The sequence below is a fragment of the Argiope bruennichi genome, chromosome 5, assembly GCF_947563725.1.
Source record: "Argiope bruennichi chromosome 5, qqArgBrue1.1, whole genome shotgun sequence".
Taxonomy (NCBI): domain Eukaryota; kingdom Metazoa; phylum Arthropoda; class Arachnida; order Araneae; family Araneidae; genus Argiope; species Argiope bruennichi.
Genome location: NC_079155.1, coordinates 114,286,743 through 114,575,100, shown reverse-complemented (window position 1 = coordinate 114,575,100; position 288,358 = coordinate 114,286,743). Strand labels below are relative to the sequence as shown.

The 288,358-nt window shown below is 29.4% G+C and overlaps 7 protein-coding genes across 9 annotated transcripts; 4 read left to right on the top strand and 3 right to left on the bottom strand.

The window, feature by feature from the left end:
• Nucleotides 1-54,025: 54,025 nt before the first annotated feature.
• On the top strand, nt 54,026-69,938 carry LOC129968913 (uncharacterized). 2 transcript variants are annotated; one of them, XM_056083254.1, is made up of 7 exons: nt 54,026-54,180; nt 55,158-55,240; nt 56,472-56,516; nt 56,605-56,708; nt 57,419-57,554; nt 61,472-61,621; nt 65,266-69,938. In XM_056083254.1, the coding sequence occupies exons 1-7, from the start codon at nt 54,117-54,119 to the stop codon at nt 65,278-65,280; spliced, it is 597 nt and encodes a 198-aa protein (XP_055939229.1). In that variant the 5' UTR covers nt 54,026-54,116; the 3' UTR covers nt 65,281-69,938. The 2 variants fall into 2 exon arrangements, with proteins under 2 accessions (XP_055939229.1, XP_055939228.1); XM_056083253.1 differs by having other exon boundaries at nt 56,472-56,519.
• A 2,034-nt stretch (nt 69,939-71,972) lies between these two features.
• LOC129968566 (B-cell receptor-associated protein 31-like) lies at nt 71,973-80,129 on the bottom strand. The gene is made up of 8 exons (XM_056082579.1): nt 80,074-80,129; nt 79,442-79,542; nt 77,904-78,004; nt 75,994-76,141; nt 74,352-74,478; nt 73,636-73,729; nt 73,317-73,417; nt 71,973-72,724 (listed from the first exon to the last, which is right to left on the bottom strand). The coding sequence occupies exons 2-8, from the start codon at nt 79,531-79,533 to the stop codon at nt 72,683-72,685; spliced, it is 705 nt and encodes a 234-aa protein (XP_055938554.1). The 5' UTR covers nt 79,534-79,542; nt 80,074-80,129; the 3' UTR covers nt 71,973-72,682.
• A 494-nt stretch (nt 80,130-80,623) lies between these two features.
• Nucleotides 80,624-93,402, top strand: LOC129968564 (bystin-like). Its single transcript, XM_056082577.1, has 9 exons — nt 80,624-80,834; nt 84,431-84,516; nt 86,271-86,382; nt 86,586-86,718; nt 88,218-88,455; nt 89,405-89,483; nt 91,894-91,959; nt 92,176-92,384; nt 93,091-93,402. The coding sequence occupies exons 1-9, from the start codon at nt 80,700-80,702 to the stop codon at nt 93,308-93,310; spliced, it is 1,278 nt and encodes a 425-aa protein (XP_055938552.1). The 5' UTR covers nt 80,624-80,699; the 3' UTR covers nt 93,311-93,402.
• On the top strand, nt 80,841-82,187 carry LOC129968565 (tRNA (adenine(58)-N(1))-methyltransferase non-catalytic subunit TRM6-like). The gene has a single exon (XM_056082578.1). The coding sequence runs from the start codon at nt 80,865-80,867 to the stop codon at nt 82,137-82,139; it is 1,275 nt and encodes a 424-aa protein (XP_055938553.1). The 5' UTR covers nt 80,841-80,864; the 3' UTR covers nt 82,140-82,187.
• Nucleotides 93,403-101,045: 7,643 nt separating the features above from the next.
• On the top strand, nt 101,046-123,013 carry LOC129969558 (U3 small nucleolar RNA-associated protein 15 homolog). Its single transcript, XM_056084180.1, has 13 exons — nt 101,046-101,193; nt 101,330-101,422; nt 105,555-105,739; nt 107,833-107,956; nt 109,498-109,552; nt 109,883-110,008; nt 112,413-112,545; nt 113,457-113,541; nt 116,482-116,631; nt 117,534-117,635; nt 119,063-119,196; nt 119,740-119,798; nt 122,727-123,013. Exons 1-13 carry the CDS (start codon nt 101,104-101,106, stop codon nt 122,936-122,938), a joined length of 1,548 nt encoding a protein of 515 aa, XP_055940155.1. The 5' UTR covers nt 101,046-101,103; the 3' UTR covers nt 122,939-123,013.
• A 1,954-nt stretch (nt 123,014-124,967) lies between these two features.
• On the bottom strand, nt 124,968-237,177 carry LOC129968526 (nuclear distribution protein nudE homolog 1-like). Of its 2 annotated transcripts, XR_008784421.1 has the most exons (10): nt 236,794-237,176; nt 182,925-183,078; nt 149,610-149,746; nt 145,515-145,560; nt 143,648-143,738; nt 140,085-140,228; nt 138,772-138,860; nt 137,094-137,484; nt 136,155-136,252; nt 127,730-127,771 (listed from the first exon to the last, which is right to left on the bottom strand). XR_008784421.1 is itself a non-coding variant. In XM_056082511.1 (9 exons), exons 1-9 carry the CDS (start codon nt 236,868-236,870, stop codon nt 127,705-127,707), a joined length of 903 nt encoding a protein of 300 aa, XP_055938486.1. In that variant the 5' UTR covers nt 236,871-237,177; the 3' UTR covers nt 124,968-127,704. The 2 variants fall into 2 exon arrangements, 1 of the variants encoding a protein (XP_055938486.1); XM_056082511.1 differs by lacking the exon at nt 137,094-137,484 and having other exon boundaries at nt 124,968-127,771; nt 236,794-237,177.
• A 37,525-nt stretch (nt 237,178-274,702) lies between these two features.
• LOC129969138 (ATP synthase subunit alpha, mitochondrial-like) lies at nt 274,703-287,794 on the bottom strand. Its single transcript, XM_056083561.1, has 10 exons — nt 287,635-287,794; nt 284,839-284,911; nt 283,989-284,158; nt 282,769-282,942; nt 281,900-282,066; nt 279,461-279,609; nt 279,227-279,378; nt 277,285-277,617; nt 276,350-276,494; nt 274,703-275,236 (listed from the first exon to the last, which is right to left on the bottom strand). Exons 1-10 carry the CDS (start codon nt 287,698-287,700, stop codon nt 275,004-275,006), a joined length of 1,662 nt encoding a protein of 553 aa, XP_055939536.1. The 5' UTR covers nt 287,701-287,794; the 3' UTR covers nt 274,703-275,003.
• Between the last annotated feature and the right edge of the window lie 564 nt (nt 287,795-288,358).

Below are 288,358 nucleotides of genomic sequence, written 5' to 3'. Positions count from 1 at the left end.
AGAAAGAAAAAGAAATTAAAAAAACTTTGAGCTTCGCGATTCGAACTGAAGACCTTCAAAAGTTAGTGTCTCGCCCTGCAAACCTAGCCACCAATCCTTGTACCACGACAGCGTCTGAAATGATTCAGACTCTCATTATGACTAGCCAATAAAAGTATTAAACGTGGTGTCAATCTAGTCAAAAAGCACAATGCTACGTATAGTAGTGGATACTGCTCATGTGCGTGAACTTGCTTGTTTAAATTTTTATTATATATAGAAATTTTTTGATATTAAATTTTTTTCGAAATATATGATTTGGAATAATTTATAGTAAATCTCGTAAATATGAAGAAAAATACCAAAAAAGTTTTTCAAAAACAGAAAGAAAAAGAAATAAAAAAAATTCAGCTTTGCGATTCGAACTGAGGACCTTCAAAAATAGCGTCTCGCCCTTCCGACCTAGCCACCAATCCTTGTATCTCGAGAGCGTCAGAAATGTTTCAGACTCCCATTATGACTAGCCAATAAAAGTATTAAACGTGGTGTCAATCTGGTCAAAAAGCACAATGCTAAGTATAGGAGTGGGTACTGCGCATGTGCGTGAATTTGCTTGTTTAAATTTTGATCATATATAGAAATATTTTGATATTAAATTTTTTTTTTGAAATATATGATTTGGAATAATTTGTAGTATATCTCGTAAATATGAAGAAAAATACCTAAAAATGTTTTTAAAAAAAGAAAGAAAAAAAATTCAGCTTCGCGATTCGAACTGAAGACCTACAATAGATAGCGTGCCGCCCTGCCTACCTAGCCACCAATCCTTGTACCCCGAGAGCGTCGGAAATATTTAAGACTCTCATTATGACTTGCCAATACAAGTATTAAACGTGGTGTCAATCTGGTCAAAAAGATCAATGCTAAGTATAGGAGTGGGTACTGCGCATGTGCGTGAATTTGCTTGTTTAAATTTTGATTAAATATAGAAATATTTTGATATTAAATTTCATTTTTGAAATATATGATTTGGAATAATTTATTGTAACTCTCATAAAATTGGAGAAAAATACCCAAATAAAATTTTAAAAAAAGAAAAAAAAATTAAGAAAAACTTTCAGCTTCGCGATTCGAACTGAAGACCTTCAAACGTTAGCGTCTCGCCCTGCCTACCTAGCCACCAATTCTTGTACCCCGAGAGCGTCTGAAATGTTTAAGACTCTCATTATGACTTGCCAATAAAAGTATTAAACGTGGTGTCAATCTTTTCAAAAAACACAATGCTAAGTATAGGAGTGGATACTGCGCATGTGCGTAAACTTGCTTGTTTAAATGTTGATTAAATATAGAATTATTTTGATATTAAATTTTATTTTTAAAATATATGATTTGGAGCAATTTATAGTAACACTCTTATAATTGGAGGAAAATAACTAAATAAATTTAAAAAATTAAAAAAATATAAAAAACTTTCCTCTTCGCGATTCGAACTGAAGACCTTCAAAATTTAGCGTATCGCCCAAACTACCTAGACACCAATTCTTGTACCCCGAGAGCGTCTGAAATGATTCAGACTCCCATTATTACTAGCCAATAAAAGTATTAAACGTGGTGTCAATCTGGTCAAAAAGTACAATGCTAAGTATAGGAGTGTTAAACGCATGCTTGTTTAAATTTTGATTATATATAGAAATATTTCGATATTAAATTTTTTTTTGAAATATATGATTTGGAATAATTTGTAGTATATCTCGTAAATATGAAGAAAAATACCTAAACATGTTTTAAAAAAAAGAAAGAAAAAAAAATTCAGCTTCGCGATTCGAACTGAAGACCTTCAAAAGATAGCGCCTCGCCCTGCCGACCTAGCCACCAATCCTTGTCTCTCGAGAGCGTCAGAAATGTTTCAGACTCTCATTACGACAAGCCAATAGAAGTATTAAACGTGGTGTCAATCTGGTCAAAAAAAATGCTAAGTATAGGAGTGGAAAATACGCATTTGCGTGAACTTGCTCTTTTAAATTGTGATTAAATATAGCATTATTTTGATATTAAATTTCATTTTTGAAATATATGATTTGGAATAATTTATTGTAACTCTCGTAAAATTGGAGAAAATACGCAAATAAAATTTTAAAAAAAGAAAGAAAAAAAATATAAAAAAATTTTCCGCTTTGCAATTCGAACTGAAGATCTTCAAAAGTTACCGTCTCGCCCTGCCGACCTAGCCACCAATAATTGTACTCCGAGAGCTTCTGAATAGTGTAAAACTCTCATTATGCCTAGATAGTAAAATTATTAAACATGGTGTCAATCTGGTCAAAAAGCACAATGCTAACTATACGAGTGGATACTGCGCATTTGCGTGAACTTGTTTGTTTAAATTTTGATTATATATAGAAATATTTTGATATTAAATTTTTTCTTGAAATATATGTTTTGGAATAATTTATAGTAACTCTCGTAAAATTGCAGAAAAATAACTAAATAATTCTTTAAGAAAAGAAAGATAAAGAAATGAAGTAAAAAACTTTCAGATTCGAACTAAAGACCATCAGAAAACACCGCCATGCCCTGCCGACCTAGCCGACAATCCTTCAACAACGAAAGAGTCTGAAAAGTTTAAGACACTTATTATGACTAGCCAATAAAAGCTTTAAACATGGTGTCAATCTGGTCAAAAAGCACAACGCTAAGTATGGGAGTGTATACTGGGCATGTACGTGAACTTTCTTCTTTAAATTATGATTAAAAATAAAAATATTTTCAAATTAAATTTTATTTTTGAAATATATGATTTGGAATATTTTCTAGTAACTCCCGTAAAATTGTAGAAAAAAACCTAAATAATTTTTTTTTTAAAAAGAAAGAAAAAGAAATTAAAAAAACTTTCAGCTTCGCGATTCGAACTGAAGACCTTCAAAAGATAGCGTCTTGCCCTGCCGACCTAGCCACCAATCCTTGTACCTAGAGAGCGTCTGAAATGTTTCAGACTCCCATTATGACTAGCCAATAAAAGTATTAAACGTGGTGTCAATCTGGTCAAAAAGCACAATGCTAAGTATAGGAGTGGATACTGCGCATGTGCGTGAACTTGCTTGTTTAAATTTTGATTAAATATAGAAATATTTTGATATTAAATTTTATTTTTGAAATATATGATTTGGAATAATTTATTGTAACTCTCGTAAAATTGGAGAAAAATACAAAAATAAATTTTTAAAAATAGAAAGAAAAAGAAATTAAAAAAACTTTCAGTTTCGCGATTCGAACTGAAGACCTTCAAAAGATAGCGTCCCGCCCTGCCTACCTAGCCACCAATCCTTGTACCCCGAGAGCGTCGGAAATATTTAAGACTCTCATTATGACTAGCCAATAAAAGTTTTAAACGTGGTGTCAAACTGGTCAAAAAGTACAATGCTAAGTATAGGAGTGGATACTGCGCATGTGCGTGAACTTGCTTGTTTAAATTTTGATCATATATAGAAATATTTTGATATTTAATTTTTTTTTTTGAAATATATGATTTGGAATAATTTGTAGTATATCTCGTAAATATGAAGAAAAATACCTAAAAATGTTTTTAAAAAAAGAAAGAAAAAAAATTCAGCTTCGCGATTCGAACTGAAGACCTTCAAAAGATAGCGTCCCGCCCTGCCTACCTAGCCACCAATCCTTGTACCCCGAGAGCGTCGGAAATATTTAAGACTCTCATTATGACTTGCCAATACAAGTATTAAACGTGGTGTCAATCTGGTCAAAAAGATCAATGCTAAGTATAGGAGTGGATACTGCGCATGTGCGTGAATTTGCTTGTTTAAATTTTGATTAAATATAGAAATATTTTGATATTAAATTTCATTTTTGAAATATATGATTTGGAATAATTTATTGTAACTCTCATAAAATTGGAGAAAAATACCCAAATAAAATTTTAAAAAAAGAAAAAAAAAAGAAATTAAGAAAAACTTTCAGCTTCGCGATTCGAACTGAAGACCTTCAAACGTTAGCGTCTCCCCCTGCCTACCTAGCCACCAATCCTTTTACACCGAGAGCGTCTGAAATGTTTAAGACTCTCATTATGACTTGCCAATAAAAGTATTAAACGTGGTGTCAATCTGGTCAAAAAGCACAATGCTAAGTATAGGAGTGTTATGCGCATGCTTGTTTAAATTTTTATTATATATAGAAATTTTTTGATATTAAATTTTTTTTGAAATATATGATTTGGAATAATTTATAGTAAATCTCATAAATATGAAGAAAAATACCAAAAAATTTTTTCAAAAAAAGAAAGAAAAAGAAATAAAAAAAAATTCAGCTTTGCGATTCGAACTGAAGACCTTCAAAAGATAGCGCCTCGCCCTGCCGACCTAGCCACCAATCCTTGTCTCTCGAGAGCGTCAGAAATGTTTCAGACTCCCATTATGACTAGCCAATAAAAGTATTAAACGTGGTGTCAATCTGGTCAAAAAGCACAATGCTAAGTATAGGAGTGGATACTGCGCATGTGCGTGAACTTGCTTGTTTAAATTTAGATTAAATATAGAATTATTTTGATATTAAATTTCATTTTTGAAATATATGATTTGGAATAATTTATTGTAACTCTCGTAAAATTGGAGAAAAATACAAAAATAAATTTAAAAAAAAAAGAAAATAAAAGAAATTAAAAAAAAACTTTCAGCTTCGCGATTCGAACTGAAGACCTTCAAAAGATAGCGTCCCGCCCTGCCTACCTAGCCACCAATCCTTGTACCCCGAGAGCGTCGGAAATATTTAAGACTCTCATTATGACTAGCCAATAAAAGTTTTAAACGTGGTGTCAAACTGGTCAAAAAGTACAATGCTAAGTATAGGAGTGTTATGCGCATGCTTGTTTAAATTTTGATTATATATAGAAACATTTTGATATTAAATTTCATTTTTGAAATATATAATTTGGAATAATTTATTGTAACTATAGTAAAATTGGAGAAAAATACAAAAATAAATTTTTAAAAATAGAAAGAAAAAGAAATTAAAAAAAACTGTCAGCTTCGCGATTTGAACTGAAGACCTTCAAAATTTAGTGTCTCGCCCTGCCTACCTAGCCACCAATCCTTGTACCCCGAGAGCGTCGGAAATGTTTAAGACTCTCATTATGACTAGCCAATAAAAGTATTAAACGTGGTGTCAATCTAGTCAAAAAGCGCAATGCTAAGTATAGGAGTGGATACTGCTCATGTGCGTGAATTTCCTTGTTTAAATTCTTATTATATATAGAAATTTTTTGATATTAAATTTTTTTTGAAATATATGATTTGGAATAATTTATAGTAAATCTCGTAAATATGAAGAAAAATACCAAAAAATTTTTTCAAAAAAAGAAAGAAAAAGAAATCAAAAAAAATTCAGCTTTGCGATTCGAACTGAGGACCTTCAAAAGATAGCGTCTCGCAATTCCGACCTAGCCACCAATCCTTGTATCTCGAGAGCGTCAGAAATGTTTCAGACTCCCATTATGACTAGCCAATAAAAGTATTAAACGTGGTGTCAATCTGGTCAAAAAGCACAATGCTAAGTATAGGAGTGGATACTGCGCATGTGCGTGAACTTGCTTGTTTAAATTTTGATTAAATATAGAAATATTTTGATATTAAATTTTATTTTTGAAATATATGATTTGGAATAATTTATTGTAACTCTCGTAAAATTGGAGAAAAATACAAAAATAAATTTTTAAAAATAGAAAGAAAAAGAAATTAAAAAAAACTTTCAGCTTCGCGAGTCGAACTGAAGACCTTCAAAAGATAGCGTCCCGCCCTGCCTACCTAGCCACCAATCCTTGTACCCCGAGAGCGTCGGAAATATTTAAGACTCTCATTATGACTAGCCAATAAAAGTTTTAAACGTGGTGTCAAACTGGTCAAAAAGTACAATGCTAAGTATAGGAGTGTTATGCGCATGCTTGTTTAAATTTTGATTATATATAGAAACATTTTGATATTAAATTTCATTTTTGAAATATATAATTTGGAATAATTTATTGTAACTATAGTAAAATTGAAGAAAAATACAAAAATAAATTTTTAAAAATAGAAAGAAAAAGAAATTAAAAAAAACTGTCAGCTTCGCGATTTGAACTGAAGACCTTCAAAATTTAGTGTCTCGCCCTGCCTACCTAGCCACCAATCCTTGTACCCCGAAAGCGTCGGAAATGTTTAAGACTCTCATTATGACTAGCCAATAAAAGTATTAAACGTGGTGTCAATCTAGTCAAAAAGCGCAATGCTAAGTATAGGAGTGGATACTGCTCATGTGCGTGAATTTGCTTGTTTAAATTCTTATTATATATAGAAATTTTTTGATATTAAATTTTTTTTGAAATATATGATTTGGAATAATTTATAGTAAATCTCGTAAATATGAAGAAAAATACCAAAAAATTTTTTCAAAAAAAGAAAGAAAAAGAAATCAAAAAAAATTCAGCTTTGCGATTCGAACTGAGGACCTTCAAAAGATAGCGTCTCGCAATTCCGACCTAGCCACCAATCCTTGTATCTCGAGAGCGTCAGAAATGTTTCAGACTCCCATTATGACTAGCCAATAAAAGTATTAAACGTGGTGTCAATCTGGTCAAAAAGATCAATGCTAAGTATCGGAGTGGATACTACGCATGTGCGTGAACTTGCTTGTTTAAATTTTGATCATATATAGAAATATTTTGATATTAAATTTTTTTTGAAATATATGATTTGGAATAATTTGTAGTATATCTCGTAAATATGAAGAAAATACCTAAAAATGTTTTTAAAAAAAGAAAGAAAAAAAATTCAGCTTCGCGATTCGAACTGAAGACCTTCAATAAATAGCGTCCCGCCCTGCCTACCTAGCCACCAATCAATATATCCAGGGAGCGTCGGAAATATTTAGGACTCTCATTATGACTTGCCAATAAAAGTATTAAACGTGCTGTCAATCTGGTCAAAAAGCAGAATGCTAAGTATAGGAGTGGATACTGCGCATGTGCGTGAACTGGCTTGTTTAAATTTTGATTAAATATAGAATTATTTTGATATTAAATTTTATTTTTGAAATATATGGTTTGGAATAATTTATTGTAACTCTCGAAAAATTGGAGAAAAATACCCAAATAAAATATACAAAAAAGAAAGAAAAAGAAATTAAAAAAACTTTGAGCTTCGCGATTCGAACTGAAGACCTTCAAAAGTTAGTGTCTCGCCCTGCAAACCTAGCCACCAATCCTTGTACCACGACAGCGTCTGAAATGATTCAGACTCTCATTATGACTAGCCAATAAAAGTATTAAACGTGGTGTCAATCTAGTCAAAAAGCACAATGCTACGTATAGGAGTGGATACTGCTCATGTGCGTGAACTTGCTTGTTTAAATTTTTATTATATATAGAAATTTTTTGATATTAAATTTTTTTCGAAATATATGATTTGGAATAATTTATAGTAAATCTCGTAAATATGAAGAAAAATACCAAAAAAGTTTTTCAAAAACAGAAAGAAAAAGAAATAAAAAAAAATTCAGCTTTGCGATTCGAACTGAGGACCTTCAAAAATAGCGTCTCGCCCTTCCGACCTAGCCACCAATCCTTGTATCTCGAGAGCGTCAGAAATGTTTCAGACTCCCATTATGACTAGCCAATAAAAGTATTAAACGTGGTGTCAATCTGGTCAAAAAGCACAATGCTAAGTATAGGAGTGGGTACTGCGCATGTGCATGAATTTGCTTGTTTAAATTTTGATCATATATAGAAATATTTTGATATTAAATTTTTTTTTTTGAAATATATGATTTGGAATAATTTGTAGTATATCTCGTAAATATGAAGAAAAATACCTAAAAATGTTTTTAAAAAAAGAAAGAAAAAAAATTCAGCTTCGCGATTCGAACTGAAGACCTACAATAGATAGCGTGCCGCCCTGCCTACCTAGCCACCAATCCTTGTACCCCGAGAGCGTCGGAAATATTTAAGACTCTCATTATGACTTGCCAATACAAGTATTAAACGTGGTGTCAATCTGGTCAAAAAGATCAATGCTAAGTATAGGAGTGGGTACTGCGCATGTGCGTGAATTTGCTTGTTTAAATTTTGATTAAATATAGAAATATTTTGATATTAAATTTCATTTTTGAAATATATGATTTGGAATAATTTATTGTAACTCTCATAAAATTGGAGAAAAATACCCAAATAAAATTTTAAAAAAAGAAAAAAAAATTAAGAAAAACTTTCAGCTTCGCGATTCGAACTGAAGACCTTCAAACGTTAGCGTCTCGCCCTGCCTACCTAGCCACCAATTCTTGTACCCCGAGAGCGTCTGAAATGTTTAAGACTCTCATTATGACTTGCCAATAAAAGTATTAAACGTGGTGTCAATCTTTTCAAAAAACACAATGCTAAGTATAGGAGTGGATACTGCGCATGTGCGTAAACTTGCTTGTTTAAATGTTGATTAAATATAGAATTATTTTGATATTAAATTTTATTTTTAAAATATATGATTTGGAGCAATTTATAGTAACACTCTTATAATTGGAGGAAAATAACTAAATAAATTTAAAAAATTAAAAAAATATAAAAAACTTTCCTCTTCGCGATTCGAACTGAAGACCTTCAAAATTTAGCGTATCGCCCAAACTACCTAGACACCAATTCTTGTACCCCGAGAGCGTCTGAAATGATTCAGACTCCCATTATTACTAGCCAATAAAAGTATTAAACGTGGTGTCAATCTGGTCAAAAAGTACAATGCTAAGTATAGGAGTGTTAAACGCATGCTTGTTTAAATTTTGATTATATATAGAAATATTTCGATACTAAATTTTTTTTTGAAATATATGATTTGGAATAATTTGTAGTATATCTCGTAAATATGAAGAAAAATACCTAAACATGTTTTAAAAAAAAGAAAGAAAAAAAAATTCAGCTTCGCGATTCGAACTGAAGACCTTCAAAAGATAGCGCCTCGCCCTGCCGACCTAGCCACCAATCCTTGTCTCTCGAGAGCGTCAGAAATGTTTCAGACTCTCATTACGACAAGCCAATAGAAGTATTAAACGTGGTGTCAATCTGGTCAAAAAAAATGCTAAGTATAGGAGTGGAAAATACGCATTTGCGTGAACTTGCTCTTTTAAATTGTGATTAAATATAGCATTATTTTGATATTAAATTTCATTTTTGAAATATATGATTTGGAATAATTTATTGTAACTCTCGTAAAATTGGAGAAAATACGCAAATAAAATTTTAAAAAAAGAAAGAAAAAAAATATAAAAAAATTTTCCGCTTTGCAATTCGAACTGAAGATCTTCAAAAGTTACCGTCTCGCCCTGCCGACCTAGCCACCAATAATTGTACTCCGAGAGCTTCTGAATAGTGTAAAACTCTCATTATGCCTAGATAGTAAAATTATTAAACATGGTGTCAATCTGGTCAAAAAGCACAATGCTAACTATACGAGTGGATACTGCGCATTTGCGTGAACTTGTTTGTTTAAATTTTGATTATATATAGAAATATTTTGATATTAAATTTTTTCTTGAAATATATGTTTTGGAATAATTTATAGTAACTCTCGTAAAATTGCAGAAAAATAACTAAATAATTCTTTAAGAAAAGAAAGATAAAGAAATGAAGTAAAAAACTTTCAGATTCGAACTAAAGACCATCAGAAAACACCGCCATGCCCTGCCGACCTAGCCGACAATCCTTCAACAACGAAAGAGTCTGAAAAGTTTAAGACACTTATTATGACTAGCCAATAAAAGCTTTAAACATGGTGTCAATCTGGTCAAAAAGCACAACGCTAAGTATGGGAGTGTATACTGGGCATGTACGTGAACTTTCTTCTTTAAATTATGATTAAAAATAAAAATATTTTCAAATTAAATTTTATTTTTGAAATATATGATTTGGAATATTTTCTAGTAACTCCCGTAAAATTGTAGAAAAAAACCTAAATAATTTTTTTTTTAAAAAGAAAGAAAAAGAAATTAAAAAAACTTTCAGCTTCGCGATTCGAACTGAAGACCTTCAAAAGATAGCGTCTTGCCCTGCCGACCTAGCCACCAATCCTTGTACCTAGAGAGCGTCTGAAATGTTTCAGACTCCCATTATGACTAGCCAATAAAAGTATTAAACGTGGTGTCAATCTGGTCAAAAAGCACAATGCTAAGTATAGGAGTGGATACTGCGCATGTGTGTGAACTTGCTTGTTTAAATTTTGATTAAATATAGAAATATTTTGATATTAAATTTTGATTAAATATAGAAATATTTTGATATTAAATTTTTTTTTAAATATATGATTTGGAATAATTTATAGTAAATCTCGTTAATATGAAGAAAAATACCTCAATTTTTTTTAAAAAAAAAGAAAGAAAAAGAAATAAAAAAAAACTCAGCTTTGCGATTCGAACTGAGGACCTTCAAAAGATAGCGTCTCGCAATTCCGACCTAGCCACCAATCCTTGTATCTCGAGAGCGTCAGAAATGTTTCAGACTCCCATTATGACTAGCCAATAAAAGTATTAAACGTGGTGTCAATCTGGTCAAAAAGATCAATGCTAAGTATCGGAGTGGATAATACGCATGTGCGTGAACTGGCTTGTTTAAATTTTGATTAAATATAGAATTATTTTGATATTAAATTTTATTTTTGAAATATATGGTTTGGAATAATTTATTGTAACTCTCGAAAAATTGGAGAAAAATACCCAAATAAAATATACAAAAAAGAAAGAAAAAGAAATTAAAAAAACTTTGAGCTTCGCGATTCGAACTGAAGACCTTCAAAAGTTAGTGTCTCGCCCTGCAAACCTAGCCACCAATCCTTGTACCACGACAGCGTCTGAAATGATTCAGACTCTCATTATGACTAGCCAATAAAAGTATTAAACGTGGTGTCAATCTAGTCAAAAAGCACAATGCTACGTATAGGAGTGGATACTGCGCATGTGCGTAAACTTGCTTGTTTAAATGTTGATTAAATATAGAATTATTTTGATATTAAATTTTATTTTTAAAATATATGATTTGGAGCAATTTATAGTAACACTCTTATAATTGGAGGAAAATAACTAAATAAATTTAAAAAATTAAAAAAATATAAAAAACTTTCCTCTTCGCGATTCGAACTGAAGACCTTCAAAATTTAGCGTATCGCCCAAACTACCTAGCCACCAATTCTTGTACCCCGAGAGCGTCTGAAATGATTCAGACTCCCATTATTACTAGCCAATAAAAGTATTAAACGTGGTGTCAATCTGGTCAAAAAGTACAATGCTAAGTATAGGAGTGTTAAACGCATGCTTGTTTAAATTTTGATTATATATAGAAATATTTCGATATTAAATTTTTTTTTTGAAATATATGATTTGGAATAATTTGTAGTATATCTCGTAAATATGAAGAAAAATACCTAAAAATGTTTTAAAAAAAAGAAAGAAAAAAAAATTCAGCTTCGCGATTCGAACTGAAGACCTTCAAAAGATAGCGCCTCATCCTGCCTACCTAGCCACCAATCCTCGTAAATCGGGAGCGTCTGAAATGTTGAAGACTCTCATTACGACAAGCCAATAGCAGTATTAAACGTGGTGTCAATCTGGTCAAAAAAAATGCTAAGTATAGGAGTGGAAAATACGCATTTGCGTGAACTTGCTCTTTTAAATTGTGATTAAATATAGCATTATTTTGATATTAAATTTCATTTTTGAAATATATGATTTGGAATAATTTATTGTAACTCTCGTAAAATTGGAGAAAATACGCAAATAAAATTTTAAAAAAAGAAAGAAAAAAAATATAAAAAAATTTTCCGCTTTGCAATTCGAACTGAAGATCTTCAAAAGTTACCGTCTCGCCCTGCCGACCTAGCCACCAATAATTGTACTCCGAGAGCTTCTGAATAGTGTAAAACTCTCATTATGCCTAGATAGTAAAATTATTAAACATGGTGTCAATCTGGTCAAAAAGCACAATGCTAACTATACGAGTGGATACTGCGCATTTGCGTGAACTTGTTTGTTTAAATTTTGATTATATATAGAAATATTTTGATATTAAATTTTTTCTTGAAATATATGTTTTGGAATAATTTATAGTAACTCTCGTAAAATTGCAGAAAAATAACTAAATAATTCTTTAAGAAAAGAAAGATAAAGAAATGAAGTAAAAAACTTTCAGATTCGAACTAAAGACCATCAGAAAACACCGCCATGCCCTGCCGACCTAGCCGACAATCCTTCAACAACGAAAGAGTCTGAAAGGTTTAAGACACTTATTATGACTAGCCAATAAAAGCTTTAAACATGGTGTCAATCTGGTCAAAAAGCACAACGCTAAGTATGGGAGTGTATACTGGGCATGTACGTGAACTTTCTTCTTTAAATTATGATTAAAAATAAAAATATTTTCAAATTAAATTTTATTTTTGAAATATATGATTTGGAATATTTTCTAGTAACTCCCGTAAAATTGTAGAAAAAAACCTAAATAATTTTTTTTTTAAAAAGAAAGAAAAAGAAATTAAAAAAACTTTCAGCTTCGCGATTCGAACTGAAGACCTTCAAAAGATAGCGTCTTGCCCTGCCGACCTAGCCACCAATCCTTGTACCTAGAGAGCGTCTGAAATGTTTCAGACTCCCATTATGACTAGCCAATAAAAGTATTAAACGTGGTGTCAATCTGGTCAAAAAGCACAATGCTAAGTATAGGAGTGGATACTGCGCATGTGTGTGAACTTGCTTGTTTAAATTTTGATTAAATATAGAAATATTTTGATATTAAATTTTGATTAAATATAGAAATATTTTGATATTAAATTTTTTTTTAAATATATGATTTGGAATAATTTATAGTAAATCTCGTTAATATGAAGAAAAATACCTCAATTTTTTTTTTAAAAAAAAAAGAAAGAAAAAGAAATAAAAAAAAATTCAGCTTTGTGATTCGAACTGAGGACCTTCAAAAGATAGCGTCTCGCAATTCCGACCTAGCCACCAATCCTTGTATCTCGAGAGCGTCAGAAATGTTTCAGACTCCCATTATGACTAGCCAATAAAAGTATTAAACGTGGTGTCAATCTGGTCAAAAAGATCAATGCTAAGTATCGGAGTGGATACTACGCATGTGCGTGAACTTGCTTGTTTAAATTTTGATCATATATAGAAATATTTTGATATTAAATTTTTTTTTGAAATATATGATTTGGAATAATTTGTAGTATATCTCGTAAATATGAAGAAAATACCTAAAAATGTTTTTAAAAAAAGAAAGAAAAAAATTCAGCTTCGCGATTCGAACTGAAGACCTTCAATAAATAGCGTCCCGCCCTGCCTACCTAGCCACCAATCCTTGTACCCCGAGAGCGTCGGAAATATTTAAGACTCTCATTATGACTTGCCAATAAAAGTATTAAACGTGCTGTCAATCTGGTCAAAAAGCAGAATGCTAAGTATAGGAGTGGATACTGCGCATGTGCGTGAACTGGCTTGTTTAAATTTTGATTAAATATAGAATTATTTTGATATTAAATTTTATTTTTGAAATATATGGTTTGGAATAATTTATTGTAACTCTCGAAAAATTGGAGAAAAATACCCAAATAAAATATACAAAAAAGAAAGAAAAAGAAATAAAAAAAAATTCAGCTTTGCGATTCGAACTGAGGACCTTCAAAAATAGCGTCTCGCCCTTCCGACCTAGCCACCAATCCTTGTATCTCGAGAGCGTCAGAAATGTTTCAGACTCCCATTATGACTAGCCAATAAAAGTATTAAACGTGGTGTCAATCTGGTCAAAAAGCACAATGCTAAGTATAGGAGTGGGTACTGCGCATGTGCGTGAATTTGCTTGTTTAAATTTTGATCATATATAGAAATATTTTGATATTAAATTTTTTTTTTGAAATATATGATTTGGAATAATTTGTAGTATATCTCGTAAATATGAAGAAAAATACCTAAAAATGTTTTTAAAAAAAGAAAGAAAAAATATTCAGCTTCGCGATTCGAACTGAAGACCTACAATAGATAGCGTGCCGCCCTGCCTACCTAGCCACCAATCCTTGTACCCCGAGAGCGTCGGAAATATTTAAGACTCTCATTATGACTTGCCAATACAAGTATTAAACGTGGTGTCAATCTGGTCAAAAAGATCAATGCTAAGTATAGGAGTGGGTACTGCGCATGTGCGTGAATTTGCTTGTTTAAATTTTGATTAAATATAGAAATATTTTGATATTAAATTTCATTTTTGAAATATATGATTTGGAATAATTTATTGTAACTCTCATAAAATTGGAGAAAATTACCCAAATAAAATTTTAAAAAAAGAAAAAAAAAATTAAGAAAAACTTTCAGCTTCGCGATTCGAACTGAAGACCTTCAAACGTTAGCGTCTCGCCCTGCCTACCTAGCCACCAATTCTTGTACCCCGAGAGCGTCTGAAATGTTTAAGACTCTCATTATGACTTGCCAATAAAAGTATTAAACGTGGTGTCAATCTTTTCAAAAAACACAATGCTAAGTATAGGAGTGGATACTGCGCATGTGCGTAAACTTGCTTGTTTAAATGTTGATTAAATATAGAATTATTTTGATATTAAATTTTATTTTTAAAATATATGATTTGGAGCAATTTATAGTAACACTCTTATAATTGGAGGAAAATAACTAAATAAATTTAAAAAATTAAAAAAATATAAAAAACTTTCCTCTTCGCGATTCGAACTGAAGACCTTCAAAATTTAGCGTATCGCCCAAACTACCTAGCCACCAATTCTTGTACCCCGAGAGCGTCTGAAATGTTTCAGACTCCCATTATGACTAGCCAATAAAAGTATTAAACGTGGTGTCAATCTGGTCAAAAAGCACAATGCTAAGTATAGGAGTGGATACTGCGCATGTGTGTGAACTTGCTTGTTTAAATTTTGATTAAATATAGAAATATTTTGATATTAAATTTTGATTAAATATAGAAATATTTTGATATTAAATTTTTTTTTAAATATATGATTTGGAATAATTTATAGTAAATCTCGTTAATATGAAGAAAAATACCTCAATTTTTTTTTAAAAAAAAGAAAGAAAAAGAAATAAAAAAAAATTCAGCTCCGCGAGTCGAACTGAAGACCTTCAAAAGATAGCGTCTTGCCCTGCCGCCCTCGCCACCAATCCTTGTACCTAGAGAGCGTCTGAAATGTTTCAGACTCTCATTATGACTTGCCAATAAAAGTATTAAATGTGGTGTCAATCTGGTCAAAAAGCACAATGCTAAGTAGAGAAGTGGATACTGCGCATGTGCGTGAACTTGCTTGTTTAAATTTTGATTAAATATAGAATTATTTTGATATTAAATTTCATTTTTGAAATATATGATTTGGAATAATTTATTGTAACTCTCGTAAAATTGGACAAAAATACCCAAATTAAATTTAAAATAAAGAAAGAAAAAGATATTAAAAAAAACTTCCAGCTTCGCGATTCGAACTGAAGACTTTCAAAAGTTAGCGCCTCGCCCTGCCTACCTTGAAACCAATCCTTGTACCGCGACAGCGTCTGAAATGTTTAAGACTCTCATTATGACTTGCCAATAAAAGTATTAAACGTGGTGTCAATCTGGTCAAAAAGCACAATGCTAAGTATAGGAGTGGATACTGCGCATGTGCGTGAACTTGCTTGTTTAAATTTTGATTAAGTATAGAATTATTTATATATTAAATTTCATTTTTGAAATATATGATTTGGAATAATTTGTAGTAACACTCTTATAATTGTAGGAAAATAACTAAATAAATTTAAAAAAAGAAAGAAAAAAATATAAAAAACTTTCCGCTTCGCGATTCGAACTGAAGACCTTCAAAAGATAGCGTCTCGCCCTCATGAGCTAGCCTCCAACACTTGTATTCCGCGAGCTTCTGAATAGTGTAAGACTCTGATTATGACTAGCCAGTAAAAGTATTAAACATGGTGTCAATGTGGTCAAAAAGCACAGTGCTAAGTTTGGTTAAATATAGAATTATTTTGATATTAAATTTCATTTTTGAAATATATGATTTGGGATAATTTATTGTAACTCTCGTAAAATTGGAGAAAAATACCCAAATAAAATTTAAAAAAAGAAAGAAAAAGAAATTTTAAAAAAAATTTCAGCTTCTCGATTCGAACTGAAGACCTTCAAAATTAAGCGTCTCGCCCTGCCTACCTAGCCACCAATCCTTGTACCCTGAGAGCGTCGGAAATGTTTAAGAATCTCATTATTACTAGCCAATAAAAGAATTAAACGTGGTGTCAAACTGGTCAAAAAGCACAATGCTAAGTATAGTAGTGGATACTGCGCATGTGTGTGAACAGGCTTGTTTAAATTTTGATTAAGTATAGATATATTTTCATATTAAATTTTGATTAAATATAGAAATATTTTGATATTAAATTTCATTTTTGAAATATATGATTTCGAGCAATTTATAGTAATACTCTTATAATTGGATTAAAATAAGTAAATAAATTTTAAAAAAAAGAAAGAAAAAAAATATAAAAAACATTCCGCTTGCGATTCGAACTGAAGACCTTTAAAAGTTAGCGTCTCGCACTGCATAAATAGCCACCAATCCTTGTAATCCGAGAGCGTCTGAACTGTTTAAGACTCTCATTATGACTTGCCAATAAAAGTAATGAACGTGGTGTCAATCTGGTCAAAAAGCACAATGCTAAGTATAGGAGTGGATACTGCGCATGTGCGTGAACTTGCTTGTTTAAAGTGTAATTAAATATAGAATTAGTTTGATATTAAGTTTCATTTTTGAAATATATGTTTTTTAATAACTTATAGTAACTCTCGTAAAATTGGAGAAAAATACCCAAATAAAATTTTTAAAAAAGAAAGAAAAAGAAATAAAAAAACACTTTCAGCTTCGCGATTCCAAATGAAGACCTTCAAAATTTAGCTCTCGCCCTGCCGACCTAGCCACCAATCCAGGTACCATGACAGCGTCTGAAATGTTTCAGACTCCCATTATTACCAGTCAATAAAAGTATTAAACGTGGTGTCAAACTGTTCAAAAAGCACAATGCTAAGTATAGGAGTGGATACTGCGCATGTGCGTGAACTTGCTTGTTTAATTTTTGGTTAAATATAGAATTATTTTGATAATAAATTTCATTTTTGAAATATATGATTTGGAATAATTTATTTTTAAGTCTCGTAAAATTGGAGAAAAATACCCAAATAAAATTTTAAAAAAAGAAAGAAAAAGAAATTAAAAAAAACTTTCAGCTACGCGATACGAACTGAAGACCTTCAAAAGATAGCGCCTCGCCCTGCCTACCTAGCCACCAATCCTTGTACCCCGAGAGCGTCTGAAATGTTTCAGACTCCCATTATGACTAGCCAATAAAAGTATTAAACGTGGTGTGAATCTGGTCAAAAAGCAAAATGCTAAGTATAGGAGTGGATACTGCGCATGTGCGTCAACTTGCTTGTTTAAATTTTGATTATATATAGAAATATTTTGATATTAAATTTTATTTTTGAAATATATGATTTGGAGCAATTTATAGAAACACTCTTATAATTGGAGGAAAATAACTAAATAAATTTTTTAAAAAAAGAAATTAAAAAAATATAAAATACTTTCCGTTTCGCGATTCGAACTGAAGAGCTTCAAAATTTAGCCTCTCGCCATGCCTACCTAGCCACCAATCTTTGTACCCCGAGAGCGTCTGAAATGTTGAAGACTCTCATTATGACTAGCCAATAAAAGTATCAAACGTGGTGTCAATCTGGTCAAAAAGCACAAAGCAAAGTATAGGAGTGGATACTCCGCATGGGTGTCAACTTGCTTGTTTAAATTTTGATTAAATATAGAAATATTTTGATATTAAATTTTATTTTTGAAATATATGATTTGGAGCAATTTATAGTAACACTCTTATAATTGGAGGAAAATAACTAAATCAATTTTTTAAAAAAAAGAAATTAAAAAAATATAAAAAAACTTTCCACTTCGCGATTCGAACTGAAGACCTTCAAAAGTTACCGTCTCGCCCTGCCTACCTAGCCAGCAATCCTTGTACCCCGAGAGCGTCTGAAATGTTTCAGACTCCCATTATGACAAGCCAATAAAAGTATTAAACGTGGTTTCAATCTGGTCAAAAAGCACAATGCTAAATATAGGAGTGGATACTGCGCATGTGCGTCAACTTGCTTGTTTAAATTTTGATTATATATAGAAATATTTTGATATTAAATTTTATTTATGAAATATATGATTTCGAGCAATTTATAGTAACACTCTTATAATTTGAGGAAAATAACTAAATAAATTTCTTAAAATAAGAAAGAAAAAAAATATAAAAAACTTTCCGCTTCGCGATTCGAACTGAAGAACTTCAAAACTTAGCGTCTCGCCCTGACGACCTAGCCACCAATCCTCGTACTCCGAGAGTGTCTGAATTGTGTAAGACTCTCATTATGACTAGCCTGTAAAAGTATTAAACATGGTGTCAATCTGTTCAAAAAGCACAATGCTAAGCGTAGGAGTGGATACTGCGCATGTGCGTGAATTTGCTTGTTTAAATTTTGATTAAATATAGAAATATTTTGATATTAAATTTTATTTTTGAAATATATGATTTGGAATGATTTATAGTAACTCTCGTAAAATTGCAGAAAAATAACTAAATAATTTTTTTTAAAAAAAGAAAGATAAAGAAATGAAAAAAAACTTTCAGATTCGCGATTCGAACTGAAGACCATCAGAAGATAGCGTCTTGCCCTGCCGACCTAGCCGACAATCCTTGTAACCCGAAAGCGTCTGAAAAGTTTAAGCCTCTCATTATGACTAGCTAATAAAAGCATTAAACATGGTGTCAATCTGGTCAAAAAGCACAACGCTAAGTATAGGAGTGTATGCTGGGCATGTAAGTGTACTTTCTTCTTTAAATTATGATTAAAAATAAAAATATTTACAAATTATATTTTATTTTTGAAATATATGATTTGGAATATTTTCTAATAACTCTCGTAAAATTTTAGAAAAATACCTAAATAATTTTTTTAAAAAAAAGATAGAAAAAGAAATTAAAAAAACTTTCAGCTTCGTGATTCGAACTGAAGACCTTCAAATGTTAGCGTCTCGCCCTGCCGACCTAGCCACCAATCCTTGCACCCCGAGATTGTCGGAAATGTTTAAGACTCTCATTATGACTAGCCAATAAAAGTATTAAACATGGTGTCAATCTGGTCAAAAAGCTCAATGCTAAGTGTAGGAGCGGATACTGCGCATGTGCGTAAACTTGCTTGTTTAAATTTTGATTAAATATAGAATTATTTTGATATTAAATTTCATTTTTGATATATATAATTTGGAATAATTTATTGTAACTCTCGTAAAATTGGAGAAAAATACCCAAATAAAATTTAAAAAAAAGAAAGAAAAAGAAATTGAAAAAAGCTTTCCTCTTCGCAATTCGAACTGAAGACCTTCAAAAGTCAGCGTCTTGCCCTGCCGACCTAGCCGACAATCCTTGTACCCCGAGAACGTCTGAAAAGTTTAAGACTCTTATTATGACTAGCCAATAAAAGTATTAAACATTTTGTCAATCTGGTCAAAACGCACAATGGTAAGTATAGGAGTGGATACTGCGCATATGCTTTAACTTTCTTCTTTACATTTTGATTAAATAAAGAAATATTTTCATATTAAATTTTATTTTTGAAATATATGATTTAGAACAATTTATAGTAACTCTCATAAAATTGGAGAAAAATACCTAAATAAATTTTTTAAAAAAAGAAAGGAAAAAGAATTAAAAAAAACTTTCCACTTCGCGATTCGAACTTAATACCTTCAAAGGTTAACGTCTCGCCCTGTCGACCTAGCCACCAATCCTTGTACCATGAGAGCGTCTGAAAAGCTAATTATGACTGGCCAATAAAAGTATTAAACATGGTGTCAATCTGGTCAAAAAGCAAAATGCTAAGTATAGGAGTGGATACTGCGCATGTGCGTGAACTTTACATTTTGATTAAATTTACTATATAATGAATAGAAGTCTTTTTTGGATCTTGCTAAAGTATGAGAACATATCGCACAATCTAAATAGCAGCCTTACTTGCAATGCACAATCTAAATCGCAGCCTTACTTGCAATATTCGGCAATCAACCTCTTGATTTGTAGTTATAATTGAACTCCAGATGGGTGTCAATGCATCGACTTGGAATCCCTCCTGCTTTCAACATAACATCTATCCAATTGCATGATATAATTGCATGACATGATATTGCGTGTTGGAAGAGGACTGTCTTTTCTACTCATTCCCAAGAGCATCTCCATCTCAATAAAATCTCACAGGAAGATGAATGATTAAGAATTAGTCCAAAAACGCATCATTAATATTCTCACGGCTGACTTGAGGCTTAAACTAAAGTCCGAGCTAAGTCCTCGGCTTTGATCAAAGATATCATTCCTGTCCTACCACCTACCATGGATTGACTGTGTGACAAAAAAAAATATTAGCTTTTATGTTAAGGTCCTCAGCCTTGATAAAAGTGACATATAAGTCTTGATATCTTAACCAATCAGGGATGGATTGTGCAGCAAAATCTTTAGCTTTTAAGCTGAAATTATCGCATTTCACGAAGCAAATGACTATATATATCAATTTCCAAATAATTTCGCTTTTAAGATATATATAGAGAGACAATATAGAAAATATCATGATATCCTGCAATTCAAAGAATATAATCCAAGCACGAATAAAATTTTCCTATGTTCAAAAATAAAACTCTCGTTGTTGAAAGCTCATAAAGGCGACCTAGAGAGCGAGAAACAATATAACACAACTAACTAGTTACCTCAAATAATAACTGGAAATACTAACTAGGAAATCAGTACTAACTAGTTGTAATATAACTAGAAAACAATATAACACAACATATGAGTACTTCTATCCACGATCACAGCTACCTAAATCGCAAGAGAATAAATTCTTGAAGAGTGCAAATACCTTGGAACAATGGTGACGGAGACTCAAAACTCGGCACTATCATTACCTCAAGCAACTTTCGTGCCTTCAAATAGAACAAAGATGACCCTTTCTCTGTTCTACTCAACCTTTCGACAATCATAAACAGAATTTTATTTGGAACAGCAAGGCACATCAAAATACTACGAAATGTGCATTTTTAAAATAACTGGAATAAGAAGAAAACAGTTAAAAAACCTCTATCAAGAATGTGTAAAATAATACTTTTTTTTGCAAAAAATCCATAAAACAGTCAAATTAATCGATGAAAATCAGAAATTTCTTTCCACATCCTAGTTTTCAACTTTCATATATAACCATTCCAACACCATCACAAATTCTTTTTGTATATTTGTATATACTGTTGAGACTCTACCTGAATTTCATTTCATTCAGTCGTTTCTCCGCTAATAAGATTCAAAGATGTGGGATCGTAATGTGAAATAATCCACTCATTATTAATCTGACTCCATTTTATTATCTCTCTAACTATATACAATTCTATTTACATGCTATATATAATTTTAAAATGCTTGCTTTTTTAGTTGCCATATACAAAAACATACATTGGTTTCGCGCGCAGTTAATTCTGATTTTAGAGTTGTAAAAGCAAGTTATAACTCTAGTATGATTAAAGTTAAAATTAGTTTTTTTAGCCAAAGGCGCTCGTAACATCCTCCCACCTTTTGATTTTTAAATTAGGAGGTTACAAAATCAAAATTAACAAAATATTGCATTCAAAATATTTAGAAATCAAAACATGAAATGCACATATTTGAAAAGTACATAATAAAGTTCAAAAGTTATTTAAAACGTGAAGGTTTAACCACTCTTCTTCCTCTTCTAGTTTTTGTTTCATAGTCGTTATTTTCCGAGCTCGGGATTTTGATTTCTTCATACGAAGCAACCGGTTCGTTTTTTTTCTCGCAACCACAGGATCGTCATCGTCTAATTCCAAGGGGTATAAACGTTGCACTGGACGCACAAGTTCTCCACTCGCTGTTTTCAGCTTCACTACTCGGATGCAGCCATCTTTCCCAGGAAACACTTCGATTACCAATCCCAAAGGCCAGTCTAGTCGCTTTTTGATATCACTTTCAATTATAACAATATCTCCAACTTGCACTTGTCTAGATTCCTTTCCTTTTGGCTTCTTCTGGATTAACAAGCTTAGATATTCTTTTCGAAATCTTTTCCTCAAGTCCTCTCGTAATTTTTGTTGATACTGATATCGTTTGGAGATATTTACTTTATCCAAAGTATCCAAATCGGGAACTCCTACCTTTGTAGTCTCTTGAATGAACATTGAGGGAGTCAGTGGAATTAAATCATTCGGATCTTCCGATAGATAATTCAGAGGTCTAGAATTGATGTTGGCTTCTACGTCACAAAGAATAGTGAACATTTCTTCGTAATGAAGCGATGCCTTTCCTAAAACTCTTCTTAAAAGCTTCTTCACCATCTTAATCATGCTCTCAAAAACTCCGCCCCACCAAGCAGCTGTTGGGGGGTTAAATTTCCACTGAATTCTTAAGACGGAGGCGTCATTGACAATCTTGTCCCAATCAAGAGAACGCATCAAATTATTTGTTCCAGTAAAATTTGTTCCATTATCGCTGTATATAGTCCTAGGTCGCCCTCGTCTTGCGACGAATCTTCTAAAACCTAGAAGGAATCCATTAGTTGAAAGACTCTGTATTAATTCCAAATGAATGGCCCTATATACAGCGCAAGTAAAAAGCAAGATCCAGGCCTTTTTCCCATCCTTTAAATGAATCGGCCCTGCTAAATCCACTCCAGTGACTTCGAATATCAAGGCTTCCCGTACACGATCTTCCGGTAGTGGCGCAGGAATGGATTCAATTTTCTTGCTCGTATATCTTTTGCATCTTACACACCTTGAGAGCACTTTCTGGATAGTTTTTCGGCCCTGCAGAATCCAAAATTTTTGACGGATATCTGTTAGGACAACTTGAACTCCAGCAGCTTGAAACCAGCAACTTGAACTCCAGATCAAATGATGTTCGAAAATCAATCTCTCCACTAATGGGTGCTTACAAGGCAATACTAGAGGGTATCTAAAATTTTCTTCATCATTTCGTCTAGTAATTTTAGTTTTCAATCTAATTAGTTCATCAGAATCATTAAACACACAGAGTGATTTAAGTTTTGATCTTGCATCTTCGTTATTAAAGGTTTCTTGTTGCACGATTTGTATCACCTTTCTTTCGGCGGCATCTAGTTCTGCAACAGTTAAAAGATCTTTCATCTTGTTAATTGGATTTCGGCAATTTTGTACAAATCGTAGCATCCATGCTATCATTCGCACAATTTTGGAATATCTTGAGAACTTGTACAAATACCAGGATTTATTCAGATCTGTAGAGTTGACTAAAGTTACGACCCTCTTTTTCCTTTCCCGGAAAACCTCTTCAAAATTGTATTCAGAGTCTGTCGCAGGCCATTCTTCTTCTGGAAGTTTCAACCACTGTGGACCCTCCCACCATCTCGATTTCAAAAATCCTTGGATTGAACAGCAGGATTGCAAGTGCCTGGGAGATGCTTCCAAGCATCCTTTGAAGAAAGACTTCTTATTTCTTCTACTCTGTTATTCACGAACGTACCCCAATGATCTTCTTTTTGAATCCAATAAAGAGCAACAGAAGAATCTGTCCAATAAAAAGTAGGTACGTCTCTCAAAGACATAGAATTTTTAATATCTGAAGTTAACCTAGCTCCAATGCAGCATGCCAATAATTCTAGACGAGGTATTGTAATAACCTTTAAAGGTGCTACTCTACTTTTTGCTTCTATAAAATATATTTTGACTTCCTCTCCCAAGGTATTTCTCAAAAATACGACAGAACTGTATGCAACTTTGCTGGCATTACAAAAGGTATGAAGACTTAGTCCTTCTGTGCAGCCATTGATCTTTACACATCTAGGGATCTTAACTTCAGACAGCAATTTCAAATCAACAATCAAAATTTTGAATTTTTTCTGAATGTCATCTGGTAGAATTTCATCCCACCCTAAGTTTCTTTTCCAAATATTTTGCACTAAGAGTTTTAAACATATTGTCACAGGACATAAAAATCCAAGTGGATCAAATGTCTTTTGAGACGTTGACAGAATATTTCTTTTACTGCAAACATCAAAATTAAATTCTGTATTTTGTAAATCACAGAAAAGGAAATCTTCATTTGTATTCCATAACAGTCCAAGTACTGAGGTTGGAACGGTTGGCTCGTCCTGACTTAGGTCCCTTGTATATTCCCAACCTCGAAGATCAAAACAAGCCTTGGAAAGCAACAGCTTTGCTTCTTGAATGAATCGGGTAAGATCATCTTCATTGTGCACGGATGTCACACAGTTATCTACATAAAAGGAATTCTTCAATATTTCGGAGGTTTCAGGAAAGTACTCTTTACTTTCCTCTAGATGATTCATCAAAACCGCTGCCAAGAGGAAAGGACTACAAGTGAGGCCAAAAACAAGACGGCGGTGACGAAGTATCTCAAATTTTCTTGTTTCGTAATCTTTCCACCAAAGAAATCGCAAAACATCTTGATCCTCTTTTGCAATTGAGATTTGAAGAAAGGCTTTTTTAATATCAGAAATTACCCCAATGTTATTTTGTCTGAATTTTCTTAAAATGGGTGGAATTTGCTCTATTAAATTTGGTCCCTTTTCCAGACAGTCATTTAAGGACGGAACTTTCTTAACTCGACAAGAAGCGTCAAACACTGGACGTACTTTGGTTGATGAGTTTTCCTTAAAAACACCTCGGTGCGGCAAATAATAACTTGGATTTCCTTCCTCCATTTTGGGCACTTTCTCTATTATATTTTCCTCAAGCCATTCTTCAAAAACAGCTTCATATTCTGCATATTTCTTTTCACCTTTTAACTTTTGTGAAGTACGGATACAACGTTGTTCAGCTGTGGATCTATTGTCTTGTAGAATTTCTTTTGCTTCTATCCAAGGTAGCTTAACTATGTATCTGCCCTTTTCATCTCTATCCACTGTTTTCATAAAATGATCCATTGCGTTTCTTTTCATTTCTTCTTTAGATTTAGTTTCAACTCGATCCCTAATACCTAAAGTTTCTAATTTCCAAAGATCAGCGATAGAGCTATTTTGTATTAGCATTGAAGTCACCAGTTGAGCGGAAGTATTTTCCTCTTTTCCTCCAAAAACTTTACCCATGATCAGCCAGCCTAATTTTGTTTCATATGCTACTAATCCAAATTTCAGAGCATATATATTTCCTGAGAATAACTGTCCGCAAAAGTCAGCCCCTATCAGCAATTCAATGTCCGGACAATCTTTGCCTTGATCAGAGAGTATTATATTCTTTTTCTTCAACTCCTTTTGCCAATTTCCTTTGTGGATCCGAGGTATTTTTCCGCATATAATTGGTTGATCGAGGACTTGCATATCGTAAGTGAATCCCGTATTCAAATTCTGAAGGGTTATTTCATATAGTCCATGATCTTGTTTTTCTAACGTAGATCCACCAAATACCGAATGTATGATATTTTTAACTTCAATGGGCCTCAGATTCATTTCTTTAATTGTTTTCTCTAATAAGTATGATCGCTGCGAACCACTGTCAATAAGAGCTCGTACTCTGCGTGTTTTTCCTTCTGCTTTAATATTAACTTGCAATGTTTGAAGGAGAACTTCTTCAGCAGCACACTGATTGGATAAATTGACATTTAGATTCTCTTCCACCTCAGGTGTTTTGACTTTTGGTTTGTTTGTTGGCAGATCTGGACACATCAAAGTCCAATGCCTCTTATTACAAAGCATGCACTGTACATTTGACTTGCAAATTCTTGACCTATGGCCAGGCTTTAAACAAGTGAAGCAGCATTTTTTATTTTTCAAAATCTTTTGTTTCTTTTCAAAATCAAATTTTTTGGCATAGAAACATTCTTTGCTTTCGTGAGGTTTTTCACAAAAAACGCAGATGGTATTATGTTTTCTTTTTTCTGTACCTCATGAAAACAAATCTGTAGCAGTAGCCACAGAATCAGAATTCCTCTCATTACACACCTTAGGTGCAAATCCTGATTTCGCTAAGCGAATTCTTTCCTCACCTTCTATTTCTGTTTTCAGAAAGAGTAATAAGTTTTTCAGTTTTTCTGAATAAGCATTGCTTTCCGGGTCATGATTTGCTATTATAATTGGATTACGCAGCCATACCCTGAAAATATCTTCAGGTATGCAGGATTCCACCAGGGGGAAAAGCATTGCTGAATACTTGTCTGATGTTAAACCAATTGATTCTAGAGCTCTTAAGTAAGTTTCTAATTTATCATAAATTTGAGACGTGCTTAATTTCCTTGTAGCTTCTGAAGCATTTATTATAACTAATTTTAGTAGCTCACGAACGTAGTATTCAATAAGCAACTCATCCTTTCCGAAACGCGATTTTAAACTTTCTATTGCCTTGCAATAATTCGCATTTGTTGGAGGATAACTGTCTATAATTTCCCGAGTTCTTGTTCCTTCACTTACACATTGGATCAAATATTGAAATTTGTCTTCATTTTCTAATTTATCATCATCATGAATACGCTTAAATTGACTCCAGAAAGCCAGCCAATTCTTAATTTCACCGTTAAATTTAACGAGTTCTATTTTAGGTAACTTAAGTTTTCGTTTAATTCTAGGAGAAACAGAATCAACGCTTTCCTTTTCAGCGTAAGAAAGTTTAGTCAAATATATGTCCACATTTACTTTCGCATCAATCATTTTTGTGCTGTATTCTTCGATTTTCATATACTCCTCTTCATACTTTTCGGTATCCGAATTTTCCAGAAGAAAACTATTTATTTCATTATCTAATTTGGCCAAATCCGAATAAATTCGTTCCAAATTGCCGAAAAGTGATTTAATTTCTTTTTCCTTAGGTTCATCGACCTTTAATCTTTCAATTAAAACATTATACGTTTTCCTAAAGTTAGATCTAATAGGTGATCGCTTCTTAACGGACATCTCCATTTTTATTTCACTACTTAATTCTTATTGCAAATAAAAACAGACGTACCGTATTTTTAGCAATCACGTCCGGGTTCACCACAATGTTGAGACTCTACCTGAATTTCATTTCATTCAGTCGTTTCTCCGCTAATAAGATTCAAAGATGTGGGATCGTAATGTGAAATAATCCACTCATTATTAATCTGACTCCATTTTATTATCTCTCTAACTATATACAATTCTATTTACATGCTATATATAATTTTAAAATGCTTGCTTTTTTAGTTGCCATATACAAAAACATACATTGGTTTCGCGCGCAGTTAATTCTGATTTTAGAGTTGTAAAAGCAAGTTATAACTCTAGTATGATTAAAGTTAAAATTAGTTTTTTAGCCAAAGGCGCTCGTAACATATACTATATTCATCTCTAAAAGTGAATTTCTGTTTTTGTCATTTATTAATCAAGATATTGTTCTAATTTATATCAAAATTTTATACTGCTTTAAAATACATTATACTATGACAATCGATATAATAAATACTAATTATTCATAACATAATGCTTTTATTATTTTTGTAACTATTTCTGTTACAACTGCGACGTTGAAAATTACTAAAATTATATACATTATCATCATTATCTCTAATTATGTATGTAAATACTTTTTATAAATGCTATTATCTGTTATTGCTTTGCTTTAAATAAAATTCCGGTGTCAAGTGTATTAAATTATTCATTGACCGTAAATTCCACTGGGTGCGGAGATTTTCGTTCTCTTCTACAAATTCAAAACTCTAAATGCATAAAACAACTTTTTTAAAAGTAGGGTTTTCTTTAATTAATACAATCAAACTTTCTAAAGCACCATTAAAAAAATGGCGTCGTTTGCAATCTATATCAAAAGAGATTATAAGATTGCCTTTACTTCCGAAATCATCTCATCATAATGAACAACACAGAAGTTGAAAGACCGACTTGTAGATAAGAACGTCAGTTGCAGAGGATTTTGTTCCTTTTAATTCACATCAATTCTTAAGTATAGCAGGTCTTCTGGTGAAGTTCAGGCTTCAAAACTCTTAAACGCTTTGAGCTAGATGGTTGAAATTTGGTATATGGTCTTTACACCAATTTGCAGACTTCAATAAAATTTCAAATAAAAGTTGTTCAGGGGAAGTCCGTCTGTCCGATTGCTCGAATATAAGTTAAACGATACCTGCTGAAGTACCGAAAGATGAGAGCTAGATGAATAAAATTTTTAGCTTCTATAATGTAGACGCTTGTGTCAAATTTTGAGCCAAAACAAATAAAGTGCTTATCATTTGTCCATCTGTACTTTTAGAAACATGTAAACGGGATAATTGAGAAACACGATGACTTAATATCTCAATCTAGGTATGTGTTTTGTGACTACATGTGCAGTTTTGTGTCAAATCTTTGTTTCAATCGATTGAGAAAAACTTTAAAAAATTCGATTTTCGAATACTACTGTCCTCAAAAAAAGGATTCATCGCCAGAAAAATACGCCAAGGATGGCCCGATAGATTCAGTAAAAATGCTAAATTCAATCCAAAAGTTAATATTTAGAAGCTATTGTATGGCAGTGCCAAGCAAGGCATTCTCCAGCATGACAGGTTTATTAGAGAGTATACGAGAACGTTTTGTGGAGACCACCACTACTGGTTTACTGGGTAAACTGTCCAAAATGATGGAAGTTCGTTTTCAAATTTGTGATTCCCTAAATATGAAAAAATAATTTGTACTAACTTATTTATATTTCTGGTGATATCTTTGTTATTGTCTTTGACTATTTTTTCTAATTTGTGAAAGGCAGATAGTCTCGTTCATATTTACAGCTAGCAGGATTTGATTTTTACTTTAACATGATAAACATTCTATTGCATTGTATTGCCTACTGTTTATTTGAATGTTATATTATATTAATGTAACTATATTCTGCCAGACTGCTAAAACTTGGATGAGGACTTACACAGTTTGATAATGCTTCCGGCATGGTGGTTGGATCTCGCCACCCTGGAGGGTACACAAATAGGTGGGGATCTAACTCCTCCCATCGATGACGTGACGTACTTCCTTCGGGGAGGGTTGTACCGTGGCCGGTGACGGCCCTTAGGACTCAACCACAGTTCCCGCCAATGTTGCTGTTGCGGTGGTCCGGTCATTCAGTTTTATGGTTTAAATCCGTGTGCCTTCGGGCGGGTCGGAGAGTTAGACGGTTGACTTGACTACCCCGTTTGATAATGCTTCCGGCATGGTGGTTGAATCTCGCCACCCTGGAGGGTACACAAATAGGTGGGGATCTGACTTCTCCCATCGATGACGTGACGTACTTCCTTCGGGGGGGGGTTGTACCGTGGCCGGTGACGGCCCTTAGGACTCAACCACAGTTCCCGTCAATGTTGCTGTTGTGGCGGTCCGGTCATTCAGTTTTTATGGTTTAAATCCGTGTGCTTTCGTGGCGGGTCATAGAGTTAGATGGTTGACTTACACCGTCTGATGCTTATCTCTCACAAAGAAATTCTGATTTATGTATAATATGTTTTTAAAATTGGGGAAATAATCTAATTAGAATAATTGGGGCAGGATTCAGAAAACCTTATTTATTTTTTATATAAAAAGACAGATAATTTACTATCCTTAACTTAAACAAGAATATTTTATATACTTTTGGTCTGCTGATAGGAATTCCTTCTGTTATCTTATTTTAAAATTTTAATAATTTTTTCTATGATAACAAATTGCAAATATGTTTATAGAAAAATTGAGAATTTCCGTTTTGTTTTAATTATGTCAAAATATAAAATATGTCACATTATCAAAATTTACGAAGTTTCACTTTATCCTGGTATGAAATATTTTTCAAAAAGAGCTTTGTTTCTTCATCCTGTTAAAAACTAACCAAAAAGGAATAAGCAAAAACGATAGAAAAAATATATAATATCTACAGCATATTTCTCACTCAATAAAAATACTATAATCACCGTTTTTGTGTTTTATAATGACGATAAAGTTTTCTACCCTTCAAGCTGACCTGCATCAACTTAAGGGACTTGGGCAGAATGTCTCCAAATTCAACACCAAACTCATTAAACTGTTCGTATTATAATGGGGTATTAGGTTGCCTGCGTGCCTGATTTTTTTTCCTTCTTTCTCCATTATTGTTATTTCTACGTCGCGGTGTCAAGAGATAAGCTTTTTAATGACCTAAAATAATTCGAGAAGAGTAGGGAATCGGCCATTAAAGAGAGGAATTTTTAATGAAGAAAACCGTTAACAAATCATTTCCCTTGGTAAGAGAATTCACTTTTCACTTTTCTTTTTCCTATTCTATTTTTACGGTGTGATTATTATTACGGGGAGGGTTTTTCCCCCTTTTTCTTCGGCGTCATTATTCAGTGAAGCTAAATATTGGTTATTTTTTTAATTACCTTTTATTTGACTACATATGCCTTAAAGATCGTCAAAGTACCTTGAGCCGGATAAAAAGCTAAATGTTTTGCAAGCCACTGGAAGCAATGAAGTAGATCCTAAAGTTTTTTTTTTTTAATAGAGCTTTTCCTTGACTTTTTCCATTCTGATTTGGATCCATCTGTAAAAAATGGAATAAAGTCAACATAATAGTGCCTGTGTTCAAGAAAAATTTGTTGATAGGTGATATCTGATGTGTCAGATATGGTAAAGCTTGCAAAAGGGTTTAAATGAGGAAAAACAGGAATTTTCGAAAGAGGGAATTTATTTTTCGGCTGAAGAGTTACGTTTAAATAGACGCTTGCACATTGAACATAAAAACTGTGTGGATAACAGGAACAGTACATAATCAATAGAAAAGAAAGAATGAAGGACGTTATAAAAGCGAATTCAATCCTTTCTTTCTGCAACACCAGATCTTTCCATTGATTCTCTCATCCAAATCAATCAATTTCATATTCTCACCGGATATACACACTTAGAAGCAATCAAATCATTCTTCATACAAAATTTCAAGCAAGCATTCTTTCCTAACTTCATGAAATCGTAAATATATATATATATATATATATTCCACTCACCTTATCCGTTCTGCAAGTTCGAAATACTGTCTTCCATCCCATTTACCCGGTATCCATTTTTGCGCAATTGCCGACATAATAAATTATCAAGGGAACCGACTGTTAGAGCACCAAAAAAATTACGAGAACCGAGAAGAATTCTATTGCAGCTGACTTTTAAAGTAAGAATGCAGACGATTTTGCAAAATAAGAATTCAGACGATTTTTTAGAGCGCATACTGACAATTAAAAATTTTAAAAAAATTTATATTTTCTGTTCGTATTCACACTAGAAATAAAATTGCAGTGCCTTATTAATTTGTTAAAAAAAACTTTTTAATTATAATAAAGAACAAAATTAAAATCTTTAATCGATGTTTTTTTAATAATTTTTTTTATTTAACATTTTTCATAAAATAGTTATAGTTCATGTACAACTCAAACATTGTAAAAAGTAGTAAACAAAACCGCATTAGGGTTGCTAGAAGAGCGTTCCAATGGGTTGCCATATTGGCGACAAAATCGGGAGGCACACTAATCTTCACTTCAACCAGTAGAACTTTCATTTCCACTTTTATTTTATCGTATGTACGTTTTTTTTTTATTTCACTCATCCAATAATCTATCTATACTTATAATAAAGCTCAATGTGTGTGTGTGTGTGTTGGCGCTCTACAGGCCAGACCGTTTGATATACAGCTACCGAATTTGGTACATGTATACCTTGGAGGTTGGGAATGTGCACCTGGGGTTTCTTTTTTCGAATTTTTAATTAGAATTTTAATTATTAATCAAAAACTAACTTTCCCGCCAAAAAAATCTTCCATTTTCCCCACCGCCAACTTTTCCGCCAAAAAAATCTTCCATTATCCCCAGCGCCAAACGAGAAAGGCTTCAGTTTTTTTTTTTCTCCCAACAGTAATGAGGCTAGGGTTAAAATTTTTCGGCGGATTATTTCAATCGGTTATGTTTATTTTCTTAATGTTTGATGCATTTAAAATTAAACATTGTTAATGAATCAATCTTTCAGATTTATTCTGAAGTACTTTTGAATTAAAATAAAACAGAATAAAGGAAATTAAAAATCTCTAATCCGCATAGCGTTACCCCAACTGGCGTAGAAAAAATCACGTATTTGCGTTACGTAACCGGCGAAGAAAATTCACGCATGCGCATTCTATTCTAAATGTTGCCATGACAACGTTATCAATGGATGATTTAAATTATTTTTGGGTTAGTTGCATGCTTTTGTAAGTAAATTGTATTTATGTTAGTTATATATTTTTTGTATATGCTTATAGTTTTAAGTACTTCGTTTTTTAAGTAGTTTTTTTAAAACCTGTTTTCAACCGTTTATTTTAAACGATTCGTTTTATTTTCTTAGTGTTTGATGGATTTAAATTTAAACATTGTTAATGAATCGATCTGCTCATAATGAATCTAAGAAAATTTTGTTGACCAACTCTTGAGATATTACATAAATTAAAAAAGATATTCTTTAGTGCCCATAAAGTTTAAACGCTGAGTGACTCTATTTTCAGTAATCAGATTATAAAAAAATGCTTTGTTTCAGTAAAAAATATTATTATATTAATTGAAGATAAATTCTTTCCACTTTAATTTAAAGCATAAATTCTACCGTTTTCAACCGTTTATTTTAAATGATTCGTTTTATTTTCTTAGTGTTTGATGCATTTAAATTTAAACATTGTTAATGAATCGATCTGCTCATAATGAATCTAAGAAAATTTTGTTAACCAACTCTTGAGATATTACATAAATTTAAAAAGATATTCTTTAGTGCCCATAAAGTTTAAACACTGAGTGACTCTATTTTCAGTAATCAGATTATAAAAAAATGCTTTGTTTCAGTAAAAAATATTATTATATTAATTGAAGATAAATTCTTTCCACTTTAATTTAAAGCATAAATTCTACGGGTGCTAACAGAAAATGAGAGAGATACATATTACGTTATGACTGAAGGCCTTTATAATATTATGAATGAATCATATGATAATCAAAATTTGAAGTTTTAAAATATTTTGATGAAGAAGCTATTAAAGTAGAAATTGCATAAAATATTTAATTATTAAAATTTTAACGAACATTAAGATTGGCGAACCGGCTAGTCGCCAAAGGCGGCTAGTACTTATAATAAAGCTCAATGTGTGTGTGTGTGTGTGTGTGTGTGTGTGTGTGTGTGTGTGTGTGTGTGTGTGTGTGTGTGTGTGTGTGTGTGTGTGTTGGCGCTCTACAGGCCAGACCGTTTGACATACAGCTACCAAATTTGGTACATGTTTACCTTGGAGGTTGGGAATGTGCACCTGGGGTTTCTTTTTTCGAATTTTTAATTAGAATTTTAATTATTAATCAAAAACTAACTTTCCCGCCAAAAAAATCTTCCATTTTCCCCACCGCCAACTTTTCCGCCAAAAAAATCTTCCATTATCCCCAGCGCCAAACGAGAAAGGCTTCAGTTTTTTTTCTCCCAACAGTAATGAGGCTAGGGTTAAAATTTTTCGGCGGATTATTTCAATCGGTTCTGTTTATTTTCTTAATGTTTGATGCATTTAAAATTAAACATTGTTAATGAATCAATCTTTCAGATTCATTCTGAAGTACTTTTGAATTAAAATAAAACAGAATAAAGGAAATTAAAAATTTCTAATCCGCATAGCGTTACCCCAACTGGCGTAGAAAAAATCACGTATTTGCGTTACGTAACCGGCTAAGAAAATTCACGCATGCGCATTCTGTTCTGATTGTTGCCATGACAACGTTATCAATGGATGATTTAAATTATTTTTGGGTTAGTTGCATGCTTTTGTAAGTAAATTGTATTTATGTTAGTTATATATTTTTTGTATATGCTTATAGTTTTAAGTACTTCGTTTTTTAAGTAGTTTTTTTAAAACCTGTTTTCAACCGTTTATTTTAAACGATTCGTTTTATTTTCTTAGTGTTTGATGGATTTAAATTTAAACATTGTTAATGAATCGATCTGCTCATAATGAATCTAAGAAAATTTTGTTGACCAACTCTTGAGATATTACATAAATTAAAAAAGATATTCTTTAGTGCCCATAAAGTTTAAACGCTGAGTGACTCTATTTTCAGTAATCAGATTATAAAAAAATGCTTTGTTTCAGTAAAAAATATTATTATATTAATTGAAGATAAATTCTTTCCACTTTAATTTAAAGCATAAATTCTACCGTTTTCAACCGTTTATTTTAAATGATTCGTTTTATTTTCTTAGTGTTTGATGCATTTAAATTTAAACATTGTTAATGAATCGATCTGCTCATAATGAATCTAAGAAAATTTTGTTAACCAACTCTTGAGATATTACATAAATTTAAAAAGATATTCTTTAGTGCCCATAAAGTTTAAACACTGAGTGACTCTATTTTCAGTAATCAGATTATAAAAAAATGCTTTGTTTCAGTAAAAAATATTATTATATTAATTGAAGATAAATTCTTTCCACTTTAATTTAAAGCATAAATTCTACGGGTGCTAACAGAAAATGAGAGAGATACATATTACGTTATGACTGAAGGCCTTTATAATATTATGAATGAATCATATGATAATCAAAATTTGAAGTTTTAAAATATTTTGATGAAGAAGCTATTAAAGTAGAAATTGCATAAAATATTTAATTATTAAAATTTTAACGAACATTAAGATTGGCGAACCGGCTGGTCGCCAAAGGCGGCTAGTACTTATAATAAAGCTCAATGTGTGTGTGTGTGTGTGTGTGTGTGTGTGTGTGTGTGTGTGTGTGTGTGTGTGTGTGTGTGTGTGTGTGTGTGTGTGTTGGCGCTCTACAGGCCAGACCGTTTGACATACAGCTACCAAATTTGGTACATGTTTACCTTGGAGGTTGGGAATGTGCACCTGGGGTTTCTTTTTTCGAATTTTTAATTAGAATTTTAATTATTAATCAAAAACTAACTTTCCCGCCAAAAAAATCTTCCATTTTCCCCACCGCCAACTTTTCCGCCAAAAAAATCTTCCATTATCCCCAGCGCCAAACGAGAAAGGCTTCAGTTTTTTTTCTCCCAACAGTAATGAGGCTAGGGTTAAAATTTTTCGGCGGATTATTTCAATCGGTTCTGTTTATTTTCTTAATGTTTGATGCATTTAAAATTAAACATTGTTAATGAATCAATCTTTCAGATTCATTCTGAAGTACTTTTGAATTAAAATAAAACAGAATAAAGGAAATTAAAAATTTCTAATCCGCATAGCGTTACCCCAACTGGCGTAGAAAAAATCACGTATTTGCGTTACGTAACCGGCTAAGAAAATTCACGCATGCGCATTCTGTTCTGATTGTTGCCATGACAACGTTATCAATGGATGATTTAAATTATTTTTGGGTTAGTTGCATGCTTTTGTAAGTAAATTGTATTTATGTTAGTTATATATTTTTTGTATATGCTTATAGTTTTAAGTACTTCGTTTTTTAAGTAGTTTTTTTAAAACCTGTTTTCAACCGTTTATTTTAAACGATTCGTTTTATTTTCTTAGTGTTTGATGGATTTAAATTTAAACATTGTTAATGAATTGATCTGCTCATAATGAATCTAAGAAAATTTTGTTGACCAACTCTTGAGATATTACATAAATTAAAAAAGATATTCTTTAGTGCCCATAAAGTTTAAACGCTGAGTGACTCTATTTTCAGTAATCAGATTATAAAAAAATGCTTTGTTTCAGTAAAAAATATTATTATATTAATTGAAGATAAATTCTTTCCACTTTAATTTAAAGCATAAATTCTACCGTTTTCAACCGTTTATTTTAAATGATTCGTTTTATTTTCTTAGTGTTTGATGCATTTAAATTTAAACATTGTTAATGAATCGATCTGCTCATAATGAATCTAAGAAAATTTTGTTAACCAACTCTTGAGATATTACATAAATTTAAAAAGATATTCTTTAGTGCCCATAAAGTTTAAACACTGAGTGACTCTATTTTCAGTAATCAGATTATAAAAAAATGCTTTGTTTCAGTAAAAAATATTATTATATTAATTGAAGATAAATTCTTTCCACTTTAATTTAAAGCATAAATTCTACGGGTGCTAACAGAAAATGAGAGAGATACATATTACGTTATGACTGAAGGCCTTTATAATATTATGAATGAATCATATGATAATCAAAATTTGAAGTTTTAAAATATTTTGATGAAGAAGCTATTAAAGTAGAAATTGCATAAAATATTTAATTATTAAAATTTTAACGAACATTAAGATTGGCGAACCGGCTGGTCGCCAAAGGCGGCTAGTACTTATAATAAAGCTCAATGTGTGTGTGTGTGTGTTGGCGCTCTACAGGCCAGACCGTTTGACATACAGCTACCAAATTTGGTACATGTTTACCTTGGAGGTTGGGAATGTGCACCTGGGGTTTCTTTTTTCGAATTTTTAATTAGAATTTTAATTATTAATCAAAAACTAACTTTCCCGCCAAAAAAATCTTCCATTTTCCCCACCGCCAACTTTTCCGCCAAAAAAATCTTCCATTATCCCCAGCGCCAAACGAGAAAGGCTTCAGTTTTTTTTCTCCCAACAGTAATGAGGCTAGGGTTAAAATTTTTCGGCGGATTATTTCAATCGGTTCTGTTTATTTTCTTAATGTTTGATGCATTTAAAATTAAACATTGTTAATGAATCAATCTTTCAGATTCATTCTGAAGTACTTTTGAATTAAAATAAAACAGAATAAAGGAAATTAAAAATTTCTAATCCGCATAGCGTTACCCCAACTGGCGTAGAAAAAATCACGTATTTGCGTTACGTAACCGGCTAAGAAAATTCACGCATGCGCATTCTGTTCTGATTGTTGCCATGACAACGTTATCAATGGATGATTTAAATTATTTTTGGGTTAGTTGCATGCTTTTGTAAGTAAATTGTATTTATGTTAGTTATATATTTTTTGTATATGCTTATAGTTTTAAGTACATCGTTTTTTAAGTAGTTTTTTTAAAACCTGTTTTCAACCGTTTATTTTAAACGATTCGTTTTATTTTCTTAGTGTTTGATGCATTTAAATTTAAACATTGTTAATGAATCGATCTGCTCATAATGAATCTAAGAAAATTTTGTTGACCAACTCTTGAGATATTACATAAATTTAAAAAGATATTCTTTAGTGCCCATAAAGTTTAAACGCTGAGTGACTCTATTTTCAGTAATCAGATTATAAAAAAATGCTTTGTTTCAGTAAGAAATATTATTATATTAATTGAAGATAAATTCTTTCCACTTTAATTTAAAGCATAAATTCTACGGGTGCTAGCAGAAAATGAGAGAGATACATATTACGTTATGACTGAAGGCCTTTATAATATTATGAATGAATTATATGATAATCAAAATTTGAAGTTTTAAAATATTTTGATGAAGAAGCTATTAAAGTAGAAATTGCATAAAATATTTAATTATTAAAATTTTAACGAACATTAAGATTGGCGAACCGGCTGGTCGCCAAAGGCGGCTAGTTTGTAATAAACTGATTCTATTAAATTCCTTTTTATAGCATTATGAGTATCAAGATAGGCCTTAACAGAACAAAACAAAAATTAAATTCATCCAATATTAATAAATTAACAGCTTAAGAAGTCAATAAACTGGGTGAACACACTGGTGGCAAAAGGCGGCTAGAAATTAGAAAAGATTTATCTTTGATGTGAATCTAAAGTGTTTACTGAATTCAGCGTGCCTTGTTTAGCGACACATTATTCAACGATTGATACGGTATGTATTTTATTTATTTGCAGTTGAAAATTAAATACACTTTTAGACATCTTCTTTTCTACCGACTGAAACCACATTACTACAATTGTAATGATAAGATTATAAACAAAATTTCATTAATTTACTATGTTGCGTTTCTGAATTATTGCTTTTATATCAATGCAACGTATTTCAGTTATTGTATTTATTTATTTTCAGACAAAAGGGCAGACAGACTTCCAATGAATGGATTTCCTTCAAAATTTCACAAAAAGTGTACATTTGGAATAGAGATTATTTACCAAATTTTATCCGACTATTCAAGGAGTTTTTAATTGCCAAATTCACAGAGAGAGACATGATTTCGAGAAAAATATTTCGGACACAAAAAGATATAAAGCTTGGAGATGTATCATTTTTCAATTCATTGATGATTACAGTACATTTTCTTAATCTATTTTATGTACAAGAATGTATACAAAATTGTGCTTTTCCGTGAAAATCCAGTTAACATCTATTAACTGAGAGAAGAATTTTTTTTCAAAATACGAAATGAACGGAAGATTCCAATATATATATATATATATATTGTCTTTTCCACTTTCAGTGTACAGTTTGATGAAAATTAAATGACTTCCAAGAAATGACAGAAGTATTTGGGCAGGATAATGTTGATTGTCAGAAAATTTGCACATATTTATTGGAACGTGATAAATATTGTTCATTTTTAAAGGATAATTTTTTAGAACAAGAAATGACATACGTTTACATCATATGTGCAAATATTTTTTTTAAATAATGAGTCTTTACGATACGAAATCTCTAATAAATGTATTACATTTCGTTCAACAAAGATTTCAGGAAACAATGGGAAAATTAAATCTAGTTTGATTAGATTTTATTCTTGTGAACAACAATATTGCACTTTAAAACAGTTCCTCGTTAGAAATAATTATTATATGCAACAATAAGATTTTCTTCTATAATTGAAAACTCTGTATTTTGTTTCATTTGGTGATAACTAAGCTGTGGATACTGCGATATTGAATCACTACGATTTAAAAGCTTGTGGGATTTTTAGAAAGTTTTCAGTAGATTGCTTTCTTTACTTGTCTTTTAAGAAAGATTTTTAAAGTAAAAATGGGATTTCTGGCGAGATTAATTTATAACATGTAAGTGAGAACTTAGTTTTCATTCTTTCATACTTTTTTGACTGACATTAATTTCAGTTGTATTCTAAAAATTCTTTTGCTAATTCATGCAACAAGATCTTTTTTTATTTAGTAAAAGTTAGTACGATTTAAACTTATTTCTAAAAGGCAATTTTTAAGGAAGAAATATCAAATATAAATTTCCTTATTAATTATTACCAAATTTCACGCACTGATATACAATTAGGATAACTGCTAGTGTAACATTATTTTGTAAATGTACTTAAAGAAAGTCGTCAAATACTAAACATTTTCATGGTTTGACGATTTTCAGCAGTCTTAACTCTCTTAAATATAATTTCAAATTTCCCGAGACTATAATGCGGCGACAATAACTATTTTCATTAGTTTTATCTTCAAAATTAAGCCAAATTTATGTTTTTGATCCTTTTCATCCATTCGCTACCGGAAACATTAAGAAAATTTCGCCGTTAAGGTTAAGCATTTATTTTAATTTTCAGAATAGAATTCCAAAAAATTTAGCAGCAAAGGCAGACAAGGCAGCAAAAAGCTCAACCCTGCTGAAGGAAAATTTTGTTCCATTATCCGATGCATTACAAGCAATAAAAATAATTCAAAGTAAATTCTGGCAAGCTACGTCGGAAAAGCTATCTACAAATAAACTTTTTCAAATACAGCCATCTGTCAAGGGTTTCAAAAGTAAAATTCTAACCAGAAAGAAAGATGTCATTATCACGAGACTTCGAATAGGCCAGACCTATTTGACCCAAAAACATCTTTTGCACTCTAATCATGCACCATTTTGTAATAAATGCAATTGCGCTTTAACAGTTAAGCATATTCTGTGTGAATGCCAAATTTTTAGTACACAACGACAAGTCCATTTTGGAGCAACTGTTTTCAACTTAAATGACATTTTAGGAGATAACCCTCATCCAAATATTTTTACTTTTTTCAAAGATATTCAAATTTTTCATCAGATTTAATTGTTTCTTTTTCTTAAAATGCTTTAATTTTTAACACGAAAGCCATATTTTAACAAATGTTTGGCGCAGAATGATCAAATCTGGTCCTTGCGCCATAAAAACCAACTAACTAACTAACCAAAAAATTTAGAAATGGCTAACTGTACATATGACTTTTGCCTAGTTTTTTTTTCTTATTATTTTTACTAAAAAAATACACCATGAATGTCTATCTCGTAACAATCATTATTGAAGATTGATTGTTAAGAGTCTGCATCAAGGCTAATGAAGAAGGATGGAATTCAGGACTTTATTTCTCTCATTGCAGACGCACGAATACGGACAATCTAAATGACTGTCGCAATTATAGTCACAAAGTAGTTCCCTATCCAAAAAAATGATCGTTAAAAAATGATTATATTATGCCACACGATTCTTTAGAAATAATATTAAAAGGTTTATAAATATTTAATAAAACTAATAACTTCAGTAAATTTCATTATGCGCACCTTTGGCAGCTCGAAGAATAGAATAGTGATATTCCATTTCTTGCCAAGTATTGTCCAACATTTCGGTTGCTGCTCTGGACAAGCATTTGAGACCTTAGTTTACAATTAACGTCATCAATTGGCTTTTCAAACATTCTGTTGTTTTTTTTGTGTAAGAAACAAAGAATTACAGTAATAATATAGAATGAGCATGGAGATCATTTTCATTGCCCATCCCTTTCATGTATGTCATCCATCAGGAAATTTACTGTCCAAGAATTCACGATTGAAGACACCCTATTGAAGTTTTGCTCTATCTTGCTAATTAATGACATACATTTGAAATTCCTGTAACTTAGAAGCAATGAATATTCTAAGAGGTTTAATCACACTTTCGCTATAATAGATTTTCTTAAAAAAAAAAAAAAAAAAAAAAAAAAAAAAGGATCAATAATCCTCTTAAAACTTGTGACTGTCTCCTTGCACCTCCATAGAAACCTGTAGATGTGGGCATGTTTTTTCGGACACATAAAACGTTGATTAATCGGAATAGAAAATACGATTTAAGTAAGTGTTGCCAATAAAATTTTTATCAAGAATCCCAGTTGAGTTTTCAGCATATTTATGACGTTCATTTAACTGCAGAGCTTGAATTTCTTGCCCTTCATAAGCAATCAAATGAAGACAAATCTTACCCGAAATTTTTAAAGTTCACATGATACAATCGGCTTAGGCCAGATTTCATATTACCCTGTTGATATACATGACGAACAGGGTCCACTTTTGTTTCGATCACAGCAGCCTATCACTCCTTTGAAGATCGCAAGTGCTGTCGGTTCCTTAAGCTTTTAAAGACGTTTCCTTTATTGACTTCATATCGAAAAATCTTCGTTCATAACAATGTCAAAATTGATGAGAAATTGAAACCCCTTGAACTTTCTCCTCCATTGATGCTATATCGATAACAAGCTAGTGTAAAATTACTATTTATGCCTTAGTTACGAAATGGATAGAGAGGAAAAATTAAAAATGGGACTATTCTATAATATGTATTTTATACTATTATATCCAATGTTTTTTTGTTTTTTTCGTAAAAGATTTTCCTAATCAGCTGAACAGTTTAGGACCATATTAGAGATTTGAATGAGCTTTTTATTTATTCATTGCTGTATCTTTAAAACTAATTTATGAAGGCATTCATATCTTATATTGTTATTAATATGTGAATGTAGCAGTTTTTTTTTAAATGTGTAAGAGTTTATTATATATATCTCTTATTTATTCGTTGCAGTGTTTACAATCTGAAGAAAAAGCCTCACCCTAAGCCCAGAACAACCTTGAAGACTAATTGGCAATTGAAAAACTACTTGGACGCTGAACTGCATCGATATTCTAAAGCTAAGCAAAGATATATACGCATTAAAAAATACAAAGCTTTTCTGGGCATAAAACAGAAGAAAAAAAATTTGAATTCCATTTCTGAAAACTTATTATATATAACTACATCTATGCTTCTGAAAAAATTTCTACATAAAATAATTATAGAATACCCAAATAACCCAGCATACAATATCCAAATAGCCCAGCATACAATATCCAAATAACCCAGCATACAATATCCAAATAGTTCAGCATATTTCTATCAATATTGGAAGCGCTATAATAACTGGAAATAATATATTGAGTCTTGGAAATGGTCCAGAGAATTCGCTTGCATTTTAATAGTTTTCTTTATTGAAAAAAATCCTTTAAAAAGCTACTGTTTGGACTCAGATATTATCCATATTCTTAGGCAACTACCTGAAAATGATGTGGTTCTCCGATACTGTGAGCCTGGGCGTATATTCATTTATTCCGCCAAGAAGAAATTTAATCATAATTCGTCACCTTACGTTTAAAGAAAAAAGGATGCGATACTAAGTATTCTGGCAAATCAAAGATGATCTGAATCCGTTTAAAAACTGCAGAAAGACCGTCGATTTTTTAAACTAAATTGCCTAGTTGTTGGAAGAAATAAAATCAACTCATTTTGACTGTCTGCTATATTATACCTGACAAGCGGGGCCTTCAGTATCTCAGAACTTCACCCATCAACCAATATATTTTGGAAACTTTCTGGAAGGATACTGAAACCTGCAATTCCCAATGCAGTCAAACTCGTGTTCTTGAATTTAGTCGGATTTCTGTCATTTCCAATGTCAGGAAGATGGATCAAATAAAAAGCATCTGCCAAACACCAGGAATAATCTTACATTCTTTTTATTTATCATTGCAAAGTGCACTAGTTGTTTATCACAACAAATATTAGTATCTGTGGACCTAATCATATGGATGCTCACACGCTTTCTACACTCATCATTTGCTTCGTCGAAATAATAAAATATCAAGCTTATCCGAGAAGGCCATTTTTGTCCTCAACAAACAAGATCAATTAGTAGACATTTTTCTTTATCTTAATTCATGCTAATTATTAAGTATAGCAGGTCTTCTGGTGAAATCCAGGATTCAATCTCAGCAGGTTGTAGATTTGGTATTCGAATTTATGAGGAATGCGAGACATATTTGACAATTTGAATGTTAAATATTTTTTATTTGGTGAGAGGATGCCGCTGCAAGCGTCTCTCATATCATCTATCTAAGTTCTCAAATTATCAGATTTGTTCCAAGGAAACCGCCGTGAGAGAGGGTTTCTGCCCAATATTAATCCGATCACTAAACGATGGATAATGTTCTTTGTACAATCCATTCTTACTCAACTTAATAGCTAAATTCCTATAAGAACTCTTGTAAGGGAATTTGATAATTCAGACCATTTCGTTTTTCATTGCGATTTTGCAAAATAATAATAATAATAATAAAATGTCCGTTTCTTTTTGTCTCTAATTTGTCATGTCAATATGGCTGAAGACTCTTATCAAAGATCCATTTTTGCGGTGTAAACTGTCCAAAATGATGAAAGTTTGTTATCAAATTTTAATTCCCTAAATTTGAGAAATAATTTCTTCTAACTTAATTATCTTTCTGGGAATACTCTCGTTATTGTCTTTGGCTTTTTTCTTATTTGTAAAGAACTGATAATTTCTTTCAAATTTATAACTTACAGGGTTTGTTCTTTTACTGTAGCATAATATGTATTCCATTGCAATGTATTGTATTTTGTTTGTTTGAATGCAACATTTCATTAATGTAACTATGCTCTATCAGACTCGTAAAAGCTAAATGATTGCTCACACCTTCGAATGTTTAGCCGCTTCACGTCATATGAATGGGAGTCATTGTGAATTGGGGATTTCGGGTCTGCTACCAAATATTTTTTGTTTTGCTTTAAAATTATTGTGACAATCTAATTAGAATAACTCAAACAAAGTTCAGAAAACCTTAATTATTTTTATATAAAGCGGCAAATGATTTACTAACTTTGACTTTGACAAAGATACTGTATATGCTATCGGCTTGCCGATAGGATTTCCTTCTTCCATTTTAAAAGTTTAATTACTTTCTTAGATTAACTATATTATACATCAAAAAATTGGAAATTTCCATTTTGTTTTGATTATGTTAAAATATAACATGAATCAGATTATCAAAATTTACGAGGTTTCATTTTAACCTGACATGAAAAGTTTTTCAAAAGGAGCTTCGGTTCTTCATCTTATTGAAAACTAACAAAAAAACAAGTAAGAAAAAGTATAGCATATATATATATATATATATATATATTATATATATATATATATATATATATATATATATATATATATATATATATATATATATATATATATATATATATATATATATATATATATATATATATATGTATATATGTATATATATATTACATGGAATACAAGAATTCTGAAAAAAGAGGAAAAAAAACACAAAACAGTACTTTGCACAATAAAAGCTATATACATTTTGTTAATTTTTGCCAGAAAGCAATTTCATTTTTATTAAAATGATTTCATTTCAAAACATTAACCAATAATTTAATATTAATATACATTTGCATATTTGTATGTGATAAGGCTAATAATTTAACATGCACAAGTGGATTGGTTGGTGTATTCGAACTATTATTTTTGGTTAAGGTATCATGCATTTTTTAAAGTAATGGTGTTTGAAACAGTGTTTTTAAAATGACTTTTAATTTAAAATATAATAAAACATACAAAAGCACTCTATACTCTATACTATTAAATTGTTAAGATAATTTGGAATATTTTATACGAAGTTTCATCTTTTTTCTAACACAGTCAAACAAGGTCGAAAGATCGGAACGGAATTCCTGTTACAAATAACCATTAAAGAATTGGCTTAGGACTGAAACAAAAGTTTGCTAAGATCTCAAAGTATTTGAAAAATTTAAGAATTTCGTGCGAAATCATTTTCTTTTATATTTTTGAAATTTTAGCTTGAAAACTGAACAGTTTTCAGTGAACCATTATCACACGGATATTTGGTTCATTCTTTAGACAGTATCATAAATAAAATACATGCAAAACTTCGGGTACATATTTTAAACAGAATTTCTGTTATCTTGTATTATCATAGGGAAGAATAGAAAGTTTGTATGAAAAAGTGCCGAAATTATTTACTAAGTGAGTTGCATCAATTTTTACTATTTTTAACGAAAGATAAAAAAATTTAGGAAGATTAATTCATATAACTTGAGGTCGGAAAAGATGTAATTTTCATTCTACATATAAAGAAACTATATAGTACCTTTACATGTAAAATGAAAACAATTTACCCTTTGCACTCGGATGGTGCATCATTTTGACATTTTATTTATTTATTTATTTTAATTTTTATTGTTAAAGATGCCCACAGGATTGTAAGAAGATGTAGATTACTTTTTGGTGGAAATTCAACTGAAAACAAATATATATTTTTATTTTTCGGAGCACCAAACAAGATAGGGATTAGGGTGAATAACTATGCATCGAGTTACTTTTCCGGGGTTGAAGGTGTTTAATAGCACTGATACATTTAAAATCAATTCATAGCAAATTTTCTATAAAGCATGGCTAAAAGTTTAGTTTAAAAAATTGTAGACTTTATTTTAATATAAAAAAAATGAATTATTATTTCAAGCAATTTAATTCTGCTAATGAATACTTCGCAATTAGTTTAATTTCTTATTTTTAACTTGCTCTTTGAATGTTTCTCATAATAAAATTCCCTTTGAAGAAATAAAATACAATAATTTCAGTTAAAATAGCGTGTAGACACTGCATATTTACGCACTCAAAATTAGCCGACTGCAACCAAAGAAAGTGTTTCATTTTTTTTTTTTTTAATTCCCCTTTTTTCATTTTATAAATTTGTTTCTGCTCAAAATTTTTTTAAAAAATAATTATTTTACAAGAAAATATGTAGCAAACATATTGGTATTTGTTTCTTTTAAAATTCCTTTTTTTTTTTTTTTTTTTTTTTTGTCATTTTAAGAGATATTATATTTTCGAGTAAATATAATATATCTTATTAATACAACATAACTAAATAACTATATATTAACATGAATAACTCATTTTATTTCTCCGTTATGTAGGTTATACATAAAAATTTAATAATCGACATTTAATGTCAACATTTAGATTATCTGCTATAAACTCATAAAAATATTTATATTCCAATTAATTTTTTAAATATATTATAAGAATTTTTTAAAACAAATTATGGAAGGAAATTAATTAGTCATAACAAATTTAAATTTTTAATAAATAAATAATTTTATGTTTAAATAAACAATGCATATTTTTTAAAAAATTAGAGAAATTATTTCTGACTTTTGTTGTGTGATAATTTAGTGAAGAAGAAATATCTCAAAGAGATTGTAATGCGAGAATAACTTTTATAACCCTTTTAATCCTAAGTTTCAAATTATCAGCAACAGTTATTCTTTTATTGTCGACAATGAATCGGCAGCAGAACTGTGTCCTCCTGCAATTTCTCTTCTGTAAAGGACCATTCCATTATGCTTTTATGAATGAATCATTACATCAGATTTTGGGGAAGAGGAAATCTCACTTTAACTGGGCTCAAGGGATGTATAAATATCAGTCCCTTTAATCAAGGTGCATTTCAATCATAGAAAAAGTAAGGGCGATAACTTTTATTTCAGAGATATTATAAAAGAGATTAGAAAGGAGCCTTGAATATTTACAGGAACTTTTTTTAATAAAAAAAAATATTTTTCTGTGTAGGCTTAAGCACGAAGAAAATTTTGTTCCAGTTTTAAAAACTGCTGAACTGAAGTAACCTGATTTTTACTTCCAATGATGATAATTTGTCCATGTTTTTTTTTTTTTTTTTGTGTGTGTGTGTGTGTGTGTTTTCGAAGAAATTTGGCTATTTCTTTGGGAGAATCTCGGCATGTAATTAATGAGTTCATACTATTATTTGGGAGGCCTTTTTTCTGGAACATATTGCTTGCTTTCTTGGAAAATGAGTAAGCATGTAAGGGATTCTATACATGAATTCATGCTCGCAAATTTCAATCCGATTGCACAGATCGAATCGATTGTTTCGTTCTATCGTGATTCAAACCTGTAAAAGATAATCGTTAATATCATATCAATGATTCAAATTATATATCTCCAATCGTAGTATTGATTGTTCGTATTTGTGACTTTTTGTCATATTGGTTACAGTCTTGAATTATTTCATCATCCCTAAATCTAGGGATGATGAATATTTTGCGAGCGATTACTACGTAACCAATATCAAAAAGTCAATAATACCAATGATCAATACTTTTCAAAGAGGGGTGTGATTCAAATCCTTGATACGATCAAGGATGGTGGTGGTGACAAGTTACTGGTGATATTTCGATTACAGGTCTTGGATCACGATAGAAAGTAACAATCGATACGATCTGTCCAATGGAAGCTCTCGAACAAGAGTTCCAAGAGAGAACAAGTTCGGAAAGTCCCTTGAACGGAAAGAAGTGAACGGACCGGTTATTCTTGGAATTACCGTATCATTGAATTGCATATCACTGAAATTTATCGGAACGGTGACTTCACCACTTCATGGGAGTGACCTTGATTTTCCGATATTCGCATTTAACGCATTTATTCCATAAAGATCATTTTTAATTGCTTGTGACATGACTTTGATTGCATATATTTTGTTTCTGCTGGCGCCATCTATTGGTAGAATATATATTAAAGTAAACATTTTAAAGAAATGACACATATATATTTAATTCAAATTGTTCAGAAAATGGTTTACTCCAATAAAGAAATTAAATAAATAGTTTTGAAAAATTCAAATTTAAGAAGTAAGCTGAAATAGATAAATTAATTCAATCATACGTTACTTAAATTAGTAAATTAAGTATTAATTACAATTAATAAATTTTATATTTAATACTAATTAATAATTTTAATTAATAATTTGATTAAAATAACAGATATTTGGAACAAATATTTAAAAATAACTGTTCCGACCTGTCACTGTGCTGCCCTCTTGCGGCAAAAGGGAAAACACTTCAGTGTAGCGTGTAGCGTTTGCGAGTGTGTGTGCGGTAGCAAGGCTGCGCCTGATAACCAATGATGGCCAGAATAAAGGAAAAAGAGTCCAAAATTATTCTTGAGTTGTGATTTTTTAATAATGTGAGAGCTATCGATAAATTTAGTGCTTGTGTAATCATATGGTCCGTCTCGGAGGAGTGGAAATAGCGATCAGCGATGGATTATATTTTTTTTGTGTGTGTGAAAATATGCGAAGTGGATTAGCGTAGGCTTAGGAAACGAAACTTGTGCTTGAGTGGTGTTTTCTGTTTCTGTTCTCTGTGTTTTCGCGTATTCTCTCGTCCCAATTCTCAAGGATAATTATTGTGGGTAAGTGTTCAATTACTTAAATTTTCATTATGTCTTTGTTTAGTTTGAAGAAAGACGAATTAAAGAGTTTGTGTACAGAACTAAATATTAAATTTGCATCTTCCGCTAAAGTTGTAGATTTGATAAGTATAATTGAGAATAGTGACATTTATAAGCAAAGAATTGAGGTTGTGAAAAATTTAATTAAAGAGATTTCAGACGAAAGAAGTAAAAATTCGGATCAAGCCGAAAACGAAAGGCGTTCATTAGAACAAAAATTGGAGATTGAAAGGCTTTCGCTTTTGCGTGTAGAGAAAGAAATAGAGCTTTTAAAGCTCAAATCCTCATCGTGTGAGCTTAGCGATAATGAACAGAGTTTTAGTCTCGAGAATTTAATTAAGAGTATCAAAGTTTTGACGATTCCTGTTCCCAAAAATGCTGAATGTTTTAATCTCTTTTTCAATTCACTCGAAAAAGCTTTCAAAACAAAAGCAGTTAGTGATAAATTTAAAGCGGAAATTCTATTAAATCTTTTAGGGGATAGAATTGGCAATTTAATGGTTTATATCAAAGAAGAAGAGTTGAGTGACTATGAAAAAATTAAATCCATTGTCTTAAAACAATTTCAACCAACTTATCAAGAATGTCTAAAACAATTTAAAAGTGCAGTAAAATTGCCAACAGAAAATTATGTGCAATTTGCTTCAAGAGTTAGATCTGTTTTTGAATATTACATTCAACTTCGTAATGTGAATGGTTTTTCTAAATTGTGTGAGTTAATGGTTTCTGATCAGATTTTTAGCACTCTTCCTCAAGATTTAAAAAGTCATATCAGTATTAAACAAGGAGAATCTGTTTTTAATGTGCAGGAATTAAGTAGAGAATGTGATTTATTTGTGGCTTCTAAAACCGGAACCAAAACTGAGTTTTCCCGCGCATTCGTTACGAATAGAAATGAGCAAAGGAATTTCGGTAAAGGAAATTTTGAGAATCGTAATAGAAATGTTTCTAAAGTGTTCTTATCGAATACTAATTCTAAATGCGTTATGTGCCAGAACAACCACTCAATATTTAAATGTCAGGAATTTCAAAAACTTTCTGTTAGTGATAGAGTTGCATTTGTGAAATCCCAAAACTTATGTTTTAAATGCCTCTCACCAATATGCAATGTGAAAAAGTGTTCTGCAAGAAATTGCTTTTGTAATAAACCTCATAATAGGTTACTTCATTATCCCAGAGAGTTTGATCATTTCAGTGGGAGTGGTAAAAACGAAACTAGTACCATAGTTAATAAAGGGGAAAGTTCAACTTTAAACCCGGAAGTTAATTCCTTTTATCCAACTTCTTGCGCAACTAATGAAAATGTGCAATCGACATTTTCAGCTACGAGTACGGTTGAAAATAAACAAATGAGAACTGTATTGTTAAGCACGGCTAAATTTTATATTCGAGATAAATTTGGAAATCTGCAATGTGTTAGAGGGTTGCTGGATGTAGGAAGTCAGTCCGATATTATGACTTCGGAGTGTGCAAACAGATTAGGATTAAAACAAGAAAAAATAAATGTAACAATTTCATGTTTAAATAATTCCTCAATGACTGTTACCAAATTTATTAAAGCTGAAATTTCAAATGCTGATAAGAGCTTTAAGCAAAATTTTGAGTTTCTTGTTGTAGATAAAATCACTGAGTTAACCCCAATTAAATATTTAAGTGTTAAAGAACAAATTCCTTCTAATATTAATTTGGCTGATAATTTTATGGTTCCCCAAAAAGTTGATTGTCTCCTAGGTGCTAAATCATTCTACCATTTGTTGAGGCCAGAAAAGATCTACTCATCAAATGCAGAGTTGTTTTTTCAAAATAGTGTTTTTGGATTTTTGGCTTGCGGTAGTGTAATGGAATTTGATTCCCCAAAAATTCATTGTGGGTTAATTATTGATGAAGATTTAAACAATACCATGAAAAAATTCTGGGAACTAGAAACTGTTGAGTTAGAGACCCCTAAATCCCATGAGGCAAAAATCGCTGAGGAACATTTTGTTAAAACTGATTATAGAGAGCCTAGTGGAAAATATGTAGTCACAATCCCACTTAAAGAGGAACCTAGTTGTTTAGGCGAGTCTAAAAGTATAGCATTAAAAAGATTAAATTCACTTTGGAGTAAACTATCTAGTGATAAAACTTATTTAAAATTGTATGAAGAATTTATTAATGAGTATGAAAAGTTGGGACATATGAGAGACGTGACGCATGAGACAGAACCAGAAACAGTGTATTACATGCCCCATCATGGAGTATATAGACCAGAGAAAATGACCACTAAGCTTCGTGTAGTATTTAATGCCTCTAGTGAAACCACGAATGGAAATTCATTCAATAGCTTGCAAATTAATGGGGGAATTGTGCAGGAGGACTTAATTTCAATTATGATGCGATTCCGCAAACATCCATATGCATTTATTGCGGACATTGAAAAAATGTATAGGATGATTTACATTCATCCCAGTCAGCGAAACCTACAAAGAATACTTTGGAAGGACAGTGAGTGTGGTTCAGTGAAAAAGTTTGAACTGTCGACAATTACTTACGGTACTACTAGTGCCCCATTTTTAGCTACTCGAACGCTAATTCAAATTGCAAGGGATGAGGGACACAATTTTCCCCTTGCAGCACCCGTTGTTGAGAAAGATTTTTATGTGGACGATGTGCTATCTGGTGCTAAGACTTTACCCGTATGCATAGAGATGCAACAGCAGCTCACTTCCATGTTAAAACGAGCTGGCATGAACTTGCATAAATGGCGAGGCAATCATCCTCAGTTGTCTACCACTTCTGGATGCAACTACGACTTTGCAGACTGTGATAACAAAACTTTAGGTGTCACGTGGGACCATACTAATGACTGTTTTTGTTTTAAGGTGTCCATAAGTTCAACGGATGTTCATACTAAACGAACAGTTCTATCCACAATAGCCAAGTTGTTTGACCCTCTGGGCCTCCTTGGTCCTGTGATTTCACTAGCGAAAATCTTTCTACAAAAATTGTGGCTTCTGAATCTTCATTGGGATGATCAGCTTCCTCCTGAAAATCATAGTGAATGGGAGAAGTTTTCAACCGAGTTACAGTGCATTAACAACATCAAGGTGAGCAGATGTATTCTTCCATTTTCCGACGTCGAAGCTATAGAGCTTCATGGTTTCAGCGACGCTTCTGAAGCTGCCTTTGGAGCTGTTGTGTACTGCAAATCCCAAACACCTGCTGGTGAGGTTGTTGTCAAGATGGTGGCCAGTAAATCCAGAGTGGCTCCACTGAAGAAGCTCACGATCCCGAGATTGGAGCTCTGCGCTGCTGTGCTGCTGGTGAAATTGATGCAGCGTATCCAGTCGGCTCTTCGACTGAAAGTGTCCAATATCTATTACTGGAGCGATAGTATGATTGTGCTGTCATGGATTAAAAAAGAGACGTCCCAGTTAAAAACCTTCGTGGCAAACCGTGTAGCTACACTTCAAGACCTTTCGTGTCAGGAGCAGTGGAGACATGTTTCGTCAGGAGATAATCCAGCTGATCTTATCAGTCGTGGTGTAAATCCGTCCAAAATGCTCAAGAGTAACTTGTGGTGGGAAGGCCCTGCCTTTCTAAAAAACAGTGAATATCCATGCAGAGAAATCTCTGACTCTGTGATAAAGGACGATGTAGACTGTGAACTCAAAAAAGTTGACTGTGAAAGTGTTTTAGTTACTACATTGAACAATTCATGTGTTACTGATATTCTTAATTGTAGTAATAGTTATACTAAAATATTGCATGTAATAAGTTATGTTTTCAGATTTCTCCACAACTTGAGAAGTCCAACTGAAAGGAGACTGGGTCCCTTGAAAACAGAGGAAATTAGGAAGGCTGAAACCTTCATAATAAAGGAAATCCAAAGTAGGGAATTTTCAGAAGAGTTAAGGTGTTTAAATAAAAATAAACCTGTTCTTGACAAAAGTAAGATCAAATGTTTAAACCCCTTTTTAGATGAGGTTGGTGTACTAAGAGTCAATGGCAGAATAAGACATAGTAATGTAAATTTTAACTGTAAGTTCCCAATTATTTTGCCTAAAGGTCATAAATTAACTAAGCTTATTATTGAATTCTTTCATAAAAGATATTTTCATTTAGGCCCTACTGCTTTACTACATTATGTCAGACAACGTTTCTGGCCAGTTCAAGGTAAGGCAACGTGTAGGAAAGTAGTGCATGATTGTATTAAGTGTTTCAGAGTTAAACCCATAGGAGTTAAACAATTGATGGGCGATTTACCGAAAGAGAGAGTGACTCCTGACTTCCCATTTAATTGCTCTGGAGTAGATTTTTGTGGCCCATTTCTTGTGAAATATAAACATCAAAGAAATGGCACTTATCATAATGTGTATGTCTGTTTATTTGTATGCTTAGTTACTAAGGCAGTGCACCTTGAGATGGTCACTGATTTGACATCAGATGCCTTCATAGCGTGTTTAAAGAGATTTGTGGCTCGTAGAGGTTTATGTTCGAAATTATTTTCAGATAACGGCACAAACTTCATAGGAGCAAATAAGGAACTTTCTAAGTTATACAATTTAGTTGTAAAACCCGACGATAGTCTTGCTAGTTATTTGTCAACAGAGGGAATTGATTGGAACTTCATTCCACCTAGAGCACCTAACTTTGGTGGCCTCTGGGAAAGTGGAGTTAAAGCATTTAAATATCATTTCAAACGCATTTTAGGTAATTCCAAATTGAGCTATGAAGAATTCCTAACAGTTATAACGCAAATAGAAGGAATTCTAAATTCTAGACCACTTGCACCTCTGTCGTCCGATACCGATGTGTATGACGTGTTAACCCCTGCTCATTTCTTAATTGGCAGATCCTTAAATACTGTTGTAGAGCCAAATTTAATCGAAGTTAAAGACAATCGATTATCCAATTGGAAAAAACTGACAAAATTAATTCAAATGTTTTGGAGAAAATGGCATATACAGTATCTTAATAATTTGCAACAGAGGTCCAAGTGGAAGGTAGAAAAAGATAATGTAAAAATCAATGAGTTAGTGCTTCTTAAAGATGAAAACCTACCCCCTCAAAAATGGGCATTAGGTAGAATAATTGAGTGTTATCTGGGTGAAGATAAAAGGGTCAGAGTTGTAAAAGTTAAAACTCAATCTGGAGTTTATAAAAGAGCCATTTCAAAAATTTGTATTTTACCTATTGATGTGTAATCTTATATTAGTGTTCTTTATTGTGTGATTAATGTTATTACCTTGTAATGTGTAGTGTTTAAAATCTGAATTTGTGTGTTTTTATTCAGTATTGTGCATTGAATTGTGATATTTCATAGTTTTTCCTTGTGTGTGTGTGTTGACAACATTATGTCAAGGCGGGCGGTATGTTCCGACCTGTCACTGTGCTGCCCTCTTGCGGCAAAAGGGAAAACACTTCAGTGTAGCGTTTGCGAGTGTGTGTGCGGTAGCAAGGCTGCGCCTGATAACCAATGATGGCCAGAATAAAGGAAAAAGAGTCCAAAATTATTCTTGTGTTGTGATTTTTTAATAATGTGAGAGCTATCGATAAATTTAGTGCTTGTGTAATCAATAACAATACGAAAATTATTTGTTATTCAAAAAATCTACCTAAATCCGAGTTTCTAGTCTGTTGTAGTGCGACATCGATTGTCAATCGTCATTCTTTTTGACAATATTTAAAATGGCAACAGCTGAAGTCTTCCCGAAGTTGTTTATTTTGACGAGCAAGTTTCGGTATTCAACGACTGTTTTGATAATGGGTCTATTCTAAAGTATTTAAAGCTAAAAATGATTAATTATTGTTTGTTTCTGCATATTTTTCTTCATAGTATCATTCACGTTTCTGAATCAGGTATATTTATATTTCCTTTTGCCAAAATGTGTAGCAATCTGTTACTTAGAATGTTGATAGTATAAATTCTTGAATACTTTACCGAATTTGTTTACTTCTCTGTTTTTCAATTTTTTTTTTTATTTTATCAGCGCAATAAAAATATCTCTAATTATTCTGATTTTTAGTATAATTTACTCTGTCGATTGCCGATTAATTTGACGTCTGCGTATTAATGTATGAAATAATTGTTATGACATCGATACCATTATGTTATATATATATACAAAGAGAGAAAATGTTCTAAACGAAACTATAAGTATCTTTGCTTTGTGTATACTTACATTTATACACACATACAAACATAAGGGAAAGATTCTTAAGAGTTCCGTTTAAACCTCTTTCTGTGTTTCCTTATGTTGTTACTTTTACTGTTGACAGTTATTTCGATTGAACGTCTCGAAGCAGTCTGTGATTATAATTTGCTCGGTTAAACAATTTTAATAAAATTTGTGGTTCCTTATAAGCAGTATATTTAGTACATTACTACAAACAATGCCTGCAGCCGTGAAATTTACGGTGATGAATGCTATAATTGCTTGCATGTTTTTTTAAAAGTCTTTTAGTAACTATTTTAAAATTAAAAGATGTTAAATATTATTTTAAAAAATGCAGGATTGTCTTTTTAATATTTGTGACAATAGATTAAGCTCTGAAATTTAAATACCATGAATAATTTTGTAATTTCTAAGATCTTTATTTAGAAATTTCTATTTTAAAGAAAATTTTAAAGCTTGTTTATAAAGTCTTTTGTAGATTTTTAAAGTATACTTAAAATTGACCCTGAGAGTCTTATTTTTTTAATGTGTCAATATTTTATTGTTCCTTCCTTGTTGTGCTGCTTACAGAAATCTTTATTTAAACTTGTTTTTCAATTACTGTTTCTATTTTAATTGATATACATTAAGAAATATACTTATGTAGTCTTATGTTTTCAGTTAATCATGAAATCTTTGCATCTGGAAAGTTACGCCATCTTTTAGCAGACGCCAAGCATTTAAATCGGACTCATAACAGCACAGTAAGAATGTTATTTATTTGATCCTTTTTTGCAATTTTAAATTTATTTATTTTTTTTCTACAACAAAATCCTTTTTATTATTATTATTATATAACTATCTGAAATATGAAGCATTTCATTCTATTTGGGATTTTTTAGTATATTCTTCATAAGTAACCTATTTAAGAAATGGTTTTGAAGCAAAAATAAGGAAAGGCATTTTTTCTGGTTTCTGATAAATTGTGTATTTACTCTTAAATTTGATTTATAAGCATAACTAATTTGGTGAATTAGATCTAAATTTGTAAGCAATTATGAGTTTTGTTCATATTTCTTTCAAATTTTGCTACTTATTTTTTGAAGCTTAAAATAAGCATTGGGCATTTTTTAACATTTTCTTTTGATTTTCTTTTTTTCTGTACCTAATACTGCAAAATCTTATCCTATATGAAGATATTTCTTGATATGTATTGTTTAAGGGCTATAAGAATATATTGAATGATATTATGAAACCGAAATAAAAATTCCATTTCTTTTAAACATATCACTTTAAAGGCAAAATTTAACTAAGAAGAAAAAAATGGATTGAATATTTCTAAATCAAATCCTTATAAAGTAAAAGTTTTGACAACAATGATTTTAGTTTTAACTTTGGTCATTCTATTTAAAGCTTGTATATTTTTCCTATTCTTTTGCTATCTTGTATGTATTTATCTGTATCTTGTTTGTCTTTATTATTATTATTATTTATTTATTTATTTATTAAGATGAGCAGAATATTATAGATGATTGCATTAGCACTTTAAATTGCATTAGAAATTTTTAACTACAGTATGGTTGCTTATCATTTATCCATAATTTATCCATATGGTGCAATAAACCAGCAATAATAAACATTTTCAGAAATAGAACTCATTTTTGTAAAATAAATACATCACTTCATTTAAATTGCTTTTTTTTTAAACAAAAAATAAAAAGAATTGCATTGGCAATATTTAGTGATTTATCATTCAACCCAGCTAAAGAATTTTTTTTTTTTTTTTTTTTTTTTTTTTTTTTTTTTTTTGCAAAATTAGTGGTTTTGTATATAAGCTTTCATTTCAAATTTAGAAAAGATTCCAAAAATTCTAGGCTTATGCATGAAAATATAAATAATAACTGTTTTATAATTGTTAAAGCTATATAGGTATAGTTGTTTTCTACTGCTTATATAATTCATTTATTTTATTTAAATTGTCTTTTGTCTTCTTAGAAAGATGCAAAAACAACTCCTAATCCATTGAAAGAAGATGATTCAGTGGTAATATGGTTTTGTAAAAAATATCTCATTTTTAACTTAAGTATTAAACTTATTTTATTTCAATATTTTATACTTGTATCATTAGGTTGGAACAGAAGCAGCTGTTTTATTCATTGTAGTCATAGTTGTCTTATCTGTGATTGGTATGGTCATTTATTTCATAAGAAAATTTGACCAATTAAATCGAAGGTAAGTATTGACTATTTTTATTGAAATAATTTCATAATTGTTTGTTATCCAAGTATTTCACTTTAAAGAGTACAGTTTAATATGATTACTTCTTTATCAAGCCATAGTCCATATAACATCTTTTGTCTTGCATTCCTAATTTTAAATTGAATTAGAATCATATAAATTAAAATGTATCTATTTCAGAATTTAAAGCTTTTTCCTATTATTTCAACTGTTACTTATTAGCATTTTGATTTCTTTTGAATTCTAAATTATATAAAATTTACAAATTCATACATTATAATTTTCATATTCTTAACAGGACAAAAGTCTGCCACACCTGTACAATATCTCAGTACCAAATATTAGCAATAACACTAATGGTAAAATGTGAAAATCACTTTCAGGCATGGTGCTGATTGAGGCTCACTAATGTATAATATTCAGTTTTTTAATTTGTAGGCAAAATAGCTGCTACGTAAGTTTACTTTATTGGAGATCTACCATTTTCTTCTATACTGATGATTAATGGTTCTTGACAATTTTAATACAATTTCAGTATTATTAAGGTTTTTTAAAAAAATTAATGTTTTGAAATACTATGATTTCAGTCTAAATTGTATTTTGTAATGCATTATAAAAAGCTTGCATTTAAAAATTACTTATTAAGGAAATTTTCAAAAAAAAAAATTTTTTTTAATTTATTTTACTGTGGCTTTTATTTCTAGCTTACCTACCTATAGATATTCTTCCTTGAAAACAGAAATTAATGGTTATGGTCCTGATGATAAAAATGAATCCCAAGCTCTAGTCAGTGTATCAACAGAGGAAGAAGATGATTATGATGAGGAAGAACAAGACTTGGTAAAATATTTTGTATAGCATTTTTTATTTATATATACTTATAAAAAAATAGCATATGACATAATTTTGTTCCAACTTTTTCCCTCAAACATGGGGAAAAAATCATTTGATAATGAGATAGATATATATGTGTATTCAGATGTCAAAATGAGGCACAAAATGAACAAAATGATAAAAAATAAATGAATTGTAGAATATAACCTCTGATTTTAGTTATTGATCTATTCATTCAAACAGTCTTAAAAATTATCATTTGTAATTAAATTGATAGATATCAACAATTTCAGAAATATATATATGTAATGATATGTATATATGGGAAAAGGGGGTATAAATACCCAATGGGTATATATATATATATATATATATATATATATATATATATATATATATATATATATATATATATATATATATATATATATATATTAAGTGTTTGCCTAAGTAGATGGTAAACATCCCAAAACTTTTTTTTTTTTTTTTTTGAAAAAAAAAAGTATTTGTAAAAAGTGAATAGATGAGAAATTTTTATTTCAAACTGAAACATTTAAAATTTATATATACATATTTTATGTAGTTTATAATATTTTTAAATTAAAATTTTTACCAAATTACATATGAAAAAATCTCTATCAGAATTCAGAATAAAGTATTCTAGAATTTAAATGGAATGGCAGGGTAATTTACTTTTTCTTATCTGAATCAATGACACAATGGAATGTTTGAATTCTGTTGCTATTGTGATATTAATCATGTGCCTTGAATTGAATGATCCACATATTCATTTGGATTCTTTTATATAGTTTAGCCATCTAAAATATATATATATATATATATATATATATATATATATATATATATATATATATATATATATATATATATATATATATATATATATATATATATATTGTTAAAACAGTTTCCAATGTCTTTAAAAAAAGTTGTAGAAAATCTATTATACAATAAGGTTTAGAGATGGAACAAATATGGTATTGGTTCACTTCGTTTGAAGCAGCGATTTAAATCCAATAACACAAAGAATTCATTTGATCTGATATATTTTATGGTTTAATTTTCATTTTTATGTTGGTCAATAAATAAGGTTAGATGGTATTCAACTGAAAATAGATCTTGTTTAGGGAAAAGGATTGCCTACTGGAAAAAAATTTTTATTTGGGAAATGTTTAAAAGATAAGAATTCTCTGTTGATGGCCGAATTTACTTGGAAACTGCATTTTGGTTGAAACTTTGTGCATTTTCTGCAACTAAAATAAAAAAATCTTTCAGCACTTTCATGTCACAGTAAGGAAATAAACTGCTTGTCATCTGAAAGAGCAGCTGAATTTACAAAAGGATTATATAATTGGAAACTTCTATATTCTGATGAAAAGACAAGCACTATAGTTAATGAAAGAAGAAAACACAATATAAGAAAACAAAGTATATAGTAATTAGTAAGTGAAGAGTTAAGATGGCATAGAAACAGATTATTTGTGTTAATCATCTGAAAATTTAAACCTTGAGGGCTTCTCTTGTTATGTCGATATTTACTTTTAAAAATAAATAAATTCAATATGAGGAAGAAAAATATTTTGAGAATGATTGCAAAATAGAAATCCACTAATGGATGATGAATTTCATGGCACCATTATTTTACTTTAAGTATTACACATTTTAAGTGACTACATTCTGATGAAAAGACAAACACTATAGTTAATAAATAAAAAATAAAACACAACACAAGTAAATAAGAAAACAAAAAAGTATACAGTAATTAATAAGTGAAGAGTTAAGATGGTATAGAAACAGATTATTTGTGCTAATCATCTGAAAACTTAAACCTTGAGGCTTCTCTTGTTATCTCGATATTTACTTTTAAAAATAAATAAATTCAATATGAGGAAGAAAAATATTTTGAGAATGATTGCAAAATAGAAATCCACTAATGGATGATGAATTTCATGGCACCATTATTTTACTTGAAATGTTACACATTTTAAGCGAACTTGTTGTATCTACTGCAACAGAAGGAATTTCAAGTTTGACTTATAGTGAAAAGATAAATTATTTGATGTCTGAAACAACAGTCAAAATTGCATATGCATTTTATAATTGGAAGGTTCTATGCTGTGATAAGAGAAGAAAAAAGGAAACAAAAAGCTAGGCTTAGTGAATTAAGTAAATATTACACAAGAAATTATTCATTTATTTGCAGGAGGAGAAAACAATATAAAAATAGATAGTTTGTGCAATTTGTCTGAGTATTTGAACTCTTATGCCTCTTACTCACTCTTTATTTAAGTATTTACTCTAAAAAAATAATCAGATATTTTATCCATGTAATTCGGTCCATAGTTTTAATGTTTTCATTAACTTTGGAGAATGGTAATTGTCTGTAATCAGTAATTTAGCAATCTTTGAGAGATTATAGTTAAAAATATCTTTATTGAACAAAATTGCTCAAGCATTTTTAAAATTTAAATCATGATGACCTTTCCTCTAGATCCATATAGGTATCCTTATTCCATGAGTTAAATTACTAATCTGACCCAAATTTTCAATCATTGGCATCATGCATTTAGCCACTCTGCCAAGATATCAAGTGCAGTTAGTGAAATTGTTGCACTAACAGTAGGAAAAGAATTAATTTATGACTTCAAGAACATTTTGTAATATGCTTATAAAACATTATTCAAAATAGTGGTATACTGTTTTATTGATGACAATATTAGAATTCATTTAATATATCTGAAAGGAAATTCTAAAAAAAAGTTTTCCTTATTATTAAATAACTCTTTTGTTTTAAATTGTTACTTTTAAAAAGGTTTAGTGTATGTAATAAACATGGATGTTTATAGAAAAATATTGAGATATTTTCAGTATATTCATGCACTTAGGAATTTTTAAAAATTAGCCATTAATTTCAGATAAATATCTTGATGATTCTTTTTTGTGAAGAGTGGTTTTGTTCCATAATAATTTAAGAATGTAGATGAATATTTTTCAAGTTTTATATTTTATTATTATTCAAATACATAATATAAGCATTACATTGGTAGAATTTACTGAATGCACAAAAATGAATTTTGTCTTATTCAAACTTTTTTTACACAATGTTGTGTAAAGTTAATTATACAGCAATTACTACTTCCTATAACCAATCTATTATATGCACATCATTCACTTTTAAGATTTAGTTAAGTGGCCTTGCCCCCTGGTTTCAAAATGTTGACAGGATTGGAGGTTTTAGATCCAGTTCCATTGAATATCCGTCTTGTCCAAATTAAATGCATCAGGTTTCCACAATTGGTGTGATGTAGGGCATTCTGGTCAAATTACATCTTTATTGTTTGATCAGAGCTAAAAAAAAATTACAAGATGTGTTTACAATAACTCTCTTAACTAAATTAAACTGAGCCAGTGCCTCCGAGAAAGCAATAAAATTGTTTTATGATTGTAACGATGGAGAGGGACATTGACTTTCTCTGCTATTTATGGTTCAAGAATAAGTGATGGACCACTTTCTACTGTGGTAAGTTAATTTTTTGTAATAGATCTGTTGATCTCTTGCATGTTTTTGATTCTTAAGCTCTTTTTGTATTTAAAATGTATGCAAATATATCTAGTTTACCAATGGGTTATATAGTACAGAATATGTATCATCTCTTAAATTCACATAAGTACTTAATTCATTGTATATTTCTTTATTAGTAGTATTTTCCTAGCTGTAATTTTTTTGTTGCAGCTACACAAAAGCAGTCATCACTTATTCTTTTTCCTTTCTCTGCCCTTCCAAGCTCATAGGATATATTTTCACTATTGTGGTTCTGACTGAGCCAGGCCAAGAGCTGGCTTTCAGGATTTTATTTTTCTCTTTTATTTACTGTTATTAAACATTTTTTTTATTCTTCTAGGAGGTGAGTCCTCCTACATTGTTAGTGCGATCCCAGACTGTTATGCCAAGTAAAGCTGTTAATGGCTCTTTACCAATGGTACAAGATGGCAAATTAGTCACATCTGGATCCCTTCCTAAGAGTGGAGAGTCATCTGTGGACTCAGATGATGTAAGTAAATCTTTTCTAATAATTTTTCACTTCCAGAATATTACATAGATACTTCTAAAATACTTTCAACATAAATGTAAAATATTCCTGACTAATTTGTTGAAACTAAGTTATTTATTTTGAATTTAGATTTGTATTTTTTTTTCTCTGTTATTGCTTCTAGATTTTCTTAGCTCAAATTTTTTGATAAATAAATGTTTAGCATAATTTACCTAGAAAACATTAAATACTAGAAGAAGAAAAAAACATTCATATATGTATGATAATATTGTTAACAGCTAAATGAATAAAAATTAAATGAAGATTAAAAAAATATCTGTTTTTGTGAGCATTTATAGACATTGGTTTAAATTCTCTTCCCCAATTTGAAGTAATTTCATGCAGATAGCTTGATGCCAGATTCTGAGATCTGAAAACTTTAAAAAGGTTTCAGTCATTTTCTGTCATGAAATTATATGCAAAAATAATCAGTGCAGTACTTCTAATTTTTTTGTATTCATTTTAAAATTCAATTTCAAATTTTTATGTATTTGAACTATAAATTCATGTATTTTTCCATTTTATGTATTAATTATTACTTAAATTCTTTGAAGTTTTGATTTGATACTACTTAATTATATAATTTTATTATATTTATGTATAACATTATTGATATTATTACTGCATTATACTATTACTGTTATATTTATTGTACTCTAATTTACACTGAAACTTTTATATTGTTCTAAATAGTATAAAAATGTGAAAGAATATAAATTTAAGAAAGTAAATAATTTTTATTATATATTAAATACTGTTTTAAAATTTACTTTGAAGATATAAAGTGTAGCATATAATTTTAATTTATTAATCTCAAAATTATTTCTACAGAATAATAAAAACTTTAAGAAGGAATAATAAAATATATGATTCTATTTTATATTAGTGTAAAAAAAAATTAAAAATGTAAAACTTATTCAGAAAACTTTTATTGGATGCTTCAAATCTTAAGTTTGGCATTTGTATCACATTTAAGTTCCATTGCATTATATATTGTTATTCTGCATTTATTATTTGAGAATAATTTTCATTTTGCGTGAAATAAGTTTGTTAAGGAACTATAGTATATATACTTCATAAACATTGTTGAATTAACTAAACTGCTTTATGCATATTCTCCTTTATGCATATTCTCCAAGCTAATAAATTTAATGCTAGAAAAAAATAGATGCCTTTATGCCTTAGCTAGAAAAAAAATTAATCTATATTTTTTGTATTATTTTTTCATATTCTTTGAGGATTTTTTTTTTTTTTTTTTTTTTTTTTTCATTTCAACGATTTAATTTCAAGTTTAAAAATAGGGTTCATCATCCTAGAAAATTAATTGAATATTATTGGATCTAAATATTTGGCACTGTGTAGGATTAAAAATTCGTTTGATAAAGAAAATTCAGTACTAAAAGTCATAATGTTGATGTTTTGGTATAATGTATGAAATGAGTATATATTTCTTTTATAATATGATTAGCTGGATATAACTATACTTTGATTTTCAAATTTGGAAATTTTATGTGTGAAAGAATATTGTTATTGAATAGAGTGGATGATATAGGAATAGCATGTTCCATAATATAAAACATGAGCATTTTCTATATAAAATAAGAGAAAAGAGTAATATTTTTTTTAACTGATAAATAGCAATTTTCAAACTTGATTCTATTTTTTATGCAATAGAATAATGGTAAATGATTATCTTATTAAAATCTATTTTTTGTTCTGGAATCAGTACTTTGTATTTGCCAACATAATTTTTATTCTGAACATTGGAGAGCATTTCATTTTGCATGAAATTTAAAATATTGATTGTAAAAGAGGTTTCAAAGAAAATGAATTTATTGATAAATGAATATTGAAACAATTTTTCTTGTTACTTACATGTAATTAAATATAATGTTATAATGGGAGAAAAATAGCTTTAGATTTACTTTTTATTCATATATATATATGGGGGGGGGTCTTGCAATTGCTTTTGTATTTAGTATGATTAGATAAAATATATGTGATTTGCTTTTGATTATTGATAAATAATCAAAACTGTCTTTAAGTTGAAATTTCTTCCAAATTGGTTAATTTGAATAAATAAGAGATATGTTAAAATTTTCCACTTTGTTTTCTGATGTTAGATATATAGGCATTCTTTTATTACTGCAAAAACTCACCATAATACAATTTCTTACTCTCTCATGATGGTAAGTGCCTAAAGTGCTATAACTCTTTGACTCCTAGTGTATGGGAAAATAACTCTGATGAAATTATGATGGCACAAAGAAATTTTATTTAACACATACATGCATGTGCACACACACATGTACACAAATGGTACATAGATCAGGTCTAATGTTTAAAAAAGAAATAATTGAGACTGCTGCCATCAATAAAGGCATATTTGTGAGCCTGAGCCCCACAGAATCATGTGTTGAGCTGGATTTAGCTGCACAGTTTTAATAAACAAGGTACCTGGAGAGGAGAAGCAACTTATGCTTTTCTATTGCAGTTGCAGCTCAATACATCATTTGTTTCAAATCATTTTATAAAAATAGCTTCTTCATGTTTAATGAATACTTTAGTTGTGAGGATATGTTATAATTCTTGTTTTAAATAATGCTTTGCTTTTAAGTGAAATGGATACAACATTAATATTTCTTGAGTACAATTTTGTCCATAAAAAGGGTCATAGAAATATGGTTCTTTGTACTTTTTTTCATGACATGGCATATTTGCCATTGTGTAATTCATTTTTGAGAATATAAAATTACATACTGTCAAGTTTATGTGGTGAGTGTGAGACACTCTGTATATATAACTTATGATTAGGAGGATAATTCTTCAATTGATCAGAATTCTAAAGGCATCAAGAATCCAGGCATTTTTTTATATTCCTATTGTTTATTAATATTAATAATTATTATTAAAAGTTATTTTTTAAATTCAAGTATTTCACAAGAAATACTTCCTAGGAAGACTTTAATGAAAAAACTAATTTTTACCCACAACTTCAAAGAAAAACTTGAATGGATTTCCTGTTGAGTTTAATTTACCTTTATGCTCATTTTGTATAGTATACCATGCATACAACTTTATAAAAATAAACTATCACTATAAAATAATTTTTAACTTAGTTTTATTAAACACGTGACATTTCTAGACGTTTATTTATATATTTATACTTCAAAAATAAAGTAGTAGTTTATCTGTCATAATTTTAAATCAGTTGTGAAAAATAACCTTCAAGATGCACTGCTCAGCAAAACAATCTTGCCACGATAAGGGTTAAGTGATTCAGCATTCTTAAAGGGTTCCCACCAATATTTTAGCCAGGAATGCTCATTCAGAGTACCAAGACTTTTTTTTTTTTTTTTTTTTGCATTATATAAGAATAAAATAGTTTTGGCATTTAATAGTGATATAAGAAAAGTTATATAATAATAGAAGGGAGAACTTCTTAAATTGTGAGTAAGATAATTATTTTTTATTGCTCATTCCTGCTCATTTTTTTTAATTTCTAAATACTATCTCATTGTTCATCTAAAAAAGCAATATTATCAATTCTAAACTTTCAGATTTTTTTTTATTAGACTTAAATATATTTACTTTCTCATTTATAGGAATTACTGCAGTGATGTTCTACAAATTTTTGATTAGATTCTCTTCGCAACATGATACTGAAGGTTGTTTTCAGCAGTTTTTATCTGTTTCCTTTAAATATTTTATTTCAGTTGTAGATTGTAAATACTGAGTTTTAGTCATTATTTTGTTAAGTTGTGAAGTAGATTGTACATATTAGCAATATGATTCTGTCTATCAAATAATTTATATTATTTTGCTGATACCAAAGATCATTGGATGGTTTTCAGTCTTGGTTTTATTTTCATTTGATGAGATGGATTCATTAAAAACTTTCAACAGATACTAGATTGAAGAATAATTTTTAACTACATATATCCTTTAATCGAATAAAACATTTCATTTTTGTGAAATAAGAAATAGTTATGTAAAAATAGGTGCAAAGTGTAACTAATCTTTTTATTGTTAGAAAGGCATTATTTACATTACTTTTTGTAATGTCTTCCTCACCCAGTGTCAGTTTTTATTTTAATTTTGAAAGAACAAAAATAATTGTTATTTGAACTTGGCAATTGTAGCATCTTATTAACCTGACTAGCTATTATGCTATAGTAATAACAGATTACTGTGAATAATAAAACTAATGAAATATCTATTGCTCAGTTGGAATTCTAATTAAAAATAAAACATTTTTGGTATTTGTTTTTAATTATTCATATTTAATATTTATATTATTTAGGTATGACTGAAATTTAAACTCTCTTTTTAAATAATTTGTGCAGAAATATCATGTGAGGCACTTATTCAGATTGTAATTATGTTTTCAAATATTTTAATTAGATTTTATTCACCAATAAGAATTGAGTAACAGAAACAAAAATGATGCTGGTTTTTATTATATTGGAAACTTTTAGCTATTTTGTACTACTAAATTTGTAGAACGATTTTTTTAATGATATATTTTCCATCATATAAAAAACTTACTATATCAAAATCATTTCCTTTTATTATTCATAAAAGAAATTCAATAAGAAAGTTTTTCCCTATTTTTAATTATTATTTGATTTTTGGATGAAAAGAATGCAAAATGCCATTTAAAATTTCTCTCTCATTAACTTTCTTGATGATTGGATTGACAAAGATATTTCTTCAAACATTGCAATTTTAGATGGTGTATCTTATTATGAAATAAGTACCATGTGTTTAAAACATAAGTATGTCATTTAAATTGCATTGAATTGTGTTTGCTTGATGTAAAAAAATTTAATTTACAAACTTTTTATTTTAAATTTCAGCTGTTATTTTATAAAACCCAACAATTGTTTGTATTTCATTTATTTTACTTAAAAAAAATAACTACATAAAATTACTACTATGGATCCAAATTTAACTGATTATAAGTATTTTATCACATGTATAGTATTCATAAAAACTTTTGATTAAATTCAATAATGTTACTTGCTGAAACTATGGAGATATTGATTCAAATGGATCCAAAAAGAAGCTGTTTACTTATAAATCAATCAAAATGTAAAAAATGTTTTGTTATAGTACTGCAGAATGGTATATATTATTTGATTAATATGTCTTTTAACTTTTGTATCAAGAAATGTAATTTAAACTAAATATTTGTAATAAGATGTCTTGTATGCGTATTTTTGTAGATGCCATTCAATTTGAACTTTGCTGCTTTTACTTTGAACTTGGAATATTGATATGCTTGAATAAAATAAAAGTCTTAAGATGAATTGATTACTACTCATAATATAAATGATTTTTATTGAAAGTGTATTGATGTAATTCATCAGGTTTGCTTTAGTCTAAAAATCAGTAAAAATAAATATTTGCTGCTGATTCTTATTATTTTGAGATATTAGATGTAAAATCTTAAAAAAAAAAAAAAAAAAAAAGAGAGAGAGTGAGAGAATAATCTGAAGCATCAAATTCTAAAAAACTGAATCACTGGCTTATTCAAAACCATCACTGCAAACCATCTAATTCTATTTTACCAAAGATATTCTTTAAATGTTTAATTTTTTATTAAGTTGTAGAAATTGCATGTGTATTGTGGGAATAAAACTTTTGTAATTTCTTCCCAATCTTTAAATATTTATATACATTATGCATTTGAATGTACTATTAGGTCAGAAGTATATTTATTTGTTTTTCTTTGGTCAAGGCTTTATTAAAAGTATTTTAGGGATGCTTCTATCTAATTGTTATTTTTGTGTGCTATAAAAATTATATTATTGATATGAAGAGTACAAGGAAAATTTTATCGATACATGAAATGTTTTATGTTCCAATTTATAAAAATTTATTAGGCTGTTAGAGCATATGAGATTTATTTGAAATTTACAGAATTTCTCGAAAACAATTTAAAATGTTTAACTTTTCACAAATATAAAGTAGAATTGAAACTAGCACTTCTAGTTCGGTTCATGAATAATCAATTTAATTACATAATATATTAAAACAGTATTATGTCTTTTTTCCCTGAATAAAAGCATTTATTTTAAAAATTTCAACAATTTGTTTTAAGCGTATATAACATATGATATTTAAAACTAAGTTTTCTTACAATAAGAAATAGGCAAAGTTCATTCAAAACAATGTTATAAATGACGCTAGTGCTACAGAAAGTAAAAATAAATTATCTGTCACTGATTTAAAAGTGTTTCTCATTAATCGTTTTTCCTCCTTTTCATATTTTGACAAATTTAACACTGCAGAATTTTTTTAAATTAAGAATGTCACATTGGCTGTTCCATAAAAATGATTTATTACCAATGTATTACACTATTAAGTATAATAATGTTCAACTTTATGATTATGGCTACTTTTGTTAACTTATTTTCATAATATTTTTTTAATTTTTATAAAACTTCTACATTATTAAGCCCATAAGCAAAATTTTTAAAAATGTATAAAGCTACATCTTTAGCATAAGAAGTTCCATCATCAAATTTTGATCTACTGCAATTTCATCATCATGCAGTTTCTGAAGAATACAAGCATAAATGATTATCTAATACCTTAGTAATAGGTTGTTAAAATACTTCTGACCGAATGGTGCAAGCAAGCTGTCTGTCAATTTAATCATCTGACTAGTACATGCTCAAAATATATAGGAGTAAAGTTTCTATTGAAATGGGGGGAGAGGGACTGAAGCAATAAATCATATTTTGTTAATATTCTGATTATAGCTTTAAGTTACAATGTTGCACAGTATTTTACTTTTATGAAGAGAGTTTAGAAATATTAAATTAAGTTCAAAAGTTGAGCATAGTTTGTCATGAAGACGGTTTTGAAATATTATACTAGACATGATTAAATATTTGTCACTTCAAATATCTTTTTTTACCCATAATGTCATATTAGGCTGAGAATTAAATTGACAGACTGTGCAAGATTCAATTGACTGTGATTTTTCTTTTACTTCTAAATGTATATTGTAAAAAAGCACAGATGATGTACTTTTAATATGAATTAAGTTTTTGATTATACATAGAAAAAAATATTTTAAGTTCAAATAAAACCTAGTGCCATTTACTTAACCCTTCTAAGAGCTTTAACTTCAGAATCTTATTTCATGACATAGTTATCTTGCATTATGTATTATTTCTTTTCTTATGCATTAAATCCTCTCACTGTTTCTGGCATGCAAATTTTGGAATAATGGTACTGGTATCTGCATCTGATCATGATTCATAACAGTATAGCTTGTGCTGTTTTAAAAAGGAATATTAAAATAGTTAACTAGCAAACTTTTGCACTAAAATGAAAATATTCGAGTCAAACTTTATACAGTTATTTCTTGCTTACTACAACACATTAAAAAATGAATATCTGCATAATTTTGAAATATAATCCATTTAAAAATTTTAAAACTGAAAGCCTGCTCATTGTTCATTTAATTTAAATCTGTCCAGATTATTGAAGCCATTATTCTTAATTTCACTTAATTTTCAGTTCCTCACAGTGTAAATGTTATTTGAATCCTTTTTGTGAGTATGTGTCCAAATAGCTATTTTTAGTACTTTTTTATATAACTTTTTCCCATAATCCTGATCATTCAAATGGAATCAGAATCAAAAATTTATTTTCTCATGGTTAAGTATTTATTAACCAGTTGGCATGAAAAGAAATTTCTGCAAGAGCTTACTTGAATTTGATATAAAAGTGTTATTCTTGAAAAAACCACAAATGCACTCACACATAAAAAAAATGTATGCTAGCTGGACTTAATTAATTAGACGACTTGATTTGCTGAAATAAAAATCTCTGTTAGAGAGTACAGCATAAGTTCTAGAAGATGGAGCATTTAACTTCCAATCATAATTAAGTGATGCCTTGTTTGAAATGCGATTAAAAAAAGATTTTCTTGCTAACCCTCACTTTTATAGTTTTCAAAATAAAATTTGCCTTTATTACTTAATGAAATATAAAGATAAATCATGAAATTTCTTTTAACAGCACCCAGTAAGAAAAGGAATATTTTTTTGCAAGATAACCTACTTTATATTTTAAAATTCCTTTTGGTGTGCTTTTACATTTATGTGACAAGCTTTTCTTACCAAGATAAATACAGATCAATGTGATAATGTTATGTATTTACATAAGTATTTTATCTATATTTTGAAAGTTTGTTTTGTTTTTTCAAATGCTGTTATATATTCTTATGTAAAGTGATAATTTTCACAGAAATTCATTGTTTCAAGTCATGATCTTTTGTATTAATTCTAGCTTTACTTATTCATTAAAACTGTTTTAAGACAATGTCTTGGTTGTAATTTTTTTATATATAAATAAATTGATGAACTTCCTACATACAAATATATAAATTAAATTTCATTTTTCGTCTGTCATGACTATGTTTTGTAATCATTTTATACTTTTAAAATTTTTGAATAGAGGCAGAACAAAATTTTATAATTATCTTAAAAGTTTAGGGAACAAATTTGTCTGAAAAACAAATTCAAAACATTTTTTTCATTCTAATATCTTTTTTTTTTTTTTTGAAGTATGGAAGTTTAAATACCAAGAACATTAATCCAAAAATTATTTTTAAATGACTGAATTTTAATTTATTTGGAAGAAATCAGTGTGATAATTATACTGAATTCAATTAAAATTTTATTATGTGAATAGTTAAGGAAGTATCAATTCATTGCAGTATCTTAATAATTTTTTTATGTAAATATAATTGTTTTTGAAACAGCAAAATTTGCTTGTAATGATAAAACAACCATGTTAATATTTAGTGCAAAAACCATAAAGATGAATTGAAAATGATTTCAATGTACTAGTAAAGATATGAAGCATAAGGTATTCTTATATTACTTAAATATACTAAAATTTGATATTTATTAAAATTTCAAAGTTAATATATTTAAATGAATTAATATGTGGCAATATTATGAATATATTATATAATAAATATCATTTACAATTTTAAACATGGAACAGTTTTTTAAATGGGCTATCAAATTAAAAAAAAAAGTTATTTAAAGCCAGAAGTTTTTTAACAATACAAACATATAACTTGCTTTTGATATTTTAACCTTGATATAATAGTTGGAAAACTTTGCAATTAAATAGCAATAAGAGTTCTCTTTTGATCATTAACTAATGCAGGCATATTATTCAGGCATCCTGGCATAGGGATAGTGCATCTTCCCCATTATTTGGGCGTGTTTGTTCTTCTGTGTTCTATCTGCGAGGTGTGTAAATGTGCCCCCTGTTAAAAGGAGTTGTGCAAGCAAATGTGAGGCATAAAGTAGCCAAGTCGTACTCTTGGCCCTAGTTGCTACTACTGAAACAATAAGAGACAATCACTCAGCTTAACTCTCTGACAGATAACTGTCATCGGGCTTATAAAGTACCATAAGTCACAACACACTATTCATACCATATTAATGAAATTCTTATAAAGGTATTAAAAAAATTCTGGGAAGACGGAACTGTAATTAGGTATAAAATAGCCGTTATATGCGTTACAAAAGATATTAAATTGGTTAAGATAGAGAATAAATCTTTAAAACCATTGTTTTTTTTACAATATCTTCCAAGTTTAAGATAGTCATTTTTTTCATGTTATTTTCATTGTAGTTTCTGCTAAACAGTATTTCTTCTATTACTAAACTGAGGGGATGCTTATATATACACAACTAAGTTTTCTTTGATAATACTACCTTTAAAATTTTAATGATTTGTTGGTTAATGTGCTGTTTCAATTTTTTTTTTTTTTTTTTTTTTTTTTTTATTATTATTCTTTTTTCTCCTAGGATCAACTAATTCAGTCTTATTTCAATTTAAAAGTTTGTTCAAAATTAATGGAATTTTTAATACAATAAAGAAGAAATAAGAAGGTCACAGAATGTAATTAGGAATTTTAGATAAATTTTAAGATTATTTGAAAATTTAAGAAAAGAAAAAATAATCGCATTCCATTTTGTTAAACTGGAATTAATATATAATTCACTTAATTGTTTCTCTATGTTTTTCAAAAGAAATAGCAAGAATAAATCAGGAATACAAAATATTGAAACACATTCCAGAGAATATAAATTTATTACATTAGTAAATAAAAATTCTACAAAGCCATGAATCACACTTTATTAGGCCACAAAACATACAACAAAGCAAGAATGACAAAAAGGTGTTTTAAATCTTTAATGTTTAAATATTATGAACTTATATATGCATATATAAATATAGTATATTTACTTTGGTAATTTTAGATATTCTTTTGTGCTTACAGGTCAAAACAATTTAAAGAATATGAAATCTTAAACTCTTTTTAAATTATTAAGAAATAACAATAGTGCTGAATAATTTTAATCATTTATTTTTAATAGTAATAAGAGACAACTGTATTTAAGCATTTGTAATGAATTGCCAGTTCAAAATTCACAAAAAGTATGTAAAAGTTTAAAATCTGCAACTTGATATTTGATTCATAAAACAATTCACAATTTAATTAATGGTATAAGAAGTAACACATTAATAAAATTTTTGACACAGTATAGAAAATAGGATATAAAACAAACATATAAGTAATAAGCAATGAGGAATTATATAGTATTGCAAATAAAATATACCAAGTGCAAAATTTTTTTAATCAAAACATTTATCAAAATTATACTATGACAGTATATAATATATGAATTTTCCCCAAAATGGAATACAAATGATTCAAGAATTATCTTTAATAAAATATCAAAGGTCTTTACAATATGTATAATAATAATAATCACAACACAAAAAGATCAAACTACAATAAAAAATGTTAAGTACTCTCTTTAGGGCTTATTTAATAGGAGTGGAAACAATATCAAAAATTCACAGATTTTTGAATGCACAGAGCTCAGAGTCCCAAATGCTAGTCTGAAAGATCATCTTCAGAATATAAATAGAATATTACTTCAAGCTGTTATCTCAGAAAAGTGCATGCCTTTAATCAGTTTTCTTTTCACCTTGTCCTTTCTCAACTTGTTCCTACAAAGAGATATAACATTAAGTATTCTTTCCCTTTATAAGAATACATGAAGCAGATTTCAAAAATATAATTATTAGGTAAAAAAACTAGCAAATTGGTACATTCACCTTCAAATGTTTAAAATCCGGAATGATTTGATTAACTTTTCTATATTTTCCCATGAAGATGTTATTTACATATGCTTATGTTTCATATAATTATATTTTAAATGATATGTAACCAATTACTTTGCAATGACATCAATAAAATTTTTTTTAAAGAATCCAAAATAAGATTTGCACCGTAAGACCAGTGAATGGGAGTGTGATAATCTGAAGTGGGGGGGGGGCAGAAAAGCAGTTTATATAACTTTAATTTTTATAGATATATATTTAATGTGTTGCCACAGCAAATAACCCCAAATTTTAGTTTAATACAATAAAAAGTTTATAGATGACTCTTTAAAAAATGAGAATAAAATTTTATAAAATTTCCAATGAATTCTGACCACATAAAAATCATTAAGTATTTTCCCATGATCAAAACTAAAAACTTGATCATACTTTCAGGAAAAAAATTATTAGATGAAAAATTCTGAATGCATATTTTTACCTGTAGTTTGCGATGCTCCTTGAGTAATCGATCATACTCCCTATTTGTTCCTTGAGCTTGACTGTGGAGACTTTCTAGATCTTTTTTTACCTTTGACAACTCTAATAAAAGTAAAAAGATTTAAATGAAGAAAAAAAATATTTCTTAATGGTTTAATGAAATATTAAAAAAGTAGCCTTCTAAATATTTCTCTACTATAAACATAACAAGTTAGGGATTCTTAACACAAATATTCTAATCAATTTTAGAAATAAAAAAGTTTAAAGCTTTTTAAACTGATAATTTGAAAATGAAGAATTCATCCTTGTTTAAATCTTACCAGTTTCTTTTTCTTGCAGTTGAGCTTTCAGAGTCTTTATTTTACTTTCAAACTCTTCATTTTGGACATTGTCTTTATTTTCTTGTTGATTCTTCTACATAAAAAAAGTAAATATTTTATTTCAATAAAATATTTTAAAGATAGCAAAATAATGAAATCTTGTTTAATTTATTTAGAAAATTGTTGCATTATTTTAAATATTTAATTTCTGAAATCAGTACTAAAATAACAACAATTTCATTAATGCCAAATAATTTGAAAGCAATTAACACATTGTAGTCAGGACACTGTAAGCATAGTCCAAAAAAGAACAAACATTGAAAGTTGGAAATTGTGATTACAACCTGAAAAAGAACAAACGTTAAAGGAAGGAGACTAATCTCATTTGCTTGTCAGTGTGAACTCTCATTTTGACTTTGAAAAAATTCTTTTAAAAAAATGTAAAAAATCATGCTTGTATACAAAATATTAGTTTTGTTGATTGAGCTCTATCCAGCATTTTACTAAACATTTTAAAAAAATAATTGTGTTAAGGTAAAATTATTAATATACACTGAATTCTAAATTAGATTAGATATTAAAAAAATACATGAAGAAAATTTTAATCTAAATCATAAAGAGACAAAGGATGAAAAAGAGCAAAGGAATGGCAAATTTTGAAAGATAAAAAATTTCTTATTTATCTAAATCTATATAATATTATTAATAATAAATACCTGTTCGTTTTCTTGCATGAGCTTTTTAGCAGTTTCAGTAGCATTTTGTGCTTGTTTCAAAGAAGCAACTTCTCTTGCAATCAATTCTGCTTGTGTAGACAAAAGCGATACAAGGCGACGAATTACACTAAAAAAAATTAGTATGAAAAAAAATTTTAAATAGAAAAATAAAATGTTATAATCTATAGTCTTACTTTAAAAATATGAATTTCAACTTTCTGGTTTAGTATTTTATAAAACATTTCATAAAGCTGCAAAATAAAACTAAAATTATATAAATACCTATACAAATATTTTTTTAAAAAGTCCAGATGAATATTTAATTTTCTTATTTTCCCCAATTTATTGATTTATAAATATAACTTAACCATTCTTACAAAAGAAGGATGGCACTTTAATATTTATCTGTTAAAAAAGTTAACCTATATCACCACCACTGGTGTAAAGAGAATAAGTTGGGCCTGGGAAAAATATGTTTTTATCTTAGTCTTCATTAATACAAATAACACCAAGAACATAGTGTTTCCCCTGTTTTCATTACACTTTGCTTTTAAAAGTGACAAAAAGGCACTAATATTTAGTCTTAATGGTAAATTTTAATCTAAAAATTCTACCATTTAATAATGGTTATAAAACATTTTAATACTAGATAAATAAGATCCTTTTGCCAGTAAGTAAAAAAAGACTTGCACTAAGGTATTTGGCTTAACTCTCACTATGATCCCTAGGTTTTTTTTTTTTAAGATATTCTCATGTTTTTTCCCCATAATAAATTTCAAATGTTTTAAAATGAAATCAATTTTTACAAGTGATTTTAAAAGAGAATAGTACAGCGGGACTAAAAGTTGAATTTTTTCCTTATTGATAGTTAGATTTGAGAGAAGAAAAAAATGGAAAAACTTCTTTTGTAACTTTAACTTGCATCTATACTCCTTTCATGATTTATGGTGGGGTTTTTTCCCCCCATCTTGTTTTGGCATATTTTTAGATTGTTCACAAAAATGAAAGATACATATTTTATATATCCCAACATTTGACTACCCTGCGATCAAATGTAAATTCCCTAGGTGTGCCTTTGGAGTAAATTCAGTTATATATAGTAAATGGTTTATAGTTTTCTTTTAAATCTATATTTTATATAATGGTAGTTGAGTGAATCAAGGCTAAACCCAATTTATATCATTAAAAATACATTTAAATTTTTAAATAGCATAAAAGTCAGCTTTGTACATAACACAAATTTATATGAATTACACACTAAAATAGATAAAAGAATAATCATTTAATAAAATTTGATAAATATCCCTGAAAATAAAACAACTATACTCATTTTCTAGATAATCATTGTAATAGATACTTGACAATCTAAAGAAAAATCTATTCAATCAAAGATGGGGGATAAAAGGGGAGGGAATACTATTCCTGATTAGAAAAACAGCAATTTTTACCCAACATAAGTGCTGGCTTGAAATATCACTTCTCGGTTATCAAGATGCACACTAATTACACTATCTTTAAGCTTTAAAAGTAATGAAAACAAAAGTTTTGCAACATACAGCTGATGCATTTTTTGTTTTGATTGCTTTGAACAATAATGAAATCTTCCAACACTTTCGAAATAAAGAATTAAAAAGTATCTTACGGAGCAAGAAAAAGAGCAAAACCAGCAATGTAGCAATTCCTCTGAGCTCTAAACATCTTCATACTTTGTTGAAGTTCAGCGTCCAAGTGGCCATGATCTACTTCTTGATCCCTTGCAGAAGAGTATTTTTGCATTTGCCTGATAGAATCTAATGATTCCACATAAGAAAAACATAAGTATGGCAACCATTTAATTTAATATCCATCAACCAAAAAAGAATTATAATTTCAGAAATCAAACACAAATTTTAAATTTTATCTTATTTTAAAGAAAAAAAATTTATTATTAGACATTTTGCTTTAACCAGCTATGATACCGAACAAACAAAATATGGCCTGCAGTTTCTATTATCATTAGGGAAGTATAAATTTTATCAATCATAGGACATCAGACTTTATTAGATATACAACACTTGAAAGATTGTATAACAAGTGTTTCTATAACTTCAAACTGATAAAGTTGCTGTGAAGTGAATGCTATTGCTAATCTTTTATTAATTTCTTATGTCTTTTTTTGCAGTTCTCTACATACACATCTTAATTTGTAAAAATAAATAGAAAAGAATTGTTTCTGTAGATGAGCTTGAGTAACACGAAAAGGGCTTAAAAAAAGGAGTAATAACATTTAAGCAGCTTTGAAATACATTAAACAGCTTGAGGGAACTTCGAATACAGTAATCCTGAAAGTAATTATGTAACTATAAGAAAAGACTGATTTGAAAGACAGCAACTATGAAATTTTAAAAAAATATACTCTTTTAGTCTTTAATAATTTATTTTAATGCTGGTTTATGCTTTTTGAAAGATAGGCAAATATGACTCATTTACTGAATATGTAAAACAATATTTTGCAATGTTATTTTATTTTAAGCAAGTTTTTTTCCCCCCTCTCTTTTCTCTTATTTATCCCAGAGATATCCTTTTCAGTGAGCTAATTGGACTGGACACTTCCAATCCTAAAAATTTATTATACTTGTTTATTTTAATTTTGGACAAAAAATTAATTGTAATTTTAAATATATGAAAAGTAAAAAAATATGACCAAGACTTAAACTAGATAACAATTGGAGTTTTGACATTAAAAATTAAAAAAATATTTAAGATTCTTACCAGGACAACTTAAGTTGATTTATTTAAGTATTTTATCTATAGAAAGACTTTTTAGAAGATTACTGGTCAAACCAAAATTATTCATGAATTTATCGCAAATAAAAGTTGTTTAATTAATATTACCTAAATATATAAAATTTACTCAAAGCTTTAAAAAAGTATTTACATTTGTTTTATTATATAAATTTAAATATCAAATATATTAGAGTATTTCTGTACTAAATGCACAGAATAAAAAAAAATATTGAAAACGCAATCTTAAATTTATTGAGTAAATCATTAGAGTCAACAAAAATTTGCTTAAAAATTCAATTTTGAAAAAGCACAAATTTATTCTACTACTACTAAGGTATTGATCAGAAAAGTGGCTTTTTGTTCAAGATTTATTTAAATGCAAGTTTAATATCCTCAATTTTATTATTAAATATGTATTTTTATTGAGCCATAGATGCTTAAATTTTTAGTTGTGATTTTAACAAAATGATAAATTTCTTTAGCCCAGGACATTCAAAATTGTAATGATGGTTTTGTATTATCCAACATTTTCACTTAACAATATTAAAAATTTTGACTTTATTTCATTAAAATAGTTTAAAGTTTTGATTCTTTTGTTTTATGTATTTCAGATTTAAAAGGGAAGGGGGGACTTCACAATTTTTTATACAAATAATATGTAAAAACTTTAGATTTCAAAATGTTTTGAAATCTGCAATTTTTTAAAAACTTTTTAGACTTTCAAACAGTAAATGGCAGTATATTGCAATGAAAAAAAAAAAAAAACATAACATAAGAGATCCATACCTAAAAATAGCAACAATAATATTACAAAAAATGCAGAGAAGTAAAAGTTGGAATATGCAGCCAGACTTCTCATAAACTTTGATTTGAACAGCCTTTGCCACCTACAACAAGATAATAAGAGAAAAGAATTTACATGCTTGATTGCAATATGCTTAACATAAAGATATGAACCTGAATAATAAAACTTTAAAAACTATATACTTTAAACAATGTACTTTTAAAAAATAATTTTAAAATGTTATGTTTTTTTTACAGATAACATTACAGCATTTAAAAAAAAAAATGTGATCCCCCCCCCTTCTTTCAATAGTTGGATTAGGTGTTTAAATAGATGGGTGAATAATAACTATTTCTGAAATAAAATACATGCTACTAAATAAATTTAGAATTTATGCCTTTTGGAAACATCAACTGTAAGCCAGATAAATTAAAGTAAACCATTGTTAATGCCTAGAATGCATATTTAATAAAAAAAATCAAGTACATTAATAAGAAATGCACTCAACAAAGTAAAAGAAAATTACAAAGAAGCAAGTATTTAAAAAAAAAAAAAGGATAAAGCAAAATAATTAAGAGAGGATGCCTATAGATTAAAATAAACTGATAGATTGTTAACAATTTTAAGATTAGACCTTTAAAATCGGTTGGATATTGCTGAAATCTAACAAAAAAGTGAGTAATGTTGCGCATAGCAGAGTAAAAAATTACAGAATATCAAGCAACATGATAATTAAAATACCAATTAGCACAAAATTTTAAATAGAATAAAATAGCTAAAATAATTTCCTCACTCCTTAAATAATTATGATGCAAAAAGAAAGAAAAATCTTGTAAAACTAGAAAAGGTGCACTTTGAAAGATGTGCCATTTTGATTAATTTCATAGAATGAAGAATTTATAGAATTTGACACAAAACATGCCTTTTATTTTAATTCATATTCTAGAAAAACTCAACAACAATACATAAAAAGTTTTTTTTTTTAATGTTATTTGAAATAATAAAAAAAGATGAAAAGTGAAAAATTATAACTCTTCAGAAATGTACAATTTGAGATTTGGTTGAAGCAATATTATTTTGAATATTTTTAAGATTAAAACAGATATCATAAAAATTTGTTAAAATACTTGTAAATATACAATATCGCAAATATAATGCAAAATAAATTACCTCTATTACATAAAATGGTTCTTCCTTAAAACATTAGATTATATAATTAATAGTAAGTTATAAGTATGGAATACAATTTGTAACAACAAAATCACTAATTTGCCTATATTAACTTGCAAATAATAAAATATTGATCACAGAAAACTTTTTATAAGACACTTGTTCTAAATGCCTCCCAACACTGCTACAATATTCTTATGATATTGTTTAAAATTTAGAATATTGAACAACACTGTACAGATATTGTCCTCATCAGAATAACTTTTTCTTAAAGTCAAGATTTAAATAACATTTAAACAACAAAAAAAAACTAATATATAAAACAAAAAAAATATTACTTCAACTTTGAAACTATATGAAAAATACTTACATGGTGGCAGATATGAAAGGCAGCATCAGTATAATTATAACAGCTATTTCACAATACAAAAATCCTGCCACTAATGTCCACTGTAAACTCATTTTTAAGCTCTAAAATAGAATAGAATTTCCAGATTAAATGACAATTTTTTCAATGCACTTCAAATTACACATTTAAAGTGATAAAAAAAATTTCGAAAATAAAAATATATAATATTTTGAAGATTACTCTTTTTAAGAATATATTTAATACATATATTTTATAATTTATGACAAAATTAAAAGAAAAAATGCTTTGGTCGAATTAGCTGCAAAAAGTACCCTTGCCAAAAAGTTTTCTACAGCCTGCAGTTGTTTACATAGGAAAATGCTTTGATTTTCCGGGATAAACAGAGGATTTTGCGGGAAGTTTTCATGTATTTTAATACATTCAAAATTTTTCAAAACAAGAAAAACAGGTTCGATTTTTCACAGTTGTTCAAAAAATAAAAATCTTTAGAATCACAAATACTTTAAAATTAAAATAATTAATGAATAATATCATGTACCTTCAATAAAATTAATAACGGTGAAATTACGTTTTAATTGGGCGTCACTTTTGATAAAAAAGTGTAAATGATAAGAAAAACTCTTAAAACTTACGATAAATATTAACTTTGTGATCTGTAACTCCAAACTGTTTGTGATACGTAAGTTAAGGATTGTAGTGGAATGACTAATAGAATGAACGAGCAAAGCTTATTATACTGTCTCCCGCACAGCAGAAGATCACTTTCAAAAACACGGAAAAAGAACGAAAAAGAACTTTCTTATAGTCTGATGCCAAAATTTATTGCGAAATAGCAACTTGTGACTTGTGGTTAAATCACACGTGCACCTCTTATTCTTTATTTCACATTAAATGGGATTTAATATATTAACATCTCATAAAAAATTGTTCACCAGTTTTATTGTTTCAATTGCATTCTTAAATATATTGATGTTAAATCTAGCAGACTAAATGCCAGATGTAAATATTCTGAAACTGCATTTAATCATTATATAAGTTATTTTAGGGAATATTTTATTCTTGTTTAATTTTTCCTTTGAATTTCACCTTTAATTTAAATCTAGTTTTTGATTTATTCAAAAACTTTTCATTATATATATTATATATATATATACACATTACACGCAGAAAAGATGAAGTGAAATGAAAAGGTAGCCGCGAGCAAAAATAAATAAATTTAATACTTTGTAGTGTTGTTTTTTAAATTAATTTATTTGAAATGGGTAAGTCCGAGAAAACAAAAAGCAAGAAATCTAATCGACATAATCCACTGTATGAACAAATTATTGATGATAGATATGCAAAGTCGTCTTCTCGTGTTAAAGCCAGAAGTTGCCAAGAAGAAGATAATGAGGTAAGTCAAGTCAGCCATTGAAACACGTGCATGAATCGTAGCCGTGGTGTTTGTGTTGAGACTGTGTATTCATACATCATGGCTTCAGGCAATAATGATAGTAATATTATCAGAGAAGGAAATTTTGTAATTGTTAAAACTGAAGCCATTCTAAGGCTAGTGGAATTGAAAAACAATAAACCACAATATCTCGGTAAGCGTAAAGCGCGTTTTTTTGCTGCTGTAGGTCATCCGTATGGGTCATTTTTCGAAATAAAATCCGATGGTTCGTTGATAAAATTAGAGAAACCTGTTGAGAATTTGCTCCTTAAAGTGGATGATGATGGGGAAGCAAAAGACAATCGCTCATTGACTGATACCGGCGAGTCGCAGAAATTGACTACGAGTGACATTGAGGCTTTCAAGAAACAGGGACTCTCCGGACAAGAAATGGTGATAAAAATCGTCGAGAATAGCAGTTCATTTCAAGATAAAACAGCTTTCGCGAAAGAGAAATATCTACGTAAAAAGCAAAAGAAGTATTTGAACTATGTCCAGTTGCTTAAACCGAACATCCGACTTCTTGCAGAAATGTATTACATGCAAGGACCCCTCAAAATTTGTAATTTGCGAATTGATTCTTTGTCTCAAATGCTTGCTTTCTGTAATGTAATGTCTGGTGGTAAATTTATGATTATGGATACTGTTAATGGTTTGTTAACAGCATCTGTACTGGAGCGATTAGGTTCTGAAGGATGTGCTGTTCAGTTACATTTGGGTCCTTTTTCCATTCATTGTTATCATCAAGTAATCAGAGCTCTTAATATTACTTCAGATGTTTTGCAAACACTTCTTTATAACATTAATGTAAGAAATGCACTGTCTTTACTAGAAGAAAATAAAATAGAAGATGATGATGCCATGTTGGTTGATCCTCAGGAAAACAGTGCTATTCAGACTGATTCTTCAAAAGACAGAATTGCCAAAACAGAGAAGAAAGATCATATTAAAAAGGTTAAAGAACTTCTAAACCATAAGAATATGGATAGTTTATTGATTGCTGTGAAAAACCATCCTTTAAGTGTATTACAGTTACTAGATTTCCTTTCTTTTTCAAGACCTTTTGCTATCTTTTCCATGTTTCAAGAACCACTGGTGGACTGTTACGTAAAACTGAAGTCAAGAGGCGATATCATATCTCTTAATATTAGTGAAACTTGGCTTCGTAAATATCAAGTACTCCCTGAAAGAACTCATCCATGCTATCAAATGTCGGGACATGGTGGCTTTTTGTTAACTGGCATTAAAGTTGCTCCAAAGCAGTGAAATTGTAATTTTTGTTTGAATGCAAATAAAATTTGTTTGTTACTTTTATATCATTCTCTGTCATTTATAGTACATATGAAATAAGAATTTCATATAAAGAATAGCAGTAATAAAACTTAATTGTAAATACAGCAAAATTGAAAAAATATGTATTTTAAGAGTATACCTTATATTAATGCTAAATTACTCTATTAATAATAGATGTAAATCTCAAAGATATTAAGCAGAATTCTTTAATTTTCACACATTTAATTATTTGGTGGCACAGCAAAAATGGTTTAAGCTTTATTAGCAATGATAAAAATATTGTTGTAAATTATCCTTACAAGTAATCTAAATTACAGTACAGTAATAATAAAAGTTTTGAGAAAAAAATCATTCAGAGTTGTACATTTTTCACCCTCTAAATTATATATGTGTAATTTAATAGTTCAAGTGGTATATAGTCAGTAACATGCCAACCCATACTTTCTCTTTTATAATTAGTAGACTATGAAATTTATATCCTAAGAACTTTTTGTATGAATTTATTCATTTTTATTGTTAAATTAATCTTGCTTATTTTCCTTCTCTGTGTTTAGCACAATGCATGTTTTTAAGAAATTAAACGGAATTTCCATAGATGCTATGGAAACTGCAAAATTATAGTTGTATTATAAACTATTGAAAAATGCTGAAAATACCCTTTTCCTGAATCCTTTCTTGCAGTGTTGCTGGTAATGAACATTAGATCATTAATAGAAGAAAAAAAAAAAAAACATTATTTGATTCCAGCATGAATACAAAACATTGGAGTCATTCTACATTTCAAAAATTTAAATGGTAGTTATGATTTTGAACTGTGTGATGACTTAAAAAGAACTAAAATGGTTGTTATATAATGTTAATTAATTGTAAATATCTAACTAATAGTGTTAATTTGATCAATAAAATTGTGTTGTGTTATTTTTTTAATTATTTCACTTATATATTAATAATATATGCCTTTTTAACTCATTTTGGGTGGTGTTTAAAAATAAAATTCTTCTTTTCGTAATAAATAAAATTAATTTTTTAATTAAATAAATTTGTAATTAAAATTTTTTGGAAATATCTATTCTTTAATAACGTCAATACTACGTTATATGTAATATGTCTGTAAGAAGTGCTATTGATGTAGAAGTAACCATTGCTGGAGGGTATGACTATGTCATGTTAATTTTTAGTATAGATGTATTCTTTATGACTTTTTAAAAAAACATATATTAAATAACAAAATATTTTAATAAAATCCTCCTAAATTTGGTTATTCATACTTTTTTCTTCATAAGGTGTATATTTAATCAAGTTTGAGGGAAGCTTTATGCAAATGAGTTGCATTTGATTTTTAAAAATTTTAATTGTTATGAGAATTATCCATTGCATAGCTATGTACATTTACTGTATGATACATGTAGTTTTTATTGCAAATTAGGCTGGTTTTTAGTTGTGCAATAGATGTAGTATCTACAATAAACATTTTTTCTGGTTTTGATATGTGTCTTTTGCCTACATACTCTATTGGAGATAACTTCTTTTCAGATGAATTTTTTTGGATTGAAGTACATCACATTTATTGCTTGGTTTGCAAAGCATGCATTAACAATTATATCTGTATATATGTTGAGTTTAAAAGCGGGAGATGGCTTCCAATAAAAAATTTAAAAACTCTTAAAAATTAAAAATGTGAAATGGTTTAATGTCGTCGAACATGATGCTTGCCTGCAATATAATGAACAGACATCAATGATCATTGTGGATAATAGGTAAAATTTTAGGTATTAAGCTTTCTGTTATTTTATACTGTTTTAGAATTTTCATTCTCTTGGTTTCAATAATTAGGACATTCTTTCACTTACATTTGTGCAAATGATATAAATTTACAAACGTATACATGTACATTTGTTTTAAATCTACCTTACCATTTAGAAATTATTTTATGTTAAAGGAGGTAAAATTTTTAAATACTGATTTTAGGAAAGTATCTGAATTATGTTTTAACATTTTTATCATATATTTGAGGAATATTGTAAACAGTTTTTTTCTTTATCATTTTGTTTGATTATAATATTTTCAACCTATATGATGAACAGTTTTATGGTTTGTAAAAAAAGCAAAAAAAAAAGTTTGAATCTTGATAAATAAATATTCATTAATTAAAAAATATTTGTTTTTAATTATTCTTAAGGAATGATGAATTAAATATAGAATGATTTTAATTTCTTAACATATAATAGCTAATATTGTTATTTTTCTTTAAATTATGTTTGCAGACTGTAGATGATAAGCTAACACAGAAAATTTTAACTGAAGCTCGAAAGCAGTTGGAAGATGTGGAGGAAGAAGTGGGTTTGGGCAGGTATATTTTTTTACATATGTTTAATTGCATTATTCTCCATTATTTTGACAAGAAAATATTTAATCTTAATATAATTTAAATTTTCTTGTCAAAATAATATTTTGTAAAATTTATACTAACCAAATGTTAGCTAACCATACATAATTTTTTTTCAATATGATCGTTCATTATGTATAAATGAACGATCCCACTGATGGTATATTGATGAATTCAGACACACTTTTCTTTATAATGTGTATAAGCATGTGGAATAGTTTTTTGAAAAAAGATTTAAATTGTTTGATTTACAGGAACAAAAATTTAACTTCATCCTCATCCATACCATTATTTTACAATCAAATATAATGTACAACTGAGAAGTGATTGATTAATACATATAAGAATAGATTATAATTTTCAAAAATTAGAAGGGTTGTTTTTTTCCCCACCTCTTTTTTTTTTTTTTTTTAACATCCACTTGTAAGTGTTTAATAAATTTCTGTGGAAAATCTAAGTAAGTGTACTATTTATTAAAAATGCTAGTTTATAAATTGACAAGGTATAAAAAATTCAATATTGAAATTATATTACTTGTTTTTCATGGAGATAAAAAAAGAATGGTAAACTTAGGTAATTTGAATGAATGATAGTTTTTTTAATTTAAATTACCTTAAATTAAGTGAAATTCAATTAAAAGGATAAGTGGTCTAACTTCTGTTCAGTTACATGTTCTAATTTATAAAAATTGGAAGCATTCATAAATGAATAATGTGATTCTGATTCATTTTTTTCTTTTTATCTTGAAAAATTTATCTGAGATTACATGAATTGCAGATCATCTATATTCATAACTATGAAAAAAAATTTGCATCTAAAATATTTTAAGTTTAAAATATAGTTATTCATTTTAAATTTTATGATTAATGGTGTGAAATTATTGTTTTCAAATTTATCAGTTTGATTACAACAACAAAAAATTTGCTTATTGAAGCTAAAATAAGTATTTGAACATTTTCAAATATATTTTTAAACATGTCATATTATTAAAATATGAAAAAAAAGAGAGAGAGAATAGGCACAATTTAACCTTATGGGCAGAACTTTCCATTCCATACCAGAACTTAAATCATTCTATTTAATAAAGTACTGACTCTGGTCCTTTCAAGCTCAAAGATGAAATTTAAGGGTGAAAAGTATGATCAGCTATCCTTATGTTTTTAGAGGGGTGCTTATCCTTATGTTTTAGTAGTGCCAATGTCCTTGACAGTGATTGATGCACAATTTTTAAAGCAATTGTATTGCAACCGAGAGCAGAGATGGAAAGTAGTAACTAAGGATATGAAGTATTATTTATTAGTAAAGAGAAACTAAATTTGATCAAAATTTTGCTTAATTGGTGTTTAAAATTTGCTTTTTCTTATATAATAGCAATAAAGCATCCAGATACACGCAAAAAAAAAAAAAAAATACTTAAAAGGATTGAAACATGCACAAGAAGAAATTTAAGAACTGACAATAAATTAAAAAAAAAAAAATCCTTTACCTGCAAATGATTTCCACAGAATGCCCTCTCATTGTTGAAAACGGATTACTAAATGTTCCCCTGCTGTAATTTCTCTGAAGTAAGGGATGTTTACATTTTGTTTTCATGTCCGAAAAGTCACCCCAGGATTTGAGACATTGGAATCCTCAGACAAGCCATGCTCATTGAGTTAAATAATTTTTTAATGAAAAATAAATAATTTTTAACTTTTTTTTTTTTTTTTTTTTTTTAGCATATGTAAACAGTTGCAGACTTCTCATTTGTTTACTGGTTTACCCACTGAAAATGATACTGCTGACTTTCCTGATGATGAAGATGTTCCAGGAGATGAATCTCCTGAAGAGGTATGATTGTTATTATTATTATCACTGTTTTTATTTTTAATTTATTTTCAATAATAGCTTTATGATAGTTATTGTTTTGAGTATATGCTATATTTTAAACATATTGCATAAGTTAAAGTATGATTAATATGTAGTATGTGCACTGAATTAATTGGAAAAGTGTGTTATTAATGTAATCTAGAATATGAATTTCATTTATTTAGGAAATTGATGAAGAAACAAAGAAAGCTATTGAAACTTTCATGCCAAATGATCCTGATAAGAAATCAGCCTTAGTTGATCTTCTTAAAGAAAAGCTTACAGAAAAGCGAACTGAGATTAATACCATATATTCAGGTATTATTTTGATTAATCTTCTTTTATATCCTATTATTTTAAAAAATATTCTCTCTGTATATACTTTTTTCTGGAGCTGGCTGTAAGTGTGTTTTTAAATTACATGATACATATGTAATTATTTATTTTTATTGACATTATAATCATTGTGATTAAAGTCTATATGTGAAGTTTATTAAAATATAGGTTTTTTTTAGAACTCTGGATGTATGTTTTTTCTTTATTATTGTACCTAATCAATAATTTCTATTTATTTATTTTTTTAGAAAACAAGATGGTGTCATAGACAATAATTTATAAAATTCATTGCAAAAATTGCCTAATGTATTAATTTTTATTGAATATAAATTTCCTCTTCTGCTAAAAACAGTGTATCATATTTTTATTTTGTAATTTGTTTGTAGCAATGTATACATGACAAAAAAAAAAAAAAAAACTGAAATAGGTTAATAGTTATACTATTTTCCTTTATTGGAAATAAACTCAATTGCTTAAAATAATATTTTACTTCTCATTATGCTTCAACATGAAATAGAAAGAATTAGTTAATTTTTTTTCATGTATTAAGGGGCAATAACAGATATTTGATAAAACTTTTGAAAATTATTGATTGTACGTTATAAATTTTGTGCTATTCCTAGTATTTAATTACTTTTATATAAAAGCGGGAGAAAATATGGTTAATTTTGTAATTATTAAAATGCAAATGTATATATTTATATATTGTTTTCTAGCAGTTCTCTTGGCAAAATATAGGAATTGACATTAAAAAGTGTTAAATCCGTTTAAAATCGCATTTCTCAAACTTTGTTATTTAATAAATATATGCGAGCTGCTTTGATAATATATGTTTAAATCATATTAAATATGATATAAATTTAAATGATATTAATTTGATTTAAAATGGTTTTGTATGATATATTAAATCCTTTATTTGTCATAAAATTACTTTTAACGATATTAAATTGTTTTATTTCCAATTATTTTTATAGAAGACCATCATGTAGTGCAAAAAGTTTATTGAAAAATGGAGGGAGGGACCAATAATTTTAAAAATTTTGACTGTAGAAGTTTACATTTTTTTATATGTCATATGTGACTGTATAGAAAACATTAATAGTGAAAATTTAATTTTTTTCTTCAAACTTTAATAGTATAGAAAAAAATTATGTATTTTGATGAAGTAGGGTTACAATTCAGATTCTATTCTTTCAACGATGAACAAAATAACAATGTAATTTTGCTGTCAAAATTTTGGATTTAAAAATTTAAGTTTGTTCTAAATTTGATCTCATCACCAGCTTGTATTTGGATTTCTTGTATATTCAATTAATTATGCATTTTTGTGTAAATTTTAAAGATTTCTCATTATTTAATTTAAAAATGGCATAAAATTGTGAAAATATTTTTCATAGAATACTTTTGTAAAAATATTTTTCATATAAATAATATAGAAAATATTCATTATAACTTTCTTTGTAATATAATCTTACCCATAGATGCTGGAAGCTTGAGAGGAGAGGAATTGGAAAAGTTCTCTGCTATCTACAAAGGTGTTGGTCAGGTTCTGTCCAAATATCGCAGTGGCAAGATCCCCAAGGCATTTAAAGCAATCCCTAAATTTGCCAATTGGGAACAGTTACTGTATCTCACAGAGCCAGACAACTGGACAGCTGCAGCTATGTTCCAAGCGACTAGGTTGTTTTCCTCTGGAATGAAATCAGAGATGGCACAAAGGTATATTTTTTTCTGTCTTCTCTTCCTTTTTTTCATCTTTTTATAAGTATCCAGATTATTATTTTATTTTATTTTTGTGGTGAACTTTTTTAGTGATTGGATATTTTGAATTATGATTAAATTATGGTTTGTTTTTTTAAAATCTTTGACCTTTCATACTCAATATATTATTCCTGAGATAAAATGTCTAGTATATGAGCGTCAGATACTAGAGCGTCTTAAAGATTCTGTTAATCTAATGTACTTTTGTAAATCATCAAGACATTATTTTGTTAAATTGGTTGAAAAAATTTTACTTCAAGCTAGTTCAATTTTTTTCTATATATATAAAAAATACTTTGAGTGAATTTTTAGATATTTGATGCAAGTATATTTGATAAGTCTTTAATTAAGACTTCCATATGAAAGCACTTATTCGAATTTGGAATTTGTAAAAATTTCTTTTCAACTTCACTCTTTATTAAACTTATTTTGTCATATAGTTAAAGTAAAAATATTTATTGAAATATATATTATTAGTACTTGCTACCTAGATTAAAATTAAATTTGATTTAAAGATGAATATTTTGTTATCAGAAGTTATTTATTATTTGCATGAAAAAGTCTCATTTGTGATAAAACTGTAAATCTTTTATTAGATTGTAGATTAAATTAGATTAATTATCATTTTATTTTTTTTTTTTTATTTTTCTTTTGTTATCTAGATTAATATCTTATCACTTCTTCATTGTTTTAAAAATTTAAATGTTTTCTTTTTAAATATATTTATTTTTTACCTTGCATGTAGTAATTCCATTGAACATGGTAAAAGGATGATAATTATCAGAAAATCATATTATTTGTAAATAATATTTAATGTATTTATTCTTGAAATTCATTTTAAATGAAACAAAAATGGAGTATTTTAATAAAATTATTTTTAGTAAGACATAATTATTTATATTTCCAGATTTTACAATTTAATATTGCTGCCTCGATTAAGAGATGATATTGCTCAGTGCAAGAAACTAAATGATCATCTATATAGGGTATGTTTCATAATAATTTTATTCAGTTGAAATTATAAAATATTTGTTTGCTTCCAGTTCTAATCGGTTCTGTCTTAAATCATGGATAGAAACATCTTTTACAAACTAATCGTATGTTTGATAGAAGGAATAAATCACTTAATATTAACTATGCTTATATGTTTTTGTATATTCTTTTTGTTTCTGTTAATGACAACTACTAAATTAATACATAATTTGAATAATAAATAATCATTGAATTTTATTATGTCATTACATATTAGTGCATAATTTTTCATTCTTAATTATATGTTTATGTAATTTATATTAATAATGTCGCATTGAAAAGAGGCAGTTGACTCTCCATGGCCGAATGGTCATAACACTGATCTCGTAATCAAGAGATCAGAAGTTCGAATCCGCTAGAGACAATGCGATTCACAGTTTGTTTAAATATTTTATTCCTTGATTTTATGTTTTCCTTTATTTCCTGTTTCAGAAGATTCTGTACCTTTCTTTAGTTTACAAGATAAGTGTTCTGGACTTGTCTTACTATCTCCAGAAAAGTATTCTGGAACTTTCCCTGCTAATATAAAAGCAGAAGATCTGTCAGTGACTGTGTTCTCAGTTCAGAGTTGAGTTAATAAATTGGTTTAGCTCTACTTCTTGTGTGTGTCATTGAGTTCCACACTAAAGTACTTATGTGACAATAATAATTATACCTTTTTTATCAAATGACAAAAGATAGTTTAATTTTAAAATGTTCATTTAGGAATTTTAAATAATAAAATATAAAATTTGTACATGCACACCCTAAAAAGGGTTTCTTTAAATTTATCAGGATTCTGTATTTGTGCTACATGTATCGAGATCATCCAATGATGAAATCTAAAATAGCTTTGCTAAAATTCTGGCAGAAAATAAATGCCTAATTATGTTATCATAGTGTATGCTTTACTATCTCATTAGTACCACATTTTCAAGTAATTTAAATTTAAGAGCTCTATGTAATGGATAAAAATGGTATATGCAAAAAATATATGCTTAAATATTCCTTTTTCAGTTCTTTGGGGATATATTTTGTTATTAAAAAAAGAGAATTAAAGTCAGTTTTGCTCCAGGTTAGGTTGTTGTTTTTTCGGGGGGGGGGGATATAATAATGTAAATATTCTATAAAAGAGTATAAAATTTAGAAGTAAAGAATTTTAGCAGGATATGAAAATAATGGTTTATGCATATATATATATATATATAATATATATATATATATATATCAGCATTTAATTCTGCCAATTAAATTGTGCAATTGCTTGCTTTTTTGTTTCACAGTTCAATTTTTATGTCTTAGAGTAGTAATGATACAATAAGTACTACAAAAAATGTTAAAAGTGATTTATTTTTAGATAGGATAATTTTGATTTTCTTGACTGGTGTCTAGTAAAAATGATGTTTTATAGATTGAAGTGGGAGCAAATCGTTGTAAAGAAATAAGAGTTATTAGATAAATTTATAATATCAAAAAAGATGTTTGGGTTTTGTTATACACTGCTAGAAAATAGAGAAATGGATCGTTTTATGATTATTCAAATATGAAAGGCAGTGGTTCAACCATTGCAGCCTATATTATGCCAGGCTTCAGTCAACCTTAGATCTTGGGAAGTTTTTGTTGTATCTGATGGAATACCTGGGGCATAATCAATCTTGAACTGCTACAATCAGGTTATCTTTTATCTATTGACCAGAACTATTAATAATTAAATTGTACTGAATCAGACTTTTAGTGAAAAACAACTGGTTTTTATTAACAGAAAAGATATGCTACCATTGTGATATTGTAAAACACATACTGTAAAAAGAATTCTGGATAAATTTGAAGATTTTGAGTGGATGGTATTATATTGTGTATCTTATTTGCTATTCATTCCATTTTACAGTTTGTTTGTGCCATTTTAAGAATTTGCATTTGTGGGGGGGGGTGTAGAAAATGTCAAAAATGGGATTTCTAATTTTTTTGTTGCAGATCAGGGATCATTTTTATTGTACATATCCAGAAATATAAATTTACCCTAGAAAAAGGGCGGAAATAATTAATCATGAGAAATATCACATCATTGATTTAAAATAAAAATGAATTATAAAATTGTTTTAATTTGACAAAAGAATTATTTTCTGTCATCTTTTACTTGGTTAATTTGTATACTGTTATCATTTCTACTACTTGCCCTCATAGTGAAACACTGAAGAAAAATATTTATTTCAGTGTTTCATTCTTTTCGAAAATCATATCCAGGAATGGGGGGAGGGGATTCATTAAAAGATGTAAAGTTTGTTTTCTACATTTTTAAACTCTTTAATTAACAGCAAGAATTTTGCTACATTTTTTGTCTGCTTGCACATTAGCAGTTAATGATAATTTAATTTTTAATTCTAGGCTCTAAAAAAGGCCCTCTTTAAACCTCGTGCATTTTTCAAGGGTATGATAATTCCACTTTGTGAGGTAAGTTTCATTAAGAGACTGTTAAAAATTCTATGCTATATCTTTTCGTAAAAAATTTGTTCAATTTTTACGAGATTAAAATGCATGTATGTAGATTTTATTTGAAATATAGTTAATAATATCATAATATATTATAAAAGTTTTATATTATTCATATGAAACATTTCATGATAATTTTTTTTTTTTTTTTTTTTTCTTCTTCTTTTTTTTGTTCAGTCTGGAACTTGTTCCTTGCGTGAAGCCACCATTTTTGGCAGCATACTTGCTAAGTGCTCAATCCCTAGCCTTCATTCAAGTGTAGCTCTGTTGTACATCTCTAAGATGCCATACAGTGGTGCCAATTGTATTTTCATGAGAGTACTCATTGAAAAGAAATATGCCCTCCCCTACCTTGCAATTGATGGGATTGTGGATTATTTTCTGAGGTAAATGAGATTTTCTATCTTAATCTTAACATTTCAAAGGGATACTGTATTTTTTTAGAACCCTTTTGCATTGTGTCTTAATCAATGTTATTAATTTTTATCAGAATCTGTATGGTTTAGAATTAATTTTTTAATTATTCATTATATATAAATTATGAAAAATTGTCTGCAAATTGATTTTTCTAAACTTATTTACATATATGCTTGTCCTATATTTGAATTTTGTATTTGATAAATAAATATATTGCACTGCTTATTGTAAAGAAACTGTATTGTGCAGGATTTCTTAAACTGTTTGGTCTCAACCCAAAATGTTTAGAAAAACAGTAAAACTACAAGAATTTCAAAAAGGTGCTTCGCCTTTCATAATTTTAATCATTTGCAAGGGAATGTGGTTATAAAAATTTTCTGTGGCATAAAAAAACATTACTAAAAATTCACTTAATTGTTTGCAACTATTTTTTTTAAATTTATTTTTTTTTAATCACTAAGCATGTTTTGGAAATGTGATTAAATTTTTCTGACAGGAAAAAAATCACAAGGATTTTTCTCCTTTCAGATATGGTTGCAAATGGGAAAATGTTTAAGGAATTCTAATTTTGTTCTAATTTTTATTATATTTACTCTGGCTTTTTGACAACTTTTTTTTATTATTATTTACTCCTAGTGTTTTTTTATAATTATTATTTTTGCTTTTTATTTTTAGATTTACAAAAGATGATAGAGCCTTACCTTTATTATGGCATCAATGTTTATTGACATTTGTGCAAATTTATAAAAATGACTTATCTCATGACCAACAGCGAGAGCTTTTGAAATTATTGAAAATCCAAAGTCATCCTCTTGTATCACTAGAAATCCGCAAAGAACTGTTAAGTGCTAACTGTCAAAATAGAGAGACAGTAACTCCTATGACTCCAGAATGAAAATTCAGAAAATATTTATTGAAATAAAAATCTGTATACTGTGTACATATGTTTGTATCTTTGATTAGTTAATAAAATTAATTATTTTTAAATGATTGGAACACCATTTAATTAACTTCATTCCTTTATTGATAAAACACTAAAGCGGAATAATATATAAAAATATAATTTCCAAATATTTTTTAACAGGATTTAAAAATAGGAAGAATTATTTCTTCTATTTTAAGATGTTTGCACTACATAGAAGTTTTAAAAGAAAACTATGAATCACAAGCAAAAAAATAATTTTTGAGCAAATATAAAATAATAGCTGATTGTATAATCAAGCAATTATGAAATTTTTTTTAATGTGTTTGTCTGTGCATATTCTTTAAATTATTATAAATTTAATTTAAACTCGATAAATATTTTTGATATGTTTCTCCCTAATAGTTATACCTTTTATAGAAATTTAGTAGCAATAGAATTATGATCCTCACTTAATTTGGCATTTTGTAATTGGAAAATTCAGTGTATTACTTTAAAAGAATCATACTAAAAATTATTTTCTCTCTTGAATGGAAATTATTCATTCATAATCCATGTGTAAATTGTAAACATTTTATCTGAATTTTTTTTTCAGTGTTATACAGAAAAAGCTTGAGTTTAAAATATCTTTTTGTGTAACAGTATATTTCTGTACATAGCCTGATCAATAATTTTACTGATGCAAGAATTACTGCTTTACAGTTTTGCTGACTTAATTAAATCATGTCTCTTGTAGGCAGATAATAATTAGCTGAACTGGCTTTATAAAATGAATCCATTTATATTGCGTAAATAAAAAATACATTATTGGATTAGTTTTTAAATATCATTAGAGTTTTTATTGCTATCCTTAATTCGTTATTAAGTTTTGTGGTGCTTAAATGAATAAATATATTTACTTTCTCATACACAGAGAAAAACTATTGTTATTGTAAAATTTAAAACAAAAATTTTGTTGGATACTCCACTTCCTGGATCTGGGAAATCATTATTGAGCAACAAAGCTAAATATAAATTTCTTCACATTTTGAATGTGTACAAGAAAAGTCGGAGTGAACATTTCCTTTCTGTTTATCAGAAGTGATTGTAATCTACGTATTTCCAGCTCTCCCCCATCCTTTTTATTTCTCAAATTTAGTTTTAGAGATCAAATGTATGCAGAGAATAATGATATAGATGATTTTATTTATCAGTATGAATATAAAATGCCCTTGAGCATTTTAAACATAAATGCTATGGCATATATCAAATATTTATTCTCATTAACAATTTTTTTATGAAGTTCTAAGATTTCAAAATTCGATTGGGAAGGATTTTACATGTATTATTTCGAAATTTTCCTACATGAATAAATGGACAACTTAACTAATTTCATGAACCAATATCTTATAAGTTACTTTGCATTCTTGTATTTTCACATTTAGTAATATACTTATCAGACAATTCCATTTTCAAAATAATTTTAATACATATAATTTCATGTTTTGTTAATTGAAGAATAAAACAAAAACCATATGATAATGTCTTGCTGATCATACTGACCTTTCAGTATAAGTACTTTCAGCAACAACAACAAAATAAAGTTGTCTCATTTTCAGAGCTTAAATATGGACTTCTCTAAAAATTTTGCAAAGCTGACAAAAATAAGCAATTTAATAAAATATTGCCATGAAATATTTATTTTTAATATTTACTTTTAGATTCTATAATTGAATTGTGCAAAAATATGTGTATGTCATAAATTACCGCAAAAATTGTCCAGTATGATATATGTTTTGATAATTTTCATTTTTATTTTCTCAAGACGTAAATGTTGATTCAACATTAACATAAAATTAACCTTGATACCTACTTTCGGGAACAAGTTCACAAATTCTTGAAATGGTAATTCGGTGGCACTTAAATTGTTTTGCATCTAACATGGTTGCAGCTTTCTGCAACTTTTCATTTGTCTTTTGATGCATCATGTACTGAACAATCGCAAATCGACTTTGCTTGCAAACTATCTTTTTTTTTCTTTCGTATACAAAAAGTTGATATTCACCTAAAATAAAACAATTTTATTTGTGGATGAAATTAGAGAAATTTTTGTTATTCATAATAATTAAGTTTACCTAAAAATTGAAAGATGTATCAAAATGAGTGACAGATGTTATGGAAAATTGGTTGTAAGTAAAGGTTTACAATTAGAATTATAGCATTCGCTAATCATTCTAATTTAACTTTTAACTTGTTTTTATTTTAAAGAGTTGAAAGGAAATTTTATCCAATCTTTATTTATTCAAAACTATATGCAGAAGAAGAAATGTTCGTGTGTTTATGATATCCAGATAAATCTATTGTGCCATGAAATTTGGCACAAAAGTAGTTATTAAGCACCTGGAAACCTGAATTTTAAAATTTAATGTAGAACAATTCTTATTTAATGTTTATTATTATTTTTTTCAACGTGCAATATAAATGAGAACAAACATAGTCGTTTTAAAATTTATTATTATTATTATTTGCATAACTAACTTAATTTATTGATTTTTTTTTTTTTTTTTTAGAAGAATCTTTTTTCTTTTGAAAAATCTTAACACATTGCGTAAGGTTCACGAGAATTTAGCTTGTCGAACATTGTGGCCGGGTCACGAGATACCTCGTTTTCATGTTTTTTCGGCTAAATCAGTACATAACCAACCAGAGGCAAATATTTAACACATTAAGGACCGCAGAGAAATCTGTAAGACATACGCCTGGGACAGTACGTTTTGGGGCAAACTTGTACGTTCTAAATTCTCATAATTTTGTTATTTATGAAGAAATAACAGACGGGACACGCAATACGAGAAAATTTCTGAGCGGTCCTTAATGTCTTAAAACAAGATACTGCTGCAAATACAAAACACCATTGCGCATTTTCTTGGAATATGCTTTACCAAATATCACACTCTAAAACATTATTCAGGTTTGTGAAATAAATAATAGTTAAAATGTAAAATATCTTATATAATAAATGCATGTATAAAATATATAGTAATAACATAAAGTATATATATTTAAGTACTATATATTTAAGAAACATAAAATATTCTTAAATATATAGTAATATTTAAGAATACTTTATGTAAATATAATATCAAGTGCAAATTAAAAATGTGCATATATGCATCCTATTGTTTACCAAGCATGCTTCTACAGAGTTTAAAAATGTATAAGCCCTGGTAGCGCCCAGAGCGTCGTACACAATGTATTAACAATTAAAACTAAAATTCTTACATCCGGCATTTGCATACTGTTATCTCTTTCAAACTTTTTATGGTGATTATTCAAACATATATCTCTAATTGAAAACATGAACTTTCAAAACATCTTAATGCATTGATTTTCTTTCCTGCTGAGTTTTTCATTAATGATAATCAAAGGTTGTTTTTTTATTATTATTATTTTTATTCACAGCAAAAACGGTTATCAACGGAGATAAATTTTCATTTATTTGGACAGGAACCAAATTAAGAATACTGCAAATTATTTTTGTAATTAAAACTTTAACATGTCGTTTGCAGCAATTTTTTAGCTCATTTTTATTTCCAATTATTTATTTCATTTTTTCCCTCCCAGTTTTTTATATAAGTTTCCAACCTTACAATTAAATTTCACTGGCAATTCTAACTTAAAATACTCTTGCGATTGGTGATTTTCTGATATGATTATGTATTCCCAAACTAATTTTCTTAACGTTTACTGTACAACAAAAAAGGAAGGTTTATTTACCCGTCTCAGGTTTTTGATCATTTGACCCCCGGGGAGGGGGGGTACCTCGAAATGAGGATGAGATGCTTCCGGCATGGTGGTTGGATCTCGCCACCCTGGAGGGTACACTAATAGGTGGGGGATCTGGCTCCTCCCATCGATGACGGGACGTTCTTCCTTCGGAGAGGGTTGTACCGTGGCCGGTGACGGCCCTTAGGACTCAACCACAGTTCACGCCAATGTTGCTGTTGCGGCGGTCCGGTCATTCAGTTTCTATGGTTTAAATCCGTGTGCCTTCGGGAGGGTCGGAGAGTTAGATGGTTGACTTCCCCCTCATCTAAAATCCACCAAACGATATCCTTGTCTCAAATGAAAATAAACAGGGGAAACAAATAGCATTTTTAGATTTCGTTTCATATCTTATGTTAGTACTCTCTTCTTTACTAAGCAAACAAAGAAAAAAATATATCTTTAGGATGTTCATTCATTAAAATATTAATATTCTTCATCATTTAAATTATATCTGTAATTATTTTCCTTGTTTAAAAATAAAATTATAATTAAGTATTAAGTGAACATGTATTTTTGTTTTAATACAGGAGTTACATTTTAATTGATACTATCTGTAAGTCATTAAGTTTAAAGAAATTTTTTTGAAAAAATGCATCTGTATTTATAATTATTTATCTTTTATAAATTAAATTATAATTCAAGTATTAAGTGAGTGAAATTTATTTTTGTTTTAATACAGGAGTTACATTTTAATTGATACTATCTGTAAGTCATTAAGTTTAAAGAAATTTTTTTGAAAAAATGCATCTGTATTTATAATTATTTATCTTTTATAAATTAAATTATAATTCAAGTATTAAGTGAGTGAAATTTATTTTTGTTTTAATACAGGAGTTACATTTTAATTGATACTATCTGTAAGTCATTAAGTTTAAAGAAATTTTTTTGAAAAAATGCATCTGTATTTATAATTATTTATCTTTTATAAATTAAATTATAATTCAAGTATTAAGAGACAAAACCTTTGTTTTTTCGTACAAAAATGGGTAATATATTAATCAAAAACATCTTTATATAGTTTATATAAGTAATTATTGAATATTCTTTTTTAAAAAACGCTCATAAATTTATAATTATTCTTCTAAAAAATCAGGAATTAAAGAAGAAACATTTATTTTTGCATAAAAATATGAGACCATATTAATTACAACTATTTGTAAATTGTTATATTAATACTAGCTGACCTGGCAAACGTTTTTCTGCCATATAAATTATTTCTAGTGAATATTTTCGCTTTTAATTAAAAAATAACGAATGTATTGTAAGTGTGTGGTGATGGGATCTATGACTGAAAGAGGAATAAAGCGCTGTAGACGATGATCGCCGATTAAAAAAAAAAAAAAAAAAAAAAAAAAAAAAAAAAAAAAAACACCAACCATTTATTTTCTCAATACAATGTATTTCATGAACGTAACGAACATGTACACTGTTTGAACTCTTAAACGTTAAATGTAAAATGAAAAAGTAATATATTTTTTGTCCTAAAGTATAAAAATGAAATAAAGAAAATCAATATTCATATCGAAGAGCAATTGAGTGTACGATATTTTTTGTCAGTCCGTCTTTAGCCAACATAAATAAGCTCGATGGTTTGCCCACTCGAGAACATACCACTACCATGTTTTGTCTGTGTGACAAAACATGGTGTGCCCAAATCTAAGCCGCAAACAGACATCGTTTGGTCTTGTGACTTATTGATTGTCACTGCGAATTCCAATCAAATAGTAAATTGAACGCGTTTGAATTCAATTGGCACGTCTGTGAGAATCATTGGAATTCGTGGCAGCAAAACATTTTTGACTCGGAATTTGCCATTCAAAATGTTCGCTCCGTTAACATTTTTCATCAATTTTTTTAATGACCAATCGCGTGCCATTGCGCAGCCGTTGTGGGTTCAAATTCCGAAGTAAAATAACCAAAATGTCTCTTTCTGCCAGCCTCTTTCTGCCTTTCTTATGTATTGTGCGCGTACATCGGGAAATATACGGTCAATGAGAGCATTTTGCAAATCAACGACAGTGCAGAAATTAGTGGGCAATTTTATGCCTCCAGTATTTTCAAGGACAACAACTTTTCCATCGCCGATATCTAACAATTGGTCCGAGAATGTGTCAGCAGATGGATCTTGTAGCATTTGGACGCGCGTGTTTATTTTTAGCTGGACTTTTTCAGCATTACGCCATATTGGCGATGATTTCAAGCAAGCTTTGATAGCATCAGCATACGTTGAACGTTGATAGGGACAAACTAATTACCTAGCGTTATGAAATATAATTTACGACATATTTTCTTACATACCAAATACACATAAAAAATTTCATAAAAATCGGCCGAGCCGTTTTGGAGGAATACGAACACAAACACCGTGACACGAGATTTTTATATATTAGATGAAAGAATTTTGAAAGAAAACAAATTTTAAAAATAAATACACACAAGCCAGAACCAAGCGCAGGTCTCATAAATACTGAGCTAACGCCTTACTGACTGCACGATTACGTTCGGAACTAATCACGCATTATTAGTATATAAGCTATATTGAAAGACTGGGGGCTATTTTCTTGAAATTGGCTGATTACTGCTCTTTAGTATTTTTATGAATGGGAATCCTAAATGTATTCTACAATTATGTTAAATCTCATCCAGAACTCAATTTTAAAACATGTGCCCTCCCCTCGTAAGTCTAAAAAACTTTTTTTTTTTTTAATTAAGTCGGTCCGACATTCTATCCACAAGCACAGTTATTCAAAAATACATTGCGAAAGACGGATGAAATTTGATATGAAATTTTGCAACTTAATCAGTAGTTTGTAGGGATGACGAATATTTTACGAGTGGTTATTACGTAACCAATATCATAAAGTCACAAATACCAGTGATCAATACCTTTCAAAAAGGGGTGTGATTCAAATCCTTGCTACGATCTTACTAGCGATATTTCGATTACAGGTTTTGGATCACGATAGAAAGTAACAATCGATACGATATCACTGAAATTTACCGGAGCGGTGACTTTACTGGAAAGTAACAATCGATACGATCTGTCCAATGGAAGTTCTCGAACAAAACAGAAAAGGAGAATCTGTGAATGGATTGAAAAGTGGACGAACCGTGCATTGGATTCATCGTATTATGGAATTGCATATCACTGAAATTTATCGGAGCGGTGACTTCACTGGAAAGTTTGAAGTCGGCGCTCCACTTCATGAAAGTGATCTTGACTTTCCGATATTCGCATTTGATGGTGCACTATTCCATACAAATCATTTTTAATTGCTTATGACTTAACTTTGCATATACTCCGTTTACTGCTGGCGCCATCTATTGGTAGGATATAGAACTAAATTAAACACTCTGAAGAAATGACATATATATTTAATTCAAATTTTTTCGAAAATGGTTTACTCCAATAAAGAAATTAAATAAATAGTTTTGAAAAAAAAATCAAATTAAAGAAGTAAGCTGAAATAGATAAATTAATTCTATCACACGTTACTTAAATCAGTAAATTAAGTATTAATTATCATTATTTAAATTTTATATTTAATATTAAGTAATAATTGTTAATTAATAATATGATTGAAATAACGCATATTTGGAACAAATATCTAAAAATAACAATAGCAAAATTATTTGTTATTCAAAAATTCGTGGATTATGCATCTCTAGTAGTTTGACCGTTTGTCGATCTGTACATTCGCATAACTTTTTCTCCGTTTACAGTTATCAAGATATATTTCTAAAATACATTTCAAATCATTTGTATTAATCTCTTTACATTTCAGTGCTATCTAAATAATTAAATTAGTGTGGTTTAAAAATTCAATTTTTAAAATAAATTTCCGTTGAATGAAATTTTCCTTATCGTAATCGCTATCGATGCGCATTGCAATTTGTGTTTACGTTTGTTTCTCTGTGCACATGGTTGATCCCTTCGGAAATTGAATAAACTGAGCGCGATGACTGAATTTAAACCTTTAGAAGTCTTTGAATATCCTCGTTCAGGAGTTCAAATTACAGAAGAAAATCTGTATTGGAAAAATCTAGGAGTTAGTTATTATAAAGCTTTTTATACATTTTTGGAGGGAAATTAAAATTTTTTTTAATATCCTGCAGTTTAATTTTATCTTTTGCCATGTTTATAGAATTTTCGTATAATAATAAATTTTATATTTATTTTTTTAGTTTCCATGTGCTTTCAAAGAATTTGGAGCAATTGATTACATTGATTTCTCATCACAAGAACCATACAATGCTGCTGTCACTTGTTCAGCCAAAGTAAGGCTTTTAAAATTTATAAGATATACTATATCTTTTTTTTTTTTTTGATATATGTTATGGAAGGCTGCTCGTATTAAATCTACGTTAATCGAATCCCTGTAGAATGTAATAATTTTCCTCATAGCTTAAATTAAGCTCTTTTAATTAATTTTGAAAAGTCTAATAACTATTTAATAAACAATTATAATTACATTTTTCAGTTAATGATTACAGATTATTTTATTCTTCTTATTAATAAGTTTTTTTTTGGTCTTATGCGCAAATTTACTAATTTTTAAAAGTGAGGAGGAATTTTTTTTTTTTTTTTTTTAAATTGTTGTGGTCTTATGTGCAGACTTGAAAGTGGGGGGGGGGGAGAGATATTCTTAAATATCTTAAGATTGAAGATTTTGGCAGTTATTTGTTTATGCTACCAATTCAAAAAAGAAGAATTATTAGCTTATGGCCTTACTTATATGTTTTTCAATGTGAATCTGATATTCTGTAAAAACTCACATTTATTCAAGTTTTTTATAATTTGTTCTGAGTATACTTCAACCGTCATATTTGAGATTTTTTAGGAAGTTATTTTCCTTAAGGCTGACGATGTTTTTTTTCTTTCTCTCTTCTTCACCTACATATTTTATGAATATATAGATATAATCTTAAATGAATTTGTGCAAAGTAATATTTTAGTAGTAGAAATTTTTCAAGCACCTCCTATTTGTCATTTCAATATTTGTTAGTAAAAGCTGTCGAAAAAATAATTCCTATATATTCTTTTCAATAATTTTAACAACTATTTTTACCTTATTAATTATTTCCTAATTTTTCTTTTATTTATGATCAAATTTCATCACAAAAGGCATTTTTTAGTATGAAAAGGCATTTGTATTTAGCTTACATTGCCACTTTTAAATAAAGATCATATTGGGTGAAAGAAAAAAGCATTGGGATTGCATTGGTAATATGCATGCTGAAGTAGAAGGAAATGAGACAATATTACATCCAAGTATTCAAAGAGAGATAAAAGTTTTTTTAAGTGATAAGGAAATTTTTCTCAATTGACATTAGTTTATTCCTGCATTTTGGCTGAAATGAATTTACAGAAAGATTAGACTGTCTATGTCTATTTAGGTGTTGCATGCATGATCTAATAAATAATAAAATTTATGTTTAGATCAAAGTTGGAATGCTGAAGTCCTTATACAACTCTTCGGGTTTAAAAGCAGATTATTTAAACATATTTTTCTTTATTGTTATTTAGTTAATATCAATTGTTTTTATACCTAAACCAGTTTTTTCAAATTATTTGTTCTATTCGCAAATTTACAAAAAAATTTAATTTTTTCAGGGACTTAATTATAAATTCTTTTCAAATTTTCATTGCTACTATTATTATATATTAATCAATTTGAATATTTAAAGTAATATTTTTTATACATACTCAGGGTCAGATTAAACCTCCAAGAGGCTTTTAAGCAATAAAAGTTCCAGGGTCCTTTTTCCCTTCCCCAGCTTTTAACTGAATAATAAAAGTGAAACTGTGACAAATTGAAATAATAAAACATTAAATTATAGATCATTTTAAAGAAATTTGGTTTCAGCCTATCTTATAAAAAAGAATAATTATTTCTTTAAAAAAATAACAAAGATGAGAAAACTTTTTAACACAATCTAAATTCTAAAAATTTATAATAGTTATAGGATTGATAATAAATTACAGGATTGGACATTTTTTTTTTCAAAATTATATAATTTTTTTTAAAGAAATTACAAATTAAAATAAAATTTACAAATTATAAATATTTAGGAATATTATTCTAAAATTGAAGCAATACTTGGTTTTAATTTCAGTAGGCTGAAGGGCAAAACTTTGTAATTTCAATAAAGTTTAAAATTAATTTATTCTGAAAAACTGCAAAAAGTCTTGAAGTTTTGATTTCCACCAAAGTTATGATGTTCCTAGGCAATACTTATCTTGTCTATTTAATAATCTGATTTTGTAATACAAAAAATTATTTTTCTGTAGTAAAAACTTGAAAATTACAACACATTAAAAAAAATTATAATTTAGCAAAAAAATTACTTATTAGCCCTTTCATAGGCATAGAAAATGTCAAATTGCTTGTATATATTTTACATTTCTCCTCACAGTAAATAAAAATATTATTTCCATCCAGTGTGTATGCTAAAGTAACCATTATAATTATGATATGGTTTAGTTATTTTCATCAGAAACAAATTGGATGCAAAAAAATTGTTCCTTTTTGCTAATTTTTATCTTAAATTTAATATAAATTTATATAAATTCAAATTTCATCCATCTAGGTTTAAAGTGATAGATTTTCAAAATTTTATCTAAAGATTTAAACATAGAGGAATAAAAAATTTGGAGACTTATCAAAATCACAAGGTTGAGTTTTATTGGTGACTAGCTGGTACCCAGTGCATTGCTGCCGCAGAAGAAATAATTTCGGAAATTTCGTTTGAAATTTGAAATAACTATCTTGTTTAATTAGGAATGATTGAAAGAATGTTATTTATTTTCTTGTTGACAATGAATACATTCATCAGAATTGAATGATAAATAAAGGCAAAGTATAAATAATATTTAATCTTTTTTTTTTTTTACTTTATTATTTATGTGCTTTAGAGTAGACAATATTTCTTGTTTTTCTGGCTTCAGCAAAAATAAATAAATTTTTTGGTTGTTCGACTCTTGAGCATGCAACATACAACTGGCCATGTTAAAACATGGATTTTCTAGGTTCAAGTGATTGACTTTGTGCCTTGTTAATGGTCATCTAGGATGCAAGTCGAACAGGGAACTGTAATTGTTTGAAATCAAAAGGCAAGTTGTTGGGAGAAATGGGAATGCAAGGAATGAACTATCTTCTCCATTCCGCTTTCTGTTAAGAATAATTGCCTCAATTCTTGCCAGATATTGGTTTTCTGATTCTGATGTGCATGGACAAATAGGAAATAAACTTCGTCTTTTTATTCTTGCCGCATGTTGGTCTTGAGATTTTGAAACATATGAATTTGCAATTCATAAATGATCTGCTACATTGCTCACTTGACTTTCCTCATTTGTTTGAGAAGCTCGAATTTGTTTATTTCTATATACTGTCCTGGTAGATCTGCTAAGTGACGAATATTTGAGAGACATATCTTTTGATTAAGTTATTAATGCAATATTCGCTTGTACAATTGAACTATTGTTTGCCGATTGACTGAATAAATAGAAAAAATACTGTTTGCACTGGAAACTTTCTATTACGTATAACTTACCTGGATCTGCATCTGCAATAATAATTCTATTTTGTATGTGTGAAGTAATCTCTAAATAATATATACTGTTTGTCACAGCTAAAATATTGTGCATGCTGAATTACAATATCTTTTTAGATGACTATTCATTAACGAAAAAAAATTAGCACTTGCACTCAATATTTTCGTTGTCATTTCACTCTAATTGATTGGTATCGATGATAATAATTTTATTTTGTTTGATATATATGTGATTAACTCCTAATGGCATGTGCATTTACTGTTTGCCTTTTGTCTATTCTCAGTTTTAAAATAATGTTGCATCATAGGAGCTTATGCAATAATTTGTTTGTAAATTTTATCGTGTTCAAAATAAATGCCAATAATTGTACTAGGCCTATAACCTTCGAGCAAGTGCAAGCAATATGTTGGCAATGTTTTATCGCTTTCAGATTAACAGTAAAGCAGTGCATAAAATGCATACAATCAAACAAATATTCATTTCTATATATTATGTTACAAAATTTCCTATAACTGTACTTTGCATTAAAAAAAATCATAATTATGCCTTTAATGTATTTAACCATTAATGTATTTTACTGAAAATTACTTTTTATCATATTCGTGATTTTTTTTTGTTTTTTTGTTATTGTGAGCTTGTATATGTAACCTTTTGTAATATTCTGTCAATATTTTCTTCTACCAGTGAAATTGCTATCCATGTTATCAAGGGAATTTATTTACTACATTATTCTACAGTGAAACTTGTTTGATAATAATTGATCATAGAAATTCTGTAATATAAAATATTCCCTAGTCTGCTGTTTAAATGCAAACATATATATATATATATAAATTTTTTTCATTACTTTTTTAGGTACAAATATATAATACAGCGAACAATAAGCACCAGTCATCTTTTTCAAGATTTAAGCAGGCTGCATATGGTGGTGTGTTTCGAAAGGATGGAAATCTTCTTGTAGCAGGAAGTGAAGATGGTTTTTTACGGTTATTTGAAGTGAAGATGAGTCGTTTACTACGTATATTTAAAGGACATAAAGCGTATGACAAATATAATTTTATTCTGTTTATTGCAATTTTTTAGTTGTTTCATTATGTTAAAGAGTATTAAGTACATTCTCATCAAAATTTTTGTAATTTAAACTACTTGCATTTTTAAATTCATAAAGTTTAATGAATTATTAAGAATGTTCTAAATTAAATAATTAACACTTTTTAGCTAAGGCATATGTAGTTTTATTAATTATTTTGAAATTATATGGAAATGTTTAGAAAAAATCCATTGAATTTTGTTATGTATAAAAGTCAGTTTTGTTTTGACCTCCTTTCCTCTTTTGCTATTTCTTTTTTTGTGAAATACTTGATCGAATGTGTAAGATTAAGGTAATTAATTATTTTTAATAATGACACATTTCAGTTTTGAGAAACTGAATAAACTTTATGCTATTTCTTCAATATTCGTTTAATTCGTTCATACGTATTTCTTATACTTCATGCAATTTCAATTAAAACAGCTAATTATTTAGCAATGGGTGGAAAAATTACATTCTTGTGTGTAACTATTGTCAATATTTCCATTTCATAAGAACTTCTGTCTGTTTAAAAGAACTTCTGTCTTCTTGAGTATGTGATAAAGATAATTTCAAAATTTAAACCAAACAAGATTGTCACATATCAGTCTGTATTATCTGTTCTTCTATCATTCAGTGACACATTAGCATTTTTAAATTTAATAATAAGGAAAGGCTACAATACTTGACCATACCATAACTCATTTTCTGAGACACATTTAATTTTAATGCCAGATTGTAACATCTTTGATAAACATTTTAATCTGCATTAATATTGGATTATACACAGATTTCAATGATTTAAACATAATTTTCTTTAATCTTTTTAACAAATCTTTTTTCCCTATCCTTTCCAGTGTCCCTGTAGTAAAAAAAAAAAAAAAAAAAAAAAAAAAGTAGTAAAAGTTATATTTTACCCTTTAAGCCTTCTTATTTGTCACACTACCTTAATAATGGAATCTTCAGTTTTCATCACATCATGTTGTTTAGAATGTTACCAGATCACAGAACTTTGCAGATGGTTAACTCAAATTTTAATCTTACTTTGTTCCATTTTATTTATCATCATATCAAATCTTACCATAGTTGATGCTTTGATTTTTTAAAGAAAAATCGTCCAATATTTATTTGCATCTTTTCATTTCAATGTCTGCGAATATATAATTTTATGTTGTTGGAAATGTTATTTGATATTTTCCCCATTTTGGTGGGGAAAGAATACTAATAGAAATTTCATTTTTTTAAAACATTAATACATTTGGCAAAATTTTATGACTCCTTTCTACAAAAACCTTTGTGATTGAACCCACAATGTATAAATTATGTGATAGATTTTTCATCAAAATGTACTTTTTGAAATTTTTACTTCTTAGTATCTCATCTGGACTAATGTAATTGAATGCATTTTAAATAATCTAATTTATTATTTAAACTTACTTCCCTCTCAGACATTGATTTCTAGTATCTTCACAATGAATATGATGAATCAATAACAAATAGATCTAGAGATGCTGATCTTTCTTTCTTTAATATTATATGTTGAATTTTTGGCTTTTAAAATATAAGAAATTTTAATTTTTTACTTCTTTTAAGATTTGTTTGATTTTAAACTGGACAGTATAATTAATGTGCCAGACAGTATTTAAATTAATTTGATTTTTTAAATTTTAAAATTTGTGAATTGTACTCAATATTTTATTTTAAAAATATTTACTAATAATGAAAATAAGTCAACTTATTTAGATAAGAAAACTTATTAAATTTTTTTATTAAAAAAATTTATAAAATAATAAAAACAGTTGAAAAATCTGCTAAACATGTGAAAAATTTGTTTGTTTGCTTTTGTTCCTATTTGGTATACCATATTATTAATTTTTAACCACTTTACTAAATATCACCAGAATATTAATCTTTTTTATAATATTTTTTTATCTTATATATCACAATTTTTGAAAGTAAATTGTGTTTCATTTCATGCATTTAGGTGATTCATTCTATTATGCAATGTCTTTTTTAATTTAATTTGGTAGACATTTTAAACTACCATTTTCTTTTTCTCTGCAGAGCAACTCATCGCTGCAATTTCACATCAGATGGAGTGCACATTCTTAGTTTTTCTGATGACAAAACAGTAGGATTGTGGGATATACCTACAGAAACAAAATTAAAATCATTTGAAGAACACAAGGTTATGCATAACATTCTTTCATTAGCATTCTCTAAATTTTTAGAACAGAAATACATTTAAAATGTTAGTGCATATTTATTTTGCGATAATTAAGCAATAATCGATTTTTTAAGATCTTTATAGATTGCGATAATTAAGCAATAATCGATTTTTTAAGATCTTTATAGATTTGTATTTCATTCTTAGTACTTTGAGTGACTGAATTATTTTTCATGACTTTTTAAATAAATATATGGATTATTATTATTTTTTTTCATTTAGAAAAAGGGTAGTTCTATGTAAATATCATTTTTCTCATATATGATAACAATTAAACACAATTTTTAAATCATTGTTTGAATACTGTATAGTTAAATAGCAAATCTATCCATGACTGTATTGTTTTGGAAAAGAATTAGGAATTGTTCATTGAATAAATACAAGTTCATATACTTCTTTAAGATATTGCATTAATAATGCTCTTAGTTCAAGCATTTTTAGTTTTGTACTTCTATTTTATAATCTTTCATTTTTAAACTAATTCATAATAGATATTCTTTTAAATAAAATTTGTCAGGATTTTCTCTGGTTGAATAAAACAGTTTTAGAAATTATGAAGAACATGTTTCTGAAAATTCTGTTATGTCTACTTATCATCAGTTAACCATTTTTCTAATTCCTTAAGTGTCGTATATTTTTGTTCCTAATGGACTTTGCTTACTGTGAGGATTTTTCGTAGGCAAAGTTTCTTAATTCTATTCCTCTTGTAATTCCAAACAGAAAATTATTTAAATTTGTTCAAGAAGAAATTTCAAATAACTGACAACAATTCTAATTAGGATAATTGATTAATATTCTTTCATGGTCATATTTTTAATGTGTTTGATTTCTCTTTTTTATCTGTTATTAAAAATTTTTAATTTATGCAGCAAATGATTTAATCAAACCAAGATCACGTAATTGTCCAATAAAATCGAGATAGTATCCACTATTAATTAAATATTTGAATGTTTTTTCTCAGCATTATTTTATTATTTAAAAGCTAAATAATAAATTTTATTTCTAAATCCACACACATTCCCTTCCCCATTTTCTTCTTTTTCTTTGTAGCTCTTATGAAGACAAATTATTTTAGAAAATATTTGTTTTTGTTTTTAACCTCTAATTATCTTTAATACAAGACCATGTATATCAAAAATAGAAAAATGAAATGTTACCTATTATTATATATATTTATTTAGAAAATGTCTTCTTACCCTGTGTGTGTATTAGGTAAATATTTTATGCAATATAAATATTTTCTACTACTGATGCACTTTTTTTGTCTACTTTTAATACTTATTTTGATTTAAGTTTAAGTATAAATGAGATCTTAAATGAATTCCATTCCATGAGTCAACAAGTATTTTTTCCTTCATTCTTTTAAAGTGTCATTCTTCAATACAATTTTAATATATATTGAACTGAAGCAAATTGAAGTTAAGTGATAATAATAGAATCTTTCTCAATTGCTTTTAATGTTGATGTATTATGATGTATTAATGTTGACTTATTTTTTATAGGATTATATAAGAGCTGGTGCTGTCAGTCAATCTTCTCAGGACTTATTTATTTCAGGTAAACTAAATTATTTGTTATTCTAATAGAAAAAGATTTCTTAAGTTTATAAACCATATAAGTGTAAATTGTATTATTTAAAAAGGTTTTTTTAGTAAATGTTATTGCTTATCAGCCAGCTCTTTTAAAAATTGTATTTCTTTAAAGATTTTAAAAATAATCTGTTTCATATTATTCATCATAATTTTTTTTAATGAAAGAGGAAGAATAGAAAACAAATTACAACAATATAATTATATCCCAATAGATTTTTAACTGAAAATATATATTGGTAAAACTTTAAACCTGCTTGAAATTTAATTTTTTTTTTTTTTTTCTTTTACATTTTAGGTTCATATGATCATACAGTGAAGTTGTATGATGCACGTACTGGCAGTTCGGTGATGACTGTAGATCATGGAGTTCCTGTAGAATCAGTTCTCATGTTTCCTTCAGGAGGACTTTTTATCTCAGCTGGTAAAACATGCATATTTTTTCTAGTATTCAAAATTATGGAACAATATTCCAAAGCTTGACTTTTGTCAAAATCTACTTATTGTTGTGCATAGGAGCATTATTTCATTATTTTCTTCCAAAAAGCTATGTTTATCCAATTTGTATCTAAAAAGGCAACCTGCCTACTTACAGACCAGCCAGTTCGATTTTTAACTGTTGGATTTAGCACATATACATTTGCCACAAATGCATCTCAAAATTATTGGTTTTTGAAATTTTTTATTAAAATTTTAATTATAAAATTTCTTTTGCCATAAATATTATTGCACAAAATTGATTATTACATCATTTTATTGTTTAATAAGTTAAATCTACACTAATACCAGTTTTTTTTTTTTTTTTTTTTTCCAAATTTTGAAAATTTTATAGTTTTCAACAACAAAATGTATTGTTGTATTGAAAATCAAACTGTTTTCTTTTTCATTAAATATTTAATCTCATGATTTTCTTCCGCTATTGAAACTAAGGAAAAAGGTTTCTGTTTAATATTTGTGTAGTTTACATGATTAATTGGATAAATTTAATGATGGTTTTGTGAAAGTTATTAGATAGATTATGGTTATTAGATATAAGCAGGTAGTTATGTTTCAATAGTCATAGATGTCATTATTTAATAATCTTTTATAATTTGATGCTTGAAAATATTTATTGATGAGAAATTTAACTGAAGGTAAACAGTCAATATTTTTGGTGAACCTGCTGAGTTGCTAAAAATGGATGGCTTGAAATACGTTAGCTTGCTAAATTATAATTACACCTACCTTTCATTCCACAAACTTCTTTAATAAGTAACTATTAGGTAATAGTGTAATTAGTGGTTGAAAAGAGCTCTTTTTCATTCTTTTTTCCCTTTGCTCTTCATTTTAAGCACAAAAAACATTCATTCAATGAAATGAAGTATCTTGAAATCAGGATTGATAAAAGGGGGGGGGGGAAACCAGGGAGATTAAATGTGAATGCCACTTCCTCTTGTAATTTTTGTGAATTAGCTACCCTTAATAGCCAGTATGAATTTCTGAGTTTGTTGAAGTATTATTTATGTAAAATGAGGTATAAAAGTGGCAAGCAAATAAAAATTATAAACCAAATAAAATGTTTTTAAAAAGTATTTTTTTATTGATAAAATAATTTTTAATCATTTCTAAACTCAAAAATGAAATGCAGTTATGTCCAATGTGAAATAATATAAATAAATAATCAGGTACATCAATTCAAAATTAGCCATTGCTAAATCAAATCTCATGTTGATGGAATAGTAAATGAATGCAGCTATTAGGTGATATTTCTCAAATACTGATTTTAGTTTCTTTCAACATTTTCATCTAAAAAAATTGAAATGCATTTAATTTAGCTAAAAATTGCATAAAAATAAAATGCAAGAATTTTTGAAATAAAAAAATAGAGTTATCTTGAACGTGTAAATATTATTTAAAAATAATGTGTAGTTAGAAAGTTTTTTTTTATGAATTTATATATTTATTAAAGAGCATTTGTATGTGTGAAATGATGTTTAAATGATTTTTACAATTTAATTCTGAAATATGTTTTCTATTCAGTTGAATTTCTGGAAGTTCAACATATGTAATTTGGAGCAGGATTAAAAATTTCAGTAAATCTTTTTAAAAGTCACTATTTGAATTTTTATTATCAGTAGAAATATTCTCTGCATTTTAAATTGTGTCAAAACTTTTTGAAAATCATAAGAAAATGAACATTTGTTTTGATTTAACAACTTAAAAGCTGAACTTTTTGACAAAAAGTATTCTTGAGCATTAGAAATGAGAGACTGCTGAAAGAAACAGCAAATACCCTCTCTTCACTTCAATTAGGAATAATATCTGCATTAAGGAGTGCAGAGAATTTACTAACTGAGTACCATGGTTGTTATTTTATTGATTTGCAAGTTATTCATAATGAATTAAAAAATATATTTGAAGATATAGAACTGAAATTAACATCACTTGAAGAGTAAAATTTTACATTTTAAGGCAGTGTGAAACACATTCTTGTGTTACAGTTTTTTCAAAGATTACTGAAGAATAAGTGATCAAAAAAGACAACAATTTAACTTATTTCTTATATAATTACAATTGGGGGGTGTCCGTGGTGCACATTTTAAGGCTCTTAAGTGTATTTGAGTCAAATTAGTTCTATGATCTGTTCTGTTGCTAACAGACACCCTTTTCCTTTCATTAGTATTAAGAGGCTTCTTCATTATTTTTTTGCCAGATTTTATAATACTGTATAAATAAAAACAAAATTTGCTTTCTCATCATTTGAACTTTCATGATGTTTAAGTTATTTTCATAGATTATTTTTCTAAAAAAAAAAATTGAGGTATTCTATAAGGATCTTCATATTTCAGGTGGGACAAGTTTGAAGGTTTGGGATCCAGTTGCAGGAAGATTGCTTTCACAAGTGATTCAGCACCATAAAACTATCACTTCTCTTTGTTTTGCAAGTAATGGAAGGCGTTTAATGTCTGGATCATTAGATAGGTATAGTGTATATTATAAACTTATTTTCATGTAAACTTGATTCTATAATACATCTGATATTTTATACTGTTATTAATATCAAAAATTTTTTTAATCAAATATCAAAAACTATACAGATTTTATCTACATATGGTATATTTTAATAAAGTGAGATATTGGACAATAAAATTAACATGATTCTTTTTTTTTTTTTTTTTTAAGTTTGTAAACTTATCCACTGTTTTAGCAAACTCATTCATTATTATTTTATTCAATAAGAATAATGTATCTGCCATCCTTTTTTTATATAAATATATGTACTTTAGTATTTCCTTAGCATATTATCTATAAATTATTTCAAACACACTGACAGTTAGTACTTTAAAAAAAGTTTTGTCTTGTATGTGATTACTTGAATGATAACTTTTATCTAAAAGACATAAATGGCTATATTTTATATGAAATTTTTGTATTTTATTTTGAACAATTTAGGCTTGTTACAGTAATAATAGTTTTCATTTATTTATGAAATTGCAACGTTTTCAATATTTGATATGAATTTTTTTTTTCACTGTAATATGAAAAAAAATCTACAGATTGTTAGCAAAAGTTCTATTAAGAATTATTGCAACACGTATGAGATAAGAATGTCATAATCATTCCTGATGTGAAAGTATTATCTTTAGTATGTGTTGGGTCTGAGTTTCTGTGTTTTATGTCTTGAATTAATTTCTAAATTTGTAGAGATGTATATATTTAAATAGTGCCTTGTTCTGAAGATTATTTTTACTAATATAGTATTTAATAATCCATGAAATTTTGTAAATTGCATGAGAATATATTTAATTAATAAAACATTTCTGACAGTATTAAGTTTTTATTATTGTTAATCTCTTTACTATATAATTTCATAATATGAAACTTTTTTACAGGCACATCAAAATATATGATGTAACATCATATGAAGTTGTTCATACACTGAATTATCCATCACCAATTTTAAGCATTGCAGTTGCTGTAAGTTATTTTAGTTTCTATATAGTATTTAGTTTTTATATGTAATGAAAATGTTATTTAATTATTTCTAAAATTCTTTCATTCTGGAAAAAAAATTTAATTGTTGATATTTAATTACTACGTACATATTTTTCTGCACATGAAATTCTTAACTTTTTCCCTTGAATTTGTGGTGTTATTAAATTAAAAGTTTATCTATTTTTTGATGTTTTTGTATCTATTGTAAATTCAAAATTACAAACAAATGCATTATGTATGTGACATATTCCAAATAGCTAAAACCTTTTTTCCTATTGTTGCTGAATTCATGGGATTAGAATTTTTTTTTAAAACATTGTGATAAAGTTATGTTGAAATATTTCTTCTCTAATATAATGTATCATTTTCGACTAATTGGAGAAATAATGAATTCTGTCAATTATTTTGCTTTTTCTTAATGATGATGATAGCTTTATTTAGTTTGAACATTTACAGATTGAATCAATAACTTTATTTGTATATTGTCAACAATTCCAAACTCATAATTTATACTCATTACTTTTAAATTAATGTATTGAAGAAATATGATTCACTAAAGTTTTATCATGATGCTTTCAAGTATTCATATTGATTCTGAGCTTTTACTTGAATTCTGAAACCATGATATTTTTGATCAAGTTTGCAATGTCTGGGGATTTATTGTAATTTTAAAAAATTTCATGTGAAATTTTGATATGTGCATGTTGAGTTTTTTTTTACTCACAATTGTATGCATGATTAATTGTATAATATTTTCAGCATCTTGTAATGTATATTTTTTGTTGTTTTGATTTTATTTGTCCAATTTTTCAGTTTTACAAATATTTACATTTTTTCTCCTTTTTCTGCTAATTAGCTTTAAACTTCATAAAAGCTCTTATATAATGATTTGCTTAAAATATTTTAGAAATGATAGTTGATATGTAAGGTTTAAGTTAGATTAAGTTTTCTTTCATTAATATTGATTTATCTGCATTACTGAATATAGAAAATGGTTCATTTGTGTTTCAGTTTCACATCACAAAGTATTATGAGTTTTTTAGTATTGTAATTTAGACTTCATTGTAATATCTGTTATTTCCAATTTTAAATCATACATATGAAGACAAAATTCAACTTCAGATAAAATTAACTATATTTAATGGTGACAAGTACTTATTTACAAATGAAGATAAAATTGTTAATGATCTTATAGTGTAAATAAAATAATTGGTACCCACCAGGCACTGTTCTGTAATTGGAAGCAAATATGAGAATCTTTTGAAATAGATTCATGTTCAGACAATATGATTATTTTTTTTTTTTTTTAAAGTATAAATCTCATGTTTCCATTCACACTATTTGGATACCAGTCTCTGAATACAAATATTCCTTCTTGCATGTGCTATTGCCGAGGCAAAGTTATAGGATGCTATCATCAGTCATAATTTTCAAGTTGGTGTAGTGGTTCTATATATTTTAATGCTCTCCAAATGTCAAAAGTATTAGAAAGAATATTGAATTTAATTCTACATCTTTCTTTCTTCTGTTAAATACATGCCCATTACAATAGTCATTCCTAATTCAAATCTATAGTTTTTAATTTAGATTCACTATGTGGTGTTTATTCTCATGGTGGTTTATTTGTGAGCTTCAAAATAATTTAGATGGGGGCAAAAAGTTTTAAAAAATATTCCGAATTTTCAATGAAAATTTATAACTTTTATCTTTGGAACACTTTTATGTCTTGTCCTGGCCTTTTTCGTTGTTGGTTTATTTTAGAAGCTCATAGCTATCATTTAAACAATAACATTGGAAACATTCTGCTTATTCAAATAAGTTTTGAAAATCTGTTTCCAAATTGGACAGTCACCAATAACTTTTTAATCCAGCACATTGTGAGATTATACGAGTTTTGTAAAAATTAAATTTGTGTTGTTTTAAAAGTTCCACAGTAACTTTGAGAAACAAAAGTATTTATGTGAGATAAATGTAATTTCCAAAAAAAAAAAATTATATTTTCATTGACATTTTCCTTTGTTCTATAAAAAGTCTTACCTACTATAAAAATGCCTAATTTTCATTCTGGTTTGAAATGTATAATTATGAGTTTAATTGTAGATTTAAAATAGAGAACATTGTGATGAAAGAAAAACATAGAGAATAAGTGATGAAAGAGAAAATGTTAAAAAATAGCAAAAAGGAAGGAGAGAAAAAAAAAATTTCAACTAGTATATTAACCCATCACAACTTCTTTAAAAAAGAAGTGGGATGGTGAGGGATTATTTAGCACTTTATGTTACTATGTTCATTAATTATTTGACATTTTAATACAAAAAAATGTATATAATTTTTTTTATATTTTATTTACCACTTAAATTATTGAATTATTCAATATTGCTGAATTCTGAATATTTTTATTTCTTAAGAGAAGCCTGATTGTAATCAATAGAAAGTTAAGTAGAGATTTTATGATGTTATATATAAAGAAAGGAATGATTATATTTTCTGTAGATCAAGCTCTAGTATTTAAATAACTGTTTATTATTATTATTATACTGTATTACTTGAATGAAGCACAAATATTTAATCCTAACTGATTTAAAATCCTAAATGATTTAAATGTTTATACATGTCTTATATTCAGTTATTTTCTTTGAAACTGAATTCTGATTATTACTTCTAATTCAATAAAATTTCTGAATCTAATATTATCCAATCATTACATTTACTATTGTTGTTAACATAAAATTTAAGATTTCCTCTGTCTTACTTTTTAGCATTTGTCTATATTTTTATTTTATTTAAGAAATAAAAAGATTATATATATATATATATATATATATATATATATATATATATATATATATATATATATATATCATATCCGAAATTTCCCTATATCAGTTTTGTATTTTTATTTATTTATTATGTTTTTTTAAGCCTGATGATAAAGCTGTTGGTGTGGGAATGACAGATGGATTGTTTTCCTTGAGACATATGAAACCATCAAAAGCACCAGAAGAAACTAAGCAGAAAAAAAGTACTTTCTATCAGTATCGCTTATATGGAACAGATTTCAAGCCTACTGATGTAAAATAAATTTCGTTATTATTTCATATACTTTCTTTTATATATAAGTATAACTTATATTTATCTTAACACTGGAACTACCAGGCCAGTCATAATGAGTGATCAATTTCTGATAGAATCTATGTCTATCTTACTGTCTGATAGTTCTTATGTTATTTTTTGATAAAATTATTCATTTTTAACTTTAATATCTGAAAGTTTGTTGCTTTTGAACATTTCATTTGATCTGTTAACCTTTAGTTGTAAATCAGTTTTAGATCATGTTATTTTATAAAAATTACCGAGTTTTTTTTAATTATTTAAAAGAACATTTTAATAAATATCAAATTATTAAAATTACTAACATAACGCTTTTTTTTTTTTTTTTTTTCCAAATTAATGATTTTCAAGAAAGGTATTATTTTAAGTTGAAAGTGGCTCATATGAGGAACTGGAAAAAATTTTATTACAAATGCATGTTACTTGTTTTACAATTAATTAACCAAATGTATTTCTTCCCAAGTGACTTCCATCTAAATTTTGAATTTTGAGACAAATATAAAATAAATTCATTGTAGAAGTTAAAAATAATTTTTAAATTCTAAAAATTAATACAACTACTAATGAAGTTTTAAAACAAAGGCCAATAAAAATTCAATCTGATGAGTTACTTATTGTTTCAATTGTAACTTCAGAAAATATACTGCTGATCAAATCTATATTATTAAAATATTTACTTGCATAATTATTATCATACCAGTATTTATTACACTGTTCTTAATGTCATTAGATTTTTTTTTAAAGTCAAATTATTTTGTTGTTGATATTTTAATGTTCTTGGATTATATTGTGGATATATTTCCTTGTCATTTTTTCATAATGAACTTCTTATGTTATTGATTGATTTTTTTTGTTCGTTTTAGAGTGATGTTGTTGTTCCTGAAAAGAAAAAGAAAATTTATAAACAATATGAAAATTACTTGAGAAGTTTTGAATCTACCAAAGCTCTAGATACAGTTTTGAAAGTAAGGTTTATTAAAGTAAATCATCTTGCTTATTAGCTTACATATATATATATATAATATATATATATGTTTAAAGTCTTTCATTTCTGTGTGTATATGTTATTGTTAAAGTATGAAATTTTTTTATTCCATAGTATGTTTAATTGATTGATTGAATAATGAATTAAATGATCAACATAAAACATACTTGTATATTGTGATTTAACTATTTCATAGAATAATGATTTAAGTAATGAGTAAGTGTAAAATAATTTGCATGTTTCATTCTGCTTGTTAATGTTAATTATGTACAGATTAATTTTAATTAAAATTCCAATTTCAAAGGACTGTAAAACCAGAGATTTGAAAAATGTTCATAAAAATGCATTATGTCAAAAAAAAAAAGTGCTTTAAAAATAATTTTTAAGTAACTATTTTAATAATCTGTGTTAAAAAAATAATTTCAGTGTGCCTTAATGTTAATAATATTTTGTATGTTGTCAGACAACATGTGCAACTAGATAATGTCTCATTCATTTAATTTTTTTTTACTGTTATAGAATAATAAGTTATATTATTATTAATTTAAAGTGTGAAATTATTAATTTATTTCACTGGTTTTTATTAGTTTTTTCATGAAAGCTGAATAATGCATTTAACATATATAATTTTGTTCCCATTTCATTTTCTTTAAATGAAAATAACTATAATTATAAAAAGGAATTTATTATAAACATTTTCTTTTTAAAAATTGCATATTGATTCTTTCTTTAATATAATTGGTCTATAAGACCATCATTTGTGGTTAAAAAACACTTTTATTTCTGAATATGCAAATTTTATTAAAATTCTTCTTGCAAAGCAGCATAAGTTATAAAGCTTATGACGATCAAATAAAAACTTAATATTCTGAGCATAAACACTATTAAATGTACGGTTCCCATTAAAAAATTAATATTTTTTCATTGATCTTTTGAGCACTTTCATAATTCTTAATTATTTGCTAATATTTATCATTGCTCTGTTTTTAGAAAGATATTAAGCAAATTTTGCTTCAATTAACAGTGTTATTCTAATTTCATAAATTTGTCTTATGCTTTTCAAGTAAAACCAATATAATGGTAATATGAACTGCTATTAAATATCTAAAAATATCATTAAAGCAACATTAATAAAAAATACATAGTTCCCCCCCCCCTTTAAAAAATTTATGTAAAGTGAAATGAAAAGCATTCAGGTACGTGATAGTTTGTGAGATTCTATCTTCAAGAAATTAGTTGATTCTTTTACTTGGTAATGCATATGTATTCATTAAAATAATTATTATGCATGTGATTTACACTTGATATCAATTGATTTGTATAGAAAATAATTATTTATTAAACAGTTTACATACACTGAAATACTATTTGAAATTCAGTTCTCTTAAATGTATTCTTTTCTTTCAGGATAAAGTCCAGAAAGATAACCCTGAAATTACTATTAGTGTGATGATGGAGCTCATCCGAAGAGGTGCAATCAAAGCAGCCATGGCAGGCAGAGAAGGAGAATCCTTATTACAGCTGCTTAAATTTGTTACAAAGTAAGTTATGAAGATGATACTAAATGAAATATCAGAACTGCCGTGTGATAATTCTAATGCCATTAAATTTTTTTTCTTTTTTTTTTTTTTCTTAATGAAATACTTACTTTTTAAATTATAAAAAAAGATGGATAATTTTTTATAATTCTAGTCATTATTTATGTGTCTGGTTGAATTCTAAGTAGAGTCTATAAAAATATGGCGTTTTGTAAAACATTTTTGTGTAAAAGTCAAATGCTTTGAATGATTCAGACATCACAAAAACATTTTAACTATAAGGCCCATAACTATAGCAATGTTTTTATTGTTAGATTTAATTTAAAGCCGTTTCAATTTTTTTCAAATATTTTAATCATACATTTTTGCCATTGTTAAAAATATATTCAGAAATAGGACACTTTCTTTAATATTCAATTTTCACCTTCATTTTCAGATTGTGATATACACAAATAGAGAGTAAAAAAGCAAAGCAAAGTAAAGGAATATGATGTTGTCCAAAATTCTTATTATATTATTTATTATTATGATGTTTCTGCTTTACAGGTACATTGGAGATCCTCGATTCATGAGAGTTCTTATAGATGTTGGATTAATACTTCTTGGTAAGAATTCTTGTTTTTAATTGTAGGTAATTGCAAATTATGATTAAAAATTACCTTGGATTGTGATTATTCATGAATTAATTATCAGCAATTACATTTCAAATTCAGTGAAACTGTAGAATTGTTTACTTGATATTATATAGAAATTTTTACATTTTACCCTTCCCATTCCTAAGTTCATTCAAATTCGGGTACCTCATAATATTGGAATGCATTTCTCTTTCAGAAATCCCCTCAAAAACCACATCTTATTAAGAGCGCTGATATTCAAAAGAAAACATAGACTTCTTTATGGCTATTAACCACATGTGTATTTGGAATCTTTTGAGAGTTCTCTGAAAACCGCCCTGTCCTCCAAGTGCATCTGGCTGAGCTTATCAAATAAAGAAAGCATGTCCCTACAGTATTCAATCAATCACACTTAATATGAATGCGGGGGGGGGGAGAGAATTAAGCAATCGTATCCATTTCAGGCAGCCACCATAGTTTTGTTGAACAGGCATTTGGAGGCCTTTCAGTTTTGATAGTTAAATGCTTATAATTTGTATATATGTTATGGTCAATGTGAATAATCATTTATTATTAATACTAAACGGTCATTATTAATAATAACCAAATAAGCTGGTTAAAGTGAATAATTTATGAGCATTTATTACATTAACCTGTTGTTATTATTAATAATAACCAATAAAGTTTGGTCATGGTCAGTTTTTTGCATTTTTTTATGTGTTGACTACAGCTAGACAATATCAGTTGATTGTTTATTTTACAAGTTCCTGTTCATTTAAAGAATAATCCAAAGTTATCTTCAGTTCCCAAAATATTGGTAGAACTGCTTTTATAGACATAGCATCTTATTTACCTGTAAAAACGAGACATGTGCTATGTTTAGGAGTGATAAATCACGCTTTAGTTTTTAGGCAAAACCATGTCTGATTTTAGAAAACTTAACCCCAAAATTATATGCAAGGAATAGTTATATATAAAAAACAACATACCCTTGTGCTCTTATTTATTTTTTTTGTGTGGGTGTGGGTCTAAGGGCTTATATATGGAAGAGCCAGCCCCCCCCCTTCCCCCCAATCTTCGTAGGATTTTCACACATCTGTAATTTAATTAATGTCTATAAGGCATAAGCAAGAAAGAGAAAAAAATTCTCATTTTGCCAGACGTCTTTTTTCTTTTCCCAATTTCTCTTATTTATGTGAATTTAATATCCACGCGTTTTGAAGGGAATAGAATTGAGATTTAACTTTATTTTGGGCAATATTTTTATTACAATGCTAAGTCTGCATATTGTGCAGATCGAATCTATTTACTCTCAAATTTATTGGTGTCTAAAGTGTTTTATTTTCTTAACCCGTTTTGGATGGATGCAAAGAAAGAAGTGCTTGCACATGATGGCCTCAAGCAGTATGCCGGTAGTCCATACAGGCGCTCATTTTAATTCATAAAAAGTACTCTTTGCCTAGAAATGAAACAATTTTTAAATATATAACAAAAATTTAATATTTTTAATCATGATTAAATAAGTATTAAAAATACTCTATATTTAATAATAATAAAAAATTTTAATGTTGTACATTTTATTAAGATTGATAGTACTTAAGGTAACAAATATAAGGTTGATTAAAAGTATAAAAACATAATAAATAAATGTTTGCAATTAATATTTTAAAATATTTCTTAAAATTGTAATAATTAATGACTCAAACCTGTATAAAACTCTCAAACCGCAAATCAGTGTGGAGAACAACATTGCACAATGTATATTCATACATTATGCAATGTTGAATGTGTCTTGTTTGTTTGAATTATCTTGTTTGCATTTGTTGAATGCATCTCATTTGTTATTCAATGTTGAATGAATGTATTGTCCCATTTTTTTATCTTACTCTGAACAAACTATGCATCTTTTTTCAATCATCTATTTTACTAAAAATAATTTAATATTTTTATATGGCCATCCGAAAAATCCATAGATCAATTTATATATTTATATGCCCCCCCCCCCTCCCTCAGAGAGACGTTTGGTCTTGTAGCCATGATTGTAGAAATGAAACTGAGAGGAATAAAACTCTTGCTTAAATTATAACAGTCACTTCAAAATGAGCATGTATTTCCCTTTACATTGCCAAACATGTGTTTCTGTTTATACTTGTGAGAATCTAATGATTCACAGACACTTGCCCAACCATAATTTGATCTTGAAGAGAGAAATACTAATATATGGAACCAATCTTTTGATAAAAATATGTTTTGAGAAAAGCCATCTAATAGAAATCATTCCATTCCAAAAGCCTCAAGGATGCAGCATTTGACCCTGAGGAAAATCCATTTGCAATTAAAATTTTTAAAAGTATCGGGTTAGTGCAAGAGGAAATTTACACTTTTTATCCCATCTATGTCGAATCTTATTAGTTGCATATTTTAAAATGAAATACAGATTGTCTGGTTAAAACGTTGTTTAAATATTATGTAAATATTGAAATAAATATTAAAATTTAAAAAATAAACATTTAAAAATAATTTTTAGATTTTTTTTTTCAACAAAACTATGCATTATTATAAAACAAATAACCTAGGCTTAGACAATACACGGGTTTACATATGCGTACATGTACAAATGTGCTTAATTTTTTTTGGCAAAGGTAATTAAAAAGTGTTTAAAATTACTTAATTTTCGCATTTCTCACTATGCACCCTGTAGAGCTTTAATTTTTTTTAAATTTTATTTGCGTCATAAGAATTTCTCTTATTACTATTTTATGGATTAAAATTGATAACTAATAGATACCTTTCATCTTTACTTTTATATAAACTACATTCTCCCATTTTTAATATTGTCTGTTATTTGAAAACTGCATAAATATGCATTACTGCTTTCATTATTTCTAGTAAAATGTTTTACAATTCTTTTAATTGCAGAATTGTATGGCCCTAAATTTAATGATCCAGAAACGAGGAAGATGTTTCAGGTTCTGCAGGATGCAGTGGACAACCAAGTCTTATACATGCAAGAAATGGAAGAAATTCAGGCTGTCATTCAGACTATCTTAGTTTCCACATACTCGCAAGAAGATGAAGAAGAAATGATGCTGCCCAAAGCAATATCAAATACAATACCTGTCCAAACATGATTAATGTTTTCATAGTTGTTTTTATACATTATGTACATTTTGTAATTAAATTACTTCATCTCTTTTTATTTTTTATTATTCTGTGTAGTATCCTAAAGTTCATTCACAGAAATTTCATTATGAAGTAAATTTTCTATGCATATATATGGAATGGAAATTTATAGAATTAAGTGACTTTTTTTGGAACTTTTCCTCATCACATAATCATATTTTAAATGCAGTTCTACCTCAATCATATTTTAAATCCAGTAGATCCTTCCATTTGTTATATCACTGCAAAATTGGGCTTAATCTAATAAATAATTAAATTTTTGTGACAAATGTTTACATTATTCAAAGTTATTTTATTTGTTTTTAATTGCCCAGATATTCTCTTTGTCTAGTATTAATGCAATTAGTTCTTATAAAATTTGTTTCCAGATCTATAATGATGTGTATTTCTTGTGAAAATGTTTTACTACTCTATATTAAGGGAAATACATCCAAAAGTGTAGCCTGTAATACAGTAGAAATATTTGTTCTGCTGTTCTTTAGTCCTATTTTTATTGCCAAAAAAAATCAATCCTTTAACAAATTAAAATTTAATATATTAAAAAATTTTAAGTGATCAGTCTTTATTAAAATTTTACTTTTATTAAACTGTGACTTTTTATTAAAATTAATCAAGATATTCATTACAATTCATTCAAAATGAGTAGATGGATATATTAATATGATACAGACAAAACTTCAATTGAGAAACAGTTAAATATTTTAAAATTAACAAGCTACATCTTCATTGTACATTATCCAAAAATGTTGTGTCTGTGTTATGAATAAAAGGAGAGTTTTTATAAGTATTACAGACCATATGTAACTAATGATAATATTAGAAGTTCAGAATCATTTTTTGTTATCTTGTAGCAAAAATTGCTTCATTGTTCTTTTTGGAATACTATAAAACCACAACTTCATCGACAAAAAATCAATTGACTTTGGAGGACAAATCGTTTTGAGTTTTCTATCATTTCTCTAAAACACAATTGTAAAGAATTTGTTACTAATATTTTGTACATATTAAATATTCTACAATTACATAATATAATTTCTTGTAAATAATTTTACATTTTAAAAACATTATATTTCAATAGATTTCCAATTTTACAGACATATCTTTGTTTTTGATTGATGGAATATCAAAATGTTGCGATATGTGTTATGAAATATTTCAACCTGATATAATCATCCATAAGAATTAAGGTATTTTTTTAATTCTTTTCATAAATTTTTTATTCTTCTATTCCATGTAATATTAATTGGTTTCCTATATTTTATGCTGTACCTACTGAACTGATTCCATTATCTCAAATTATAACAGCCGATTATTAACCAGTTTCATGACTTAAGTACTTCTAAAGTTTTATTGCATTTTATAATCTGATGAAACTGCAAATATTCTTGAAATATACTCATATTTTGAGTAATAATTATTCATACATCTTATATCATGAGTTTCTTGATGTACACATAATTTAACCACAACTAATCTATAACCTAATTTTTTAAAAACAAAATAAAACCCTTAGTGTATTTATTTTTCAAAATCCTGCTTATTCCAAAAAATAAGGCTTGTCAATATTTATCAATTTCCCTATAATTTTTTTTTTACTGATGTGGCATAGTTAAATGATATGTTATTTCTTATTGCATTCCTACAGATTTTATTCATAATTACCATGTTAAAAGAGAGAGAAATTAAATCTTTCAATGAGTGAGCTGAAAGTCATTAAGTTTAAATATATCTTTTTAATTAGTATCTGGTACATTCTATGTGGAGTATGTATTCACTGCCAGAATTTTTAATTCCTATCCTAATTTACATTAGCAGAATTCAAGCATAACGATTTCTGTAATGCTTTTCACAAATATTAATTAAATTGTTTACAAATAATATTTTTATTATTGTAAAAAAGTACTTGATCAAATTGAGTATGTATGTGTGAATGCATTGAAAATTTAGCAGAAATCTAGGAAAAAAACACAATGCAAAAAGATTTTTTTGTTATTTAATACTGTAAATCAAATACACAGCACATATAATGTAGAAAACTATATAGTTCAAAGCACACTTCCCTTTAAAAACCTGCAACAGATAGGAAAGTAGGAAGTAAAAACATTTCTATAAACAAATGGCCATTTCTCTTAAATTGCTCTCTTAAAAATGGGTACAATTACATGTAAAAAATATAAACTCACTTTTAATAGATTTTGAGACAAATTGTTTTTTACTTTTCTTTTCAAAGTAATAAGAAGAGAAAATCAACATTAAATTTATGGGAACAGTTATTCAAAAGAAACACTAATTTTCTCTTGAAATAAATGATAAAGGAAGAACTTTTTCTTGCTTATTGCACATTATTACTGGTTATTACAGTAATTTCTTTAAATAACCATGATTGATTGATTTCAGATAAAAGTAAATAATAAATATTGTTATTAGAAAATATCTTCCTTCTGAAGTCAAAATGTAATTATAACCATAATGTTTTATTTTCAAAAACTGGGGTTATCTTTTTATATATGGCATTTTTCAATTTTCCATTTTTTAAAGCTGTACTTAAATATTTAGCATTGCTTCAGAGCAGTTATTTAAGGTCAGAAGCAAATATTGAATTGTCATTGAAATTGTCACTAATGCTTTGAGACATAAAATTTATCAATCTATGAAAACAATTTTGAAATAATTAAAAAAGTTCATGTTAAATTATCTCATTTTGGAGCATTTTCTTTCATCAAAAGTGAACTCATCCCACTTTGAAAACTAACTATCTTAACATGTGAAAATTATTAAACTGGTATGCATGGTAACTGGTAAGCCATGACAGATATGCATGTGCATTCTGTGAAGGAAAAATCAAAATTTCCCAGAATAATAAGCAAATGAATATGAAAACATTCATTGAAAGTGCATATAAAAAATATTTCATCACCCAAGTGTACAAGAAGTACAATATTCTTTATATTATTATGAAAACAATGAAAATGCTATCACACAAAGTATTCAGAAGAAGGGGAAAAAAAAAATATTCTATGTATACTCGGTTTGTTTGAATTTATAGGAATTTTTTCAATTTCATGTAAAAGAGTAATGGTCAAACTTTATCTCAATTATATATAAAACAAATTATACACATTTTTAGCAAATTTAAGAAATGTATTTTGAAGTATGGCTCATGAAACTTACATTTGATATCTGATATGAAAATAATGTGATGAAGATGCAGTATTGCACTATTACTGTTTTTCAAGAATGATATGTAAGGCCTTCTAATGATAAATTAATTATGCATATAAACATACGCAAGATTTGCCATTCACTAAACTTTGGCATCACCATTTCAGATTGAAAAATCCTACTTTTTAATTTTATTTTCTGAATTTATTTGAAGATGAAAAAAATTCAAATAATAAATCATTACAAAATAGTATTATTAAAGATTAATGATTAAAAAAAAAATGACTGACCACTATGCAACATTTTTGAATTTGAGAACTGAAAATGTAGCTGTATGAACTGATAAAAATTCTTTAATATATTTTGCCATCAATATTAAATTTTAAAAACTTTTTGACATTTTGCTTTTTTGGTGACAAAATGGATATTCCAAATGGTAATTTTTAATGTATAGCTGTTAGTATTCTGTGAATCTCTCATTTATTAAATACATAAATGAGTATTTTATCTGGAACTATTTTAAAACATGAAGATACATATAGTTTAAACTGGATTAATCCAAGAGGTCATTGGGAACTGAATTTTATGAAAATTTACTATATATTTGTAGAGTACATACTATAGTATACAATAATAAAAAAAAGCAGTATGGCAGCAAAAAGTATGTATCTACAAATACATTGTTGCATAGAGGAAACAAATGGAATTTTCAGAAAATGTATAATATTATCAAAAACATGCTACAATACCATATGTGAATGTTAAATTAAAATGTAGCTAAATTAATAGAAAATGCAGGATGCTTTCAATATTTTTTAAATATGTCGTTTTCTGTTTATACTAATCATAGAAAAAAAGAGGGGGGGGGCAAAATTTTGAATTTCTTTCATTAGAAACAGCCTGGACCGTCTAGGAAGGTTATATTAAAATAAAATGACTTTTTGTCTCGAAAATCGTATGATTTATTTACAAAGAATTAAGAATTATTTGAATCTGGTACAGTGAAAATCCAACCCATCATCTTCAATTGTGGAATATAATAACGAATACATAACAGAAAAGTGGTGATTGCCTTTATGATTCATAAAAGATGATAATTCAATTCGATAATCCTCGAGAATTGATTTGTCTATATTACATGAAAGAAATGTTGATTAATTACTCTATTAAAATAGGCTGGAATTCATCCCCAACGTTCCAAGAATAATTAATTATAGAGACAAAATTCAAATATTCGAATCATGCTATTGATTTAAAAAAATTGAAAACAAGAAATGCATTTGTGACATTGTGCGGGAAAAAAAAAAAAAAAAAAAAAAAGATTTCGAATGGAAGCTCCAAGTCACATTTTTAACCAGCTATAGAGATCCTAAATGTCCATCTCATTTCCATTTTTGCGGGAACATAAAAAGTTCACAAAAGAAATTTCTTTTCCTTATGAGGTGTCACTACAGATATTTTTATAGGCATTGTTCTATTCTATTTCTGTTTTCATGACATTTCGTTGGGAAGCACAACTCCTTCTTGGACGGTTAATTGCACGGACTTCCCATCAGGCTGTCAGGGGAATAAAATCCTTCAAGCTAGTGGGCACGGGAGATCCGTTCACATGGCGCACTCTGTGTGAAAGAAAAAATTATTATTACTTAAAATTAATATAAGATAAGCATTCGAACGTTAATAATTGTCCCATAAGGTAAAGTGCCTTTCGAAATTTTCTCGAATATTCCCTGCTAGGAGCTTCAGGTGACCAGTTGGTTCACAGATAATATTGGTTACATCTGATTTCAAATAAACCGTTGGGATATAAATTCATGTCCAGGATTCCGCCTATCTGTCTGGCCATTCGAATCGCTCCAAGGTGCATATTCCCACACCCCAAATTATATATGTATCAAATTTGGTATAGTAAGTAAAACGGTGTGATCGCTCTGACATTAACATCACTCTTTTCCTCATCCTCTCATTCACGCATATATATATATATATATATATATTATATATATATATATATATACTAGCAGACCCGGCCACACGTTTCTGTGGCTAAGGTTTTTGTTATATTACACATCACTATTCAAGGGAAACAGTAGGAGAACACCAGTCATGGGGACCAACCATGCTTTTTTCACACAGATGCCATTTGTTAAAAAACATGGGGACCTCCATGATTGATTTTCTACTACCGTTGATATTGAGCAAAAATCAATACAAAAAAAAATTTAAATTTCTTTATTTTTTTGTATTCAAGTTTGTAACAAATGAGTACATTACAAAGTTATTAGTAAAAAACACGTAACACTTAAACTTATAAATGAGGTAGGTAGGGCAGATAGTTTTAAATCTTTGATAATAATGTTTATTATTTTGAATTATAAATAATTTCAATTTAATTTAGCACTAATCGGTGCACAATATTTTTGGTTAACCTGTCTTTAGCTGACACAAATAGATTTGACGGTTTTCCTACACGTGAACATGCAACATATAGTTGCCCATGAGAAAAACATGGATTTTCCAAATCTAAACCACAAATGGGCATTGTTTGGCCTTGAGACTTATTTATAGACATGGCAAAAACTAAACGAATTGGAAACTGTAACCTTTTGAAGGGATCGTAGATTCTGATGGTATCATTAGAATACGTGGCAACAGGACACTTCTCCTTTAAACTTTCCAGTTAAAATGGTAGCTTCAAGTATATTTCCGGTGATGACCAAACGCGTACCGTTGCATAATCGAGGTGGATTCAAATATACGCAGGAGAATAATAGGTGAACCAATCTTTAATCAAAGGTTATGTGGTGGCATTCCAGGTATATCTAGTGAATTTAAAAATTCAATTGGAAAATTTACACTATCATTTTCATCAACAACAGTATCGATTGATTTAAAAGACATCAGATCGCCTGGTAACAGCTTTTGTATTTGGAAGTTAATTTCGTCAACATCAACATTTTTGGCTGCCGAAATAGCCGAATCACTGAGCCAGTTATGATTCAAGTAATTACTCTGTATATCCGGAAAAATACTCTGAATCAATTCATTTTTTCCCTGAAGAAAGTGCAGAAATTGTCCGGCAGTTTAATGCATTGCGTATTTGGTCGCAGTTCTATTTTACCGTTCCCAATATCTAGTAATTGTTCAGAAAATATTTGTGCTGATGGATCATTTTGCAATTGTACGCGCATGTTTTTGGCCAATCGAAGTGTTTCAACACTTTGCCATAAGAATGATTGTTTTAAACATGCATTAACCTCATCCGCGAAAGTAGAGCGAGGTATAACCGGTAAGGTCTGACGGAAATCACCAGATAAAAGTAAGATAGCACCACCGAAAAGTTTATCATTGCCGTTTAAATCTTGCATAGTTCTATGAAATGCTTCGTGTGAATATTTGTGAGCCATTGTGCACTCATCCCAAATTATGATTGAACTCTTCCGCAACACTGCAGCTATTCAACTATTGTTTTTTATGTTACATATTGCGTTTGGTTTATTATGAATGTCCAAAGGCAGGTTGAATGTGCCGTTCGCCCACCATCTAGCAAAGTAGCCGCCAATTGAATTTCACTGTATTGCGTTTACTACGAAATAAATTTAACTTATACTTTAGCCTCAGCAACACGTGGTGGTTATGCCATTAAATTGTAGCTTATGTGAAACGTTGGTACTTTTAACACAGCGTCATCTATTAGAATACTTACTCAATCCAGTCAACAGATACCGCCATCTGTTAGAATCGCTTGGAGCTAACAGATAATTGTGACTGTCAAATAATGAACAAATACAGTAGACTCCCGATTATCCGCGGGCGGGTTATCCGCGGAGCGGATTATCCGCGTCTGCCGCACTAAGTTTATTTTTTTGCTTCCAAGCAAAGAGAAAATGCTTCCAAAGCAAGAAGCAAACACAAATGACTGATTTCTTCAAAAAGGTGTAGTTTTACAGCTATGCTTTTGTAATTACATAATACATTACAGTATTAAAACAGTACATATGTATTAATTTTTCTGTGTATCCTTGACGCCACTCTTAAGTACAAAGCACTTTTCTGTTTTCATTAACAAAATGCATTTTAAGTTAGTTTTGAGTGATATACTAAAATATTAAGCGTTAGTTAAACATTTCCTGCTGTTTATTTTACGTTTTATTGTACATAAAACGATTTTTCAAAGTTGGAAGGACCGTTTTCTCTTTTTCTATACCCGTTTTTAGCTTTTTACGGATTATCCGCGATTTTTGTTATCCGCGGCGGCCGCGCCACCCAATTCCGCGGATAATCGGGAGTGTACTGTAATTTGTTCCTTCTTAATACCTTCCTTCTTAGTATAAACCCTTTATGATGTATAATAAATCCTCTAACTTCAGTGATACAGATTCTAGCTTCCTCAGCTTAAAGGAAAGATTAAAAAAAAAAGTTCTATATTTCACACATGAAGTTGCCATGAGATTTATTCCGTCATTGATACATTTGTCTGTTGCAATAATTCAAAATTCATTTACAAAATGAAATCAGTTTCAGAAACATTTATTAAATAATGATAAGCATTGTAGCTGTAGTGAATGATAGCTGAGTTGATGATAGCTGACATAACTTGATACGTACATGCAGTTTATTAGTAAAGAAATGAAAAATTGAAACGATTATTGTAACCATTTTTTATTATCATATCTTCAATAATTTATATAAAAAAAGATTAAATTTCATTTAGCATACAAATGAGTTAATATTTTTTTATTATCCGATTAGAGGAACTTATTATTGGCTCGTTCACTTATCTTTTTTACGATGTCCTTAACAAAAGAAATAAAATCATTTAATTGAAAATTCAATGAAGGCAACAAATGTTATTGCCGTACAACATTTTTCTTAGTAAACAGTCAGATAAAGAATCGGAATTCATTCAAAACGAAAAGTAATAATTATCCGTGTGCACCTCCAAGTATTTTTCCAAAAAGCAGAATTTTAGTATGTTATATTAATCAGTGATCCGTTAAAACGTTTGTAATTAATCATTTTCAAATAAAATATCTTATTTCTGAGAATTGCCACCGTGCACAGTAATACAAAATTCAAACATACGGTCGTGATACTTTATCCGTTGCAACGTATCAAATTTATTGTATGCATTAAAAAATAATTGTGGAAAATGATATCTTATTCCTGAGAAACGTTTTCGGATAGCATCATAAATAATTCGAACATTCGGATTCAAAACGTAACGCAAATGCGTGAGTTTTTCTACGCCAGTTGGGGTAACGCTATGCAGATTAGAAATTTTTAATTTCCTTTATTCTGTTTTATTTTAATTCAGAAGTACTTAAGAATGAATCTGAAAGATCGATTAATTAACAATGTTTAATTTTAAATGCGTCAAACATTAAGAAAATAAATAGAATCGTTTCAAATAATCAGCTGAAAAATCTTAAGCCTAGCCTCATGACTGTTGGGGGAAAAAAACTGAAGCCGTACTCATTTGGCGGTGGGGAATATGAAAAGATTTTTTTGGCGGGAAAGTTAGCTTTTAATTAATAATTAAAATTCTAATTAAAAATTCAAAAAAAGGGCTATCCTATCTTTTAAGTTAGATCAAACTGCACACGGTGTGCAAATTTGATTAAAATCGGTTAAGTAGTTTAGGAGTCCATCGCGGACAAACAACGTGACACGTAATTTATATATATTAAGATATCCTAATCCTCATTCTTAGGGTCATTCTCTACGCCAGGATCATCGACTTTTCGATGTCTGTTTTTGCAATTTTCACCGAATAAACGTCACCTGCGACCTTATGTTTTATGGTAAATTTTTTATCTCTTTAATGCCTGCTATCATTTCTCTGAATTAATCTTTCGAATTTGACAACACCCTCTCGCAAACATCGGTACCAATGTTGCAGCGATATTTCCTGGTACACATTTTAGTTTTTCTTGAACATCTTAAAACCTCCCCAGTTTTCATAATATATGCTTATATCAAATTAAAGAGCATGAAATTCTTTATATTTTCAAGCTTTCATTTTTCTTCAAGTTAATATTTTTTCAGATAAGGGTTCTAAACAACTTTTTCAATGTCAGTAATTTATGATCCCCTGGATCATCCAATCTTACTTACATGAACAATAACCTTTAAGAATGTGCTTTCACTTAAAAGAAAATTCATAGTTCAAACCTGATTTGTTATTTTTTTATTAATTTTTTTACTATTTCCAACAATTTTCGGACTCCTTGTATTTTGCGATTTTCACTTACTAAACGTCGTTAGGGACCCTATGTTGTATGATGATTCTTAATCCTCTTATATATATATATACTTTGGTATTTCGACTCAGATTTAAAATTAACTATAATATTAGTGAAAAATTCATTCAGTAGCAAAAAAAAAAAAAAAATCTAACAAAATTTTTTTTATTAAATTATAATATTCGAGGTGTAGTATATTCTTTCGTGCTACATTCACTTTTCCCACAATTTAAAATTTCATGCGTGATTTCACACGATTTCTCGTGTTTAGTATAATGCTGAAACAGGATATGCCTTGAAAGCGTGTTAAATTTTGGAGAAATTCGCACGCGAGACATGAAACAGATATATCGTGCGAAATTATCAATAATCTACAATCGTGATTTCAGATTTTAATTTTAACTTTTTAATTCCTGTAACATTTTTTTAACGAAAGATATTCAAGATGCGAGAAGCTAAACAAACCAGTTGAAAACTGTAACCGTGAATTCAGATTTTAAGGTAAGTGACTACATTTTTTTTTTTTTTTTTTTTTTTTTTTGTAAATATGATTTTTAAAAAAATATTCTTAATATTTGAACAGTTTTTTTTACAGGATTTATTGAATTTTGTTTCAAAATCCAGTTGTTGAAAAGTTACACTGATTTTTATATTTGCATTTCATTTTAATGTTATTTTACTTCCTGAAATGCTATTTTTCTAAAATTCTAGTCATTAGCAGAATTTTCTTAAGAAAAACTTCATAAAATTAAAATTTAATGGATATATATATATTTTCAAATTTAATGTAATGATTTTTCAGTATGTTCTGTGGCTTTTGAACTGGAGAATAAATAATCTATTTATTTAGAAACATCTTATAGTTGTTTTAAGGCTTCACAAGGCCAAAGAAATTGAAAATTTCAAGTTATTTAACATTCAATTCATAATATTTAAAGAACGGATAAAAATATTGCAATGAAAGTTGTTCCAACTTGGCGCGGACAGAATGGCTCAGTGGTAGAATGCTCTGAACTGTAAGTGACAGTTCGCAAGATAATTATCTGACTGCAGGCAAGATGCCTAAAAAATTGTTTTGTTATTGATTTACTTTCTGTTATTTCTCGTTTGTTCTAGAATGTTCTTTTAATTTCTGTATCTTTCTAAATCTGGAAGATTTTAGTCATTTCGTCTTGTGGATAAAAACAGATGTAAGGTTCAGTTCCTTGAATAAAGTCTCACGTTGAGATTAGCGAGTGTTATCTTCGACTTTAGTTAACACACGGTTTATCAACGCTAACTTCATCTACGCGACAATATAAATTAATTTTTTGTATATAGCTTATAAATTATTATATATTATATTATTATATAATATAACTTTTTTTTTGATAAACCTCTAAACCAAAAGATTTTTGCTTCATACCTCCTGTTAGCCAAAATAAGTCATTTTTTTCTCATTTTTTTTTTTAACTTTTGTCATTTAACTGGCATATTAGGGTTTCATATATGTTTTTTCACTCTTTTTTATGCAAAAATTGTAAAAATATAACTATTTTAAAGAATCCCGAAAGCAATCACATACCTTAACTTCTAACGCTATTCTTTTCATTCCCCCCCCCCTCAATTGAAAGACATTCAAACTGTGATAAGCTAAGCAATTCAGCGGAAGTGTTCAACCATTGATTTTCTTGCATACTTGTTGATATTGATGTATTTTGTGTTAAGTTTGATAACAAAGCGAATAAAGTAGAGTACGCCTTTTGTATATATGCCTTTTGACCGACAGAATCCAAAATTCGAAGCAGATCTAAGATTATTGTGCTAACGGCACGTACCTAATTTCACTTACATAGCTTGATTAAATAATTTTGTCGGTCCTTTCTTGTGAAGTATTAGGTGCTATCGCTTATACTATGTTTCTGATGTATTCTGATGATGATTAGGTGTGTGTCAAAAGTGGCGTTACATCGTAAAAAAGCTCATAATTAAAATAAAAATATAGAATTTAAATAGCTATCAAATGAGCTATTCAAAAAAATCTTTCATAGGCGTGTGTACTAGATGCAAAAGAAGCTAAAGACAGCCAAAGAAGAAAAAAAAGAAGAAGAAGAAGAAGGGGGGGGGGGAAAAACCAGAACAAAAAAAAAAAAAAAAAAAAAAAAAGGAACAGGCATAAAAAGAAAAAGTGGAGAAGATCTAAATGGCTCAAGCAGAACAGCCTATATAATATTCCACAATAACCGTATCATTGAAATTTAATTTGTAAATAATAAAATTTACCAAAAAAATAGGCAATTTAAACTTTGAAAACAGAAAAAAATAAGAAGAAGAAAATAAAAGCGAAGACAAAAATATAAGTAAATAAATGAAGAAAAAAAAAGTATGTAAAATTAGTAAGCATACTAAGTTTCAAAAGGAAAGAAAACTGATAGCGCAAAAAGAAAGATGGAAGAAATTCTCTAAAAATGTGTTTGATTAATTCATAAAAAGCTTCGAACAATATTAAATGTTTACTACTCTCTTTATTATATGGTTCCAAAATATTAAACTATTTTATTAAAGCATCAAGATAAATGAAACATGATACGAAATTGTTCATACACCTAACTATCCATTAACAATCCTAAATGTGGCGGTTGCTGTAAGTTATCTTTGGTAAAAACAATTCGAACTACGAACGTTGATATTAATTATATTATTTCCGAATGAGGGAAAATGAAGAACGCAAAGAAAACATTTTTTTCCAAAAAATGAACTATAGAGAACGTCAAGTAAAGTCTTTAATCTAGACATGAATCGTCACATAATAACTCAAGTACAATCATGTTGCGCATTAATTACAAAATATAAATTAGAGAGACAAGAAATGAACAATAACCATTTTCATAAACATCGAAATATTACTTTAAATGCAAATAAAATAATTCAATGAGAGAGATTTGATTTGATGAAATTTACTACCACTAAAACCATTTCTGTTTATGCAGCACCAACCATACGGTATATGCAAACATATGGTTCATAAAAAAGCGTATGGTCATATTTTAAAAGGTTAATTAAAAATTCTGTTCAATGTTACAAATATTCTATTTGCTGATCTGCATAAAAATGTATTGTACAGATTTTGAAGCATTAAAAAATGAATAATATTCATATAAGATAGATGAAACCAATCATTTTTGAGAAAAGGTAAAAAGATGAGAATGAAGTACTTTATGAAGGATGTCTTAAAATTATGCAAGAAGAATGAAAACATTGAATTCAGTGAGAATTAAAATGTCGCCATTCTATATGAATGTGCCCAAATGGCATTAGGCAGTCTATACATCGAGGGACGGAATCGCCATCAACAAATTCTAATGTGTTAATCTAGTATGGCCAATTCTTAAACGAATAATAATTGTATCCAATTTTCTGTTAGATACACTGGGCCAAAAGTATTGTATTGTAAAAAGGGTGATCTCTCCCAGATTCTTTTTACTTCATTCATTTGTTCTCTCATAAGTTGAAATCCTTACAATTGACATTAGTATTTATTATAATTAGGTGTTCTTATAAACGCTATAATTTGAGCTAAGGTATAATTAGATGTTCTTATAATGTTCTGATCTTAGATACTTTAATTCTAAATATCTTATGTATGACTGACTCAGCTCTTCAATTCTTACTGAGTCAATAGTAATATTAGGTAGAAGTAGATTACCGAATCTATAATATGTTGCGTAACAAAATGTAATAACCATTTTCTAACATAAATTTTAGAGACTAGACTTACCTTGATGATGTCAGAGTGATAGAAACTCTCTTCTCTCCCGTGTTCTCGGAACTGTCTTTGATGCTTTCGCGACAGGACTGCAACTTTGATTCGAGCACCTGCCACACAAAATGGGGGAAAAGGCAACATTAAGCAATGACAACACAAGCATGACATGCACAGCTTTTAGGAAGCAAACAAAGGGTTTCTACATGCAACTGAGAGTTAAGCCTAACGAACAAGACATAGACACAGTTTGTCACAAAAATGAGGAGCAAAAAAGCAACATTCGATTGTGTAAGTCGCATCTTGTTTCGTTTACATTCGCATGCGATAAAAGCATTAATTATAACAGCCATTTTTTATGGTAAAAATTCAGTTATTAATACTTTTTAAGCTACATTTCAGAAGAAGAGATGGCAACATCCATGCTTCAAGACAAAGTTTTAATGAAAATAATTTATTTTACTCGCAAAGATGATATAAAAATGTTAATAACATTCATGAGCTCATATAGCACTCAACTAAATTTATATAACGACGTATAAATAGTTGTAGATTATTACTTTATATTTTTAATTGCCAAATTAGTTTTCAACCTGAAAACTTTTTTTTCTAAATATTCCATTCGCTGAGTAGCAACAGTGACTACATGACTCGTTCAAAATTATATTAATAGAATGGAATGGAAGTTCATAATGTGGAGGAAGATATTTCCCCTTTTCGATGTTCTTTTAAATTTAAGAACAATTTGATTACATTTCATTGATCCATTTTTAAACTGTTTTTAATTCGCAAGCAATTTTCAAAAAATGTTTATTTCTCAAGACAGTATTAGTTAGTTAGCAGGCATCGATTTCAAACTTTGAAAATTACATGATATTAGCATTCAAGTTATTTAAAATATGTTTCAACACTATTCATTCTAAAATCCGAAACAGACTTGCAACTTTTTCTTACCCGTTTTCTATACTCCTTTTATTTGTGTGTGTAATGCACAAGTCCAACAGCTTTCTAGTTTTCAAACTTAATTTTTAGATGAATATGTTTATCACAAGAAGATTTTCTTCAGTTCTTTTCTTGGCGGAACAAAATGCAGAAAGCACAACAGTAAACACAGTATATTCAACAGACAATCATTATTAAGGTACATAATGAGAGTGTGAAACTTGGAAAATTCAAACACGACAATCAAAGAAAATGAAGGAAAACATGAGAGATTTACAGTGAGACAGACAATTAACTAGGTGAAAACAGTTCTTTGTGAAAATCACATGCAACGTTATTAGCCTGAGTGAAGCTCTTTGTTGCAATTTACATTTTCTTTCTTCACAAGTGTTGATAGATTGGCCTGTTAAAAATAAGTAGAAACAAAATATATGTTATGTACATTCAACAATAAAATTAATTCAAGTTTCCACCCAACTTTCCTTTTTTATTTTAAATATTGTAGAAAATATTTTGATAGTATCGTAACTTAATATTTAAAGGCACTTAGAACAAGAAAAAATATTTTGATTCATCTCTTTCTTTGAAATTTAAATGTGTTTAAAGGATTTCATTTTTTTAATTCCTTGCTATTTTTTTAAACTGTGAACATTTTATGCTTCAAATATAAATTACTTATAAATTATATTTATGAATTCGCTAAAATGTATTACAAAAAATTGTGCATAGATTTGAAGATATAATACTACACAAAAGTAAATATGACATTTTTTTTTTTCTTTTTACTGTTAAGCAAGCTGAAAAAATAGAAGATTTAATAATAACTCATTTCATATCTCTTATATGAAGAAAGTTTCAACTCTAAAACTGTGAGTGCAGTTTCTGCGCAAAAATTTATAAACAATATAATATTTCGTATATTTATGACAAAATTTGCTCCTTAATAAAAATCAAATAACTGGAAAATATTACCTATCGGTAGTTTTTTAAAAATCATCTGCTTTAAATGATATTCCAATTTTAATTAAAAGCAGACGATAAAACACAATCAAGTTTTTAAATGATGAAAGAATTTTGTAAGTTATAATATTTTACACACACACACACACACACAAAAAAAACTTTGTGTTAAAAATACATTTGAAAAGATTTTAATCTCGAACAAAGTTGGGATTCTTTGCAGATGGTTGACAATTCGACGGAACCATTGGTTCTAATTGATTTCGACGAGTAGAGAGTAAGGGGTTAGAACCTCCAATCCTGGTGCAAAATTAAAGATAAACAGATGTAATCTATGGCGAAAACTTGAAAACAACATCCATCATAAATTGTGAAAAATATCTTGTTTAGCAATGTTTCCAAAAGCCACGTTAATCTAAGAAAACAAAACTACTCCTGACGGGTTCCGCATTCTTTTTTTTTTTCTAACATAATTAGAATTTTTATAACAGCAAAATCAGGAGTTTTTCTCCCCCCCCCTCCCCCCAGATCTCAAAGTAAATTTTGAAATATTTCTGTTTTAAAATACTCGATGATATCAAGTGTTATTTTAGCGATGATTACATTTTAAATATCAGGATGCAAGAATACAATATTAAATAAAAATGTTAGCAATTTTGATTAGACTTCGACAAAATAACGAAGAGAAAACACTGAGATTGTAGAATCATGAAAATGAGTTCATACTTACGCCAACTTTCTTTAATAAATCTCCTAGAATGTTCAAAGCAGAATGTGGCACAATGGAAGAAGCATTGGACATGAAATTAGTGCCATTTTCTGTTGGAATAATGCAATAAGAATTATTATACAAATAGTAAAATAAAATTCAAAATTTTTTAATTGAAAACTATGTGATTTAATTCTTTAAATTAATTACTATATGACATTTTTTTTATCTGCTTATGTCAACGAGCATTTACTGTTGAAGTTATATATTGAAAAACAAAGGAAGCAAAGTTGTAGATCAACTAATATATATCTTTTAATCTAATTAAATCCTAATTAATTTCCTAACTTTGATCTTAGTTTAGCTCCATGTTAATTTTATTCTAAAACATTCTCTTATTTCCTGATCCAATTCTCTTTCTAAACTGCTGATTCCGTAGTTCCCAAAGCAGAAACAAAGGGATAAATGTCCCAAGCATTCACACATACTTTTCAAAGATACCCAAGATTCTCTTGCCTAAGACAATACGTGGCAAAGGAATCTATCAGAATCTCATAGTAAAATCAGTGAACGGAAAAATTTCTGTCACTTTCTCTCTTGTATCGCGATGAGGACTAATGCATCTCTTAATTGTAGTCACAAGCAACACGAGGTATTGAAATATTCCAGATCACTAATTCTTTCAGAAATGTAATCACGGAAACCTCTTGTATAGTGATTTCTAAAACAGACATTATTAACACATTGTGTACGGGTCACGAGATTTCTCGCTTTTAGCAGGCAGAACGTTGTGGTCAGGTCACGAGATATCTCGACTTCATGTTTTTTCGGCTAAATAGGTGCATAACCAATCAGAGGCAAATATTTAACAAATTAAGGATCACAAAGAAATCGTTTTTGGGCAAACTTGTACGTTCTAAAATAATCATAACTTTGTTACTTATGGAGCAATGGGTGCGAAATATCAGAAAACTCGTGAACGGTCCTTAATGTCTTAAAACAAGATACTACTGCAAATTGTGGCGAATACCATTGCACAAGTAAATATGCTTTACCAAATATCACACTCTAAAGCATTATTCAAGTCTGTGAAATAAATAATATACATGTATAAAATATATGGTAATATTTAAGAATACTTTATGTAAATATAATACCAAATGCAAATTAAAAATGCGCATATATGCATCCCAATGCTTGCGAAGCATGCTTCTAGAGCGTTCAAAAATGTTCGGGCCCTGGAAGCAGGCAGAGCGCCGTACGCAATGTGTTAAGATATAAACACATAATAAGTATATTACTTTTTTAAAAGGAAAGAGGAAGATGTCACTTACTACTAGAAAGGCGCATTCTGTTGAGCGTTCCATTTTCGTTGAAAAATTTGTTCGACTCCTTAACAGATTCGGGCGTCTTAGGAGGAGTTTGTGGCAGATCCGAACTCCTCAGTGTCTCGTTCACGCATAACTCTTGCTTCAAATCTGCAAAATAAATAAATAGATAATAAAAATAAAATATAAAATAAATAAGAGTATTGTCCTATAGAATTCTAATTTATTTTTAATATATAAAATGTAAAAAAAAATATATATATCATTTTTTTCCTACTAAATGGCAATATAATAAAAAAAAAATTATGTTTATCCTTGTTCACGCGAACGTAGCATCATGCCAAACTTGGCGATCTTAAAATGACAGCAACTCTTTTACGCACCTTACCGCGTCTAATCTGTCAGAAATTCATTAGAACGTTAACCCGCATAGGCTCAACAGCCACCATAGAAACTGTAAAAGGATTCCATTTGTTAGGCTTAACAAAGCCACCGCGATGTTATACCGTTATAATGTCACATTAAATCATTAATACCGCGGAGTCATGTATTAATGATTTAATGTGAACTTTAGATCCTGCACTTGTATATGAACTGTTCATCGCAAAAGGATCGTAAATATTTGTAAATAAAGATCAAGCATAATCCATTTATCTCTTCGAATCACCAATCCTAAAACAGTAAAAATCTCCAGTCAGGATACTGATCCAACAAAGCAATTTACTTTTCTCTTACTTTCCATTAATAACACGAATAATATCAAAGGACTCAGAACCTATATCCTATTAACCAAAGGAAGACCTAAAGATAACTTGACCACAAGGATTTTATGAAAATTATAGTAAAGAAATAACTACAATTTTATCATTTCCTGCCTGTAATGAATATTTTTCTCTATAATAAGTATTTTTACTTATAACAAGCGATTTCGTCATTTGATCAAAAAAAAAAAAATTATTCGAATTCAAAACAGAAAAACATTCTATGGTTTCGGAAGAAAGCCGAGCAAATTATATAGATTCTTTAGAAGTTACTTTCATCTTATGACAATGGTTTATAATGGAGTCGAAAGGGGGGGGGGTAATTAAAAAGCGGGGTACAAAAATGATAAAGAAGAAAATTTCAAAATCAAATTAATGAAATAAAAAAAAGACAAAATATATAAGGTGATGATTCAAGTCATCGGCTATCAAGTCAAGTTATCGGTCTTGTCATCTGGCTATGATTCAAAATTATGGGGTCAGCCCAAAAATAGCACTAATGTTACTTCAAAAAGGACGTTAATACAGCTAAAAATAAACCCCGCATTTAAATATTTATAAAATTTTGAGACTTCATTAGAAAATTCCTTTCTTGGGTATGAACTTCAATGTAATTATTCTGTTCTGATGTATCTTAATCATCAGATGCTTGTTTCCGATCAATAAAATATTCATCCATGATTCTATGCTAAAAATATTGCTTATTTGTGTCATGTAATTCAGTATGTTTTGTCTATGTTATAAGTGAAGCTTGTCTAAACATGACTGTTGAAAACATTTTGACGATTGAACAATAGTTGCATTTAAATCGGCAAGTATATTTCTGTGACGATTCAACATAAATTACCGCTATAGGATTTTGAACCTTCAAGCATATAATGATCATTGGGTGATTTTTCATTGTAATTAACTTCTTAATAATTGAAATATTTCAAATAATTGATGCAATTTGAAGAACGAGACACTCAAGTAATTCTCACAACAATAATATAAACGGTAACAGAAATCACTTTCAGGAAAAACACAAAAAAAGTTACTTTCCCCGTCTCGCTAAAGGAAAGTAAATAAATAAAAAAATTTCTGTATTCAACAATTTAATTTAGAATTTCTAATAAGAATTCAAGTACTATATTCGCGGTGGCCTGATGGTAAAGTCTCGGCTCGTGAGCTGTAGGGTTTCAGATTCGAGACCCGATTCCACCGAAGAACCGTCGTGTAAGGGAGTCTGTTGCGCGGTAAATCAGTCAGGGTCAAACGTCCTCCCGCTGGTGTGGTGTGGAAAAGGGGTGTGTGTGCTTTCTCAGGTGTCGTCCTCATCATCTGACTTCGGTTCAAAATTACGAAGTCCGTCCTAAAATAGCCCGTTGCTTTACAATGGGACATTAATATAACTGAACTAAACTATAAACGCGTAATTTAGATAAGAAAAACATCGCTGTAATATTCTATTTTAGGAATCCGCAAACTTTCTCTACAAAAAAAAAAAAAAAAAGTTTTTATCACGATGAATAATGTTTGCTTAGAAATAAAGCTGTAATTTATTCAAAGTAAATATTACAGATTAAAGAAATGAAATGTGATGAAAAGTATTTGAGTGCAAGGGATGAAATTCGATTTATAGTTTTTACACCAAATTTGTAGGTTTCTAACAAATTCTGAGTGAATTCCATTTTTAAGTCTATCCAGCTTTTTGAATACAAATGAATTTGATAACAATAAAACTAAAAGAACTATACGAATAAAAACTGGATCACTGATTTAACATCTAAAGTGAAGATACCGGACAAATATGGAACCAGTTTAGTTTAATTTAGTTATATTAACATCCCGTTGTAAAGCAACACTAAGGCTATTTTGGGACGGACCTCGTGATTTTGAACCGCGGTCAGATGACGAGGGTGATACCTGAGCCGACACATCCATCTCCACACCACATCAGCAGCAGGACGTTAGGCCCGGACGGATTTAACGCGCAACAGACCGCCTTAAACGACGGTTCTTCGGTGACATCGGGTCTCGAACCTGAAACTCTACGGCTCACGAGCCGAGACTTTACCACCCAGCCACCGCGGTCCAAACATTTGGAATCAAATCCGTCAAGGTGATGATTTGCTGTCAGTCTGTACTTTCACAAGTGCGTAAATGCGATAACTCGAAAACGCAATGGCATAAATACATCAATACAAATTTAATATTAGATTTTATAACTACAATTGTAATTCTGTGCCAAATTTTGGTTTCAATAAGTAGCGAAAAAACGCATCTAAATTCACAAATTTGATTTTCTATACTATTAATCGCATGTAAAGATTAATCACCAAGAAATACACGATAGATTCAGCAAAAATGGTAAATTCGAGTTAAAGATCAATGTTTCGTACCTAGTGTTCCCCAATGTCATGTAAAGCATTCGCGACATTACCCAAGGTCCAAGTTTATGCGGAGTTACGAGAATAACACCTTAATTAGAGAGTATGCTAGAAAGTTTTGGGGGAGATGAAACTCTTTGGTTTTATATTGAATATGCACATTACCATAAATTGTAATTTCATCGCCTTCTCTTTTAACATAAGATAAACGCGAACGAATAACATTTCATTTTTTTCTACTCGAGGAGATAACTGTAACTTTAGAAACTTTGACAAGTATTACTGTTGAGCTTGATTCGCAATATCCAAAGTCTTCTGTTGAAAGAATTAAAGATCATTCAGCCATATGCGATAGTATGGTTATGCTGTATTTAAAGGTGTAAATGCTGTATTTAAGAAGAGTGTTGAATGTTCTAGGGGTAAAAAAACAATATCTCACCTCTAGCTTCATCCTTGAGTCTTTGTATGAGGATCGCCATGTTCTCCTTCTCATCAAGTTCGTTTTCCAGGAAGGCATTCCTCTCGATGGCCTTTAAAAGAAAAAAAAATTAGTACATGGTTAAGGGTTCATAATTACATGAGTAAAGGCGTTGAATAACTAATCATAAACGGCTACTCCGAACCGCCACTAAGGTACACGGATCTATCTGATAAACCAAACACCGCGTCAGCAACACTGGGGGGAACTATGGTTGAGTCCTAAGGGTCATTACCGACCACGATACAACCCTTCCCGTGGGAAGCACGGCTAGTCATCGATAGGAGATACCCGACTCCCCTCATTTCTGTACTCACCCGAATGCGGAGAACCAACAACCATATCGGAAGCATCTCATCCTCATAAATGAGAGCATGATGCATAAAAAAGGAGCTTTTTGATTTAGTATTCTTGACAAGGGAATCATAGATCATTAAACTGACATAATAATCACACATAGTAAATATAGCAAATATAAACAACCATGAATTCATTAGTATTTGAATAACGGTTAAAATTGCAAATTTGGAAAGAAACTCGATGGTTCTAAGCGGATGAGGCAGAGACCGGGAGATAACCCTTTTCTTGCGACAAAACAAACCGGGATCAGAAGTCAGAGGTATAGAGATTTGCATTTGGGAATACTTCAATAAGAGTTGGATATGATTAAATATAAGGGAGCGCGGGATGGTTTTTATAGGAGATGCTGCAGCAATATCAGACGTTAGAGTTTTTTGTGGAAGTATAATTTGTCTACACGAGAAAGAAATCTGACCAATCTAACGTGGACATGCAGATAATTAATAAACATTAAAAACTGAATTCAGTGGTATGACAGCCCATGTAAGGCAAGGCCTACAGTCCCCATATCTGCTTTCTTGACCGAGGGCCCTGAGATGTAAGGTACATGTCCCGGTTAAGTAGACAGCCTAACGCGGAACCCCTAGTGTTTAGTTCGCAAGCATGCTTGGCCCTCAGTTTTTATCGACCCATTGAAGGGATGAAAGGCTGAGTCGATCTTGCTCAGCCCGAGAAGAACCGAGGACTTGTGCGTTAGGAAGCGCGAAGTGCTACCACTACGCCTTCTTATTCCCAGTAATAAGACAAAAATTGCAGAAAATCTATATTATAGATTTGCTAATAACAATTTTCATATTTACAGTAATTCGTGAAACCATCCGTACTAAAACATATTATTGAAATCTAACGAAGCAACTGTATTAACCCTTTCTAGGGCCGTGGGAAGTATTCTTCCCACCAAATTTATCAATCTTTGTACGAAATTATGTAGGTTGGCGTAAGTTCTGACAAATTTTTTTAGTAAGTCAGAAATTTAGATGCTTCAGTTCTTTATCTCAGACAAAATGATGTGTCTTGATTTGTTACTTCATTATTAATTAACCAAATTAATTAATTAATCAAATTAAATTTATCTAATAAATTAAATGAATCCCTTTTCTTATTTTAATTTCAAGCCTAAAAATATTTTAACCTAATATGACTATAAAAAAATAACCCTTTAAAGGGTTAAATAAAATATTCTTAATACATGAATTATAAAGATTTATTTTCGTTTTACATTTTTCCAGCATGAACATGTGTCAGAAATCTTGAAAAGATTTTTCAGTCTAAAATGCGTGTCTGAATATGATAAATAAAAGAAATTTTGTTACAATATAAAATTAGTCATTGTAAAACACACATTTATTGATAGCACTATAATAATTACGAAACTGACACATTTCTTTAAACGGCCTGGCATATGAAGTTTAAATTTTCTACTTACATAAACTTAAAATTTCTTTAACTGAGCTTCGCATAAACTTACTTGATTAAGTCTCGTCTCGAAATCTTCCAGAGACATTAAGGACGCCCTGCAAATAAAAAAAAAATATTTTAAAAATCATTTTAGTTATCTACAAGAAACCCCCTTCTCATAAATAAGGGGGCCGTCTTTCTTTATCTTCTGAACTGTTACACCCCATTGGGCAGTTCAATTCATCTGTCAAGACGATAATTTACATCAATTATTTCATAATAGTTTAGAAGTAATTTTAATGGAAGAAACAGCACGTTGGCATTTGCCGTCGATAAAAAATAATTACATATACCGTTTTGACATTTGAATGGAGAACTGAATTTGATAAATTGACACAAGCTTCATTTGAGTTGATTTACCTGACAGGATTTGAAAGAGAAATGTTTGACGAATTCCATTGATGGAAAAAAAAAATGTTTACCATATGCGAGAGCATAATTAAAAATGCTTGAATGCCATTTCATGTGAACACTAAGAATAAAGCAGAATAATAGAGATAAAATGCTCAACTCAAATTTTACCCTCCCCGGGTTGGCAATCAGTCCATTTTCTGTTGAATCCCGCGTTAGAGTGTTCATTTTTACGATTACAGATTTTTATTACGTTATACTAGCCGCCTTTGGCGACCAGCTGGTTCGCCAATCTTAATGTTCTTTTAAATTTTAATAATTAAATATTTTACGCAATTTCTACTTTAATAGAATTTTCATCAAAATATTTTGAAACTTCAAATTTTGATAGTCATATAATTCACTCATCACTCATAATATTATAAAGGCCTTCAGTCATAACGTAATATGTATCTCTCTAATTTTCTGTTAGCTCCCGTAGAATTTATGCTTTAAATTAAAATGGAAATGATTAATCTGCAATTAATACAATAATATTTTTTACAGAAACAAAGCATTTTTTTTTATAACATGATTACTGATAACAGAGTCACTCAGCGTTTAAACTTTATGGGCACTAAAGAATATCTTTCTTAATTTATGTAATATCTCAAGAATTTGTCAACAAAATTTTCTCAGATTCATCATGAACAGATCGATTCATTAACAATGTTTAATTTAAAATGCATCAAACACTAAGAAAATAAAATGAATCGTTTAAAATAATCCGTCGAAAATAGGTTTTAAAAAACTACTTAAAAAACGATGTACTTAAAACTATAAGCATATACAAAAAATATATAACTAACATAAATACAATTTAATTACAAAAGCATGCAACTAACCTAAAAATAATTTAAATCAAGAATCATCCGTTGATAATATTGACAACAATCAGAACACAATGCGCATGCGTGAATTTTCAACGCCAGTTACGGTAACGCAAATGCGTGAATTTTTCTACGCCAGTTGGGGTAACGCTATGCAGATTAGACATTTTTAATTTCCTTTATTCTGTGTTATTTTAATTCAAAAGTACTTCAGAATGTATTTGAAAGATCGATTAATTAACAATGTTTAAATTTAAAAGCATAAAACATTAAGAAAATAAACAGAATCGTTTGAAATAATCGGCCGAAAAATGTTAACCCTAGTCTCATTACTGTCGGGGAAAAAAAACTGAAGCCTTACTCATTTGGCGGTGGGGAAAATGAAAGATTTTTTGGCGGGAAAGTTAGTTTTTAATTAATAATTAAAATTCTAATTAAAAATTTTAAAAAAGGGACACCAGGTGCACATTCCCGACCTCTAAGGTATATATGTACCAAATTTGGTAGCTGTAGGTCAAATGGCCTGGCCTGTAGAGCGCCAACACACACGCTCTATACACACACATTGAGCTTTATATAAGTACTAGCCGCCTTTGGCTACCAGCCGGTTCACCAGTATTACCGCTCTCTACAATTTTCAATTAAATATTTTAAGTAGCTTGTCTCTTAATAGCTTCTCAAACAAAACATTTTTAATCTTCAAATTTTGATAGTCATACCAAACTTATACTGTTGTTTAGATTTCAATTTACTATATATATTTTGCTAATTTCCATTTAGACCATTTTAGAACATCTGTGTCTATTACTAAAGGTTTACAAATTAGCTGTGTGGCCCTGATTTGAATGGATATCCTGTTCATATTAAACAAAATTTGCTTTAAAATAAAACAGATTTATTGGTTTAATAATACAGATAGTATGAAAGATCATAAAATAATTTTTCTTGAATTTATTTTTTAGAAAAAAATAATATTTCATATTTCTTTTATTTCCAACAAACACGTGACGAAAATCATATTTTTGCAGATTTCATTTCCAAAAAGATTTAATTTATTTTTAAATGGAGCTTTAATCAATGTGATGGCAACACTTTGAAAAAAGCTAATTTTTCCCCATGAATGCGAAACGTGCTCGTGCAGCTTAAATTTTATTTTTATTTTGTACGAAAAAAATTGTTGAAAAATATAGTTAAAATATTTATTTAAAAATTAATTAAAAATAGAAATTTAATTTTAAGGTTAAAACATTGGTATCATTTAAAAGATAAATTTTTGAACTTTAACTTGATGTAAAAATCTTTTTTCTGCGGTAATATTTTCGGAAGTTATAGCAGAAAGACGCTAAAATTTCGCTTATTTTTTAAATAAATAGAATTCTAATTAAAAATTCGAATAAATAACCCCGATTTGCACATTCCCGGTCTCCAAGGTATACACGTGCCAAATTTCGTAGCTGTTGGTCGAACGGTCTGGCCTGTAGAGCGCCAACACACACACACACACACACACACACACACACACACACACACACACACACACACACACACACACACACACACACATTGAGCTTTATTATAAGTATAGATATAGATAGATTATTATTGTGTAACGTATAATATCGATTCATTTTCTTTCAAAAATTCTTGAACTTATTTGGAAACATGGCATCTAAATAGTGATTTTAAAGAATTACGCAGCCAGAGGGTTAACTTTCACTTCTTGCTTGTGAATAACAACTATACAGAAACTATTTGAAACTTTAGAACAACAATTTAGAGAATGAATTTTTTTCCCCTGATCCCTAAAATCGGATAAATAGGCATTTTTCGGACTATTTTATTTATATATTTTTGCGACTAAATTGAATACTAAGCAAATTAATATAAATACTAATCTAAAATTTTTGAAGATTATTTTTTATTTCATTTTTGTCCTAAATAAACTATTTAAATATTCAACGACCCATTTAAAATTTTTTTATTTAATACAGATTTTTTTAATAATTTTTAATTCTTGATATATTTTCTCTCATATTTATAGCTTTTTATTAAATCCAAAGAACATGTTACATCCCCTGCTCTACTTTACTTATTATCCTAACAGTAATGAAGATGTATGTTATTATATCATATTTTGGATGGCCAACCTAACAGAGCAAGAAAAATGATGTTAAGTATTTTGCTTATACAAAATACAATTCGATTGAATTAAAGTGCCACTTTCATTGCCGATTTGCTTATATTTCAGAAAAAAAAATCTTACCGGTAACCTGGCAGCAGTTCTGGATTTGTGGCAATGCCGCTTTTACATAAAATAATTCAGAATTCCCACAAAGCTCAAGTTTTATACAAAATTGGCATAAACTCTAATGAATTGGATTCCAAAATAATTGGAAATTAGTGTGATTCGAAGAGCTGTAATAACGATCCTGGAATAATTAATATTTAATCAAAAAATAATAATAAAGACATCACTGGTCTTTTATTTTAGAAGGTTACTCTTCCATGCCAAATCAAATCAATGTTCGATTGCTTTAGCTAGAATTAGTTAGAATACTGAAGTTGAAAAAGTATCAAATCATGGATTTCTGTAAAAACTGTTCTATGTATTACAATACCCTGGGGGGATTGGATCAGAGGTGGTCATTCTCTGATTCAGGTTTAAATTACCTTCTGTGGATGAAGTCCGCCCCGTGAAAAGGGTTGTGACGCATGAGTAGGTAAGACGTACTTTTGGCTCTAGATGGCGCTACTGAAAAAAGACACGCTAAAACTCGACTTAAAATCGCTGACTTCGACAATGGGCTTGTCTATGACAAGTGCCATAAATAACAACAAATGGCAAAACTACATCAAGAGAATGATGTATTCGAGGTATATATTACCTGGTTGCCCTCTCGAAGTCATCATTCTTCTGTTCCAACTTCCGCACGTACTGCTGTAGATCTTCTTTGACTAGTTGTAGTTCTTGTACCTCTTCACGCAGATTGGAGCACTCGTTTTGGCACTGATTTAGCTTAGCCTACAAGGATAGAAGTCATTATTACAAAATGTAGAAGCCAAAAGACAAGATATTAAGAACATTTATGTTGATGAATAAAGTAGAAAAATGCATGCAAGTTATTTATATGCATTGAAAAAAATTGCATATCTATATATTATTAAGCAAGACCAAAGAATCAGTACAACGGCGCCAACCACAGTTCCAATTTCACCAATTTTTGTTTCATATGAAAGCTGATGACTCCAAAATATGTCATCAATAGTCGGCTCAATCCTTCCTTCATTTCGAAAGTAATCTTGACAATTTTTCTTTTATAGGAAAAAATTAAGGCCTAGTCTCCATAGCAAAAAGTGCATCAAAACCAACAGTGTGTAAAATATGCTAATTATTGAAATAAGTATATCTTGCGTTTAAACACATATTTATGTGCAATTCCTTGTCGAAGATAGAGGAGGCACTTTGGATTTTTAAACTTCGCTTTATTACATCTCTAGAGGCGTAATCTATGTACAAGCAAGAAGCGACAAGGTAAGTCTACACCACAACAAAAGAGCAAACGAAATATTTATTCCCATGATTATATGCTGTGAGATTCTGATAGGGATTTCTTTACACGTGTCGATTTAAGTAAGGGAATTATAGGGAACTTCTAAAAGAATTTGTTTAGATGGACAAATTTCTATCCCTTCACGCACTTGTCGATTTCAGCAATTTTGTAGAGCTTCTGTTGCATTAATTAAATAAAAAAGTGGAATTGGATCTGGAGATAAGAGAATATTTTAGAATGAAATTAATATGGGCTAAATTAAGATAAAAATTAGGAAATTAATTAGGATTTAAATTATATTTACAGATTTTATTATATATATACTGATGAAGCTGACGCCAAGATTCTTGCTGTTTCTAGAATCTCCGAATTTTCGCCTAAGTTACCAATTCCATCGGCAGATCACCAAAAAGAAAAATCATCAAAGCTAACTGTCATTGATCCGGCATTCATTCAGCAGCCATTACTGCTTCTATAAAACTATCTTCTTTGCTAGAAAATTTGTTGCATTGGAAAGCAGTACTACAAATTCTTAAAAATATATGTCATACTAGAAGAATGTTATATTTACAATAATAAGAACTTTTTGTAGTTTTATATAGCAAAGTCGCAGTCATCATATTGCTAAAAGTTTAAAACTAAAAAAAAAAGTCTACTTTTTAAGAAAAATGGTAAAGGTACGACAATTTTCGTAAAGCATATGCACATGTTAAAATAAACTATTTCTTACCTTTAAAACCATAAATATTCATTACACGACTGAATACCACAAAAGAGTAAATAAGCTATTGTAAATGAGATTCTTTTTATGTTGAAAAAAGTGGTCTTTTGAAATAAACATAAACGCTATTATAAAAAAAAAAAAATGATGATCAGAAATCAATTTTCTTTCTGTGTATCATTATCAAAAGTCCGTTTTCAACTGAAAACATGCAGAGATTCACAACTTCTTTTTTTTTTCATATATATCTTTGCGTAATTGTAGTTGGGCCATCATGCAAAACGAAGGGATATGATTATGCCAGATGGATTTGATAATAGACTTTTATTATGGACAAAACTGGAGCAAAATAAGAGATCTGGCTGTCCCAGTTTTCTTGCTTGTACCACCTGTAGATCGTGGCACGATCTGTCAGGTAAATACCGATTTATTAATGAAGATTTCTATTTGCGTTGCTCTAGCTAAGCATCGTGCAAGTATCGTAAAACAAATTACAGACTTCGATTTCAATAGATAACCTTTTAGTTTTATTCTTCCCGAAAACTCGTTATGCGTTGCGTTTATCTAAAATTAAAACAGCGAATTTGCTATCCTAATCAAAATAATTGTGCCTGAAATTTAGGTTAATTTCTTTGAGAGAGTATTTCCATTTTGTTTGATAGTATATGAACACTTCATTTTCAAACTATGTTTAGTATAATTTAAAAAGACCTTTTGTGTTGTGAAAAATACTCGCAGAAATATATTTTTATGAGGAAAACATGGATTATTTTCAAATGCAGCATTAAAAAAATTTATTGGCAACTTTTAAAATTTTTTAAAGACGTTCAGAAATTGTTTATTATAATGGGAATAAACTGCAGGAATAATAAAATAATTGTAATATTAGGTACAAGAAACTTTTACTGATCAAAAAGATATCCTTTGATGATTAAAACCTCTTTAATTGTAAGAATAACCGTAAACGAATAAATAACGAATGAATAAATAAATTGAGTAAACAAAGCCTACTAAAAATACATATATAATACAATAAAAATACACAAAATACATAAATTGAGCAATTCAAATCATAATTCATATGAAAAGTATTAAATATTTAAATTTTATATGAAGTTAATAAAAGTTAAATATATGATGCAACACTTTTTGAAGCTTTATTTCGTTCATACATGATTGTATTACTTCTAAAACTAAAACTAAAAAGTGTGTTTTCTCTGTTTCATATTCACTTTTTTTTTTCTTTCTTTTTTAGAACATATATTAATTTTTTTTAAATGATTTTCTAATGGTGCGCATGGAGATTTTTTACATATAATCTGTAATTATTGATCATCTCAAATTTTTACCCAGCTTCCAAATTGATACTGACATTCAAAATTAAGTTATCACAGAATTCTTTACACATCCGACAATTTCAATAACAGCAACAACAACAAAAAAAGAAAGAAAATTCAAATTCTGTAGCCACAGTAAGTAAATAAATTTTGAACCCTTTCACTCAAAATTTGCTTCATATTAGTTAAATATGAAATTAATCATTATTTCCACTCAAACCAATATAAATTTTTACTAATACACTGATACTAAATGGAAGAGAAACATTAAATTGCATTTTTATTTTTCTTCTTAGCCAGTTATTTTAAACTAAAGTTTCTCACTTTTTCTAAAATTATTAAAAGAAAATCGTGGAAATCGAAAATTAGATGCATTCATATTTTAGTTCCGGGCATTGTTAACTGATATTTTGACATTTCCCGTATTCTTGCACTGAAATAAATTCATGATCATGGGTTACACGTCAAATAAATTTGATTTTAGATTCATTGCTCATTTTAATGGGAAAATAGGGGGAACAATGTCAGGGCAACAAATACCAATATAAGTTAGATATTCGATGGTATGCAAAGTAAAATTTGTCATATTACTATGACGTCACATGATTCCATAGAAATGACTATATAGTTGGCGAAATCAACATTTTAACATTATTGTCAATTGAAGTATTAAAAAATGTAGGTCTCAATAGTTTTTTCAGAAAAAAACTCAAAGGAATATGGTCAACAGCCTAGTTTTCTTTTGTTTAGTATAAACTAGAACGAACCAATGTCTACCAGCATGAGAATAGGCAAATGCATCATTTATTCAAACTAGTTTTACTACAATAACAGAGAAATCGATTACAATATGAGATTTTTAACGTTCTTTGTTGTAAAAAAAAAATACTTTTTACCCTATTCTATTTTTTTTAATAATTGTAATAGTCACGAACATTCCGAATTCGTTCTTATACGAATAGTACTATTTCAAACGTTCCATTCAAAAAACTGTCACATGATTAACCCGGTACCGTTATGAGCCATTCCACGAAAAGAGAAAGATTATAATATTGTGAAATATAATACAACATCATAATTCAGACATAAATGGTTTCGGTCCAAAGAAAAGTTAATACCATTTGAAAAAAAAAAAAAAAAACGATCTTAAGTACTTAAGTCCATTTTCCCGTTCCATTGTAGAGCAAGAGAACATTCTTTGCAAAAGCGCAATCTTAAAATCCTCTTTTCCCAGTCACGCTTCTGTTTATCCCAAAGTAGTGCAAGAAACAAAACAATCAATCCTTCACCATCCTCTACAATGGTGAACAGAAATGTCTATGTCATGGACTACCTTCCAGAAACAGCAGGTGCCAATCTCCGGCGATTACCATCGGAAAACCACCTGTAGATGGTGTGTTCCAGATGATGATTATCCTCCTCCGCAGTGGTGTAGAATCCATTAGAGACGGGGGGCCGTATTTGGGTTACTAATTTTGGTCACTCGGACTTCTGCGGCACCGGTCAGCGGCGTGCACTCCGAACAACAATGCCGAACGGGGGCGAGGTTACCCGACGAGATGCTGTCCAGTTCATGCGGCGCTCAAAGGGAAAGGGTCAACGACTCTCGCGAACTGGGTTAAGGGTCATCGGGAGGCTTTGAAAAGAATGGATTCCGTTGGCGGGGGTGGAATCCACGGCTACCCGTGACCGCGTGTTACAAGTGGATTTCATTGTTTAAAGGGACAATCTTTTGAACTCGAGTGATCCAATTTTGTAAAAGGCAAAATTTTTCACGAGAAATTTTGCTTTTACAACTATCGGTGTTAAATGTTTTCATTTTATTCATGAGATCATGATATTTCTCAAATAAAAAAAAACAAGCTTAATTGCTTGTATTGTATGTGATGATGTAATTAGGTAACTGTAATCGTACATGTGGATCGTACTGACAGGTACTACCATCAGAATAGAATGGTGCACAGGACCAATCATCAAACTTTTTCTCAATAACTACATGATGTATACCTCATTAAATACATCAAGCTCAGCAGCTTCATTATTACAGGTAAATTACATCGTCTATCTTTCAGTCAAAATCAGATCGGACAGTATTTAACATATGAAATCGGGGGTAGCAAAGATCTAATGCTGTTCATATTTAAAGGAAAATTCAGAAAAAAATGAGATGCCTGAATTTTAGAATTATTTGACAGCCTTGCTTGAAATTACTCGAAAATTGGCTAATGAAATTTCATGTTTGGAAGCACTTATTATCACGAGCAATTTTTACACGTATGACGGGAAGTAAGTCTATTACAATTCTAAAATTTTTGACATTCATTTTAGGTTTGTCAAGGCACTAATCATTGTAAACAAAATATTTCGTCGAAATAGATAAGATGATAACAGAGAAGATAATGAGAGACTCTTCAAATATCGGAGGGGGGAGGGAGATCCTTAGCAGTGACGTTTATAAACACACACACACACACACATTGCATTTTCGAAACAAGTCTAAATTTTTATAACGATTGATTTGGAGTTAACTGAAACCTTTGTTTTATTTATTATACTAACATTCGAGTTTAATACTCTTGGACTACAGTGAATCATTATAGCTCACTAGTACAGAAAAATATGTTAAAGACACATTTTACTAATCGATTTTTCAAATTTAAAAAAGAACCTAGGACATAAAAGATTCCTAAGCCTTGTATCTATAAACTATCCTAAAGATTTTTTTTTCCAAATAAAAAACAACAACAAAAGATTACTTTTCAAAACATTTTATTGGACTTCATAGTTAAAAAGGAATGATTTTGTAGATTTTTTTTTATTACATGGAAAGTTATGTCTTTCTCTTTAATATATTTGGATAAGTATATCTTTAATTCCACATAATGCTCAGGAAACTAGCCTAGAAGTAAATTGCTATAATTCTAAGAGCTTTTGAGTCTTGATTTGCAAAACATCTTGGTAAATCACTAAGAGAAAGAACAAACGAATAAAACATAATGGTAATAGGAAACTTAAATCAGACAAAATTATTTTATTTGAAATAACGTACTTCAACAAAACGTATTAATAGAATTCAATTATACTGTATGGTACAAAATGTAGAATAAAGCAAAAAAAAAAAAAAAAAAAATCATTCAAAAGGTTCATTGCACATTAATAATTCGGCGATAACGATAAAGATTTGAATATAGTCTTTTGTAACTCAAAACTGTACCTTTGAAATGAATTCAGAACAAAACATTTTCTGACACAGGCATACAAAACAGTAATACTTTAAGAGTGCGCTATACTACCACAAATCAAGATAACAGAAATGAACCCCATTTCTATGAAACTCGTGCTTTTCCCGTCACAATCTTCAAAGATACTGAAAGCGGAATTTTTCTATTTTTATCATTTGCATGCTCTTGTATTGCAATACGATACGGTATCAAAGCCCAAAGGTAATAAATATCGCTTAAAGAAAGACAATGGATACGCTTACGAATTTTTAAAACTTCCAGTTCATGGATGGAATTCAACATCTAAAATATTCCTGGCATTTTCTTTAACAGTGAAGAAACATGATCTTGAAAAAGGAAAGCAAACATGTAACCAGAGGCTAGGTGTATAAATATAGTAAATGTTCATTCTTTATTAATTTTAAAGAATAATGCATATACATAGGAAGGTCAACACGAAGAAAAACGGCAAATTCAAAAGGCACTTAACATAGTTTCAAAGCCAGTAATAAATTTTTCTTTTCAGCAAAAATTAGGACTTGAAAGGCTGCTTACATCATAAGCAGGACATAGAATTAAGAACTTAAAGAAGACTCCCTTCTAAACTAAAAACTTCATACTAAAAAAAAAAAAAAAAAAAAAAACCTCTTCGAAGCAAATGCATATACATTGATGAAAATTTCAATTAAAAACGTTTTCAATAAACTTATTCTTGACAAAAGATTTTTTCTTTAACTTTAATTTTTCGATTAAAAAATAATGGGATTTTATAGAATACATAAAATTTAAAGATATAACGGTAATATATTACATTTTATGATTATTTACCTTTTTCTTATGAATAACAACAATAACAATTCAATCGTACAATGTCTATGTGTTTCCTACCATAGGAAGTAAATCAAAAGTGAATCGTTCATCAAAAAATTCGAATTCGAAATTCTAATAAAATTCCGCGTTTCAAATCTTTCTAAATGAAAAAAAAAATTAATTACATTACTTTGCGAATATGATACCTCAAAAATAGAATGAGGTAGATACATGAAATTTGGTTTATAAATTCTATATCAAAATTGTATATCCATATCAAATTTTCGTCAACATCCTTTGCTAAGAATCTCTATGCATTTGAACACCATAACCAAACACCGCAACCAGCTATAGATAGATAAAATTTGGCATATTTTTTTTATTAAAAAAATTATCGATCTACATCAAAGATAAAAAAAAAAGCAAACGATGTGAATGTCTTACATTCTGTCTGTTTGTGAGTATATAAATGAGAAAAAATACATCGCAAGCCACGTCAATGAAATTTTGTAAGTTGTCACAGAATTTTATAAGTCGTCACATAGGAAGGTTTAGTCGTCACAGAAACCATCCATCTCAAAAGCCATATATAACAAATATATTCGAATTTTTTATGCGATGGCTGGAATATTAGTGATATAAGACGTTCTCTAAATGTAACTGTTGAATGTGATATGCAACAATTATATGCCACATTCAACATCAATAATTTGAGAGAAGTTGCAAGTAACTCATACAACTGCACACACCAACAGCAATATAATACTTTAGCAAATATGACTTATATTGAAATGATAAATATAACGATATACATTTAATACAACAAATGTATATCCATATCGATTTTCGTACTGAATGCTCAAAAGCGTCATTTTTTTCACTATATTAAAAAACTAAATACAAAATGTGCCTTATTGTGCAAGATAAGGGCAGAAAACTATCTTTATATTTTGTCATTAAGTTTGAAAAATACAATAATATGCCAGATGCAGTATGCATTCAGTATTCAGTAGTACAAGTAACAGCAATTTAAGAAAAAAAGAATAACAATCTTTTTTTGTTCTAATTTTAAGAACTGAATGAGCTCATACTCCTATTTCAAGAATTTTCCACTATACTTTAATTTAAAATCCATAATACTATTTTTATCAGAAAGATGCTGCAAAGTAGAGCAAAATAGCGTGAATATCATAATACAAAATCGCTGTATTACTGGCAAATGCTTACATCCATCTCTGCTTAAAAGCACTAATGACTACACACCAACGTCTGTAGAGCAACCGTTGAAAATTCCATTCAAAACCTGAAGTTGAAGTGTTTTTTCTTTATCAAAAACGTATTTCTTTTTCATCATTAACAGCGAGTGTCCGTTGCCGACGTGGGCGACCATGCGAGACCACAGCTGGAAAAAAACGGTCTTTTCTCCCTCTCTCTGTCATTTTTTTCCAGCGGTAAATTAAAGACAAGGAGTACCGACACACTTTCTCTGCTTGAAAATGAGACTCGACAACAAACACTCTCGGTGCATTCACTCGTTGCCATTTAATAGTCGATTCTCTGTAGGAAAACGGATTATTAACCATGTTGTTTGTGATAGATCCTGTTTAAATTCCTCCTGAATTGGAAAAGAAAATTGCACATCAAGAAGAGACTCGTAACAATTAATTTGCATGTTCTTTAATCAATATGCGCATAAATATGGAAAATCTGTATACCTTGTTAAATAATTATTATAATAATAATCGTTTTACAATGAAAAATTATAATTTTTAAAATGTAATTATTAATTACAGGTTGCAATTAGCAGTTTCCTAAAGTTTCCAAATTTGGTTGTAAAATAGTTTTAATTTTCTTCTTAAATAGGGTCTTAATGTTAAATTCCTTATATTAAATAAAAAAAAATGATATTTTCAGTTGTTTAAGGCAATAAATGAACTTATAAATAAATAACGTTCTTTATATGTTTATACAAACCTTTAAAAATTAATCGCATTTATTTAGTAAAATAAGTATATACATATATATGTAATGAGATTTCTTAATTTCATTTATATCTTAATTAATTTCCTAATTTTTTAAAATTTAAATTAATTCTAATTCCTATTAAATTTTAAAATTTTCTTTATTCCTGATTCAAATCCCATCTTTCTATGTAATTCTTTCTAACAAGGACTCTCAAAAATTGATGACTATTACAATTTCTTACATCATTCCTTTTCCACATCTATGCATTCCTTTCAAAGATACCTAAGATTCCATTTCCTGAGTCAACACGTGTCAAAGAGATCCCTAAAAGAATCTCCTAATAAAAATCCGAAAGTAAAAAAATTCAGATACTTTTGCTCCTGTGTCGCGATGTAGATAGACGCGTCGTCTTATCGCTTCTTTCCTTGTGTGTTAATTATGCCTCCCGTGGTAAAGCAAATTATATATAAATAAAATATTACTAAAAGTTTGCACATAAAAAGTTCCTTTTTATCTTCCTTGGATATAACTGACTAAGAAGATTTTATTTTACTAATAAAATTAATATTTCAGTCGACATTTCATTAGCTGCATAGATGACTAACCAATCAACTTACTGCACGACCTCGACTAGCCGTTGAATGGCTTAAAATAATGAAAAGTTTCACTATTCGGACAATTTTTTTGGGGTAAAAAAAGAGTAGAACTTATTTTATTCAAAATGTAAGTGTATCAAGGTTATTTTGTTAAATAAGACTTTTATACCGAGGAATTTTATAAAAATTAGATTTTCCAGCAGCCCATTTATTAACTCAATTTATAAAAAAATTCTTAATTTATTTTAAGGTACTTTCCAAAAGAACTGAATTATTTGCATATCGCTACCAGTTCAGAAATTAGCCAATGGAGTGGACACCTTATATTACCGTGATGCAATAGTACGGATTTATTATTATTATTTGTAAGACATAAAGTTCAGAATGATATTCAACACAATGATCATACATTTAATTTTGCTCGAGACTCCAAGCCTATCTATTCGCATTTTAGTTTTAATTTTATCTACTATAAATATTTTTCCGTTCTGTTTCTTCTTGTTTTTTATTATTATTATTATTTTTAAGACACTGCAAAAACTATTCTTAGTCTCAAAACTTCGGGCTTATAAGTTTCCAATCTTACAACTCATGCTACAAAATTGTAAAGTGATATGCAACGTCATGGTTCTTATTAAACATACTGAATTTGCAATATGGTTCCTGTTTACCTAAAATCTTCATTTTCGACATTTTTTCATACTGCTTTTGATGGTAGCTTTCATTGTGAATTTATAGCATATCTCGTAAAACGAAATAAAAGCCTTATTAAAAAAATTGCATAGATAGTTTGCACATCATTACATAGCACTCAGTTTATTCTTCGTATTACAGAGATAATAATAATAAAAAAAAGCAGTATGTATTTTGACTGTCTTTCTTTTTATCTGTTGAAACTATAATTTGATACAGAAAAGTAATTTAAATATCATGACCACATGCAAATTTCATTTATCTAAATCATTTTGTTTTTATTTTGTTTGGAAGCGTGGAGATGTACAGACTGACAAATAAATGGTCAACTCTTTGCCAAATTTGGTTCAAAATTCAATTAGGGTCAGCACTTTAAATATTAAAATTGTGTCCAAATTTAATTTATCTAAATCGCTGCATTTTTGAGTTATCATGTTGTATGCATGCGACAGTACAAACCGAAAAACGGATAACCCTTATGTGAATTTGATTTAAAATATGGTAAAATTACACTTTAAATGTTAAAACTGTGTATCAAATTTCGTTTTTCCGTTTTATGTTTGAATTTATATGTATGCGAAAGTAGAGACCAACAGACAGTCAATCCTTCGATGGCTCCGGTTCAGAATTTGCAACGCATATCATTTTAGATTTTTTAAAAAAAATGTATATTTTATAGGTTATTAATCTTTAATCTCTTTACAATTCGTAGTCGTGTTCGCTTGTATTCAAACAGCTGAAAAAGGCAAATTTCTTTTGAATAGGGTTTGCATAAAATTTGATATAAATCTATACATTTGATATAAAAAATCTCACCCCGTCCATATAACGTATTTGAACTAAACAAAGAGTATTTGAACTATCGTATCTATAGACATAGGCATAATTCCAAACATAATGGATAGACATAATTCCAAAAACATGTTTTTTGGATAAGTAAAAGCTGAAATCTTGAAATTCACCAAAATTTTCCCGAGGTCAATTTTTTGACTATCTATTTATATATCAGCAAGAAAAGAAGATTAGTGATCAGTCAAATAGTCGACGAATGATGCGCGTTATTATTTTTATCAAGTTTATTGTAAAATCACATGGTTTTAATGAAGTCTTGTAACAATATAAAGGAATAAATCAGCGTCGTAAAATATTCTTGAATTAGAAAACTTACGGTCATAGTTAAGTTCAAACTTTAACCTCGTCCCAAACTATAATCCAACAACAACTTTGCTAGAATCTGATAACACATACGCGATAAACTTTAGATAATGATTATTGTGATCTAATGAAATATGCAATGACCTACTTTGCATGACAGAAAGGTTGACGGAAACTTCACTAAATAAACGCCCTTTTTTATCCAAAACACTCAATTTAATGCTCTGCGTTCAAGCTATTAAGCAATTTCAAGTCTATCATTTTGTGACCACAAAAGCAACCAACTTCCCGAACTCTTCTGGTTCCTTCAGTAGTTCAAAATTGACCCCACAACAGCGAGAATGGTTTTCATGCCCGAAGATGCAAACACTTAGCGGTCGAGAACCCCGATATTAAGCTGAGTTCAAAGAGTCAACCGTGAGAAGAGAATTTAACCGCACTTTCCCAAATAATAACACTTGTTTGTTCAGTTTTTCCTTAAAGGAAAATTCATCTCATCTTTCCATTCTGCAAAATTGATATTACCATTTTAATAGCTCTTTAAATCAACAATAATGTTTTTATTCTTCTAAAAATGCTTGAAGATCAAATAATAACAAGCTTGAAAGTGAAATCGATTTATTTTTTTAAACGAACACAAACGGTGTTTTAGCTTTTAAACGAATCGCATTTATTCCATTTCATTTCATTAACTCTTGAAATGTATTTATTTAATATTATTTTATTTGAATTTGACAAAAAAAATTAATTGCTTGTATTTAATTTGAATGAGCGATTTTACAAGCATTTCATTTTAGCAAGGCGATTTCTTATTCAAGTACATGTATTAATATATTCTAATGTTGTTCTAAGAATAAGAAAAAAATCAACTTTTCCGCAGAAATGTGCCATGTCTGTGTTAGGTCATTATTTATTATGAGGTTTATATGTTTATTTTATTATTTATACCAATTCAATTATTTTATTATCGACAGAAGTTAAATTATATGACAACCTAACATACAGTTCGAGGAAATAAAAATTATAATTTACATATTAGAATATTTAAAATTGCTTATTTTTATTTTAATAATTACATTTTATGATTATTTTAACACCAATGATAAACAATTTAACTGCACTGCATTTTATTATATTGTCTTTAAATCAAGTAAAAATAGATGCATCTAAATTTTAAAAAAAGTGTATTTGAAGCTCGGTTTCGAAAAACACATTTTTCATTATTCAAGTTGCTAATTTATAGCTACATAAATATTCTTTTTTGCAAATATATTCTAAAAATGATTCTTTATATAAAAAAGGCAATTATCCCCATAGTAAGTTATTCTTCTTAAATTTCAAGAAATGTCTAATTTATAAGACGTAATTGAATTTTGCGGATACTACTCGGTCACTCTGTATTTCAATCACGTATATATTTTCTCTTTTTTAAAATACTTATAAGTTTTGTTTTTTTAGAATATCAACTTTACTTTTTGAAAAATTAGAAATGGTACAATTTTCTTGTTTTTTCTAGCCGATTTCTAAACTATTACCTTTTAAAAAATTATTTCTTCTTAGAAGATATAAGAAGCATAAATTAGCAACGCTTGCCATTTTAAATGTTGAAAGCAGACTGGTAATATATTGGTTTCAATTCTGGCTGAAATTAAAGACAATTCGGTCTTTGAAAATCAGATTCACATAGGGTTCATTTTTTAATGGCTCCTTATTTTTAGTTCTGAAATACCAAATTTTTATAATGTAATGAAGATGTCGGATACATGGGATTGATTGAATAATTAATTATTTAAGTCATTATATAAAATATTAATAAGATGTAAATGCAATGTTTAGAAAACATGAACAAAAATTAGAAAGCTTAATGTATCTCTGTGTGTCGAAATGGGGGGGGGATATTTTTACGAAATTTTATTAAAATTAGAAGTTATTACTTTTTTTGAAGGTTTGTTAACGTCTGATTTTACTAAAACAAAAACATAATTGTGTTCTTTGAGCTAAGAATTGACGCAGCCATTTGAAAAAAGATTTAGAATCCAATACAAACTAACGAGATTGGTATCCACGAACCTTTCTCGAATATTCTCTAATAAGGGTGTTATTTATTATGATAAAACAATATAAAATTGTGGGACTTAGGGAAGGCCACAAATGCCTTGCAAAGTGTTGGCGAACAATAGTTATGAAACATAGATCTTTAATGTGAATCTAAAGGTTTGCAGAAACTAATGCGCGAAAATGCCTTTTGAGCATCATTTTACAATTCACGGAAATTAAAAAAATTGAAATAAAACTACATTTGTAATTGCAAGATCACATACGATATTTCATTGATTTAAGTCATCGCGTTTATTAGTTATTTTGTTTACGAAAGTATAGTCTTATCAACGTCTTATAGGATCGGAACTAGTCAACGCCTTATCGGGTCTAGCTCACCATTTGATAAGAATCTACATTTTAGATGTTAAACTTGTGTATAAAATTTTATCTATCTAGCTTTGTCTAGTACAAAGCTTCATTTGTACTTCATTTGTACAAAGCTGCTCTTCATTTATCTTTATTTGTACTCGAATACTCAGACAGACAGACTTTCTCAGAGTGGATTTCTTTCAAAATATGACAGGAATTTACAATTTCGGTCTAAAATCCATTCACCAAATTTCATTTGTCTAGCTTAAATTGTTTTTCAATTATCGTGCTCACAGGGAGACAGACATAATGATAAAAATGTGGCGTTTTTTTCGAACTCAATGGTGTAAAATGTAAAGATTCATTAAAATCACGATGCTACATTTTTTGACAATTACAATAAAGTACCTAAAAGTATGTCTAAGTAAATGAAAAAAAAATTCAGAAACAAGTTCTGTTTTTTCTCTTTAGTAAAACAATGGATCAGGAATATAATGAAAAGCAATCAATTCTTTAGTTAAATTTCCAAAACCAAAAAAGTAGATAAATTAAACTTTTTATTCCTTCATAGGAAATTTTTCTTTTATCGCGTATACTAACAAGGTTGCAATTATCTTTAAATGGCTCCGAATTTTTATGGTCACCTTATAAACACTACAGAGACTGTTTTTTTTTTAATGTTTAGTAAAATAAAACTTCATTTTTTCCACTAGCATTATTTCCCACAGCCGTAAAGATCAAAATGAATATTTACAAACACTTCGCAAAATGTCAACATGCTCGTTTTTTTTCCACGACTGACTGAGGAATGGTTGTGTTCCAGAAGACCCGTTCGAACAATTCGCAACCACCCTTAAAATATATTCTTTAATTTTCTCTGCTGTTGGTGAATGACCTTCAGTTTTCTTAGGTATATTAAACACGTTTTTCTTAGTCTGTTTCTTTGGCTGACATTATGTTAATGGTACCCACTCGTGCACTGAGACACCCTTCCGTAAAATATGTTCCACAAATCTCCCACGCTGCTTCGAAGAGTGGTTCAATCCATTGTGAAGAATCCGATGTTGTGTAGTTGGAAGTATAGTATTCCGTGGCCTAAATATTAAAATGGAAAAGATGTGAATTAGAAGCGGATATCCCTGACATACAAAACCCTTTCTCAACTCACTCTTTCACGCGCTGACAGCAGTTGCAGGTGTTAAACAGGGAACACGAGAGGGCACACACAGTTTAACACGTGATAAACTGCAAATAAATGGAATAGGAATTTTTTCACCTTTAATATCTACACTGAATGATTTCAAAGTAGATATTAGATTTGGTTTCAGATGAAATGCCATTCTATTTCATAACCAAATAAATGTGCTAATATTTTCTGTAACACCTGTTCGACAGGACCTCGCTGGCCTCCGGGAGCACAGGCAGATCGATTAAAAATATGTTATTTAACCTGCTTGACCAAATGAATAAATTTCTAATAAATGCAAATTCTATAAATTTCAAAATATAAGAATATAGTTTAAAATATATCAAGTGGTCAGATTCCTACCTATTTCATCATATTCGCTTAATTATTACAGTGTTTATAAGCATCGTTTAGTTTAGTTGTATTAAAGTTCCGTTTGGAAGTAGCATGGCGTTTATCTTGTGACGAATCTTATAAATTTGAAATCTGGCCATGTGACGAGGACGGCGCCTGGGGTCCATTAATTTTTTTAAAAATTGTAGTCAATGTTTTATTTTATGTCACAAAAATCGAGAGGCAGATGTGACCTGGTAGTATAGTCACGGTTTTGGTATTACAGGTTAGCGTGTTGCAGATCCGATTCCAAAGAATATCTGACAAAAATGTAGACTTAGATTCTTTTAAACCCAGTGGGTATTAAACAGCTATCGACTGTCAAATACCCTCATAATATGAAGGGATATAAATTTGGAATGTATTGAAGTTGTCACACATTTCAAATTATATGAATTTAAAATTATGAAATCCGTGAAAAAACAAACCCGCTTGGAATTTTAAAAGAATGTTATTCATACTTGAGATTACATAAAACTGGATTTACTAAGTAACAAATTTGATAAAATAAATGGTGTTAAATTTTTTATATACAGTAAAGGTTTCTTCAAACAAATTGATAAATGGGAATAAATTATACGATAGACAGGATGTGCATTTTGCCCTGGTCGTGAAAATTAATTTTTCAAAAACCATTATTTTTAGAAGGTCTCTTATTGTAAATATCAAATTCCTTAATTAAATTTAAAATAAGAAAAATTAGCCTCGTAAATTCCAATGCGTTCACGAAAAATGTCAAGGAGTTATTCTAGTTCTGACCACTATGGGGTGCACAATATTTGTTACGAAAGTAGCATATTGTCCAAGGGCATTCCATTACTGATTTTCACGAAATGGTGAATCAAACATCCAAAATGTCTAATTTTCCTTAAAACAGAAATGACTGATTTCATTTCATGGAATCACAAAAAATACAAAGTGCTTTTTGTCTTAATTGTATTTTGTTAAAAATTAAAATTTCAGTCACTTTTATGGATAAATTAGTTGTGCCATTTGTTCAATTACACAAATAATAATAATAATTAAGCACAGAATGACAAAAAATGTTGTATTGCTAACTTCAACGGTTATTTCATATTAATGTTTGCTCAACTTGTATGTTAAATACTGCTGTTTTAAACATAAAAGAAACCAATAAACTTTTCATTAAAATTTCTTCAAAATGAAATTCTTTTATGAATGCTACATCTAACTCGTATTCTTTGCTCTTTTTTCCCCCATTCCTATTGAATATTTGTATACAAAGTCTTAAAAATTAAACATTTATAAGAAATTAAAACTTTCAAATTAAACTTATAAAACAAAAAAGTCGGTTTGAGCATTTTAAAATACAAAATTGCTCCAAACATACGAAGCTTATAAACAACCACGGGAGTGGTTTCACAAAACTTTCTTGCAAATACTCTAATAAAGATGTTATCCCACAGAATATCTTGGATGGCACTCATGTACAATAGTTACAAAATATTACCCTTTGGCGAGAATTTAGCATTTTTAATGCATCTATCGTGTAGCCTTGGCGAGTTATTTGGTGATTAATCTCTCATAAATCGAATTTGTGTTTTAGATGCGTTCTTCCCAAACGACTTAAACTAAAATTTGACACAAAACTATACTTGTAGTCTCAAAACTGCATACCAAATTTTATATATTCACGTCATTAAATTTTTGAGTTATCGCGTAAACGTTTTTATACGAATACACCGACAAATGGCTAACCCCTTGTTGGATTTGGCTCAAAATTTGATAGGTGTCTGTACTCTAGATGTTAATTCTACGTATCAAATTTCATCTATTTAGCTCGCTTCGCACTGTAGTTATGTTAAATTATATTGGAACAGCCGGACATACAGATTTCCTCTGAATGGATTTTGTTCAAAATTTGATAGAAATTTCCGAATTTGGTATAAAGACTATTTACAAAATTTCATTTTCCTAGCTTGAAGCGTTTTTGAGTTACTTTTGCCACAAACAGATGGACGGACATTTCCAAAAATGTGTTTTTCGAACTCAGGGAGATCTAAAACTTGGAGATTCGTCAAAATCTGGAATTCGAATTTTTTGACAATTGCAATACTTTCTCCATACCCCGTATACGAGAAAGTAAAAAAAAAGACAAGAAAAATTATTTAAAAATACTAACTAATTTGTGGAATAATAATATCAAACATTTTAAGACAACTGTGATGGTTCTTTTAATTAAAATAAAGGCATTAACAAAAGGTTTAAGAACATTATTTATCAAATGTATCCGTTTCAAGTAACTGGTTATTGCATTTGTGATTTTTATATGCATTAGAAATTCTTGTGAGTACTACGTTTGAGAATTGCATCACGTGTAGAAATAGCCTGCAGCGAATAATGATTCGCAAAACTTTTATCTCATTCCCATTCAAATAATCTAAAGTCAAACAACATTTGTTTACACAGTTGGGAATGAATTTGTACAACAGATAGTCAATCTTAAGAGGATTGTGTGTGTAATCCGGTTCGAGAGATCTGCGATAATGAGTTGAGGCAACGTAGTTCATCAAAATGGTTAAATGTAAACAGAAAGGATGTTTTAAAAATGCACATCTTTTTAAATGGACGTTTGTTTCCATTTATTATTATTTTTGGCCCAAAAGCCACCTTTGATAAAGCAGCGGCAATCTCATTGTAGCAGTTTTGTGAAAGTTTTTTTTTTTGTTTTTGTTTTTTTTTTCGGTAATGTTAACAAATATCTCTAATTGACTAACTTGACCCTAACCTGATTCAAATAATCTAAAGATTAAACTAAAAATTAAGATATTGAGCAATTTCTGATATTAAATTATAGGCTTAAAACTCCGAAATATTTTAATTACTATTTCTCTCACGAGTAAACTTATCTCAATCCACAAAGAAATAAAATGAGAAAAATTATTTAGTGTTCAAGAAATACTCTTATTCACTCATCATAGCAATAGTTTTTAAAACTAGAGTAAAAATTCTCTTGCGATAGACCATATGGCAAAAAAAAAAAAAAAAAAGTATGCATTAGAATAAATTTAAAAAAAAGTGTAAGTCAGAAATTCGGAAAAAGTATCTCAAATGTTAAGCAACTGAAGGATCTAAACCAGAATAAGATCTAGATATGGGGCCACCGTGGCCAGCTGGTAAGTTTTCGGCTTCGGAACTAAAGGATTTCGAGACCAGATTTCACAGAAGTACCATCATGTAAACGGATCTGGTATACATTAAATCCATCGGGGCCAAACGTCCTCTCGCTGATATGGTGTGGAAGCTTGGAGACGGGGTGCCAGCTTGTGGTCCTCGTCATCTGACCGCTGTTCAAAATTACAAGGTCCGTCCCAAGACAGTCCTAGTATTGCTTTAAAACAGGACGTTAATCTAACTAAACTAAACTAAAGATTTAGAAGTACTTAAATAAGAATTCATATCTGCAAGCAATTTAAAATTAGAATGTCAACTTATAATAAAGGCGTGTGTGTGAATGAATTCTGTACTTTCAGAAGCATATAAACAAGATAATTCAAAAATATAATGACATAAATATATCAAATTTTGGTTTCAATTGATTGGGGGGAGGGACCCGTTTAAAACACAAATTCACTTTTATTAAGAGAACACTCACTTTGAGTTTTTTTAAAAGCTACTAGTTTTTGTACATTTTTTTCAATCAAAAACAGAGATAAATTAAAAAAGAGGAAGAGAGAATTCCAAAAAGATAGAAAACATGACAATAATGGTTGCGTTACCTAAAAAAAATGTAAAATAAAATATTGAATATTTTTTAAAGTAAAAAATAAGTCCAAATTACAGATGGAGAAAGTGAACAAAGAATAAATCAAGATTATCATTTTTGTTAATCTAAGTACAGAAGATGCATCAATAAGCAACACAACAAAATAAACCCAAACCTTTCAGACTATCTGCCAAGTTATATCTTTGAGATTATCAGACTCACGTACTAACTTAACCAGCTGGTTTTCAAACAATAATAAAAACGGGCATACATGCGTTGATTTGATAATACTCATTATAACTTCCTTTGTATCCTATAATGTAGTCGGAACATAGTTTACTAGTTTAAACGAATTTCCTTAAAAAAATTTGTAGGTTTAAAACGATTTCCTGAAATTGATCTGAATACATATAAAATTTTGCTTGTCATTTATTTCCTCAAATAGCACGGTATAGACTGCCATGCTTAACAACGCGAATACCTAAGTATTGTTATTCGTCTTAATGTCCAGGGATTTTTTTTTTACAACTGACATCCTTGACAATTTAAACATAAAAATATAATTTTATATTAATTGAAGATAATTATTATTTAGAAAATTAATACCAAAGATGCTGCAGAAGAAACACGGAACGATTTAAAAAAATTATAGTTAATAAAAAAATCATTACTTTTAAAAGAATGCACTAAAAATAATTGAAATAAAATAATAAATAAAGAATCCAAATGAAAAAAAAAAAAAAATGAAAACGCTCCATATTAGTTCCCCGTATGTTTTGTTACCAATTTTTCATTATTTTCCAATTTTAAATATTATATTTTATTTACAGTTCACTGAACAATTAATTAATTGGTTGGTTTAAATGCCTCTTTTAAATTGAATCTTCATTTGATGCATCGATAAATAAAATGAAACAACACATGAAGATAAAAAAAAATGCATACTAAATGTTATCAATATTTGTTTGATTTAATAGCTAAATGCTATTTTCTTTAGGTTTATTTTTTATGTTATGTGTTTCTTTCAGATTCAGTTTGCCTTTTCCGCAACTTTTTTCGTTTCTATATAAAATTCGATCAAAAAAAAAAAAGTACACATTATATTTCCAAAGTTTTTCAAAAGAAATTTTGAAGAAGATATTAATCCGTCGAAACAATATTGAAGAACTGACAATCATTTGATGAAAAGTTAATCTAAATCTAAATCTAAAAATTTCGTTTTCATAGTAATATAGTAAAATTGAAAAAGAAATTCAATGAAATCTAATGGTTCAAAATTAAATGAAAGGCAACTCGGCTTCATGAAAAAGAAAAAATATTAACTTCTACGACTTTTTGCAATGCCTTTCTTTTCTCAATGAAATTATATTTGCTAACAGCATTCATATATTTATAAAACAACTGCAAAATCCTAAAGCCTAAAATTTTTATAAACAAATTTTAATATTGTTTAGTTAATATAATCAGAATTCTCAAAATTTAATCGGGAACATATTAAATACTGCAGGGAAGAGAGAACTACAAAAAGTTGAATAAAAAAGATCCGTATCTGGAACTGTCAAGGATAAGTCTGAACATTTAATTATCTTAACACAATAAAAAAACGATATTTTATAGCATCTGCAAAAATTAACAGCACTCAGAGCCAGTAATCCCTAACACAGAATGATTCTATTAGTTGTATTGATAAAATTAGATGGAGAAATTTTCAGAATTCAACTTTAAATCATCATTTCTTAATGTGAAATATTTATGCAACAATAAAACATGGGATAATTCGGAACATTATATTCAAAATCGTTATTAAATTTATACATTTTCAAACAAACACTCTACAATCAGTCCTATCCCAGGTAATCCACATTATCTGATCATTAATTGCATTTTTAATGTATAAATTCTAAATCATCGAATTCTCGAAGGAAATTATGGAACAATATTTATAACCTATTTTAATGCATAATGGCGGATTTCCAACTAGGCAACCTAGTTGAAAATCCTAGGCCTGCTAAGCTGAGAGAAGGTCGCTTAAAAATCTTTATTTTAATGATTGCCAAACAAATAAGTTTATAAAAAAATACAAATTCTATGAATGATAAAATATTAGAATAATATTTATACATTATCCAATATAATTGGTTAGATTCCTTACTGTTTCACAACGTACACTTGTTATTAGAATAGTTATAAAACCGAACAACTCATTCAATTACATTGTGTACAAGCAAAGATATTGGGCAGTCTGGAGCTAAAATAAATAGTTAAAATCTATTCTCTAAGTTAATAAAATAAAAATTATTAACGCAAAATAAATTATTAATAGGTTAAAAATATGTTGAAACGTAAAATTAAAATGGCAGTCTTGTTAAAATAGGACTTTACAACATGCACTGATTAAAGTAGAAAAATATCAAAATCCACCTTAGTTCATACATCAAGTAAAATGAAAATCTATATCTTATGTCAACGGTATATTATCAAGAATCAAGTAACGGCTGTCATCAGATATCAGCATTGTTCATTGAAAGAACAGGAAAAACGGACAAGTAAACTGTCGCTCATTTCTTCCATATGACAACTCAATGAATCACTGAACTGTGGAAATATTCATTTTTTATTAGTGATTTGTCAATCAGTGATTCTTCTGTAACAAATTATCAATATGAGTGTTAATCTCTTTTTCATCCACGATTCGTTCATCACACTGTAATTGCCTCTCTTTTGATGATTTAATTGACCCACTTGAGCAGATAAAAGATCTAGTTCTTCGACATTTCAATAAAGAACTTATTTCTTCCTCTGATTTTTATTTACGTATTGACAGGATAATCAAAGATATGGATGGCTTTTTTTCTTCTTTATCCTTTTTTTTAAAAGAAAGCCATGTGAGAAACAATGGAAATTATAAAGGAAGAGAAAAAAATGGAAAGGAGGTAATAAGTTGCCACACCCACGAAATGGAAATAAATCTAGAATGCTGGAGAGGTCAAAAATATTGATGAGATCTAAAAATATATATATGCCGGTCCCGAAATCAAACGCATCAGTTTTTAAATGCAATTTATTCCAGATCTGATAATTTCTTTAACAAAGAAAGAAAAAAAAATTAATAAAATATAACAAAAAATCAATAAAGAGAATAAGAAATAATGTGGAATCCCATTTGTTATTTTTTAAAAAAATTACCATTTAGCATTTAAAATTGAAAGCATCGAAATTAACCAAACAATAAAAGAAAGAAAAAAAGGCACTCTAAAATACATCCAGTTTCTGTTAACTAATTTAATTTTAAATTCCAAGAAAAGTTTCAGAAACAATCCAAAGAAACTGGAAATAACGTAAATGTATGTATTTGTTTGAAATCGAATCAACTCATGTAACATCATTGTCATATACCAAAACATAACTTCGCATTATATTATGTTCTGAAGCATCCACTGGATCGTTCCCTGGAAGACTCTGTAGTGAAAGTTTATAAACCAGTTAACTGGTACGCTACACAAGCAATTGCTTTTATATTGTGGTCATGTTACTGGGCTGCGAACCCCAAGGCCCCAAGTTCTATCCTCGCTCATAACAATTCGCTTCATTGGTGACCCGGACTCGGACAATGAACTTACAACCTTCATACAGCTGTTGTGGCGCCATCTACCCACAGAAAAAAACCAAAGTCGTCAGACTCACTTGACGCAGCAATCCGAAGTCGCCAGACTCACTTGACGCAACAGCAACCACTCACTCACACATGCTCGCCATAACGCTTGGCGCTACTCAAATGCTTAAATGGGTATAGGCGCAATAGACACAACAGCTAAATACATCACACCTCTCAACAGCCATATCGTTCGACTCACTGGAGGGAGAGTCTGTAGTGAAAGCTTATAAGCCAGTTAATAACTGCGCTACACGAGCAATTGCTTTTGTGTTGTGGTCATGTTACTGGGCTGCGAGCCACAAGGTCAAAGGTTCTATCCTCGCTCATAAAAATTCGCTACAACTCAAAAGGATTTTTACCTTGTTTGGGATGTGAATATCCATTTACTTATCTAAACAAACCATCTGGTTCAATGGTGGTATAATAATGTTTTAACGAGTTAATAGCCTAACTTCCGGTGGCTTCTCATAATACGTCTCAAAGAATGAAAAGTTCCTAAAAGGATCTGTTTTATATATTTCTGAAATCCTCTTTTATAATTCATGATGGTTCAGTTTTATTGTACCATATATCCTTGCGAAGTGGAGGAATCTTCTTTTCTATTACACTGTACTGTGACATAATGCCCTTTTTTCTTTAGTAACATCATGGATTCCGCAATTGCATAGGGCCGTGTATTGCTGAATATTACAAGACCATGAATGAGATTATATTGAAAATGTGTGGGCTTGTTTTCTAAAAATGCATCAACGTAAAAATCATAAGAATTTTTTTTTTTTTTTTCTCCACTCAGTTCTAGATGGGCAACTTTTCAATTCAGAAAGTCCGAATAACTGAAATCGATGACGTGCTTTGTGGCCAAGATTAAAATATAAAGAAAATTTGAACCTTTCCAGAAAAGTGTTCAAGAGGAGGGAAACGAAAAGATAATATTGTGACTCGGAGAACGATTACCCTTATTCTGCCATTGATTATACAGCAAATAGAAGTAATGTATTCACAAATATATTTAATCTCTGGACTGGCATCTAAGACTAGCGTTCGGGATATATATAGATTCTTTCATCTCTTTTTCACCATTGAACCAAATTCACCAGAAGCCATTCGAAGTTGTTAAACCATTGATGAAGAGGAAGGCGAATTCGTGCCAGGGGCACAAAATACTTTTGTTACGTCACTGATTGCAATGTAAATAAAAATAATGTATTCATGGTAATATTTTATCATCATGATGTCCTTTAAGACTAGCGCTTCGAGCACCTACAGCCTTTCGTGCCTCCCTCTCACCACCGAAATAAGTTCAACAAGTGCTATTTGCAGTTGTTAAACGACTGATGACAGGGGAGGGAGAAAAATATCATATTGTACCCGGAGGGCCAGTTACCCTTCATACGTCTCTCTTACAACATTGAGTCAAGTTCACTGGACACCATTTGATGATAAGGAGGATGTTTGCAGCATCTAAAGCCTCCCGCACGTCTTCTTTATCTACAGCTGCTACAGCTTCTAGCAGTTCTTTTTTATCAGTTAGGCAACTTCACCTTGAAGCTATTTGACGATGAGGTCCGGTGCTTATAGCACCTATAGCCTTTCGCACCCCTCTCTGCCCACCAGTCAAGCTCAACCAATGTCATTTGCAGTTTTTAAACCATATGAGGAGAGTAAAAAAAATCTTGAGTCCTAGTGCCAGTTACCCCTATTTTATTATTGCTTACACTGCAAACAAGAATAATAAATACAGTAATATCTCGTCAGCATAGCGGTCTCTAAGACTGAAACTCAGGAGATCTGTAGCACCTTATAATGCTCCCTGGTCATTGAGCCAAAATTCCACTTTTAGGATAAAATCCACACAGACTTGTACAAATTTGAGTATCGAATCTCTGTTCAATATACTTTTATTCTGCATGGATTTCCCATGCATATTATTGACTATTTATATGTGTTTCATGGAATTAACTAAAATGGAAAAATCTCTTTGATAATTTACATTTAATATTGAGATAACATACTATAAGAATAAGGTGAGAGGTAGCATTAAATAACACAATGCATATAAGCATCGTCGCACCTCGACGGCCAACAACTCAGGAACATCAAATAAAAATAGAATCTTTCTTTTACAGTGTCCATATAACATGCAGTAGGGTGAAACTGATCGCAAGTGCTTTTGTTGTGTCACTAAAAGAGAGAGAAAAGTGCGAGAAGAGTCCATCACTCTCGTGATCCAGAAACGCAGGGTGAGTGATCGGTCGCCAATTAAGTGTGCGCGACGAACGTAATCAATCACCTGGCCTTGAGGAAGACCGAAACAATGACCTCGTATGACCGTGGCCTCTTTACACCCCTCCCTACACTGCTGGACTCTTCCAGAAATAGATGCTGATGATTCTTCCAGATGGTGTTATGAATTAAGACAGGTAGAGACTGTCTGAAAACTCACCTTCTATTTCGGTCGGTTTGATCACTTTTATTATTTGTAATTATCTGTAATCTAACATAAGATGTTACAACTTATGAAAAATACAATGTTCTAAATTTATACTTAGAATTGTTAAGGATTATTTTGTACAATCTCTATCAAATATGTAAAATACAATAAAATAAATCGAATGGAAATATATATTTCTATGGATTGGATTGGAGTTGATCATGCTGCGCCAAACGTATGGTGAATATCTGAACATATGATAATGTAAAATTACGGTGAAAAAAGTTCTAAATTAGGGCTAGTTCATTTTTAAAAAATGGTTAAGTATTTAAAATCCAAGTGGCACACGATAAAAACAATCATATATAATGTAAAAAGCCAATCGATTTAAAAAAAAAAAAAAAAGAAAGAAAAAAGGAAGACATTAGAATGAGGATTTTCTCCCACTAGATTGTTAAGAGATAAAAATCTGAAAAAAAAAAAAAAAAAAAAAAAAAAAGGCTTCTGTGGAAGAAGGCGAAGGAAGCGGGTTGCTTTAATATAGTATATATGACAAATTCCATCTACTTATCCCTTTCAGTTTGAGAAATTGATCCGTGTTCATATTTACATGAATTATTCGTCAAATACTTTCTTCATCCACTCAATATTTGATAAGAAACTATCATTTTGATGAAAGGATCACATACCAAATACCAGCCTTCTATCTCGTTGCAAACTAGAAGGATTCTTACTTTTTTTTCCTTTCCTTTTTTCTTTCTCTCTTTTTTTTCCCTTTTAAAAACTTTCTTTCAGGTTTTTTAGTATCGGTAAATAAAATTGGAAATTAATTAAACATCCATAAAATTACATTAAATTGCTATTTTCATAAAAACGTTTCCATTGTAGTTCAACATGAAGCATATTGAATGAAAGAAAGTTAGTGTGTGGTCTTGGTAAAGCCAAATTTAGTTTAGTTATATTAACGTCCCATTTTCAAGCAAAACTAGGACTATTATGGGATGGACCACGTAATTTTGAACCGTGGTCAGATGACACCTGAATTGCCCCCCCCCCCTCCCAATAATGCTGGTTTTACTATTGAATTCATTAAGAAACTTTCAAATTTGCTGCAGCAGTTGAAAATTTGAGTAGAATAAAAATTAAGCTATCTAAAACCATTTCAGCGAATTACTGAGATTTTAAACAATTTCTAATGAATCAAATCAAAAAATTAACATACCACTGACTTTATTAAATCAATTTGCAAAAAAAAAAAAAAAAAAAAAAAAAAACAAGAAATTTTTTAAGATGCCTGTATTCTCAAAAACACACCCTAGCAGTGTGGTAAATACACTTCCTCAGGTTGAAAATGACCTAGGACCAAAACAACATCGCAAAAAATGAAAAAAAAAAAAGGAAGAAATGCATCTATTACTCGTGACCGTAAGAATCGAAACTGTTTCTCAACACGCCACCTAGCCCCCTCCCCCCCCCAAAAAAAAAGAAAACACCCGAACACAATACAGAAATATTTCTTCGATTATTGTTGTTATCACCCTCAGGTAAAATCATGATCATATTAAATGGCGAGTTGTTGCTTACAAATTGTTGCTCAGCGAAAACCAAAAGTCGAAAGGTTAAGTGTGGACCTAACCTATCTGCCTCAAGAAAACATTGACCTTCAACTTCCCAGAAAAAAAAAAGGGGGGCGGGAATGCTGCTTCGCTTTTATGAAAAAAAGGTTACACCATGTTTATCATATAAAGTGCTTAATATTACTGAATTTACACTCGATGTAGAAAAGAAAGGTTACATCAAGAAAAGGCCACTCTATTGGTTTCTGAAAGGAAGTGGTATGACAAAAATAAATGGTACATGTACGAATATATTTTTGCTCCTTCACTACATTCATTTTACAAAATTAAATATTGTCTTTGATGCTTTTCGGCTTAATATCTTTTCTAATAAGCTGTTTTTGAAGCTTGTCGTCTTACACAGGGGCGGATTTCCAGTTAAGCAGCGGCTTGAGGCCGCTAGGTTGAAAGCGGGGGAAGGGGGGGGGAGGAAATCGATTTAAAAATTTTCTATTCCTAGTTGACAAATAAACAAATTTGTAAAAAAAATCATGAAAATGATAAAACAAAAGCATAATATTAGTATTTAATGAAGTTTCTATACGTTTCGTTAAGTTCGCTCAATCGAGCATCTGCTTCAATAATATTGTGTACAAACGCGGATATTGAGCAGTTACAACAGAAAAATAAAAAATCTACTCACTAAGGTAACCAGCTGGAGTGGTCTCGCCCAAAGTTTCTCGTATATTCTGTAATAAACGTCATGCCAGAGAACGCTTTACATGGCATTGGCGTATAAAAATTATAAAATATCAACTTTTGGCGTGAATGTAGCCTTTTTACTGAATCTATCGTGTCATATTTGGCGATTAATCTCCGGTATGCAGTTAATAATACCCAAAAATCGAATTTGTATTTTAGACACGTTTTTCTCAACCGATTGAAATAAAAATTTGAAGCAAAACTGTATTTGTAGTCACAAAATAAAATACCAAATTTGATATATTTGCATTTTTGAATTATGACAGTTACATTTTTTTCAAAGTACAGACCGACAGACGGTCAACATTTTGTCAGTTTGCGCTCAAAATTTGACAAGTGTATACACTATAGATATTAAATTTGTGAATGGAATCTTATCTATCTAGCTCTCTTCGTTTTGCAGTTATCGCGTTAAATTATATTCAAACAGCCGGAGAATCGGACTTCCTCTAAACAGATTTTATTCAAAATTTGATATAAATCTGCAAATTTGATGTAAAGACCATATACCAAATTTCAGCCATATAGCTCAAAACTTTTTTAAGTATCTTCATCACAGACAGACATATTTTTCCAAGAATGTGTTTTTCGAACTCAGGGAGATCTAAAACGTGAAATTTCGTTAAAATCTTGAGTTTGAATTTTTTGACGACTACTATACTTTCTTTATACTACGTATACGAGAAAGTAATAAAATAAAAATTATTTACCTAAAATAAATCATTAACATGTTAAAAATGTGCTGAAATGTGAAACTAAAATGGTCATATTATTAAAAGAGAAGCCTCATAATGCGCATTGCTTAGGGCCACAAAATACTTAAATCCATCACAGGTGTCTTCTAATATATTGTCGCTGAATTACCCTTCAAGACGCTGTCCTGGATATTTGTATACCCTTGTTTTGTCATATGTGAATAAGTGATTAAGTAAGAAAGTGAATAAGAGATTTAAAAAAAAATCATTATTATGTTCATTTTAGATTAAAAAATTCAAGGGGGCTTTCTTTGCAGACAGAAGTAACTTTCTATAAATTCTAAGCTAAAATCTTTTTTATATTTTTGGTCCTATTTAGACTCAAAGTTGGGACAGAGATCAGGATTTTCTGGGGTTGATCGACCCGTGCAGATCTTAAAATTAAAAAGATAGCTATCAACTCATCAAGGTCCACATATAGAAATCAAATTGATAAAACGTTGACCTAGTGGTAAAAACTGTAATGAGAAAAGAAGAGTAGGTCGACATTAAAAATCTTTGAACAAATAGCGGATATCAGATAGCCTTCACTTTTTCTACTGTCGAAAAGAAAGTGCAGGAAACTTTCCTTTTTTGTTGTAAAAGAAAAGAAAGCCAGTCTGAAATATGAAACTTTTTAATTGTCCCATTCATCTACCCGAAGAAGACACCGCGGCCAGATCCTTCTTTTTTAATTAGAAACTGTGAAATTGGGCTTGTGGGTCAGCAAACGAAAGGAAAATGCTGTAAATAGTTCTCCCACACCTAAAGTTAAGCACGAAATAAAATTGGGAACCTATTTTTTACCACATTACAAAAAACACACACACAATGAAATTCCGCAAGACAAAAAGAAAATGCATGCATTGTCTGGCATTTTTAAAAAAACTAAAAGCGAAAACGCGTATGCATGCGAGTGTAAGTGCAAATAAAAATGTAAGTGAACACTAAAGAAGATATAATAACAAAAATATAAGCTCTATTAAAAAGTAAATAAATGCGTGTATACATACAATCGAGAAAAAAATATGAAGAACACTAATCCATGACCGAGAAATTCATAAGAGCGGAACGAATAAAGGAATCCTCGTCCCTGGGGGCATTCTGGACTTGCAACAATGGTTCCAGACAAAGACGAGGTGGCAACAAAAGAGAGAATTCCATTGTAAGGGGGAGGGATTCGCTCGTGTTTTGTCTACGGCGAGATTCAAATATTAGCGTGCCGCCTAAATAAAGCCCACCTGTTTGATCCACTCTCACTCTGAACAATAGAAAAAGGAACGGAAAAAGTGCGGAAGGTATTATAGAATGCGTGCTGTAAATCGTTTGGTAAAATGTTTTTAATCCCTTTTCGAACATAGATGTGTATCGCAATGTGGGAAGTTGGTGGTGTGCTTGTGGGGGTATATCTAAAAGAGTATAAGAGCACATTTTTAAATGTGGAATGCAAAGGGATTATTCACTTTTATTTTTAAACACGTAAGACATACAAAAGATATTTATTACAAAGTTCTTTACTAACCACTCGAGAATGTTCAAACTTCATCTCTTTTCACTAAACAAGTGGCCGCGTTGATCTGGTGGTAAGATCTCGGCTTCGGAAATGGAGGGGTCAAGTTTGAGACCCGATTCCATCGAAGAACCGTCGTGTGAGCGCGTATCGTACCCGCTGAATTCGTCGGGGACAAACGTCCTCCCACTGATGTGATTTCGAGAGGGGATGCCAGCTAAGGTGTCGTCCTCATCCGACTGCAACGACGAAAAAATTACGAGACTAGTCCCAAAATAGACCGAGTATTGCTTTAAAACGGGACGTTAATATAACTAAATTAAACCCATTAATTAGAGAATAGAAAGTTGATTATCACTACATAATTAGGAAGTAAATTTGATATTTTTGTTCAAATGAACACAAAAATCTTTTCTGTTTGTTTTGTTTTGTTTTTTAATATTTGTTCCGAAGAGCTCTTTATTCTACTTATTGAGTTGATTAGCCTCAATCAGTACTTGATAAAAGAGAGAATTTCTTTAAAAACGTTTCATTCTTCCCTTCATTAAAACAGTTCACTTCTATTTTGGAAACTGTAGCATTTATGCAATTGCGAATGATATATAATACCAACTTTTTTTTTGATAAGGTGTATGAAAGGAAATGAAAATTAAAACAACCAACCTATATACTTGATTCATTGCCATTTCACATTGTATAATTTGATACAGTATTATTTTTTTCACTATCAAACTTTTCCCTAAATTTACTTAGTACAGTTTTTATTCAGTTCGCATTCGCTAATTTGAGGAATTCTAACATAATCAATACTTAAAGATCAGTGTTCCATTTTGAATGGTATAATCGCATTTGTTGTTCAATGAATCGTGTGAAAAAATGGCTTATTTGATGCTTTCTACCATGACTTAAAAATCTCACCCATTTTTTAAAAATATTTCGTGCAATTACGAAAAGTACAACAATCTAATTATGCAACAATGAAATAGCTGAGGTAATAAGCCATGATTCCATTTAGACAGAACCAATAGCAATTCTTTTATTCCTTACTTAATTAATTTACAATTTATAATTTATTTTATTTTATTTTTTGGTTTTGAACATTTAGGAGTAGGTAATTCATTGTGGATGGATCGACTCAGCAGAAAGTATCAAAATATTTGAATTCTACAATAAAATCGTTTGCTTATCGTTCTCAACAAGGATATAAACTGACAAATGATGAATTCCCTTAATTTTGTTTTAAGGGCAACTTAAAAGATAGCATTTGCCAAAATAAATCCGACAGTATTTAATAATTCAAGAAAAAAATTCAGATTACAGACGATTACCAACTGTCTAATTTGATATAAAACATTATCCAGAGATCCAATGCTTGTATCGAATAAAATCGAAACAATTTGCTCTATAAGTATAAATAAATTATTTCTCCTGTGAAATATTTTATTAAGTACAAAACTCAACATAAATATTTAAAAACCAGAGGCAAATGGTCTCCACAAAATTTTCTCGCTTACTCTCAAATACAGATGCTATTCCAGTGAACACCATGCATGGCATTGGCTTTCTATAGTACGAAATATTAACTTTTGGTGTGAATTTAGCATTTTTACAGAACCTATCGTGTGATTCTTGGCAAGTTATTTGGCGATTAATCCCTGATATGCAGTCAAAGGTGTCCAAAAATCAAATGTTGGTTTCAGACGTGTTCTTCTCAACCAATTGAAACAAAACAAAAATATTGACACAGAACTACATTTTTATTCTCAAAATTCCACACCATATTCCATTGATATATTTAATTCGCTGCGTTTTTGAGTTATCGTTCTTACATGTTTCTGAAAGTACAGATGGACAGACAGTCAACCCCTCGTTGGATTTAGCTCAAAATTGGGTAGGCGTCTATGCTAAAAATATTAAATCCATGTACCATATTTTATCTATCTAGCTCTCTTCGTTTTATAGTTATCGTGCTACCTTATATTCTAACAGCCGGACAAACAGAATCCCTTTAAACGGATTTTGCTCAAAATTTGATAGAAACCTACGCATTTGGTTTTTACGAAATTTCATCCTTCTAATTCAAAGCTTTTGGAGTTATCTTTGTCACAGACAGAGAGACAGACATTTTCCAGAAATATATTTATCGAACTGGGGGAGGTCTAAAATATGAAAATTTGTCAAAATCTCGCGTTCGAGTTTTTTGGTGATTACTGTACCTTCTCTATACTTCGTAGACGAGAAAGCACAAATTGAAAAAAGTTATTTTCTATATAAATCATACACGAGTCACGACTTATCCGACATAAAATCATAAAATCCGTTTGTAAGAGCAAATAAGTTATTAGATTCTACAAATCTAAATTATTGAACTAACAAAAATAATGTTTCTTGAGGGCAAATATATCTCACTAATTCGTTCCACTTCAGAGGACAAACCTAATCTAATGAAAGACTAAATAAAAGAAAGACAGAGACATCAAAGATTGCCATTTTAAAATTTGTTCAAGATGGTAATCTTATTCAAGAAAGTGTGAGATGTAAACCCTCTGAGCTCTGATCAGTATTCAACTCCAGCATGGGAATTCTCGGAAAGTTAGCTCTTCAATGAGGACAAAGCAGAATGCTGATGATAACGAGAGCCCTATTTCAAACACAGCGAATGGATTACTTCTTTAAAGGGAAATCGCACGCTGTCTGGCAGAAACGATGTTTTCTTGTTCGATGCATCTGATTGCGACTGTCTGAACGATTTAATGAGGATGTCTGTGTAATTACCGGAGGTATGATGAACTCACGTGATTGTATCGACTGACCTTGAATTTTATCAAGAATTACAAGCAACAAAATGACGTTGAATGCATTTATGAGAGCAGTTAATTTAGTGAATATTAAATTGAAATTAATATGATTTTGGTATGCCATGTATTTACCAAACTGGTTTTACTATTTGCCACATTCATTTATAAACCCAATAGTTCTTATTTAAAATGGGTGAAATTATTTGATTGTGAAAGTGAATATTTAATTGGAAATCACTATCAGAACCACAATAAGCTCTGATTTCTTTTCAATACCGTGTTAATGTTCCGCCTTTTACTAGAGATAAGAAATACGATTATTATATTTTTAATTAAAAAGTTTCATAATGATTGGTGTAACAGCATTAATTTTCGAAGAAATCAGCAACAAACACGTCAACATTCTTGGTCAGAAACAGTGTATGTCTATATTCACCATATTTTCGTCCAAAAATTAGCTAAATCCTTATATCTTAAGAAAAAACGACCTCTAACGCATGCTGTATCCTGCACGATGCACACTGTTTTTGCAAAGAGCCTTTATAGCAAATGAACAACTCCAGTCCAAAAAAAATCGTCATAAAATAACAAATGGTAATGTTCTGTTTTATAGATAGGACCACTGTCACGTTCTTTTACATTATATAACAATTTTTCTCGAATAGAAAAATTGCTACTTGTTCTGGAGAACTCTTAATCTGATAAAAAAAAAGAATGCAAGAAGGAGGTATATACAGCGTTCCACACAGTACAATTCAATCCTTAACATGTATAGCCTTTATTTTTTGAACAGAAGTTCTTCAAACAATAGAAATTCGAAATCGAATAAATCACATACTATTACAAAGACAAAACGCCATGGTTTAACAAGAAATAAATTAAATAAACCTAATGAATTATAATTGGATCTACATGATATTTATCTGACTTCCTTGGAATATATTCCAATCCATCTTTAGAAATTATAATATTATGAATATAGTATTATACCTGCAGTCTTTCGCATTCGGCTTTTAGCTGGTTGTTTGTAGAAGTGAGCTCCTTGTTCTTAGCCTCTGCCTGCGATAACTGAGCTTCCAGTTCGGTTTCTAAATCCCGACTACCCTCCTGGAATTCTTCCAATTCCTGCTGGACATCGCTGAACCTGAAAATCAAGAAGAAAAATCATAAGATTTTAAGTTGGGGTGCCTTCAGTTCTATCAAAATATATCAGGAAACAAGAGTAATGTTTATAAGGAAAGTCTGCAAAATTTTAGTACCCGTCGAAAGACCAATTTTATTCACATTTGGTTCAAACTTTGACAAGTGTCTACATTATAGACATTAAATCTGTATAACGAATTTTATCCATCTAGCTCTCTTCGTTTTGTAGTTGTCGTGTTAAATTACATTCGAATAGCCTGACAGACAGATTTCTTCTGAACGGACTTTGCTCAAAATTTGATAGAAATCTACAAATTCAATAGTGAAAAAAAAGAAAAGAAAAAAAAACACTACTGCATTTTAATGATTTAAGCTTATTGCGTTTATATTGCCTTTATGTGCCAAAAGAATCGACCAACGAGCAATCAACTGTTTGACGGATTTAACACAAAATTTGATAAATGTTTATAATGCTAATTTTTTGTTCTAAATTTTATCTATTTAGCTCTTTTCGTGTTGTAATTATTGAGTTCATTTGTACTCAAACAGACAATTTTTTTTTGACAAGATTTCGTTCAAAATTCGACAGAAATTTACAAATTTTGTAGTAATTCCATATACCAAATTCCAGCCGTTTGGTTCATAGAAATCTTGACAGACTTTCTTTGTCACAGACAAACAGACATAATATCAAAAATGTGTTTTTCGGACTAGAGAGGTCTGAAGCGAGGAGATTTGTTCTCACGTTCTCACGTTCAAATCTCACGTTCGAATTTTTTGACGATTACAATTTCAATAAATAGAAAAAGTTAAAAAGGGAAACCTGCATTTTAGCAGATTTTTTTAAAAGTATTTTTTAAATCAAAACCATTTTTTCCCCCATTTTGGACTTTAAAAAAATGGAAAACACTGAAAGTTAGCTCAGCAAGGACTTTCAATCTTATTAATTGTTTTTCACAAAAATTTCAACTTTCTTTATATGTGATCCCCTCCCTTTTCGAACGAAAAAAATGTCCGCGCCCACATTATTTTCAAAAAATGTTCTCGGAGTTTGAAACCAGAAGATTTATTGGTGGTAACTGTGTGCAAAACCAATTAAAAGCACCTATTAATTAATATATGTAACCCTTATTTTTTATAACATAAGTAGAAGTATTTGAAATAAGAAGTTATGCCAAAATCTTTTCGAGATATCAAAACTTTTTTCCCTGGCCCCACTTGGGGGCGAGATCACAGCTTTAAAAAGACTTTCTTTGCACTGTCTGCCAGGAAATCAGGAATCATAACGTCAGAAACATAAAAGAACCAAATAACTTTGAAATTTTCGCAGAGCTGTACCATGTTTTCGCACTAAAACATTCATGAAGGATAGAAATAAAATTATGAATACACAATTTTAAGCATGCATATAAAGAGAGAGCTCCTATTGGAGTTCATTTAGAAGTAAAATGTGACATCAAAAGACAAACATTACGCAAATAAAAAGGTTTGACGTTTTCAGAACTTATAAATAAATAACTGTAATGTTTACTAAGTAACTACGTCAAATGCACGCCACCTGCTTATAAATAAAAATCCCGGGCACGTTTTGCATGCCAAACCTCCGTACTGAAAATAGTGGACAAGGACACTGTTCTTTGTAAATGCATCGGCCATCGACGCATGAATGACCAGTGAGTCACTGCAGTATATATAATACAATAACTTATTTAAAATCAGGCTAAATTTCGTAAACAATGGATATTCTTATTAAGCAACATAGAGATTTTTACGACAAATTAAAAAAACTAATAGCACGAAATTGCGATGATATTAATGCTTATTGCTTCTATTCTTTTATTATAACGTTAAACAGCGTTGTTTTAACGGTAACGGTAACAAATCACTGGACCTTGTGATTTTATGACTCTCAATATTTATTTAGATATAATTGAATTTTATTTTTATTTTTTAAAAATTCCATCTAGTTAATTATTGTTCCTTTTTAAATGAGTATTTTAAAAATCAAAATCACGAGTGGCTTGTGATAAGATTGGACGATATTTCCACTAATTTATTTTGAGAATTGATAATGATTTAAAAAGTTAAAAAATTAATGATTTGCACTGATATGATACCATAACGTCATATAATAAAAGTCACTATACAGAGTGATTCAAAACTTATCGTTCAAATTTCGTTGAGAGGTAGGGAATGCGTCAGGAAACCGATTTCACATTGGAAAATATGTCCGCAAACGTCATCTGTATGGACAAAATAAACACGTGAAGTGAACACAAGGGAATCAGTACAGTTAAGAAATAGCGAATGTGGCTTTTATTTCAACAAGGTAAAGTACAAGTTTACAGTAGGTGCTCAAAGATATCCACGGAGGATAAATCAGGTGACCTGGATGGCCAAGCAATCGGTCTACCTCTGCTTATCCATTGAGCTCCAAATGTCCGGTTCAAGAAATCACGCGCAACAATTGTGCTATGGTTTGGAGTTCCGCCATGTTGATACCACATACCTCGGCTCATATGTACGCAGGTATTTCCGTGATATGCCAGCCGTTTTTCAAAATGTTCTGTGGTCAATGCAACGGCGCTGTGAATCCCGTGATCGTGTAAATGGTCGCAATTCTGAGCATCTATTGTGCAGCACGTATTGGTAACGAATGTACTTTACCTTGTTGGAATAAAAGCCACATTCGTTACCATTTAACTGTACTGTTTCCTTGTGTTCACTTCCCTTGTCCATTTTTCCAATGCAGGTGAAGTTTGGGGGCATACTTTCCTATGTGAAGATTTTCTGAGATATTCCCTACCTTCCCACGAAATTTGAAAGATAAGTTTTGAATCACTTTGTATATGCCTTCGAATATCTAAATAAATATTATTACATGCTCTCCCTCTTGGAAAACTCTCCATGAGCTTCAAAATTTAGATTCATCAGGCAGAATTAGACTCAAAATTTCTAAAAATCTTCCATTATCATAAATACGTGTTGGTTATTCAAAATATACCCTACTTTTTTTATTTCTTCTTCCAACGGAATAAAAAAAAAACCCTTCCTATAAAATTAGAATAAAACAGCTCGGTCTAAAACGAGATGGATCTGAAAATAACATTTTTTTTCTCAATAATTACCTCCATAAATCAAACCTCACAATGAAACGATGCAAACTGTAGTTGTCAAAAACAGATATAAATTGACAAATGTTAACCATCACCAAAAACTAGTTTTCACCTCAATTCTGTTACTAAATCGGTTTTAAATTACATGATAATTAAAACAGCAGCAAGCATGATTACAGAATGAAATCTTCCTCGTCTGTCAACAACTTGTAGTACTAACAAAAACAAATTCATCAACTTCATTTCAACTTTGAATAAAAACCTTGTTTAAAAAAAACACACACACACACACACACAGAGCTTCTTCATGCCTGTTTGTTTTATGACCCACATGGCCAGTTGTTCTCATGAGTTCGAAAATCACCTGCCCCTAGAAGGCTGGGAGTGGTTTTTTTCAACCACTTCTTTTTTCCCGCGCTTTGGGCAGCATGTATTATGCGGGTGTAACAACCTTTTCCTGGGAAATTAGAATAGATCATCGATCAATGACTTCAGAAAACTCAGCCAAGAAAATGAGCAAATTGATCAGTCTCATTTTAAATTCATAGCCTTAATCCCCGAGTGGGTCACTCAAATTAAGAGCAGAAGAATAATTCAGATTTTCTTTCACACATGCTATTTTTAAAATTAGAACATTAGGGGTGTAAACCACTAGAGAGTTTTATATGCAGATAAGTTTGGTTTGGTGGTTATAAAGATAATATTGATTAATGAGCATTGATAAGAAACTGATTCGACACTATTTCAGTGAATACTTATGTTATCTAATATATAAAAATGAATTTATGTTTATTTGTACCTTATTTGCTGCCGTACCGTTCAACCGATTATGATGAAAATATTGTCTACCCTAAAGCACTTGAATAATAAAGTAAAAAAAAAGAAAATAGTATAAATATTATTTATACTTCTTCTTTATGTATCATCCAATTCCAATGAAAGCAATCAGTGTCGACAAGAAAATAAATATCATACTTTCTATCATTCCAAATTAAACAAGAAAGTTATTTCAAACTTCAAACGATATTTCCAAAATTATTTCTTCTGCAGCAGCAAGCTAAGGTGCCAGGTACCAGCTAGTGTAAAATAAATTTTTTTAAAAGAATATTTCTAAATGTAATTTCAACCAGAATATTAGAACTTTAAGCTAAAAAATGTAATATGTTATTTTTTTCCATCATTTCTTTATTTTTTCAATGATAACTTATATATACTGTACAATATCATCAAAATTCAGTACATATCTCCATATTTGTACAGTTTTAAACTTAATTTATTTCATGATAGAAACATAAAGGGACATGTTCTTACATAATTAGAAGTATTTAAGAACACATGTACTTATAGGATTAGAAGGATGTAAGAACACATGTTCTTACATGATTAGAAGGATGTAAGAAAACATGTTCTTACATGATTAGAAGAATGTAAGAACATGTTCGCCAATTAACCTGCTTCATTGAAAAGCCATTTTCAGAACATCTCATTCTTTTCCTTGAATATTAATGAAATTTCCTATTAACAATTAAAAAAAAATTCAATATTTCATGTTTAATTTCATAAAATTTTTCAAGCATTTTTTCCGTGAGGCGAATTTTAAAATAAAATTTATCTAGTGTAACAAATAAAAGAGTATTTTTTTTAAGACACTGAAATTATACCTAATATAGTAATTCGTTGTCAGAGAATTGTACCATGATTTTCGTATAGTGATCTAGAGGCAGAATCTTTTCTTCAGAATCGGAAAAAAAATACAGGTTTCAGATTAGATTTCATCAAAAATATGAAGAATATATAAATATGGTACTCTTCAAAGCAAGCACTAAAAGTTAAATATCCAACTGCAGTGTAACTAAAAGTACTGAAATTGTCATGCCGATATAGGTGTCTGCTGTTTGTTGCTGTTGTTGCTTTACCACTATTTAAAATCCAGAGACACTTCAGAATAGCTTTTGCACATCTTTAAAACGGCACAGTTCTTTGAAAAATGCAATTAATAAAATTCAACCAAAGAAAATGTATACCTTTTAATTGATTTGCACACATGAAATATAACCTTTTTTATCAGACATCGCTTTGAACTGAGGGAAGTATATTTGATTAATTTCACAAAAAAAAATGTTTAATATAAAATTCGCTGTTATGATAACAATTTTAATAATAAGGAGAAAGAGAGTCAAATCGCGATCCAATGAAATGTATAAAAATAAACATTTTTCCAGCTTCTTGCCCATACATTTAAGGAAAGTAATTTACAGAAAATTAATTCTGATAATTTGAATAATCAAAATCTTTTTATAATATCTATTTTTAACGCTGAATTTTTCCACTCTCCCTTCCCATTCTTATTTTCTAAGGCTTTTCTGCAGCGAAAGAATGAACGGATCTTGCATATCAATGAACGCGTTCCTCCAGTCACCGTATGTGTCCATCGCAACGACCGGGTTTAACGTTCTCGGTTCCTCGATGTATGCAAATAGCGACAAGTCCCACAACAAGATTCCCCGGTTCACAATTAGATCGATCTTCCGTTAAGATACCAGAGAGAAATTCCGGTTTCACATACCGAGAGACGATTACTTAGGAAAATAAAAAAAATCGCCAACCCACGCCATCAAGATGGTATGGGGAGATAAATGACACACACGGAAAAGGAGCAAGACACCGCTGTTATGAAGAAAGTAATGGAATCTGCTCGTGCACTTTTTCGGCCACTTCCGGCTTCACTGAGTGAATGCAAATGAGTGAAATAACCTTAAATTGACAGATATTTTTGAGTTTGACAACATAATCACGAAACAGTGTGATTTTTGTAGACGTATCTGGTATATTTACGGCTAGAATGTTATTGAATAGAGTAATCATTTTCGTTTCGATATAGAATATGATTTTAGACAAAAGGAATGTTTTGACTCAAATGCTCGAGTAGATGAAAATAGAACCTATCAAGACAGATAGATATATTTATCGATATCAACATCTGGAATTCAATAATGCTCTTCCAAGTCCCTATTTATTTCGATCACTAAGTTCCTCAACAAGAATAATACTTAATTTCTTATTTTTCGTTTATTCCTTGTACATTATTTTTAGGATTTAAGATCGACATTTTTAATATTCCTGCAAGCATGTTATTTTCTAATCCCAAAAAAAAAAAAAAAAAAAAAAAGATTTTGTAAAGCAGAATAGTGTGCAGGATTTTGTTTAATTATATTATCGACCCATTTTAAAGCAGTACTAAGGCTACTTAGGGACGGACCTGGTAATTTTGAACCGCGGTAAGATGACAAGGACAACATCTGAGTTGGTGCTCCCCTCTCCACACTTCCACACCACACAAGCTGGAGGACGTTTGGCCAGACGGATTTAGCGTGCACTAGACTCGCTTACACGGCTGTAGTTCGATGGAATCTGATCTCGAACCTAAACACCTCAGGTTTCGAAGTCGAGACCCTACCATCAGGCCATCGCAGCCCATTTGTGCAGCCTTTTTAATTTTTATATCAACTGCGGAACCCTTAGATAACGATTGCGAAAATTTCTGAATCTTCATTGTAATAAATTTCTATTCACACAGATCTAAGCGACTAATTGAAAAATAATCAGACCTTAGATCTGACCCTAATAGAACCAAATCAAATCTTTCTATTAAAATAATAAATACTTTTTTTCTGAGAAAATAATAAATCCGTTGATATAATAAACTAAAACTCAGAAAACTAATAATGTACAAGAATTTAATTTATGAATTATTTAATTATTACACTCTTATAGTGTGTATTAATTATAGACTTTCCAAAATTAGATTAGAATTTCCATTATAAAATTCCAAATTGCTATATTCTGTATTCGTAATAAAAATATTAAGCAATATTTTCCAGTGTTTGTTTAAATAATTTTATTGGGAATTTTTAATTATTCTTCGTAATAAATTCAAAAAATTATTAAATGTTTATCTGCAAATCTAGCAGAGGTTTCTTTTACAATATAAATTCAAATTAATTTTACAGACGGATAGAAAGAAGCAAATCAATGACCAAAAAGCATTCAATTTATGACTAGAATATAACATAAATTTACAGTCATTAAATACTATTGTTCTGTAATAGAGACACAAAAAATGATACCATTTGTTTTAATGAACAGATAAACATATCATAAATCAATCACAATAATTTCTGTTATTCAAAAGCGTAAGAAACCGCTATTGTAAGAATTCGCTTTTTAAAGCTCACTAAACAAAAGAAGAAACTAAATAGCCATAATCAGTCGGCATGACAACATATCAAAGAGAAAACTGGGCCGTTTTTAAGAGGGTAAGTGTAGGGAATTTTGCAATACAAGAATCACTTATTATCACATAAATATATGTTGTTCTAAATATTTTTAAAATAAGGAAATAGAAAACTAGATTTAAGAACTGATTTTGCACTAGTATAAACCCATTTTTTTCCTCGGTCAGTTTTAGTCATTTTTACTTTCATGTATACGTAGTATAGAGAAAGAAAGTAAATAACAAAAAGTATAAAAAAATTCCAACTCGTGATATTGACGTATCTCCACGTTTTAAACGTCACTAAGTTAAAAAAAAAAAAAAAAAAAAAAAAAATAGAAAATTAGAAAATGTCCATCTGTCTGTGACAAAGATAACTAAAACAATTAGAGCTACACAGTTGAAATTTGGTATACGATTTTTGCACCAATTTTTAGATTTCTGTCAAATTTTGAGTAAAATCTGTTCAGAAAAACTCCGTCTACCTAGATATTCGAATATAAGTTAACACGATCACTACAAAATATAAAGAGCTAGATAGATAAAATTTGATGCACAGATTTAACATCTAAAGTTTAGACACTTGTCATATTTTGAGCTAAATCCAACAAGCTGTTGACCGTCTGTAGGTCTGTACTTTCAGAATCAAGTAAACACGATAATTCAAACGCAGTGACTTAAATATACCAAATTAGGTATGAGATTTTGTTACTACAAGTGCAGTTTTCTGGCAAATTTTTGTTTCAACCAGTTGGAAGAAACATGTATAAAACATTAAATTTTTGCATACTATTAACTGTATGCCAAGGATTAGCCAATAACTCGCCAAAGATTGTACTATAAATTCTGTAAAAGTACTAAATCTACGCCAAAAGTTAATATTTCGTAACTAATCTACATTAATGCCATGTAAGGCGTTCTCTGGCATGACAAGTTTATTAAAGAATATGCGAGAAAGTTTTGGAGAGACTACTCCAGCTAGTTAATCATCATTTTTAATGGGATAACAAAAGAACAGAAATATGCGATGACGCATGAAACGAAATCAAGCAGAAAAAAACTTTTTGCCTTTGTATTTCAAAATATAAAACATAGATATAAAGAAAAATTGAATGTTTTATGCAAATTCTAAATATAAAGCAAAAAAAAAAAATTAATTATGAAACATTCAGTTGCATATATTTGAGAATTAAGAAGCGGGAATATTCCGCTTTCGACTTTTTCACATATTTTGAAAACATGGTGTGTTTTAATTTAGTTCTATCATGAATTAGTGAGAACTGAACATGCATTTTGGTCGTCTTTTTCAGATAGATTAGATGCAAAATAGTAAAGATTTATAGTTATAATGTCAAAATCGCATGCAAATTTTATTTTATTTTATTTACTGCGTTATTGAATTATTGTGTCCACATACTAATGGAATAACAAAAATTTTGGTATAAACGACCGCATAAAAAAATTTATTCAGCCAGATCTTCTAGATTTATCGTGTTTACAGATCGACCGGCAGTCCATTGTGTGACTAGGCATTGTCCAGTCCGAACGCCCATTGTGGGAATAAACACCTCTTTTAACTTTATAATGAATTCAAAGAAAACAGTTGGTGCAGTTTATAAACTCTTTTATCTTCCTCCATCAAAATTTATCCTTTCACTTCCCTGACTTCAGTACCAGATTTCCCTGGTCAAAAAATAAACATGCAGTCAAAATGCCTACAAAAAAAAATATAATAAACTGACCGGTCTCCTTCTTTCCCAAATCCTTTCACAGTCAACCGTGAGACAGAACAAAATGATTCTCGCGTGTCCAACAGGATTGAGGGTAATAATAGCTTAAAAGACCGAAAGGAGTGAGGACATCGGAGAAGAAACGGCGGTCTCATTTTAATAATTGTCTTCACGTTGTTTCCTCGCTACAATCCAATTGGGAAGAGGTGCTAATTAAATGGTGCCTTGTTCACGCGATGCTGTTCTCCAGAGTTGAGGGACATTGAACCAGCCTCGAGGCACATTGTAGTAAGCCAAAAGGTCAGGCAACTTCTGGCTCATCGTGAGTTCCAGCCGTCAACGAGATAAGAGTCTTTTGCATTTCAGATACATAAATAGCCTCTCGACTCTTATTTGTGTATGTATAGTATTCTTATTTGTAGTATACAATGTGTATTTGAGGAGATAATCGATAAATGAATTCACATTCGCCCACATGTGTCACGATCTGGAAAACAAATATTATTTTTAAAAAATATATCAAATGTCTGACAGGTGAGTATTCGAATATAGTGTACAACTTGCTGCGACATAAATTATAAATATTATTTTGTAAATAGTTGTTAATTCAGATTGGCAATACTGATATGTTATTGAATTTTTGAGTTTGTTGTTTCAAAAGATATTAGAGTTTGAATAAAAATAAATTGATTTTAATTTGGTTGTTATTGTTTCTAAAGACACGTATCATAGAGAAGCCCGCTGATTTAGTCAGCGATTTTAGGCCGAGAGAACGTCTCTTGTTCTTCAGTAGCGCCATCTAGAGCCAAGAGTATGTCTTAGCTACTCAAGCATCACAACCCTTTTTACGGGGCGAATTTCATTCATGCATTTCATTCACAGATCGTAATTTAGACCTGAATCAGAGAGCGATCACCTCTGAAGCAGTACCCCCAGTGGTATTACTCTCGATATGGAGGTCTTTGTGACCACGACAGATTTATACGTGCACCAACCACCACACACACGGAGAGTCTTCGGCCAGCCGGGTTCGAACTCGCAACTCAAAGCGCCTTACCAACCAGGCTACAGAATGTAGCGTGTAACACTTCTATATTAGAAATATAATATAGTAATATGTCAATAATAACGGATCTTATTTGAATAGCACAAAGTAATAAGATTAATATTATCGATATTTCTAAGGAAGTGCACGCTTGCTTATATTACATCCATACAAAATATTCACTTGGCATGTTTTTTCCAATTAACCCTTTAAAGGGCCATTTTTTTCTAGTCATATTATGTTTAAATATTTTTAGGCTTGAAATTAGAATAAGAAAAGGGATTCATTTAGCTTATTAGATAAATTTAATTTGATTAATTAATTAATTTGGTTAATTAATAATTAAGTAACAAATCAAGACACATCATTTTGTCTGAGATAAAGAACTGAAGCATCCAAGTTTCTGATTTACTAAAAAATTTTGTCAGAACTTATGCCAACCTACATAATTTCATACAAAGATTGATAAATTTGGTGGGATGCATACTGCCCACGGCCCTAGAAAGGGTTAAAAAAACAATAAAAGTTCGATTAAATTAAACAAAAAAAGGCAATATAAGGCTTTTAAATCTTTTAAATACCTCTGGCCTAACATTTTTAGACATATTAGAATTAAACGTTAAGTCTGGCGCTGTACGGTCAAAGATAGCTCTTTCGTCAAGGAGCCATAAAAAAATCACACCAATCACTTTAAAATATTCTGAACAAACATATTTTGTCATTCACTCGATATTTAGACAATACCAAACGTGTTTATAGATTTATTCAGATCTAATGTTATCTTTTAATGTACGACTGACACGAATTGACAATAAAAGACAAATTACAGGGTATGACAGTCACCTGTAAAACATTGAGAGGAGGTATGAATGAATTAGTCCAATAAACCATAAACAAAGCTAATCCCCAATAACTGCCTGTAACACAATAGTTGGCATAAAGTGATAAACTCACTCAAAGAGAATTTAATCATAAAAAGTAAAGACTGTTAAGAATGTGAGTGTGGGTCTGTAAAGGTCTTTAATCCATCGAGAGAGTGGAATGGGTCTTTGGCACGCCAAGGATGGGCGGGGCAGTTCCATTGTCTCAGACGATCGTGATTTTTCTATCACATTTAATACTTCCGAGGGAAAGTCTTCTCGGAGATTTCATTTTTGTTCCAAGTCAATCACCGAAGGACAGATCCTTCCTGATGACAACGGATTAAGAAAACACACTTTTCCTTTCAAAGGAATTGAACTCGGTCATTTCCTTCCTTAAAGGACAGTCGAGAAGGAATTGATTGATAGCAATCAGATTTTAATTGATTTTTTTTTTTACTCTTGAATCAAATTAGGAATTTATCAAAAGAATCGAAAATGATATTGAATGATCTGTTTTTTACTTCTTTAATGGATTGATTTGTTTCCTGTTGGAATTCTTCCACGACAGTGATCAATGTTTTTTTCAAAATTTACTTTCCGTAATTAATCACGCATCTCGCAAAAAAAAAAAAAAAAAAAAAAAAGTAACTGCATCATTAATTGAGTTATTTAAATTTCAAACTTTTAATAGGTATTGTCAATATAAAAGGATTTTTCTCCTTTTTTATCGAAGGTATTATCTGTGATAAGAAACAATGCGTTTTCGATTTCGATGACAAACGTTAAAGACTGCAAGTAAATGACAGTTAAAAAAAGAACAGATTAATTATAAATAACTTAATTTTCATTTAATTTCTTCCCTTAAATTAGCTATGGTACGAAAACAAAAATAAAAAATTCCTATCGGTAAGCTGGTTTTTTTTTTTTTTTTTTTTGTCCATAGATAAAAGCAAAAGTAATAAACTTCCCTCCGCATTTTTTTTTTAAATTGAAGAGTATACAATTGATATAAACTTTTCAAAGATATATTCAATGCTTGGGCTAAAAGATAGATAAAATGATGGATTGAAACCATTTTTCATTTTATTCAACTTCATAGGAATTGCAAACTTAATACAAAATTGCTTCTTTTAATAAGAAAATAATTCACCCAATTTGAATCATCTTTCTATCTTGAACTCCATACCACCATTTCAACCCTTTTTTAATCAGATGGCTCATTTACGAACTCGGTAGAGATTTTCTTCCTCCTTAACCTCACTCAACATTCAAAACAAATTAAATTTACTTAATTATCATGTCCATATGATGAAATAAGCAAAAGGGACCGTCATAGTAAAAACTGTACAAATATTTTCCCAAAATCGTATCATGAGAACTAATAATAGAAGGAACTTTACCTTAAAACAGTGTCTTATGGTTAGAAGAACGTTCTCTGGTCCCTTCTCAAAGTATTCATTTCAGAAAGCAGTGAAACGAATAAAGTTACAAAAACCAAGTATGAGAAACTGAGAGACAGTTCTTACTATAAATATTATTTAAATGCATTTTCAAACACATTTGAAAACCAAATTTTCCTAAATCTTATAACAAAAACCTTTTTTTACAATTTTATATCTCATAATTTATTGCTACCAAGACATACATCACTATTTATTAGCATGCTATTAGATTTGCACTGATCTTCATTTATTTTAAAAATATACATTCAATATAGCTTTGAATACAGATCCTTTAATGGTATGTCAAACGAAGAAAAAAAATTTGAATGCGGTAAAAAATAATTAATATTCAAACGTACAGAAATATCAAAAGCTGTGTAAAATTCAAAATTTTAACTATTTTAAAATAATTTACTGGACATTATTGTGTCAGTAATATGGTGTAAATATTTCTTAGAATTATTTCAAAAAAAAAATTTAAGCACTTCTTTACTTCATTTCAAATTATTAGTAAATTCAGAAATTTCTGATAATAATATTCAATTGAAATAAATTTTTGCTAACCATAAATACTCAAGATTTATTTAGAAAATAGACAAAAAAAATGAGGAAGAAAAATAGCTAAATAAGGCGAGTTTAGTTGTTCTTACAACTATAAAATATCAATTGTGATTGCTTTTTTTTTTTAATCTAATATCAAGCAGCAAATTGTGCTATGACGTCACAGTCTCGTACACCGGCAAGATACGGAATGAGTTCCAACATTAAATCAACCAGGAATTTTATATCTATGCCGGATTATCAAAATCTAACTCCCTTATAATAAAATTACTTATGTTTAGTTATTTAATAGTTTTTAATAATAAGATGATTTCCTTAATTATATCCGATCTTACAAAAAGACATGCAATTGTAAAATTCTCAGTATTTTACACGATTTCATTTAATGTCTTCATTAAAGACAAAAGAATTTCACTGAATCAGAATATTTCGAAAACATAGAATTCAAATTCATTAAAAAGTAAACTAAATTATGTCAAATTTTTCAACAACCAAAAAAAAAAAAATTACTGAACACCTAAAACGAAAAAATAGGAAATTTCGTAAACTAAACCATCATCGGAAGTAAGACTGGAAAGTCGTCCATTATACTCATTCGATAACAATTCGCGGGCCAAGGCCACGTTCACTTGCCAAGTTTTTTGAAAGGCAGTATTGTATTGTGCCAAGTAATTGTGATGAAACAAAATACTTTTCCTGTAACCGCAGTTTTGCTCTAAACTTTTACGCAATTTTGTAGTAAAAATTGGAAATTAATGTTTCAGATGGAAAAGATATAAAAACAAATAATTTAAAAATAAATAATAAGATGTAATAAAAAGATACATATTTAGGGTAAACCTGCTTTGGATGGTCCAACAATTTTTAATACTCCGGAATTATTCTAAAATATTTCACTTTATTAAAAGCAAATAAATAAAGTATTTTAAATTGCATAAAAAATTTCAGAAATTATAGTTTTTATAATTTCTAAATCTAATTAGGAAAACAGTAGCATCGTTATTATCATATGTTTGTTGTTGTTTTGATTAGATAGTTGGTGCGTTAAAAAATATATCAGCAATAAATTAAAAACTATGAAGCGCTTTTCTTTTATTGTATTCCTTATTATATTCATAAATTTTTCTTTATTATTAATTTGTATTTTTGAAAAATACAAATTAATCGGAAATCAAATCTATAACTTAAAAGTAAACGAATAACAACGATTTAAAAGCTTGCGAAAGAATTGGAGAAAATAAGAACAAAACAATTGTACTCCTTAAAATCCTGGAAACAGTAAATAATGACATAGAAATTTGTGCTTCCGGACTCTAAGCTTTGAAAATTAGTAATGAGTCTAATTACTCTATTTTCTCCGATGTAGCTCATAAAGGCTGTTGAAGATGAAAAAGCTATTGGATTTTAACTTTGTAGCCTTAAATTCGTTTAATAATGTTCGTTATTTTAATAATTTATTCCTTATTTTAGTAAAATAGGCGAAAATGTTGGATTAATGTAAATGTTGGATTAATAAAATGTTGGATTAATATTTACGTTTATATTTATAGAGATCATAAGAAACAGTGCTTTTACTCCTAAATCCCAAATTTTCAGTCAAAAGCTTATGCTCGGAATTACCTGTCATAGAGGAAAATATCGGTTAAATATACATTTTTTAACACTGCTTATTTTGAAATAAAAGTTAACTGGTTGGACAAAAAAGGATTATTTTCACTTCGCATTTAATGGCTACATTTAATGAATATTAACGATTGGTCAATGAAAATTCATTATTAAATTTGCTATTACAAAACTCCTTTAGATGCACAGAATTCTCCAACTCTCCCCATGCAAAATCTAATTTGCTATGCTCTAAAAAGTCTATACTAATCATTTGTAAGCAGTTGAAAAATGAAAAGATTGAAATAAATTACTTGGTTACAGACTTCCATTGCGGACCATCAAAGCAGATAGTTTAAATTAAATGGTGATTTATTTAAAGTCATTAAATAAGCAATTTAAAATGGGACAAACATGTCATTAAATAAAAAAAAAAACACAAATTCTTAAGTATAATAAACATCAAAAAGGTTCGATTTCTTTTATGTTCATATTTTTTCTCTTCCAGGTGCAGATTTTCATAAAACAACAAAAGAAAATTATATCTTAGCCAGAGTTCAAGATTATTTACATATCTATTTCACTTTTCGGTATCTTTTGAATAAATTTTTTGAAGACAGTTCAGAAGTTTTTCAAAAGAGACTATTACCTCCGAATTCACATTCCACCAGTTGTGTTGTCTGCTTCCCGTGATGTTTTAGCATTCCTTCAGGCTCTAAATTGATGAATCCATTACCTTTTATCGGACAACTTCAATTGCATGCTCAATTCTGATGGTTGGTAAATTGGATTTTGCCTTAGCTTCTATTCCGATTGAATAAACCATGACTGTTGCTTCACAAATGGCCAACGATTGAAGAATGTCTTAGTGTTTTTATTGTGATTGCGACGACCCCATAATATTCGTCTTCGAAAGTGCTTATTGAAATTGCGAATGAAAAAAGAGAATTCGAAATAAATTACAGTTAGTCAGGCGCGTGCCTGAAGTAAACTGTAAATAAATGAGGTTGATGATAAGATGAGGTTATATCAACAGTTGAAAAAACTTTCCCACAAAACAGGTACCCTTATTTTTATTTATATTTCTCAATTTGAATAACACATACTTTTTTTATCCAAATTTTGCCTTCTATATGTCTCACTATATATTTTTTTTATTAATAAAATGTAATAACGCACTTATATTCTTGAACATTATCTTAAAACATTGCTTAGAGTTTCTTAGTAAGGATTTTGATACAGTATTTGAAAATTTTTAATACTCTTTCTCCAAAACTTTTTAAATTCAAACTTCAGTTAGTTAAATTCAATCTTTAGTTAGTTAAAAAGTTTACTTTTTTTCTCAGAACAACATTTATAAAAATTGATTATGAAATTAAGACCAAAAAGTGAAGAAATAGAAAAATCGAGTATCAAAATCCTTCTTTTAATTTTTAGGGGAAAACAAATACTTTTAAAAATAAAAAAAATGGTCTACAAATTATGCCCCGTGAAGACAACAGAAAAATTTCAGTTTCCCCCCCCCCGATTATTTTTCTATTGAAGAAATAAAACAATCAATTCAAATAGCGAAGCTCATATAACAAACATCCTTCGCTTGCCCCCAAGCATGTTCTACTTTATCTTATAATGCGGTGCTGTGATAGATATCAAATCCGTTTTCTTTCTGTAAGGTATAAATGCATCCCAAAATTAATTTAAGGCGATGCATTAGAAATGCATTATTTTTTCAACCCGAACTGGTTCCTTTAGAATAAACTAAGTGAAAAAGCCTACATAACCAATATTCTGGATGTTGAAATTTACCTCATTCAAACAGAATGAATGTCTTTTTCAGAGAATTTCGATAAAAATGATTGATTATTTCAATTTATAATAGTAATCCAGATTTTATCAATAAGAAACCATTGCACTGGAATTAAGATTCCATGAATCATTTGGTATTACTTTAAAAAAATATTATATTCCTTTAGGAATAAATTCGAGGAATCCATTATCTTTGATAAGACAACCGGATTCGCAGGCTTACTTCTAATGTATGGCAAATTGACCTTTTCTTCTATTCCGATTAAATGAAAAAATAACATCGGCATCACAAAGAGTCAAAGATTTAAGAATAAATTGTTATTCTTATTATTTCTCCGTCAAGAATACAAAATATGCCTCGAAAAATATTTACTTGATCTCCAAGAGACTCAGTGATTAAATTTGAAAATGAAAAAGTGGTTCGAAAATAAACTATAGTTAACTCTGACGTGCGTCTTGAATAAAAATAAATGCTCTTAATGACTAGATGAGGTTATGTCAACAGTTGACGAACCTTTCCGGTAAATGATGCCCCGATTTTTCATTTTAATTTTCCGATTCGGTGAAATAGACTTTTTATGGAAGTTGTCTTGATGTACTTTTATTAATAAAGGTAATTTTTATTAACGAAGGATACATGATGTTTGTGGTTTTGTTAAACTATAATGCTATTGCCATTTTTTATGCAGTTTATTGAAAATCCTCTTGTAATTTAATGTAAGGACTTGAAGTTTTCAGGACTTGAAGGACATCAAGTGTTTCCATCAAACAGTAAGAGAAAGAATAAAATTCTGTGTCATAAAATCTTTCTCATTCTGTCTTATCTCATGATACACAGTAAATATGTGCTAATTATCATGATACCCGTCAAATTAATAAAATTATACGCAATAATGGCATGGATTGGAGTTATTTTAACGATATTTAAAGCGCATAACTCAGATAGTCTTAATAGCAGGAGAGCGGAATTTTTCCTGTTGAAAAGTTAGTGCATCAAAAATATCTTACTTAATATAAATCATAGAATTAAGAACAATATAAGAATGTTAGTGCATCAAAAATATCTTACTTAATATAAATAATAGAATCAAGAACAATATAAGAATGTTAGTGCATCAAAAATAATTTACTTAATCTAAATTACAGAAAATTACAGAATCAAGAACAATATAAAAATGTTAGTGCATCAAAAATAATTTACTTAATATAAATAATAGAATCAAGAACAATATAAAAATGTTAGTGCATCAAAAATATTTTACTTAATATAAATAATAGAATCAAGAACAATATAAAAATTTTAGTGCATCAAAAATAATTTACTTAATCTAAATTACAGAAATAGGATTGTATAAAAAATCTATATTTTGTAATATTTTAGCAGCATATTTATTGACTTCAAATTACAGCCATCGTTTAAAGCATTTTTCTAACAAGACGAACATATCTATCTCTAAAGGTTCAGAAATTAGCAATTGGGCCATGATTAGGAAGAATATTAGGCTTTTCTTTTCAACAAAGTCGGGAAAATATTATGATCGTATTTTAATATGTAAATATCATGTACTAGAATCATCAATATTCTTAAACTATAGAATAACTAAACAATATTCTTAAATCGATAGATTTTCCGGATATAAATTGCTAATTGTCTGATTTTAAACTTTTCTTTCAGTGTTCTTCAAGAATTTTGTTCAAGCGTTCTGGTATTCGTTTTGTTTGTGTTCTGGTATTTGTTCAGATCGTTTGTATTCTTATTCTGCGACATTAAAATATATCCTACAAATTTTCTTTCAAAACCATCACTCTTGGAGTACACCACTCCAGACCAAACAATGTTGATCTGTACTCACAGTTTAAGTCGATCGGGGATGGAGCCCCAAACCTTTTTTCTTGAGTCTTTCAAAGCCAATAAAAAAACAATGTAAAAAATAATTAAAAATTAAAACAGAAATATTAAAAAATAAGATAGAGTACTTCTAAATTTCACAGTTGCCTAGAAACGAATTGTCTATAAATTATCTTCATTTCAAAATCTTCTATAGCTATTAAAATATTTATTAAATTATTTTTAAAAAAATTATTAAACATTGAGAAGCATTACACGGAAAAAAATTGACATCATTAAAAAAAGTAAAATTTTAAATGTTAAAATGGTATAAAAATATTTTTTGTGGAATAATTTGTTCCAAAGTTACTACAAAAAAAAAAAAAAAAAAAAAAAAAAAAAAAAAAAAAGAAGAAGACATAATTTTGAAATTTTCAAATATTTTTTGTACGTTCAAAAATAGCAGTATTTTTTAACTTGTTTCATTTTACAAGTGTGCAATTTTATTTTATTTTCATTTTTATCTAACTGCTTAAGAGGAAATGTGAAACGTATTTACATATATACATACATAATCTCAATAACTTTTATTTATATTACGATAAAATTCAGATAAGAAGAAACGGTAAATCTAAAATATATTAATGCTTTTTCTATGCATAGTGTTTAGGTGAATTCCTAATGGGAATGTATTAAAGAAGTAATCTTTGTAATCAAGCAGAGCTTACTTCTATTAATGAATTATTTAATCCTATCTAGATTACTTTTATAAAGAAAAAAAAACTTTTATTTGTGATCTTTCAGAGCAGCAACTTATATATTGATACATATTTATTTTACAAGCATTAATTAGATGATATAAAAGTAGACAGCCGGCTAGCTTTTGTCCGATATTTATTCCACTGTTCCACAACGCATCGTTGAATAACACGGTTCATTTGCCTTTGCTTTTTAAAGCTTGATTTGCTTTGGGGAAAAATTCACAAACATCCTATTCTATCGAATTAATGGTGGCTAGAGGGACTTTTTCCATGTGCTTACTGACCACAATCACTGACCCTTGAAACGGTGCAAATTATCGTCGTGTGCAATGAAAAGAACTCTGCTTCAATGGAGCAAAAAGTAGTAAATCTTGATAGACATCAAAGAAGAACGCCGTTATTCCATTGGGAACAAATGTATATGTGTGTGATGAGGGATAAACATCTTTAAGAAGTTTTTCCAATTTAATCTGGTTACTACATGGATTGATAGTTGATATCTTCAAAACAGTATCACTAGTTCTATGATGGATTGGTTGTTATGCATCTGAAAAACAAAAGATATACGTTTTCATTTGTGTAAGATGTATTTTTGGTCAACCAGATGGAAGAGTAGAATCTGATCATCGATTCAACAGAAAACTTTTTTTTTTAATTTTTAAAGGTTTTTGCCCATTTCCCACTTGATTCACCAAATTTCGTTCCATTTATTAAATTAAATGCTATCGTACGCTATACTCTGATCTCATGATTGCTCTTTCTTATGGCGCTTTGGATTCCAAAATTCAAATAGCGTAGCAACGCATTCCGCAAATATTACATGAGAATGTATTCATTTTATCTTGATGAAAAATCAAATAATCTGAAAATATTCATTTTTATTTATTTAAAAAAATAAGCAAAATTAGATTTTTATTTTATAAAATAATGTAGTGATTTTTATTAAGAAATTCTTTTATTAAATTAATTACGTTAATTAAGTCTTGCTGATTTAAATGTTTACAAAGAAAGGAAATAGAAGAGGGAAATCTCGCTGGCAAAGACTTGTTTTTTACAACAGAAAGATATTAAGTTTTCTTAATTTTATCCAAAAAAATAAAGCATGCATCCAAGTCGATTTATTTACTCGGAACTTTGATATAAATGAAAAGTTAAGTATTAATTCTTCACGGTCATCTATCTGCCTACTGATTAAAAAAAAGCTAAAAGAGCAAAAATAAATTATATAAATCGTATTTAGAAAGTTCTCTATTTTAACCACGTTTCTGTACACGTGACTGACATTCGATAAGATTCCTTTCGCGAAAAATAAAAGAAGTCGTCTTTCGAGATACTGTGTTGCAAAATATTACAAATTACATAATTCCCATATAATTACATTTCGAAACACATTTTGAGAAATAATTAACTAAGATATGGGTTTTTTTTAATGTTAAGTTTCGAAAATAGTTAAAAAATATTTCAATTATATAAACCTGTTTCAAATCACTTAGCCTTTTAATGCTTCCACAATTCTTTTTTTACATATTAAAGCTATAGCAAGAGCATCTTTGATATAAATACACGTACCTTAATTACTAGCCTTTAATTTTAGGGAAAGAATTGCTATTAACATTTAATTTTATCTTCTTTTGCTGATATGCAATTATAAAGCTATAAAACAAAAGAACATATAACAGCTATTTCACAAAGATAATTTTCCATTTAAATGAACCTATAAGAATATTAAAACAAAAGTCTTATGAATAATGTTTAATATCATTTACGCAATGGAATTACACTAATAATTAACTCATATTCAAGTTTGGTCATTTTGCAATTTAAAATTCGTCGCCAATCAATAATATATTATAATGTATCAATCAGAACTGAAGATAGATCAGAATTTAAAGAAACAAACAAATCGAATTCATATAAATATATAATTTTCAAATAAGTAATAATATCGGTATGATAAATTTTATTTAACTATTAATTTCTTTTAAGAAAAATCGTAAATCTTATTTCATTGGAAGTTTATATATATATATATATATATATATATATATATATATATATATATATATATATATATATATATATATATATATATATATATATATATATATATATATATATATATATTCGTTTTTTTAAATACTTTTAAAATAAGTACTTTATACTTTATGCTTTTAAAACATATAATTTTATAATAAGCATTTTTTTTCAGTTTCATTTATTTTTATAATACATAATTATTTTAGGAAGCTCTGAACTAATGATTACAAAAAATAAAACTTTTAAACTGTTACGTGTATATTCTAAAAATTATTTTTTGGAATGTGGAAAAATTTTTTAATTTTTTTTTCTTAAGAATAAATTCAAATATTTATAAAATAAACAATATCAATGCTTCTGAGTAGTAATCCTCATAAGGTATATAGTAAATTATTAATACCTTTAATGCCAATATTTTTCGAATATTAGATAAAAAATCTATTATTAGATAAAATATTAGATAAAAAATCTCAAATATTAGAAAAGAGTAATAAAAACAAAAGATCCTCAAAGGTGAGATTTCTCTCGCTTTCACTTTTCTCCTCCCCTAGTTTCTAATCAGAATATTATAATAAAAGGCAAATTTAAAAATCTCAGGATCGGATATTCAATGGTATTGATTTATTTGCAGTGACGTTAATGCTTTTTCACTTTGAATAATCTCAATATAAATGTTCATACAACTATGCTAAAACAGAAAACCTACGCGAAATTAATTCCAAATTCCATATTTATACTTCTTACCTCGTGCATGAAAAAATAAAAAAATGAATGAAATGAAATATGTTGGCCTTCCAATTTATCGAAAATTATTCGACAGAATTTTCAAATAAAATTTGATAAATAAATAAACACGAATTAAAATATTGAGAAAAAAATTACACAATTCCGTACAGGATTTTGGCATCAATTTTGAAGATATATGAGAAAGAAAATAATTACTCTCGTTCGTGAAATTAATTAATCTCTGAACATTTTCATAATAAAAATAATTATGCAGAAGCGAGTTGGGAAAATCGTGGAAAACCGCCAGGGTTGTAGAGAAAAAGGACAATTGCACTTTCTTGCCAATAGGATATGGCAGGCCTTGACCGGTGACCGGAATGGTAAAATCGAGACTTGTTAATAAAAATCACACGGGGTACTGTTTCATAAACAGAAGGAAAAGTAAAACTGATTCAAGATGTATCACATTTCCTTTCTTTCTTTTTTATGAGCAGCTGTTTCCATAAATTGATGGACAAAAACAGGAGGTTGAAGAAAATGGACAGTTTAAATATAGTAACGCTCTGATTTGTATGATTATTTATCGACTGGATCTGTTGGATGAAATGTAGTGAATATTTTTGCTTAAATACATGAAATATAAATGAAATTTAAATAAGTTTTTGTTTTTTTAAGTGGGGAAGCTGAATACAGTAAATGAGAAAAAAAGGTTATTTATGTATTGAAAAAATAATATTGTTGTCTTAACATTAAGACGTTGATGTTTAAATCAAAATTAGTCACTCAATTAAAACATAATATTACAAATCGATACCAAAAGCATCTTTTTTCTTCTTTTTCTTCCTTAAAAATGATTGACTAATCACTTATCTGTTTCCTAAGTTATTACCTGAAAAATAAACGACTACGAATAAGTAGCTATAATAAGTAAGGTAATGAAAATTTTCAATAAGCCTTTAAATAATCCAACAGTTCGCTCCTTAATTTTTACAAACCCTTTTTACAAAAAAATTAATTTTGAATTAATTATATTTCTTAATGAATTTGATCATTTGAGTTAATGATATTTCGTAGTTTTTTGTGTTAATTAATTTCGTAGTTATTAAACCGTAGTTATAAAAGTAATAGTCTGTAAACCAAAACTATGAAAAAATTAATTTTTATTTCCTCATGATTATAAAAATTAATTTTATAAATATGAGGTAATTTTAAAAATAATAAGGATGATAGCAACGACAGCGTAAAACACATTGTAAATTTGCGAAAGCATGTGTAAATATTATGAAAGCATAAAAAATAAATTTTCAGTTTTGCGTATCTTCTCACATTAGTTTTGCTATTAAATAATTTATTTCGGTATTTTAATGCACCGTTATAATTAATCTAAAATACGAAGTTTTTTGCAATTATTTTTATTATCCAGGAGCTGCTTGGCCCACTTTCGCTGATCATGTGACTAACAGATATAAAACAGTACTTCAATGTACAAAAACCTAATCAAACATTCAATTCTTCAGCTTCAAACACTAGCACAATTTTGCTAATTTTTATTTTATGTAAATGCTTACGATCCACAGACATGTCATCTGCTGTCGCTTGTCTCCCAACACTCTCCGTTTTTGACATTGAACAAACACAGTACATTCTTAATGGCGAGGAATTTTGATAGTCCCCAGCCATAATCACTGTATCTACAGTGCACGAAAAAAGTATAAGGACAACATGTAATTGTATGAAAATATGCTTTATTTCCATTTCACCTAAATGAACTTTTTACATTTCTTACTTCTGCAGCATAATTTTGTGATAACACTTATACCACATAAAAAACATAATTTAGCTTCAAAATATTGATTTCACAAAATTTAACATTAAAGGAAATACGGAAAAAATTATAAGGACATGTTGTAAAATACTTAAAAAATGTTTCAATAATCAAGAAAACTACCTTTTTTTTCAATCACTTGAATAAGCCGAGAGGTCATAGATCCTGGAAGATCTTTTAAAATGTCCACAGATATTTTTTCCCAAGCGTCTTTGATAGCGACGACAAAATCTTGTGTACATTGATACTGTGTGTCGTTTTTATAAACTTCTCGGGCTAGAAGTCCCCATAAGTTTTCGATTGGATTAAGATCGGGACTTCTCGCCGGCCAATCAAGTAAATTTGCAGAATTAGCTTCGAACCAGAGTTTTGCACTTGTAGAAACATGTATCGAAGCATTATCCTGCTGAAAAATATAGTCCCCTGAAGTAATTAGTGGGCTTCAGGTAACAAACTTTCTCCTAACATATCAACATACCTGTCCGAATTCAGTTTACGGTTGATAAATACAATTGGAGTGGTTCCATTTGCCGCAAAAGCGCCCCATACCATAACCGAGCCACCATCATATTGACGCCAAGGCAAAACACTTCCTTGGTCTTTCGCAGATCATATCAAAAATAACGAAAACCATCAGGTCCATCAAGATTGAACTTTTTTTCGTTCGAAAAAATTACATCAGCCCACTTTTGACCAAGAGAAATGTATTTTTTGGCAAAGTAAACTCTTCTTTTCTTATGATGATTTGAAAGAGGGGGGCGTGACACTAATTTCCCATAAGAAACTTGAGGATGTTTACTCAAAACATTTTGAACAGTCCTTGTTGAGCATGGTAAACTCAAATTTTGTCTAACTTCATTTGCGGTTTCTCTTTTCTCGCAAGCTCTCCTTACAATCATTCTTTTCTGTCGACGAGTGAGAATTTCTGGTCTCCCTGTTCGCTTTTTCATGTCATACATCCCAGGATTTTTTAGAAAATTATAAACCACCGTTATAGATCTTTTGATTCTTTTTGAAATTTCCCATCCACTTAATCCACATTCTCGAAAAGCAACAATTTTTCCTTTTTCAGAGTCAGAAAGTTGAGTTCCTTTGGGCATCGTTTAAAAATTCACACTGAAAGACGCCGAGTGGGAAATTCTTTTTGCAAATGAATCTTTTAACTCGGAATTGTCATTTTATGCTCTCAAATATGCAAATTTTTAAATAATTACTGGAGAAAAAGCAATGTCCTTATACTTTTTTCCGTTTTCATTTAGGTTTAAAAATCAAAATTTAAATTTTAGCAGATTTAAAATTGAAAATTTTAATTACTTTACGCATAAAATATTTTAGTTTTACTTCAATTTTTGCTTCAAAAATTTGCATACGATTCTGTAAACAAGGCTTCTAGATTTGGCGATTTTTCGCGTGTCCTTATAATTTTTTCGGGCACTGTATTTGACCAGCTTTTATTTCACAAGAAATTCGGATAAGTCATCAATAGCTGCCTGCCCCTTCCCACATTCATTTTTGTGAGATAAGCAAATTAAAACTTTAATAAAGCGCCCACCGTATACAATTGAACCGATTTCTTCACTTTTATTCTTCAATTAACTTCTACATTTCGAAAACAAATATAATAAATCGCAATATTCTATCATTATATGCAGGAATGATTTAAAATAGAAATTGTTTTACTTTGATAAAATATATTTTGATCAAAGTTGGCTAACATGATTATATTAATACTATGAATACTGTGAACGAGCAATTGATGATTTCCGAAGGCGGTTAGTAATATATTAATGTGCATAAAATGAAATCTTTAATTTTTGAAAGTCTATTTGTATATAAATCCCATGCAAGAAATTTAATATGATTGAATCAAAGGAAGCTTTATGCTGGCGTATTGACTTAAGTAAATGTATTAATAATTCCTTGAAATATATCCCAGTTCTAAAACTTAAAGAATCATCATTTGATCAAAGTTCCATATAATGTTAGATATCGGAAATCGTCAAGTGGATTTGCACTATACGGCAAATAATTTCTAGCCAAAATGCGAATAGGCACGTAATAACTTGAAAGATATTCCAGTTATAATGATCTTGATTTTAATCTGCTCATAAAATGGGGGGATTAGTTGAGAGATATTTAAAGGCTTCTTCGAAACCTTTTATAGACAAAAAAGATTTGTACGGTCTGCTCCCTCGCTGGATCTCTCTTCTGACTATTAAAAAAAACGCACCTTTCCCATTCCGCGATATATTCGTTTTCCACACGTGATTTAAGGAGTTCATTTGAATGGCTTCGCTTTCTGCGAAATTTATTTAAAGGAACCCCACCCCCTTATAAGAGAAGATTACATTCGAGCAGGTGCGTTGCCCATCCCCTGCTGACTAATCGACTTCAGGCAGCTGTGTAGCCAGTTTTGCGATACGACATTGCAGACTGTGCATACTAAATGCAGATTCACAGTCAGTTAAGTGAAACCTCTCATGAAAGTCAGGAGAAAAGATATGCAAATTTCCTCCAAACACACGTGTCCGAGTTGGAACATCAATAAAAATTTCCTGTCTTGCTGTTACAGTGTAAGATAAATATTTGTCTATATTCTCTAAGTTAAAACAAGCTAAAGACAATTCATTTCTTCAGACAGGAAGGTTGATATAGATTTATGTCAAAATAAATGTATTTGAAAAGATCGAATCTTTTATTTAAATATATGCTTTTCTTTAATATACAATCCCAGGCTGTTTTCACTTACCAATCCGATGTTTTCACATTTACCACGAACTTGAGATTTGATAAGTAATGAATAACGGGGAAGAGTGGCAAATTCTAGTAAATACTTTTGATGAAAGGCAAATCATAAAATGTATTTTTTTGTAAGTGATAAAATATGAAATGAAATTAATGAAAAATTTTCAATGAATAACATGAAATCAAATTCTTCATTTCATTAAAGAATTATTATACAATTTACGCCATTCCAATAATTATCATTGTTTTATAATAACAATGAGTTTTCTACACAAACAGGTTTATTTTTAATACTCAACGATTTTTAATACTCAATTAAATACTAAACTACATACTGCATTCGCTAAATTCATAATGTCAAATGAAATAAATAAACAACTGAAATTGTCTAGAGTAAATTTCTGGGTAGCATTACCAATTTTAACCATGTCATATTTTAGCTTGCATTATTGAACACTATACGGTCACATTAAATAATAATTATTGTAATAATTTCTAATTATCAACGCTTTAAAAATAATTTCTTAATCGATCGAACTCCAACTTCATTGTAACTTAAAATTTTAATTTGTAAGCAAAATCAGACGGCTGTGTCAACAAATTCCTTTCTAAAACTATATAAGTTCAAATTACTTTCTCGCAGTTTCTTTTTCCTTACTATTCAATATGCAGCACCATGGTCGTCATGGCTATTATAATGAAATAAGATAAAAATTGGACTAAAATCATGAAGTTTAAAATCATGAAGAATAAAAATCGTTAAAGAGTTCCTCGCCTATTTCTTCAAAGAATGTTTTTTATATATGTATGTGTTTGATATAAAAATGTGTAACACTTGTAACAAAAATGTGTTTACAAGTTTTCTTTTTTTAACTATTAAAATTTTTCCCCACTTTAAACTTACTGAACATGTTAAGAATTCATTTTAGGTATTTCTTTACTTTAATAACTCTTTTAACTACTTTCGTGTGCAATATATTTTCATTTACATATTATGACTCATGGTTACGCGACATCCATGTTTACACAATAATATTTAAACAGATGTGTCTTGGTCTATAAAAATGCACGGTGAACTTATTCCAACTTGGAATAATGTTAATAATTAACCAATATAAAAAAATGTTAATATAATCCTAATATTTTATAATTCATAAAATTAGAATTTTTCACAAATTTATTTATTTAATCATCAGGCTAATAATATTTTATTCGACAACTCTGGAATCGTTGATTCAGTGCTTTTAAGGAGAATATCTTTTAACTCAGTGTGTGTGTGTGTGTGATAGTCTCCTCTGGCGGTATTACTTGATTTCAGATTTATTGCTCACATTTGATTTTAGATAATGTACAGGGTGGTTATAATTATACTTCTCCTATAAACAACATCCTACAACGCAAACGGCTGAACGGATTGTAGCGAAATTTGGTATATAGACTATACACGAGATGTGCTCAAGGAATTTCCAAAAAAAAAAAAAAGTTCCAAAATGTGCACTAGAGGGTGTTTTTTCCGTAAAAGCATTAAATTTAACAAAATAATCGACCAAAACGGAATACAGAAACAATATTAGCTTTTATTGACTTTTCTGATCGTCTTATCATATGCTGTCTGAGCGGGGGAAAAAAATCCATTTCAGGTTACAGAAACAAGAACAAATTAGTACGAAATTGCAAAAGAGGAGCAGTTGGTAATCGTGTCCAGGACGATATAGGAAAATGCTCTCCATGTGACCACCCTCATTCACCTGCAAAATTTCAAGTCGATGGACAATGTGTTCAACAGCAGATCGTAACTGATCAGTTGTAATGCTTCGCAAATGAAGCGTTATGGAGTTTCTAATTTTTTTCCCGGATTTTCATTTTATTACTCATAATTCTTACTATAAATTTCTGGATCGTTAATATTATTTTTGTATTCCGTTTTGGTCGTTCGTTGAGTTAAATTTAATGTTTTTCTAAAAAAAGGCGCCCTCTGGTGGACATTTTAGTCTAAATAAAACTACTTGTTTTTTTTTTTGTTTTTTTGTTTTTTTCGAAATTTCTTGAGCGCATCTCACATATAATTTATATACCAAATTTCGTTGCAATCCGTTCACCCGTTTGCGTTGTAGGATGATGTTTATAGAGGAAGTTTAATTATAGCCACCCTGTATAACTCTGTCCATGATCCACTCAAATTGTTAGACATTTAAACCGGACTATTTTAATTGTCTTACTTAAGTTCTGTTTATTTCCTTTCCTAATAGACAATCCAATTCTAACAGACCCATAACATCATAGCGCTACTAAACAAGTAGATATCCAGTTCATCAATCCTATTTCGCGATTTTGTAAATTAACTTTTTTATTCGTCTAGTAAATTACACATGTAGTAAACAGAATCCTTCTTCTTTAGTTTTAAAAAATGGAAGAAATTCACGCGATTAAACATTTGATTAAACAAAGAAAACGGTTTGAATTTGAGAGGAACAATACAATCGATTATTGGAAATTAGGCAAAATAATAATAATTTTTTTTAATTGCCGAAAATTAGCAAATATTTACATGATTATTAAATTAATATCATGGGAAAGATAATTTTTCGAATGTTAAAATGATGTAAAAATTAGTTTTCCACAGTACTATTTTCAAAAGTTATCGTGGAAAAGCGCCAAAATTTCACCAAACGTTTTAATCAATTAAAATTCTAATTAAATAAATTTTAATGCTAAGATGTACTTTCAGTCGCATCAAAGTATATATGTGCAGTAGTTTGGTAGCTCCAGGTCAAACGGTCTTGTTTGTAGTGCGCCAAATGCACTTACACATTGAAACACATTTATCTTTATTATTAGTAGAGATACATATGATTGGTGATAACAGCTGATATAAGTAATTAATTCTGAAAAAAAAACCCCTCTCAGTCCTTTCATGTTATTATTATTATTTTTTAAAGCAAATAAAAATACCAAATCAAATGAATGAGAAAGAAAATAAATAAAAGCAAGCACTTAAAACAATTTGCATGCATATAAAAGCTTTCGCCCTTTATTTAAAAAATGTAAGAATTTTTTTTAAATGATGTCAGTATTGATAACTTTAATCTCTAAACAGTGTCATGTTAATACAAAATAAAGGTAATAACAGAAAATCGCTAAACAATTTCTAGCTAACCAGAAAAAAATAGTTACATTTCTGGATCCGCAGTTTTCAAAATTTATAGTTTGTAATTTAAAAGCCATGTGTTAGAGAGAAATTTCCTTGTTTATAATGTCTATATATACATGCTTTAATTTGAAAACAGATTATCAAAACTGATTTATCTTTATTACTGTGTCTTGAGATAAAGTAATTTAAAAAAGCCATTTAATGTAGAATAAAAATTTTTCGGTTCATTCTAAGATATTTGGAACAGAATATTACAATATTTTCAGTTAGAAGAATAAACTTAACAACACTTCACGATAAATACACTATTATGCATGCATGATTATATAATGAATAAATGATAACACCAAACATCAATTTAATCTTATCTATCCCCAATTGTTAAAGTTGTTTTTCATCTACTTCCAGGTAACTCTTAAAAACAATTTTATCCCATTCTTATTCTTCCTGCTGTTAAATAGGAATGTAAAATCAAAAGAGATCAAAACGTTTAGACTGCAATTTAACAAACATCATGCATTTCCGATAAAAATCTTGAAATAAAAAAGAGCCTATTTTTCACGTGCCAGAATACTACTTTAAATACCATCCCAAATATTTCACTGCGTGAGTCAGGATGTAGTAAAACGGGAACTTTTCACATTCATCAGCGGGTGAGTTTTTAAGAAAAGAAAAGAAAAAAAAAAAAACATCTAAGAAAAGCAAGAATAAAGAATACACGATTTACTTTCGCCATTTGCGATGGCTGACCGGTTGTTGCCATTCTAGCGGTCGGAAATTCTGCAGCGGATTAACCTCTGGTGGCCGGCCGCTTGCCCCGGTTCGAACTTGCTCGGAGACTGTGAGAATCGCCCTAGGCCCACCAACATGCACACAAAAGGGAAGACGAAAAGAAAAAAATAAAGAACGACTGATATATCTCCTCGGGTCATCTTTTATTCGAAAGTTGAGAGAAGAGTTCAGTACTGCAGCCTGAAGTGTTCTCGTGCTTTTGTTGGGAAATGCCATTCCGATGCCGAACACTACGGAAATGCTATCTTTCTTCTGTTGTTAAGAGTGGGAGGGCCTTGAATCGCTTTTTTCAATGGTGTATTTATCAATGAAAATTCTTTTTCTGCAGACAGTGATATATAAGTGAATGTAAATAAAGGGCGGAATAAATTGAGAGCAAAATGTTTTCAGAATAAAAGAAGATAAACTAAGGTATGGGCAGAAAAAGAATGAGAAATTCTTTTCCTGTCGCATTGAAATTGCGAAAATAATAAGAATAGAATGCCCAGGGCTTTTTAAAAACCTTTTCCAATCAGCTTTACCTATTTAGGTGGAAAAAAATATTCGTGACCGGAAATTGAAAAATAAATAAAGAAAATGAAATCTTGATTAATAATTGTTAAAAGGAGATTCCATTAAAAATTATTATTCACAAAATAGTTTTAAAAACTTTTTTAATAATTTTTGCCTAAAGATTTTCAACAGAAGGACTTAAAGAGAAATACTGTGATTCGTAATATTTTCTTCTGCTGTCATTTAAATCGTGGTCAAAATCCTACTTGTAGAAAATTTGCAACACTTCAGTTTAATTATATTAAGATATCGTTTTGAAGTAAATATTTGTATATAAATTTTGAACCAAGTTTGGATGATAAAGATGATATCTGTACTGGCAAGCCTTCTCCAAAATTTCACACCTCGCCAGAGGAAGGGTTTTTGTCTTCTAATGTCAGATTTAATGTAAGCCAGATTTGTACACATTTCAAATATTTAATGGAACTGGATTTAGAAAATCTATATGTTCATCATGACCCAATCAAAGAATAAAAACAATTCTTTTAAAGTATAATGACTTAATCTCTGAATGCTAACATTTCTTATGGGGTGAAGAATATCTGATCTCCTTATTATTCCGTCCTTTTTAACTACAAATACTTTTTAGTTTACATATGCCGATATGTTTTTGTTTTAAATTTCGAGATCTATATGAAAAGAATTTTTAGAAGTAAATAATATTTTATAATTTCAATCATTTTGTATAAAAATACAATGCCCATTTCAAAACAGCACTTGTGTATCTTCAAGACGGAATGCTAATCGTACTAAAATTGTATTGAATTTTAGTCATGTTTAAATATTCTTCATGGGAATCAAATCTGAAATTGTAAAGTTAAATGGAAATCTCATGGTGTGCACTTAAAAGTTTGAGTTGCAGGTACTCACATTAATTATATTCTTACCTACATACTTTATTGCATTGTCTTATTTTGAAATTTATAGGTCCTGATTATAATTAAATAAAATATTAGAGTAAAGTTAGATAAATTCTATATTCAAATTAATGCAATAATTTCACTGACATCAAAACTGCTGAATGTGTGTAAAAAATGCAAAGTATAATCGTGCCTATAGTCTGATAATTTAACTTAATGAATATGTCTTTGAATAAATATTAATTTTAAAAAGTTACACTTCTTAAAAATTATAAAAATAATGTGTATAATAATGTATACAAAAAAATATGTTTAGTATCGTCGTGTGTATAGTTACATTTACTAAAACAATGAAAAGTATTGTACTGTTGTACTATTGAAAGAACTGTAAAATATATATTGGAATATTTTCTTAATTTATTAAAATTGAGAAAGAAATTTTACAGTAATAAATTAGAAAGCTAATTTTTTGAAAGAGTTTTTTTTTTTTTTTAATTGTCGTGTGACTATTTTAAACCAAGCTTTTGCACAGTAGCTTCTGAGGGTAAAGACTCCTGAGCACCCGAGGGCAGAAGTCTGACTTCTAGCTCATATGAAGAAGAAGCAAACCCACAGTCGCTTGCACAACCGCTTTTCACAGGGGGGCTCATTCACACACCTCACAGATAGAGCACAAGGTAGAGAACAACCATTCCCGAACCAGGACTCGAACCCGGAACGCCTAGATCACGGGGAAGACGCGATACCCCTTGGCCAGGGCCCCGGCATTGAAAGCGGTATAATAATGATTTAATTTTTAAAAAAAATTTTGGAGAACACTATACCAAATTTAGTAGATGCAGGTCCAATGTTCAACCCTACAGAGCGTTTTGAATGATTTTTGGATCACGCAAGTTGATATATATATAAATATTTTTGTATATCCCTATATACAGAAATAAGTCCCAATCAACAAACACCATCATGTTAAAACTAGGAATATCAAAAATAATAGCGATAATAATTATAGATTTTCTTTAATGGAAAAGAAATGTAATATTTAATAAATTTTGTAAACACTTTCCCAAAAAAATCAGAAAATTATCTAAGAATTCACTACGATAGACACAGTAATTTTGACATCACTAAAAGATGTCATAAAATTATGGTAATAATTTGAAGCGGTTTGACTAGAAAATCCTACTACCATTATCAAAATATGTTAATTTACAGAAACTTAATTGGACAATAGTATGTTCAGTCTATTCACAATGATGCTTGCATTCATAAGATTATATTTTTTATTTTCCTTAATATTTTTGTCAAAAGATTTCTGGGATATTTTCAGGCAGATAATAACAATTATTTAATTCAATGACAAATTGGAAAAGATGTTAGAAGAGAAATGCGCGCATAAGAATCTGTGGCTAATTAAATCAAAACAATGTGTGAAAGGACCTTTGAATTTTTTTATATCAAAAATGGGAACAAATGAATGTATGCAAATGAAATTCTCTTTAAAAAAATTAATGAAATTACTAAGCTGATATAATTAGTCATGCATTTGGAACTGAATGGACTTCAATGTCCTTGTTCTATTTAATTCTATAGACGAAGCTGAAAGAAATTTTGTCGTAAATAGTTTAGCATTAAAACTATTTTGCACGTACCACAGAATGAGTAGCTAACACAAAGCCTATTCTTCATTAAGATTTATAGAAGTGCACCATATAAATTTTAAAAAAATAATAAGTCTGCCATGTCTTTAACAGTTATACATGAAATTAGCAATAAATAGGTCAAGAGCAAAGTAGTCGTAAAATTTGAATAGAAATTTTAAATTTACCATAACTTCTGTGATAATTAAGGAAAAAAAAAGATGAACAGACAGCTTACTGTAACGGAACTTGAAACTTGGGATATTAAATATAAAATAATCTATATATAAACTTTAAAAAAATGAGGATTTTATACTTTCTTACACATTTATTTAACTTAACTTGTTTCTTATTTATAAACATGGATGGCAATCAGTTTTTCACTTGTCTGATGCCTTAACAGTAATGTACATTTGAGTGTTGTTGATGACAATATTATTTTCAGAACTTATTTATCAGTTAAAAATTTAATTTTAACTCCAAACGCATAGTGCCATCAGGTAAGTTGATTTCTTGACGGAAAATTTCAGAAAAAATGATTTTAAGATTCAATACTATTTAATTATTAATTAAAAAAAATAATTTCAAAAAAATTACTATTTAAAGCGTTACTGAAAGTGGAAAGTAATGAAATCAATCCAGCTTTCAAAACTGAGGCGAGGGGGGGGGTCTTTTTTAAAATTTTATTTTGCAATATGTCTTGAAGCTTCGATCAATGAAGTGCGGAAATTGTGTTGACATATTTAAGAGGGGGAGGGGGACTTTCATATGAAATTTAAGTTTTCGAAATCGTTATAATGGTTATAGCTGGGAGCTCTGTCACGGGTTTTCCCCACAAAGAAAATACAATGAAGAAAAAATAGAGGGTATTTGGTGGCGGCTGACCATTGATGATGCCTCTGAGAGTCTATAGCGTGAGTCATATGAAACAAAAACTGGTTAAATCTTCCAGGCTGGAGAATGTTTATTTCTAGTTATTTTAGATATATAGAGAATTTTAAGGCTGTAAGAAACAGACTAGATCTAATCTTTGAAATCAGTTATACTATCATAACCCATTTACATAAGCAGTAAAATATATAATGACAAACTAATTTAACATGTCAGCATTACACATGTACCTTCTCACTGCCGGAAACTACAGATGTTAAAAATAACAGATGCAAAATCCCGTGTTTTTCGTGACTTTCTAACAAGAGCTACTGCGTGACTCTTTCGTTGTGTTTGCGCGTGTAAGAACAACCCGGCACGGCACAATGGCCATAAATATTCAACGATCTGGTACAATACTCCGTCGGCAGATCCAGAGCCTTGTATGGTAATCAGGGATAAAGATACCATGTCCACGGTGGTAGAGCCTTAATTGTCCTACCGGAGAAACAATACCGAAACCTTGCATCAAGGCTGATCTGCAATCTCTGCACGTAGGGTCTGGACTGAGAGTAAAGGTGGATTCCGAATCTTTTCTTTTCATCTACAGGTTTCATTGTTTGTTCCTAAAGAACGATATTGTTTGTTGTCGGAACGCTGTGATTCCATTGATTTGGTTCTCAAAAGGATCTTCGGAACACTTGCTGAAGAAGGGCTGCCTCTAATTGGAGGTCTTTAACTTTTAGACTTTCATTCATTTCTGGGAGGTATTGAAAGTTTATTTAATCATGGCGTCGTTAGAGAGAAAAATATTTCCTTTTATTGAAAGACAATGAGAAGAAGAGATTTAATTAAGCAATGAGTGGTTTTTGTATCCATCGAGTATTATTTAAGTAACCTTACAATTCATTGGTATCACCTTTTGAAATTGATACTTAATCCACTTTCATCGCATATTTAAGTTTCAACAATAAGTAAATAGTTCTGCCATTAAAAATAATATCATAATTTTTTTCTTGCATTGCAAAAAATATATTGGCAAAAAGGGACTTTTATTTTTATTGCAGAATTATTATAATGTAATTTGTATCGCTGGGATATTGTTTAATTCATTATGTAGTCATGAGGCATATTTTAATTATTTTTAATTTCACGAAGAAAATTAATTTTTTAAATAATTTTCCACAATTATATGCAGCTATTCAAAAAAAAAATTATAAAAAATAAAAAGTCATGCATTCTGGGGTAAATCATGTTTGCTCTATCTAATGAAGTCCTCATTGATATGTTTATAAAGTGCATTCGTTTATAAAAATGATTTTGGTTTGAATAATCGATCAAAAAATTAATCAACCAACAAACTATCTACCTTGGATAAATCGAATCCATTGAAAAATAATGATCAACATAATGCGTAATTTTTAAAAACATATTTTAGGGCCTACATCTATGAAATAAATGCATATATATATGCCCTTTATTCTAAAATGCATTTTAATTTCAGAGTATTAAAAATCTCTAAAATAAAATTTTCCTTGCATAAAATTTCAAATAATGCAACATCTGTTTAAAGAAATTTATTTTTAAATGCAAAAAGTTCAACTAGGCACAGTTATATATTCGAGAACCAACCACCATTTTACGGATTTTTGGTATACTGTTACGAAATGTATCTAAATGCCTATGTTTGCAACACAAAATTGAAATAACGTCTGCCCGTTGTATTAAACATTAATTGCAATGGAATGCTAGATTTTTTTTAAATTAGTGTAATGATTTTTCTTATTTCAATTAATCAAAATATGTAATTTGGATCTGGTTCTCTATGGATCTGATTTCGTTAATTTTTCTCTAAATCAACTACATTTGCAGTCATTTGCAACATTTGTTTAAAAGAAATTATTTTAAAATACAAAAAAATCAACAACGAATAGTTATATATTCGAGAACCAACCACCATTTTATGGATTTCGGGCCCACTATAACGAACTACATCAAAGTACCTATGTTTGCAACAGAAAAATGAAATGCATTTGCACTAGATATCATTTATGATGGAATACTAATTTTTTTTTAAAAAATTAATCTAATGATTATTATTGCAAATGATCAAAATATGTAATGTGGAGCTGGTTCTCTGTCCGTTGCACAGCTGTATGCAAATAACATTCCGTTAGTTTTTCCCTGAGTCAACTACATTTGCAGTCTTTTATCGAGATGACAACGCAGCAGCAGTGTGCGTCATTCAAAGGCTCGGTAAAGTGCAAACATCATTGATTTCCGGTGTCATCAAAGAGGATGACGAAGCAGGCAACCAGATGTTCTTTGAGTTGCAATGTTTGCTTTCAAAATCTGAATATACATTACAAATTCAAGCACAAGAATGTAAAGAAAGAAACTTTGCAGCTTATTAGTTGAATTCCTTTCTTTCTTTTCTCGTTAATTATTTGTCAACAATCTATAGACATTGTGAATAAAAAGTAGAAATGATAATTTGAATTGTAGTTTAATTAAATTGCAAAACATGATTCGTCCAGATCTCAAAATTGAGATCAATCTGATCAATCAATCAGATTCGTAGATCAGATGAGAACTTTTATTACTTTCTCATTTATAAGGTATACAATTCACAGCAGGGAGCACCTCAGAAATGAGGGTGAGAAGCTCCGATGTGGTGGTTGGTTCTCACCTTTCGTAAAAGTATAGAAATGTTGTGTTTATCAACATTATTATTAATTTATTTATTTATACGTATATCATGGGAAAGTATGACTGAACTAATAAAATATTTCAGAAATTAACCTTTGTTCTTACTTATAAATATAAGCGTTTAATTATTATGAAAGATTATAAAGAAAAAATTAAGATAAAACAGAATATGCAATTAAAATATTATTTCATAGGATCTGCCAAGTGGAATATAGCCTAATCAATTAATCAATAAAAAACATTCCAATATATTATAAAAATTAATTATTTATACTTAAATAAACGATAATAATAATTGTACACACAATTAAATTCTAATATTTTATAATTCAGAATAAATTGTATTTCTTACAAGTAGACTAATAGCACTTTTTACTCGATCCGAATGCGGTCAGCTGTTTAATCTGCTAAGTTGGAAATCAACACCATTTTAGAGCAAAGTAATCCATTTTTTTCAGAAATATCTTTTTATACATTTTTTTAAAATTCAATTATTTTAGTCATTTTTATCTGGAAATGTTACTTACATCTAAATATAGAAATGCTTTATGAGGTTTATTTTTATCAGCAAGTTAAAACTTACTGGATTAATTAAATTTTAAATACAATGTCGCAATCTTATGGATGCAGAAGAAGATAACAAAGGCCCCTTTATAATAAAATTTCGAAATTCCTTCACCTAATTTTTTTATCTCTTATTACACATTTGATATCCTGCATCACATATCTAAAACGTGTTTACATAAATAATTATTTTTTCAACATACATATGCAAGCGGTAAACGACAATAAGTAAAAGTTCAGAGGTATTGTGCAATGGCAGCCAACGCGGCAGGAAACCTTGAAAAGAGTTGCAGGCTCCCAAAAGAATTAATGAAAAAAACAACAACCTCAAAACACACATTTCTCGGTGAACCCACACGACAAACCCTAAATAGAAAGCGCTGATGTCACAGCCCATCGGGTCACGTGCTTTGGTACCGCTTCTCATCGAAAAAGCACGACTCACGATTCATTCTGTGACAGTCAACATTCGCCAAGAGTTGTGTAACGTTCGCCTTCTGCGAAATTTTACGATTCATCTATGTAAAACGCCGCCTTCTTCGGCTGGCTGATGGTTATGTTAGAAAATGCATGCGTAGTTGGATACAAAAACAAATCTATCATTAGATGTGCGCGTTTTGGCGCGTAAAATAATAAATTACTATTGACTCGAAGTAGCTGGTGAAAGAGTTGGTCTAAAAATAGAAAGTTACGTGATTTGGGAAGTAAGTGGAATTTAACCCGAGAGAGTAGAGAACAGTTCCCACTCATGTTCTCTTCTGCTTCATTCATAGTTCCACCTCCCCTTTTCATAGTTTTTGTCATGGTTGCAAAACACCCCTACACAGCTTTCCCACTAAATGACATCTGTTGTTATCAATAATTAGTCATTTTTACTTTCTTTATCCAAAGAAAAAGTATTCTAACTGTCAAAAATCTGAACTCGAGAATTTCGAGGAACTTTCGCATTTCAAACATCAATGAATCCAAAAAAAAAAAAAAATACATTTATGGAATTACTTTAGAATTAGTCCAGGAAATACTTTCTGTGAATATGATACCTCAAAAATACATTGAGATATATAGATGTAAAGTGATATATGAATTTTCCACCACATTTGCAAATTTCTGTCAAATTTTGAACGATATCCAATCAGAGGAAGTCTGTCTGCCCTGCTGTCCGAGTACAAAAAACACAATAACTGCAAAGCGTTAAGAGCTGCACAAATAAAATAGTGTAGCAAATCCAACTTTGAACCAAATCTGTCAATCGGTTAACCGTCTGTCGGTTTCTACTTTCAGATACAGGTAAATGTGATACAATATAAATTTAGATCAATAAAATTTGGCATTTGATATTGTTACTAAAATTGTAGAGTGGATCTAGACTCTGATAAAATCAGAAAAATGTATAAAATAAAAAAATAAAAATCAGAAAAAGGTTTTAAAAAAAATCATATAAATGTTATGTCAGAATACTATAGAATACTGTGAAATAAAAATTAAATTTGGTTTTCGAAATCAAAATTCAAATGTTGGTCAATCGAAAAAAAGAGACAGACTCATTTTTCTTTACTGTCATACAAAGCAAAAACAGCTCCCTTGTGGGACTTTGCAAATAGAAAACCTAGTATTCTTGGCAGTCACAATCTTCTACAAGATACCCAATTTTATTTCTGTTGGTTTAAAATTAACCATTAGGCCTTGATTAGAGTGAAGAACTTAATTATTAAGTATAATTTATTCAATATAGTATGCAGGGAACTTTTATGCCGTCGCCCTGGCCGAGGGGTAGCGCATCTTCCCCGTGATTTTGGCGTCACGAGTTCGAGTCCTGGTTCAGGCATGGCTGTTCTTCATCCTGTGTTCTATCTGTGAGGTGTGTGAAAGAGCCCCCTTGTAAAAAGTGTTTGTGTGAGCGTCATCTTCATGTGAGCCACAAGCCAGGCCTCAGCCCTCGAATGCTCAGGGGTCTTTACCCTCAAGAAGTAGCTCCTCCCCTTTCTGTGGTAACGCGAATGCCACATCATCATTAAGGAACTTTATGATTTATCTCACAATAACTCTATAATTTATAAACATTTTCCCCCCGAGCCTAACAAAGTCTAAATACAAGTAGTTGTTTGTATTATTTAAGATGAAATAATATGCATGGTAGCTGATAATTGTAAATTTCACTTCTAAACAATAAAGGTAAATATTTCCTGATTTTTGTACGGCATTGCTATGCAAGTCGTTCACTGGGATAACATCTTTATTAGAGAGTATGCGAGGAAGTTTTGAAGAGACCACTCTCCTTGATTTACAAATTTATTTATTTAGTAGTTAGGCAAATAACACCATTTTTAATCGACCTGCCTACATCTCTCCTTAAACCAGCGGTCCTAGGCAATCATCAAGTCTGCCTTGTCAGGAACCAACATTGTGTGGAAGTGTTTTTAAGTCGATTTCTATTCGTCGGAATAAAAACTACTGTTCTTTAAGTTATCATTCTTACTAGTTAAAATTTTAAATATAGAAACTACATTTGCAGGGCGATGGGTACGTAATTAGTCAATAAATGTTGTATGAAGTGAGAAGACAGTTCTAGGTCGAGATAACCAGGATGGTAGGGCGTTGGATTCGTGTCCCTTAGGTGAGTTCGAACCCCGCCGGCTGAAGGCTCTTCGTGTATATGGTGCCTGCCACAAAGTTCTTCAAGTCAAGACAATACCACTGGGGGTACTGGATTTCTCTGATTCGGTTCTAAATTACGATCGGTGAATGAAGTCCACCCTATGAAAAGGATTGTGACGCATAGGTAGCTAAGACGTACTCCTTCCCCTAAATGGCGCTACTGAAACAACAGACGCTAAAGTCAGAATGCCATAAGCAACAACAACGAACGTTTCTGCATATTTTTTAAAGCGTGACAGGAAGAAAAGACAATAACCCTTGAAATTTCATCCCTGAAAGGATTCCACCCCGAACTAAAAGCTGTAGTGGAACTGCTCTTACAGATAATTTTTCTCAACCCTTTTGAATGATTTCATTCAAAACAGTAACAACGGAAATCGGTGCTGATAATGCACAGCGCTTTCCCGCCCTTGTGGTTGTGTCTCGATCGTAAATCACAAGACACCTCATGCAACTGTCGCGACAACGTCACAAGGCTGAAGAACGTTTCCGATATATCTCGTCACGCTTTGCCGCGCTAATCCCCTAAAAATGACAAAAACCTTGTTTTAAGTGTCGAGCTGGAATTCGTAAACAATCTTTGCGAAAAGTGGATGAAAGGGAGGTGCACCAGTGAAAGATGATTTCTTCGAATCACCGTAAGTGGATTTCAGGAACTAGATATCCATTTATTTTTGATGAGGTTGATAATTTCATGAGAATTCGTGGATATTTCTATTTCTATTTTATTTTTTCTCTTCTTTTAAAAAAGCCGATTAAAATAGCCCAAAGGTTTTAGGTCATTTAAAGGATTAAGATTTATTATTTATTACTTTTTTCTAAGAATACTAATTATGTCTAATAATGTTCTTCATGTCGCATAGAAATTTCAGAATTTTTTTATTGCCGTAAGCTATTTAAAATTCCCTTTTTAAGGTCGTCTTTGCTGTTTAAATACTTTATCGGTATCTTGCAATATTACGAGGTAACACCGATTGCAATCGAACATGATAAGATAGGTACGCCCGGAAATCTTAATGGCTGCCCCACTTCACCTTTGTTATTTTAATGGTTTTTCTTGCACATTAAGGTTGCTTCTAATAGTTTAACCCGCCAACTGCTTTGTTTTTCCTAGTGTCGTAATAAATAGCTTTTTCTGTTTTGGAAATATGTGTTGTCGTATTGCTTAAGCAAGGAGCTGAAATGTTGAGATAATCAAGGATTCTTTGATTACGTTTATGAATGACTTACTTTAAGTTTTTAAGTTTAAAAATTCTATAATTCAATGCACTAATAACAAAAGAGATTGTAGGTTAAGGGATTAAGAGGGATATGTTTGAGTATAATCAATGGTATATAATAAAGGGAATAGAACAAATGTCTCGTCTTCTAAGTTATCTGGAATTTCAGCGGCAATCCAAAGAGTTCTCACTTTTTCAAATATTACTTATTGGCAACGAATTATTTAAAGTAGCCATTCCTTTAAGGTAGAGGGCTTCATTATATGAAAAACGAGTAATAAAGCATTTAGTACCTATTATAAAAACCTTTAGGACAACAACGTTAAACCCTTCTTTTTATTTAGGAGACCTCCTCTCAAACGGATGAGATTCTATTCCTCTATAAGTGCATAAAATCGCTTAAAAATGTTTTAAATTATGATATATATTTTTAAATAGGAAAGTATATTAATTTAAACAAGCTAGTACGGGTTTACCTGTAATTGTAGCAGCTTCGGAAACAAAAACCCGATTTTACCAAATATCTGCAGTGTAAACGTCATGAAATCAACTAGAATTAAATATTCTGCACTTGGTAACTTCAAAAGGTGCCGGCTCATATCCATGCTTGACAGTTCAGATTTACGAAGTTCATTGTAAATGTCCCTTTTTTTAATCCAAACATGACCGTTACTATAATCAAACTAAAATAAACTTCGTCTAGAATGAAGCAAAAATCAATTTACATTCTGTTTCTCTATTGATAACAAGTATTTTCGATAATAATTATGACAACAACTATATTGGCAGCATACATTATGCAACACAAGAACGAATCTTGATATACTGCAACTTTCACCATTCAAACAGGCCTTGGTCCCAATTAGTTCAGATTTTCCGGAACTCTTAGGTACTAACAAAAATAAACTTTATTTGATCACATGTTTTGACTAAATGAGTGTCCACTGGGACGTGCTAATACTCTAATTGAGTTGATTGTCACAATCAACGGTTGTTGAGCTAAGTATTCAGTCGTCCTAAAGAATGGCCGGAGATCTCTTCACTGTCCTTAATTAATGTCAGCAGAGGAAAAAAAATCCGAAAGTGGAACAGCTTTGACTGTATTTAAACAGAGAGCAAGGAAGAAAGCACAAAACTGCACATGTAACCTTGTGAGCAATGCCGTTTGTGTTTAGGCACATGACCGCCAGCAAATACAGCCTATTTTTCCATAATCGCTCCTATCTTGGTCTGTTGATCGCCCTGAAAGAAACACACCTGTATCCACACGAAGGGCAGTCCACTCCTTCTCTAGAATTGACTTAATAATACAGACGTGTAAAAAACTTCTTACAGAATTGGTACGAACTTTCAAGTCATTGTGTAAAGAGTTACTTCACGTGACATCACAGATAAATGAGAAACCTAAGAGTTCACAACAACTAACAATTAACTGCACTTAGTCTTATGTTGGGTGGTAAAGTCACGTCATTTTTCTACTACAGAAATAAATTCCAAATGTTCATATATTATACATTCCAAAATTAAGTTAAATTTCAAAAAAGTAAGATTATATTAAGCGTTTAGCATGTATCACGTCATCACGAGATACAAGTTATCATAGTCATGTGACTCGGTAAAGTGCACTTGTAACGTAGAATACATGTGCAGTGTAACATGTTTAAGGCTCCAGTTTTTAACTAAAATAAAACTAACCAGAAAAAAAAAGCCCGAAGCCTCCACATCAGCATATCTTAACAGCTACAACTTGATGAAATTAGATATATTAATATTCCGCATCAAAGTAAAACTAGAGTGATTTTGGAACGGACCTCATAATCTTGAGCCACACACATATAATGAGGATAACAACAGATTTAGCAACTCCCCCCCCCCCGTTCTAAACTTCCGCACCACGCCAGCGGGTGAACATAAAGTATGATGGATTTAATGCGCACCAAAACAAGTCAAACTGCGATTTTTTGGTGAAAATGAGTTTAGACTCTGGAATTTTAAACCCAACATTTTACTACTGGGTCATCACAGCCTCAAATCATAACCGAAAGAAAAAAATATCATCATAATAGGATATATTTCCCCCTTTTGATCACTTTTTTTCATTTTTAAAATTGGAGAGAAGTTCTTTTAAATACTTGCAAATAATCACAGTTAAAGTTGCAGTTTTATAAAAAAAAAAAAAGAAAAAAAGAAAAGAAAAGAAAGAAAGAACGAACAAATAAAAAATATACAAATTCAGGAAAATGTAACAATTGACTAAATATATTCTTCAAAGGTCTAAATTCACTCACGTTTATTTTATGTACTGTTAATTTAAAAATCTAAAAGAGAATATTAATTTTTATTTTTTCGTATACTTAGTATAGAGAAAATATAATAAAGTGAAAAAATTCGAATTCGAGATTTTGACGAATCTTCATGTTTTAGACTTCCCTGGGTTCGGAAAACAAATTTTTGGAAAATTTCCGTCTGTTTGTCTGTGACAAGGATAACTCAAAAACGCTATGAGCTAGATGGTTTAAATTTAGTATAAGGTCTTTAAACCAAATTTACAGATTTCCTTCAAACTTTGAGTAAAATCTGTTGAGAGGAAGTCCGTCTGTCTGGCTGTTCGAATATAATTGAATGTAATAGTCATTATATAATATATTCGAATATAATAAACATGATAATTAAAAAATGAAGCGAGTTAAATAAATAAAATTCGGCACATAGATGTAACATCTAGAGAATAGACATCTGTGAAATTTTGAGCCAAATCCAACAAAGAGTAAATTGTTTGTCGGTCTATCATTTTAGAAACATGTAAATGCGATCATTCAAAAATGCAATGACTTAAATATATCAAATTAGGTATGGTTTATTGTGATTACAAGAGCAGTTTCATGTCAAATTTTTGTTTAATCGGTTGAGAAAAATGCGTCTGGATACTTTTAACCACACGTCAGGGATTAATCGCCAAATAACTCGCCAAGGATGGCACGATAAATTCAGTAAAAATGTTCACGTCAAAAGTTAATATTTCATAACTATTTCAATGCCATGTAAGGCGTTTTCTGGTATGACAAATTTATTTTAGAGTATGCGAAAAGGCGTGGGAGAAACCACTCCCACTGGTTACAAAATTATAATTAATATTACCAGGAAAAAGAAGTGAATTCAAATAATATTATCGTAATCGCTTTACTTATACTTCGCTACCTTATAACGAGCTTATCAAACTTCATTGTAACAGATCTCGATTTTCAAATCCTCTTAACATTTTTTTAAACAATCGATTATGATACGGATGTCATACTCACTCCTTTATCGTTGTTATCGAGCATATCTTACTTTCTACTGATAATAATCTTTCCACTAACCGAGATAGCATAAAAACGAAATTAAGTTCCATAATCTTTTCGCAGATTAAATAATAAGAAAATTCTTTTTTAATAGGCCTGCAAAATTGCATGCGGCATTGAATAAATTTCTGCTATATAAATCTGAAGTACTTTTGCTGTCAAGTATGATTTTTCTTGTAATGTATATAAAGCTTGCATTGAATTATTAATTTTCAAAATGAAATTATGTGTCTTCAACATATTCTTATAATCAGACGAGATTTGATTAGTCAACTCCTCATAACCTAGAATCCTCAATTATCATCAGTAATTACTGTGAACCCTCGCGTATACTTTCGTAATATCTGTTTTCCCGTGAAAAGCAGTTCTTGTTTTCTTTCATTTGTAATTGTTTTTACGTTGGTATGGAATGGAAGTTCGGAGAATGGAGTGTAGACTGAAATGTAACTTTGTCAAATACACAATTGAGTGTTCTTTTAATACTCATAAGATTAAAAGAAATGAAATGTGAAAAATTTCATTGTTAAATATTTCAATGAATTGTTTATTAACTATTATTACTTACAAAATATTTTAACTGGGGAAAATCAATAATATTAAAAAAATACACATGTAATTTCTACTAGAATAATTAGCATATTCTTCGATGGCTTATTTTCCAAATAAACATTTAACCCATTCTTTTTTAGTTTCTTCAAAAAAATTTCTATTGCAACATGCTTCATCACAATCTAAAGCATTAGTTAGTATGTCGAATTTATCTTGAACACTTTATGAACCATGCGTTTTTTTTTAAACCCTTTTTCCATTATCGATTTTTCAGATGTTTCAAGACAACAAATACAGAACACTATTCCATATACATCACCTATTTAATATTCCATATTTGTCGCCTGCTGACATTTGTTCGGTACAATTATAAGTATGAATCCAGGAATCGAAAACAGGATTAATTTTAATATAAATAAAAATTATTGTGGCTGTGTATATGTATGTTCCATAACTCCTTCTCAACAACTGGGTGAAATTTAACACGTTTGCATATGCAATAAGTATGAATATGTTCATACAAAAACACATTCATTCATTCCTGTTAATACTGTCTAATTTAAAAGGGCAAAAATGAATTCAATTAATCAACAAATAATCAAAATTTTGTCTTTTATCTTAATGCGTCTTTTAACAATGTTGCTATTGGTTCTGAAATAGTGATTTAAGGCAATTCCTCAAATTTAATAATAATCACAATTTAAAAAGAATTTCAACTATGGCAGTTTTTAAAAACGGCCTAGTTCAATTTGATATTCTAATTTCAAATAATAATAGTTTTTGTTAATAAAAGGATTTTGTTTATTTCACCATTTTATACGAAAGTAGTTTTTTACATTAAATATATTACATATGAAAGAAATTTAATCCCTAGCAACGCCGGTTATATGAAACAGTTATAAAAATCATCTTCAAAATGTGCTTTATTAACCCACATAAATACCGCAAACATAGGTATAAAATTAAATATAAAAAGAATGAAAAGATTACTTTCAGAAATTTATACTTTCCAAAGAACAGGAAAATGTTCGTTATGAAAACATGCTGATAGCTACAAACAACAGCACAGATAACACAAAGATAATGGCAGCTCAAAAGAAAACTTTTCGCTTTGTTTCCAGGATAATTCTACTTATTCCATATTTGTACTTCCATTCCATCATTTGCGGTTCTTCTTCTAATAGAATTAAAAAAAACTGAGAACTCTTTGAAAGGAAAATATGTTGAGTGTAACGTTGCGATTATCTTGACCCTAGTGGAGATCTGGTAAGTTGCATATTTGTGGTTAGATCTCCTAATAACCACGAGGAAAACAGCGTGACATTTCTGTCTGTATAATGACGAAATTCGAACACCTTTTTAATTCATAAGAAATACTCTTTCCAAGTCTTTTCTATTAATATATTAAAATCTAATTCTAAGTCCAAATATGTTTCCAATGTAAACTACTCGTTTTTCTCGGTTGAAAAATTTGGAAAATTGAGATATGTGATATTTTTTGTCAAGTGACAATCTATATGTCTCCCCCGCTTTATTTTACATTGTTTCACCAATAAAATGCAATACTAAGGCAATTAACTGCGAATTTCTCGAAATCGCAATCATTCAATTCATCACTGAAACTAGAAAAATATTACAAAGGAACATAAATACATAAATAAAACCTAATTCAGCAATTTTTTATTATATCAGCATGTGGTCGCGCCTTGCCTCGATATCATGACACATACTGAAAGCGGAACTTCAACAGCATTGACTAAATGTGTCGAACAGTCTGTTTGATTTACGCAAGCGAAAAAGTCAAGGTTTAAAACATTTTACAACCTTGTCTGTCCCGCATCCAAAGGAAAAATAACGGCCGTCTTCCACGGTTACATTGTTCTTTTTAAGGTTGACCTTCGGTGCTTTCCTTTCGTTTTTGGTAATCTGACTTTTTCCCAAAAAAATTTAAAATGTAGAGGACATTTACTACAAGATATTTTCTTACCTTACATTCTAAATAAAACTTCTTCCGTATAATTTTAGTTCAGATATAATCTCTTATAACGAATTACAAGGCAGAACAGAAGGCATGAACAGGGACGGGGCCTTCTATAGCGCCCATTTCAGGTGAACCGGGTAAACAACTTTTGCTCAGGTCTCGAAATAAGGTGAAATATTTTTTATTAAAATAAAATTGCAAAATAAGTTGGACTATACGGTAACCATAGAACGTTTTTGCTGTAAGTGGTTTTTGGTCATAAGACATTTTATATAACAGCGACGTTGAACTGAAAACAGGTTTAATGGCGAAAACGTAATATACTGGTTACACAACTGGTTGCTTTCAGCGAAAAATTAATATAAGAAATAAAATGGAAAGAAATGATGTACTGTAATAAGAACTCTAGATAATAAGCATAAATCTTAGCTAAACATGATATGTATTATAGGTATTTAGGACGAAATTCTGTTCAAATATCTACACATTTAAAATAATAATTTAAAAAATAATCACCTAACCCTCAATTACTGGTCAGATTCCGACAGTTTTTTGTTTCAAATAAAAATTCGTGATTCCTGCATATGTCATCATTAATCACTTGCTTTCTTTCATCCTTCATTTTCGAAAGGAATTAAAAACACACTACTTCGATGTACTTTCCCAATAAGGAAAATCCGCCACGGAATTCCCCAGCCACAATCATTGTACGGATTTCGAAATTTTTTATTTCATATGAAGGCTTATAGCCCCCAAAAGAGTCTACAATGGTCATATATCCTTTTTACTTGCTAGTTTGAGAGATAGCTGCTAAAATAAATTTTGAAGGAAACCTCAGCTTCAACATCCATATCAATTCGATCAATATAATTTATTTATATTAGCCGGTTTCGGCAGCAATATTATTGATATTAATATTATGTCGACCAAATTTGAGAAAATATATTTTATCAAAACAAAAAAAGTGCTATGTTAAATGAAGACGGGGCATTTTGAATGATTAGTTATGCTTGCAAAGTGAAAAAATTAATTGGCGAAATCGTTCCAGTTGTTGAAATTGTGGGCTAAGTTTTGTTTAATAATATCTCTCGAAAATAGAGATTCATAATACCTTTGTTGATGTATTTAAAGTTAATGAGCTTTCATTTGAAATTAAAAAAGGTAAATCGGGCCAGAAGTTGAGCTTTAGAGAACTGATTCTTTGGTTTACCAAATTATTTTAAATATACAGATAAATGAACGAAGCTGTATCGACAGAGCAATATACGGATAGTGACGGGAAAGTTGGTCTACAAAGTCGACTCGTAGAGATTTTTAGAGAGAGATTTTTAAAAGCATTAGGATTTACAGGATTATTTAAGTATTAACCCTTATCGTGGCAAGATTGCTTTTTTGAAGAAAAGCAATTTTTTAATTATATAATTATATAATTAATTATATTTTTAATTATATAATTAATATAATATTGTTTAATAAAACTAAGTTAAAAATTATTTTATAGTGGTAGTATATTTTTATAAAGTTGTATATATGGTATACTATACAAAATGAACATAAGGGTTAATACACAACGTACGTGTTCTTAAATTGTCAAGTTAACACTGACTATAAGTATGCATCAAAAGGCCAAGTGCACAAGGTCCTCACCTAAAGTTCCCAATGAAAAGAAATTCTCTAACTATAAAAAAAAAATCTAAAATATTTTTTATGAATTTTTTTTTCTTACATATTAGTTAAATTTTTAATATTTGTCTCAAATAGTTACAGTAAAGCACCCCTCGAGACTTTAAAAATTATCACAAGCATACTGAAAATGAATATTCAATCAGGCTCCGATTCACTGACTAAAGAAATTAATATTGCATCGTCATATCTGTATCAACTTGCCCCAAACAGTCATTATGTCATTGCTTTGGTTTAGTTCAAAATTTATTTGTATTTTTTTCTATTATTCTCTCATATCAAAGAATAGGTCTGTTTTTCTTATCCATAAAAATTAATAATTATTAAACAATAATTTTAAATGCCTGATACAAAAAAGTTAAAAAATAAGTCAAATTCTGGAGAAAGAAAAATGGGAGTTTGAAAAATAGAATAAGATTTAATCAATAAACATAATAAGTTAGATATGCAATTCATAAGTTTCTTTGTAGAATAATTTTTTAAGAATTTCAGCAAAGTTTAAACCAGCCAGTAGCAGTAGTTTCCCACAACTTTCTCGCATACTCTCTAATATAAGTGTTAATAGTGGACCTCAAGACCGTGAATGCCACGAGTGCTCAGATATTTATTTTCAAAGACTTTGTTTCCTACTATAGTAAAAAAATTCGGCACTTAAGTGTCAACCGCATACCACAGTGACGATAGAGCTCACTAGCGAGCGATTTTTGGAGATTGATCGCAGGTATGTAATTAATACTCAAGTACCAGAAAACCGATGGGTCGCGGTGGCAGGGTGATAAAGTCACGGCTCGTGAACCGTAGGGTTTCAGGTTCGAGACCCGATTCCACCGAAGAACCGTCGTGTATGGGGGTCTGTTGCACGTTAAATCCATCCGGCTAAACGTCCTCTGGCTGGTGTGGAGAGGAGGTTACCAGCTCAGGTGTTGTCCTCGTCATCTGACCATGGTTCAAAATTACGAGGTCCGTCCCAAAATAACCCTAGCGTTGCTTCAAAACAGGACGTTAATATAACTAAACCAAACCAAACCGAAACCAGAAAGCCGAATACATAATTTGAACGAACGCATCACTGCAAAATCCCACAGAATTATAAGTGTAATATAAAGATCATATGTCAAATTTCATTTATTTAAATCATTGCGTTTTTATTGCACATTGCATTATTATTATTACTTTATATACATACAAAAGCACAGACTGACATACAATACATGCTAAATCTGTGTACCAAATCTTATTTACCTAGCTTTTCACACTTTGTAGTTATCATTCGCTTGTGCATAGACAATTAGATACAGAGACTTCCTCTAAATAGATTTCGTTTCGAGTGCGAATATTTTGACGATTATAATACTGTTTGTTTGTATAGCTTCATATACGAGAAAATAAAGAAATTAATTAAAAAAACAAGTGATAATGAAAGGCTGGACTGAAACCTAAAAATAAGTTAATTGGTTCAGAAAATTGGTTCAGAAAAAAAATAAAAAGAAAATAATTGGTTCAGAAAAAGGAATTTCAATAAAACACGGTTCACTATCAACATGTCTGAAAAGCTGAATATCAAATAACTTTCAACCAAGGAAAGAACATTTTTTTTTTCAAAAAAAAAAAAAAATCGTCGATATCATGGAAATAAGCTGCTACTTCTATTAATTTTAGCATTAACTACAACTATTCATTTGAAAAATAATATATTCTATAAGACTTGAATAATTTGAAATTTTAAACATATACCTTCTCAAGGAAAAATTATTTCTGGGAAAAAAGAAAAAAAAAATCAAAACACTGACACAGGTTTTTTCACCATTCTTTTCCCATGATACTAGAATCAAATCCTAAAATAAAATAAAAAATGCAACGGTATCGAAATGGATAAGAATGCCGATGCTGTTTTTTTAAAGCAGCATGAATCATCTAAGCAATCAGAAGTTTGGTTATCGTGGGAAAAGCAGATAGGGAAACAGTAGTGACGGTCGAAAAAAGACACAGGTATTTTCAAGGGAAAATAAATTAAATGAATTTTTATTTTCTTTAATTAGACACATTTCGATAAAATTGACGAAAAATTTTCAATTTAATTAAATGAAACTGAAATAATGCATAGAATTTCTAAATTCAAAAAGTAGGATACATGAGATATAAAAAAGAAATAAAATACTATGTAAATACATATGTATATAACAATCCTTTGAATAACAAAAAAAAAAAAAAAAAAAAAAAAAATCCCACAATTTGCGGATTTTATATTCATTCTATATGTTCTTAACTTAATTATTAATAAGACGTATTTTACGTACCAAAAATTAAAAATTGCTCAAATCTACTTTTTTTACAATAAAAAATGTCTTTATATCTCATGAATTTATATTGATACCTTCTAAACATTATAAACAAAAACTGGTGAAAGCGGGTCTTCGATGCACAGTGACTTAGTCAGTGGAGTAGTCCGAATAACTGGCGCTTGAAGCATAATATAATTTTTTCGCCTCCAATCGTCACCAATGCTTTAGCAAGAATAAACAAAAACAAATTTCGCTTCCTCATAATATTTAAAATGGCATAAAAGTACTAGAGTTTTGTTTCCATGACAACTTCTAAGACTGGACCCTATTTCCTAGTCAACACTGGCCTGGTGCTCTTGAAATCAGTTCTAGACAAAAGGACCTTTTGGAGATTTATGAGAAGTAAAAGAGTGACTCATGTTTCGTCCTCGTTATATCACGACTCCAAAGCACGAATTATTGTACAAAAGCAAAAAGACAATTGACTTCGTATTCGGACATTCATCAAGCTAAACTAAATTAAGCAAGAAATAAAGCACTGGTTCAAGATATAAAAAAATTATTTGGGCATTTATTCAATGGGTTTGATTTCTCTCCAGCCCATAACCATTTATTCTCATTATAACTAACATTTAGACGCCATTAATCATTTATGCCGTCACAACATTAAAGCTTAACTGACCGTAAACAGATATTGAATTATTCTTCAAGCAAAACATTAATTTCACCGAATATTGCAAAGTTGCAATATTGTGGATACAATATTTTTTATTACCTTTTCTTATACGTAATAAAGAAAAAATATAGTAGTCGTCAAAAAATTTGAACTCGAGATTTTGACAAATCTCTACATTTTAGACATACCCGAGTTCGAAAAACACATTTTTGGAAAATGTCTATCTGTCTATCAGCCTGTGACAAAGATAGCTGAAAAATTCTTTGAGCTAGACGGATGAAATTTCGTATATGTTCTTTACACCAAATTTGCAGATATCAAATTTAGAATAAAATCCGTTCAGGGGAAGTCTGTCCGTTCGACTGTCCAAATATAATTTAACACCGTAATTGCAAAACGAAGAGAGCTAGATAGATAAAATTCGATATATAAATTTAGCATTTATAGTGATATACCAACCAAATTTTGAGACAAAACCAAAAATAAGTGGACCGTCTGTCGGTCTGTACTTTCAAAAATATGTTAACTGGATAATTCAAAAACGCAATGACTTACATATATCAAATTAGGTATGGGATTTTATGACTACAAGTGTAGTTTTGTATCAAATCTTTGTATTTAATCCATTGAGAAAAATATGTCTAAAGCACAAATTTGATTTATATTTTTAACGCATGCCAGGGATTAATCGCTAAATAACTCGCCAAGGATTACGCAATAGATTCAGTAACAAATATAAATTCACGCCAAAAGTTAATATCTCGTAACTATTGTACGCCAATGTCATACAAGGTATTCTTTGGCATAAATTTATTAGAGAGTATGCGAGAAACATGACATGATTGGGAATCATAGGAAAACCTCTCCCACTGTTTTTTTTTTTTTTCGTTTTTTTTTTTTTTTTTTTTTTTTTTTTTGATATTTATATACAGGCAATTCACCGGAAAATTCTGCATGGACTGCTTTCTGACACAGGGTCATTAAAAAAAATGCTGGCACAAAATTAAATAAACATTTCATTACAAACAAACTTCATGAAAAAAAAATGACTAATGTAATGGAGCACAGTTTTTAAATACGATTTGTCATGTGAGAAAAACAAAATTCTTTAGTCAGTGAAATTGATATTATACGTTAAAGACAAAAATAATGTAATTTTATCGAATTCAGTAGTGTAATCATACTGTCGAAGATTTAGTCATTAAAAATGGTTTAATTTTAACTGGTTAAATTTGTTTAACAACTTGAAGCCAGAGCTCTAGATATTGGGAGAGAGGACAAAAAACTCAGAATTTGAATTATTTCATCTAATATTGGCAGTCATGTTACTTTAGATCCCATTAATGATAGTATGAATGGAGGTTTTTGAAACTATTAATATTCAGAATTATGACACTGAATTACCAATTTTAATAATGTTTTGAATTTCGTTATTCATATTCTATAAATAGTATTTTCTGAGCATAATAAAAGTTAGAAAGATGAATTCTTGAAAAACTAATTTTCCAGTAATGCCTTAGTTGAAAAATTAATAAGTAAATCATAATTTTAATTTTCTATATATGATATTATAACTTATAAGTAAAAAAAAAATTGAGAAAATCCAAAATATTTTGTTTGATAAGTTGTTCCCCCCTCCCCCCTCCAAGTAAAATAAAAGTTCGAAAATATTGAAATTATTTTTAAAATTAATAATACATTTTATAAATAAAAATTACTTTTTAAAGTAGAAGTATGCATTTTTTGACTCGATAAATTCATAAATACTTCAAAATTATTATAATATATGCATATAACACTAAAAAAAGAAAAAAAAAGTAATAATTCAACTTACTTTCTTTTATATTCTAAAGCGAGGGTCCTATAATATCGAATCGCATCCTCTTGGCTCGCAAAGGTTGGTTCACTCATTTTTCTTAGAAAGATGAAAACACCAAAAAAATTAACACAAAAAAAAATGAACGAAAAGGGAATAAAATTATCTTTTTTTACGATGTCATTCTTTTTATGCACACATCACAAACACATTTCGTCAAAGGCAAAAACAATCCTTAAGTTTCGGTTCTACGGATAATATATTCGCGTGGGAAAAAAAGATGATAATAAATAACACAAAGAAAAGGAAAAGAGTTAAGTTCTATTCTTTAAGCCGGTTCGAACTGGAAGATCAGGATGCGAATAGTTGCACCGCGGAAGCGTTCAGAAGTTCGAATGACCGGCTGATGTGATTCGTCTCGAAGTTCTTGGCTGGAAGTAGGAAATGGCGAAACAGTAGATTCGCCAACTCGCCAAGTAACGGATGAATTCTAACTTTTTTTTTTTTATCAGTGAATAGGTTGCAACTACTTTCGCTTGATTTTTTTAAAAACAATCTTTGTAATAAGATATGGTGAAAAAAATCTTTCTTCTGAAATAGGAGATTTAATAGAGCAAAAAAGCTGTAAAACAAAATTATATTAACTAATGTTTTGTAATTTGTTGAACAATGCTAACGGTTAGCAAAATCCAAATTTTTAAAATAAAAAGAAATTATTTTCTGAGTTTCATAAATGAAAGGAAAAATAATGTATCGCTTCCATTTTCATCATAAGACAAAACACATAAATAATTTACTCTTAAATAAATGCATGAGACTTCAGTTCATATGCACTAATCAAAACTCTTAATAATACCATCGAAAGCTTAAATTAATTTAAATAAACGCATACATCTTTTAAATATTTTTATTAAATTATTTAAAAATAACAAAGTTATAAAATGAATACTGAAAAAAGAATTATTAGAGATTATTGTAAAAAACTTTCATTTCATTGTTTAATTATTCTTCGGCAATGATGAAATGATGATTCATTTGCATTCTTACATAATACAGTAAAAAAATTTAATTTTAGATATTAAAATAAACAATAAATTATTAAATAAACATCTTATCGAAGTTTCCAATTGTTCTGGTAAAAGAAAATTAGAAAAAAAAAAAAAAAAAAAAAACCTGTGTAATATCAGAAACAAAAATGTTTTAAAATGTCTGAAAATCTATGAAGCATTCTAATGTTCTTAATTTAAAAAATTATAAAAGAAATAAACAACGGGCATTTGTAATTCCGAATATTTTTTTTCTGAAAATCACATAAATCAAGCATTTGCTTTTGCATATAAGTGCCTACTGAGTGCCTATAAGATGTACAAATCTTATTTTTGATTATTATTTTGGCTGGAAACAATTATGAATTTAGCATAAGAATATTTTTTTTTATTATAAAGAAATTTTTTTTTTTTTGACAGAGAAAGAAGAATACTGAAATTTGGTTTTAAAATTATTCTCTTAAATTAGCTTGAAAAATTACACCTGTAATCTGAAAGCATTGCGCGAGTTCGATCGTCGGAACTCTATGTCTAAATAAGAAAAGATGTGTGTGCGTGCGCGTTCGCGTGCGTGTGTGTGCGTGTATGTGTATGTGTGTGTGTGTGTGTGTGTGTTGGAGCTTAGGAGTCCAGTTCGTTTGACCTACAGCTAACAAATTTGGTGCTATTATACCTTAAAGTATAAAAATGTGCACTTAGAAGTGACTTTTTTTGAAATTTTAATTTAAATTTTTATTAATTAAAAAAACTAAGCTGAATGTTAGCATTTTTCAGCTATAATTTCCGAAAATATAATTACATATAAATAAATTTCACACCATTTCAAAATTTAAAAAATTGTGTTTTTAGTAGTACGAATTTTTTATTAATTTTGACATTTTTTTTAAATTTGTTTAAAATTAAACAATATATTGTTGAGCCAAAATGCAAACCGTTTTCATTGTTTCATCAAATATTTAATCGCGTAATTCTCTTCCATTGTTGAAAGCTAAAAAAAAAGGTATATGTGTAGTTTACGAGACAAATAAAAAAGTGAAGTTGCAGTATTGCGAAATTTGGAAGGTAGATTAGCAGCATATTTACAATTTTAATATAACGCTATGATATTATGAGACTGTTTTCATTAAAAGGGTTAAACACATAATAAAGAAAACTTAAATATGACAATTAAAAGAACACGATTTTATTGTTAAACAAGTTGGCGAAATCATGGACATGAATTTATATCCAAACGATTTATCTAAAATATATATGATCAACATTCCCAGAGAACCAACCATATGTTCGCTAAAGGCGACTAATATTTCATTCAAAAAAGACCACAGAGACCATGACAGTTTAATCATGAGATGTAGATATGTTTATAATTGAAATATCTTATTTTCTCTTGTTTCTTATCTGATCAAACGCTGTTCCTCAAGTACGTGAGAAAATGTCCTATACATTTTCTAAATCCGGCAACGCGTTAATTCGTTCTCTCTTACAATCCGGCATTTTCAGCTAGGCGAATCAAAACGTTAAAGGAAAAACATTACACATGTGACATAAAAAATAAGATGCTATTCAAATTTTAATATATATTTTGTAATAAATATTTTATATACTATAACAAGTATAATATTTTAGGCAATAAATATAGATTTTGCGATTAAAATACATTTTTATTAATGAATAAATGCAATTTTCTTAACGTTTCATTCAGTTTCTAAATTAATATAAAAGATTACCTTTTAATGTACTTTTATTTAATTTAACTTGATATAATTTTGTGAGATTAAATTTATGTTCTTTTAATTCCAGCATTTCGACTTGTATTGCAGCTGCATCAAGAACACTTCTTTTCTATATATGTTTAGAATTTTATGTTTTTAAACAATGGCCTTCTTGACGAAGAATCTAATCAAATGGAATCTGCAATTATAAAACAACAAAAGAATTTCGGAACCTTTTTTTTACTATTTATGCCAATTCTTTTTTTCCTTTAAAAATATGTTATCCTCAAAAAAAATACTTTTAAAAGAAAAAAAAAAAATCGGTACAAATAAATTCAATAAAATTTCAAAAATATATATAATTATTTTATAAAAAAAAAGAAATAATTTTATTTTGCCATGTCAGACCAATTACATAAATTTTTAAAAATATAGAAAATAATGCTTGAAAATAAATAAAGAACTAATTGCAACATAAAAATAGAAAGGGATAATATTTTGGAAAAAATACAATCATACAATGGCTTTTCCGTAAAAGTTCATACTGATAAGCCTAAGATAATTTTATTCTATAATAAGATTAAAGTAGCCATGCATATAATGTACATCAATGAAATTGGCAAAAAATACACTATTTCTTTGGAAACACTCTCGAATGTTCTTTGGCTTCCTTTGGTCGCTCTGCCTTTGAAAAAGATATTTTATCTGGATATTGTGGCTGCCATCAGAAATAGACTTAATCCCTATTTAATGAATCTGCTTGATTTTCTTTTAGTATCGGCGGTCTAGCGCTTCGATCCGAAAGTAAGTACAATGTTTCATTTTATTCAATTCAGAAAATGATTCTTATCTGTTTCCAAAAAGATTCTTTTATTTATATTTTTCAGACTGATTTTTGCGCTAAAAACGAAATTAGGTCAACAAGGTTCGTCGGACACTTTTACTAATTTATCCTCTCAGTGATTAAAAATACAATAAACTTAACCAATAATTTTTTCTATATTTTTTTTACCTTTTTCTATAACTTTCACCATATATTTTTACTTTCCCATATATATATATATATATATATATATATATAGTATATAGAAAGAATTGTCATTGTTAAAAAATTCAAACTCGATATTTTGACGAATTTTTACGTTTTAGAACTCTTAGTTTGAGAAACACATGTTTTGAAAATATTCGTCTGTTTGTGACAAACACAACTCAAAACTGCTTTGAGCTAAATGTATGAAATTTGGTAAGCAGTCCTTCTACCAAATTTGTAGATTTCTTTTAAATTTTGAGCAAAATCCGTTCAAATCCGTTACCTTGCTTGTTCGAATATAATTTAACACAATAACAACGAAACGAAGAGAACTAGATTGATAAAATTCGATACACAGAATTAACATCTATAATCTAGACTTTTTCAAGTTTTGAGCCAATGAGAAGTTGATCATCTATCGAGCCTTACTTTCGGAAACATAGGAACGCGGAATGAGTTAAATATATTAACTTTGATATGGGATTTTCTTTTAATTATAAGTATAGCTTTTCACAAATTTTTGTTTCAATTGATTGGCAGAAAGGTATATAAAATATAGATTTGATTTTCGAATGTCATTAACCACAGGGATTAATCTCCAAATAACTCGCCAAGGATGACCGATAGATTCAATAAAAATGCTAAATTCACGCCAAATGTTAATATTTCGTAATTATTGTAGGCCAGTGCCATTTAAGCCGTTCTCTAGCATGACACGTTTATTAGAGATTATGCGAGAAAATTTTGGAGGGACCATTCCATCTAGTTATTATTTTTTCATGCACGAATCGTGCAAAGAAAATGAATGCGATCGTTGCAAAATTTCTTCCACAAGATTTAGATGAATCTTGCTATTTTCAGGCCGGTCTTTATGCCTAAAATTGCTTTTTTTCTACCAAATTTGAACGAAAGGCACCAATCTGATATCTGTCTATATGCTAATCCGTATATTTCTAAACATGATATCTCAAAAATTCAAATAAATGGATAGAAGAACATTTAACATGCAATTATATCATCATAAAAATAGAACTGCATCACATTTTGTGGGAAATATACCTATACTGGGTTGACCGTTTGTCGATCTCTATATTCGCGTTTGATAAATTTGGTTTGCCGCTGTGTGTTAAGAAAAATTGAAAGTCATTGTACTATGAAGTTAATATTTTGTACTTGTAGTTAATATTTCGTAACTATTGTACACCAGTATCATACAAGAAGTTCTCTGGTATAACAACTTTATTAGAGAGAATGCAAGAAAGTTTTAGGGAGACCACTTCCGCTAGTCATTTTTGTTTATTGCTGCGGAATATATCACATAAAAATGCCTCTTTTTTTTTCTATTCTGTTTTCAGTCACAGATTTTGTATATCTGAATTAGAGGATTGCAATTTTAACAACAGTGAAATCGATTTTCTTTAATTTATTTCACACCCATAAAAAAAAATTACAAAAACTGCTGTAAGGTGCCATAATGATATTCGACATTTCCGAAAGCTTGCTGATGAAAATTAGTCTCCAATCAGGGAGGAAGGGGAGATTGAGCGGAGAGAAAAGGGCCTTGAGGCGTGTGAAAAACATGATGTGATATATTTCATGTGTCATACATAATTGTGTAGGGTCCCATTACCCAAAGGTATCAATAAAAAATTTTTGAGTATAATTCCAAGTCTTCCATGTCTCTGACTGCAATTCAGGAATTTATAAACATGCTATAACTAAAGGAACCCATATTAGAATCACCTCGGATATTGGCAAAAATTTTATCTTTTTTTTTTTTCGGTTATTACAAAATGTATCACTATGTTGTGCCTCTGTCTTAGCGCCTTCAAATGAACTAAAAGTATATGCAAAAAATGCATGACGTGGTAATGAAAGCATGGATATTGCCCATGTGATCAAGGGTTACCTCAATGTGTAATTATTACGTACAGAAACAAAACTTTTGGGTTTTGCTTAAACTTTTCCTGCCTTTGCTGCATGGAAATTATAGTCTTTTGAAATCTGCGCAATTAGTTTGAATTTTCCTCTATTTTCCCAACAATTAATTATTAACACATTCCTCTCAAGTATAATTGCACGCAAATGTTTGTTGAACTGATTAAAGCTTAGTGCTATTTATTAAGCGACAATTACTAAGATATTTTCCGGCAGCTAATGGATTAAAAAAATGTGAAAAATTCCATTTTTATAATACGTTAACCTGCTTGACACAGAAATCGTCCTTATTATATTTTGTCGAATTACAGCAGTTAAATGTAAACAAATTATTATAGGAACTTTTCAGACTGCTTCAGTGATCGTTTTTACAGCGCACTTAATTCAACGCTACGCTAACTAATGAAGATTAAGAATGCCAAGTATTAATAGAAATGTTCTAAATGAGGATCGCCAAAAAATCTATTCTCACAGAGGAAAGAAGATCTAAAAGAACTTAAATTATAACAGTCTGAAAAAGTTTAATTGAATGTGGAAAAAGGATTAATCATTTCTAGATAGGTAATTATTATGATTTACTTATGGAAATTGTTGATATATTTTCCAAAATTTCTATCTCAAATAATCGGTTTTTGAATTACGTTAAAACTTACTTTTTTAATAATATCACTTCTATATTTGTCACTGTTTTATTTTTAATATTTTTTAATGTAATATCTTCCAAAATTGCTATCTCATATAATCGGTTTTTGAATTACGTTAAAACTTACTTTTTTAATAATATCACTTCTATATGTGTGCACTGTTTTATTTTTAATATTTTTTAATGTAATACACAATTTGTAACAATTAATTTTTAATGTTTAAACTCAACCTTCAAAACATTCTTTTGCCAATGTTAAAATTAAGTTTTAAAAAATATATTCTTTTGTGTATTAATTCCGAAGTAAGTATTATTGTATTAAGTAAGTATTATTGTATTAAGTAAGTATTAGTGTATTAATTCCGCTTTTATTTCGTATTATATACAATTTTTTATATGCAAGCATTATAATTTATTTTGACTTGTTCAATTAAATGCATTTTTTCGGTCTTACGAAGTATTAAAATGAAATTTAAAAAAAACATATATATGGATTCTGTATTAGTATTAACTATTTAAAAAAAATCAATCCAGGCAAACGAGTTCTTAATATAAATATTATATGATATCTGGAAACCTGTACCAATATTGGATGTGTATCTACGAAGCGAGTTTTACATCGTGGTGACAGGTGTGAGATACTTAGAGTGTGGTGTAATCCTGTTTTTACTTTCTCATAAACGTACTAACCTTAAACCGGTTACTCCGACCCGCCCTGAAGCATATAAAAAAATCTGAATGACTGGACCGCAACACTGGCGAGAACTGTAGTTCAGTCCTAAAAGCCATCAATGGCCGCGGCACAACTCTTCCTTTAGGAAGTACGTCCTGCCATTGATGGGAGGAGCCAGATCCCCACCTTTTTCTGTACCCTCCAGAGTGATGAGAACCAACCACCATGGCAGAAGCTTTTCATCCTCCTTTACGAAGTGACCCCCAGGTGATTCGCATTCGTAGTAAAGAGAAAATATAATAATCATAAAAAAATTCGAACTCCAGATTGTGACGAATCAGAATTCGACGTTTCAGAATTCTCTGAATTCAAAAAACACATTTTTAGAAACTGTCCATTGATCTGTCTGTATCAAAGATAACTCAAAAACGCTTTGAGCTAGATGGTTGGAATTTGGTATATGGTCTTTACAGCAAATTTGCATATTTCTGTCACATTTTGAGTAAAATCCATTCAAAGGAAATCTGTCTCTTCAAATATAAGTTAACACGATAATGGATAACACAAAGAGAGCTAGATTAATGAAATTCAGTACGCAAATTTAACATCTGTAGCGTAGATATTGTCAAATTTTGAACTAACTCCAACAACGGTGGGATTGTCTATCGTTCTGTGATTTCAGAAACATGTAAATACGATCATTCATAAACTAATCACTTAAATATATCAAATTTGGTATGAGATTTTGTGCGTTTTTGGGTCAAATCCTTGTTCCAATCGGTTGAGAAAAACGTATCTAAATCACAAATTCGATTTTCGGATATTTTTAACCGCATGCCAGAGTTAATCGCTAAATAACTCACCCATAGATTCAGTAAAGATGCTAAATTCACGCCAAAACTAAGTATTTTGTAACAATTGTACGCCAATGCCATGCAAGACGTTCCTTGTCATGACAAATTTATTAGAGAGTATGCGACAAAGTTTTGAGGAGACCATTTCAGCTGGTTTAAAATTATTATGAATTCTACAAGAAAACTGTAATTGCCTCTAATCAATGTTTAAATATTTCTTTCTTCTTCTTTAACTAATATTTCATTCATCAAATGACATTTTGAATTATTCTAGTAAAAAAAAACAGTTAAAATGCTTTGCTAGAAGTTAATCAATAAACCAATAAATCATGGCCTATTGTCGCTGGCCGACTGAAAGAAAACACCCTCTTATCTCCTATCCTAGTCGAATGCCCTGATATTGTTTCCTTCTAACATTTGGAGCAGGTAAATCTGATAAAGATACAATTTTTGGGAAATAATCGAAATCGAAAATAAGCGCAAGTGATCAGTAATAGATGTGATTAAAAAAAAAAAAAAAAAAAAAAGATTTTTTTTAAAGATTTCTAGAAAACTTTTTTTTTCGTTCACTTAAGCGTGCTCTATTTTCGGGTCAAACTAAAGTTGGTTTGATGATAAAATGCTGGAAAAATGTTTTGGCTATAAACCATCAGCAAATAACAAAACATCGGATTCATTATTCACTGTGTTTGAACAAATGTCGGATATATCAAAAGAGACTTAGTTTTTATTTCCGATGTTTAGAAAGCCAGGTAAATATTCATTAACAGCGAACAAAAAGAAATAGGTCTCGAAATAAGCGGAAGAAATAAAATCTGCAATGCAAGGAAGATTTCTTCCAAAAACGCTTTTAAAATACTCCTTATTTATTATTTTTTACAAATTTAAATTATCAGCGGTTGAAATTGTCAGGAAATGTTATTTAAAAAAATAAATATGTCAAGTATAATGCTTCTACTGGAAAAACATATACAGAATTCTTTATTCTATCATGGCTTATTAACTGCTGCTGTAAGTACAGTTATGGAAGTCCAATTAAAGTCGTGAGCAGGAAAAAAGTAAGAGAAAACCCATTTATGCAATTTAGATGTTTAACTTTCCATTTTTAAAGTTTCAAATAAAAATAGCCTGCATAAAATAAGTCCTTTTATACAATTTTTTTAATCACATTTCTCATATTTACAAAAATAAATAAAAGAAACTCGAATATCAAGACCGAAAATGGTTTAAGCTTGGTTCATCTGTTTTCAAATTACTTTTTAAAATGCTTTGCAACCGTAACGTGCTCACACGCACACACACACACACACACAAAAAAAAAAAAAAAAAAAAAAAAACGTATTTAAAAAATCGGCGTTATGCGCATGTCCATATAAAGAGGATTTAAAAACTGAAAAAAAAAATTACTGTAAAAGTCTCTTTAAAATATTTTTAAATATATTAAAATTTCACAAATATTAGGTTGAAATAAAGTTGGTATCTCTAAAAGCAATTTTTTTTTGTTTTTTTGTTTTTTCCCCGCTATTTAGAAACTAGTGATATTGATATTTAAGTAAATATTAAATTAAAAATGATCTAATAAAATGTTGGCAAAACTTTGGATATCGAGATTCTACTACTCAATTAGTAATTACGTGTCAAAACTAATAGCTCAAAATCCGATGTTACCTTATTGAACAAATTTTGTGTCACGCACCTTGATTTTTCGCATGGCTTTATAGTATCCAACCTGCAAATGTCATCGTATTAAATATGATTCAAACATTGATAAATACATCAGAAAATGGGTATTAAAATTTTATATTTGCTAATCGATGCTTATTTGTTGTGATTAATGTATAATAAAATGCTAAGTAAATGCTTTGTGGGATTCTATGGATAAAAATATTAAAACATAAGAAATGAGAAAAAAAATTATCTCTACAAACTATAAAAATAAAAAAGTAAGGATAATAAAGAAAAGAAATAAAGATAATAAAGGCTAAATTCCCCCCAAAAATTTTATTGGACCGAACTAAATTTCAAGCCATTTTATTTTTTTATGTTATCTTTTTAATGATACCAATTTAATAATCGTAGACATTTAATTAATTCTTTAAAAACGTTTTTGCATAATTTTCAACTCTAGATTATACTGTTAGAAAGAAGCTAAAATCGCTTTCATTACATCATCAAATGTTTAACAGCGTGTGATTCTGTTCCAATGTTAAAAGCCAAGGCAGAGGGATTCTGTTTAATATCCGTGTGGTTTACTTGTTGAATAAAAGAATGAAATTACAATATCGCGAAATTTATTAGAGATATGGATATTTACATTTCCAATAGCGTCATGATGCTATGAAACTGTATTCATTAGAAAGGTTCGAGTACGCAATGTACAGAACAGGTATAAGGCTACTAAGATAACATGGTTTTAATATTCGTCACAATCTGATATTTTACTAGAATCTTAAATTATACGTAAAAGATTTAATCGAAAATAAACACCAACCAGTATTCATGGCGGATCAAATGGTCGTCAAAGGCGGCTAGCAAACATAGCAAAAAATTGCTTTCTGAACAGAAAATGCTTCTTTTTAATCTGTTGAAGACTATTAAAAGTATTTCTACTGTAAAATATTTATGTACTCATTTATGATTGGATTTAATTATTAATTCTCCAATCATTTTCTTTCCTGCTTATTTAAAAGTGCAATGATATAGATATATATATATTTCCTCCAAAAAAATTAACAAAAGTTTTTTTTTTAATAAATTTTCCTCGCATAGTTTCGATTGTTGACTGGTGGATTCTAAGTTTCACCGGATGTAATTTTGGAGAGCAAACAGCTATCAATTTTTTTTTTATTGGCATAGCTACTAAGTTTCTAAAGAGAGCTTTTCTTATCAGTAAGAGTCAAAAAATCTTTATCACACTCGCGATTAAAGAAAAGCTGTTTCGAAGATTGTGCAGGTAAATTCCTTCTGCGCCATCCCCCCAGCGATTAGTTGGTTTGTAGGATTCTATTTCGCTCAAGAAGCCATGTTTTATCATGTTATTCCAAGCTCATGCTAGATAAACAGCACCAAGATGTTAAAGAATAAATTTATTAATGTATCGTGAAATGTGTTAACATTCTAAAAGCATTATGAACCAGTGGGAATGGTCTCCCTAAAACTTTCTCGTATACTCTCTAATAAACTTGCAAAACCAGAAAGTGCTTTACATGGCATTGGCGTACAGTAGTTACGAAATGTTAACATTAGCGAGAATTTAACAATTTTACTGAAAATATCGTATCATCCTTGGCGAGTTTTTTAGCGATGAATCCTTGCCATGCTTTTAATAGAATCCGAAAACCGAATTTGTGTTTTAGACACGTTTTTATCAATCGAATGAAACCAAAATTTAACTTTTTTTTTTTCATTTGCAGTCACAAAAAATTGGCATGCCGGCTTCCTGGCCTAGGGGTAGCGCTTCTTTCCCGTACTCTGGGCGTCTTAGATTCGTGTCCTGGTTCGGTCATGGTAGTTCTTTACCCAAGTCCTTACCCTTTTGAGTAATCGCGTTTACATGTTTCTGAAAGTACAGACAGTCAACCTGTATTTGAATTGGCTCAAAACTTGCAGGTGTCTGTACTATAGATGTTAAATCCGTGTGCCAAGTCTTATCTATTTAGCCTTCTTCGTTTTGTAGTTAACGTATATTCAGACAGCCGAGCAGACAAACTTCCTCTCAACGGATTTTACACAAAATTTAATAGAAATCCACAAATTGGGTGTAAAGAATGAATACAAAATTTCAAAAGTCTAGCTAAAAGCGTTTTTGAGTTATCTTCATCATAGACAGACAGATGGACGAACATCTTCCAAAAACAGGGTTTTTGAACTCAGGAAGATCTAACATGTGGAGATTCGCCAAAATCTTGAGTTCGAATTTTTTTGACAATTATTACACTTACTTTGTACTACGTACACGAGAAAGTAATTACTTATAATGAAATCTAAAAACTAAATCTAAATCTAAATTAAATATCTTTTGTAAATATTGATTATTGATCGCAAAAGCTAAATATAAAATATTATATCCAAAATATGTTTAAAGAAACAAATGGTTGGAATGAAAAAATATACCAACAAAAACAAAAATCAAGTCAATAAAATGCAAAACCGCTGTAAACACAAGCGTTAGAATTTAGAAATGTATATATAGCTTTTTTTCGTTAGGCTAAAAAAAAAAAGTGAACAGGAAACATATTAGGTTGGAAAGATAAAATAAAAGGGCGTAAAATTGATGCACACTTTTATATTTAAAAAGAGCAATATATTTTCTTTTATCCTTTTGATATTTGAAAGAGTGTAGAGGGTAAATAAATTCTGACGAATCTCCCAAGTCCTCTAGCATGCTGTATTCTGATGTATCGCCTTCTGTTTCAGTGGCAGAACTCATCTCGGCATCGGATTCTAGAGACTAAAATTTTTGTTTTCTTCTGAAAGGATGGCGGGCATTGATTGCAGTACAGCGTCAATAGAAAGTGCTTTAAAGGAGATAGCCGTCCCTTGAGAAAAATTGTTTTAATAAAAGCTCTTGAAAGTTATTTACTCATCAGTACTAAATCAACTGATTTCTACTTCAATAGTGAAATCATGAAAATAAAATAAAGATCAGATCTCGGATATGTCGGACCACAGAGTCTAGATGCCCCGTTCAAAACACTGGAGCGTATCACCTTAATGATTTTTCGTAAAGGGGGGTAAAGTGATCTCACTCATTTACGAAAATCAAATCGTTTAATAAAATCCTTTTCGAATTTGTTTATCTGTCCCTTAGATATGTTATGCATTATAAAGGTGCTAATCTTGAGACTCTGGAAAAAGAAAACAGCTCTTCATAACATAGTATAATTGAAAGCGTTCTACCGTAGTTTTGCAAAGTCGTTACGGTGTTATAAAGTCCTATTTATTCATTATAAGTTGAGTTATATTAATGTCCGGCGACCGGGATAGCCGGTTAGTAGGGCGTTGGATTCGCATTCCTTGGGTTGTCAGTTCAGAAGACTCTCCGTGTACATGGCAGCTGGTGCACGTACAAATCTGTTGTAACACAAAGTCCTTCTAGTCGAGACAACGCCATTGGGGGTATTGGATCTGAGGTGATCGTTCATTCAGTCTAAATTACGATCTGTGTATGAATGAATGAATTGAATGAAGTCCGCCCCGTGAAAAAAGTTGTGGCTTATGAACAGCTAAAACGTATTCTTGGTCCTAGATGGTGTTATTAAAAGAAGAGACGTTGAGACTCCGCTTAAAGTCGCTGACTTCGTCTGCAGACTTATCTATGACAAGTGCCATAAGCAACAACAACATATATTAATATCTTGTTCAGAAGCAACCAGAGGTCTGTATTAGAACGGATCTCGTAATTTCGAGCTATGGTGGGAGACAATAACTGAGTTGTCATCATTCTTCTCTAAGATTCTATATCACGCGAAAGATGGGACATTTATCCCTAGATGTCGATTTAGCGTGCACCAAACCATATACACAATGGATCTTAGTGGAATTGGATTTCGTACCATGAGCCCTTCGGCCTTAAAAATGAGACATTGCTACTAAATCCCCGCATGTTCGTTATGAGAACATAATTAATTTTATTTCAGGCTTTTATTATCTGGAGTCATCGAAACACAAAAATTATAGTCAGAAATTTAGCGTTGTTGGCATAACAAGGTGTTCCAAAAAATGAGAAATAGTGATGGGTGGGTATTCGGAGAATACGGATTCAGCGATCCCACGCCTGGTAGGTGTTGATATTCGACCTAGTGAACTTGCCTTTATTCTGAATGCGACATCGGTTAATATGGTCCATACTTCCGTGAGCTGGCTAACATACATATTACATAAAATATTTAATTAAATAAATAGGAATTACATAAAATATTTAATTATTAAAATTTTAGCGAGCATTAAGATTGGCGAACCGGCTGATCACCAAAGGCGGCTAGTAAGGAATAAAAGCAGAAATCAGAATAGTAAACTACTTAATTAAACAAAATATTAACTAAAAAATAATAATAGCTTGTACTTAGTGCAAAAACGCATAACACAAAAGAGAAAATAAATCAGAAACAGGAACAACGGAGAACAAAATAACGTACACGAACAACAGAACATAATAATATACACAATCAAGACGAACATAATACGAACAATCTTTCACGATTTCAACGCATACAGAACCGTAACACAAGCCAAATTATCAAAATAAAATATATTTAAAAGAAATCTACTTTTTTAAAGCAGTATAATCATTGATAGAATACTTATAGAAGAAAATTGCCCCTCAACTTCAACACAAGTACGTAAGAACTGTCTTAGTAAATCCGAAATGTTTATTTCAAGTTTACGAATAGAGAATGTATTGCTGCTAAATGTTTTTTACCTTTATTTTGCTAGTTTCGTCGGTCGACTTTTATAGATTGCATTTTGTAATCTCATATCTTATTTTTACACATTTGCAAACTGAGGAGTTTGAAAGTTTAAAGTGATTTAAGTACGAAATAAATGGACGGTGGTCAATAAGTTTATTTAGCAGAATAACACATTTCAATGTAATTTGTCGATAAGTTTACTTTTAAAATATGACAATTACGCCGTCATACAAATGACGTTTTTCTAACTATATTAAAGTTTTAACCAGTTGGTGTGATCTCGGCAAAAAATTCTTGCATACTCTTTAATAAAAGTATTATTTCCCACACCTGGTGAAAAATTGTGGACCTTATGTAAAGTAGAGAACCTTTGCTCTACATTGGCATATAATAGTTTTTAAATATTACCCTTTGGCGTAAATTTATCATTTTTACTGAATCTATCGTGTCATCCTTGGCGTAGTTTTTGGTGATTAATCTTGGAATAAGGTTAATTACATTCGAAAATCAAATTGTATTTTAAGCCTTTTTGCTAACCAATTGAAATTAAAATCTGACACAGTGTTACAATTGTAATCACAAATTCACGCCCCCAATTTGACATATTTAATTCACTCTGTTTTTCAGATGTCGTGTTTACATATTTCTGAAAGTATACACCGACAGCCGATTAACCCGTTGTTGAAATCAACTCAAACATTGATAGGTATTTACAATATAGATGTTAAATCTGTGCACTGAATTCTCATTTTGTAGTTATCGTGTTGGCTTATATTCGAACAGCTAGACGCACAGACTTCTTCTGAATGGATTTTGCTCAAAATTTGACAGACGTCTTCAAATTTGGTGGTAAAACCATATATAAAATTTTATTCATCTAGCTCAAAGTGTTTTTGAGTTATCTTTATCACAGAAGACATATAGACGAATAGACAGACACAAAACACAGAGCCAAAAATGTGGTTTTTGATTTCAAAGAGGTCGAGTTTCGGCCAAATGTCGTGTTTGAATTTTTGGTCAATCATAATATTTTTTTTATACTTCGCGTGCTAGAAAATAAAAAGCCAAGTTACGGTGACATCGTAAGAGCAAATTTGCAAAGAAATAAGTCTTTTCGTTCCCATGAGCAGAGCATTATTGGTTGAATGATTTTTCCAAAGCATTTCCAAAAATTTCATAGAATGACATTCAGATTTCGCGACTGTCTAAAAAATTTTATTAGACTATTAGACAAATGTCACCATCTCAACCCAACATTGGCACTACAGTTCCCAAAGTTATTTATTTTTTTGTTTCTTATGTCCCATCATTCTCTGATTTCAATCATGAAATATGCTGGAGCAATGCGCCTTTTACAGATTTTCAAGGACCATAAGAGGAAATTTAAAAAAAATAGAAGATTTCTTTGTCGTTTAGGGAATTTCCGCGAAACGCGTGTGGGAAGAATCCGTGATTTATTCCTTGCACAAGGGACGGGTCGAACAAAAGGAACGACAAGTCATATTTATTGTTAAGTCGAAGGATATGTTTTATGTTTCCAAATCGAATCAACGTCTGGGCGTGTTCCCTGGGATCTTGTGAGAAAATTTCGCTTCCAGGGAATTTCATTTCGTGTAAACATTCGAAAAAGTCCTCCAAGCGTGCTCTTGCGCAAGATGGGAACTTCTTGATGTTGTTACCTCAGTGATCGATGGAGCGTGAACTCGATTCAGTTCTTAAATGAATGGAAAAAGTGTTTTTTCCACTAATACGTTAAAATAGTGGAACAGATGTCATTAACAATACCTCCGACTTTACAAAAGCAAAATAACATTTTTTCAGATAATAACAGGTTTTGCGTTTGCAAGGCCAGAACGACATCACTTTCACTAGAATAATAACCACAAACCATTAGAATAATAACCATAACCATTTCGTAATTATCCTTGTCTCATTCGGAGGCATTATTTTTTTAATTGAAAAACCGCCGCCGCTATAACATTGAAGGAACTAAGACTGAATCCAAATGGCCACCACTGGCCACGATATAACTCCTCCAGTAAGAAGTATATTCCATTATCAGAGTGTAAGTAACTTGAGCCCACATCATATAACTAACAGGAAAGCGAGAAACGACCACTTATAAAAAATTTCTCAACTCCATATTTAGGATTCCCCTCATGGGGGTTCATTAGAATGAGGTAATTTGGTAAATTAAAAAAGACATTGACAATGCAAAAAAAATTCAAACGCTTTCATTATCTTACTAATTAGTTGAATAAGGTACTGTTTGAAGAAGTACTGGCAATCATGAAAAAATATATGTGTGTGTGTGTCTTTCAATGTTTTACTTACAAATTTCTTCGCCTTTATTTTAGAATCATACTCGCTTGTTTATATTTCAACAACTACAAGTAACAAAATAACTCATGAAGATGTTTTAACACTATATCACGGAGACTAGAGAGTCCTGAAACGGGAAAACGTCTCAGACTGTCGACTGTTCCTTATAAATTAACTCATATTAAAAAGTAAAAAAATTTACTTCTATATCTATCTATCTATACTTATAATAAAGCTCAATGTGTGTGTGTGTGTGTGTGTGTGTGTGTGTGTGTGTGTGTGTGTGTGTGTGTGTGTGTGTGTGTGTTGGCGCTCTACAGGCTAGACCATTCAACTTACAGCTACCAAATTTGGTACATGTATACCTTAGAGGTCGGGAATGTGCACCTGGGGTCCCTTTTTTGAAATTTTAATTAGAATTTTAATTATTAATTAAAAACTAACTTTCCCGCGAAAAAAATATTCCATTTTCCCCACCGCCAACTTTTCCGCCAAAGTAATCTTCCATTTTCCCCACCGCCAAATGAGTAAGGCTTCAGTTTTTTTTTCTCCCAACAGTAATGAGGCTAGGGTTAACATTTTTCGGCGGATTATTTCAAACGATTCTGTTTATTTTCTTAATGTTTTATGCATTTAAAATTAAACATTGTTAATTAATCCATGCTTCAGATTCATTCTGAAGTACTTTTGAATTAAAATAACACAGAATAAAGGAAATTAAAAATGTATAATCTGCATAGCGGTTACCCCAACTGGAGTAGAAAAATTCATGCACTTGCGTTAACGTAACTGGCGAAGAAAATTCACGCATGTGTAGTGTATTCTGATTGTTGCCATGACAACCATTCTCAACGGATGATTTAAATTATTTTTCGGTTAGTTGCATGCTTTTGTAAGTAAATTTTATTTATGTTAGTTATATATTTTTTGTATATGCTTATAGTTTTAAGTACATCGTTTTTTAAGTAGTTTTTTTTTACCTGTTTTCAATGATTTAAATTATTTTTAGGTTAGTTGCATGCTTTTGTAATTAAATTGTATTTGTGTTAGTATTATTATGTATTATGTTATATATTTTTTTGTATATGCTTATAGTTTTAAGTACATCGTTTTTTAAGTAGTTTTTTTAAATCTGTTTTAGACCGATTATTTTAAACGATTCATTTTATTTTCTTAGTGTTTAATGCATTTAAAATGAAACATTGTTCATTAATCGATCTGTTCATGATGAATCTGAGAAAATTTTGTTGACAAATTCTTGAGATATTACATAAATTAAGAAAGATATTCTTTAGTGCCCATAAAGTTTAAACGCTCAGTGACTCTATTATCAGTAATCATATTATTAAAAAAAATGCTTTGTTTCAGTAAAAAATATTATTATATTAATTGCAGATTAATCATTTACACTTTAATTTAAAGCATAAATTCTACGAGGGGTAACAGAAAATTAGAGAGATACATATCACGTTATGACTGAAGGCCTTTAAAATATTATGAGTGAATTATATGACTATCAAAATTTGAAGTTTTAAAATATTTTGATGAAGAAGCTGTTAAAGTAGGAATTACATAAAATATTTCATTATTAAAATTTTACCGAACATTAAGATTGGCGAACCGGCTGGTCGCCAAAGGCGGCTAGTTACTTAATAAAAGAAGGACAAAAATTTACTTTTCTTGATAAAAGAAAAAGTGAACTCATTTACTGCTGTAATTTTTGCTAAAAAGTGAAAACTCACATGAAAAAGTACTATTTGGCTTTTGCTTAACTTTTGATTGGAATGCCTTAGCATGTCCTATTTTTAGCTTAAAAGTTCACTAAATCAGATTTTGAAAAATTAGAATGTATCAAATAGAATCAAAAATAAAATGATCGTCGAGACTGAATCAATCTGAAGGAAAGAATAGTAAAGAATAGAAATTCATATAACCAGTGTGTCCGATCACGAACCCAGGATTACAAAGTTCAGAACTTTAATTTTATCTGTAATCTACCCTATATGTTAAACAAGTGGAAGTCATTTTTCTAGGTTTTTATACTTATTTTAATAGAATTGTGAAAAAATAAATAATTTAGAGATTGTATTTTATAACCAGAGTTAATAATTGTAATGACACAGATAAATTATTAGTTATAGACGTATATTCAGGAAATTCTGTGTTTTAAACAAAAATTGTATTTTGAATAAGAATAGGCATGAAAAATAACAAATGGGAATAATGAATTAAACCCATTTCTTGCCAGCAAATAAAAAAAATTATCAATGCATCTTTCTTTTTCAAATGATACAAACATAATTACTGTTGAATATTTCAAAACGATTGTTAAAAAACTAATAAATTATGTTTTTAAAAAAAACATTGTGCTCTGCCACACATTTCTAAAAGATTTCATGTTTTTAAAAAAGATAATCATACTCAGTAAACAATTATAAATTTTGAGTTTAGAAAGCTGAAACTATATCATTTCAAAATGATAAATCAGAAAAAAAAAAAAAAAAAAAAAAACTGAACTCGAGAAAGCAATTTCCATAATAGCATTTTGAAATTTAAACCAAAATAGTTAAAGAAATATATAAGGAATAAATTTATACTATGATTTATTATAACGATTATAATAAGATAACTGGCTAGTTATTTAGAAAATCAGCGAGTAGAACCGATTAGGCGATTTACCCAATAAAACAGAATTGAAAATTTAAAAACAGCGTAAAATTATTATTTAAAAAAAAGTATTCAATGTTTTTTGTGAATTGAAAGAAACTATATTTAGTTATTCTGATTAATAATTCGTATTCGTACTATTTATTTTCATTTTTGATAACAATATTTTAATAATTATTTTATTTTCATCACCAGTTCATTGTTATTTTCTGTTCGTTTGAGTTAATCAATTTCTAATAATTTATTGTATTCGTTTTTGTGTTACACTGATTCAACGAATGGTTTTAAATTAAAACTATTGTGAATATCTGTATTTTTCCTAGTTTTTTTTTTTTTTTTTTTTTTTTTTTTTGAAAAGAAAAGTTTTGAATACATGCGATATAGAAATGATATTAGAAATGTTTTTTGTAAAAAGTAGATTTTTCATTTTAGAATGAGGTCAATTTCTGTTCGAGTGATTCAAGCGATCACCAAACGTGCGATACCGATTTTATTTCAGAATCCGCAATATATCTTCTAGAAAGTCCATAATATCACAATCGCAAAACATAGATACACTTAGATATTAGATGACATTTCCAATAATATTTATCAAGTAATATGTCACGTTACGAATTATCTTGTGAAATAATTAATGCAATTTGTACTATCTTTCTATCGAAATCTTTCCAAGCCTTGTGTAATGTAATAAAACACATGAGTTTTTTTTTTTAACTTAAAAACTACTCGCACGTGTTGCAAAACTTTTGTTACTCGCGCTATCTCAAAATTGTTTTCGTAACATATTCATTCACATTGCGTATGCTCATATGGATTGAATTTATGTAATAAAACCATACAATAGTCCTGATTTTTCTCGAAAATGCTCAATTAAACATGTACGAAATACACTATTTCCTACAAAAAAAAAAAAAAAAACATTCATGGGATTTTCCACTCCCCCCTCTTAATTAAAAGCACAAGTTTCAGCGAATTTTCATTACTTATTTTTGGAAATCGAGTATCATGATAGCATTTGGAAATGTAAAGTAACTTTTTTAGAATTGAATTTCTTTTTCAGCTCACGAATTCTGATAAATAGAAAAGTATTTATACCCATTTTTCAGCAGCACTGAAGCCGCCGTCCTGGGCTGGGGTTAGCGCGTCTTCCCATGATCTGGGAGTCCCAGGTTCGAGTCCCGTTTGGGCTTGGTTGCTCTTCACTCTGTGTTTTATATATGAGGTGTTAGTAGAGCCCCCCCCCCCTTCCTGTAAAAAGAGGTTGTACAAGTAAGTGTCAATTTCATATGAGCAGAAGTCAGACTTCTGCCCTCGGAAGCGCAGTAATCTACCCTTAGGAGCTACTGTATCCCCCTTTCCGTTATAACCCGGACACGCCATTATCATCAACAACACTTAAGGCGCCGCAGTGGTTTGGTGGTAAAGAATCGGAGAGTTCGAGCCTCGAAATCGGATTGCATCGAAGAACCACAGTGTGATCATCAAATCTACTGCGGCCAAACATCCTTCAAGTGATGTGATGCAGAAACATGGAGGAAAGGGTGCCAGTTGAAGTGTCGCTCTCGTCGTTTAACCATGATTCACAATTACGAGATCCGTCTAAGAATTACTCCAATGTTCTTTTAAAGTAGGACAGTAATCTAACTAAATAAATTCGATGTGAGTGTTTTTTTTAAAGTAGGATCTTTACAAAAAAAATAATATAAATATCGATATTAATTTTTAACAATTACTTCATTTTATGTATGTTATTTCTTTTTATGTATTTTTAAATTCCAAAAATTTCGCTGAAGTTAAAAAAAAAATTGAAAAATATTTCACCAAATTTACGCTTTTTTTAATATTACTCTTGATTTAATTCGATTATCATAGCGTTCCATGGTTTATTTTATAGGGCTTTTTTAATATCTACCACCTTTAAGGGATTGAAGGATTCCAGATGAGAACCGCCCATGTGAGCGCCAAATCTACTGGAGCCAAACATCCTTCCATTGATGTAGGGCAAGAACTTGGAGAGAGGGGCGATAGCTTAGATGGTGCTCTCGGCATTTGACCACGGCTCACAGTTACGAGATGCGTCTGAGAGTAGTTTTGACGTTGCTTTAAAGAAAGACAGTAACCTAACTAAACTAAATTCGATGTGGGTGGGGTTTTTTTTAAAAAGTAGAATTTTTCCAAAAAAATAAAATAAATATCCATATTAAATTTTAACAATTAGTTCTTTTTATGTAATACGTACTAATGTTAAATTCTAAAAATGTCACTGAAAAATATTTTACCAGATTTACGCTTTTTTTAATATTTAACCTGCTTTAATTTAACTATCATAACATTCCACGGTTTATTTCATAAAGTCTTTTTTAATATCTACAACTTTTTATTTTAATTTTTCCTTTTAAGATTAATTACGTTTTATTTAAGCGCGAAGAACTGGTGCTTCAACTTTTACTTACTCCCCTTCTCCTCTTGTCTGTAATATGAGCAGTGCAAACTTAGAGGTGTTTTTGTATATGAACTCAACAACTGAAACCAGTAAAGTTGCTTCATGTACTCTCCCTCGCATTTTGATGTTTTTCCTGACAATTTGACTGGATAATTTGCACAATTATTTATATAACTGGTTTACGAACGTAAACAGGAAGCTGCTGAAATTTTTAATTATATTTCAGAATGTTCACTACTGGCCACCTTTGGCGGTCAAAAGGTTAGCCGCAGATACTGGTTGCGTTTACTTTCAAATAGATCTCTTATGCTCGTGACTTCTTCAAAATAAATAAATAAATAATAATAATAATAACTGTAAGCATTGAATCATGGTAGACAATTAAAACGTGTTATTTTAATAGTTTTACGCCTATTCTGCCTATTGTGCGTATATACCATACTAAAGGCATCAAATACTAAAACATCGTAGAACTATTAAAAACGTAATACCCCAGTTCTTTTGTCTTTTAAATTTGGAAATATTTATTGATTTCGTATTCCTCATGTGAACCGCATAGATATCTAACAGAAAACCTCTTTCCTTAATTTTTAAAAACGGAAGAAAACCACGCGATTGTTAAAAAAGGGAAAACTAGATTTCGTATTCCTCATGTGAACCGCATAGATATCTAACAGAAAACCTCTTTCCTTAATTTTTAAAAACGGAAGAAAACCACGCGATTGTTAAAAAAGGGAAAACTAGCCAAATTTTGTAACAAATTGTAGAGCAATTAAATTGGTATATTGAAAAAAAAAAAAAAAAAGACAATTTTCTTAAATTTTAAAATGGTGTAAAAATAAGTTTTGTGCAATAATAATTTTGGCAGTTATGACAATAAAAAACATCTAAATTTAGTATAACCTTTAAATAATTTAATTAAAATTTTTAAAAATCGCTCTAAGGTGTACATTTCCACTTTCCAAATAAATTTGGTAGCTTTAGGTCCAATAATATGTCTTGTAAAGCGCCAATGCACACAGACGCAAATTCCCCTTTATTATTAGTAGATATATATAATACATATAATACAGGGGGTTTTTTTAAATATTTTTTTACTATAAACATTAGTTTTGATGTAAAAATGCATTCTTTAATGTACTCTAATATTCGGCAATATATTTATTTCTGTCGATTTCAGAGAATCTACAATTCTCTAAAAATAATTAAATGAAATATTGTTTTTTTTTTTTCTTGAAATACAAGATATCCGAGACATTTTGATAGACTGCAAAATTATATAAAATAAAAATTATAAGAAATGGAATCAACATGTTTTCAATTACTCACACTAGAATCTCTATAATAAGCATTACTCAGTTTGACGCTATTTTTGCAAATGCTTTTGAAGTTATAGATTGAATAGTAGCTGTAATATGCTATTCACTGTCTTGTAAATTACTGCAAGGTGTCTGATACTCACTATCTTTCCATAACCGTACATAAAAAAAAAAAAAAAAAAAACCTTTAAGAAACTTAATTTGGAAAATTGCATGATATGAATACTACGTTACATTCCTATCAAATCATCATCCAGTGATACATAGCGCCATCTATCGGCATCTAGCAAACCTCTAGTAGCATCAAAAAAGCGCCGTTACTCTAAAACATTTTTTTTTTCACAATTTCTTGTGAAGTGTCCATGCATTCTCGGACATCTTTATATTCACCTTAACTGAATATATACTCAACTGTGCATCAACGCATACATATTATTAAACTTCATTCTTAAAATCAGAAGCACGATTTTGCAGCACTTTCTAGAAAACAAGCGTTGGAGAGCCTCGCCACCTGGTCGAGAGGAAACGGGCGGAACTTTTTGTACTTCTCACGTCCAAGAGGTAAGAGTTGGACACAATGAATGTGCAGCAGCGAACCGAAACTAATTAAGTGACCGCAATCAGATCTCAAATGCAGAAACAATGCGAGAAACAGATGAAAAAACCATTCCACTTCCTTTGCTATCTATCCATCAAGGGGCCGCCTCTGAGAATCAGGAAGGCTGCTTGGGGGCATGGAATGTTTCGCTGATTGGATTTGAAGGAAAAATGATGACTGTTTCTTTTTGTATCGATTGAAGGAATTTCAGTTATCATTGAAAAGCACGTACCAGATTCCTTTTACCAAATTTTCTGCATTTTTGAATTATCGTTTTCACAAACACACGAATAAAAAGTTCGATAGATAGTGAACCAGCTGACAGATTCAATCTAAAATTTAGACCTACAGATACAGACCTACAATTTCGAAAATATAATTGTTCGGCGTTTCTATGAAGTAATATCAATTTCAGATGGTGCTATTAATTTATAGTGTGGCTTCTTTCTTTTAATTAATTAAGACTCCAGACAGAGCCACTAATTTATCGTTTGGTGTCTTATTTTTAATTAATTAATCTCAATACTCTCGGGATTTTTCTAAGCGTGAGATTAAGTAATTAAAAGTAAGACACCAAACGATAAATTAATAGCGTCATCTAAAGGTGATGTCACTTCATAAAAACGCCGAACAATTTACCATAGATGAACTGTATCCATTTAAAATGATGAGTATCCAGATGAGTGTTTACCTTCACATATATAAAGAGAAAGTATTGTAATAGCCAAAACATTCGTATTTGAGATTTTAATGAAACGCGAAAATAAAATACGTATTTGGAATTATGTTTGCATGTCTGTAAATACAATAAAACATAATAACTCAAAAACATTATGTTCGTTTACCTTAAATATTTGGTTTATGGTATAAAACGTGCTATATTTTATTTATATGTGATATATTTGATTCATAACATTTGGTTTGTATTCTATTACAAAAATTGTACTTCTGCGTTAAAAAACTCGTTTTTTTCTTCTTTTTTTTCCCATAATATTACTAAAGCATAAATCTCTAATATACAGAACTCACCAAATAAAAATCTAATTATTCATAATGTTTATGGTCTTGCCCAAAAATCGATAAAAATCGTTATTAATTTTTAATTAAAATTTTGAAAAACCCTTCTTAGTACCAATCAACCAAGCACCAACTACCAAAGAAATAACTGTGTATGTAATTTAGTAGCTCTAGAACAAATAATGTGCATTAAATTTTATTTATAAAATACTTTACTTTTTGTAATTATCGTATTCATTTGTACCGAACAAATTGAGTTAATTTAAATGGATTTATTTCAAGATCTGAAATACGACTAGTTCCATAATCTTGGCCGGATGCATAATCTCTTCGATTAAGGCTCTACAGGCACTTGCTCAAACCTCTCGTAGTCGCGTTCGACACCGCTATCGGGCCAAAATTCTTCTATGTAAGAATAAGGACGCTTAACACAGACTTCAAACAAGCGCTGAACACAGACTGATACAGGCAAAAGCACCACGTGACGTCATGGTGTCCATAGAGCTGAGATATATATATTATATCATGTCTATGATGGTGTCCCTTCGTCATTTGTTTTGCGAAACATTAATTGTCAAGCTAGTCACTTTTTCACATTTTGAATTACTCGTTATGCGAAGTGAAGTTTGACTGAATGTTTAACTTTTCACATTAAATTTAGCCCAAATACCTATCTGTTTCTAATATCTGTCTTTTTAAAAAAAACTCAATTAACCACCTTTTCAGTTTCTCTCGCTTTTCTCCCGGGATTCTATCATCTTCATCCAGATATCAATTTATTAAAATATTCTAAAATCAAAAGTGAGAAATAAATAATCCTGAAAAAATATTATATAAATGAAAACTATTTTAATAAAATGCTCCAAACCAAGCAATCTACCAAAATTAAAAATGAACATAAGATTGAATATTTTCGTTTTAAAAAATGGGAGATCAAATCATTGATAAATAAAAAAAGTACAACTGACTATTAATGTTTGAAATTAAAAAAAAACTATAAACACCCTTTAAAAAAATATATGGTATTTATCTATTTTCTAATCTCTCACTCATATTTTTTATGTTGTTTCCTTTAAATGAATCAATTCTGAAGACAGTTAATTTGTTTTAGAATATGGTTTGTTAATAAATTTCTGTTATTCACAAAAGATAGTATTTTAAGTTTTAATAATTGGATTATTTTAAACTATTTTGATTTAATAGAAGATTATAGTAATCCACTTAAAATTGTGTGTGTGTGTGCGACTGTGTGTGTGTGACTGTGTGTGTGCGACTGTGTTTGTGCAACTGTGCGTGTGCGACAGTGTTTGTGAGACTGTGTGTGTATGTGACTGTGTGTGTGCGACTGCGCGTGTGTGTGTGTGCGACTGTGTGTGTGTGTGTGACTTTGTTTGTGCGACTATGTGTGTTCAAATTTTTAATATATATTTCTAACAGTATAAATATGGCGAAAGAAATTGAAAGTTATAGAAAGATAAGTTTCTTTTCAATGATGGATACATTTCATTAATTCTAGAAATAATCTTTTCAATCATAGGAACCAGTTTGTTACAGTGAAATAGCCGTTATTTGTTTCGTAATAGAAATATTGCGATATTTAATATAAAGTAATACAAAATAAAGCTATAACAATGAAGCAAGAAGTTAAATCATAAAACGAATGATATAAAACTACAATAACGGAAGGTTCGAATTCACCTCTGGCAATTAAAATGCACAAGCTAAAATTTCTACAAAATAGAAATAAATCATATATGCAATTTAGCGCCATAGCTTAATTGGTAAGAACCGGCATTTAATAGCAAAAGAAATGACTAAGTTAATGATTCCCAAGTCCATTGTCACCTGACCTTAGGAAATAGTGAAGTCAACTTTCTCTCGGATATATCACATAATGCAATCAGTTTCCGTTTGATAAAAATAAAACTCATTCTGTGCAACTCGTTAAATCTAATCAGAGCGGTACCAAGTTCCCCTATTTGAATACAAACTATCTCTGACTATTCTTTCCTTCGAGTATTTTTGCGCAATAGGAAAAGTGAGTTCCATTTGCATTCTAACCCTACAATCTGGCAACACTGAGAATGGAGTTTTAGATAGCGGTACGTGAGGCTCTCTTGAGTTGACCCACTATTCAGGTCAGAATTCTAAACCGGTGTTCAAAAGTTAAATGTAATAAAACTAATTTGATTTCTTTACTCGAGAGGAGAAAGGAAAATTAAATGAGAGAAAATAGAACCGCTACCTTTCGGTAACAACTACATCTAAAGAAGGAAAATAAATTTTATTGTTCGTACCTTATACGCAAAGGAGACAATAATGATACATGTAACTGCACCCGTCATTTAAATCGCAAGCTATCCTTTGAGTATACTGTGCTTTGATCTTTCTTTGAGTAAAAATATATATTCTCATTTGGGTTTTCATTATTGAAACATGATAAATCATTGACTTCAAAGTTTCAAATAAAAATTTTAAATATATATATATATTGTGTACTTTTAAATATACACATATTTATATAATAAACTTATTTATAAAATATTTAAAAAAAACTATTTAAATAAAATTACCCAACCATATTATAAATTCAGAAAAAAATAAATGCTATTACATTTACTCTAATTACTCTGATAACGAACCTAAATGATTTTCAAAAAAAGTAAAAAACAAATTAATAAAAGAAATTGAAAATTTAATTTAAGATTTAAAGTTAGAATTATATAACTAAAGGAATAAAAGTGAAAGTATGAACAATCTGCACTCACAAAGGCAGGACATGGGTTGGAAAATTGAGTTAGAAATGGGATTTACTATAAAAGTAGAATTCATTTAGAATGCCCATTCATTAAAATTTTAAAACACTTGAGAGAATATAAGAATATAACCCTCAAACTTTCAACATAACTTGTATACCGCACAAAAAAATGAGAAAAAAAAATTATGAAAATTATGAAAAAAATAACTTTTTAGCCCATCTTACTTTATTATTATTATTTTTAGTTATTTCCATAATTTTGTTATTTTGCCGCTAGGGGCGCAATAACTTGCCTCAATAAATTCAGTAGAATCACTCTACTATTTAATGTACACATTACTTCTCTGTTTATACGAAACGCCATATTATCTTTAAATAGCTTGAAAGCATTTTGCTGATCATCCTGTAAATATAAATATGAATGTTGCATGTATATTTTCAATATAAATTTACAATTTTTGTATGATCTTAAAGATGTTCGGCACATTTGCTCTTCCAGATAAAAAGATGGTCACTGCCACCTTTTGAAATATAAAATTATTTAAAATATAAATTAATTTAAAATAAAATGTTTTTGATGTCTTTTATTTATATCTTCTGGAAATGTTATCACAGAAATTATTGTTTTTATATAATATTATTATATATAGTATAAATAAATATTGTTTTTACATAAAGATAGTTTTTTAATCATTTGAATTTTAATATAAAAATCATCTATCGCTATCAAAATCACCGCTATCAATAAAAAGGATAGCAGTTTCATTTCCGCACCAGTTTTTCTTAAATTTAACATTTTTTTTTTTAAATTTAATTTGAGGCATAATCTGTAAGGATGTTTTTATTTTTATGATAAAAGTCAAGGTTAATTTCCCATTTCCATTAATACATTCAATGGCGTTCCTTTGCCAATGTTAAATTTAAGATAAAAATATTGATTTTTTTGGACATCAACCTCGAAATAGGATTCTCAGTTCCATTTTAGTTTGTAGTAAATACATTTTTTTGATTTCCATGTGCCATTATATTTCAATAATTCCTATTTTCAGTCTCGTCAAATAACGAGGCATTTTTTAATAGCCTTTTTCCATATTAATAGCCTGAAAAGCGAATACTCTAGATGCATAAGCTTGTCGTCAAAAACAGGCAGTTTATTATAAAATTCAATAACGACTCAAAAATATATTATTTTAAAAATTATTTTGTGCTAAAGCAATGAATGAAGCCATTACTGCATTCCTAAAGATATATAAAGACTTTGATATAAATATAGCTTTTTGATATTAATATAGCATTTCGAATAATTATAAAATCTTCTGTAAGTCAGTCTCCAAGAGGGCAAGGTACTTGTTTGCTCACTGGGCTAAACATACAATTTTGTAATTAAAAATAAATTTCCTTTCTGCTTAGAAATTATAGCAACTAGTAATTTCATACTTTCACCCATCCTTTCACTTTTTTCTTTCACTAGTCTTAAATATAAAACTAGCCGCCTTTGGCGATTATCTGTTCGCCGAGATATTGATAACATTAGTTTAGTAATGCCAAACAACTTTAATGAACTGCATCGTATCACACCAAATGAACGTTCTATTTTAAATTATGTACTATAAACATATTGCATTCTGATCGGTCCGGTATACGCGCAAAGCGGCGAAATCGCTCTGGTTGTTGAAGCTGGGGACTCTGCCAAGGTTTTATTTTGTGGTATCTCTCAAAAATAGAAGGAAATGGGGGTCGGTTTAGGGCAAGAAACCATTGATAATGTATTTTAACGCTGTGTATGTGTGAATTTTTTTTAATGAAAAAAAAGTTGGCGTAATCTATAGAGTGATTGGAGCTGAGGATTCTGTCATGTGCCCCCCCCCCAAAAAAAGAAAATGTACATTTACCAAATTCTTATCAAATTCCTGTGGAAAATGGAGGATAGTGGGAGACAGGCGACCCCTGATATATCTAGGGGTGAATAAAAAATAGCGGAATCGGATCAATGGTTAGGACTTGAGCACTAGTCTCTGGTTTTCTTAATTATTTTAAGCATACAGATGTTTTCATAAGACTTTTCAATAAAAAATATTCTAGTTTTTACACCATAATTAAGATATAAGATTAATTAACCATAAGACCATAATTAAGTCATTCTTGTTTGAAATCGAAATAATTTAATAATATTTTTCTAGCATACAACAAAGTGCTTTAGTTAATTAAGAGAAGAAAACGAAATTAAGTGAAAGAATACGTTACGAAACAAATCCATTAAAAGAATCTTTATTAAAAAAAAGAATTTAATGAATAATAATTCTTCTAATGTCATTAATGTGGGGCATTTGTGAGATATTTTTGCATTCTCTATAAACACCATTCTAAAATTCATTTGTTCATTTCTTAAAATTTGAGAGGGGGAAAAAATGTTTAAAAAAACACGTATTTCTGTTTCTCAATTTTACTTCTCGCAACTGCCTTCGTAAACATCTTTAACAAATTACTTTCCAGTGCTCAAGCCAGGAAATATCATTTTTAAAAAGAGAAAGAATGAAGACCGATTCTATTTTTGTCTCACATAGAATTCCTTGTTAGAAAATATATGTGCGCTCAAAGAACAGCAAATTATTCTTCAGAATGCATGTGGCAGCTTGCCTGCATTTTTAACAACACGCCCTTAAGTCTATATCTATATCTATATCTATACTTATAATAAAGCTCAATGTGTGTGTGTGTGTTGACACTCTACAAGCCAGACCATTTGATCTATAGTTACCAAATTTGGTACATGTATACCTTGGAGGTCGGGAATGTGCACCTGGGGTCCCTTTTTTTCAAATTTGGAATTAGAATTTTAATTATTAATTAAAAACTAACTTTCCCGCCAAAAGACTTCATTTCCCCACCGCCAAATGAATAAGGCTTCAGTTTTTTTCCCACGCTAATGAGGCTTAGGCTTAACATTTTTCGGCCGATTATTTCAAACGATTCTGTTTATTTTCTTAATGTTTGTTGCATTTAAAAATAAACATTGTTAATGAATCGATCTTTCAGATTCATTCTGAAGTACTTTTGAATCAAAATAAAACAGAATAAAGGAAATTATAAAATTCTAATCTGCATAGCGTTACCCCAACTGGCGTAGAAAAATGCACGCATTTGCGTTACCATAACTGGCGTTGAAAATGCACGCATGCGCCTTGTGTTCTGATTGTTGACAGCTATTTTCAACGGATGCGTTTTGATTTAAATTATTTATGGGTGAGTTGTATGCTTTTGAAATTTAATTGTATTTATGTTAGTTATATATTTTTTATATATGCTTATAGTTTTAAGTACATTGTTCTTTAAGTAGTTTTTTCTACACGATTTTCGACCGAATATTTTAAACGGTTCTGTTTATTTACTTAGTGTTTAATGCATTTAAAATTAACATTGTTAGTTAATCGATCTGCTCATGACGAATCTGAGAAAATTTTGTTGACAAATTCTTGAGCTGTTACAAAAATTAAGAAACATATTCCTTAGTGCCCATAAGTTTTAAATGTTTAGTGACTCAGCTTTCAGAAATCATATTATTAAAAAAAATGCTTTGTTTCAGGAAAAAATATTATTATATAAATTGCAGATTCATCCTTTCCACTTTTATTTAAAGCATAAATTCTACGGGAGTTAACAGAAAATTAGAGAGATACATATTGCGTTATGACTGAAGGCCTTTATAATATTATGAGTGAATTATATGACTCTCAAAATTTGAAGTTTTAAATTATTTTGATGAAGAAGCTGTTAAAGTAGGAATTAAATAAAATATTTAATTATTAAAATTTTAACGAGCATTAAGATTGGCGAACTGGCTGGTCGCCAAAGGCGGCTAGTTCTAAATAAAACATAAATTTTTCTTTTCCAAAAAGTATACAGTATTTAGTAGTGAGAGATTTAGTCAAAAAGATTGAGAGACAATGAATTATAAAAATTCATTTTAGGAAACACTTACAATAAATGATAGAAAAATAAAACTTCTCAAAGAACTTGAAATTGCTTACAGTAAAATGCTTTTAATTTGACGAGACTTTTAACAGGAAAGGTTATTACCCCCCCCCCATTCCGTCTTGAAAATGCAGCTTTTAAATTTTACATTCCATATCAGAAATTAATTATATATTTTCTATGTATTATTTGCAGAAGCTTTTAATTGGTGATTTTTGTCTTATTTTTTCAATTAAAATGATCATATTGTTGAAATACATAAATCGAAAGGACAATATTATAAATGACAGTATTTTAATATTGATTCTATTCTTTATATTTTATTTATTCTGATTTATTTATTCATTTCAAAGTAATCTTTGCTTTAAAATACAAACACTTAAAAATTAAAGTGCTTTCAAAATTTTTATCTTAAATTTTAATCTACACAATTCATGATCTAATTCAAGGAATTATAATGATTTTTAAATTTCTGTTCTAAAATGGGAATTACATTAAGCATTTGCACTCCCCATATACTTATATAAATATATTTCGGATATTTATGTCGATACATGTGCATTTGAAAAAATTGATGTATGATGGGAAACATTTTTTGCAAGCATTCATTATATAAATCCATATTTTCTGCTTTTAAACATTTTTAATTGTTTTATTTGTTTCATATAAGTAAAGAAGGAATTCTGCAATCTATTCTTCAGATTCGGTATCTGATAAGTTAGGTTTGAAATTTTGTACACGTGAATTCTTGGCGAAAATAGACTATTTTAATATTGCCAGAACTTTTTTTTATCGATTAATCGATTAAATGAATTAATTTTTCATTCTTCAAAGTGGTGCAACATGCTAATAAATTCCAGAAAATTTATTTCAGACACCCATAATATTTCTAATGTATTATCTATTAGAAAATTTTAAAAAAAATGGAAATTTTTTTAAATTTCACTCTTTAATCAATTAAAATTTCACTCTTTAATTTTTAAAATGTATTTTTAAAAATTGTTTTTAATAAATTTATATAATATTCCTAAACGATTTTAGAATAATCTAATTTAAAGTCTGCAATACTTAATACTAGCCAGTTCGCCAATCTTAATGTTCGTTTAAATTTTAATAATTAAATAGGTTGAACCGGAGTTTAACCCCCTTCTTCGCCAAGTTGCGATAACGCGCCAAAGCTGGCAATCTTTATTATGCACTATAATCGAACATCTGCTCCTTTTCTTTTGAACATTTCGCAAGGCCATTGTTGGCGATTTTTAAAAATTGTAACAAGCAGGGGGTTAAACTCCGGTCGTACCATTAAATATTTTACGCAATTCAGACTTTAATAGATTCTTCAGCAAAATATTTTAAAACTTCAAATTTTGATAGTCATATAATTCACTCATAATATTATAAAGGCCTTCAGTCATAACGTGATATGTATCTCTCTAACTTTCTGTTACCCCTCGTAGAATTTATGCTTTAAATTAAAGTGTAAATGATTAATCTGCAATTAATATAATAATATTTTTTTACTGAAACAAAGCATTTTTTTTTAATAATATGATTACTGATAATAGAGTCACTGAGCGTTTAAACTTTATGGGCACTAAGGAATATCTTTCTTAATTTATGTAATATCTCAAGAATTTGTCAACAAAATTTTCTCAGATTCATCATGAACAGATCGATTAATTAACAATGTTTAATTTTAAATGCATCAAACACTAAGAAAAAAAAATGAATCGTTTAAAATAATCGGTCGAAAACAGGTTTAAAAAAACTCTTTAAAAAACGATGTACTTGAAACTATAAGCATATACAAAAAAATATATAACTAACATAAATACAATTTAATTACAAAAGCATGCAACTAACCTAAAAATAATTTAAATCATTGAAAACAGGTTAAAAAAAATACTTAAAAAACGATGTACTTAAAACTATAAGCACATACAAAAATATATATAACTAACATAAACACAATTTACTGACAAAAGCATGCAACTAACCTAAAAATAATTTAAATCATCCGTTGATAATGGTTGTTATGTCAACAATCAGAACACAATGCGCATGCGTGAATTTTCTTCGCCAGTTACAGTAACGCAAATGCGTGATTTCTACGCCAGTTAGGGTAACGCTATGCAGATTATACATTTTTAATTTCCTTTATTCTGTGTTATTTTAATTCAAAAGTACTTCAGAATGAATCTGAAACATGGATTAATTAACAATGTTTAATTTTAAATGCATAAAACATTAAGAAAATAGACAGAATCGTTTGAAATAATCGGCCGAAAAATGTTAACCCTAGCCTCATTACTGTTGGGAGAAAAAAAAACTGAACCCTTACTCATTTGGCGGTGGGGAAAATGGAAGATTTTTTTGTCGGGAAAGTTAGTTTTTAATTAATAATTAAAATTTCAAAAAAAGGGACTCCAGGTGCACATTCCCGACCTCTAAGGTATAGATGTACCAAATTTGGTAGCTGTATGTCAAATGACCTGGCCTGTAGAGCGTCAACACACACACACACATTGAGCTTTATTATAAGTATATAGATTAAGGCTCCTATCCTATTCTTTTCAATAAAAAAAAAAAAAAAATCCATACATAAAGAGCTGTAATGAAAAATACTGAAAACGAAATTTGCTTGAAAGAGTTTATTTCCCAAATAAGGCAGAATAACAAAAGAAAAAAGTAAAATCAATGACTTCAGAAAAATGGTAGCAATTCTTTATCTTACAGTGAAATAAAATATGTTTACAAGATGATACTAATCATAATTAAATTCAAAAATTTAACCAACGTTAACATCCTAGTAAATCGGCACAGATTATTTGCAAATAAATACAAGCTAATTTAGAAGCTTCAAGCATCGCTGCTCAGCAATGAAGAAAGAAGAGGACGGAAAGTGATAATCTATATTTATAAAGGAAACGTTTGTAAATTTGTTTGCCTGTCGGCGATGTGCAAACAAATCTACCGGATTACAACCATGAAATTTGGTACACAAATAGTCGTAATGCATCTCGAAGTTTGGATTTTAAAATTCAAATCTAAATTTTTTTTTTTAATTTAATGTTTTATGTCAGTTTGGGTGATTGTTCGTATAATATAGATTTTATTAATTGTATTATATCGTTAAAAATCGTTTAATGATCAGCTCTACTGGGTGCTGATCGGGTGTCGCGTCAGTAATCTCAGAACTTGGCGACAAAATAGATATTGCTGGAAACTTCCAGAATTTTAGCAATTCAGACAATAGGAACCGAGATATGCTTTATTGGTCCAGAACCTTCCCTGCCCGCCTCCAGGGAACTATAAAAGGCCGGAAGTCTCAAGCTGAAGTCAATCGTAGTCGTATTCGTGAAAAGAGTCTAGGGCGAATAGTTGGATCAGTCCAAAGAAGAGCAAGCGTTGTATGAAGATCAAGCGATTGCTGAATTGAGCTGTGTGCCGAGCATTGGTGTTTATTTGTGGAAGCAGCATCAAGTCGTGTGTGGAGTAGTCAGTTGTGTAGTAGTGAGTCGGCAATTCGATACAGCTAAAGCGAGGAGACAGTGGTGATATGCAGACGGAAAGATCGTAGAGTGAACTACGTAGATTCCCTCCTGCTGAATTCTGTCTGGCCGCTTTGCGTGCTGTGGTTGTAATTACTACTTTGGGCTACTGTTTGTTGTAGTGTGCTGCTGTATGTTGCCTGTGTTCGTCTCGGCTGTATATCTATCGTCTTTATATTAGTGTCTTCGTGCTCAATAAAAGTCGTCGTTTGTTACTGAAAGGCTGTTTATTTCATCTACCAACATATTGAGAAAAGGACCCCGGAAGTGTCTGTAGCGATATATATTATATGTATATATACCAAGTTTTAAGCAATTTTTAAAAATTAAATTTAAAAAAAAGCTAAAATTTATAAATAAAATTTCTTCCCACATTTTATTCCCATTTTTGAGATGATTATTCGAACATTTCTCTCTAATTTAAAGCTAAAATGATTTCATTGATTTTTAATTATTTTCTAGATGAGTTGGATAATTTTCTTTTTCTTTGATTCAGTCAATATAAAAAGAATGATTCTCCCCCCCCCCTCAAATAAATAAATAAAAAAAAAAAAGTCCTCTACAAGAATGATTTGGCATATTTGGTCAAATTAGAACATAGGAAACCAAGAATCATAAAAATTTATCTTAAAGAATACTTTATGTGAAAAGAAAATCTTGCTATATTTATTAATCACTGTTTGGCAATAACTCGCAAGTTTGGATTATTTATACGTTTAAATAAGTGAAAAATTTTAAGACAATATTCTGCTACTTTTAAATATAAATTGTATTGAAAACCAAGATGCAATAAAATAATATTTCAAAATTTAGCTCCAACAAAAGGTTAGCTCGAAGGAACTTGCTTAATTATAGAACTTAATGTCAAATATATATATATAAAAAATTCTTCCTGAAAATGGCAAGATATATTTTGTATATCTCTCACTAAACATCAATAACTTATCTGGGAGTCATGAGCACTGATAAGAAACAATGAATTTCTGAATTGGTATAATACTTATGTGAGAATTCAATGTTTTGCTACAAAGAAAAAATATAAAGTGGGGTAGAATTATTTCATTTTCTCGGAAAATAGAATGGTAAGAGATAGGGGACGTTCTGATAATACATTTACAGGTCAAGTTTTCATATAATATTTTTTTAAAAAAATTAAATAAATCCAGTAGTTGGCAAACTCTAATACAGATTCTGTTAGGATTTGATTTCATCAACAACATCATATCATGAGCAATGCTTGTATAATAGTAAGAATACTATATCTCATTTAGTATAAAAAACAAAAGATGTAAGAAAATTGGGAAAAAAAAAAAAAAAAAATCTGATAAATTGACCATTTTCTTTAATCCTTAAAACTTTGTCTTAAAAAATAGTGCTAATTAATCTTTCTTATGGGAGCTAAAATCTCATCTTTGTTTAAGGACTGATATATACAATGTATCAATAAGCTATTAGAATTTCACCTTCATACTACTAGATATTAGGATTCAGCTCTTATTTATTTGTTTGTTTTAATTTTATGCCAACAAACTGTTAAATATTTACCAAATATAAATTTGTAGGTAGATTGATGAATGAAAATAGAAGTTTGGCTATATTAATGTCCAGTTTGAAAGCAACACTAGGACCATATTCAGAAGGCCCTCATAAGTTTGAACTTAGATGACAAGGGCTACAACTGAACTAGCAGCCAATTCTAGAAATTTTAGCATTACAACACTGACGTCAGATGAAAAGATAAATAAAAAGTTTGAAGCCAATAGAGCATGATTACATATCTTGTCTTTTAAACACAGTAATCTATCTTCTGAGCTGACTGGAATAGATCACTGGGGATAATCATGGATTTTAAATAGTAACTTCTCTTTTGATAAAATTTTCCAAAATTGTTTGAAGTTATAAAACTAATCCAATTACCAAGCCGAATCATGTATTAAAATTTGAACAAATTCAATCATTGATAAGAAAATTTTCAAATGTCTATTTTCATGGTTTCCTTTACATTTTCCTTATGATTCCTTAAAGGAAGTTTTCAAAGGAATAATTTTCTCCTCTCGATAACATGGAAGTTTTTGCGACATTTGCAGTACTCTTTTGTATGACAATGCAATTAAATTGCTCATATCACCGTAGAGGTACTTAAGAATGAAACATGTTCATTTTTATCTATTTTTTTTAATTACTTCTTAAGCTATAGAAGTTTATTTTTCGGTAATGAACATTCACAAGACTTTACAATCTGAAAATCGATTCTGAAGTCTTTCTTTGAAAAAATTAACCGATGATATTTTAAAATTAAAAATATTTTCTGCCACAGTCTTGAGTGATAAAGCCGTAGAATAATCAAGGTTTCTGTTGTACTTGAAAATATATTAATTTTTCCATCGCAATAGAGACCTATACAAGTAAAAAAGTGTCATTTCTCCTCAAAATAACTCATGAAATTGGACTCAATTTTTTTTAATGCTTTTGACTAATATTGTAAAAATATTACATGGGTAATTTTTTTTTTAATTCAGAGGCTTTTTTTCAGTTTATATACTCAATAATACTAAAACAGAAAAAATGCAGAGTATTTTCTAGAAAAGCACTAAACCCACTCACCCATATAGACATTAAAAAAAATTACATTTTTGGTGTATCAGCTTCAAAAAACAAGTTTCTCCCAATTAGAAACTATCTCGAAAACCTTGTAAGAAAATATTTACTTAAAATAATAATATAGTGAATTGAGTCTAACATTAACTGCTACACTGAATTTCTTGTGATGTAATTTATATGAGCCCACAGCAATCAAGATGTTTATTACCAGATACTCCAGAAATGTCAACTAATTTCACCAAAACATTGTGTATTATGAAACTTAAAAGTAGCAAAAAAAAAAAAAAAAAAAAAGCATAATAAAGCACCAACAACAAAAAAAAAAAAAAAAAAAAATGTCAGATAAACATCAATTAAGAAAAACAAACTCAACTAGAAAGAAAAAATGTGTCTTTATTCAATAGTGAGTTTTCCCCAGGATTGCAGGATATAGAAACAACCATTGTACATGAAAATTAGAATGAACTGAAGCACATACAAAACTGAAACATTTTATTTCTTCTTTACAAAAAAGAGAATACTTTTGGGTAAACTTTGAAAAATCAACCTATTACATATTATGAATTTTGCATGAAAATGGTTGGCAAGTATATCCTACCTGGCATTATTTTTAACATGTACATCCTAATAAAAAAAGTCTATTTGAATTTAAGTTAAACAATTTCATAATGAAATTAAGCTGTGAAACTAGCAAAGAAATCGGTGACTATTTTCTTTAATTTAGCATCAGTTGCATCACTAATCTGTCCTTCTGTAGCAATAGTGTTAAGAATATCTTGATGGCTGCTCTTGATGTGCTGCAAGAAAGCTTTCTCGAAGGCACCAATGCGAGCTGGGTCCAACTTGTCCAAATAACCACGGACACCAGTGTAGATAACAGCAACTTGGTCCTCAATAGCCATAGGAACTAAAAGAAATAGATTACAAATTAGAAGTTTGAAAAAACAACTTTAAATGATAATAATGGATTTAAAGCATTTGTTTATTTACATAATTAATTCACTCGACAATTCTCTTTTAATGATTGGTTTTATAGCGAAGAATAAAAGATGAAATATTTAGTCACTCCTTTGTACCCCTGTTTTTGTGAATAGATGAAAACTCAAATATCTATCTAAATAGCTATTTGAAATATTTCTGAAATATAAATATGGGTTATGTTCTAGAGGTATTGCAGAAAAAGATAATTTTTATTTGTTTATTTTTATTGCAAATTTAAAGTAATTTTTATTTAATTAAAAATTTAAATTATTTCTCAGTAAGCATATACTACTGAGAGTAAAATTTTAAGTTGCCATGCTTGCTCTTATTATTCTCAGAATTTACAGTTAACATGCCCATATGCTCATATTTCTGATATTATATATATATATATATATATATAATAAAGCAATTTTAATAAATTTTTTACTCAGATACAGATTAAAAAAAAAAAAAAAAAAAAGGTTGAGGATTTGAGATTTTTTTAATTCCTGATCTTAAATTGAATCATTCAAAAATCCCTCAGCATGAACATTAGTAATTCAGTTTTCTACAAAAAGTCAAATGATCAATATATAATTTAAAATAACTTTCCAAATTTAAATATGCACTGAATTGCACAAGATAGCTATTTATAATGGATTTATTTAAAAATACTTTGAGGATATGAATTCTGCCCATTTTTATTGCCATTTGCAATAGGTTAAAATTAATCCCCGAAATTTTTTTTGTATATTTTCTATCACATGTCTTGTTAAAATATTTTCTGTAAAGCATATTTAAGATAAGAATCATTACAGCATATGTAATCAAATTCACAGAAGGTTGATCTATTAAAACTTGTAATAAATTGATAAAAAATAAATTTCTTTACACATTCAGAAAATTAATGAATTTTAGCAGATCTCAGAACTAAAATTTAGAACAGAAATAGTAATATTTCATGAGAATTTACAATAAACTTTGTTAATGCTGCATTCCAAACATTATAAATAACGAAGCACTAAATTTTCAAAAATGTAAAAGGAAAATGAATTACCATATTGTCCTTGTTTTAGCAACTCTGTCAGCCTCACACCTCTGTTGAGCAATTGCTGTGTAGAAGCATCCAAATCGGAACCAAACTGAGCGAAAGCAGCCACTTCACGATACTGAGCCAATTCCAATTTCATGGAACCTGCTACCTGTAAACAGTATAGGGAGACTAAATGATAGTTGACTTTTAAGTTATACTATAAGTATGATCTTTAAAATAATTACAATCTACAGGAATATACAATTAAATCAAAAAGATAATATTTAAGCAGCAATTCTGAAACCACAGCATATGATTAAACAATTTTAATAAAACTAAGTCTGTATTTTAAGTTTGAATGTTTTTTCTTCAATTTTTTTTATACATACTTACCATAAAATAAATTATATAGCCATTAATAAGATGATGATTCATATGTAACTTGAACTGAATCATATTCAAAATACAAAAGATGAATATTTGTCTTGAAAAGGATTTAAATTGATAGTTTCCAACAACCATAGAAGACAGCAAACAAAATTTTCATGTTGAGTCACAAGTATATGCTTCTTTCAAAGAACATTAAACAATCAACTACAAGCCATTTACTAAAACATGGAATCTGTTCCAATTCATTTTGCAAAATGTTTGTAATTCTAATTCAGAATCATGCAACATAAAATCATTGATAGAGCATTTAATGGAAAGAATAATTAGATATATATTTGCTGCAGTAACATTTTCCCCTTTACTGAATTAGAGTAATACCAAATCTAGACAAATCAAGAGAGAATGGGAATAATAAAGAAGCTTAATAAGCATTATTTAAGGATTATATGTAAAAAAAAAAATCTGATGATTTGAAACCCAGCTAAAGATAGTAATATGCCAAAGCAAATCAACAAGCCGCCTATCTAAATATAATAAATGCAGTATGCAATGTAATGCATAGCACCCACCTGTTTCATGGCCTTAGTCTGAGCAGCAGATCCTACTCTACTGACAGAGAGACCGACGTTAATGGCAGGACGAATACCTTTGTAGAAGAGCTCAGTTTCCAAGAAAATCTGTCCATCTGTGATGGAAATTACGTTGGTGGGAATGTAAGCAGACACATCACCAGCCTGGGTCTCAATGACAGGCAAGGCAGTCAAAGAACCACCCTTGAAAGCTTCATTCATTTTGGCTGCTCTCTCCAGGAGACGAGAGTGGAGGTAGAAGACATCACCTGGGTAGGCTTCACGACCTGGGGGCCTCCTCAATAGAAGGGACATTTGACGGTAGGCAACAGCCTATAATAGTAATAAAAAAATGAAATAAGTTTCTAGAGGTAACTATATTATAACTTAAGTAAGAATTATGTGGCAAATAAGTTATGATGTTTATATTAACTATTTCTAAAAACTATTACACTTTTAAAATATTAGAATTCTTACAAACAAAATATCATACCAATTTATATTTAAAATTCTATTCTATTCTTGCACACAATTTTATAGATTGATGAACAAATATTTTTTTCTACTTTTAAATGGTTTTCAAAGAAAGACAAAGCTATAAAAAGGATTGCACGTAAATCTACAGTAAAAATTTAACTGCTTTTTATACGCCTATTATTATAATATATCAAAGAGTCCTACAAAATATTTTTCTACAAAGTAATTTAATGTGTTATGTTCCCATTTTTGTTGAAACATCACAAACGGGTCCAATTTTGTAGCAAAATTATCTCACAGAATTTACTAAAAGTTGCATTATTAAGAAAATTAAACCTAAAATAAATATAAAAGAATTGCAATATTGTTCTAGTGTTGCTTTTATAATATAATTGGGAGAAAAAAATTTTAAAATTATAAGATTCTTCCAATATAATCAATATTTGTCGTATCCTCTCTCTCAAATATATATGAATGATATTCAAAATTCATAAAAATAATAAAGTACACAATCACCGGAGGAAAAGATTAAACACATTACAACTATTTAAATGCAAGAATAAAATTTTTAACAAGAATTGATTCTGGCAACCCACGATTTTCATCAAATTTTAATTTGGCTTGGGCTATGAATCTTTTCGAAAGAAACTTATTGAAATAGATTTGAATAATTTCAATAAGTTAGAAGACATGTAAATCAAAGTTTGCCAGATCTTATTGCTTCATAACATTAAATTTCCTAGCAATGCTGTCTAGAATATGAAATATATATATATAACAAATACAAAGAAGTTGAACAGAAGTAATAAATATTTATCTGCAATTTGCCTATTTCATACTTTCAATAAATGCACTTGTATGTCTGATGTAGTAGTTTTGCCATCAGCTCATCTACGATATGCAATACTTACTCATGTTATGATCTTAAATAAAAATTATTTAATTTTGGTATTTGAATTTAACAATTTTTAAAATTATTTAACAGCTTAACAATGAACAATGTATACTATATTGAACAATGTATACTATATTAATGTTTAATCAAAAAATAGAATATAAAATAATAGCTACAAAATATACATTGTTTTTTGTTGGCATTTCATTATTTCAAGATTGTGAAGAATTGTGATTTCAAGAATGTATATTAAATATACATTTTAGATGTAAAAAAAAAAAAAAAAAAATCTATTGTGAACAATTTTTTTTTTCCTTATCCTCTACTTCCTCTTACACAAAAAGCAATATCTTCCAAGTCAGAGCATCCTAACCTTATTTAAATTACAACTACAACTCTGATTTAAGAAGTGGATAAATATAAATGGCAAACTGTTGAAAGATTAATTTCTTAAATGCCTTGTAAAAAGAACTCAACTAAGTTTTCTACATAGATCAACTAAGTTTCCTACATTTCTATTTTTCTAAAAGAATTTTTCCATTAAAAACGAATCCAAGAAAAAGTAACTACCTGTTTTGATAAATCATCATAGATGATAAGGCCGTGCATGCCATTGTCTCGGAAATATTCACCCATGGCACAGCCAGAATAAGGTGCAAGATACTGCAAGGGGGCAGCTTCAGAAGCTGTGGCAGCTACAATGATTGTGTACTTCATGGCATCTATAAAAAAAAGCAGAAATTAAAGAAATGTCCCTTTAAAATTTGCAGTTTAATTAGTATAAATTAAATATCTTATACAAACCAGAATCAGTGAGCCTCTTTACGATTTGGGCAACTGTACTTCTCTTTTGACCAATAGCAACATAAATACAGTAAAGTTTTTTCTTTTCATCAGATCCATCATTAAACCTCTTCTGATTAATAATGGTATCAATAGCAATTGCAGTTTTTCTGCAAATGAAGCAAAGATATTATTCAAAAATAAATGATCCTATGATTCAAATAAAAATAAAACATCAGAAAAGTATCAAATAAAAATAAAACATCAGTAAGTATTTTTAACATCTTTATTAAACTCAATTCATTTCATGTTGATAAAGTTGGCACTTTGTGATTGATTTCTCAATCACATTCTGATGTTTCAAAGTTTTGAAAATATTCTATTACTTCTCATTTGATGGTACAAAATCTAAATATTAACATCAATTAACTAGTAAATTTTATTGAATTCTAATTCCATGAATGAATCATTTAATTTGAAATCTGATTAAAATACATTTCAAGATTACATACTATTAGTTAAAAAAATTAAAAACTATACAAAAAAAAAATTTAAAATCTAGTTTTTACAGCACAAAATACGTTTGCTACTAAAGACAGCTTTCATTAAGTCTATTTTAAGGTTTTTAAAAAGATATTATTAAATTTCAGAAGCTGTTTGCAATTCTATAAATATTATACACCAATAAATAATTGTATAGAACTGCATCCCTTGCAATATTTTTCTTATAATTTTGTTTTATAAAATATATCTCAACAATTGCAGCTTGTACAGTCATGGTGGTTTATATAACATTTCTTTTAAAATATTTGAACACATCTTATTCATAAAATTTATCCCTTTTATTTAACTTTTATACATAAAAACCTTTTTTCCTCCTAAGCTATAACTATGTAACATTAAAAGTAACAAAGACAAAATTAGAATGACAAAATATACGAAATATTTTCCATGTTGTATGTCCAACTGCAAAATCACCACCTTTAATTTTTATTACTAAACATCACAGTGATACATGTAATATGTTTGAAACAATATCAAATACACACATAAAATTTAATTAAAAAAAAACTCTTTAGTGTAAACAAAGTAGAAATACATTAAAGCTAATGCTCAGAAAAAAATGATGCATTACATTAATATTTTTTCAATGAATAATTTATAAAATTTTAAAACTTCTGAAAAATGTTACGAGACATCCAAATTTCTGCTACACATATATATTTATATAATATATATATTTGTTTACATAAATGCTTAACAACATTTATCATTTAAAAAATTTAGAAATGTTTTTAAAAATTAATGAAATATTAATATATTAATCATGTTAATATTTCTTAACTAACAAATCTTTGGAAAAAACATCAGAAATTGCTAGAAACCCTAAAGGCACATGGCTCATTTAATAATAATAACCGAGATAATTTGGTTGACATTTCTTAATAAAAAAACATACATTATTTTGCAAAATTTAAAAACATATCTATATTTATAATTGACTTATTTCAGATGAATCAATCAAAGTCAATTAAAATTTCAAAATTGCCAAATTTTTATAATAGTATAAATATTTAAAAATTATATGAGCGCTTCATTTAAATAATAGCGCTTCATATTATATAAATTAATTTGCATGTTATTTATATATTTCAATGAGAATGAAAGTGAGAAATAGATTAAAAAATTACTTATAGACAGAAAAATAGTTTTCGCACACCGTTAGGAAAAGTTGTGCAAACTTGCCAACTAGTAGAAATTTAATTTAATCATATGTATAATTATAAAAACTTCAAAAATGCATCAAGCTTATTTTCATGAGTCAAATTTAGTTTTTACAGCTTTATTTTGTCTTACAGACACTAAAAAATTCATTCAAGAGTCATCCAAGATAATGATTCATAACATGAAAATTTAAGAAAATTATAATTTGAATTTCAGTTGAGGTACAGAATGACAATAAGCAAAGAATTTTAAGTGAGAGTTGTTTGAATATAAGAAAAAATAAATAATAATACTAAGGTTAAAGTATATTTAACACAAAATAGAATACTGAATTTCATTCAATGTATATACAAAAAAAGAAGAATTTGTCAGCAACATTGAATTTCACATGATTAAAATAACTGTATTATTACTTGATGACATTTACACTATGGATATCTTCAACTTAACAAAGAAAAGTTTTAAGACATTGTCTAATTCGACTCAATTATTTTATATTTAAATTGGCAAGTTTCTTTTTTTCTTTCTCTTTTTTGCATATTTGGTTATGGTTCTGAAATTTTTTAACCCATTTTAGGAGGTTTGATGTGTTTTTTCTTTCCTTTTATTTATTAAACCTCAAATAAAATTAAAGAGAGACAAATAAAATTAAAGAGAGATTATTTTTCTGCAATGCTTTCACTTAGGAAAATTCATAGCTTACATAAGGAAAACATAAATAAAGTGTTAACTAACCCAGTCTGCCTGTCACCAATAATCAATTCTCTCTGTCCTCGTCCAATTGGTACTAAACTGTCTACAGCTTTGACTCCTGTCAACATAGGCTCTCGCACAGAAATTCGAGGAATGATACCTGGAGCTTTTACGCCTACTCGAGCACGTCTTGAACAATTAATGGCTCCCTATAACATCAAATCAAAACAATGCTGAATACTTATTTATAATAAATGGCAATCAGATAAAAAAAAGTACAATTAGTTTTAAGCTGTTTCTGTGGTTAGAAAGTAATTTATATAATCTCTGATGAATTTAGAAATATTTTATTTTTAATATTGGATAAATTATATCAATTTAAATTTATCTGAGTACAAATTTGAATTTTAAATTAATAATGTACAATAAATTAATTTAATATTTAAAATATTTTTCAAACATTTTATATCAACTTTCTTTTACAAAATAGCCAAGGAATAAACATTTAAGGTAAAATTACTAGTGCTCTACAATATTCCTAACTGCAATATTCATACCGGGGGGAGGGGGGGGGAATGCTTAAAATTATTAGCTCAGAGAAAAAGTTTTTAGTTATCAGCAAAGTAAATATCACAATTTGTTCTAACAACGAAAGAAAAATACTCAGATAAAAAGTGAAACAAAGGAATCTGAAACTAGAACTTCTTTGTGAAATAATTTGAGAAAGATGTTCAGAATTCAAGAAAAAGTATGTGGGAATTTTCCAACTCTTAATAGCATTCATTTATATAAAATTTTCCAACTTAAAAGGTTCATACATACAATTTTTAAAGAACTTAAAAAAAAAAATCTATTTACAAAACTATTAAATTAACATAAAAACACAATCACATGAGAAGTATTAAGCTTACTTTTCCATCAATAGGGTTTCCTAAAGCATCTACTACTCTTCCAAGCAATTCTGCTCCAACAGGTACATCTACAATGGCCCCAGTCCTCTTCACAATATCACCTTCTTTAATAAGCCTGTCATTACCAAATACGACAATACCTACATTGTCAGGTTCCAAGTTCAAGGCCATACCCTACAAAAGAAATATTTAATTTATAATAAAAAAACATTCATGCAAATGAACTGAAGTATGCAGCTTTAATACTTTTCATAGAAATCAAATTTAGAATAATTTGCAATATAAAATAACAATATAATTTAGACATTTTATATGCGATTTAAACATTTTCTGCCCATCCTACATTTTTTACATAACATAATGCTTATAAATTAAATCACTACATTATGCTGTACCAAATTCATTTTCAACATTACAATGCCTAATAACCACATACTTAAAACACTAGAAATATCAGTTCACAGTCAGAATTTATCATACAGTTTGGTATTATTACCTATTATCATAAAGTATCAATAATATAATATTTGAATTGCAACGAAGGATATGCAGCAATTCAAATATTATATTGGTAATATTTGCTGGGTTTGAAATGAAAGAAGTTTTATCCAGTAATAACTTACAAGAAATTATATATATAAATACATAATGAAGTAATTTTTTTTTTCAGTGATGAACTCTAAAGTAATCGCCCAACAAATTTAAAACAAAATTTTACTTAAAATTGCATATGCATTTCAGATAGATAAAATATAAAAAAGTTTTTAATTCCATAACTTTTATTTCTTTGTCCTTTAAAAGCAGTATATATTACATGCCATATATATATAATATGGCTTTAGCAGCAACATTATACGAGTTTTAAAATAAAAAAAAAAGATCAAGAATAAGATTCAAACTGTTATGTTATAAAATATTATTAATAACCATATTTTTAAGGTAAAACATCAATCTAACTAAATTGTTTAGGGACTGTAACTGTCCTTAACTGTCAAAAAGATTTACAATAACTAATTAGAAAACTCTTAAAAAGCAAAAAACACTCCAACTAGTAAGTTTAAATATCACTGCCTGTCTAAAACATTATAACCTAAATACTTACAGTAGCAGGGGGAAAAAAAGATGAACTGGTATATCAAGTTTTCAAAAAGTTTATCAAGGTTTCTCAAAATAAAAACTTAATTCATTTCATAGAAATTTAACAAATAAAAACATCTTACCTTCAGACCACTAGAGAATTCCACCATCTCTTCAGCCTGGATGTTTTTCAAGCCATATACACGAGCAATACCATCCCCAATGGACAAGACACGACCAGTTTCTTCCAATTCAGCAGTAGGAGTATGGCCCAAGATGCGTTCTTCTAAAATACTGGAAACTTCGGCTGCACCTAAAAGAAGAATTCTATTTTATTAGGTTTCTTTTTGTTTCAACAGCAGAATGAACAGAAGTTCACCCAATTTCTTTTTCCTAAAACAGATTTTCAGTCTGAATCAGATAAGATTCAGTAACATATGTTTACAAAATCTGCAAAAGTTAATTCAAAAACATTTTAAAGATAAGAAGGTAAAAAGCTTATACTTTGTAATTAAAGCATTTTTATAATAACCAAATGTCTTATAAGAAAAGGAATTAAACTTTATGTAAGAAAATGCATATACGATGATTTGATATTTAATTGTTTGTTGAAATATATTTAATAAAATGCTGAAATTAAATTAATAGATGAATAATTAATAAAAACAAAGCTTTTTCCAGCCCAGTAGATACATACTTGTAAAATATCTATAGCACAAACTTATATATACTGCACTAAGTATAAAATTGATTTACATATAAAATAATTTAAAGTTTAAATTTTAATATTTGTATAAAAATCACTATATCTACTTGATGTTATATATTTTAAGTGCATTTTGTTTGATAATGTGTTACAAATTAATCAAATATACGAGATAGAAAAACAAAACTTAAAATTAATTTATATTGGTGAATAAAAAAAATATTTTAATATCACCATTCTATATAAAATATTTTTTTAAATATTAACAGAAAATAAATTATACTTGCCTGGTCCAGAAGCAGCCATTGATTTGCTTGTGCTTAAATATCTTGATAGGCATGGTGATATTTTTGGTGTGATCTAAAAAACAACAACAAAAAAAAAAATACTGAAGTTATCCATGTATATCTTAAAGATAAATATAAATTTATGATTAAAACCACATCTAAAGAAATAATTTTTGCTAATTGAGAAAACCCTAATGAAATGGATTGCAATCATAGATGTAATTTTATATATTCTCGTATAACTTCAAAAACATATACTACAACCTCTTAATTCTTTTTTTTTTTTCAATTATGATGCATGCAGATTTTTATTTTATTTAAAATACTTCTTTTTCAGTAATAATTTCTTTATGAAAATTTAAAAAAAAAATGAATTGTATTTCCATATTTATTACTCTGATGCAATTAAATCTTATCCTTGAAGAGATGCATCTTGAAGTATATATGACCCTCCCACATAGTTTTAGGAAAATATGATTACAACTGCAGCATTGTCCGATATTGGTATTTCTGCATCAAAATTAAGCAAGTTCTTCTACTTAAGTAAGTGTATTATAATTTCTTAGAGTGAAATTTTATTAAGTCTATACATACTATAAAAGTTCCGAAATTTATTTTTTAAAAAGTAGATACGGTTGCAAAAGACTCTTGGGAATGGTTAATAAAATGAAAATGAAAAAACAAATTAATTGACTTGAAGACCTAGTATAAATTATATTTTTTATGAGAATAAATTATACTTTTTTCTTTAAATTAAAATGAAAACTTCTTGAAATCAAAACTAAAGTGACTAACTTTCTCTTTCAAATAATACAGATTTTGTAACCAACAGAATTTTTATATTTTGCTCATGATTGATGTGCCATTAAACTATTAAGATTTAACTAACCATTTTACTCTCCCATTATAAAAACCTTACTCTCAATACAGTCTGACTACTAGAAAAATATAAATTCTAACATGGCAGAGAGGAATTTTAAATTTAATCTTCTAAAACATTTGACAAGACAAAACTTTTTCTACTACTAAGATAAATATCTCTTTGTATATGAATCAAGTTTCCTTTAGGCATAAAATATCAGGCATCTGTTTACTTTCAAGAATTTAAATAGTTTCAACAAATTAAAAGCTTATACTTTGGGCACAATTCTTTCTCTTATATGAATAAATGATCCAATTTTGTTTTAACAAAATTTACAGCATTAATTCACATAAAATTTCACAATGTTTTAAATGCTCCAAAACTTCACACAAAATTCAAAATCTTATTTAACCAATCAGCTGTGCTATACATAACTGATTTTTTTTTTTTTTTTGCCTAAGTGCAAAATTAATGGAATGGTATAGTTCATGGAAAAAACTATATCTTGCATTTTATTTGAAACCTCACTTTACTGTTTTTCCTATAAATATTAGTCCCAACTTAACATGAGTAATAAAATAGTCTATTATGTATATATTAAAAGAAACTGCCAGTAAAAAATCCTATACTTTCATACATAAAGACAAAGTTTCTGAGAATACATCAAAAGAGAAGGCCAACAATTATAAAAATATTAGCCATCACTTTTCCTTCACAATAATAAATATCAATATTTTTTCTTTTAGATAAGTTTTGTTTATCCTAAAAAAATTTATGAAAAAATACACCGTCTTTAATCAAAATTGTCCCATAATGACCAAAATTGTAAACATACCATTATATATTTTCAGAAATTAATAAACATTAAAAGATTTAAGTGACGGCATGTTTTACCAAAAATGAAAATTTTCAACTGAAAAAAAAAAATTTAAGACACAGAAATGATTTAAAGCACTGTTTGGAATTTGCTTATCTTAAAATGGGTCCTTTTAAACTTCCAATTGCAAATCCTAATAGAAATAGGACTTTTTTTTTCAAGTGGCAAAAGAGTCTAATTAAAAATAGGAAATACTAATAGAAAGTATTATATTCATATCAAATATTTTTATTTCTAGGCAAATTTTTTAGATGTTCTGTAATTTTTTCAATATTTGTAAACAATGTATATATAAATTAATTTATAGAAAGATATCGATACTTATAAAGTCTTCTTGATTCCAATTATATTAAAAATAAGGTAGTAACAGAATATTGCAAATTCTCAACTATTCACTTTAAATTAAATGTAGTTATGAAATATAAGCATTGGGTGTAAACTTCATGATCAAAATCTTGATTTTAAAATTAGCTATATTCTAAAATATTTTCAATTCTTGAAAAATGTCTGGTTTGAAAGTTTTGATTAAATTAGCAGAGCAATATTTTCAGTTTCCCTCATGTATTTTATATTTTATAAATAGTGGCCGAAATTTTAATGGAGATATCACTAAAAGGCAAAGATACACAAGATAAAATTAGATGCCCTCTATCTTTAAAGGACAAACAAAATTCATAAATAATAAAAGCTATACTAAAAATGAATTTCCAATGTAATTCTGATTGTGAAATTTCAAAAACTGTTTGTATATATAGTGCTTTTTTTTCATTTTCTGTTATTTAACAAAAAATTAATGTTATACCACTGCAATTAGGCTTCACTTGTACAGATAAACAAACTATTTAAATCTGCATAAAATGAATATCTACTTTCAATATCAATGTAATAATTTAATATTCATAAAAATATTCTGATTCTAGGTAAGGTTTTTGATTTAAAATATGAAAATAAACGCAAACTGTAAAACGCCGCCCGCTTTAACAGTTGGAAAGAAACTTTTTCCAAATAAAGATAAATATTTTGTTCTAACTAAATGGAGATTTTCGGAAGAAATTACCTTTGGAAGTTTTTGTGAAAGTTGCTTCACAGCAACAGTCGATAAACGAAGGGACATAAAAGCCATTTCTATTAAAATTATCAGAAGAGGTAAGTAAAGGACGAAAGGTGACCACGACACTCGTCGTTCACTAGTGTGGTCCCCAAGTACTTATACAGTTAACTGTAACTACGGTGTTTCGATTTTGGGATTTTTTATTTAACGCTGCTGAAATATTATCAAATATTTTATATTAAAAAACAAAAGTTTCTAAAATGAGTTATATCTATATTAAGTGCATTTTTATATGTTTCCTTCGTCAATTCTTCAAAATATTGCTTTTTTGTTCTAAAGATGAAACTGAGCTAAACTAATCAGTATTTCGGAAGCGGAACCATCAAATCAAGTTTAGTAAAAACTGATGTTTCAAAAAATGTATATATTCTTTCAATTTTCATTGTGAACATGAGTGAAAGAATGATGTATTTAATTATTTTTTAAAAACAAGAACCTTATTACTTTCTTTAGGCCGTCAAGGAACATAGTAGCTAGAACAATGATTATCAATCATAGCCTGTATTTAAATTATTATGTTATAACTATTCTGTTTGTTGCCAGGTCAAATGAATACTATATCAAAAACTTTCGAAGGAAGCATTTCGATTATACAACAAAATAATAATTTATTCCACTTTTTTGTTTTTTAAATTGCACAAACTAGTATAAAGGCCTTATCACATGTAGA

Bases quoted from the DNA above. Each gene is read 5' to 3' on its own strand.
- LOC129968564 (XM_056082577.1), top strand. From the start codon at position 80,700: ATGGGTAAGTCCGAGAAAACAAAAAGCAAGAAATCTAATCGACATAAT. The intron at 91,960-92,175 runs GTAAGTTTCATT...TTTTTTGTTCAG, and splicing joins TGATAATTCCACTTTGTGAG to TCTGGAACTTGTTCCTTGCG. The intron at 92,385-93,090 runs GTAAATGAGATT...TTTTATTTTTAG, and splicing joins ATTGTGGATTATTTTCTGAG to ATTTACAAAAGATGATAGAG.
- LOC129969558 (XM_056084180.1), top strand. From the start codon at position 101,104: ATGACTGAATTTAAACCTTTAGAAGTCTTTGAATATCCTCGTTCAGGA. The intron at 107,957-109,497 runs GTTATGCATAAC...TATTTTTTATAG, and splicing joins AATCATTTGAAGAACACAAG to GATTATATAAGAGCTGGTGC. The intron at 119,197-119,739 runs GTAAGTTATGAA...TCTGCTTTACAG, and splicing joins CTGCTTAAATTTGTTACAAA to GTACATTGGAGATCCTCGAT.
- LOC129968566 (XM_056082579.1), bottom strand. From the start codon at position 79,533: ATGAGTTTACAGTGGACATTAGTGGCAGGATTTTTGTATTGTGAAATA. The intron at 73,730-74,351 runs GTATTTATTATT...TTTTTTATGTAG, and splicing joins TCATGCAAGAAAACGAACAG to AAGAATCAACAAGAAAATAA. The intron at 73,418-73,635 runs GTAAGATTTAAA...TACTTTTATTAG, and splicing joins ACTGCAAGAAAAAGAAACTG to AGTTGTCAAAGGTAAAAAAA.
- LOC129969138 (XM_056083561.1), bottom strand. From the start codon at position 287,700: ATGGCTTTTATGTCCCTTCGTTTATCGACTGTTGCTGTGAAGCAACTT. The intron at 284,912-287,634 runs GTAATTTCTTCC...GTTGTTTTTTAG, and splicing joins TTTCACAAAAACTTCCAAAG to ATCACACCAAAAATATCACC. The intron at 282,943-283,988 runs GTAAGATGTTTT...TTTCTTTTGTAG, and splicing joins AATTCTCTAGTGGTCTGAAG to GGTATGGCCTTGAACTTGGA.
- LOC129968565 (XM_056082578.1), top strand. From the start codon at position 80,865: ATGAATCGTAGCCGTGGTGTTTGTGTTGAGACTGTGTATTCATACATC.
- LOC129968526 (XM_056082511.1), bottom strand. From the start codon at position 236,870: ATGAGTGAACCAACCTTTGCGAGCCAAGAGGATGCGATTCGATATTAT. The intron at 183,079-236,793 runs GTAAGTTGAATT...CTTGATTTTCAG, and splicing joins GCTTTAGAATATAAAAGAAA to GTTCAGCGATGTCCAGCAGG. The intron at 138,861-140,084 runs GTAAGTGACATC...TTATTCCAACAG, and splicing joins CAGAATGCGCCTTTCTAGTA to AAAATGGCACTAATTTCATG.
- LOC129968913 (XM_056083253.1), top strand. From the start codon at position 54,117: ATGATTAATTATTGTTTGTTTCTGCATATTTTTCTTCATAGTATCATT. The intron at 55,241-56,471 runs GTAAGAATGTTA...TTGTCTTCTTAG, and splicing joins ATCGGACTCATAACAGCACA to AAAGATGCAAAAACAACTCC. The intron at 57,555-61,471 runs GTAAAATATTTT...TTATTCTTCTAG, and splicing joins ATGAGGAAGAACAAGACTTG to GAGGTGAGTCCTCCTACATT.